This window comes from Bos indicus x Bos taurus, chromosome 25, assembly GCF_003369695.1.
Source record: "Bos indicus x Bos taurus breed Angus x Brahman F1 hybrid chromosome 25, Bos_hybrid_MaternalHap_v2.0, whole genome shotgun sequence".
In the NCBI taxonomy this organism is placed as follows: Eukaryota; Metazoa; Chordata; class Mammalia; order Artiodactyla; family Bovidae; genus Bos; species Bos indicus x Bos taurus.
The window spans coordinates 24,311,369-24,599,726 of record NC_040100.1 but is presented as its reverse complement, the minus strand read 5'-3'; the positions used below and the strand labels follow the sequence as shown (position 1 = coordinate 24,599,726).

Sequence of the window (288,358 nt, the reverse complement as noted above, 5' to 3'; positions counted from 1 at the left end):
ATGGATGATGGAGGATGGAGCTGACACTTCTTTGAGGATGAAGGAGAGATGATGGAGTCTCCCACTTCACCTGAGACAGAGATGAGTTCTGAGCATTTGTTGTATACTCCTGTTCTGTGGTATTTCATATAATGGCCTTCATACACAGAAACCCCCACCTCTACCCCGGGAAATAAATAGTCATCCTTAAATTTATAAATCAACTCAAGGTGCTGTGAGACAATATATCAGCTAGGGGATTTCAGCACAGATATAATTGATGCTGAGGCCTGAGGGTTTGCCTCCAACCACCTGGGTTTTGGAAAAACATGCTTATGGAGATGGCATTCGGCTTTCTTAGAGAATGCCACAAGCCTCCTTTTCCAGTGTTAGACCAGGGGTCAGCAAGCTTTCTGTAAAGGGGCAGATGGTAAGTACTTAGGTTTTGCAGGCCAATAATCTCTGCTTCAACTACTCAGCTCTGCTGTTATAACAGAAAAGTAGCCATAGACAGTAAGAAAACAAATGGGCGTGGCTGTGTTCCAGTCAACTTTATTTACACAAACAGGCAATCAGCCAGTGTGCAATGATTAGTCAATCCCAGATGTCAATCACCTGAGTATGACTCATTCCTTTTCCAGTTATCAGCTGTATGACCTTATTTAACCCGCCTGGGCCTCGGTTTCCTCATCAGTAATTTGGGACTAGCAATACCTCATAGTAATCATCATAATTGTAATATCCAGTGAGGTAGTTGTGAGGATTAAATGAGTTCAAGTAGGAAGAACTTTTACAACAGTGTCTGCTGTAGAGTCAGAAGTCAGTGTCAAGTGGCTTTGTTATTAGCATCATCATCCTCATCTTCAGGATCGTTGAAAGGACTTGGAGCTAGAAAACAGAGATAATACTTCCTTCACAGGTTTGCTATGAGGATGAAGTGAGACAATGTGTGCAAAATGCCATAAGCTGCTCAGTGACCCCGCAGGTGAATCCGCAAACTCTCATCAGCTCTTCTCCAGCTAGTCCTATAAGCCTCTTCTGGTATTAAAAAAAAAAGTGAAAAACCCAGCCATACACTCTTAAGCTGCTCTAGTCTTAGCTGGGAAAGACAAGTGTGAGAAAGATTAAAAGAAGCTTCAGTCACTAGGTAGAAATACTTCAGGGCTGCAGAAAAGAGAAACCTCAAGGCTCAAGTCCAGGGTGGGGGTCTCCCACTGGGCTGGGGGCTCCCCACCGGAGTTGGGCTTATGAGGATTGGGAAAGGAGTGCAGTGAGTGACCTTCTTCTATGAAGACAACCACCACAAACTGCCTCTTTGATGAAGCACAGAGAAAGCCTTCCCAGCCCCATGAAGACCCATCATTGCTGGTTCCTGCAAAGCATTTCGTGGTTCTGCAAATTTCAAGGACTAAGTGTCAACATAAGTTAGAAATACTATGTGCACACCCAGCCTTATGACTTCCCATTTAGCTGGCCTACACTCATCTTGAGGGAAGAAGGCTGATTTGAGAATGGATTTAGTGTTCCTCTGCAATTCTGAGCTGCTGGTTGTTTGTACAGGAGCCGGTGCTATAATGGAGGAGGAAGGAGCCTGCCAGAGGTTGAGCTGGGGCTCTAGAGTCAAGAGTTTGGAGTTTCCTGGGTAACCTTGGGCAGCTTGTGTTGACAGCATATCAGTGTCCTCATCTGTGAAACAAGGATCCTAAGAGGACTCAGAAAGTATAAGTGGAGACCCTGGCAAGGTGCCTGCCATATTCTAAGGTGTTCTCATGATGAGGAAGATTGCTGTACTGAAAGACAGGTGGAGGGATGAACCTGGATTTGAATTCCATTCAGTCTTGGGCATGCCATTTAACTCATCAGAACCTCAAGTTCCTTATCTGTAAAATGGGTACAGCGATTAAGGATTAGGTGTATTAAAAGGTCTAAAGTACTTAGTTCAAAGTCTGGCACACTTTAAGTAAAAATAAAAGTTTTTATCATTGTAATGGGCCTGGCTGCTATTATTGTTATTATGACTGCAGTTATTATTGTTATGGGCCTGGCTAGGACAGGCCTCAGACATGACTAGAGCAGATGGTAGGATGTGGTTGAGCTCAGAGGAAGGAAAGTTCCCTGCTCTTGACCCGGCTCCCATGGAAGGAACAGTGATACAGGAGTAGGAGGTCGGAGTTGTGCTAGATGCCTGACCCCGGGCCTGGTTTTAAGTATGACTGTGTAATTTTATTCTGACCTTTGGCTCTTGGAACCTCCTCAAGCTCCTGCTGGAGTTTAGGGTTCTGAGACTTGAACTCAATCAAGAGCACTCAGACTTTAGTATTGCACGGGCCTCCCTGAGACTTGGTTTCTTCCCCATTTAAAAATAATAGTGTTGATACTTACCTGGTAAAGGTTGTTATAGCACTTTAACGTGTCAGGTACTGTTACAAATTCTGTAGACATATTGAATCATGTAATTCTTACAATAGCCCTTAGGGGTAGCAAATATAATCCCCATATATTAGTTTCCTGAGGCTGCTTTAACAAATCACCCATGCTTGGTGGCTTAAAACAACAGAAATTTATTCTCTTGTAGTTCTGGAAGCCAGAGTCTGAAATCAAGGTTTTGGAGGGCTGTGTTCCTGCTAAGACTCTGGATGAGGATATTTTCCTTTTCTGTTCCAGCCTTGGAGGCTTCCAGCTGTCAGCATCCCTTAGCTTATAGCCACACATTCTAGCCTCTGCTTCTGTGGTCACATCACCTTCTCCTCTTGTTTGTGTCTGAGTCAAATAAGAGCTCCCTTATGAGTACACTTATGATGGCCCTTAGAGTCCACCAGGACAATACAGGGTAAGCTCCTCATCTCAAGGTCCTTAATTTAATCACATCTACGAAAGCTTCACCAAATGAGGCAATGGTCAGAGGTTCTAGGGATGAGGACTTGACATTGTTGGGAGGTACTATTCAACTCACTGCACCCCACTTTACTGGAGAAGGCAATGGCAACCCACTCCAGTACTCTTGCTTGGAAAATCCCATGGATGGAGGAGCCTGGTAGGCTGCAGTCCATGGGGTCGCTAAGAGTCGGACACAACTGAGTGACTTCACTTTCACCTTTCACTTTCATGCATTGGAGAAGGAAATGGCAACCTACTCCAGTGTTCTTGCCTGGAGAATCCCAGGGATGGCGGAGCCTGGCGGGCTGCTGTCTATGGGGTCTCACAGAGTCAGACATGACTGAAGCAACTTAGCAGCAGCAGCACGAAAGCTTCACCAAATGAGGCAACAGTCAGAGGTTCTAGGGATGAGGAATTGACATTGTTGGGAGGTACTATTCAACTCACTGCACCCCACTTTACTGGAGAAGGCAATGGCAACCCACTCCAGTACTCTTGCCTGGGAAATCCCATGGATGGAGGAGCCTGATAGGCTGCAGTCCACAGGGTCGCTGAGAGTCAGACAGGACTGAGCAGCTTCACTTTCACTTTTCACTTTCATGCATTGGAGAAGGAAATGGCAACCCACTCCAGTGTTCTTGCCTGGAGAATCCCAGGGATGGGGGAGCCTGGTGGCTGCCATCTATGGGGTTGCACAGAGTCGGACAAGACTGAAGCGACTTAGCAGCAGCAGCAGCAGCAACCCTACTTTACAGATGGGATGGGAAGTAGGTGGCAGAGTAACCTGGCTCAGTCTGTACCCTTAACCCCTGTGCTGTGTTACTTCAACCAGGCTATGCACCACATGATAGCTTCCCTGTTGCTGAGCCCTGCAGACATCCCCAAACATCCCTTTCTTTGGGGCACTGTCAGAACACATGGATTTTTGCTCATCAGCAGGCAACCAGAGAAAGTCACGAGATGTAATTTGCCTCTTCTCCCTATGTCTTGCCCTGGTCCCGGCTCTGGTCTTCAAGTTCCTCAGCCAAAACAGAGGAAATGACTTCAGTCATGGGTACTAATCCATGTAAAATGAGGCCAATGTCTTGGCACAGGAAATTTTTCTTCCCCTCTTAATCTGTTTTACCATATGCTCTGCAGGCTCCATGACCTGGTGTTCTTAGAAGAGAACAGTGTCCTTTTGGATGTGATTTCGGTGACAATGTCAATGATGAGTAAGCCTCACCCAGCCCAGGCAGCCCTGGGTTCCTGAGGTCACACACCAATCAAAGGCTTTGAGTCCCTGGCTTCCGGGCTAGATGTTGCTCTCAACATCAATGCATAACATTTCAGAAGAGAGATTTTTTTGTTCCTGCTCACTCTCAAGTACCACTTCTGCTGACTCCCACGGAGGACCATGTACTGTAGACGTGTAGAGGCAGCCAATTCAGGCCTGCGAAGTGACACTCTGTGGGGCTGGCATTTGGAAATATATGGACTCTGACAGCTCTTCTGACCTCAGCACCTCCCACCAACAGTGGTTATGAGTGGTAGCACTGAGCTGGCTGGTGAGAGTTGCTCCTCTAGTGAAAGGCCCCAGGAGAATACCAGTGAGCTCCCTAAATACTGAAGAGGAACACTCAGTTTTAGATTGTTTGCCAACATGTTTCTGCACAATTATGTCTTTCCCTTGTTGGCCAATATCAAATGTGCATCCTCTCTCATCCTATGTTATAGGAGTTGTACGGGTGTGAGATTATTTCATCTACAGAACCCATTGGACTTTATTAGATATCTCCTTAAAGCAACGTCAGCTCTTATGTATTGCGGTGGCATTGCTCTGAGGTCAAGACATGGTTTACATACCCAGGGCCTCATGGAACATGCCATGAGACCTCAGCAGCCGTGCTGACAAGCAGGAGAGCAACTGACAATAACAGTTAAAATATAAAACACGTTGCAACATAAAGTCTAAAACTACTGACCATACCACCTACACTGTTATTAATGTTCACTAGTGACTCATTATTGGATCAATAAGATCAACAAATAGCCAATTAGAACATATTAATGCCAGAATGCGAATGGGCACAGAGAACATCAGAAGAAAGACAGTAGAGCAAAGTACTTTAAAAGCCAGGCAAGCTTAGATTCAAATCCTGTCTCTGCCACTTCTGAGACATATGACCTGAGTTAGACTCGATTCTTTAAATCCCAGCTTCCTAGTGTGTAACATGGAGATGATGACTGTTTCTTTCTCACAGGACTGCTGTGGGGTTTATGTGAATTTGTGATTATGAATTCTTTACCATAGTCTCAAGGGAAAGTATGCTCTAAAGCCAGTAGTAAATGCAGTAAAGAAAGCTCTAAAGCCAGTAGTAAATGCATGTAAAGAAGCAGAACCTTTAGTGTACATTTCACAAGAGCTGAAGTGAGGCTGTGAGTCCTTGGAGTGGCTCCTTTATCAGAGGGCCATTTTAATCCAAGCTACCTCTCCTACTGTTGCCTTCCTGCTTATTCAAGTTGCTGCTGGTGTGTCTCATGATTCATTGGGCATATACAGCATGTCTTGACCTCAGAGTAGCTCCATTCAATCAACAAAACTCCAGAATGCTCTATTAATGAAAATGGTAGGCTTTAGTTAGTAGAAAGAAGCCTCTGTCTTTTCTCCTTTTCTTCTGTATCTTAGACTCTAGTCTTAGACTTGGATGATGGTGTCAAGGACTCAGAATTGTGGCTGGACCCTGAAAGACCCTTACACAACACAGCAAGAAGGAATACAATACAATTAAGTGGCAGGAGTGTGGGTCTGCATTCCAATTCATATGGGTTTGAATCCCAGTTCAGCCACCAACTGCCTGGGTGAACTTCAGTGAATCATTCCATTTCCAAATGACTTCTTATGAAGAGAATTTGAGTACTGGAGGAGTGAGTTATTTGTCTAAGGTCACCCTGCTAGCAAGCCAGGGAGTTTATTTCAGCCCTAGGACTGTGTGACTCTAAAATCTAGCATTTTGCTCTGGTATCATACTTCCTGATATTTTATTGTTTTAAAATGTATTTTTTTCCTTATTATTCAAGTCTGATGATGCCAATAGATCAGGAGACTGAAACATGTTGAACAGACCGAAAAGATAGTTCATTACTTACAGTTCCCAAGAGCAAGGGGTCTGCCACTCCATGCAGGTCCACCCCTGGGGAAGAACTATGGTTGGTCAAGAGGCAGAGGAACAGGAGGAATTCATGACCTGACTTGTCTAGTACCTGGCTGTAGGGTGATTAGAACAGGAGAATATGGGCAAGAGTATAAGAGCTCAGTAAAGGAGGTGCATGGAGGGTGGGTTGTTTGCATATGAGAAGCATGCTTGTAAGAGAGTAGTTTGCTGTCTCTAGGAATTAACTAGCTCTGAGAGGCACAGTCTTTTCCATGTCAACAAGTCCTCAAAATATCAAAGCATAATAATAATACAGAAAATGAAAAAAATGTGATTAATACATCTATTTTTGGTGGACTTTCTAAGCCAGGCAACTGTTATTCTATCAGTGGGATTTCCAGATGAGTTTGCATGATTTATGTCCGTTTGTTATATAATTGCAATTATGAAGTACCATGAGATGGCTTTTGTTGTTGTTCAGTCACTCAGTCATGTCCGACTTTTTGCAATCCCATGGACTGCAGCACGCCAGGCCTTGCTGTCTTTCATCATTTCTCAGAGCTTGCTCAAACTCATGTCCATTTGGTTGGTGATGCCATCCAACCATCTCGCCCTCTGTTGTCCCCTTTTCCTCCTGCCTTCAATCTTTCCCAGCACTAGGGTCTTTTCTAATGAGTTGGCTGTTCACATCAGGTGGCCAAAGTATTGGAGTTTCAGCTTCAGCATCAGTCCTTTCAATGAATATTCAGGGTTGATTTCCTTTAGGATTGATTGGTTTGATCTCCTTACAGTCCAAGGGACTCTCAAGAGTCTTCTCTAACAATACAGTTCAAAAGCATCAATTCTTCAGTGCTCAGCCTTCTTTATGAAATGGCTTTAACCACCAAATAATTACCTTCATAAACAATTATATATATAAAATATACACAAAAATTCCCAGTAGCTTTCTTATAGATCATAAAAATTAATAATAAAATAAAATCATAATAAAATTCTGAGCACAAATGCAGGGTATCTAGATAAAACTTTAGTAAGAAACATATGCTGTATTGTAACAGTATATTAAGCATATATATGGAATTTAGAAAGATGGTAGCAATGACCCTATATGTGAGACAGCAAAAGAGACACAGATGTAAAGAATAGACTTTTGGACTCTGTGGGAGAAGGCAAGGGTGGGATGATTTGAGAGAATAGCATTGAAACATGTATATTATCATATGTGAAACAGATCGCCAGTCCAGGTTCATTGCATGAGACAGGGAGCTCAGGGCTGATGCACTGGGATGACCCAGAGGGATGGGATGGGGAGGGAGGTGGGATGGGGTTCAGGATGGGGAACACATGTACACCCATGGTGGATTCATGTGAATGTATGGCAAAAACCACCACAATATTGTAAAGTAATTAGCCTCCAATTAAAATGAAAAAAAAAAAGAAACATATGCTGTATTGTATGAAATTGAAAATCTTTATTGAAGGGTATAAGAGATAAACAAATGTGATCTTATGTTTTCAGTATCAAATACTTGCCAGTTTATCCAAAATGATATAAATATTATGTGATATTAATTGAATATTAACAGAATTTTTATCACTTGACAAAATAATAAACTCATCTGGAACAATAAATGGCTGAAAAATATTCAAGGATTTTCTGAAAAAAGAAGAGCAATGAATGGATTTCTTCTAAGAAAATGTCTATATATCATAAAAGTATTTCAGAACAGAGGGAAGGGTTAATTGTAAAATGAATTAACTTTATTGGAAAGAATAAAGTTAGATCCCCTACCTCATACTTTATATCAAAATAAACTTCACATTGTTTAAATATTTATTTAAAAATAAGCAAATAAACACAAAATTCTTATGGAAAAATATAGGTGGAAGTTCTATTCTCTTGAGAGAGAGGAAAGCCTTTTGAAATCAAAGTCAGAAAACTTCAAGAAAAAACATTGATATATCTATCAACAGATGAATGGATAAAGAAGATGTGGTGCTTGTATACAATGGAATACTACTCAGCCATAGAAAAGAATGAAACAGCGCCATTTGCAGCCATGTGGATGGGCCTGGAGATTATTATACTAAATGGAGTAAGTCAGAAAGAGAAAGATAAATGCCGTATGATATCGCTTATATATGGAGTCTAAAATATGAGACACTTATCTACAAAACAGACTCACAGACACAGAGAACAGGCTGTGGTTGCCAAGTGAGGACGGGAGGGCGAGGGATAGATGGGCAGTTTAGGATTAGCAGATGCGAAGTATTATGTACAGGAAGGATAAACAACGGGATCCTGCTGTATAGCACAGGGAACTATACTCTGTATCCTGTCATAAACCATAATGGAAAAGAATATGTAAAAGGATGTGTATATATGTGTAGCTGAATCACTCTGCTATACAGCAAAAATTAGCACATTTACAGCTGTTTAGAGGTTAATCGACTATGTATGACCCGAATAAATTTTCAAAAGGAAAAAACATCAATGCCTTTATTATACACAATTGAAAATCTGCACAGCAAAGAGAACAAAGTTAAAGGACAAAAGGCACATTAAGAAGAGTATTTACAGCATATCGATCTTTAACATTTAAAATGGCAGTGTACCAAGTTACTCCAATGGGAAAAAATGAACAAGATGCCTAATATACACATTCACAAAAATGTGTTTAATAAACTTAATATTAATGAAATGTATTAATGTATTAAAAAGGAAACAGTAATGGTCACGATTTTTTTCTGCCATCAGATTGTCAAAAAATAAAGATGGCTCATACACAGAGCTGATGTGACGTTTGCTAGGAAATAGCAGGGTCATGCACTGTTTGTGAAAGCAAACTGAACATTTATTTTCTGTTTTTTTTCTTTTTGTAATGGGAGTCAAAGTCTTTAAGAGACCCATATCCTCTGAAAACACAGGTTCACATCAAGAAATTTATATGAAAGAAATAGTAAGAGAAAGGCACTCATCTGTCTGTAGATACTCACTACATCTTTAAGTTATTTTTTACATAATAATGAACAGTTGGGAACAATCTAAGTGTCCAGTGACAGGGGATTGATTAGTTATCTCTTGTACTGTTATACAGTGGAATAACATACAGCTATTAAAAGTTATGTGCATTAGAATGGAGAAATAGACATAGAGAATAGACATATGGACATGGGGAGAGGGGAGGAGAGGATGAGATGTATGGAAAGAGTAACATGGAAACTTACATTACCATATGTAAAATAGATAGCCAACGGGAATTTGCTGTACGTCTCAGGAAACTCAAACAGGGGCTCTGTATCAACCTAGAGGGGTAAGATTGGGAGGAAGATGGGAGGGAGGTTCAAAAGGGAGGGGATATATATATACCTATGGCTGATTCCATGTTGAGGTTTGACAGAAAACAACAAAATTCTGTAAAGCAATTATCCTTCAATTAAAAAAACTTTTTTTTTAAGTTATGTGCATTAGAAAAACACACTTCCATGCAAAAAAGATCTCCATACTGTAACTATAATTAGGAAAAAGACATTTGCAAAATAGTTTGCATAATACAATCCTATTTTAGTAACAAATAATATAATCCTTTTCTGGAAGAAGATCTAAAAGATTAGGCATCAAATTGTTAATAATCATTATTTCTGTGTGCTGGATTAAAGGCAGCCTTTATTTTCTTCTATATAATATTATCTATGCATGTGTGCATGCTAAGTCACTTTAGTGGTGTCTGACTCTTTGCGACTCTATGCACTGTAGCCCTCCAGGCTCCTCTGTCCATGGGATTCTCCAGGCAAGAATACTGAACTGGGCAGCTATGCCCTCCTCCATGGGATCTTCCCAACCCGGGGATTGAAACCGAGTCTCTTCTGGGTCCTGCATTGGCAGGCAGGTTCATTACAACTAGCACCCCCTGGGAAGCCCTCAATTTTATCTATATCCTGAAATTATTGAAAGGGGTATACATTTTTACAATCCAAAAAATACTAGAAGTCTATGAAACGGTGATTTCTCAGCTGTTTTCCCCTTAATAGGAGACTTCAGATCTTTGGTAGTGAAGAGAATGGAGAATGAATCTAGGTAAAAGAATGCGCAGCTTCCTGCTCTCCATTCTGCTTGCCACAGATTGACAATCAAGAGAGAAATTCCTTTGCAGAGCATTCATTGCTCTGACATTCACTGTTAAATGAAATTAGAAGGCCTGTTCAAAAGAGAATGTTTTCTCTCCAAGTTTTCTATAAATATTTAAAACGGAAACTATGGATTATGTCATGTGTGGTTGAGGAAACTAATACAGAAAGCCCAGGCTCTGTGTTGACACAAGCATGAGGAGAGGGTAACTGTAGGGTGAGGGCGTGGCTGTCTGAAGGCTCAGCTGACTCAGGGTTGCTTCCACAGATCAATAGTGCTGATGTTCTTGCAGAAATGACAGGCCTTGCTGCACAGCCTGAGTCTCGTTATACACTACCACTGGGATCCAAGCTTGGACTCGGGAGGGTGGTTCGTGACTTGTTATGTTTGAAATATAAGCAGAGAAGGAGAACACCCCCACTGGCATAATTATTTTCCAGGGCCTCTGAGAGAGTGATTCCTGCTCATTAAGTGGCATTTGCTCCCCTAAGCAAGCCAATCTCAAAGTGCCTTCTATCAAGGAGATGTATTAGCTCATCATTGGAGCCTCTCTCTGCAGCTTCTTGTCCAGACAGGTGCAAAGTTATTAAATAGCTCCTCATCCTCACTTACCTGGTATGTTTATAAATCAGACACACCCAGATTTCCAGCTCAACCATATTTCTGGGACTCTGGGTGCCATTTTACGCCTTGGAGAGCTAAGATGCTGCTGGGATGTTGAAAGCGGAAACAGAATATTGACACTGTCCATCCCTCCATCCATTAGTATTTATTGAGCATAGACTGTGAGTCAGGTATTAGAGCTCAGGATGACTCCAGCATGATCCCTACCTTCAAAGAGTTCACAGTCTAGTGAAAGAGACAAATATATGAAACAGTATTTGTAGTACCATAAGCACAATAGGTAAAAGAAAAACCTACAAAATGTTATCAACACCCAGAAGAAAGAAGAGGCTAAATGTGCTTTGGGAAAAAGTGGTGTTAGACAAGCCTTCTTAATGGAAAGGATTTTGATCTGAACTTTGAAACATGAATAAAGAAATATAGGCAACAGTTTGATACACGGAAGCCACAGCATGTTTTGAACATACCAGAAACCCAGTAGGCATTTTTTGAATGAATGACTGTGCAAACAAAGAATTAATAAATTTGTGCAGGGAAAGAGGTTAATGACATGGAAGGAGTATCTCACCAGGGGTAGGGGAGTGGTGGAGAGTTGAGATTGGAAAGGAAGCTTAGGGTCAAGTTGGGAAGGGATCTGAATATTTTCCTAGTGAACTGGACCTTTCGTTTGCTTGATGAGCTTGAGCTCATTCAGAGATGCAGGTAGATGGAGACACTACCATCTTGACACTCTGGATGGCTTCCACCTGAAGCGACACAGCTCACTTCCACTCACATTATATTGGCCCCTGCAAATCTCACGGCCTTGGTCGGGTCAAAGAAAGGGAACCCTATTTTGTGCTCAGAAAGAGCAAAATATTGGTGAAGACCACCAATGATGGCCCCAGAAGCAGAAGAATGTTTCTCACTTATTATTCACTACTAATAGGGGTTCTTTTAGGTAAATCACTAAACTTTACTGAGCTGCTTTTTTTTTTTTTCCAGTAAAAAGAATATAGAGTTCTATTCTTCTAGAATTCTATTCTATTCTAGAATTCTAATCTATTCCTCTTTCTTCTCTCCCTCCCTGTCTGATGATAAGAATGGCCTGGAACAAAACTGGGTACCAAAGGGGTCAGTTTCTTTCATAGAGCACAAGCAGACATGCCGATGAGCCTGAGAGCAAAGGACAAAACTTAACCTCAGAGTCCATAAAAAATTTACAGAATTGCAAAGCGCCAAGCAAAAATATAAAAGAGTTCTCTGCACTCCGGGAAATTATTGAAGCCATAAAGATTCCTGCTCTTGCAGATGAGGCAGTTGGTGCATGGAGCAGAGCAAATCAATAATGTCATACTTCTTGCCTGGATCAAAATACTAAGGAAATAACTGCAAAGTAAGTGGAGGACAAAGTCTGTCTCAGTCAATCACTGCGTTGAGTAATGCCGTAGCAGAACACAGCCTAATAGTCTGGCCTGGCATCTTAAAAGCCAGGAAAACGCTTAATCAAAATTTGGAGCCATTGTAACTCCTAAAAGATAATTACTCAGCACTTTGGCAGGACAATCTTGAAGAAAGAATATGATGGGGGCTGTGCATATTTAAATGAATGTTAGTTTCGAAACTATAAAGAATTCTCAGGTAAGACAGGGGCAAGAATAGTTCCCTTTTGGAGGACAGAGAAACTAGACATCACAAGGTGATGACTACAACAAATTATGTGTGTCCTGTTCATGGATGTGTCCTCTGCCTTAGTAAAGGGCCAGGCCCATCCTTTCATTCTTTCCTCTGACCTGATTCATTAAACATCCATTATATTACAGGTACAGTTTTAAGAGCTAGAGTACAACAATGAACTAGACAAAGTAGGTGTCTGCTCTCCTGGAGCTTACATTATATTGAGGAAGACAGATAATAAACAAGAAAATAAATTTGATCTTAAGATCGTAGTAATGTTATGAAGACACCAGAGTTGAGTTGTGAGCAGGGGTCTAGGATGCCCTAGGATGCTGAGGACTTTTCTGAGAGGAGATATTCAAACTGAGACTGGGAGAATAGAAAGTGCCAGTTATGACATACAGAAGGAAGAGGAAACACCAGGTCTTGAAATGGGAACAAACTTACTGTGTTTGAGAAACTTCGAGAAGGCCGGAGTTGGGAAGCTGGTGGTAGAAGAACAGAACAGAGTGACGGTAGGGCCTAAAGGGTATAGAAACTTTGAGGCTATGGAAGGAGACATCGTAGATGCTCAGTAAGTGTTTGTTGAATGACTAACCAACCAACTGATTGAAGTGACTGAATGTAGTGATTTATCCTAGTCGACATAGGTTGAGTGACTACACCTTCACTTTTTCTTTCTTTCATATGAGGTATTTGATAGTTTTGTTGAGACTAAAACTTGAGACGCAGCCTCAGGGTTTTTACATAAGATCACAATAAGTTTTTAAGTGTTAATTGCTCAGTTGTGTTGACTCTTGGACTGCAGCCCTCCAGGCTTCTCTGTCCTTGGAATTCTCCAGGCAAGAATACTAAACTGGATTGCCATTTCCTTCTCCAAGGGATCTTCCCAACTCAAGGATTGAACCCCAATCTCCTGCATTGCTAGGCAGATTCTTCACTGTCTGAGCCACCAAGGAAGCCCCAAGATCACAATAATCCCTGGTAAATGGGAGTAGTAGATTTTGGTGTGATAAATACACTCTCTTACATTTATTGAACCCTTGTTTTCATTCATGTTTAACCTCCTCACATCTCTGTAGATAACTCTTATTATTCTTTCTTGATAGATGAGAAAATGGAGGCTCAGAGTTTGACCTCAGTGGTCACCAGCAGAGACTGGTCAATAGATTGGTGATTTCCTGATGGACAATCTTAATTTTGTTCACTGCTATATCCCCAACTCTTATAGCATCTGATAAAGAGCAACCACTCAATACATTTTATTGAATCAACAAATGAACCTGATTGTAATGAAATCATATTATACAATTTGCTTCTGAACCTACTTTTTCTCATTGTGAATATTTTTCAACATCAGCAAAAGTCTGTATATGTCATTCTAATGACATATATGCACATTTTAATGTATATCATTGTATAGATGTCTCTCCATTTATTTTACTGATCCCCTATTATTGGATATTTGGTTGTTTCCATATTTTTACTGTTGCAAATATTTCTGCCAGTAAAAAATCCCTGATCTGACATCTTTACACATCTGTCTGATTAAGTTCTTGAGATAAACCCCCTGAAGCAGAAATGCTTGATGGAACAGATGCAGATTTCAGAAGCTTTGCAAAACTGTACTTTGGAAAGACCAGGTCTACTTAGGCATCTGTTCGGGTTGCTAGCCTTAAAGCAGCATAGATGTGTTCACAGGACCCCAAAGCATGAAAGAAAAAAGAGAAATCCAGCTAGGCTGGGAGAAAGGTAGTTTCACAGGGGAGTGACAGTAGCAGCCTTCAAAGATATGGAAACCTGAGAGTCTGCTGGCAGAAGCCAAAGGGCATAACTGGAACCAAATGTCACGAAAAGTAGTAAGTGTCAAGCTTAAGTAGCAGAGGTCTGGGAGTAGGCTAGGGGTATTCAACCGCAGAAACATTCATGCAGAAGGAAAGGCCTCCTGGACCAGCCATGAGCTGCAAACAGTTGACACTTGAGTTGTTTCAGTGAGTTGACTTTGTAGTTTTTTCCCATTTCCTTTTGTTTCTCTGGGGAACAAACCGGATGGGTAGCATGAGGGTGATCTTTGGAGATGACAGGAGTCTGAACCCAGACTTCATTTACCGACTGTATGTCATTGAGTGGTTTTCAAACATTTCTGAATCTCAGTTTTCACATCTATTAATTGGAGATAAAAACACCTGTCCCACAGGATGCTTAGAGAATTAGATGAGATCATTTCCATGTGTAGAATCTAGATGATGAGGACATAAGAGCCTTCCAGGTTAGGCCCCTTATGCCCCAGTGTGTCTCCTGAAGTATTTCTGAGAAGCTCTTAGGGGACCTTCTGAATTGCCAGTGTTTCTGTCCCTGTCTTCCCTTCATGCCACTGTGGCAAAGTCCCTTGAGGGCCAATACTCTGGTCCTCAAGACTGCTCTGCTGATGTGCTCTGCTGATGAGCCCAAGTACTCTGGCCTCTGTGATGGGACACCATTCTCAGCATTCATTCCACACATTTCTATTGAGTACCTACTACGTGCCAGGAACTGTCTTAGATGCTGGAAATTGAAGAGTGAGAAAAATTGAATATGTTTCCTCTCCTTGTACTTACAGTCTAGTAGGAGAGAGAGAGGGCTTCCATGGTGGCACAGATGGTAAAGTATCTGCCTATAATGTGGGATCCCTGGGTTGGAAAGATTCCTTGGAGGAGGGCACGGCAACCCTCTTCAGCAAATCCCCATGGACAGAGAAGCCTGGCAGGCTGCAGTCCATGGGGTTGTAAAGAGCACAGCAACTAAGCAACTAAGCACAGCACAGCACAGGAGAGAAAGATACTGATCAAACAATCCCATGAATAAGTATGTAACTGCAAATCATGAATATGATAATTAGGGGATTATGAGAGACCATAGGAAGCATCTACCTGGTCTGAGGGCGACAATTAGGAGGGTTTTCTTGAAGAAGTGACATTTTCAGTGATAGGTCAGAGTCAGTAGGAATGTACAGACAAAGTGGGTGGAGGCCAGCCTTCCAGGCAGAGAGATGTGCAAAGGCCCTGAGGCAGTTCAGTCATGTCTGACTCTTTGCGACACCATGTTCAGTCATGTCCGACTCTTTGCGACACCATGGACAGTAGCCTACCAGGCTTCTCCATCCATGGGATTCTCCAGGCAAGAATACTGGAGTGGGTTACCATTTCCTTCTCCAGGGGATCTTCCCAATCCAGGGATCGAACCTGGGTCTCCTGCATTGGAGGCAGACGCTTTAACCTCTGAGCCACCAGGGAAGGCAGGAAGGGATGTGGCATATTTGAAGGTCTGAAGGAAGGCTAGAGTTACACGCCTACTTCCCCCTAAGTGTGGTGTAGGCACTTTGCCTTCATTCCCCCATTACAGCAGAGATCAATATTAGCTAATAACAAGCATTTATTGGCAACCTGGGGCTAGTTGAGAAGGAAATAATATAGAGAATAATTTTGACTGAACAGGGGCTTCCCAGGTGGTACAGTGGTAGAGAATCTACCTGCCAATGCAGGAGATGCAAGAGATGCAGTTTCGACCCCTGGGTCGGGAAGATGCCCTAGAGCAGAAAATGGCAACCCACTCCAGTATTCTTGCCTGGAACATTCCATGGACAGAGGAACCTAGAGGTCTAGTCCATGGGGTCACAAAGAGTTGGACACGACTGAGCAACTGAACACACACTCACACACATGCACACACACACATGACTGAACTGGTCCAGATGTGTCCTCAGCTTTTCTTGAATGCCTGGCTCTCTATGTCTCTCAGCCTGCTTCACCATGCTGGGCTAGAGTCCCCCCCTTCCCTCACCAGAAATACTCCAGGCATCTCTGCACTGAGTCCAGGCCCAGCTGACCCCCAGTTCACAGAGGAGACCACTTTCCATCCTTCTCATTTAAGATCTGTTTTCAGAATTCTTATTTCCTGCTCCAGGACTGACCACCCTCCAGGAGGTCTAACTGCAGGAACCTCTCTTTTCAGGGAAAACCCCAGCCCCACCCACAGGGCTGTAACCTGTCCCTGCTCACAGACAGAACAATCCCACATCCCATCTTTGAGGTTATTTTATATTAAGTAAAGCTGGAAATGAGGCATGGAGATTCCAGTCCAGGTAAAGCTGTACTTCTCTCAGAGAATTTTCTTTTCAGCCTTTTCTTATCATAGGTTCAAAAATCTTGTGGCCTGATCTCCTTTAGAAACATCTGATATAGTATGTGTTAACATATCATTATCTTTGTGTATGGAATTGGGCTTCCCTGGTGGCTCAGATGGTAAAGAATATGCCTGCAGTGCAAGAGACCTATATCGATGGAATTAGAACCTCTGATTTCTCCTTGGGTCTGTGCCACCCAAGGAGATTAAAGATTACAATTTTCAGCCACCCTTGCAGCTGGCTAATGGGAAATGTACAACTATGCTATTCATAAGTTCACATCCTTAAAGGAAAGGGGCATTCTTTTTCCCCATCTCTCTTCCCAGCTGGCTGGAATGTAGCAATGCACCATCATGGACAAGGTTAATGAGGGCAATATGTAAAGATGGCAGAGCAACAAGATTAAAGGAACCTGGGATTTCTGGTATCCTGTAGACCTCATACCAACCCTGGGCAGCTTACTCCTTGACTATTAAATGAGAGAGAAATAAAATTTAATATCATTTAACCATTGCAATTTGGGGAATTTCAGTTTCAGTAACCAAAATTATAATTTAAATTATATAATCTATCATTGTGTAAGAGGCATGGCACACAGTAGGTGCTCACGAGATTGTAGCTATCATTTATCTTTAGAATTCTCCAGCTGACATGGGGGTGAAATTGCAGCCACTTAAGGAGCATTCTTATGGGGCTAGCCTTTAAAGGAGATGCCTTAATGGAAATGGAGCAATATTGGATTAAGATAGATCTTTATGAAAAAAAAAAATAAATGCAAAAGACATTTGGTAAATCTATGGAAATGCACAAGACATTTTATGTGGTAATGGGGATTTAAATATTAATTTCAGTTAAAGTAAGGTGAAAACATTGATTCTCTTGAAGAGGATTAGGGCTAGGAGGGAGAAACTTGTGGAGTCTCTGGAGGCTGTTTAATTTGAAGGTGATCCACATCCTTCGTGCTGTATATAATACCATCACTCAGAGCATTCCCTGCTCTCTCCCATCAGTTGCAAATTATGAAGCTACATTTCTACTTGACCTCTGTTTTCAGTCGGGGAAATCGGCATGGTGAGAGTGAAGACTTTTCTTCAGGCTCAGTGCCCCTCAGGGAAGGAGAAAGGGAGAGAATTAGGGAGGGATTGAGATTTTAACTGGTTTACCGAAATAGCCAAGAACACCAAGAGGGCATTGAACCTCCTGAATAGCTGAGCCATCACCTCATACTATACCCTTCTATCCTAAAGGCCTTTCTTAGTGGGGCAGGCAGAACCCCAGACTTCTAGTAGAACCCTTGAACCCAGGCAAAGTTCCTTAACTATATCTGGAATTTGCTCTCAGTAGGTAAGTGCATGGGCTTTGGCTTCAGAGAGATCTGAGTTGAATGTGCACTCTGCAACTTCCGTACCAGGTGTGAGAACCTAGACAAGTAAGTTCAGCTTTCTTGAGGCTAACTGTCCTCATTTGTAACATAGGATTCATACCATTTCTTCATACCACTGGTTTAACTGTGTATTATTAATCCCTAACTTTGTTTGAAAGAATAGTTTCAGGGTGAATTGATCAGCTCACTAAAAATAAATACACAAGCTTGATAGAGGCTATGAAGTTCAACTACACAGCAAAATCTGCCATTGATCTGCCCTGCGAGCAATCAAGTGGGGAATGGACACTGGACTTAGCAGAGCGAGTGGCTTCCAGGCCCGACTCTATTGCTATCTCAGAGTCTACATTAACTGTGTTCCTTCTGTCCTCTAGGCCTTCATTTCCTCATCTCTAAAATCCCTTCCAGGAGCAAAGAGGAGCCTCACCGAACTTCCTGGGAGTTCACACTTAATGCTTTGTGCTCGTGCTGTGTGCTCAGTCATGTCGGACTCCTTTGTAACCCCATGAACTGTAGCCCACCAGGCTCCTCTGTCCTTGGGATTTCCCAGGCAAGAATACTGGAATGGGTTGCTATGTCCTACTCCAGGGGATCTTCCTGACTCCAGGACCACACCTGAGTCTCTTGCATCTCCTGCACTGGCGGGTGGGTTCTTTACCACTGTGCCCCCTGGGGAAGCATCTTTTATTTGGCAGTAAGTGTTGATAAAATGAATAACAGTTAGTTTTTGGATGATAAAAAAAATATAGAAAATAAAATCCTTTCCATGATCTCTGTTGGTCCAGCCAAACCTGGACTTCAATGGTATGACTTGGCCATAGGCCCAAAGAAAATCAGCAAAGGCCAAGGTGGACCAGAATCCTGGTCTGGAGCTTTTTCCAGTGCTTTTTACATCTTGAAAATGCCAACTTAGCACTTCCTGCCTGCCGGGTGTAGTGGTAGATGGTCTGGGAACAAAGAAGAGAAAACAAGATTCCTGCTGTCAAAGGCTTACAGTTCAGATGGTCACACACACACACACACAAACAGGATCATTGACTGACCCCCAGGAATTCCTGTCTTGCTCGTCATGACTTTACTTGTGACGAGAAGTCTTGTGAGCCTAGAGCAGTCTCAGACCCTGCCTCCTGCGCCTCTGGGCCTTTGCACATGGGAATTTCGTCCTTCTAATCTGCTAGCTTGACTCACTAATGTTTACTGGGCACTATATCGTGTCAAGTGTTTTATTTTAATGATTGCTTTAAAGCCTAACAAATAACTTATGAAATATGGACTATTAGTTTTATTCCCACTTTGCAGTTGAGGAAACTGAGGCACAAAGAAATTTAACTTGCTCAGAACACATAGATAGGAAGTGACAGATCTGGAATTTGAGCCCAGGGAGTGTGGATGGCTATGCTCTCAGTTGTTAACTATTCAGCAGTTATTTCCTCTATGTCTCTACCAGTTTCTTTTGGGGATAACCTGGATAGCCCCATGACCCTGAAGCTGAGAGTTTAATAGGTCATTACTGACAGTGGGTCACCATTATTTCACTGTTTGACACCCCATCTGTGTAGGCCTTTGGGTTCTCCCCTTCCAGGTGAGGTCTCACCCAGATTTTGCTGCGAGTCTCAAAGGGGTTTCACACTAGCTCTAAAATAATTTGTTCAAGCTGTGTTTGCCCCAGGCCCCTCTCCAGTGGCTACCACTCACCAGCTCCTGCTGGAACCACATTGACAGCATTGATGTATACATTAGGGAGCTGTCGCCCAGTGCTTCTCAAAGCTGGAATTCCTTAACAACAGCAACATCAAAAAACTATCCAGCACTTAGCAAACACTCTCTGTACATCCAGATAAGCACTCTCCATGTGGGAACTTACACATTCCTCACATCAGACTTAGGAGGCTGTCATTAGTAATTAATATACCCATTTTACAGATGAGAAAAACAAGACTCAACCAGGAGAAGCAACTTGCCCAAAGTTAGTTAGAAAGAAGCAGAGCCAGAGTTTGAACCCAAGTGGTCAGTCCAGAGCCTGAAGTCTGCCCCACTGGGGAAGACCAAATGTCCAGTCTTTCCTGAGCGGAAGCCATGATGTATTGACGTGAGTCGAATGCCACCCTGCCACTGCACCTGCCCCCACCTGGTCCCCTGGTCTCCAAAGCTGTCTGAGCTTGAGGCTCAAAGGTACTCCCTCAGCAGCTCTCTCCTCGGGGCTTGTACACCATCCTTGCAGGCAGTGAGAACCCCACATTTTTATTCCTCATCAATCAACACGTGCACATGGATTATCTTGGGGATGCTGACCTCCCAATTTGTCTGACCTGCAAAATAGCTTGTATCCCCATTTTCTCAGGCAGAACCCCTGTTACATCAAGCAACAAAAATTCATGTGAAATCTGCTTCCTTGACTCATCATTTTGTCAGTGTCTTCTCTTCAGGGAGACTGAAACCCATCAGAAAGGATATTTATTTACCCAAGGCTCTGAGAACTTCTGCTTTTAGTCTGCTATTTTCTTCTTCTTTTGAAATCTTCTTGTTCAATCATGAACATCAGAAGTTGACTTAGAAGCTAAAATTCTATCCTAGGACCAACTCTGATTTTATGCTACAAAAGATCACTAACGAGAGGTGAGTGAGCTTTCCATTTTTCTCAAGGTTCGTTTTTCTCAACGGGACAAGAAGCCCCTGAGGTTTCTACCTGGAGGTCAACTCCCTCCCTGGGTAAAGTCTTTGAAACTGAAGTACAGCAGAGCAAAGTGCAGGATCAGTGGTAAGGCAGGAGATGAGAGCCTCAAAGCTCTGTGTAAAGGCTACCTGCAGCCTCATTATCATAGTAGATATAGTTTAAAACCCAAAGCAAGGATCTGGCGTGATGCATCTGGCAGGACTTGAGATCTCGGTGCTGGGGACATCTACAGTTGGAAATGGTGACACTTGGAAGGGGCCAAAATCTAATAGGGGCCAGAGAAGCTTCCGTATGGTTGTGATCACCTGTGTTCACTTCACCTCTTATTTGTGCCTTTCAGTGATAAAAAATGTGTGACTTCTTCCCACATCATTGTGCCACAATCAATTTCATCAACTGTTTCTCTCGAACCTCTGCCAAGAAGACACTTCTTTAGAATCACTGAGTGAAAAATAAGGCTCAGTTGTTAGTCTCGAGGCTGGCAAATTTCACCACCTCCCAACAGACAATACATCAAATGCAGCTACAAATGGGCCTCAAACACAGGCGTAATGAATTGGCCATGCACTTAGAGCAGCAATTGAGGGCTTGGAGCTGAGCTGGCAGCTCAAACTGAGTTTGACTGGCATTTTTCTCTACCATGTTTGGGTCATTTTCTTACAAGCCTAGGTGGAGACTCCAAAAGTAAGCCATGTTTTAGGGCATCAAAATCTTCTGGACTCAAAAGCACAAAATGCTTTCTGTGTGGCCCAGCAATTTTACTCCTAGATGTCATTCATCTCAGACATTTGGAAATATCTATCCATTCCAAAACCTGTTCATGAAAATCATGACCACATTCTTCATAACAGCCTAAAAATGGGAACCCTACAAACATCCATCAACTGGCGTGTGTGTGCGTGCGTGTGCTCAGTCACATCTGACTCTCTGCAGCACCATGGACTGTAGCCCACCAGGCTCCTCTCTTCATGGAATTTTCTAATCAAGAACACTGGAGGCGTTTGCTGTTTCCTACTCCAGGGGATCTTCCCGACCCAGGGGTTGAACCCACGTCTCTTGCTTGGCAGGTGGGTTCTTTACCACTAGTGCCACCATAAAATGTGGCACATCCATGGGCTAGAATGCTACTCCAGCATTAAAAGGAACAAACTACCGATGCATGCCTGACATGGCTGAACCTAAAAATAGTTATGGAACTTTGTGGGGAAAGCCAGACAGAAAAGACTACATAATGTATGATTCCATTTATATGAAATTTCTAGAAAAGGAAAAATTAGAGCGCGAGGAAGCTGATCAGTGGTCGCTTGGGACTGGAGTTCTGAGTAGGGACTGGCAGCAAATGAGCAAGGAGAGTGATAAAAGAACTCTAAAACAGGATTGTGGGGATGGTTTCCTAACTGTGGAAATTTACTAAGACTTACTGAACTGTACACTTGCAATGGATAATTTTTATGGTATGCAAATTATACCTCACTAAAGAGACAGGGCAAATAAAAAGAATCCTCTGGACTTCTTTCTCTCCTTCCTTTATTCCTTGCTTTCTTCTCTCTCTCTCTCTCTCTGTTCCTCTCTAAACATTTGCTCACAAAGTATGCCTGGCCCAGTACTAGGTACTGAAGTCATTCATTCATCCACTCATTCTGCAGATATTTATTGAGTGTCTATTATGTGCCAGGCACTGGTGTGGGGGAGTGGGGGGACAGCAATGAATAAAGTCAATCCCCTGGCCTTGCAGAACATGCATTCAGTGGGACAGACTGACAAATTTAAAAGTCATATTAGGAAGCTGTGATGCTTTGAACAGAGGACTGGAGAGGGGTGGTGATGGTCCTTTTGGGTAGGGTCTGAGAAGATCTGGAAACAGCAACTGCTCAGCAACCTGAATGAAATGACAGATCCAGCTGTGCAGTGCAGTTTCCCGTGGAGAGAGCAGACCATAGGACCGACCAGCAGTGCAAAGCTCTTGCTACATGAGACAGAGGAACAAGGAGGCTGGTGTGGCTGGAGAAGGGGGTGCAAGGGAGGAGAAGGCAGGGCCAGGATTTTACATTAGTAATGATAGGAAACCACTAGAGGGTTCAGAGCAGGATAAGGCCCAATCTGACTTCTACGTTGAAGGGTCCCTCTGGCTGCTGTAAAGCACAGTCTGAGGGAGTGGGCACAGTACACAGTCTGGTAGGAGGCTAATATCTAGGTGGGAGAGGATGGTGGTTTGGCAGGTGTTGTGGATGAGCTACAGTGTGCTGAGAAATGAGATCTGTTTTGAAGATAAACCTGACAGATTTGCAAATAATAAGTTCAGAAGCTCAAAAGAGCTAGTAAAGTAGTAGGGGAAACAGCTGTAAAGGCAATAGCTATGTATAGGGAACACCATATCTGCTAAACACATCTTTTAATCCCCACTGTAACAAGGAGGTAGATGTTATGATTATCACCGTCTTACATATGGGAGAACTGAGGCCTCCCATTCCCTGGTGCGGCTTCCCAGGTGGCCCTAGTGGTAAAGAACCTGCCTGCCGATGCAGGTGGACATGACAGACGCTGCTTTGACCCCTGGGTTGGGAAGATCCCCTGGAGGAGGGCATGGCAACCCACTCCAATATTCTTGCCTGGAGAATTCTATGGACAGAGGAGCCTGGTGGGCTACAGTCCACAGGGTTGCAAAGAGTGGGACACAACTGAAGCGACTTAGCACGCATGCACACACATTCCTTGGTGGCTCAGATGGTAAAGAGTTTGTCTTCAAGGCAGGAGACCTGGCTTTGTTCCCTGAGTCAGGAGGATCCCCTGGAGAAGGGAATGGCTACCCACTCCAGTATTCTTGCCTGGGGAATTCCATGGACAAAGGAGCCTGGTGGGCTATAGTTCATGGGGTAGAGTAGGATATGACTGAGTGACTAACCCTTTCACACTTTTTCACTTTCATTTCACAACAGATAATAAGTGGTAGATCTGGGATTTGAACCTAGAGCTACCCAGTTCAGTCCCTACTTTTCTTAATCACTTAGTTATTATAGTTCTGCACACTGAGTGCTAGTGGAAGCATGTCCAAATGTGTGGATGCAGGTTTGGGATGAAGAAGCCATCCTGGAGTGGGAGGACTTGGACTGACATGAATGAGGAATGGGAGTTCTCCAGGAAACAGGGTACAGTTGCTCTTCTTGGCTGGGGCAACATGTGCAGTCACTGGACATGATCAAGCTAGGCACAAGCCTAAAAGAACACATGAGTCCAGAAGGCTGGAGCATAGCATATCTGAGAAATGAGCTTGGAGGAGGCAAAGATTGGATCATGGCCAAGAAATTTGTAATGTCTGGGGGATCAGTGTTTCCCTAAATAGTGAATGCACAGTACAAGCAAATTATATGTAACACATAGGCAAGCACTTTCATTTAAATGATTATGGACTTCTTATCTATTTATATTAATGTGAATTTGAAAAATATGTTTGGCCCATCACCTGCCTTCTGAGAAACCTATACGTAGGTCAAGAAGCAACAGTTAGAACCGGACATGGAACAATGGACTGGTTCAAAATTGGGGAAGGAGTACGTCAAGGCTGTATATTGTCACCCTGCTTAGTTAACTTATATGCAGGGTACATTATGTGAAATGCCGGGCTGCAGGAAGCTCAAGCTGGAGTCAGGATTGTTGGGAGAAATATCAATAACATCAGACAGGCAGATGACACCACCCTTATGGCAGAAAGTAAAGAGGAACTAAAGAGCCTCTTGATGAAGGTGAAGGAGGAGAGTAAAAAAGCTGGCTTAAAATTCAACATTCAAAAAACTAAGATCATGGCATCTGGTCCCATCACTTCATGGCAAATAGATGGGGAAACAATGGAAACAGTGACAGACTTTATTTTCTTGGACTCCAAAATTACTGCAGATGGTGACTGCAGTCACGAAAATAAAAGGCTCTTGCTCCTTGGAAGAAAAGCTAAGACAAACCTAGACAGCATATAAAAAGTAGAGACATTACTTTGCCAACAAAAGTGCGTATAGTCAAAGCTATGGTTTTTCCAATTGTCGTGTATGGATGTAAGAGTTGGACCATAAAGAAGACTGAGCACCAAAGAATTGATGCATTCGAACTGTGATGTTGGAGAAGTCTCTTGAGAGTCCCTTGGACTGCAAGGTCAAACCGGTCAATCATAAAGGAAATCAGTCCTGAATATTCTTTGGAAAGACTGATACTGAAGCTGAAGTTCCAGTATTTTGGCCACCTGATGTGAAGAACTGACTAGAAAAGAACCAAATGCTGGGAAAGATTGAAGGCAGGAGGAGAAGGGGATGACAGAGGACAAGACGGTTGGATGGCATCTGACAAACATGAGTTTGAGCAAGCTCTGGGAGATGGTGAAAGATAGGGAAGCCTGGCATGCTGCAATCCATGGGGTTGCAAAGAGTCGGACATGACTGAGTGACTGAACAACAACAAGCCCATCAAACCTATGATTTCATAGATATTGCTTAGTATGGGAGCAAAGTTTTAAAAAATAGTTCATTGAGAAAGATGTTATATCACTAACAATATAATTGGAGGATTATTCATGTTGCATTGTTTGCAATATGAAAATATTAGGAACCACCTAAATGTTCATCAGTTGGTTGAAGAATGGGGCAAGTGAATACAAAGTAGCCTTTAAAAATGAAAATTTTTGTATTCTGATCTAGAACAAGCTCTAAGGTGTAATGTTAAGTCATAAAAGCAATTGGCAGAACATTATGTCTGATATGATTTTGTGTGTTAAAAGGGGTATGTGTGTGTGTATTTATTTGCTTATGTATTAGTGGATTTTCACCCGAATGGCACAAGCTACTAATAACACTTGTCTCAGTCTGCTCAGGTTGCTATAACACAATACCATACTCTGGGTGGCTTAAGGGTTTCCCTGGTAGCTCAGCTGGTAAAGAATCTGCCTGCAACGCAGGAAACCCCACTTTGACTCCTGGGTTGGGAAGATCTGCTGGAGAAGGGATAGGCTACCCACTCCAGTGTTCTTGGGCTTCCCTGTTGGCTCAGCTGATAAGGAATCTATTTACAATGCGGGAGACCTGGATTCAATCCCTGGGTAGAAGGGAACAGCTTAAAAACAACAGAAATTTATTTCTCACAGTTCTGGAGACTGAGAAGTCTTGAGAATTCAAGTTCAGTAATTTCAGGCAAAGTAGGAAATGTTAATAGTTCTGGTTAATTGATTTGATTGGTTTATCAGTCTTTATTTTTCCTATGAGTTATTTTCTGAAAAATGGAACTTGAAGCAAACGCTTAAATTCCATGCTCTCTCCCCTTTGCAAACATTGGCATATCATTGAGTACAAAATGGATTGCATATCAAACAATCTGGGGAATATTTCTTGTAGAGGATTAGATAGGGTGGTGGAACTGGTGTGGAGATGAAGCTTTGAGAGTCTTTTTCTCTCTAGTTTAGGTGTTGATTCCTCATGTGGGTTATGCTGGCCAATGTTAGTACCTCAGTTCAGTCTGCTCCAGATAGGTTACCACAGGTAACTGTGTGAAATCTGGTATGTTTCTTTCTTGGAGGAGTGGGGGATACTAAGAAAGGGGAAAGGATCTACATGATGCCAAACAGCAAGATGTTTTAAAATATTATTTAAATGTGATTAGTACCAACCTAGATAGCATATTGAAAAGCAGAGACATTACTTTGCCAACAAAGGTCCGTCTAGTCAAGGCTATGGTTTTTCCTGTGGATGTGAGAGTTGAACTGTGAAGAAAGCTGAGCACTGAAGAATTGATGCTTTTGAACTGTGGTGTTGGAGAAGACTCTTGAGAGTCCCTTGGACTGCAAGGAGATCCAACCAGTCCATTCTGAAGGCGCTCAGCCCTGGGATTTCTTTGGAAGGAATGATGCTAAAGCTGAAACTCCAGTACTTTGACCACCTCATGCGAAGAGTTGATTCACTGGAAAAGACTCTGATACTGGGGTCGGGGGAGGGGGATTGGGGGAAGGAAGGGAAGGGGACGACAGAGGATGAGATGGCTGGATGGCATCACTGACTTGATGGATGTGAGTCTGAGTGAACTCCGGGAGTTGGTGATGGACAGGGAGGCCTGGCATGCTGTGATTCATGGGGTCGCAAAGAGTTGGATACGACTGAGCAACTGAACTGAACTGAGTACCAATAAAGTTCTATGATTCCAGTACCATAATTTTTGAAATGCATGGGAATTTTGAATATGGAAAAAATATGACTTCAATACCAATTAAGTTTTTTGAAAGGCAACTTTGGCTAAATCCAAACCACATCAAAACACCTACATGGAAAAATGAAAAGTTCCTTCCATTATCTAGTTATTTCATTCAAAATATCAGACATTTAGGGATTTCAGCACACACAAGACGTATAGCTGGTTAATAAAAATTTAAACTTAAATATTAAATGTTTTGGTAACCTGTGGAAAGTTAAAAATTTTAGGACTGAAGATCCAGTAAGTGTTATTTACTTCCAATAAAGTATTTGTTCACTAACCCAAGATATTCTTGGGGCCATTTAAAATGACTTTCACATTTGACTCCAAACAAATGTAAATAAAAGTTACAGTGAGATTCATTTCCTCACATTATGTTGGTTAAGTTTTTAAAAATATTTTTAGTTTGTCGAGAATTATGCACACTGATTTGTTTCTGATGCATGTTAGCCTTTCTGCAGGGCAATTTGACTTTGATGGCAAAAGAATTGACATAAATCATTTGACTAGGAAATTTTACAGAAATTCATCCTAAGAAAATAATCATGGATATGAATAAAGTTTTTGGTGCCAGCCTGTTTGTGGTCATGCTAAAAATTCAAAAAAATGGGCAGAACCTAGAAATCTGTGAAAAGGGCAGGAAGCATTAATAAGAATATCTAGATATCTACTCAATGCCATGGAAAGATGTTCATGACAAATTATGCAATAGTCTGTAATAGTTTATTCTGTTTGGTTTCATTACAAAATATGTGGACAGTTATAGGAAAACATGTCTGATAAATGTCTAATCCTCCAAGTTGTTAAAATTAGTTATATCTGCCTGTATTACGTTTTGGTTTTTCCACAGTGAATGCATATTGATTTGTAATTTTAAAAATTATTTTACATTAAATGTGTGTAAAAAGTTAAAAAATAAAAAAACAAATTTATTTTTCACAGTTCTGGAGATTGAGAAGTCCAAGGTCACAGTACCAGCATGGCCACTTTCTGGAGGATACCCCCTTCATGGTTCACAGCTGAAGTCTTTTCCGTGTGTCCTCACATGAGGGAAGGGGGATGAGAACTCTCTGGGGTCTGTTTCATAAGGGCACTAATCCATTCACGGGGCCTCCAACCTCATGACCTAATCCCCTTCTGAAGGCCACACCTTCTAATACCATGACACGGGGGTTGGGATTCCAACATACAAATTTTGGGAAGATGCACATTCAGACCATAGCAATGGTGGCTGTCTTTGGGAAAGGAACCTAACTGACAGGGTGGGTAGAATTTTTGCTGTATATCCTTTGATAATTTCTGCATTTTGAATCACATAAATGCATTCTAAGCTCAATTACTTAATATTAAGGAGTGCAAGTCATCTCTTTGGTAAAGATCATCATGGCAGTACAAGAAAGGCATGTGTCTGAGATCCATGTGTAGGCAGAGAAGAGCAGGGCGGCTGAGGAGAGTTAGCCAGTTGTCTGTAGTACTTGGCATCATGTCTTTCCTTTCACCCTCTTACACGTCTGTGTTCTCATTGTATTTTCATAACGATCTGAGGGGAAGGGGCCCTTCCCCCAGAGTGAGACTGCTCATCAGGACATATGCCTGTGAGTCAGGCTTGAATGACCCTGTTGTGTCCACATGCTCTAGCTGACTGTCATGGCCAGGAGCACTTCAGGCCTGGTTCCAGACTGAGCTCTGACTCTTCCTAGATGAACACAATTAAGTCATTTCCTTCTGTCTCTTGAACCTCAGTTTCTTTTTCTCTAAAACTGAGGAGACGGCGTGACCTCTGTCCCAGGGTTATTGTGAGAATAGAATGAGGCAATAGACGTAAAGCATTGCATACAGTTCATGGAAGACATCAAGGACACAACAAATCTCAGCTCTTCTGGGTCATGGCAAGTCAAAAATATTTCCTCTGAATTCAGAAACATTTGAAAACTAACTGCAGGTGCTATGGAGAGCCCTTATCCTTGAAGATTTCAATTTTGTTAGAGATCCCTAACATCCTCCTAAAAACAAAACACGAAACAACAAACTAACAAAAAATGCAACGCTTCTATCATTAGTGAGACAGGAAGTTATCTAGGGAGCTATGTGGACAACCAGTGAATCACAGAGTGACCGTATTTCCCTTTGTGTATCTTCATTGGTCTTTCTGACCTGAGGAAGATGTCTCAGTGCCAGTATGTCTTTAACATCCTTCTAAAATTGGCCAGTTTCCCTTCATCACAAAGGAAGTGGCATACCAGTTACTTTTATTTACCTTTTATTGAAGACAAAATGGATTGATATTACTTGGGTTTAGAGAATATCATACGGAGAAGGCAATGGCACCCCACTCCAGTACTCTTGCCTGGAAAATCCCATGGATGGAGGAGCCTGGTAGGCTGCAGTCCATGGGGTCGCTAAGAGTCGGACATGACTGAGCAACTTCACTTTCACTTTTCACTTTCATGCATTGGAGAAGAAAACGGCAACCCACTCCAGTGTTCTTGCCTGGAGAATCCCAGGGATAGGGGAGCCTGGTGGGCTGCCATTTATGGGGTCACACAGAGTCGGACACGACTGAAGTGACTTAGCAGTAGCAGCAGCAGAGAATATCATGAAGGTGGGATCTGAATGACAAAAAAAATGAGTAGGTGCTGGGAAAATGGGGCATAGAGATTCAGAGCATGGCCAAAATGGTCAGAGTTGGTCCAGGTCAGGCCATGTTTCCTGGAGGAGGCTGGGCTTGATTTAGGGGTTAAACTGATGCAGGAGAAAGACATTTTCAGGTGGGGAAACCAAAGATTTGGCATGCTATTTCTAAACCTGGAACAGGCTTCCCACTCTTGACTCTAGGGCTGGGGTCCAGTGTTACTTTCTGAGAGAAGTCTTTCTCAACCTCCCTGTCACTTTGCTCTCTTATCACATGCTCCCTTTCCTTTTTTCTCCCCTTTTCCCCCTCAAAACATTTAACACAGATTGTAATTATCTATTTGTGTGATAATTGGATTAATGTTGGTGTTTGTCCACCTTACACATAAGCTTTTGCAAGACAGAAACTCTGCCTATTTTTGCTCCTGGTAATTCTCTAGTGTCTAGCAGAGAGCTTGGGACAAGGTAGGGGCTCAGTCATTTGTCTAATCAGTCAGTCCATTAATTCATTCATTAATGGTTGTCTTTTACTGCAGTTGTCCAAAGGGCAAGGAAAATAGAACTGACCTCCTGGGGCCTGAGACTGGGGTCTGAAGCTCCTGAACATAAGCGCAACGTGTTTTGGGGGCATTTCTTTTATCTTAGAAGTGTATTCTGTGCCACAATATATCTGTTTGCTTTAATCTAATAGTCTTGTTTTCAGTTACTCATTGATGAAATAATTTAACTTTTTCCCCCCCTAAAACATCTTCTGGAAAATTGACTTTCCAGGAGAAAGATGGTTATCTTCCTTCTGTGGCTTCCACCACCCACACTGCACATGCTGTTTTCAGAAGCATGTCCTAGGAGGCTTTTAAATGTTTTAGCAGATTCCATAGCCGTGATGCCACATACCCAGGGACAAGGCTGAGGTCACCTCTTGATTCTCTGGGTCTCTTCTCCCATCTCTCTTTGTTTTCCTGATCTCACCCATGCTTTCTCCTACTACTCTTACCCTTCATTTTACTCCTCTGATGCACACAACCTGAAAAGTGGAGGATCTTAGGGCTGGATCCTGTAGCCCAGAGACCCTCAGACTTGGTTTTATAAAAACAGATTGCTGGGCTCCACCTCCGAAGTTTCTGACGCAGTGGGTCCCTGTAGGGCTAAGATTTTGCATTTCAAGCAAGTTCCCCAGTGATGTTGCTGGTTCAGGACTACATTTGAGAAGCACCGTTGTCATCTCAATGCTGGTTATATAGCCACAGCACTGGGTGTGTTGGCATCCAGACCAACTGAATCAGAATCTCTAGTGAAGTGAAGTGAAGTCACTCAGTCGTGTCTGACTCTTTGCAACCCCGTGGATTGTAGCCCACCTGACTCCTCTGTCCATGGGATTCTCCAGGCAAGAATTCTGGAGTGGGTTGCCTTTTCCTTCTCCAGGGGATCTTCCCAACCCAGGGATCGAACCCGGGTCTCCCGCATTGCAGGCAGACGCTTTACCCTCTGAGCCACCAGGGAAGCTAAATTGCTTGTGTGTTTAAAGTTTCCCTGGTAATCCTAATGGCCAGAGAGAGTGGGATTTGCCCAAGGTCACACAGCAAGAGGCAGAGGCAAGACTAGAACCCAGGACTCCTGGTTCTCAGAACAGTCTTCCCAATGCATCTTCATTCACCTGAAATTGCTGGGCTCTTTTAATACATTATCAGAGATAACCCTCACTTTACAGATGAGGAAACACACTCAGTGAGACGAAGGCCTCTGCCTACAGTGGCAGAGGTGAAGCTGGCACCCAGGGCTGCCTGCCTCCAATGCTGCCCTCTCTGGGGAAAGTATGAGAAAGGCTTGGGCTTGCCTTCTGTTTCTACCACTTGGTGGAACTTGGTGACCAGGTAAACTTTCTCAGCCCCATATCTGTAAAATGGGGTTGATGGTGTCCCACCCAGTGAAAATGTAACCTTCTGCTCCTGCGGGACCCCACATCAGTCAGCCCTGTGACCCATACTTACTTCCTCATACCATCAGCGATGTGCCCTCTTCAGGACTTCAGAGTCCATTCCAGCCCTTGCCTTGAACCCTGAATTCCTAGAAGAAATCTCACTTAGCCCCTTTGCACATCTGAGGTTGGAAGACAGGGGCCCTTTAAGCTCATTCACACATCATCTCATTTAATCCCTACAGCCACCCTCCAGGCTATACATCACCAAAGACGCTGGTCCTTGGAGGTTGCACAGTTCATCACAGGCTGGACATGAGCAGAACCCAGGATGCCTAACGGCAGAGACCATGTTGTTAAGAAGCAAATTGACTACTGTGTGCAGAACAATCTGCTCACTTTCCAAGTTAGAGCAAAACTTACTCCTTAAAAAAAAGAAAAAAAAAAAAAGCCAGTATCCAAACCAAAATAGATAGCAGAAGGCTGGCATCTGTATGCAGCTGCTAGTTAGCAGAGCTCACTGCCCTCTTCTCAGCTGCTGCTTCCACCTAAGCCCCCCACCCCATCCCTCCCTGCAGGCCTGGCTCTCACCCACAGCTTCCGAGCCTCTGGCTCTGGTCTGATTGCTGGAGAGCCAGACAGGCATTTGCTGGCAGGGGATTTCTTGAAATCTCCTGATTGTGCAGGGCACCTGTGGTCATGCCATCCTCTCCGGGAAAGCCATGCTCTCGGTGTCAACTGCTTACTTTGCTATAAAATGCTCCCCTTCTCTTTGCTGTTGTTCAGTCACTCAGTCCTGTCCAGCTCTTTGTGACCATATGGGCTGCAGCGCACCAGGCTTCCCTGTCCTTCACCATCTCCCAGAGTGTGCTCAAACTCATGTCCTGGGAGGCACAGTTTGCTGAAATAAGTCTTTTTGGAGGAGGTCACCATTACCACCATTACCTCTACCATAGTTTGGCCTCAGGACAAACTATAAGGAGGCAACATCCATCAGCAGAAAATTGGATTAAAGATTTACTAAGCATGATAGTAGCCTGTGAGATGAGTGCAATTGTGCGGTAGTTTGAGCTTTCTTTGGCATTGCCTTTCTTTGGGATTGGAATTAAAACTGACCTTTGCCAGTCCTGTGGCCACTGCTGAGTTTTCCAAATTTGCTGGCATATTGAGTGCAGCACTTTCACAGCATCATCTTTCAAGATTTGACATAGCTCAACTGGAATTCCATCACCTCCACTAGCTTTGTTCGTAGTGATGCTTTCTAAGGCCCACTTGACTTCATATTCCAGGATGTCTGGCTCCAGGTGAGTGATCACACCATCATGATTATCTTGGTCATGAAGATCTTTTTGTACAGTTCTTCTGTGTATTCTTGCCATCTCTTCTTAATATCTTCTGCTTCTGTTAGGTCCATACCATTTCTGTCCTTTATCAAGCCCATCTTTGCATGAAATGTAACCTTGGTATCTCTAATTTTCTTGAAGAGATCTTTAGTCTTTCCCATTCTGTTGTTTTCCTCTATTTCTTTGCATTGATCGCTGAGGAAGGACTTTCTTATCTCTCCTTGCTATTCTTTGGAACTCTGCATTCAGATGCTTTATCTTTCCTTTTCTTCTTTGCTTTTTGCTTCTCTTCTTTTTTTTTTAAATTTTTTTTTAAATTTTGTTTTATTTTTAAACTTTACAAATTGTATTAGTTTTGCCAAATATCAAAATGAATCCGCCACAGGTATACATGTGTTCCCCATCCTGAACCCTCCTCCCTCCTCCCTCCCCATACCATCCCTCTGGGTCGTCCTAGTGCACTAGCCCCAAGCACCCAGTATCGTGCATCGAACCTGGACTGGCAACTCGTTTCATACATGATATTATACATGTTTCAATGCCTTTCTCCCAAATCTTCCCACCCTCTCCCTCTGCAACAGAGTCCATAAGACTGTTCTATACATCAGTGTCTCTTTTGCTGTCTCGTACACAGGGTTATTGTTAGCATCTTTCTAAATTCCATATATATGCGTTAGTATACTGCATTGGTGTTTTTCTTTCTGGCTTACTTCACTCTGTATAATAGGCTCCAGTTTCATCCACCTCATTAGAACTGATTCAAATGTATTCTTTTTAATGGCTGAGTAATACTCCTTTGTGTATATGTACCACAGCTTGCTTATCCATTCATCTGCTGATGGACATCTAGGTTGCTTCCATGTCCTGGCTATTATAAACAGTGCTGCGATGAACATTGGGGTACACGTGTCTCTTTCCCTTCTGGTTTCCTCAGTGTGTATGCCCAGCAGTGGGATTGCTGGGTCATAAGGCAGTTCTATTTCCAGTTTTTTAAGGAATCTCCACACTGTTCTCCATAGTGGTTGTACTAGTTTGCATTCCCACCAACAGTGTAAGAGGGTTCCCTTTTCTCCACACCCTCTCCAGCATTTATTGCTTGTAGACTTTTGGATCGCAGCCATTCTGACTGCTGTGAAATGGTACTTCGTAGTGGTTTTGATTTGCATTTCTCTGATAATGAGTGATGTTTCACAGCTATTTGTAAGGCCTCCCCAGACAGCCATTTTGCTTTCTTGCATTTCTTTTCCATGGGGATGGTCTTGATCCCTGTCTCCTGTACAATGTCAGGAACCTCCGTCCATAGTTCTTCAGGGACTCTATCAGACCTAGGCCCTTAAATCTATTTCTCATTTCCACTGTATAATCATAAGGGATTTGATTTAGGTCATACCTGAATGGTCTAGTGGTTTTTACCTACTTTCTTCAATTTAAGTCTGAATTTGGCAATAAGGAGTTCATGGTCTGAGCCACAGTCAGCTCCCGGTCTTGTTTTTGCTGACTGTATAAAGCTTATTCATCTTTGGCTGCAAAGAATATAATCAATCTGATTTCAGTGTTGACCATCTGGTGATGTCCATGTGTAGAGTCTTCTCTTGTGTTGCTGGAAGAGGGTGTTTGCTACGACCAGTGCATTTTCTTGGAAAAACTCTATTAGCCTTTGCCCTGCTTCATTCCGTATTCCAAGGCCAATTTTGCCTGTTACTCCAGGTGTTTCTTGACTTCGTACTTTTGCATTCCAGTCCCCTATAATGAAAAGGACATATTTTGGGGGTGTTAGTTCTAAAGGTCTTGTAGGTCTTCATAGAACCATTCAACTTCAGCTTCTTCAGCGTTACTGGTTGGAGCATAGGCTTGGATTACCGAGATATTGAATAGTTTGCCTTGGAAACAAACAGAGATCATTCTGTCATTTTTGAGATTGCATCCAAGGACTGCATTTCGGACTCTTTTGTTGACCATGATGGCTACTCCATTTCTTCTAAGGGATTCCTGCCCACAGTAGTAGATATAATGGTCATCTGAGTTAAATTCACCCATTCCAGTCCATTTTAGTTCGCTGATTCCTAGAATGTCGACATTCACTCTTGCCATCTCCTGTTTGTCCACTTCCAATTTGCCTTGATTCATGGACCTCACATTCCAGGTTCCTATGCAATATTGCTCTTTACAGCATCAGACCTTGCTTCTATCACCAGTCACATCCACAACTGGGTATTGTTTTTGCTTTGGCTCCATCCCTTCATTCTTTCTGGAGTTATTTCTCCACTGATCTCCAGTATCATATTATATTGGGCACTTACTGACCTGGGGAGTTCCTCTTTCAGTATCCTATCATTTTGCCTTTTCATACTGTTCATGGGGTTCTCAGAGGCAAGAATACTGAAGTGGTTTGCCATTCCCTTCTCCAGGCTTCAGCAATATGTGAACCATGAACTTTCAGATGTTCAAGCTGGTTTTAGAAAAGGCAGAGGAACCAGAGATCAAATTGCCAACATCTGCTGGATCATCAAAAAAGCAAGAGAGTTCCAGAAAAACATCTATTTCTGCTTTATTGACTATGCCAAAGCCTTTGACTGTGTGGACCATAATCAACTGTGGAAAATTCTGAAAGAGATGGGAATACCAGACCACCTGACCTGCCTCTTGAGAAACCTATATGCAGGTCAGGAAGCAACAGTCAGAACTGGACATGGAACAACAGACTGGTTCCAAATAGGAAAAGGAGTATATCAAGGCTCTATATTGTCACCCTGCTTATTTAACTTCTATGCAGAGTACATCATGAGAAACGCTGGGCTGGAAGAAGCACAAGCTGGAATCAAGATTGCCAGGAGAAATATCAATAACCTCAGATATGCAGATGACACCACCCTTATGGCAGAAAGTGAAGAGGAACTAAAAAGCCTCTTAATGAAAGTGAAAGAGGAGATTGAAAAAGTTGGCTTAAAGCTCAACATTCAGAAAACTAAGATCATGGCATCCGGTCCCAACACTTCATGGGAAATAGATGGGGAAACAGTGGAAACAGTGTCAGACTTTATTTTTGGGGGCTCCAAAATCACTGCAGATGGTGCTTGTACTCATGAAATTAAAAGATGCTTACTCCTTGGAAGGAAAGTTATGACCAACCTACATAGCATATTGAAAAGCAGAGACATTACTTTGCCAACAAAGGTCCGTCTAGTCAAGGCTATGGTTTTTCCAGTGGTCATGTATGGATGTGAGAGTTGGACTGTGAAGAAAGCTGAGCACCGAAGAATTGATGCTTTTGAACTGTGGTGTTGGAGAAGACTCTTGAGAGTCCCTTGGACTGCAAGGAGATCCAACCAGTCCATTCTAAAGGAGATCAGTCCTGGGTATTCATTGGAAGGACTGATGCTAAAGCTGAAACTCCAATACTGTGTCTACCTCATGTGAAGAGTTGACTCATTGGAAAAGACTCTGATGCTGGGAGGGATTGGGGGCAGGAGGAGAAGGGGATGACAGAGGATGAGATGTCTGGATAGCATCACCAGCTTGATGGACATGATTTTGAGTGAACTCCAGGAGTTGGTGATGGACAGGCAGGCCTGGCGTGCTGCAGTTGCTCATGACTGAGGAACTGAGCTGAGCTGAACTGAAGCATGATACTGCTCACTAGGGCAAGACCCAGTTTTCCCCAAGCCAGCTCCTCCCATTAGGAAAATGAAAGTGAAAATGAAGTTGCTCAGTCGTGTCCGACTCTTTGCAACCCCCTGGACTGTAGCCCACCAGGCTCCTCCATCCATGGGATTCTGCAGGCAAGAATACTGCAGTGGGTTGCCATTTCAACTTGCAGAAATCTCTTATCCTCATCCACCAGAGGGCAGACAGAATGAAACCCACAATCACAGAAAACTAACCAAAATGATCACATGGACCACAGTTTTATGTAACTTAATAAAACTATGCCATGTAGGGCCACACAAGGCAGACAGATCATGGTGGAGAGTTCTGACAAAACATGATCCAGTGAAGAAGGGGATGGCAAACCGCTTCAGCATTCTTGCCTTGAGAACCCCACAAACAGTATGAAAAAGGAAAAAGATATGACACTGACAGATGAAACCCCCAAGTTGGTTCTGTTCAGTTCAGTTCATTTCAGTCACTCAGTCGTATCCGACTCTTTGCAGCCCCATGGACCGCAGCATACCAGGCCTCCCTGTCTATCACCAACTCCTGGAGTTTACCCAAACTCATGTCCATTGAGTCGGTGATGCCATCCAACCATCTCATCCTCTGTCATCCCCTTCTCCTCCTGCCTTTGATCCTTCCCAGCATTAGGGTCTTAGATGTCCAATATACTACTGGAGAAGAGTGGAGAAATAGATCCAGAAGGAATGAAGAGGTTGAGCTAAAGCAGAAATGACACCCAGTTGTAGAGGTGTGTGGTGGTGAAAATAAAGTCCAATGATGTAAAGAACAATATTGCATAGGAACCTTGAATGTTGTTAGGTCTGTGAATCAAGGCAAATTGGGAGTGGTTAAACAGGAGATGGCAAGAGTGAACATCGACATTTTAGGAATCAGTGAACTAAAATGGCCTGGAATGAGTGAATTTAATTCAGATGACCATTATATCTACTACTGTGAGCAAGATTCCCTTAGAAGAAATGGAATAGCCCCTATAGTCAATGAAAGAGTTCGAAACGCAGTACTTAGTACTTGGGTGCAATCTCAAAAATGACAGAATGATCTTGGTTTGTTTCCAAGGCAAACCTACATCACAGTAATCCAAGTCTATGCCCCCACCATTAAAGCTAAAGAAGTTGAAGTTGAAGAGTTCTATGAAGACCTACAAGACCTTTTGGAACTAACATCAAAAAAAGATGTCCTTTATCATCAGAGGGGACTGGAATGCAAAAGTAGGAATTCAAGAGATAGCTAGAGTAACAGGTAAGTTTGGCCTTGGAGTACAAAATGAAGCAGGGCAAGAGCTAACAGAGTCAAGAGAATATGCTGATCATAGTAAACACCCTTTTCATTGAAATCAACGACAAACTGCTCTTTGTTGATTATATTCTTTGCAGCTGAAGATGGAAAAGTTCTATACAGTCAGCATAATCCAGACCTGGAGCTGACTGTGGCTCAGATCATGAACTCCTTATAGCAAAATTCAGACTTCAGTTGAAGAAAGTAGGGAAAACCATTAGGCAATTCAGGATGACCTAAATCAAACCCCTTATAATTATACAGTGGAAGTGACAAATAGATTTAAGGGGTTAGATCTGATAGAGTGCCTGAAGAACTAGGGATGGAGGTTTGTGACATTGTACAGGAGACAGTGATCCAAATCATCTCCAAGAAAAAGAAATGCAAAAAGGCAAAATAGTTGTCTGAGGAGGCCTTAGAAATAGCTGAGAAAGGAAGAGAGGCAAAAAAGCAAAGGAGAAAAGGAAAGATACACTCATCTGAATGCAGAGTCCCAAAGCAAGGAGAGAGAAGACCTTCTTAAGTGAACGATGCAAAGAAATAGAGGAAAACAATAGAATGGGAAAGACTAGAGATCTCCAAGAAAATTAGAGATACCAAGGGAAGATTTCGTGCAAAGATGGGCACAATAAAGGACAGAAATGGTATGGACCTAACAGAAGCAGAAGATATAAAGAAGAGGTGGCAGGAATACACAGAAGAACTGTATAGAAAACGTCTTAATGATCCAGGCGACCCCGATGGCGTGATCACTCATCTAGAACCAGACATCCTGGAATGGGAAGTCAAATGGGCCTTAGGGAGCATTAATACAAACCAAGGTAGTGGAGGTGATGAAATTCCAGGTGAGCTATTTCAAATCCTAAAAGATGGTGCTGTGAAAGTGCTGCACTCAGTATGCCAGCAAATTTGGAAAACTCAGCAATGGCCACAGGGCTGGAAAAGATCTGTTTTCACTCCAATTCCAAAGAAGGGCAATGCCAAAGAATGTTCAAACTGCTGCAGAGTTGCACTCCCCTTCCTTGCTCCCCACAAACCCAGGGGGTCAGACTTTGGCAAAGTTGGAAGTGCCTGGGAGGGGCTTGTCTGGACTGTCTAGGTGGGACCTTGATGAAATCCTGTCACCCTTGGCCTAGAGAAAGGAGAACTGCATTACTTTGGAGTCAGGATTTCTTGCTCTCCATTCCTTCCTTCCCTCCTTTCTTCCTTCTCTTCTCTTCCCCCTCCTTCCCTCCTTGGTTTCTATCTTCATTCCTGAACTGATATCAATGACAAACTGCTCACCCCTGAGGCATCCTCTGAACTTGAACTCATTCAGAAATTCTCCTTCTGGGACCCCACAGAGGGGGTGGGTAGAATCAATCTTCAGTCCCTCACCAACTTCGTTACCTTTCTTGCCAAAACCTCTTATGTCTTTACAAGATAGCTCCTAAGCCTGGCCCTTCTTGGACAAGAGACTCAGCTCAACAACTATCCTTCCTGAGGATAGCTGAGTAACTTTGGAATCAGAGAGTCCTGAGATCAAATCTGAGAATGGTCTCTGGCCTTTAATATGACCTTGGTGATATACTTAACCTTTCTGAGACTCAGTTTCTTCAACCGAAAAATGGGAATAACAGGCCCACCAGTGTTGTTGAGATCAAATGGCATAGCATAGTACCTGGCACTGCACAAGGCTTGTTCCCAGGTCTCCATTAAAGCCTCTTTCTATCAGGCTGATTCACTCAGGTGTGACTGATGATAATTTAAAATAGTTACATAATGATTTCTACTTTTAAATATATTTTAATTTCTATCATCTCACTTATACCCATGCTCACCATACCCCCTTGTATTATTATTTCCACAAACAGTACTTTTTGGAGGAGGAACTGCTTTCAGAAAAGTTGTGATGTTTGCCAGGATCAAAGAGCCAGTGAATGGAGGGCTCAGCATTTTACAGAAAGGTCTGGGAGCTCCAGGCCTGAGCCTGGTGAGAAGCTAACACATGACCCTGCTGTGGAGAACTCGCATTTTTATAGCAGTTCAAAGAAGTAGACCTTCTAATGGCCTTTCAGACCTTCTTGACTGACCAGTGGAAAAGCCTGTATTGAGGCGGGAGAGGATTCCACGGGGTTCTGCAGTCACACCGGGTGACCCCACCTCAGAAAGCTAACAAGAAAAAAAGTCATGGCTTTAGGATGGAAAGGAGTCTCAGAGAAAATCTATTGCCGTTTTCCACATTTCGAACAGGAAGGCTAGAAAGGAATTTGAACCCATGCTTTGTGATACCCTCTGCAGGTCTTTCTGCAAGATGGAGGGGAGGAGCTGTCACTTGGCCTCTGTACCCCTGAGCCTTAGTGACAGCAGCCAGGAGGCTCCCCCAGCTCTCAGGGAACCCCATGGTCCCTCCTCACCCCATCATCAAAAGAGGTGGGAGGGAAGAAGAAACACCCCTTTTATCGCCCACTTGGCCCATTCTCTGGGACAGGATGTATAGTACTCCGGTCAAGGGGCTCTGGGGACCCCAGTCATCACTCTGGAAGGCTCTGAGGAGTGAGAAATGATCCCCCACTCCCTGCCACACTCCCCACTTCAGGGGCGAGAGAGACGGAGGGAGCTGGCAGTGACTGAGAGCTCCATCCAGTGCCAAGCATCGATCTGGCTCTCAGCGTTGTCATGGCAACGGCTCTTCTACTTGGAAGAGATCAGCTCACCACCACAGCAGAGAGCTTCTTCAGTCTCCTCTCCTCCTCTTCCCAGGCCACCTCTCCCTCTTCTCAGCCCCCGTACCACCTCGACCCCACCACACGGTCGTCCTAGTCGCCTTTCCATCTGCTTCTGACAGTCGTCCTGCGCCGCCACCATCCCCCTCCCTCCATCATGCTCTCCCATCCTGCCACCTCCTCTCGTCCGGGCCTCTCCATCCATCCTCTCCCTACACTTGGCCCCTCCTCATTGGCCTCCCCCTGCTCTCTGCCCACCGGCAATCACCCCCTCAGGCCTTGGGGCTGCCTCTCTCCTGGGCGCACACTGAAGTGCGGAACAGGAGGAATCTCTGAGCTGTGATGCTTCAGACAGCCTCTTCCCCCATCTGCTCCCCACCTACAACCTCCCCAGAGGGCAGAGCTCAAGGCCACTAGATCATTTTGTCTGCCTGAGTGAGCCTAGAAAGCAGCTCAGACTTACTCTCAGGCCAAACTGTGTTCTAGTCCCTTCTCTGGCCCCTAAAGTAGGAGTGACTTCTGGCAGTGGCAACTTCTCTGAGACTCAGCTTCCTCCACTAAAACAAAGAAAATAAAAACATGGTAACACCATCCATCTAAACCAGTTATTATGAGGATAAAAGGGGATGCCAATAGCTGCTCACACTAATGAGCCCTGGCTGAGTACCAGGCTCCAGGCTAGGAACCTCACGTGGGTAACTCAATCCCATGAAGAGGCCACATTTGCTGTCCCCACTTACAGACAAGGAGCTAGTTCTGTAAGAGATGACGTGACTTACCAAGGTCACCATCACAGCAGAGTCCTGTAGGCAGCCAGTCTTTGAGCCCAGTGAGACCACCACTACATTTCTTACTTTCAAACTCTGTACTTTTTGTCCCCAGTATTGAGAAAGCAGCAAGCCGACTGTCTGGCTCACAGTAGGTGGCAGATATATATCACATCCTACCTTGACAGTTAATTAATTAAATCATTTATTATGTGCCCAACATATCTCAGGTGTTAGAAACACAATGATAAATTTCACACAATCCTTGTCCTTGAAAAGTTTAAGAAGTTGTAGCAGGAGACAGACATGTAGATACAGGCAGTGTGGTGCCAGGGTTTGAGCCCAGGCCCTGGAGCCGCTAAGCCTGAGTGCAAATACGACCTGTCAAAGGTATCAGCAGGCACTCCAAGCTTGTGACTACACCTTTCTGGATCCTTATCTCCTGACTCATACGATGGGGCTTTCGATGGAACCTTCCTAGATTTATGAGACACGAAAGAGAAGGTACACTTGACCCAGCACAACACTTAGGATAAATTCAAACCCATAAAAGGGTTAAGTCAGTATGTCTATTATCAACTCAGTTACACCAGATCCTGGAGGAGGAGGTGGTCCATACTCTGGAGGAATCAGGAAAGTCTTCCTGAAGGTGGTGAGATTTGCAGAATCTTGGAGGAACAGCTGTGTGCCAGGTAGTCCTGGAGGGGCAGGTCATTTGAGGCAAAGGATTAAGCCTTGGGCTGATGACAGTCTAGGGGTGTGTGAGGAAAGGTGAACGGTGAGAGTAACAACAGCAGCATTTATGGAGTATCTACTGTGTGCCTGCTGCTGCTTTACCCGTCAGTGATTCTTTCTCCTGGCTGCACATTAGAAAGACCTATGGAAGCTTGTGCTTGATCTATTTTAATATGAACGCTGGGCCGTTTTTTCTGAAGACTTTTATTTAAATAGTCTCGGGTGCCCAGCTATCAGCACGCTTTAAAAGCTCCTCAGGTGATCTAGGATTGTGAAGCTCTGGTCTAGGTGTTTTAGAAATTTAATCTCCACGACAGCTCCATTAAGTTGGTACCAAGACTCAGAGATATGAAACAGCTCAAAGTTGTAAAGTTAAGTCAAGGCAGATCTGACTCTAGGACTCTCATAAACATTAGGCTGAGGATGGAGAGGAAGTATTAGGGGGATGTTAGGGGGAAGTGGAGACAGCAGAATTGGAGGGGCTGGTGGGTGGATGGGTGGGTAATAGTGCTGTGTGGCAGCTATGCTAATTGTCAGCTTTGTGTCCCCATCTCCTTTGGCATCAGGTGGGGTACCATCTTCCCACAAACATCTGCATGTATTTCTAGGGATCAAGGCCTGGGCCACCTCATTCCACCTAGCCCTCTCTGCGTGAGTTGGGCACTCAAATTTTAACCTCTGTACATACCACCATGGGGGAATATTATTAAAGTGTGCGTTTTCATTCACTAGGTCTGGTGAAGCCTGAGATTCTACAGTTCCAACAAAGTCCCTGGTAAAGCAAGTGCTGCTGATCTGCAGACCACACTCTGCATAACAAGTGGATAAAAAAGCAAGTATAACTGCCTGTTCTGTCTGTGAGAGTCCATGTACCCCTGAACTTGGAGAGAGCTCTCTCCTTTCTGTGCTAGGAGTGACTTCTGCACCACCCCCCTGCCCCAATCCCACAGAATCCTCCCCAGACTGAGATATTATTTGCTTTACTTGTACTTCCCATAAGTAATACACATTATTACCCTGCTGCTGCTGCTGCTGCTGCTAAGTCACTTCAGTCATGTCGGACGCTGTGTGACCCCAGAGATGGCAGCCCACCAGGCTTCCCCATCCCTGGGATTCTCCAGGCAAGAACACTGGAGTGGGTTGCCATTTCCTTCTGCAATGAATGAAAGTGAAAAGTGAAAGTGAAGTCACTCAGTCATGTCCGACTCTTAGCGACCCCATGGACTGCAGCCCACCAGGCTCCTCCGTCCATGGGATTTTCCAGGCAAAAGTACTGGAGTGGGGTGCCATTGCCTTCTCCATTACCCTGGTAGTGGTTCCCAATCTTTAGAATTTTATAGACTCATTTGGAAGACCTGTGAAAATACAGCTCAATGGGCCTCATCCCAGAGTTTCTGATTCAGTAGATCTGGGGTGGGGTCTGAGAAGTTGCAGTTTCAAGTTCCCAGGTGATGTTGATACTGCTTGTCTAGGGGCCAGTTGAGAATGGCTATAGTAATATCTCTAGGATGGCATTTGCTTATTATGTGCATGTGGTTAGATGCACTGAACTATCCCTATATATGTGGCATCTAGTATGGAGTTAGGATCCCTGGCTTCAAATCCTGGCTGTGCCACTAGCTCTGTCAGTGACCATATCCCGTATCCATTATGGATTAAGTTAGCTCTGTATAATGGAAAATCCAAATAACAATGGCTTGTACAAAATGGGGGTCTATTTTTGCCTCAAGTGACATAAAATGCAAAGTGATCCAGGGCTAGGTTCTAGATGTCATCAATATTCCAGACCCCTAACTTTCTGCTCTACTCTTACTTTTGGCTTCAGTCACTAAGATTGCCTCTTGGACACAAAATAGTCCTCTCCACTCTGGCCTTCATCCTTGTGTTACAGAAGAAGAAAGGGGAAAAGACAAAGGGGATATCTGTTGTCAGACCCTTTTTTAAGAAGATGTTCTAGAAGCCATATCAACAATGTCCACTTACATTGCATTGGTCAGAACCATTACATGACCATCTCTCCCTGAAAATGAGGCTGATAAATATAGTATTAATTTGCTTATTTATTCATTTCTGGGCTTATCACCATTGCCACCAGAATCTGGGTTCTGCTTATAAGGACAAAGAAGCAATACCTGATATTGCTCAGGTAACTAGCAATTCCAACTACAGTAACCCCTGGCAAGTGACTTTCACTTTTGGGCTCCATCTCTGTAAATTTAAAATGAGATTGCTATTTCATTTATCATCTTAATGATTCAAAATGATCAAAGAAATTCATTTCAACTCCAAGGTTATTGAATTTCATGATTCTGAACCACCTAAACTTATTAATACTTATCAGTGATGTTCAGGGGAAAGGAAAGAGGCCCAGATATTACCCTGATGAAGTCCTCCAAGTGTCCTCAGTCTGATGAAATGTCAGAACATATCCTGTGCCTGTCCATCCATTCACCTACAATACCTATTAAAAGTATTTTCAGGTACCTACCATTTGCTTAGTACTAAGGGTACAGCAGTGAATAAGACAGGTGGTCCCTGCCCTCCTTATCCTCTTAGAGTGTACAGCTTGGCTAAGAAGATGTCTATGAAAGTGTTAGTCACTCAGTCATGTCCAACTCTTTGCAAACCCATGGACTGTAGCCTGCCAGGCTGCTCTGTCCATAGAATTCTTCAAGCAAGAATACTAGAGTGGGTTGCCATTTCCTTCTCCAGGGGATCTTCCTGACACAGTGTTCAAATCCAGGTCTCCTGTGTTGCAGGCAGATTCTTTATCATCTGAGCCACCAGGGAAGCCCCCAGCTAAGAAGATGCTGCTAAGTCACTTCAGTCGTGTTCGACTCTGTGCTACCCCATAGTCCACCAGGCTCCCCTGTCCCTGGGATTCTCCAGGCAAGAACACTGGAGTGGGTTGCCATTTCCTTCTCCAATGCAGGAAAGTGAAAAGTAAAAGTGAAGTCGCTCAGTCGTGTCCAACTCTTAGCGACCCCATGGACTGCAGCCTACCAGGCTCTTCCGTCCATGGGATTTTCCAGGCAAGAGTACTGGAGTGGGGTGCCATTGCCTTCTCCGAGCTAAGAAGATAGATATTAACAAATAACGCTGAAAATGTTCAGCAGAGTACTATAAAGAAAGTGGGCGTAACACACGAGTGCCTTAAAGAAGATGCAGGCGGTGCGACTTCAATGGGGGAGGCAAAGAAAATTTCCCCAAGAGTTTATTTTGAAAGTGAAACCTTAAAGAAAAGGAGCCAGCAATGCAAAAAGTCAGAGGAAGGGCATCCCAGACACAGAGAACAGCAAGTTCAGACACAACCCCTGAGGCAGGAAAGAGCTGGGCTCATTCTAGGAAATGAAATATGGTCAGGGTGTCCAAACGTCATCCGTGAGGAGGAGGCTGACACAGAATGAAGATGGAGTGGTCAGCAGAACCACAGCTTATAGGTCCACATAGGCCCTGGGAAGGAATTTGGATTTTATTCTAAGGGCAATGGGAAGTCATTAGCATATTTTAGATAGAGGTTGAGTCAAGGCTGATCAGATATGCATCTTTACAGCATTCCTTTGGCTGTTGTATGAATAACGGATTGAGGGGGGTGCAAAGTGGAAGTGAAGAGACTTCTAGAAAGCTACTATATCTATCTGAATAGGAATTGATGGAGGTAGTGATGAAAAGTGGTCTCACTGAGAGTTATCTGGTATATTCATCCATCATCCATCCTTCCATCCATCCATCCTTCCATCCATCCCTCCACCGACCCATCCACCCACCTATGTATTCAGCCAATATTTATAAAGTTTCTTTAAGTGTCAGGTTCTACACTAAGGGAGTGGAAGATGGTTCTTGGGTGGATAAGATGGTTCATTCTCTGTAGGAGTTCACAAGTTAGAGGAGTAGAGACAGACACATAAACAAACCATCACAGTTTGGAACAGGCCATAACAACAGTGAGCTCCAAGAAGTGTAGGAAGAAACTCTTATCAGTGGTGATCTGTTTCCTGCTGCCGATAGAAGGTGAAAAGCCATGGTATGATTCACCCCTCTGGCTGCTGAGAGCGAAGACTTTTCTAGGCCAGAGTAAAATAAACATATATGGGGGCAACAGCAAGACAAGGGGAAGTTTAGGGGATAGATAAAAACCCCAGAGGCTACTTGGAAGTGTACCCACCCAGGAAGTATGGCACCATCCCAAGAATCTATCCTATGGGGTCTTTCTGCACGCGTTTGAAGCCTCCTTGTTGACAACCCATTGGTAATTTATTGGCTGGACTCCAGCAGCTGTCAGTGAGAGCAGGACTGGCTGTCTCTGCTCCAGGCACAAAACAAATCCTTCACACCAGGATGCCAAGGCTCTGGGAGCAGAGAAGCCTTGGGGCTGAAAACATATGGGTTCAGACAGGCACAATGGTTGAATGACGCAGGCTTTACCACCCAACTGCCTGGATTCAAATCTTACCACTGCAGTCTGCTGGCTGTGTGACTTGGCAGTTGTTTAATGTCTGTGACTTAGTTTCCCATCTCACAGGAGAATACAATTGTACTTTGCTTGCTAGGATTAAAGGACTTAATATTGCGATGATGCTAGGGGCAGTGCCTGCAACACGATAAACACTGCATGTTTGTTGTTAAGGAGACTGTCCCTGTCTTTTTCAGTTTAGGGTTAGACTATGGGGCTGAGACCTGGGAACTGCATACCAGGACGTAACCATAGAATGTGCTGATTACCAAGTGTTGTATTGTGTCTGGGGGAAAATATACATCCTTCGAAATGGTTGTCCCAATGACATTATTTCTCGTTTCTAATAGCTTGTCACTCATGCCCATGACTGTCCATCTGCCTGAACCATGCTTCAGTGGGCAGAAAATATACTGTAGTGGAACAAACTTGGGTTTGGGAGTCAGACTTGTTTCAAACTGCTCAGCTCTGTGCAAGTAATTTAACCTCTTGGAGCTTCAGTTGGTTTAACTTCAAAATGGTCAAGAGTGCTGAGCTTGAGAGATCCTGGAATAAGGTAGTTGAAGTTTAATGACTGGCCTGTAGTTAGTGGGCTTCCCTGGTGGCTCAGAGGTTAAAGTGTCTGCCTCCAATATGGGAGACCCGGGTTCGATCCCTGGGTCGGGAGGATCCCCCGGAGAAGGAAATGGTAACCCACTCCAGTATTCTTGCCTGGAGAATCCCATGGATGGAGAAGCCTGGTAAGCTACAGTCCATGGGGTTGCAGAGTTGGACACGACTGAGCGACTTCACTTCACTTCATAGTTAGTGGAGCAGAGAACCTGAGAGGACGGAGCAGTGAGGATCAGAAAGGCAAATAACATAACGACTGATGGGGTGGACCCTGGAATATTACCTCCTTGGGTTCAAATCTTCTAATTTTCTTTTCTGTTTCATTTGGGTCTGGAAATCCCTGTGCCCAAAGTTTTGGCTCCCCAGCTGGGTCAACGCTGACACTTTCTCCTTTGATCATTGCTCCTGAACCTTCAGAGCATCTTTTTAGGCTCTTGTCCCACAACAAAGGAAGGGTTAGCACCCTCTCTTAGATGTGGTTACTGAGGCCTAAAAGAGTAACATGGAACTTGGGCCAACCCGGTGCATTCTGCTACAAAGTCCACCCAAAAAAGAGACCCAGTCTTGAAAGAGTGAGAAGTAGATGAATGCTTATATATGGGGGTTTTCATCCCTTTGTCTAATTTTTCTTGAATACAGGGTACATGTTGCAAAGGTAACACAGTCAGAATTTGGGGATCCCTGTGATCCAAGAAACAGGATGTGTTGGACCATTCAAGATTTATAACTAGCGATTTCAACCAATTTCCTTGCTGTTCTGTGCCCAAGTAACCCTGGACTCCAGTCCGTGCTCTGCCACTTTCTAGTTGCATGATCGTTGACAAGTCTCTTAACCCTAAATGTAAATGATCTTAATTCATAACACCTACCTCGCAGGGTTGTGGTGAGGAGCTGATTTGTTTGCCTTTGTCGAAATGCAAAGCCCAATGCCTTGAACTCAGTAGAAACTCAATAAATGTCATGTCCTTTCAAGCAACCACAGGTACAATCTCCAGACTTATCTATTGACAATACCAAAGGATGGACATCTTTGTTTAATTCAGCCCCAGATTCTCCTTGCCCCAGACACATAAGCATAGCATTTTAATATGACCTTTAACAGTTTTAAGTTTTTGTTTGGCTTGACTGCAGATAGGGCTGGGGTTGCAGAGGAGCCAGTGGTTATGAGAGTCTTATTCAGACAGATCTACAGGGTAAAATATTTCCAAATTCAAATACCAGCTGAGCAGTGGGGGCATTCTGGACAGCTGGGCTCAGATAAACCTTAGTTGGAACACACTTCTACTGTCTGTTTTCTTCTCAACTCTGTCCTCCATCACCTGCCTCTTCTCCCCAGAAACAAACCTTGGGAGTCAGGCAAACCTGAATTTTAATATTGTCTCTGGGACCTACTATCAGATATCAATGAATCTAAGATTACTTTGATTATAAAAGACACCACTATTGTATATATCACCAAGAATGAAAGAATAGTACCTAGAAACTATGTCATGCCATCAATTATAGAAACTTCAGATATCATAAGATGTGCTTTTTAGAGTCATTTCCCCCTGTCTAAGTAACAAGGTGAGGAAACTAACATTTAGTAAGCCCCTGCCGGATGCCATCCCCTTATACACAATACGCAGTCTCACTGCCTCCTCATAGCAACTCTGGGAAATGGCTATTATTATCAGCATCTCCACTTTACAGAATAAGAAATTGAGGCTCAGAAAAGTTTTCTGGCTTTTCCAAAGTTACATAGCTATGAATGACCTTGGGATGCCAAAATATGTTGTCTTATTTGGGCTGCCTTTTAGTGTGTTCTCCATCACCAAAGGCAATCAAATATAGGGTGCGTGCTGCACACTCAGTCACTCAGTCATGTCTGACTCTTTGCAACCCCATAGACTGTAGCCCACCAGGCTCCTCTTTCCATGGAATTTTCCAGGCAGGAAAACGAGTGGGTTGCCATTTCCTACTCCAGGGGATCTTCTGGATCCAGGGATTGAACCCATGTCTCCTGCGTCTCCTTTATTGGCAGGCAGATTCTTTACTACTGAGCCACCTGGGAAGCCCCCCAAATACAGGGTGGATGACCACAATATCAATATTGGAGAGGAGATCTAATCAACAAATGACTGGCACAGCCACCCATATATTTGTACAATACAAACATGAATTCCTATTTTACAAAAGGAAATAAGGGCCTCAGTTTAAATGACTAATGCAAGGTTGTCATAATGCTTGTAAATTAATGAGTTGAAACTTGAATTCAGGCCAGTCTAGCTCCAGATTTCTTCTTTCACTAAATTCAGAGTCTACTGGGAGGAGGAGAGGAGTTGATACAGACAATAAATAAGTAGATAAGCAAATAACCAGAATTGTTATAAACCTAATTGTTACAACTGTAAAGGAATAAACCAGGCGCTGCGATGGGGAGGAAATGGGTGTGGGAAGAGATCTCTTTCAGTCGGGTGATGATCAGGAAAGGACTCCCAGAAGAGACGGAAAAATTGAACCTGCAAAGCATTCCTGGATTGAGGGTTAAATCTGAAATGCATAGTATTTGGCACCCAGGAAGTTCCCAGTAATTGGTAGCTATTATTAAGAAAAGTAGAATACTTCCACAGAGATCATTGTGGAATCAAAAGGGCGTTGTGTGCTTTGTCCTGCTTCCAAAATCTAGATCCTTTTTCTGATGCAACAGGGGCGAGGAAGGGGAAAGCGGAAGCAAGGAAGGGGCTGGGAGGGGCTTGGCAAAAGGGGCCTCGGCGGCTGAAGGCTGCAGCGCCCACCGGTGGCCGGCTGATTCGGTGCTGGCAGCTCCAGAGCAGAGCGGAGAACGCCAACTGGTGGAGTCACCTCTGCTCGCCGAGCAGAAGCAGGGTGACCTTGGGTCAGTCACGTCTCCTATCTAGGCATCTGTTTGCTCAGCTGTAAAATGATGGTTTGGGTCTGCAGAATGAAGATCCCTTCCGGCTCTAATTCTGACCGCCTCCCTCCTTCTTTGGACATGTTCCCACAGTGCCCTCTACTGGCCGTTCTGTAGAGAACAGGCACTGCGCAGCCCCCGGAAGATAGGAGCTACCCCTGGGCCTGTGGAGATCTCCCCGTGCTAAATGCCCACCCCTCAACCCCCCCGGAGGATTTAGAATCCTTAGCGGGTACATATGGATTGGCACATCGGAATAAGAGTCAGGAAATCTGACTTCCTGGAATCAGAATTTCAGAGAAAGAAATGTGGTCGTTTTTTTCTTTTTGCAAGGAGACTGTTGCAACAACAGCATTATTAACTAATATTTGCTTACTGCTGGCTATTTACCAGGCCAGGCTGGTTGCAGTGCATGAAGTGGTGAGCGTAACAGTCACAGGCTTGAAAGGGGGCTCATCAGTAATGAGACCTACAGGGTGAGCACTTGTCCGTCCTTCACCTGGAAAGATTATGACAGGCCAAGAGGATACATGTGCAAAAGCCCTGAGGGAGGCAAGGGCCTTGCTGTGCTCAAGGAATGAAAGAAAATAGAGTCAATAGTCACTAGATACTAGAGGATAAAGAATCTTGGGATGTTTAAAAAAATTAAAAAGAAGCATGTAAGATATAAGTACAGTCACCTTGAAAAATGGCCCTAGTTGTTAATACTGTAGTTGAATATACACACTTCATCAAAAATGGGTACCTGTGTTCACCAAAAGCCATGAACAAGAAGCAGCACACTTCACGACAGCTGAAAACCGGAAACAACTGACAAGCTTGTCAATAGTAGAAGTGATGAATAATTTAGGTTGCATTCTTTCAATAGAATAACGTCAGTCAAACTATAACTAAACACAACCACATGGATCAAGTTCACGAAGATAACACCAACTATAAGAAGCCAGGCTCAAAAGAGTCATTGTAGGACTCCTCTTAGATAAAGTTAAAAATCAGACAGAGCTACTCTGTGGTGCTGGAAGCTGGGACAGGTGCTGCATTTGGGAGATGCAATAACCAGAGGGGCAGGAAGGGGGCTTCTAATTTTGAACTGGGTAGTGCTTACATTGGAGTGCTCATTTTGTTAAAATTCATCAAGCCATATGCATGAGATATGCACACGATATGGGTATTGTTCAGTCGCTCAGTCATGTCCAACTCTTTGGGACCCTGTGGACTCCAGCATGCCAGACCTCCCTATCCTTCACCATCTCCTGGAGATTGCTCAAACTCATGGCCATTGAGTCGGTGATGCCATCCAACCATCTCGTCCTCTGTCATCCCCTTCTCCTTCTGCCTTCAGCCTTTCCCAGCATCGGGGTCTTTTCTAATGGGTCATATCTTCGCATCAGGTGGCCAAAGTATTGGAGATTCAGCTTCAGCATCAGTCCTCCCAATGAATATTCAGGATTGATTTCCTTTAGGATTGACTGGTTTGATCTCCTTGCAGTCCAAGGGACTCTCAAGAATCTTCTCCAACACCACAGTTCAAAAGCATCAGTTCTTTGGCACTCAGCCTTCTTTATGGTCCAACTCTCACATCCATACATGACCACTGGAAAAACCATAGCTTTGACTATATGGACCTTTGTTGGCAAAGTGATGTCTCTGCTTTTTAATATACTGTCTAGGTTTGTCATAACTTTTCTTCCAAGGTAAGTGTTAGTTGCTCAGTCGTGTCTGACTCTATGCAACCCCAAGGACTGTAGCCCACCAGGCTCCCCCGTCCATGGAATTCTCCAGGCAAGAATACTGGAGTGGGTTGCCTTTCCCTTCTTCATTTATTCCAAGGAGCAAGAGCCTTTTAATTTCATGACTGCAGTCACCATCTGCAGTGATTTTGGAGCCCAAGAAAATAAAGTCTGTCACTGTTTCCATTGTTTCCCCATCTATTTGCCATGAAGTGATCGGACCGGATGCCATGATCTTAGTTATGTGTATTATACACCAGTAAAAGCATTCTGTGGCTACAAAGTGACATTACCTATTCAATCACAGTTGCATTACTGTCGTTCACAATGCAACACAGCCACAACTATTTTGAGGACAAAAAAAGGCTTTATGTGCCATTTTTCCACCTGTGAAGTTTCAGCTGGAAGGGACACTTGGCAAAGTAAACCAGTTCCAGTGAGTCTCCTAAGAGCAAAGAAAGACTAACGCAAGACCTGGCCTACTGGACTCTTCAGAAAGAGCTCGAAGGAGTCAAGGCAGGGAACAATCTCTGAGTTCTGAACCGCCCTCCCCCTAGCATTTCAGGACCAGAGAAGTCTTCTCCCAGGTTCTGAGGCAAATAGAGACCAAGGACAAGTTTACCACTGAGAATGCGTCTTGAGTCAGCCCCAGGCTGGACAGAGACTACTGTGCTGGGACCAGAATGTGTGACAGCCACGGCCTGTCGATGGCAGAGTCAAAGATCATTAAGTGCAGCAAAGGAGATATCATTATTTTCACTTACTGATGGCCTGAGGGAAGTTACGTGGCATTCTTGAACTCACATCAGCAGATATCAGTCTAAAATCTGAATTTCTTGATTCTTGCCCCAATGCATTTTGGGTGTCAACGTTCATTGTGGACACAAGAAGGGGTAGGATTAGATTGTCTGTAAATCTCCTCAGGTCTCCCAGGTCCAAAGAGCCTTCTGAATTCCTACTGAGTGGGAAAGGATTTCAAGGATGTCTCAGGAAAAGTGGTTTTTATATCATTCAGCTTACAGTTAGCTATCTAGTGGCTGCCAAAATGCACATGCCCACACACATGCGTGCATACACATACAAATACACGAGAAAGCCTGTGCATGTGTGTGTCTGTGCTAGTCGCTTCAGTCATGTCTGACTCTTAGCAACCCTCTGGACTGTAACCCGCCAGGCTCCTCTGTCTTTGTGATTCTCCAGTGGGTTGCCATGCCCTTTGCCAATGGATCTTCCCGACCCAGGGATCGAACTCACGTCCCTTGTGTCTCCTGCATTGCAGGCAGATTATTTACCCACTGAGCCACCTGGGAAGCCCGCGTACTTGCATACACATATACACATATGCATGTGCACGTTTTGCCATAGTTCTGAGGTAGGTTTTTAACTGTCATTGCAGAGCATCAAGGTTCATGTGGGGAGGCCAGTGTGGCATGGAAGCGAGAGCTCATATTTTAAATTTCAGCAACCCTGAGTTCCAGCCTTGGAGTCTGTCATTTCCTCACTGTGCAACCTTGAACAAGTTACCAGTGTTTCAGAACCTCAGCTTCCTCCTCTGTAATAGGTAAAATTTGAACTGCTGACCCATCGAGCACACACACAAAAATGACGGGTGTCTGCCATCCATGTGATGATGAGTCCCTTAAATCTCCCGATACCTCCATTTCTTCCTCTGTCAAGTGGGCATAACAGCACATATCGCAAAGGATTACTGTGAGGATTAAGTTAGGTACTAAGTGTAAAATGTGCAGCACACTGGTGTGTGTGGAGTCCTGCCCTGAGGCCACAGAAGCAGAGCCCAGAATCAAGGTCACTTTTGAAGCTGACTGAACCCCACTGTAACCATTGTCAAAAGCCCCCTCGATCATCACCAGCAAGCTTCCTGACCCCAAATTAGGCAAAAATGCCCACCCTGGTACTCTCTGTAGTGCTCTAACCATTCACCTAATACCAGCCTGCCAGCAGGAGTGTTCTTTGTCTTGAGGCTATAACAATTAGCTACTAACCCTTGAAAAGCATCCGCTCTCCCCGGTCTGTCAGGAGGCTGGCCCACTGCGTTTGCAGTGACTTCATTATGTCTGCTCCTGCCCTTAATAAACTCACTCCCTTCTGAAATTCTCTGTGTCAGGAAATTCTTTTTCCACCTGTGCTCAGACTGCTTCAACAGTTTGTACATATTCAGTTCAGTTCAGTCACTCAGTCGTGTCCAATGCTTTGTGACCCCATGGACTATAGCACACCAGGCTTCTCTGCCCATCAGCAAATCCCGGAGTCTACTCAAACTCATGTCTATCCCATCAGTGATGCCATCCAATCATCTCATCTTCTGTCATACCCTTCTCATCCAACTTTCAATCTTTCCCAGCGTCAGGGTCTTTTCCAATGAGTCAGTTTTTCGCATAGATGGCCGAAGTATTGGAGGTTCAGCTTCAGCATCAGTCTTTCCAATGAATATTCAGGACTGATTTCCTGAAGGATTGACTGATTGGATCTCCTTGCAGTCCAAGGGACTCTCAAGAGTCTTCTCCAATACCATAGTTCAAATGCATCAATTCTCCGGTGCTCAGCTTTCTTTATAGTCAAACTCTCACATCCATACATGACTACTGGAAAAACCATAGCTTTGACTAGATGGATCTTTGTTGGTAAAATAATGTCTCTGCTTTTTAATATGCTGTCTAGTTTGGTCATAACTTTTCTTTCAAGAAACAAGCACTTTATAATTTCATGGCTGCAATCACCATCTGCAGTGATTTTGGAGACCAAGAAAATAAAATCTGTCACTGTTTTCATTGTTTCCCCATCCATTTGCCATGATCCAGAGGCCATGATCTTAGTGTTCTGAATGTTGAGTTTTAAGCCAACTTTTTCACTCTCCTCTTTCACTTTCATCAAGAGGCTCTTTAGTTCTTTACTTTCTGCCATAAGGGTGGTGTCATCTGCATATCTGAGGTTATTGATATTTCTCCCGGCAATCTTGATTACAGCTTGTGCTTCACCCAACCCGGCATTTCACACAATGCACTCTGCATAGAAGTTAAATAAGCAGGGTGACAGTATACAGCCTTGACGTACTCCTTTCCCAATTTGGAACCAGTCTGTTGTTCCATGTATGGTTCTAACAGTTGCTTCTTAACCTGCATACAGATTTCTCAGTAGGCAGGTTAGGTGGTCTGGTATTCCCATCTCTTGAAGAATTTTCCAGTTTGTGGTGACCCACACAGTCAAAGGCTTTGGCATAGTCAATAAAGCAAAAGTAGGTGTTTTTCTGGAACTCTCTTGCTTTTTCCATGATCCAGCAGATGTTGGCAATTTGATCTCTGGTTCCTCTGCCTTTTCTAAATCCAGCTTGAACATCTGGAAGTTGAAGCCTGGCTTAGAGAATTTTAAGCATTATTTAGTTAGCATGAGGGCAATTGTGCAGTAGTTTGAACATTTTTTGCCATTGCCTTTCTTTGGGATTGGAATGAAAACTGACCTTTTCCTGTACTGTTTCCAGGTCACTGCTGAGTTTTCCAGATTTGTTAGCATATTGAATGCAGCACTTTCACAGCATCATCTCCTAGGATTTGAAATAGCTCAACTGGAGTTCCATTACCTCCACTCACTTTGTTTGTAATGATGCTTCCTAACTGCTTTATTGACTATGCCAAAGGCTTTGACTGTGTGGATCACAATAAACTGTGGAAAATTCTGAAAGAGATGGGAATACCAGACCACCTGACCTGCCTCTTGAGAAACCTATATGCAGGTCAGGAAGCAACAGTCAGAACTGGACATGGAACAACAGACTGGTTCCAAATAGGAAAAGGAGTACATCAAGGCTCTATATTGTCACCCGCTTATTTAACTTCTATGCAGAGTACATCATGAGAAATGCTGGGCTGGAAGAAGCACAAGCTGGAATCAAGATTGCCGGGAGAAATATCAATAACCTCAGATATGCAGATGACACCACCCTTATGGCAGAAAGTGAAGAGGAACTCAAAAGCCTCTTGATGAAAGTGAAAGTGGAGAGTGAAAAAGTTGGCTTAAAGCTCAACATTCAGAAAACTAAGATCATGGCATCCAGTCCCATCACTTCATGGGAAATAGATGGGGAAACAGTGGAAACAGTGTCAGACTTTATTTTTGGGGGCTCCAAAATCACTGCAGATGGTGACTGCAGTCATGAAATTAAAAGATGCTTACTCCTTGGAAGGAAAGTTATGACCAACCTAGATAGCATATTAAAAAGCAGAGACATTACTTTGCCAACAAAGGTCTGTCTAGTCAAGGCTATGGTTTTTCCAGTGGTCATGTATGGATGTGAGAGTTGGACTGTGAAGAAGGCTGAGTGCTGAAGAATTGATGCTTTTGAACTGTGGTTTTGGAGAAGACTCTTGAGAGTCCCTTGGACTTCAAGGAGATCCAACCAGTCCATTTAAAGGAGATCAGCCCTGGGTGTTCTTTGGAAGGAATGATGCTAAAGCTGAAATACCAGTACTTTGGCCACCTCATGTAAAGAGTTGACACATTGGAAAAGACTCTGATGCTGGGAGGGATTGGGGGCAGGAGGAAAAGGGGACGACAGAGGATGAGATGGCTGGATGGCATCACCAACTTGATGGACGTGAGTTTGAGTGAACTCCGGGAGTTGGTGATGGACAGGGAGGCCTGGCGTGCTGCGATTAACGGGGTCGCAAAGAGTCGGACACGACTGAGTGACTGAACTGAACTGAACTGAAAGCCCACTTGACTTCACATTCCAGGATGTCTGGCTCTAGGTGAGTGATCACACCATCATGGTTATCTGGGTCATAATGATCTTTTTTGTATAATTCTTCTGTGTATTCTTGCCACCTCTTCTTAATATCTTCTGCTTCTATTCAGTCCATACCATTTCTGCCCTTTATTGTGCTCATCTTTGCATGAAGTGTTCCCTTGGTATCTCTAATTTTCTTGAAGCGATCTTGTACGTATTAAGTTCTCATAAAGTATTACCCCATGTCTGAGGGAGGGGCTACTCCCTTCCACATGCTCCCAAGAGTCCTATTTCTGGCAAGCACAAAGATTATGAAAAACAATCTCTTTTGGTCCCATCTAGAAGCTAGGAGTACAAACAGAGACATGAGATTCAGCTTATTATAACAATGGGGAAATAGCCATGGTGAGGATAATCAGTCGTGTTGGTAGTGCTGCAGCCATCATCTGCATGGTTGCACAGTGACTTCATGGCTTGTATCTTTGCTTCTCTGGCAACCTTGCAAATCCCATTTTTACATTTAAGGAGTGGGAGCACTTGCATGGGTTGTTTGGGACCCAGAGTCTGAGTGTGCTGCCCTTTATTTATTTATTTATTTATTTTGTGCTGCCCTTTAAAATCGTAGCTCTTCTCAGTGAGCTTGGAGCCAGGTTTAGGCACTGAAATAAAGTATGTACAAACCAGGCCCCTCTGCCTCCTTGCCAACTCAATTCACACACAAAGTATTGTATGAAACAAGGCTAATTTTTCTTGAAGACAAGGGCTCCCAGAATCTGGCATTGTGGCTGGAGCGCACAATGGACTCTTTCTCTAACACTTGTCTGTTTGAAACTCCCTGTCTGTGATTTTCTAAGATTTGTTTGCTGATTGGCTGCTAAGGTGGACAGAATTCACCACTCCAAAATATGATTCTTGGACATAAGGATCATTTTGAGCTGTTATTTTTAAGAAATGGCAGACACAGGAGACACTCTGAAACCTGAGTAGAAGTTATCTTTAGAAGTTACCAAATAACTTCTAATAAGATGTTAGATTTTATCTAACGTCTTACAAGAGACATTCACATCTATGAGGGAAAATTCCATCTGTAACGGTGTCTCCTCTGTACCAGGAAGAGAAAGATGACTCTAAACCTCTAGAAACCTCTAACAAAGGAGAGGCAAAGACTTAAATCTGTCTGTACTTTGCAAAACAACTTGACCCTTATTTACCTGCTGACTGCCCGTAACTGGCCTCCTCCCCACTCAGCTCCCCCAAATTGTCTTTCACCTTTAGCTGGAGATGGTATTTGAGGTGATGGCTTGGACCATTTCAGAGAGTTACACACTTTTCCTGGGCATCTCTCATGTATATAGGAGATAGACACGTTATTACGTTTCTGTTTTCTCTTCTCCTTTTATTACAGTGTGTGTGTATGTGTGTGTGTGTGTGTGTGTGTGCATGGAGGATGTGTCTCGACCTCCACCTGTAGGGGTAGAGGTGGTGGTTTAGTCACTAAGTCATGCCTGACTCTTGCAACCCGATGGACTGTAGCCTGCCAGGGTCCTCTGTCCATGGGATTCTCCAGGCCAGAATACTGGAGTGGGTTACCATTTCCTTCTCCAGGGGATCTTCCTGATCCAGGAATAGAACCCAGGTCTCCTAAATTGCAGGCAGATTCTTTACCGACTGAGCTACAAAGGAAGCCCTATAAGGGTAGAGGGAATGCTATTTTTCTACCCAACTGCTGTGTGCATTCAGTTCTGGGCTTAGTCTCCCTAGCATTTATGGGCTTGGTTTTTGTGGGGTTTTGTGTGTATTTACCCCGCTGCTGCTAATTAGTAATCACTCTTCAGCCCTCTCAATTTGCTCTCCACCAATAACCACTTTATCAGTTTCATTATAACCCCTCTCAATCAGAAAAAGAGGAAGAAAATACTCAGATTTCCAATCAACCTCCCTTGAAGCCAGAGAAGATGGGAACTAAAGGGAGAGAAAATGGATCTTCAGTGAAACTGGCTGACCCTGGGATGGGAGTGCATGTTTGGAGTTGAACCCAGAATTCCTATTCACATTCTGAGTTGGTTCTTTCATCATAATTATCCAAGTGAGAAGTTCTTCTTTATTTTTGATATAAGCTATTTCTTCCCCTCCTGGAAGATGACAGCATGATGCAGCCTGTGTCTTCATTTATCCAGCCAGTAATGTACGGATATGGCAAAGCCTCTGCCTTCAAAAAACCAGCAGTCCAGGGTGGGGGATGTGGGTGATAAATGTAAATAGATCACTTTAGAGGCAGATAACGCACATGAGCAGGAGGTTCTGTAGAGAAGGGCTCGCAGAGTGGAGTGTGATCAGATCTAGACTGGGAAGCAGGGTCAGGAAGGCTTCTCAGAAGAAATGACCCTAAAGCTGATTAGGATCACAGGATCACATTCCCACAATGGGAGGGGTCTTCCAGGCAGTGAGACCAGCACATGCGAAGGCAGCACAGGTGAAGTGAAATAGGTCAGAGAACTGGGAAATTCAGAGCAGGCAGAACAAGGGTAAAAACCAGATGCATGTAAGATCTAAGGCTGAAGAGACACGCAGGGTTCAGACTGTGGAGGACTTTTCCAGCTAGGAGGCCGATCCCATCCCATAGAAGGTAAAGAGCTGGTGAAGGGATTTCAAGAGAGAAGTAAAGTTGCTTTAAATGCTGGCTCACTGCAGAGTAGAGAGTGGATGGGGAGGGGTGAGACTGGAGACAGACCACTTGAGGAACTGTTAATAAAGGTGAAAGAGGACGTAACTTAGAGAAGATCTGTGTCAAAGGAGCTGAAGAAAAGTGACTGAATGTAATAGTGTTTTAGAAGGGAGAATCTACCATGATGAGGAAGGAAAAGAAAAGGCTGGTTTCCAGTCCATTGTAAGAGAAAGAGGTGGAAGTAGAAGGAGAGGGTGAGAAGAGATTATGAAATGACTTAGGTTGGGTGGAATTTATCCTTTAGGGTCTTCATTCCAATTTCCTTCAGGTGACCCATTTTCAGAGGACCACTTTCTCCCTGCCGCCTCACACCCAGCTGGTTACAATGTATCTTCTAGGATCCCTTATAGGATTAAGAATGGATGTGCTCCTTCCTCTTTTGGGGACCTCAGTTTCCACCCAGAAAATAAAGGAACTACAAATCTTCTGAGATGGACTCCTTCCCTCTTCTCCCAGGGTGAGTCGAGTTTTCCTTTCTCTCGATGCTGCAGCAGTGTCTGTGTCAGTCTCACACTGCTTGGCTTTAGCCTGTAGTTTGCATGCCCGGCTTCCTCAAGTTGACTCCAAGGTCCTAGAGGGCAGGGCTGCCCTGTTCTCTGCATCCTCAATCGCTGCTATGAGGAGATGCTCCCACCCTCAAGGATGGAGACACTGGTGTTCCTGATACAGGTCAAGTTCCTTCTCACTGTCTGTCATCCTTCTACTCCAGAACTTCCAGATGCTGAGTCTAGAGTCTATTTTCACTGTGTCTTGGGATAGACTTTTTATCTCAGTGTCCACTTGGGCAGGACTGGGGATGGAGGAGAGGAAAACGAATGAGAGAGGAGACGTGGTTGGAATCCTGGCTGCGGGGGAGCTGGATTCAGGTCCTGCGTGCTGTAGGTATGCATGCATATGCTTATGTATCTGTAAGTGTTTGTATGGGCATGTATATAGCATAAGATCTGTTTCTGGTTTTATTTATTTTTCTGTACTAAGGTGTATGTGTCTGCATCTACATGGCCACACGTAAGTCAGTGTGCACCTTAGCATCTGTGTGTCCATTAATATTCATGCCTGTGTATGTGTGAGTGTCTCTGTGTAAGCAAATGTATGTGTCTGTCCACATGTGAGTGTCGCTGTGTATGTATGTGTTCCCATGTGTCTGTATGTGAGTGCATATATATATATGGTGATACACATGTAGGTATATGAGTATGTCTGTGTATGCATGTGTGTGTGTGTGCGTGTGTGTGTGCTCTGTGTATAGTGTCAGCATAGAGTGTCTAGTTAAAAGCAAATGCTCCAAATTCAGGCTACATGGGTTCAAGCCCTGAATACAGCATTTAACAGCTATAAGCTCTTGAGTGAGTAATTCCTTATTCCTTGGTTTACTCATCTCTAAAATAGTGGTAATAAAAGTATGTATCTTCAGTATCTAATGTGAGAGTGGGATAATACAGTGTCCACAGTGCACCCAGAATGATGCACAGGATACGGAAAAATGTTAGCTGTTACTACGTTATTCATGGCAATAAATATGTAAGTGATTGAGCTTGAGGGCCCAGGTCAGGATCTCTGTGTATGAGATGCATCTTTGAGCACAAAAAGTTGACATGTGTATCAATTTCAAGTGCACGTTGGCATGGGTGTGAGGACTAGGCCTGAGGGTCAGTGGTAAGTGTGTGTGAGTGTGATACGCATGCATGTGCCTCCGTGAATGTTTGCATTCCACCAGCTTTTGAATGTTGTACAGGCAGGGACAGTGTTTCTTCATTATTTTACCCAGGCCCTTAGACTTGGAACATAGCAATTGCTCAGCAGACTAGTGTTGATTGAATGAATGACATAGACTTAATATTCAGCGGCTATTACTTGTTCAGCATGCCCATTCATAGAAAATGAAAGGTTGTAAGTACATCAGTGATTGGTAGACAGACGGAGAGGGAAAGAAAGAATAGGATCTAGATGGATAGATAGATAGATTGATAGATAGATAGATAGACAGGAGACAGACAGATAGAATTGAGTCTAGTTAAGTAGAATCCCATGTAATTTATATTGGAAGAGATATTAGAGGTTGTATGTTCCAGGGAATTCCAAAATTTTGCCCCTGGTAACCCTGTGGGTTATCATGGAGTTTCTTTGAGGGGTTGAGGAGGCAAGCACAGAACGGAAGAGGTAAACCCTGGCATCAGTCTATCAACTTCTCTATATTGGATGCTCAGGCAGACTTGTATTTAAAAAAAATGGCTCCCCTATAAATGTTGTGAATCTTGTTATAGCCAAGCCCCCTTTCCCTACAGAAGGGAGAAGATGAGCCTCAGAGAGGGGAAAAATTAGGACCTCTGACCTCCTTTGAGGTCCATTGCTAGCATGCCACCTTCCTTGGAATGTGGTAGTTGTAAATCCTCCAACTTACTGGGAAAAAGAAAGCAATTTCTCCCAAGAATCCCCCTTTCAAAAAAGCCACAATCACAGTGGTCTTTTGGTATATCTGTCCAAGCAACACCCCCATTTATCTGAGACTTGCCCCCTCAGGTCAGCCCTAGTGGCTCTGTGCTAGATGAGCCCACTCACATGACCTCAACAATTGGACCAGGAGAAGCACTTAGACCTACGCAGGGAAATCATACTCCCTAGGTACAATTTGGATGTGGGATACCAAAATGCCAGTTGGTCTCTGTCGTCCCTGAAGTGATGTGAAGCTGCAGTGTCCATATTCAGTCAACGATGATGAATGGATGGGCAAAGTTAATTTCACAGAGAGGGGAAAATGAAGGGGACACACAAAAATAAGCAGATGTAAAGGCTGTGTGCTTTCGGGAAGACTGACAGGTGAAAGAGACAAGCCTGTTTCTCGCGGTTCTCCTTGTGGTCAGGCTGTATCTTTTGCCCTTGGTCTTTGTGCTCCTATATTCTTACAATTAATTCCCCTTTGGTCTGAGGCCATTGGAGTGGGGTTTTGTTTCTTGCAAGCACACCATATCTGACCAATGTGGCACTTTGCAAAGTCTCCTCCTGGCAGATGAATAGGCTCTGCCCCTAGTCACTTACAGGCTTCCCAGGTGGTAAAGAATCCACCTGCCAATGCAGGAGATGCAAGAGATGCAGGTTTGGTCCTCGGTTGGGAAGATCCTCTGGACTGCTGCTGCTGCTGCTAAGTCGCTTCAGTCATGTCCGACTCTGTGTGACCCCATAGAAGAATGGCAACTCACTCCAGTGTTCTTGCCTGGAAAATTCTGAGACAGTCATTTCCTAGGCAGGTTGATAAGGAGTCTAGGGGTCCCCAAGGAGTCTAGGGGTCCCCAAGGAGAGAGGGGTCTGGAATTCTCAAGGAGGAAGAAAGGACAAACTTTTTTTCCTTCTCTACATTCCTTAGGATTATATAACAATAATGTATCCTGCCTGAGGACAGTCTCTGGATTAAACCTTCTGGCTAATTCTGTTATCTTAAAATGTAAATTATGGAAGTAGACCTGGTCTTTACAAAGATGTATCCTGCCTGAGGACAGTCTCTGGATTAAACCTTCTGGCTAATTCTGTTATCTTAAAATGTATGTTATGGGAGTAGGTCTGGTGAGGTCTTTACAACCTCCATACGTTCTTTGGATTCATTGGAGAGTATATAACTTCATTGCTAACACTAGCAAGTGGGTACTCTTTCTTCCCCCTTCTGATGCCTATGTCAGAAGCTTTCCCTATCTCCTTTATACTTTAATAAAACTTTATTACACAAAAGCTCTGAGCGATCAAGCCTCGTCTCTGGCCCCGGATTGAATTCTTCTCCTCCGGGGGCCAAGAATCCCGGGGTCTTCGCGTGATTCAACAACAACCTTTCAATTCCATGGACAGAGAAACATGGCAGCTACAATCATGGGGTCTCAAAGAGTCGGACATGACTGTGCACACACTCCTGCTGATCTCCTAGCCTTGATCCTGTCAGTTTCCCTGAAGCCAGCTTGGAGGGGCCTCATGCATAGCATTCTCTATCTGAGGCATCTTTGTGCAGTCTTCGTGAAGATTCATTCAAGGTTTCCAGAAAGGGATTTTACTCACCCTCCAGGCTCTGCTGCTACATCCTCAGGGCAGAATTGATGCATTATTTTATACTGGGACTCCCTGCTGAGCCCTTCAGAGCAAGGGCATCACTATTTACCACTAGAGGTGTGCTCTTGGGAGACAACATCTCTGCGCCCAAACTGAGCAGTTCTTCTAGCATCCAGGCCCCAGGGTAGGAGTTTGTATATTGCTAGGTATGTAAAGCAGGTCTGCAGTGTGGCGGGGCCAGGGGAGCAATGAGGACTAGTCTTCTCTGGTGTAAGGTCTCCAAAACTGGCCACATTACAATATGTTTCATGGAAACTGTTGAAACCATGATGGAAATACACCAGAGGAAGTAGGCTGAAAGCAAACATCAGTCTGTTCAATTTATTGGCAGTCAGAATGGAGGTACTTTGGAAGATCGTGGAGGGTACCTCTTTTACAAGCTCTGCCCCTGCTCCTTCCCCTCACTGACATAGCCCCTCTTCCCTGAAGCTATGAACATGTGAGATACTTGTAGACACGCAAGCACCTGGCAAGTTTGCTTTCAAGAGCCTGCTAATGAATGAGGAAAGTCAGTCCAGGCCAGGTGTCAGAGCCCCCACCATGAGAAAAAGAGGAATACAAAGGACTGAGAGTATTAAACAAGGCAAAGCTCTTCTTTTTCTCCAAAACTAGTCAGGCCTGGAGACTACGTGATTTGTTTGAAGACAGAACCAGCAGAGCTGCAGGGTGACTGGAAGCCATCGCCAGAGGGAAGAACACAAGCTTCAAGGCCAGATGCCCAGCTGAGCTCTCAGAACAGCCCAGCCAGGAGGACAGGCAGGAGAACCAGGGGCCAGGCCACCAGGAACCCTGAAACACAAGAGAGGACTGTCGGGTGCTGGGCTCTGGAACTCAGCAGCCAACGTGAAGTGGCATCCCTATCTTCTGCTGGACAAGGATGACAAACACAGAGTATCCTTAATATCTATTTTAGATTTCTGCCCCTCGGAGGTGGCAAAGGGCCATGTCATAGAGGCAAAGCTGACTCACCACCACCAAACACTTCAGTTCCCTGTGGGCACACAGGAAGTTACTTTTTCCCACATGCATTGCAGTAGGTAGGACCATATGAGTGGATCTGACCAGTAGAATGTGGGTAGAAGTCACATGTGCCACTTTTAGGCTTGGTTCTTAAAGCCTCCTATATAATTTTCCATGCTCCCTCATCCAGCATCTAGGGACCAGATGCAGAGGCTCCAAGAGAGGACTTTCAGGGGACAGCAGAGTTGCCAGAATTTACCAGAAGGTAAGAGCCCCAGTTCCTAATGACTGTAAAGGGCACTGAGCTGCATCTTCCAGTGATTTTATGGGAAATAAACTGTTGCATAAAAGCACAGAAAGTTGTGGATCGCTTGTCACAGTAGCTAGTATTACTCACTCTGATAGTGAAGAGGCAGAAAGACACTGAAGGCAGAAATAGAGGTTAAAAAAGCATTACCTCTGAAACCTGACTGCGTAGTTTAGAATTCTAACTCTGCAACTAGCTATGCAGGCCGAGGCGAGTTATTGAATCTCTCTGTGCCTGCATGTCCCTGTGTGCAAAATAGGATCATTACTAACAGCTATTACTGCATGAGATTTTTGTAAGGCGAGTGAGTGAACTCATAGCAAGCATTTAGAGCAGTGCCTGACACATGGTAAACACCATGTAAGTATTGGTTTTGAAAATCGGACTCTAAGATCTGGGACGTTGGGATCATATCTCTTCTGAACGTTACTGTATACTCAGGGTTAAAGAAAGGCTTGTCTCCTGGATCATAGCTATCATATTAGAGGATATCTCTAATTGGGTGCAAGCCCCTTATTAGAGGATATCTCTATTGGGTGCAAGCCCCTTCCACCGAATACCAGATTACAGTGGCTCTCCAAGCCTTAAATTTCAAAATAACTTGCTGATGTCCTTAGGAGGGAGAGGGAGACGAATATCACAATTTTCAGAAACATATCATTATATGACAATGAAATGTAGGTTGATGTTCAATTAATTTTAAAAACGTCATAAATGGCTGTGGGAGAGAGCAAACTGTGAAACCCATAGGTGCACTCTTGCGGTAGTCTGCCACCGCATCATGTTGGAGTGATTCCTCTGTTTTCAAAAGTCTCCAGAAACCAGTACCCACCAAGAAATTAGTCAATTTAGCAAAGTCCATTGCGAAGCCAGGCTGTTCCAGGCACTATGCTAACCCGAAGGACTGGAAGAAATGAATGAGACTGAGGTCCCTGCTCTCAAGCTGTTTGCAGTCTGAGCTCTAACCACCCTCTCTGATGAGTACTACTTTTCTGAGCATTGTCTGAATGTTAGCACTGAAGTTATTTGGAAACATTTGGACTGTTATCTAGTTGGAGAGTTGAGGATGGGTAGAATTTTTTAATGTCTGGGTTGATGAGTATAGGCCATTTTGGGGGATAGTGAAATCTTAATAGCATTGCTCTGCCTTTGGATCAAAATATATTTCTTAGATTTGTCTCCCTACTGGACTCCAATTCATTCATCAAAACCACATTCAGATGTTAACCTCAGCTGAAATTCTCTCTGATCTTATCCAATACAATTAATTACTCTTCTGCACTATCTACTTGCTTGTGATTTATTTGCTTATATGAGTATTTAATTTTGCAACTGTTGTTCATTTTTCCTATAGGGCTTGTTCTGCTAATATGTGCATACCTGGCTCCTTTTTCTCATTTAGTTCAAACATTACCTCCTTCAAACATTTTTCTGACTATTTATCCATTCTGATATTCATTCTTCCTTCCTATCTTGTTTAACAGATCCATCAAACATTGGTTGGGTGTGTGACCATCCAGGATAAAGACTGTGTTTCCCAATTTCCTTTGCAGCCAGATGTGGCCATGGGACTCAGCACTGATCAATGAGATGTAAGTGAAGATATAAGGTGTCAGCTTCCAGGATTGTTCCTTAAAAGTCATTGACTTCTTCCAAGTTCCCTCCATCCTGGCCTAGATATAAAGATTGGTGTTCTGTCTGCCATCTTGGCCCATGAGTATGATGGCAACATCCTAAACATGGTAGAGGGGTGAGATGGAAGGAGCCTGGATTCTTTTTTTTTTTTTAGAATGCAATCCCAACTAATATGTGTGGCATGAGTAGTTCCCATCATAAGGTAGCCAAATAATTGCTAAAAAATTTCATCAGTTAGTGACCCAAGAGAAAGTTCCTATTGAGGAGGGGAATTTTCTGTCAAGTGCAATGATTCAGGCCTTTAAGTACAGGGGAAATGGACTTGGTTAACTATTACTGCTTTATAGTAATGCCCTATTGCAGAAAGATGAGAAATGGACGGGTTTTAATAGTTAGGGCCAAGTGAAAGAGCCGGAGTGTCTCTTTGGTAGGTAACTTGTAAGAGGCCCTTATCTCCAGCATTAGGAGAGTGGATACCCCTGAGGAGCAAATTTGGACTCATTGTAGTTGCCAGGTTTAAAAGGTGGTTGAATGCTCTGTCTGGGCAGCTTTGCAACAATGTCAGAGCCCTGGTTGGAAAAACCTGGGAACTGAGGAACATGGGATGGGATCATCTGGATAGAGGCTCCTAAGGATTGTGATTCTTCTGATAGCCTTGAACCAATGCCTTCAGAGCCTCGCTGTCTTTATTAGGAGCTAGCCTTCCCCTACCCAAGAAGAGAGTCTGGATTCTTGATGACCTCATGATGCTGGCCCGTTAGTCCTGGATTGCTTGCCTTATTGACTTCATTTATGTGTGAGAGAAATAAACTTCTGTGTTATTAAAGGCAGTATTACCCATGCTGGTAACTTTCTATCACATCATTCTCTTCTATTTCTAAATTGCCTTGTTAGCTTTTTTACTGTCTATTTTGAAACTGGAACACAATCTCCATTAGGGCAGGCACCTGACCTGTACCATTCACCATTATAACTTTAGTGCCAGTAACAATGCCTAACACACAGTTGGTGCTCAATAAACATTTTTTGTCTAATGATGGCTCTCCTGCTGCACTATGAGCATCTTTAGAGCCAGTCTGGGGTTTGATTCATTTCAGGGTTCACAGCTCTTGGCACAGTTCTTGGGGCCTCTCACATAGAAGAGACTAAATAAATATGCACTGAATTAAAACAAAGAAGAGTTGGGAGGGCTGTGGGAAAGGCAAAAGAAAATAATGTACCTGCAGTGTTGGGTGTTCCACTCATGACACCAAGAGACTGGGCACCTGGAGACAAGATCAGAAGGTGAGGATTTCCACAGTCATGCTCCACTGGCTGTGGCACTGTAGCCATAGCTGCTCCAAGACCTCCCGGATCTGGTCATCACAGTCACTGGCAATCCACATTGTGGAAACATCTACTATTTAGCAAGTACCTTTCTAAACACATTTCATGCATTAGAAAGTTAATCCTCCTGAGAGATTTGTGAAGAGTGTTCTCATCCCCATTTGACAGATGAGAAGACTGAGGCTCAGCAATGTCTGCCAATAAGTGGAAGAGTTTGGATTCAAACCCCAGTCTACCTGATTGCAAAGTAGAAGTTCTCAATCCCTTCTCCCTCCTCCCCAGTCTACCCTGTGACAACACATGAACTTCTAGACGAAGATTCAATAGAAGAACAAGATAACTAGAGGCAGAGTCTTCTTCATGAGACAGCCTCAGTTTACTTATCTGGAGAATGGCAGTGGTAATGGTGCTTATGTCTCTAGACTGTTGTGAACATTTCATGTGATAATGCATATAAATATGCTGCCAGGCAGGAGGTATTATTATTAATGTTACTGTTATTAATATTATTAATGTTGCATGCATGCTAAGTCGCTTCAGTCATGTCTGACTTTTTATGACCCTATGGACTGTAGCCCACCAAGCTCCTCTGTCCATGGGATTCTCCAGGCAAGAATACTGGAGTGGGTTGCCGTGCCCTCCTCCAGGGGATTTTCCTGTTATAGGAATGGAACCAGAGTCTTTTATGTCTCCTGTATTGGCAGGTGGGTTCTTTCCCACTAGGGCCACCTGGGAACCCCATTATTAATGTTACTGCACCTTAATTTCTCTAGGACAGAAAAAATGCTTTCAGTTTTTTGGATTTCTTGATTCTGTCAATTCAGTGCAAGTAAAAGCCATGAGAGTACTGTTAACCTGCGGGATAGACAGATGAAAATTTAAGGAGCATTTGGAAAGCTTCTCCTATGTCATGCCCCAGAACACCATAACTGGATTTTGAGAAATATGGTCATTCTCCAGAAACCTACGTTGGTTTAGTACTTAGACCTCATCTCAAAGAGATCGAGTTATGGGCACCTGGCAGGAGGGAAAAGACAAAAGACACATGCTTGGGAATCAGCCTGAGCTGGGTTCAATGCTAACTCCAGCTGCTCATGAGTGGGTGATCTTGGGTGAGTCACTTAATCTCTCTGAGCTTCAGTTTCTCATCTGTGAAATGGATGCAGTTGGAGAGGATTGAGTCAGTGAATTCTGAGAGCTCAGCCTGATCTCTAGCACACAGGAAGCCCAGCACAAGTGGCAAATGCTATTATCATTACCCAAAACATCTCCTGGAAAGATGCATTTACCACTGGGTTTCCTGAGGAAGCAGAAAAGGACCTGGGCTGTTAAGTTGGTGACCTCAGGCATCTGAGGTTAACTGTCAGCACTTGGCCAGCTGGAGCTATCACCAGGACTTGGCTACTTCTTACCTTTGCGAGTGATGGGTCCCAGATCTAGAACTCGGGCTGGATCAATAGCCACCCCTTCACTGCGGAGTTGACTTCTTGAGCAAGACTGTGGGGATGGAGAAATCTCATTATATCAAAATGGAAAGGCATGTTCCTATCCAAATTGCTCCTTCCATGAGCAGCTCTGGCCCAGGAATGGGCTCCCACCCACGATATGATCCTGACTCTGACGCTGTGGTTTTCTCAATCTAGAGAATTCTCACTGTCATGTCAAATGAACCTGGGTTTGAATCTCCTCTCTTTTCTTTCAGTTGTCTAACTTGGAATAAATGACTACACCTGTCTACTATTATTAAATCATATCTTCTCAGCTGTGAAGGTTAAAAGGAAATATGTGTGCAATATGCAGGCACACAGCAAGCACTCAAGAAATGCCAACTCTTAGTAGGCAGTGTTGAATCTGGGTTAAGAGCATGGGCATGTAAGTCACACCTCAGCCAGGGCATAGTCAGCCCTGGTACTTTCTAGCTCTGAGGCCCTTAGGCAAGTAACCTCTCTGAGCTCAGTTTCTTCATCTGTAAGATGCAGTTGATAAAAGAATCTACTTAAAAGTGTGCTGTGAGAATTAAATTGGATAAGGCATATAAAAGTTTTAGAATGGTGCTTGACACAGGCTTAAAACTCAACATTCAAAAAACCAAGATCATGGCATCTGGTCCCATCACTTCATGGCAAATAGATGGGGAAACAATGGAAAGAGTGACAGACTTTATTTTTTTGGCCTCCAAAATCACTGCAGATGGTGACTGCAGCCATGAAATTAAAAGGCATTTGTTCCTTAGAATAAAAGTTATGACAAACCTAGATTATTTTACCAATAAAGGTCCATCTAGTCAAAGCTATGGTTTTTCCAGTAGTCATGTATGGATGTGAGAGTTGGACTATAATGAAAGCTGAGCACAGAAGAACTGATGCTTTTGAACTGTGGTGTTGGAGAAGACTCTTGAGAGTCCCTTGGACTACAAGGAGTTCCAACCAGTCCATCCTAAAGGAAATCAGTCCTGAATATTCATTGGAAGGACTGATGCTGAAGCTGAAACCCCAATACTTTGGCCACCTGATGCGAAAAACTGACTCATTGGAAAAGACCCCGATGCTGGGAAAGATTGAAGGTGGGAGGAGAAGGGGATCACAGAGGATGAGATGGTTGTATGGCATCACCAACTCGATGAACATGAGTTTGAGCAAGCTCTGGGTGTAGGTGATGGACAGGGAAGCCTGGTGTGCTGCAGTCCATGGAGTCGCAAAGAGTCAGACACGACTGAGCAACTGAACTGAACTGAACTGACACAGAGTAAGCACTCAAAGAAGTCAACTACTATTAAAATAATTTAAAATGTTCTGTACCAAGGAAACATAGTAGACAGGCTCTTTCATCTAATATGCTTCCTGGGGATACTATAATTGCTTACGCATGGGCTTTTGGAGACTTAAGTTACATCGATCCATCCTTTCTTCCCTCTCTTTCTCTGTTTCTCCTTCCCTCCCTTCCATTAATTCATCCATCCATCCATCTTTCCATCTCATCATCTATCTGATTTTCTTTCTCTCCCTTTCTCCCTTCTTCTCTCCTTCCCACCCTCCCTTCTTTCAGTCCATACATAATTCCAATAAACATGAATGGAGGCACCAGGCCCCGTGTCAGGCACTGAATAGTTCAGTCCAAAGAGATACTCACCGGTTGGCACTCTTCTTTAATGAAATCACAGAGAGAAACCTCACAATGCAGGAAAACTAGGTCATAATTTCCAGCAAACTTGAACATCTGAACTGAGAACCGGCTTTCTGCTGACACCCCATTCTCTTCCACGGAGATGGTGGAATCACGTTGATTTGGGCAGCTGGAGGGTGACAGGGACAAGGATCTAGCTTCTAGAAAAACTCAGGGGGTCTGAGGCTCTTTCTGCATTTCTAATCTGCATCCAGCGTAAAAACAGCACTGGAGAGAATTAAAGAGCCTCCTCACCCCCCACCAAGGTTTATTCCAACCTATAGCATAGATTTTTATTCCTCCAGGTTTTCTCCACAATGTGACCAATAAACACATATGGCTTAAATTTGGGGGCCTATAGTCCCCAGAATGAGACAGACTGATTTCAAATTCCAACCCAACCCACTTCCTAACTAAATGATTGTGAGCTGATTACTTAACTTTACTGAACCTCAGTTTTATTATCTGTAAAGTAGGGACAGGAATATGTACTTCCTAGGGTTGATGTGAGCATTTAATGAGATAATCCTTGTATTCTGCTTAGCACAGTGCTTGGTACACACCTAAACTCTATGCTAAATATTAACTAGTATTTTCACTACAGTGTGAATCGTGATCTATAGATATGCATTTTCCTTTGTTTTTGCCAGTTAACAATATTCAATAATATTTTGTCCCATAACACACTGTTTCCATGTTGTTTAGTCAGTGTTAACATCAGTATAAAGTCCCCTTTGAACCTACTGCCAAAATGATAAAAGATACTGAAATGAAAAATAACTGGCATTTCTTTACCTTGCCCATCTGTTTTGCATTAATCTTTTAAGGCCACAATTTCAGGAGTGATATTTCTGAGTCAAAGGGTATGGTCATGTCATACCAAATTGTTTTCCAAAAGAGGCAAGCCAATCGACACAACTGCCAGGCAGGGATGAGCTGATCATTGTTCTCTACCCCAAACCTCATTTAGGCCGAAAGATAACCCCAGATTGTCCAGCACCTGTTCCTGATGATGAAGTACTTCACAGGGTCAGTCTTGTCTTCAGTGGGCGTGGCGTAGCAGTTCTTCAACACCAGGTTAAATCGGGACGTGTCCCCTCTCTCCAAGATGGTGCCCACATAGAGCATGGATTCAACAGACAGCATGACTGCAGTCCCTTCATAAGGAGACGTGTAGTCCTGGTCTTGAAAGAGGGCCATCCTGACAGTGAACTCTCCCTCCCCATCCACAGTGATGTTCAGGGAACTGAGAACACAAAGTCCACAAGAGTGAGGTTTTGAACAGTGAGAACAAAATCAAGTCCCACACCTGTGTAAGATTATGAAGCCAGAGGCACATCTTTGATTCCTAAATGAACTAGTCATTTACTTATATCAAGTATCTACCATCTTCTAGGCACTAAACTCAACAAACAGATGTCTGACTTCAGGTTTCCTACCAGTCCTCCCTGCATCAGAGAGCACGTATACCTCCTTCACTCAAAGAGCACCTCTGGCTTCTCACCTGCAGAACTGGGCTTGGAACCCGTTCTGTGGGCTCACAATTTTTAGCAGCACATCTCTTCCCTCTATCCCATAATTTTCAGTGAAACATCAATTTTAACAAGATAAATAAAATAGCTTTAATATTTATTTTTTTATGAACCTTGGGCCCCAACACATTATAGACTGAAAACTAGAAATGGAACTATAAAATTTCTAACCCTGATTCTGCCATTCTGAGAGACCAGGAAGCAAAAAGGTAATGGGGACAGGTACTCTGGATTTCGAATACCCCAGAAAGTCTCCTAAGCACATCTAGGAATGCCGAGGAATTCCTTCGGCAGGGACCATTCCAGGCACAGTTAGATAGCAGTGAACAAATGACAAGACCCCCTGCCCAAATTGAATTCTACCCAAGTTGCTATTTGGTTCTACATCTGATGAGTTTATCCAATCAAAGCTAGTCTGGCTTAAATCCCACATGTGCAAGGAAGCTTTCCTGCCCCCAGCTTTCCTCCCCAACCAAGATTAGGCCAGGGACCCTTGTTCCTGCTCCCACAGCACCCTGTGCCTCCCCTATGTTGCCTGCATCACACTTGTAAATAATTTTTGATATAATGAGTTGTTTAATGCCTTTCTACCTCAAGATAAATGAAATTGTCATGCTCTTCTGTTCCTCAGCTTATTTAATTAACACTGTTTCATGTCGTTGCATTGCTCCATAGTAATAATCTTCAATATCCACAAAATATTCTATGCCTGCTTTGTTCATGCTGAACATCCTAATATATAATCAACAAATATTTTTGGAATGAATGAAAGTTCCTGAGGGAGGCGGGTAGCATCCTGTGGACATGATAAAATGTGCTTGAAGTCAGTCAGGGTTAGAGGTCAAAGAGTAAAGATCATGCCATACCTTACGATGGGCTGCAGGGCCATTTGAAGGCTCACTTTCATGTCCAGTGGGTAGGCACACTGGAAGTTGATGCTGAGGATGGTGTCTCTGATGATGAAATCGTTGACTAAGGAGAGCGTGTTTATGTAGATGGCATGGGTCTGGTTTCTCTTTGGCATAAAAACAAGACCACATATATGTCGACATGGATGCAGGTACAAATGTATCTGGGATTCAGGTCTGTGTGACTCCAGAGTTGATGCTGTCAGTCAAGCGGACAACCCTGTCCTCTGATCTCACGGAGGCAATGGGCCTCCTCCCCCAGTGGCACTGGCTCTTTATTGGAAGGGGAATGAAGATCCCAGATCGAAAACTAGAACAATAAACTGTTGACTCTCGGGAACAGTCAGGAACTGCCACATTTGCTCCTTTGCGAACCCCTCCCACATTATCCCTAAGTGAAAGAATCATAATCATAGCTTTCATTTACTGAGCTTAAGCATCATGCCTATTCTAAGCTGCCTCCTGGACCAACACATGTAATCTCACATGCCTTTAGAGGTCCATGGAGGCTAAGTTACTTGTCCAAGGACTCACAGTTACTGACATAGACCTTGCCTGCCCAGCTCCTGCACTCTTGCAGCAGGGGTATAAACATCTCTCACCTCCAGAATGTTTCCGCAGGCACCAGCCTGGGTGGGATTGGTCACAGATATCCAGTTCTCCTCTTCACTCTGCCTGAGGCTGCTGCAGTTCCAGTTCCCATCCCGCAGGTAGGCATGGACCTCATCTCCGAAACCCAGACTTCCCAGCAGACACTTGTCCAGTGACACTTTGATCTCTGTGTCCCCACAGTCCAGCTGAGGCTGCAAACTGTGCACATCTGGAAAGTCGAGAGGAAGGCAGGTGGGATGGGTAGGGGTCTGGAAGGAGTGGGCAGAGCTCACATACTGTGCCCTTTGGCAAACCACCTTGCCTACTAGGAGGCTGGGGAGGCTAGAGGGGCCCAAGGCCCACGTGGGATTTACACTCAGGTTGTGATAGGTGAGGCTGGCCAAGATGCCCCAGTCCAAGATTTCCAAGCATGCTGTGTGCAGGCTTGGCGAAGGCTCTCATGTCTGGTCTCTCCTGGGACCCAGAGCAGATCATCCCCAAATATGCCAAATGGTGTATTGATTATTTTGAATTAAAATTACTTCAGTTGCAGCTAATGCAAGAGTCATGCTCTGACACACCTCTGTTTCCCTGAAAACAGGAAATGATTCTCCCATGTGAAAGGTGCTCTCCCTGCATGTGGAGTAGAAGGACACGCTTGCCACCACAGATAGGGACCTCAAGCTCCCTCTTGTCCCTCAATATTGAACACTCTCTCCTCCACTGGGGTGAGGAGTACACACAGAGGAAAGCAGGCTTGTGCCCAAAGCAAGAATCAAAGGCTCTCGTTAGAGTCTAGGAGGGAAGGAGATCTTCTCGCTGGAAAGCTCCTCCAACTCCCATCCAGGGCTTAGGGCTCATCTGTAGCCATGTGCCTGTGCTTGCTTACCTGCTGGGATGATAAGAACATCACCTTCAGAGCCTGCCCATTTGGACTGTTCTTATTGAATTCTCATCAAAGCCCTGCTTGGTGGGTTTTAAAAATCATTATTATTATCTCAACCGCATTTTACAGATGAGAATGTTAAGGTTCAGAGAGGGTAAGCAGCTGGCCCCAGGTCCCAGACCCCACCCGACAAATCCAAGACTGACGCAGGAGTCTGCCCCTGTTCCTCACGTGGAGACCATGCTGATACCTGAACACAGCTTCCAACACCGGCAGAGTCCTCATCCTCGGTATCTTGGTCCCTCATGAGTCAAGCCCACCCATTCCCAAGGCCACCGTCCAGTGGCTGACCTGGAAATGTGTCCGACCCCTGGCCCCATCCTTGCAAGCTCTCTGGCTTGGCACTTCTCATCCGCTGACCTTGGTTCCATCGCCACTGACTGTGGTCCACACATAGTCCTGACCCTCTGGAGCTCCCTCCCTCCTGCCCTGCCCACTGGGTCAGCACAGTCCCAGTGCTCACCGGAGACGTTGAGGTCCTGTCTGCAGAAGCAGCCCCAGGTGCCACTGACGAGGCGACACTCCTCCTCGGGGCGGCAGGTCCTGTCACACTTGTCCTCCGCGGTGGCAGGGTCTGGGGTGAGGCGTGGAGGAAGAGGATCAGGGTGCACAGCAGGGGGGACTTGAGGCCACCAAGGCCAACCTTGTCATTCTACAGAAGATTTGCCATGTTTGACAAGGGTTGTGCCATATTTGGTGGAAGTGTCAAGCCTCGAACTTGAATTTCCCAACTCCTGATCCGGTGCGGTGAGAACCCTGGGGCTGCCATCTTGGTGCTTTTACTACAGGGCAGATGCTATTTCCAGAACTTTCCATGCCTTAACTCTTTCAGTTCACATGTAGACCTCGTGGGGGTGGGGGTGGCATTTGGATCCTGGAGCTGGGATGCTAGGTTCAAATTGGCTCTGCTACATTCCAACTCTGTGATGTTGGGAGAATGGCTTAACCTGTCTGTGCCCACTGCAGGCACTGAACCAAGGCTGTTCTGTTCAGTCTCCTCCTGCACCCACTCTACTGCCCCTGGGTTGCCCTGCCCCACTCACCTGTGCAGTATCTCAGACTACATTGAGGGGTGCCCTCCAACCGGTACACGTAGTATGGGCCCGGGCAGGCTTTCACCAGCACCTCTGTCTTCCAGAGGCAGCAGTTGCCACTCCAGTGGGCACAGGCAGTGCGGTTGACGATGCCCTCCCCAAGGCCAGGATGGGTGCCATTCAGCCACAGGGGTGCAGACGTCTGGCATCGGAACGTGGGGACACAGTCCTCTGGCATCCTCACTCCTCCGTCCCCCACAAATCGGTACCAGCCGTGTTTGTCACTGTCACAGCCTTGGATGTCTTCTGTATTCTCTGTGCTTCGAAAGGGTTCATTCAGGAGGGTGTAATTCTGGCAGGGGTCAAAACAGAGCTGGGCCTCTGGGGTGCCAGGGGCTCCGCAATCCAAGTCCTTTTCATAGGAACCAGTGTTGGTGGAGTTTCTGTAACCTGGAGAATAATGGGTTTATGGAGCAGACCCTGGGGCCTACAGGGTTTTCGTGCCCTACACACTCTGTTTTGGGAATGCTAGGGAACCCAGTGAGGGCAAGAGGCACACAATCGGTTAGTTGCACATCAGCCTTCATCACCTTGGGGTCAGAATAATAATGAGGGCTTTGTGTGGTATATTGTAGGCATTAAGAACATCAGAGTCCCCACACTCTCTGCGTAGCCCCAGAGGGTGTCATTCATACTGAGCCTGAGTGGTGATGCGGGCTCTGGAGTTGTTGCAGGGCTCCCCTGAGCCACCGCACACTGTGGTTCTGCCTGCCAGTATTTGTTTTTCTCATTGTAAATGTAGGATAGGCTCATGGGAGAAAACTCAAAGGTTATTAAAGTGAATAAAGTACAAATGACACCTGTCATAGCGCGTTCCATTCCCAGACGTAACCATAAATTTGTCGTACAGTTTTCAGACCCTTCCTGTGCATCTGTTTAAAATAGTTTTTTTTTTTTTTAATAAAAATGGGTTTAATGCTGTACAGCTTTCTTTCCACTTGCATTTATTATTTAGTATATCATAGAGATTTTTCCTTTATCAGTAGATGACGATTTCTGAGCCTCAGCACTACTGATATTTGGGCTGGATAATTATATGGGGGGACGGGCTCTGTCCTGTGCACTGTAGGATGCTTAGCAGCTTCCTTGAGTTTTCTTACTAAATGCCAAGAGTACTCCTCCCTGAAGTTTTTTCCAGACACTGCCAATTGCCCCCTGAAAAGCAAAATCACTCCCCCCACATTGGGAACCACTGAGTCTAATAGGGCCATTTCCTATTGCTGGTCTCATGGTTTTTAACAGATTCAAGGACTGTGATGTGTGAAGATATGGAGAAGTAAATCAGGGGTGGGGTGGAGGGTAGAGGAAGTCACAGGCCAGACAGTCTGGGTTTAAATCCAGCTCTGCACCTGCTGACTGGCTGACCTTGGCAGATGGTTTAATTCCCCTGAGACTCTTCTGCAAAATACCACGTGTAAGCTAATACAAATATCATCCATTCCTGTACTTCAGGTCACGGTTGCCACACAGGTGTCCATCTGTCCTTGCATTTATCTCATGTGTTTTTCTCTTTATTTATACACTTAAATTTTGTACATTTATTGTATTTAAGTTTATCTCAAAAAAAAAAAAAAACAACAACAACTGAAAGCAATATTGAACTCAGACTAATCATTTGCATGCTGAAATATTTACAGATAAAGTGCACGGATGCCTGTAGTTTACTCTTTAAATTTTTTAAAAACCTTTTATTTTGTATTTTATTTTGTGTGGAGTGATTAACAAGGTCATTATATATTTCATATGTTTCTTTCAGTGATTCTCTTTATAGATTCATTTCATCCTAAGGAATAGTATCTGTGATACCATAGGTATGATATATTAGTTACATGGTTTAATACCCGTGAAGAAAAGTACATATAACATAGCTACCAAAAATTCTCTCTCTCTTTTTTTATTTTGGCTGTTCCCTGAAGCATGTGGGATCTTAGTTTCCCAACCAAGGAGTGAACTCTTGCCCCTGCAGTTAAGAGTTTGCCATGCAACCTCATTTCGGGATATGCATGCCCCATTTGGGAGAATAAACCTTTAAAGGACTGTTAGAAGGTTAAATGAGGTACTAGGTGCAAAATGGCATGCACAGCACCTGGAGCCTAGTAGTTCAAGCTAGTTCTCTCCCCTAGTTCTGACATGCTGAATAGTACAAATTCCCCAATGATGAATTAAGTATATTCTACCAAGATCACATTCGTTTCTTTTCTTTTGATGTATTAAACTATTTAATGGGTGATCGTGTGCCCAGCACTGATGCACTGATTACTGGGGCTCAGTCCATCCCCACAAAGCAGGATCACATTAGAGAAACTTTTTAGGAAAGAGATTTTCAAGCCTTGCTTTTGTACATGCTTATTTTAAGGAAAGGAGTCACTGCACTTATTATTCTTGGACTGGTTATTGCACACACTATTTTGCCAAGGCAGGCCATGAGCTAAGTGCCTCCAGCCCCCTCCACAGGGATGTAGGCAGAAATTTTCCCTTGTGCAAAGCCTGAGAATCCTTCCTACAAGCATCTAAGATGCCCAATCCATGGATCTTTGGAAGGACCACAGAGAGATCACTAAGCCTGGTCTCTTCATTTTACAGATGAGCAAACTGATCTGGAGGAAAGAGGATGCTTGCCAAAACAAGGCACAGAGCGACTGGGAGCTTCATGTCCTCATGAATCCCCAGCCCTCTGCTTGCCACCATATCCAGGCATAGGAGGTTTTAACTGGCTCCCACTGCCCTTGAGGGGGAATTTCTGATTTGGCTCTTTGACAGATTGTGACTAGATTCCGGTTTCTCGCATCTTGTTTCCCTCGAGTTTTTATCATGCCCCTGTCTCCTCGCTGACCCTGAACCAATTTTCTGTTCTCCCCTGCTGCCTCTCCAGGTATCACAGGTCATCTGAGATGCCAGGCGAGCAGAGTACTCACCTTGCTGTTCTGTAGATGACAGGGTCAGAATGTAGGAGGCCAGGGCCAGCCACAGGACAGAAGTCATCCTTTCCAGGAGCTGAGACATGTGGGTCACTCAGCAACCTGCAGACTCTCCATGCAGTGGTCGTGGGGAGACCCAGATACGATTGGGGAGACAGAGATTGCTCCCCTGACTGCAGGGGTAAGAAGAGAACTAGGGAACTCACATCAGTTAGCACATGCCTTGTACCAAGCACTTTGCATACCTTAGCTCATTTAAGACACCAAACCACCCTCCAGGGAAGGTATATTTATCGTTCCCATTTTATAGATGAAATAGCTGAGACTCAGAGTACATTAATCCCAGAAATATTTATTGAATCCCTTCTATGTGCAAGTACTATGCTGGAAGTGAAATAGCTTGCTTAGGCCCATTTTCTCAGAAATGTTCTGATGGTTTCTTTCATGAAGGCTGTATTGCTTTGAAGTCCTATCTGTGACTTACAGAAAAGAGATGTTATAACAGGAGCAGATTTGTTAAGTGGGTGAGGTTGACAGCAAGAGAACCAAAGGCAAGCAAGACTACTGAATGTCCTCAAAGGTCTCAGGGCAGGTCCTACTCCGGTCAAGGTAGAGGCTCTCGGAGAATGGATGGAAGGGAGGGTGACAGAGCTATGAATGTCTACAGACAAAAGTAGCAGCTTTCCCTTTCTCGGTTCTGTGCATCGCGTACTGTGCCGAGAGAGCCCGAAGTGTCCTCTGTGTATGCAGATATCTGTGAGAGTTAGACCATGTCAGACTGAGGCCATCACGGGCTCCTCACACAGTGCCCAGAGCACAAGAGGTGCTTAGGAGACATTTGGGGGATCTGTGAATAACGAGCAAGGAGGGAGTGGATAGGAATAAGGAACTGTGAAGAGCCTGCCAACATTCAAATAAATAACACCTCCTCTTCTGGGAAACTCTTTTCTCAAAAGGAAAAATCTTTGGATAATATTCTACAGCCTCTGAAAGACTTCAGTTGAAGACAGAAGTTTGTTTCCGGAAGAGATATCGTGGCTATGTTTTGAGAGAGTGCCCAGGACTGGTAATTCTTAGAAGTGAAATCCTAAGTAGACGCCTGTCTTCCTGGGGGGGTGGCGGGGGGACAGTGTCCAGAGACAAGGGAAGGGGGCACTTTTTGCCCTGGAGTAGCTGGAGTCACGGTTGAACTGGAAATACAGTGATATATGGAGTCTTCAATAAAGGTCAGGGTCTAAACTCCTTGTTGGGTTCTGAAAGGGCCAAGTATCAGAGGAGGCCCCCAGGCTCAGGAGAAAGCCTTCTGGGGCTTGAAGTAGGACTTACCTGGTGGCGAGAACACGGAATGTTCTTCCTTCTCTGGCTGTGGAAATGCACGTCTGCTGTGGACCGTCCTTTTATTGCCGTTTCCCACCAATGTGGCTCTCTGGGATTGGTGCAGAGATGAGACTGAAGTTAGCCTCCCAGGCATACACTGGGTTGGTTGGGTGCAGGTAAGATAAACAATTTACCAGAAATGGTGGTGAAGGGAAGGCCCCTTTGTTCCCACACCACCTGCCCACCACGCCCTTGCATGTAACCCTTCCAGCAGTCTCTCCTTCGCGCAAATGCTTCTCTACAAACAAGAGCAGCATGTACTGAATTCTGAACATAACTGGGCACTGCTTTGCACCCATTATTTCTCACTTTTAATCCTCACAATGAACGCATGAAGTAGCACCATATTTATTACTGGAAACCAAATACTAATCAAACGGAAGCTTAATATCCAAAGGGAAGTGGAGAGAAATCAAACAGACACTTGTTTGCACAATAGATTTCCAATTGTTTCTTGCGTTCCTGGCTAATTACCTTAGAACACTTCTGCTTCTGTCTGGAAGCCAGTCAACTTGGAGTCAGTTAGGACAAGGGACTAAATAAGGAAGGGCAGATGGATATTTCTCATTTTGGGCCCATAGAATCTACCCAACTTCAGATGCTCCATGTTGAGCAGTCTGGGAAAGGCCAATCTGGGGACATGTGAATCACAGACCAGCAAAGGATAGCCTAGACCTTTGGACAAAATAAGCACCTGAAGAGCCTGTCGATATGTGGGCTACCCCAGAGACTGTAAGGTAGAGAACTGAGAGGACCTTGAAGATCTTGGACTTTTAAATTTCAGGCTTGAACCTGGCTTTGTGGCAAAGTGGATATTACAGAATTAACAAAAGAGTCAAAGCTTCAGCAGAATAAATGGCCATTGCCTTTCTGTGTTACACTGGGACTCTTCAAGGAGCCAAGGCTACAGGGTCAGGGAGCCTGGAGGTCCTGCCTTGATAACACCTTCCAGCAAAAACTCAACATGGACAAAGAAGAGGTGGTACAAGCCACCTTCTTAACCATACTGCATTTGGAGAAGAATCCCCTAAATGTGGAATTTATAGCAACTACAAATGTTGGATTCAGAAATCCATCTGAGCCCACAAAACAGCCCATGTGTCCGTTCCTACCCACCCTAGTCTCCCCAGTGGCCACTCTCAACCTTTTCCTTTCAAGTCTCTGCAGCCATTACTACTCACTTCTCTCTCCCGCTGCCTCCTTTCTCAGCAGGCGTCTTACATTCCACCTCAAGAAAGTTTAGGCCATCACACTTGACCTCGCTCAACTTTGTGTCCCCTTCCTCTAGAAACATAAACATCTACCTCCACTTTCCACTTCCTCCCTAGCTTCTGATAAGGTGATCTTTCCTTTTTTCAAAGTCAGTTCCACCACCTGTCTCTGACTTCTCCATTCCAATCTGAGGCATATGGCTAAGACTGCCTTGCAAACGTCCCCTCTTATGCAAGTCCACTGGGCATTTTTTCTGGCTTCTTGTCAATGGATTTTTTTGCTGCTTCCTTTAGGCACTCTGCATTTCCTTGACTCCCCTGCACCAATTACTTTCTTTATTCTCCTCTATCTGGATACTTGTGCTCTAAAATTATCATGATCATTGTCATGATAATTACCTTCTTCCTCCAGTTGTCCTTGAGAGGGCTGCTAGGTCTTATCTTTCTTTGTTACACCATGGACTCTCCCTAGGAGGTGTCAAATTATCTCATGGTTTCAAGTACCATCCACAGGCTGATGAGTTCCAAATCTGTACCTCCATACCCAACTACTTCCTTAATTTCAGATCCACCTTCCCAGGTGCCTGCTGGACTTTACTTGGACTGAGATGCTCAAGGCACCTTGAACCTTCAGTTCAGTTCAGTTCAGTCACTCAGTTGTGTCCGACTCTTTGCGACCCCATGAATTGCTGCACACCAGGCCTCCCTGTCCATCACCAACTCTTGGAGTTTACTCAAACTCATGTCCATCGAGTCAGTGATGCCATCCAGCCATCTCATCCTCTGTCGTCCCCTTCTCCTCCTGCCCCCAATCCCTCCCAGCATCAGAGTTTTTTCCAATGAGTCAACTCTTCGCATGAGATGACCAAAGTACTGGAGTTTCAGCTTTAGCATCAGTCCTTCCAAAGAACACCCAGGACAGATCTCCTTTAGAATGGACTGGTTGGATCTCCTTGCAGTCCAGAGGACTCTCAAGAGTCTTCTCCAACACCATAGTTCAAAAGCATCAATTCTTTGGCGCTCAGCTTTCTTCACAGTCCAACTCTCACATCCATACATGACCACTGGAAAAACCATAGCCTTGACTAGACAGACCTTTGTTGGCAAAGTAATGTCTCTGCTTTTGAGCAGGTCCAAATCCTAATTCATGATTTCCCCTATATCCCTCCCTCCTCATTGCATCCCTGGTTGGGGATCCCTCACTGGGCTTCCCTGGTGGCTAAGATGGTAAAGTGTTTGCCTGCAATGCGGAGACCCAGGTTCGATCCCTGGATTGGGAAGATCCCCGGGAGAAGGAAATGGCAACCCACTCCAGTATTCTTGCCTGGAAAATTCCATGGAGAGAGGAGCCTGGTGGGCTACACAGTTCATGGGGTCGCAAAGAGTAGGACACGACTGAGCAACTTCACTTTTACTTTCCTCATTGAATCATCTATCTTAATCATTGGCACCACTGTTCACCTGGTCACCTGAGCTGGAAAACTGTTTCCTTCCTTTACCCCTCAGTCTAACATTTCCAGTAATCACTAATATCTCAAATATTCGTGAACCTGTCTTTCCTTCTCATGCCCATTTCATCAACCTTAAGTCAGGCCACCACCATCTCTTAGAAGAGTGATTTTAACAGCTACCTAGTGGATCTCTTTTGTTCTTGTCTCCTTTGATTCTGTTATCTCCCTGCAGCCAGATGTCACAGCATCACCTCTCTGCATTATTCCCCACCACTTACATGCAAAGTATCCTGGGTCTGACCCCTGTTCACAGCTCCCACCTCATCTACAGCTTCTCCCGACATACAATATGCTTGCTTGGATCACTCTGTGCCCAGACTCTTCCTACTGTTTACCATTCAGGCTTGCCTCTTCCAGGAAGTCTTTCCTAAATTCCACAGGCTTGCTGGTGCTGCTCTTCTGTGCTCCTTCACCTCCCAGGGCTGATTGCAGTCGCACTCAATTACCCGCTAGCATATCTGTCTCCCTCTGAAGGTTGTAAGATCTTTGCAGACATCAATCTTATCTTTGCAGTTCTAATGAGCACCTAGTAAGTACTAGTTGAGTTAACAAATGGACAAAAATGACAGTATGTATGCTTAAGACCCTTTCCTGTGAGTGATGCCTCAAACTTTAGGTGTCCAAGTCTTAGTGAAAGTTGGGTAGAAAGACACAAGGCCTCAAGGCATTTGCACTTGCTGGCCCACCACCAGTAGTCTTCCTCAGATAGTCATTTTCTTCTCTCAGTTTCTACATCTCAGTGAGACCTTTCCCCAGTCATCCTAGGTAAACTAACACCTTCATTGCCTTGTTACTGCTGTTTCCCCCTGCCCCCTTGTCAGTTGCTTCAGTGATGTCTGACTCTTTATGATCCTATGGACTGTGGCCCACCAGGCTCCTCTGCCCACGGGGATTCTCCAAGCAAGAATACTAGAGTGGGTTGCCATACCCTCCTCCAGAGGACCTTCCCGACCCAGGGATCCAACCCACTTCTCTTTATGTCTCCTGCACTGGCACGCAGGTTGTTTACCACTAGAGCCACCTGGAAAGCCCCAGGTGGCTTATCACATAGCTATTGTTTAAACGTATCCCCCCTTTAAACATAAGGTCCTTATCAGCAAGGGCTCTGTTCTGATCACTGGCAATTTCCCTGCTGCCTATAAAAGTTTCAAGTCTTGAATTTATGCTCAAAATATTTGTTGAATATTGAGTTGAGCAACTATCTGATAGCAAACAAAAGTAAAATGTAAAGGGAAGGGGGAAAAAAGGAACAGAGGAATAAAGGGATAAATTCTGATATATTTTTTTTTCCTCCTGGCCTTTGACCCTTGTTTTAATTTTTTTATGTTCTCTTGTACCTGAGTCAAAGTATAGATTGTGCACACATCTAGCTGGCCCATCTGACCATGGACGTCTCCCATAGCTCTGACACAAAGGCAGCAGGCATGGGGATTCAGTGCAGGTCTGTGTGTGATAAGAGGTTCCTTAACTCGAGATATGCTGACCTCACAGCCCGCTGTTTGCTGTTACACACGTGTGGTTTTCCCTGGGATCAGAGATTCTAAAAATGGGTCAGGGCCTTGGTCTCTTCTGAAAGCCACAGCTGGGGTCCAGGGAAGCAGCTGGCATCGAGGTGGACATTTCTCATGAGCATCAACTGCCTTTGGTCCGCTTGTCAAAGAAGTTCAGAGCCCCTTGAGACATCTGGGTCTCCTGGGTGGTCTCCAGCTGTGCCTCCAAGGAACCTCCTAGAGGTCTCCCTTGCAAAACATCCTCTCTCAATGGAGTTAATGGTCTGCTTTCTGTTTCTGCTGCCAAGTCCTTGTAAACAGGTCTGCATCTCCTGCATTGGGCAGGGAGAGAAGTACAAAGGATGGCGGGACATGCCATCTAAGTCCCTTATATAAGGATTGTGACGCTCCAGAGCCTGGGGCTGTGTCTATCCTATTCAGGACTATCTTTTCCCAGCACCTAGCATTGTGCCTGGCACGTACTGGGTGCTCAAATAGATGTTTCTGGAAAGCTGAACGAACCCTGTGAGGGTATCATAATTATCCCCATATGATAGAAGCAGCAGTCCTGTTATACCCTCCATTTCTGCAATGCTTGACAGACTTATAATTACTTGTCTTTTCCCCTTCCAGACCTTAAGCTCTGGGAAGGCAGAGGTTGTTTACTGATGTATCCCCAGCACATTGCCTGAATCATAGTAGGTTACCAGCAAATATTTCTTGACTGACTGAAAGGATAGATGGATGGATAAAGTTCAGAGACAGTGTGCATTTTATTTAAGCTCATAAAACCAGAGTTGAACCCAGTCTGTGACCAGACCGTGAAGTCCATTAGGGCAGGAATAGAGTCTGCTTTTTCTCACAGTCAGATCCTTAGCACCACAGACAGTGCCTACACGGAGCAGGTGCTCAATAAATACTTATTGAATGAATGAATGACTCATAGACTGAGCTTTTTTTAATTATTATTTTGCAATACCCTTTAAGGAGATAGGGGCCTCATGAACAGACATATCACAAGACCCATTTTGAGAGAAAGCAGCATTTAAAGACACAGGCTATTTTTTGGTAACAAGGATTAAAGGGGAGAAAAATAGGAGCAGAGTGACTGAAGTGTGGGCTCCTTTCTCTATGGGTGGAGTGCTAGCCTGCATGGCCTCGCCAGTCAGTAGAAAGTGAGTTTGGTAGCCACAGAGTACAGGATTTCCGGCCACGGATCACGGAGACATCAGGGTCAAAGTGGCCGACAGAAGCAGAGGCAGCCAGACCTGCAGAAGCCCTGAAAAGAAAGAGATTACAGGGTTGCTGCTAGCACTGATGTGCACATTTTATGGCAAAACTAACATAAAATGCCTCCTCTAAATTGACCAATTAGGAAAGAACATGTTATCTGACTGGATCAGTTAGAAAAAGGAAATTTTTTCTTTACCTGCCCTGAAAACCAGTTAGAAAAAGGTGCCCTCCCAGATGGGCCAATCTGAAAAAGGCAGCCTTTCTGCAGGCACTAGCTGATAGCCACTCAAAAGGGTACTCCTGTGAAGTGACCAACCTACTCAACCTCGGTGACCTTGAGGGATAGTCACAAAGGGCAAGCCTCTTGGGGGCACCTTGCCTCTCCAGGACTGAGCTCACTGATACTGGAATGAACTAGCTTATGTCAAACACTAGGTTGGTGTAACAACCCACTCAGATCTAGGTGCCAAGAGCCAAGCAGAGCAACAATTACACAGATTCACTTTTTAATCCAGATTTTCAGACAATTTAGCAGCCATAAAAGTCAAGGGCCATTAAAATGCTGCCGGTCTCTGGTCTTTGTGGTCAGAGGAGCAGAAAAGCAGAAAACAGAGTTTTTTGTTTGTCTGCCATGTTCATCCTGGCTCCAAACATCCTGACAAAGGTGTTAGAGATACATCTTGAAGCTTCAGGAAATGCTCAAGGTGCAGATCACAACGCAGTGTGCGTGTCCACTGCTTACAGGTGTGTGACAAGCATGCATATGTCGGCATATGCAGATCCACACACAAGCAGCTGCAGCTGTAATGACGTTTTGTGTGTGAGTATGAATATGTGCATGTGACCTCGTGGGTGTGTGTGAAAAAGTCTAGGTGATGTTCGCTCTTGTGCACCTTGTGTGTGCCCGCTCTTGTGTGTGCCTGCGTCTATGTGCACTGTCGTGGGACAGCACAGGTATGTGCGTGCATGTGCAGCCCCAGGTCCAGCACTTTCCACACACGCAGTCACCTCTTCAGAGCTCAGGCCAAGCAGACCAGGCACTCCAGCACGCCCTAGGCCAACAGATAAAAGCCCCAGATGAAGGTTTTGGTCAAGTCCCTGTGCAAAGAGGATCTGAACTTACCCAAGCTACTGGGAGCAGCCCTTGACATTGCAGCCTGGCCCCCTGTGGGAGGAAACAGAAGGATCAGTGCACGGGAAGCCTGGAAGAAGCCCCTTCCATCTGCTCTTCCTTGCAGCCAGAGTGTGGTCTTTAAAAAACCCCAATCTGGTCATCTCACTCCCCTGCTTTGGATCCCTCGGGGGCTGCTGTCTACTTTCAAGAGAAAGGGCCCAAAACCTTAGCAAGAACTACATGTTATTTATATTTCAATTAGAAGAAGGAGAAAGGGAAGGGGAAGGAGAAGAAGAAAAAAGAGAAGTACTATCATTGGAAGGACTGATGTTGAAGCTGAAACTCCAATACTTTGGCCACCTGATGTGAAGAGCTGACTCATCTTAAAAGATACTGATGCTGGGAAAGATTGAGGGCAGGAGGAGAAGGGGATGACAGAGGATGAGATGGTTGGATGGCATCACCGACTCAATGGACATGAGTTTGGGTAAACTCCGGGAATTGGTGATGGACAGGGAGGCCTGGCGTGCTGCGGTTCATGGGGTTGCAAAGAGTCAGACACGACTGAGCAACTGAACTGAACTGATAAGGCCTCACGTGGTCTGGTCCCGCACCTCCATCAGCTCACCCACACCAACCTCCCCTCCTCCTTTCAGCCTGCCTGGCCAGTTCCTCTAGCACCCTGGGTTCCCTCCCGCACAGGCCTTTTGCTCATTCTCTACTCTCTCCTTGGGATTCCTCCCTCTTTTCCATTTCTCCTGACCCCAGTTACTTAATCCTTTCTCAGTTTCCAAACCTCACTTCCTTTCTTCCCTAATCCTCTAGACTAGGTCTGCTTCCCCTGTGGCAAGAGCTCAGAGTTCCTGATCCATGTTCATGCCTGCACTTATCACAACTCCAGAGACACATGATTATTTAAATGATGTCTCCTCTACCAGTCCATAAGTGGCACACGAGCCAGGCTTGTACCCATTGCTGCTCATCCTGAACCCCCAGCCACTAACACAAGGCCTGCCACAAGGCAGGCATGAGAAGACAGCCGTGCAATGAATGAGAACCTGCAGGAGGAAGGCAGCTTATAGTCTACCTCGTCTCACAGGATTTACTTGCTCCAGCTCTTCGGACCCCAGGAAGATCCCAAGTGCCAGGTTCTCTCACCTCACCTCATCTCCAGAGAACATTTCTCACCAAGAACATGGAGAGGGGAGTGGCCTTCTTACCCTTCCGTGTGATGGGACCCAAGTTCAGGACACGGGTTTGGTCTATGATGCTCCCACTGCGGAATCTGGTCTCAGGGCAGGTCTGCAGGGAGAGGGTGACAAAGAAACCTTTCCACAAGAGAGACTGAATGAGGCCCTGCCATGGGGAGCTGGGTGCACCCTTCATAAGAGCAACCTCTTGCCTCAGGCTGGAACTTGAGGATGGTAGAGGCAGGGGTTGTTAGGAGATCTGTATACATGCGTTCATGTCCCAGCTCTGCCGTTTGTTAGGTGTATGATCTTAGGCAAGTCACTTACATTTTCTAAGCCTCTCTCCCCATATGGAAAAAGGGGCTAATAAAATACCTCCCTTATAGAGTTGCTGTGAAGTATCAAAAAGTTAACACGTGCAAATTGCACACAGTGCTTAAAAATGTCAGTTTCTGCTATTAGAACACAAGCTTGCAGATAAATGAGAGGTTCACCAGCCTACTGCAGTGCCCTGATCTCACCCAGCTTCTGCACAGCCTAGTCTCCTGTCTGGCCATGGCAGCCTCGTCTTGTAGCTCTGACTAGCCCCGTACTAAAATGGAAATATGGCAGAGATGTTTTGTTTTCTTTTCACCTTGTGGCCAAGTGTCTTGGGTTACGGGAGTTGGGTGTGAGGGTGTGGCAAGCAGACTGACTCACAGGTCTGCACTTTTCATTCACGGTGTCACAGAGATACACTTCACAATGCAGGTACACCAGGTCGTAGTTTCCAGCAAAACGGAACATCTGGACAGAAAACCGGCCCTGAGGGGACTCCCCATTCTCCTCCACTTGGATGGTTGAGTCCGCAGCACGTGGACATCTGGGAAGGGGACATCACATAACATGGTTGGTTATGCAAACACTCTGGGGCCAGACTTCCTGGGTTCAGATCTCACTCTATCACTTATTAGCTGTGTGACTATGGGCAATTTACTCAATCTCTCTGAGCCCGTTGCCCTACCTATGTGCCAGGAATAATAATTTTAGCTTACATCGTAAGACAGTTGCGATAATTAAATGAGTTAAAATTACAAAGTAAACAGTATATGGCGTACAATGGGTGCTACATGTATGTGACTCTAAAATACAAATGTAATCAGTTCAGAGCTTAAGGACAGTTACTTAAGGATAGTAAGTAAGCACTTAAGTAAGTGTATCCTTAAGTAAGCACTTTTTGATTTCTCAGGAAATGGCATTCAGGAGTTATTGCTGCTGCTGCTGCTGCTAAGTCGCTTCAGTCGTATCCGACTCTGTGCGATCCCATAGACAGCAGCCCACCAGGCTCCGCCAACCCTGGGATTCTCCCGGAAAGAGTACTGGAGTGGGTTGCCATTTCCTTCTCCAAGGCATGGAAGTGAAACGTGAAAGTGAAGTCGCTCAGTCGTGTCCGACTCTTAGCGACCCCATGGACCGAAACCTGCCAGGCTCCTCTGTCCGTGGGATTTTCCAGGCAGGAGTCATTACCTACCATTTATTGGCTATCTACTAGTGCCTGGTGTTAATTCTAACATTGGAAACCTCTGAGCACTGAAGGCTGCTGGCCAAGTTGGGGTGTGTATGTGTGCTCATCAGCACACATTATTACCCAGCGCACCCAAACACGCAGAAACTCAAAACTGCACATCCAGAGACTCACGTGAGTGCTGGGCTGGATCAGGGTACACAGGCACTCTGAGCAGGCAAATTGGGCACCCCGTCTGCTTTTTGACACTATCCGCTCAAAATGGACTTAGAAAAGGGGCTGAAGGCTGACTGCATTGGAGGACCGAGAAAGAAACTTCTCGGAATGATGTTCATTTTGTTCTGTGTCCCCCACAATTCAAATCTGACTCTACTTGACAAAAGAAAAGCCCTGTGGTTAAGGAGACCCACCTTACAAAAAGCAGAGTAAGAGGCAGCCAGCACTGCCCTTGGCAGCCCCAGGCAGTCAACCCAAGTAAGGCGCCCACGTGTCTCCCCCAGCGCCTAAGCACCTCCTCAACTCATCTCCTCCTTACACCCCTGTGATATTCTGAACAACTCACAGACTGGCAGTCCTCAGCCCAGCTCCCACTCATGCCATGGCAGAAACACAGGCCACAGCCAGCATTTCTTCATGCTTCGTTTTCAAGACTTTTTAAGCTTTTCACAATATACCTGCTCTACCTTTATACTCAGATAAATATATATATATATGTATACACACACACACAAGCTTAAAAATCCCTGCACAGTAGATTTTCTTCATGCCTGTTTCACATATGAGAACATGAATATCCAGACAGATGAGCTGAACTAAGAACTGTTTGCTGTTTCTTGAACTAAGAAACAGCAAACTAAGAACTAAGAACTGTTTGCTGTTTCTTGAACTAAGAAACAGCAAACCCATGCTATGAGCCCAAGTCTCCATGATGTCCCAGTCAAGGTCATGTCAATATTTTTCAAATTTCAGTTCTTTTTTGCCTAATACAGAAACCACCTCCCTGAATGTTTTCCTGTTTGCCAACACCTGTACTATTATTTTACATTATTTTATTATTATTATTATTACTATTTTTCTTTAAATCTACAAACGTTTTTTTTAAAAAAGATCATGACCACAAATAGCATACCAAGGGCTTCCCAGGTGGCAAAATAAAGAATCTCCACCTGCCAATACAGGAGATGCAAGAGATGAGGGTTCCATCCTGAGGTCAGGGAGATCCCCTGGAGTAGGAAATGGCAACCCACTTCAGTACTCTTGCCTGCAGACTTACATGGACAGAGGAACCTGGCAGGCTACAGTCTGTGGGGTCACAAAGAATTGAACGACTGAGAACATAGCACATTGCTTGCCATATATAAAACACGACCATACAAACACAGTCAGACACTACTGTTGCATTTTACTTCAACACTGTTGATTGTAAAAGACCCCCAAAAGACTTCTGCTCTCCTTTCTTTTTGTTGTAAAGGGAGATTAGCAAATAACGGAAGTGTGAACACCAGATGAGCACCCAATTGACGTGACCAGGCAGATTTTAAGAGAAGTGAGACAGAAATAGGTCAGGGTCTCCTGGGAGCACTTTCTCTGACTGCACTATTAAGACAGCAACTCCCCTCCCTTTTTCCTGCTTCATTTTTTTCTCTATAGCACCGTCATCATTCACATGCCATGGATGGCACTTTCGTTTAATTGTTGATCTCCCCACTTAGAATATCAGCGATAAGGGTGCAGACTTTTGTCTCTTCTATTCACTGTTATCCACATAGCCTGGCACACAATAAGCTTCCAAAAATATCTGTTCAATTTATGAATGAAAATGTGAACCACTTTCTCACAGTGTGGTTCATGTTTCTCTAATGTGTTTGAGTTAAAAGCGGTCCATCTGTGTCCTCCCTGTTTCCACTGACCCTTTTCTAACCATGCCTCTGCTGTATTCCTCCCAGCCAAGTGCCAGCCTGCTCCTGTCCAGGGCCTGCCTTTCCATCACGTTCCTCATCCTTTTCTGAATCCTAGACCCCCTCTGCCATCTGGTGAAGCCTATGCACTCCTCGTCAAAAGTAATGCTTTAAATGCATACACTAAATTACATAAGATAATAAAAAAAATTAAATATAATTCTTAAAATATTAAACTTAATACATCATGTATTTACATATCTGGATATAACTATATATTTACAAGTACAAGTATTTGGTATATATCAAATAATGAGATCTAGTTGAAATTCTAATACTACAATATAGTAAAATCAGTAAAAATACTGACTTGTTTAAATGTCTTCAAATGTCCTGCTAATACTTCTCTGGTTTGTTGCCTATATCATAATGAATGACAGTGCTAAATTTCAGCTAGAGGTGAATGAATGTGAAGATGTACTTTGTACCCATCCAAGTCTAAAGTCCCTCCCCAGCCCCAAATTCCATCCAACAGGCCTTACCTGTCCTGGATGATGAAGTATTTCAAGGGGTCTGTGGCATTGCTGCTGGGTGTGGCATAGCAGTTGGTCATGAGCAGTACAAACCGGGACAAGTCACCCCCATCCAGCATGGTGCCGACGTAGAGAAACGCTTCTGTGGACAGGGTCACAGAGGAGCCTTGGTAGGGCTGTGTGTAGGCAGGGCTCTGGAAGAGTGCCATTCGCACGGTGAATGTGCCGGTCCCGCCCATGCTGATGTTGAGGGCACTGCAGGGGGAGAGAGGCTGGTGAGACAACCAGAACCAAGAACAGCAACAGATAGGTCACTCTTTCTGATCTGCATTCCTGGGCCATCCCTGGCAGTTATTTGGAATTTTATCCAGCAACAGGACTGGAATCCACCAACCACTGCTCTGCAAAATACAATAATCACACACAGGTCACTTAGGGATCTTGTTGAAGTGCAAATTCTGGATCTGTAGCTTTGGGATAGGGCTAAAGGTTCTGCATTTCTAATAAGCTCCCAGGTGACGCTGCTGCTTCTGCTCCAGAGATCATATTTTTCTGTAACACGTCTACCCCTTCACATGGTGGCCCTTGCATTTAAGTGTGGCAAAAACATTCTCAAGGGAATCATCTAGATTCCTTTTTTGATCTTAATATAGAACAGTTTTAAAAGATGGGCTATGAGTCCTACAGGCCTTAGTCAGAGTTCTGGTTCCACCTACAGCAGAAGATTAGGATTTTTAAAATGCATTATTTTAAATCACATTAAAAACAGCCACACTGATGGCAACTCCATGGGGATTATCCTACAAAGGACACTGAAAGACTGATGCCCCAGGAAAGGGGTACATGAGAAATAGTAATGCGGAAGTCCATTTTAGAGGTGAGTACTGGGTTATTTGTTTGGACTTGGTATTCAACTGGGATGAGATTTCTAGCTTAAGCCAGAGAGAGATCTGCATACAGCTGTTTTGTTCCCTGGAACCTAGCAGGTCTGGGGCATGGCCACATTGCTCCAGAGCACTTCTTGGCCAGGTGATGTTCCACACAGAGGCAGACAAGGAGCAACTGGCTTCCTTCAAGTCAGCCAAGCACCTTCATCAGTGGCAGGTGCCCTTCCCAAGTCTGGTTGATCCAGAAAACATGTGACCATGGACAAGCTTCAAAAAAAAGGTCATGGTAGAGTGGAGGCTCTATGCCGGATGGCCTGGGTTTGAATCCCAGTTCTGTAACTTACTGTCCTCTACCACTTTGGACAAATTACCAAATTTTCTTTGAACTTCAATTTCAATAATAATAATATTTAAACCTTCTAGGCCATGCTAAGATTTCAGTGAGGTGTTTCGTCTAGAGCACTTAGCACAATGCCTGACATATGGTCAGCTCTTGCTAAACACTTGTTATTATCACAACTATTATTTTTTTCCAAGTATCTGCATCATTGGCTTGTGATTCATCCTATTCAGAAATGTTCAAGTTTATTTAGCAACAGGATCCTTTTATTTTCTAAGTAATAAAATTGATAAAGAAGATGTGGTACATATACATGATGGGATACTACTCAGCTATAAAAAAGGATGAAATAATGCCATTTGCAGCAACATGGAAGAAACTAGAGATTATCATACTAAGTAAAGTCAGAAAGAGAAAGATAAATATCATATGATATCACTTACATGTAGAATCTAAAATATGGCACAACCGAAGCAATCTATGAAATAGAAATAGACTCACAGATTTATAGAACAGATCTGTGGCTGTCAGGGGAAGTGGGGCTGGTGTAGGGGGTTGGGATTAGCAGATTTAAGCTATTATACACAGAACGGATAAACAGCAAGGTCCTACTGTATAGCACTAGAACCTAGAATCAATAACCTATGACAAACCATAATGGAAAAGAATATTAAAAAAGAATGCATAGACATTAACACAACATTGTATATCAACTATACTTCAATTGAAAAAATAAAATTTAAAAAGTTCTCTGGTTCACATCCCCAAATCACCTCCTTAAAGACCTTCACACTCCAAGAAGCATAATTTGTAAACCCCTCTTTATTCAAATTTCTCCTATTTACAGAGAAAGAAACTGAGATCCAAATATGGGGTACAATTTGCCCAGTCCCATAGCAGGTCTGAACTGAGACTCCAACCTTCTTTCTTTTGGGCCAACCACTCTACCCCTCAGATAAACCAGGGACCCTAATATGGGTTTCACCACTGCAGAGCACTTTTGTGCTTCTAAGAAAGACAGTACTTTACTGCTAAATCCATTTAACATATGAGAAGACTGACGCCTAGAATAGGGTTATCAATTTCCCAAAGCCATTTGTGAGATAGAGCCAGGATTTGAAAGTGGGCTCCAGATTTCCTAGCTGGGTTCCTTATGGACTCTTTTTGGAGTCCAACACTGCCTCCCAGCTGACCGCCTCCAATCAACTCCTTATTGGTGGCAGCTGACAGAGAAGCTGAGGTCCTGGCGGCCAAGGGTTTGTGGGGTGGAGTTGGCCAGGGACACTGGGGACCCTCTCTGGCCGCACCTGACCATTGGCTGCAGGGAGGTCTTCAGGCTGACTTTCATGTCCAGGGGATAGGAGCACACAAAGTTGATTCTGATGTTGAGGTCACGGATGATGATCTCATCTGCCAGGTAGAGAGTGTTGCTGTATGTGGCGTGGGTCTCATTCCTCTGTATTGGGGTAGGAAGGTGGGGGGAGGAAGGGCGGAAAAGGAATAGAATCTGAGTAGGATTCAAAACCAAAGGCATTGAAACTGCTGAAACTGCCCTCCCAGTTTCCATTAGCATGAGTCATGAGCTAGGCACCCCCCTCCCAAGCTGAATGTCCCTACTGCATCTTTGCACGGATCCTTCAATGACCCTGACAGGCAGGATGACCACCTCCTTAATATAGATGGAAGTTCATGGGAACTGGGTAACTTATCCATGGTACAGGGGGTCTAAGAAGCCTGGACTCTTCCCATCACCTCATGCCTCCTCTCGTGCATGCCAAAAGACTAAAAATCACATACTGAGTCATCATTAATGGCAGATTGTCAAAAAGTCATATTTGGCAAGTGACAATTATTTCCTTGTTTCTTATGTCTTTTTTTTTTTCTCTATGTGGGGGATGAGGGAGATGCGAGGAAGCAGAACCCACTCACACAAATGTTTACCTCTGGGTCCCTTTGGAGGAGGCTTCTGTAGCTGAGGCCCTGGCTCTCTGAACACTCAAAGTGCAGACTCTGCCTCCCAGGAACCATCAGAGACAAACAGATCTGCTTCTGAACTCAGTGCTGATACCTACTGGCTTAGAATAGTCATTGCTCTGTTGGGGTACTACCTTTCCCATCTGTCAAATGGGGAACTATCACTATGGATTGTCCTCTTCATTTGAAACTGACATTTATCGAGCACTTACTTTGTGCCAGTCACTTGTACTAACCACTTTGCACACAGTAACTCCTTTAACTCTCCTAACCCTATGAAGTCAGTAGGTGCCCAATATGCTACTGGAGATCAGTGGAGAAATAACTCCAGAAAGAATGAAGGGATGGAGCCAAAGCAAAAAGAATACCCAGCTGTGGATGTGACTGGTGATAGAAGCAAGGTCTGATGCTATAAAGAGCAATACTGCATAGCAGCCTGGAATGTCAGGTCCATGAATCAAGGCAAATTGGAAGTGGTCATACAAGAGATGGCAAGAGTGAATGTTGACATTCGAGGAATCAGCAAACTGAAATGGACTGGAATGGGTGAATTTAACTCAGATGACCATTATATCTACTACTGCAGACAGGAATCCCTCAGAAGAAATGCAGTAGCCATCATGGTCAACAAAAGAGTCAGAAATGCAGTACTTGGATGCAATCTCAAAAACAACAGAATGATCTCTGTTTGTTTCCAAGGCAAACCATTCAATATCACAGTAATCCAAGTCTATGCCCCAATGAGTAATGCTGAAAAAGCTGAAGTTCAACGGTTCTATGAAGACCTACAAGATCTTTTAGAACTAACACCCAAAACAGATGTCCTTTTCATTATAGGGGACTGGAAAGCAAAAGTAGGAAGTCAAGAAACACCTGGAGTAACAGGCAAATTTGGCCTTGGAATATGGAATGAAGCAGGGCAAAGACTAATAGGGTTTTGCAAAGAAAATGCACTGGTCATAACAAACACCCTCTTCCAACAACACAAGAGAAGACTCTACACATGGACATCACCAGATGGTCAACACCGAAATCAGATTGATTATATTCTTTGCAGCCAAAGATGGAGAAGCTCTATACAGTCAGTAAAAACAAGACCAGGAGCTGACTGTGGCTCAGACCATGAACTCCTTATTGCAAAATTCAGACTTAAATTGAAGAAAGTAGGGAAAACCACTAGACCATTCAGGTACGACCTAAATCAAATCCCTTATGATTATACAGTGGAAGTGAGAAATAGATTTAAGGGCCTAGATCTGATAGATAGAGTGCCTGATGAACTATGGAATGAGGTTCATGACATTGTACAGGAGACAGGGATCAAGACCATCCCCATGGAAAAGAAATGCAAAAAAGCAAAATGGCTGTCTGCGGAGGCCTTACAAATAGCTGTGAAAAGAAGAGAAGCGAAAAGCAAAGGAGAAAAGGTAAGATATAAGCATCTGAATGCAGAGTTCCAAAGAATAGCAAGAAGAGATAAGAAAGCCTTCTTCAGCGATCAATGCAAAGAAATAGAGGAAAACAACAGAATGGGAAAGACTAGAGATTTCTTCAAGAAAATCAGAGATACCAAAGAAACATTTCATGCAAAGATGGGCTCGATAAAGGACAGAAATGGTATGGACCTAACAGAAGCAGAAGATATTAAGAAGAGATGGCAAGAATACACAGAAGAACTGTACAAAAAAGATCTTCACGACCCAGATAATCATGATGGTGTGATCACTGACCTAGAGCCAGGCATCCTGGAATGTGAAGTCAAGTGGGCCTTAGAAAGCATCACTATGAACAAAGCTGGTGGAGGTGATGGAATTCCAGTTGAGCTATTCCAAATCCTGAAAGATGATGCTGCACTCAACAGGCCAGCAAATTTGGAAAACTCATCAGTGGTCACAGGACTGGAAAATGTCAGTTTTCATTCCAATCCCAAAGAAAGACAATGCCAAAGAATGCTCAAACTACCGCACAATTGCATTCATCTCACACGCTACTAAAGTAATGCTCAAAATTCTCCAAGCCAGGCTTCAGCAACATGTGAACCATGAACTTCCTGACGTTCAAGCTGGTTTTAGAAAAGGCAGAGGAACCAGAGATTAAATTGCCAACATACGCTGGATCATGGAAAAAGCAAGAGAGTTCCAGAAAAACATCGATTTTTGCTTTATTGACTATGCCAAAGCCTTTGACTGTGTGGATCACAATAAACTGTGGAAAATTCTGAAAGAGATGGGAATACCAGACCACCTGATCTGCCTCTTGAGAAATTTGTATGCAGGTCAGGAAGCAACAGTTAGAACTGGACATGGAACAACAGACTGGTTCCAAATAGGAAAAGGAGTACATCAAGGCTGTATATTGTCACCCTGATTATTTAACTTATATGCAGAGTACATCATGAGAAATGCTGGACTGGAAGAAACACAAGCTGGAATCAAGATTGCTGGGAGAAATATCAATAACCTCAGATATACAGATGACACCACCCTTATGGCAGAAAGTGAAGAGGAACTCAAAAGCTTCTTGATGAAAGTGAAAGTGGAGAGTGAAAAAGTTGGCTTAAAGCTCAACATTCAGAAAACAAAGATTATGGCATCTGGTCCCATCACTTCATGGGAAATAGATGGGGAAACAGTGGAAACAGTGTCAGACTTTATTTTTCTGGGCTCCAAAATCACTACAGATGGTGACTGCAGCCATGAAATTAAAAGATGCTTACTCCTTGGAAGGAAAGTTATGACCAACCTAGATAACATATTCAAAAGCAGAGACATTACTTTGCCAACAAAGGTCTGTCTAGTCAAGGCTATGGTTTTTCCTGTGGTCATGTATGGATGTGAGAGTTGGACTGTGAAGAAAGCTGAGCGCTGAAGAATTGATGCTTTTGAACTGTGGTGTTAGAGAAGACTCTTGAGAGTCCCTTGGACTGCAAGGAGATCCAACCAGTCCATTCTGAAGGAGATAAGCCCTGGGATTTCTTTGGAGGGAATGATGCTAAAGCTGAAACTCCAGTACTTTGGCCACCTGATGTGAAGAGTTGACTCATTGGAAAAGACTCTGATGCTGGGAGGGATTGGGGGCAAGAGGAGAAGGAGACAACAGAGGATAAGATGGCTGGATGGCATCACTGACTCGATTGACGTGAGTCTCAGTGAACTCCAGGAGTTGGTGATGGACAGGGAGGCCTGGCATGCTGCAATTCATGGGGTCGCAAAGAGTCAGACACGACTGAGCGACTGATCTGATCTGATCTGATCTGAACCCTATGAAGGAGTTACTATTACTCCATTTTCAGTGGAGGAAGCTGAGCCACATCCAGGTTAAATAACTCACCCAATTCACACAACTAGTAAGTGGTGGGGCTGTGCTCCTACCCTGTCCCATACCGGCCAGAACGTACCGTCATCACTGTCCCACAGGGGCCATCCCTGGCTGGGGTCACCACAGACATCCAGTCCCGGTCGCCCCTCTCAGTGAAGCCTGAGCACTGGCTGTCATGCAGGTACATGAAGACCTTCTCAAAGCCCAGACTCTTCAGCTGGCACTTGCTCAGGGACAACTTAATGTCATCAACCCCACATTCCAGCCTGCGCTCCAGGAGGGAGAGATCTGAAATGGTCAGGGAAGGCAGGATTGGAGGCCTGTGACCACAGTTCAAGGTTTAGCACATCCCCAGGGCCCAGGTCCAGCTAGCTGGGTTGGCCACCAGCCAACCAGCTGGGAGTACTCAGAGTCATGCTGTGGTCTCCCCTCTCAGGGAGGTGGAGACATGAGACTGGGTTCCAAGTATCACTGGATGGATCCACATGACTAACCACCAGCCCATGTCACCCTAAGCCTAGGCTGTACGCAAAGAAAAGTAACACATTTGGGTCATTCGCTGCTCTCTCTGTGTGCTCAGACATGTCCAACTCTTTGCAACTCTATGGACAGACTGTAGCCTGCCAGACTCCACAGCCCCAGCACTAAATATCATTGAATCCTAATAAAACAAAACAAATAGCAAGCAAACAAAGCTAATAAGTTAATGGTAATTTCTTTCCATCCTTTCTGTATCAAGGGGACAATCCTCAAGATTTGCTAATGTTTTTATTATTAACACCATACACTTGCCAATTTTCCTTGAAACCACAGAGAACAGACCTCTGGTTAAGTATTTGCAGCATATAAAGAGATCCAGTTAGATTTTTTTAATTAAAGTATTACATAGCTGATGAAATTTAACAACTTTCTTTCATTGTATTCATTATTACTGCTACTGCCCACAGATAAGACGCATTAGTGAACTTCAACGGCCCAAGTTTACTTAAAAGAAGGTTGTGACTAAAACCAAGACTGGAATTTGGGAAACACTAGCCAAGGCAACCCACTCCAGTACTCTTGCCTGGAAAATCCCATGGGCAGAGGAGCCTGGTAGGCTGCTGTCTATGGAGTCCCTAAGAGACAGACACGACTGAGTGACTTCACTTTCACTTTTCACTTCATGCATTGGAGAAGGAAATGGCAACCCACTCCAGTGTTCTTGCCTGGAGAATCCCAGGGACGGGGGAGCCTGGTGGGCTGCCATCTATAGGGTCACACAGAGTCGGACACGACTGAAGCGACTTAGCAGCAGCAGCAGCCTGCTTCAGTCATTATGTATACAGGGAAACAGGTTTAGAGATGGCCAGGGCCCTGCTCAGGGTCCTCAGCCGGTCAGTGGAGGGCCCAGTCCAAGAAACCACAGACTGCTGGCCAGGCCTGTGTTCTTGTACTGTGGGAATACAGCTCAGGTTAGCCTTTGGCCAATAGGTGGCAACCTCCTGCTTATCCATCAGGATTTTGGGGGCCTCCGAAAGAAGCCTGGGAGTGGGGTTGTTCCTCAAACTCTGGGAGCTTATGGGTCAACTAAAGGGAGACTCCAGGAATCCAGAGGGCTTCTGGCTGATTTTAATAGGTATTACTGGACTGACTTTCCACTCCGATTGGATAATATGCACACCCTGGGTCATCCCCACAGGCCCCCAATTCACACACAGGAATATGTCCCTCCCCAGGTCCCTGGCATTTCTGAGTACCACCCCACCTCCCCATCGGCCTCACCGGTGACGTTGAAGTCCTGTTTGCACTGGCAGTGCCATTCACCATTATCCGATTTGCAGTCCTCATCCACACGGCACTCCTCACACGTCCCCTCCACAGAGCTGGGGTCTGCAGGGTCACAGATACAGTCAACAAGGATGAGTTCCAGTCTCTCGGGGCGCCCACAGGGCCCAGGGGGGGTTGCTGGGAGACACCCGCTCACCTGTGCAGTAAGCCAGATGGCACTCAGGGGGCGCCGTCAGGTTGTACACGTAGTAGCCCCCGGCACAGGCCTTCACTTGGATGGGCGCGTCCCACAGGCAGCAGTCACCGCTCCAGTGTGCACAGGCCACGCGGTTCACGATGCCCTCGTCGCTCGATGGATGCGTGCCGTTGAGCCACATAGGCGCGGCCGTGTTGCAGTGCAGGACGGGCACGCAGGTCTCGGGCAGGCGCACGCCGGCCTGGCCCACGAAGCGGTACCAGCCGCCCAGACTGACATCACAGATGTAGCCGGAGCCGTACTCTGTGCTGCGCCAGTATTCGTCCAGGATGCGGTGCACCTGGCACGGGTCCACGCACACGAGCGCGTCGCCCTCCCGCACGCAGTCTAGCCCAGGCCCACAGGAGCCCGGGGAACACTCACAGTGCCTTCCGTCTCCCAGGTAGCCCGCAGGACACACGCACGAGTAGTTGCCCTCGCCATTGATGCAAGTGGCCAGGGCGTGGCAGCGGCTGAGCCCTGGCTCTGCACACTCGTCCACATCCTCGCAGCCGAGCTCCGAGCTCAGGAGAAAACCTTCAGGGCAGACGCACGTGTAAGAGCCCAGCGTATTCACGCAGCTCTTGGTGGCGGAGCAGTTGTGCGCCCCCAGAACGGCGCATTCGTCCAGATCCACACACTCGAGGCCGTCGCCAGTGAAGCCCTCCTGGCAGGCGCAGGTCGTGGCAGCCCCGTCCACCGTACAAGTGGCATTGCTGTGACATTCAGAGCAGCTTTCTGCAGGCAGAAAAGCCCAGATTCAGAGTAGGGGCCACTAGGCCACTGTTCACCAAGAGACTCTTTCCATGGTCCTTAGGGTTCTTTAAGACATAGCAGACTCCCTTTGAAAGAAACAAATAAACCTCCCCCGATGTCTAAACACCCACCTGCATTCTTGTGTTAAGCACTGCATTCAAGCTGTGTCATCTTTTCAAACATCCACCTTTCCACCACCAGAGGAATAATGCAGGTAATAATACTTGACACTTCGGTAAGGATTTGGGGAACCCTGTCACCCCTTCCCCAACTTGATATATTCTATGCCTTTTGCTCAGATCTCCTTCCCTGCCTCCCCTCTCTACCTAGCAGTGGCACTGACATTCTGTGTGTTCCTCTACGACAATAACAACAGTAAAGATGGTGAGCTCTCATGTATTAAGTGCTTAGGATATGCCAGACACTGGGATAGGCATTTTCTATCCATTAGCTAATAGAATCCTCTCCAGTGGCCCTGGGCAATTACTTTTGTATTTAGCCATATTTTAAAGGTGAGGAAACTTGAGATTCAGAGGGTTTAAGCTACTTGCTTCATTGGTAAGCAGCAGAGCCAGGACACAAATGGAGGTTGCAGGACCGCAGTGTGTGTGCTCCACAATGACACAATGGTATTTACTCTGCTCCAGAGAACTCCAGTTGGGGGTTGTGGAGAGGTGTCTCTTCTCCAACAAAAAGCTAACAGCAATGTGCAACCCAATGGAAGGGTCACTTATGTGTGAAAGGGGATGTCTTTGGGTCCCACCCAGGTATGTTCACATCTCTTGTGTGGTTGAATATGTTCTTGACCTTCCAGTAAAGTGCCGGGGGCGGGGGGGCGGGCTTAGTGATGTTCTAAACTTTTGTCTCTCAATATGTGATCCAAGGATCACACCATCAGCATCATCTGGGAGCTCATTAGAATGCAGAGTCTCAGGCCCCACCCCAGGCCTACTGAATCAGAATCTACATTTTAGTAAAATTCCTGGGTGAGTCCTATGTACCTTAAAGTATAAGAAATGAATTTAGAATAAAGACTATGCAAATCCCAAGCATAAAAGGAGAGGGACTGAGACCTCTTCTGCTAACGGGGCACTGCTCTCTACACACACAGCACTTACTTGCTGATGAGGTGTCAGTTGCTGCAGGTATGATGACCCAAGAGGTCACCACCGCTGCCATCCACATGAAGTTCGGAGAGAAAAGACACTTCATCCTTTCTGCTCCTCACAGCTTCTTCTGGTCTGGGAAGACTTTCCCAAAGGCAAGGAAAGGCTGGCCTCTTGAGATTTCCTTCTGTCCCTGATCCCTGAAGTCCTGTGAACAGAGTCAGATGAGATAAATACATGATGGAACTCCCTTCCCCACAGTTGGGAAAAGTGCTTTGGTTGTGCTCTGTGCAAGTCCAGGAGATGCCATTTATGTGAACCACAAAAAGTGTGTAGTGCTGTGGTCCTTGCTTTGGTAGAGCTTTCCCCTCTGTGGCCTTACTCTTAATTCCCACCACATCCCAGTCTCAGTTCCCCAAGTCTCAGTGCATTTGAAAGAGCTGAGTCTCTCATCTGGAGCAGGAACCTGCAAGACGTGGGGGTTGGGTGTTCTGCACTCACCATTTTATTGGAGGCACCCTCATGATTCCCTCATGGAAAACTCTAAACTTTCCTAGATGCATTTACTCATTCAACAGAAATTTATTGAGTAGCCAAACAGGAAGCTAAGCACCAAATGACAGACAAGGTCCCTGACTTCATGCAATTCACATATTGTAAAGAAGTGGCTTGAGATAAGCAGTTTGAGAAGTGATTAATCTTCATAATGTATTTTAATGTTTCCAGAGTGCTCAGATATTATTTCACTCACCTGGTAAAATAATCTACTAATACCCCAGTTTTTATAGCAGCATAAGGTAGCATGGCAGTTAAAGGTATAGGACCTGGAGGCTGCAACAAGGATTTGAACCTCTATTTTACCAATCACTATGATTGGTAAACTCACATGTGACATTGGGCAAGGTATTTCAATTCACTGAGACTCAGTTTCCTCATCTATGAAATAGAGATTATTGCTTGCACAAACTGAGTGGCTATAATGCATCAGGCTCAGTGTGAAGTCTCCTTTTAGTAAAGAACCTGCTTCATAGGAAAGTGTTTTACAAACCTTAGTGACCATGATCTGCTATAAGGAAAATATTTTATGCCATGACCCAGTACAGTTGCTAATACACACACACACACACACATGTACACATGAAATAAATGTTTTATAAAACAATTCTTACCATTACTACGTGCATTCCTTGCTGATATATCCTATTGTATCTAATTAAGAGAAAATTCTGAATGTAACCCACAGATGATTCCATAATCCACTAATGGGCTGAGAACTATAGTTTGGCTAATATCAGACTGCATATTACCATCCCGGTATTAACAAAAATGATATGTGCAAAGCAGGTTCAGAGCAGATGCTCTTGTTCACTGCTCTCTCCATCCCCATGCCTAGTATATAATAGGAACTTCACTAATATGGATTGAACAAATGGAAAAATTGTAGTCATTGTTGTTAGGGAAGCGCAAGATTAAAGAGAGGGGAGTTGATTTATCAAAGCCCTTAAAGTCAATAGTCAGCAGAGTAATGACTTATCCTAGCTTTGATTCAAGTGTCCAATCTCTTCATTTCCAGACCCCCATCCCTCAAACAGAATGGGAGTCAGCAAAGACTAGATGGGAGAAGTGGCTAGGAGAAGTGAGAGCTGCAGATAGCCTTACCTGAAACCAGAAAGGTAGAATTAATCCTTTTACAAGTAGGTGACTATCATATCTATATATATACATCTGTCCCCCACTGGCAGTCTTTCCTCCAATGATCCTCTGGTTCTGTTTCTTAATTATTTTAATGGGGGTGGAATATTTTTCCCTTTTGACACAGTGTTTTCCTTTTCTAGGCTGTGAGGTGGTTGTTGTTCTTTTCCCTAATAGGTAGAGACCCCAAATGATTGACACTGGGGGTCACAGTTGTGCCCAGAGTTACAAGGGCTCTGTTTTATATCTTTTGGCAACGAGAGGTTCTTTAGTTAGAAATTAACTGGGTAAAAAATTCCAAGTGCCTGGGCTTTTCTTGGTCATTGAAAAGCACAAAGTGGAGCCAAGCAGAGGCCAGAATCTGAAGCCAGGCTGCTCCAGGAGAAAAGGGGTGCTCACTGTCCCCACTGGGATGTATACTTGTGGCCACTCAGTTCCAAAGCAAGTTCCATCCTCATGGGTTCAACCAGCTTCCCTGGGGTCCCGATGTGAGCAGGAAAGGAGCTGAGAATGCCTGAAGGTCAGAGACAGAAGGCAATTCAGACATCATTGGACCAGATGCTCTGTGAATCAAGAAATTTGAATTCCCATGAAGGAAGGTCCTTGAGAAGTAGATAATTTTGTAAATGAACAGACTGACTTTGGAGTCAGTCTATCTGAATCCTGGTCAGCGTTTTTTGTGTGCCAGTGGGCTTATTTCTTTCCTTCCAGAGGTAATTTTCATCATCTATAAAACGAGAATACCCGTGTCCTAGAATTGTTATGGCCATTAAAGAAGATGATGCAAGTTAAGGCATATAGCAATGGTACCAACTGTGGAAGTCACTGCCGATGCTGCTTTGGTGATGTGCAATCATGGGGTAGAGAATGACAGGGCTTGGTTCAGCCTTAGGTCTCCTGACCTAATTCCACATTAATGGCAATGCCATATTGAGAAAAATCAGGTACGTGTGAACTCAGGCTGAGCAGGAAGTATGACAGTGATCCACAGCATTGCCTCTTTGAGGGCTTTCTCCTTCTGTCTGGCCTAGTGGTCGGGTGACTATCAGCAGAGGCTCACTCACCTCCTCAGGGGAATTTCATAGGAAAAGAGGTAGCACAGTTTTCAGCGATATTTCTTCCCAAACAGCACCCCAGAGAGATCTATAACAATTAGTTTACAATCCCAGCACAGTACTCAGCCACCCTGGGCATTAACTTTCATCTTTGTGGAAAAGTGAGAAATATCTCATCGTTATTTCCTTTTGCAGTTCTTTAATGAAAAAGGAAGTTATCTTTTCATTTGCTTACTATTTATTCTTTTCTGAACTGTTTGTATCCTTTGCCCATTTCCTCCCCACCCCCCGTAAGAATGTTTTTTTCCCTTTCTTTGCTATAACTTCAGAAGAAAATAAAAGTTCTTAATATTTTTTTTCTCAATCCTAGGTGGTGAGTGTCATTTCTGGTTGGTGACATGCTGCTGCTGCTGCTGCTAAGTCGCTTCAGTTGTGTCCGACTCTGTGCAACCCCAGAGACGGCAACCCACCAGGCTCCCCCGTCCCTGGGTTGCCATTTCCTTCTGAGGCTCTGTCAAAACCTAAGTCTGGGTGTCTTTAAAGGATTAAAGATGGAGCTCCAGGTAGCTCCTGAAGTTGTCTGGGCAGAGATCTTGGGTAGGAAAATAGGGAGTTTGGGCTGAGACTATTCTTAAGTCTAATAACCAACCACATTATTCAAGTTTTTGTGTTTGATGCTTTTACATCTTGAAACTTTGGTGATTCTGGAGGGACTGCCCCACTGAGGGTGAACTATGCCTTGGAGATAGGTAGCATTGGAGATACACCTTGCTATCTCTAAGAATATCATATTCCTGAGAGCATGCCTTTCACATGCAAAACAGCCAGTCTAGAGCCCATCACCCAAGCTCTCCTCTGTCAGGCTCACACTCAGGACCAGGTACCAGATAACTAGGGACAATTTCCAAGTCCCAGAGCCTACTGACATTATTCCAACTAGCCAATCCTAAACCTGCTTACCTTGCCTCTTCTGTCCCTTCCTGTGGGAACCACAATAAAGCCTACATTTTCAGGTTATAGTCAGATTTCTCCCTTGCTTCCTCTGCCTTCCGACCAACCCTAGCACTTTCCTGTATGCCACCCTCATGGCATGATATATTCCCTCCTCTTAGGATCTGAGAGTATAATAAACTATCTTTTGATGACAGTTATCTCCTGTTCTGTTGCCTTTGTCAGACTTGAATTATAATAAAATCTGTATTTTAGAACAGTAATTACCACCTTCATTCAACACAGCTAGATCATCTTGTGGTATATTTCTCTAATTGGCTATTTTTCCACTCTTTGTTCTTCGCACCCTTCCCTGCCCCCACCAGCCCCACACACTTAATGACGACATGGCAACTTCATTGGAGTCATTAAGCCATGCCTCCCACATCTTCTCCATCTACCTGCCTCTGGACTCATCTTCCACATCCCATCCTTTCATTGAGACAGTATCCTTCTGTAAAAGGTTTTTCTCTCCCTGTATGCTCTAATGACCCCCCAACAGAGAGTCATCACCTGCCCCACCTACCCATACTGTATTCACCAATATGAGCCCCCACTTCCTAAGGCCCCAGTTGCATCTGGGGGACAGGCAAGTAGCACACCCATTTTCTGGCTCATGGCCAGTAAGGAGCTCTGTTCCATGTGATTTAGTTCCACGTGATTTCCTAGAAGCCCCCGGGGACCCCTCCTTCAACTGGCAGCCACATGGCTTTGAAGCAGGTGAGCTTGGAATCGTGTCTTGAATACTAACACCTGCTCCTGCCAGGGCAACTGGTTCCGGTGAGTTCCAGGGCCGCAGGCTGTTCCCTGCTTAGTCTGGATGTGGACAGGCCCGGGTTTGGGAAAGGAGAGACTGGGGCACAGGCTATTGAGACCTGATTAAGTACAATCAGCCTTTGCGTTACATAATAGGAAGGCTGTGGAGAGGCCCAGGTGGTTTGTGTAGACCTTAGTTTCTAAAATAGTATGCCCTCCTTTTACTGAGAAGGTCTATTATACCCGAATTAAGTGAATGTCACAAACCAGCAGCATAAATATGCTGCTGCTGCTGCTGCTAAGTCACTTCAGTCGTGTCTGACTGTTCGACCCCATAGACGGCAGCCCACCAGGCTCCCCGGTCCCTGGGACTCTCCAGGCAAGAACACTGGAGTGGGTTGCCATTTCCTTCTCCGTGTGAATGTTACCTTACATGGCAAAAGGGACTTTGTGGGTATAATTAAGATCAGCGTCTTGAGATGAGGTTATCTGGGCAGGCCCAGTGCAATTACAGTGGTGCTTATGAGAGAGATGCAGGAAGAATTAGAGTCAGAGGAAGCAGGACAAGTGAGGATGGAAACAAATGGTCAGAGTTCTTTGAAGAGGAAACCATGAATGGCAGGTAGCCACTAGAAACTAGAAAAACAGGGTAGTACCGTGAGCTCTCATGAAACGGCTTTTAAAAAGATCACTTTAACAGCTTTAGGGAATACGGATTGTGTGCATGTATGTGTTGGGGGCTTGGAGGTACAGAGCCGCAGTAGAGGGACCAATTAGAAGACTTCTGTGGCTGAGACTGGTGGTTGGAGATGGGGAATAGTGGATGGAGTCACATGGAAGGAAGTAGGAGGAGTCATGTATTTTGGTGGAGTTACTTTTATGGTAATAAAAGGAAAGAAGGGACTTGAGCGTTAGCCTAGCATATGGTTGCTTACGAGAATGGGTCATTTTGAGTGAAAGACTAGGGAGAGATTTTGGGTCAAATCTCTTTCTTACCGTGCTAAAATGAAGCAAAAAAAAAGATCAGTCCACCTCTTTGAAAGCGTCAGCCACCCTCTCTGGGGATCCCAGTGTGGTAGTGGTGATGGTGATGTGTGCACCACCTGTGGAGTGAGATTGCCCAGAATCATATTTCAAGGGCTTTCTAGCCTTGTGATCCTGCCTGGTTGCTCAACCTCTCTTTGCCTCAGTTTCCTCATCTGTAAAATGGGGATGATGAAACCTAGCTCTCAGTGAGGCTGTGAGAACTAGGCGAATGCCCAGTATGTTGTAAACACTCATTAAATGTTACTATTATGGCTTCCCTTGCAGCCCTATCTGAATTCGAGGCCAAAGAGCTCTTCTAAAGCAACACCAGCAGAAAAAAGGTAATGAGTAACACGGGGCCAAAGACATTCAGGGGCTTTTATTATCCAGCCTCCACCCACCTACCACAATTATATAGAATTTTATTTGGAGTGGATAAACTCAGAAAATGATGCCAGGATCTGGAAAATGGGCACCCTCTCTTCCTGGCTTTGGAGAGCCTTACAGTTCTTCCTTCATTCTTGGTTTCTCTGCCTGTGTTGGAGGTTCCTTTGGCTCAGCTACCTTCTCCTCCTCAGCCTTTTCTTTCTGCTCAGTTGGCCCTTCGAGCTTGGTCACATTCTCCAGCTCAGGCAAATTCTGTTCTGGTAGCTCTTTCTTCATAAAATGTTCCTCCTTTTCCTCCGCTAATACCTTCTTTTCTGTCTCTTCACTTTGCTCAACAGAGAGTAGCTATTTAAGAAAAGAAGAGAGGGAGGGAGAAAGGGTTGGAGGAGGAAAAATAAATAGAGGCAAGAATTATGCAGTAATTGCCATTGTATTGCCAAGCAGCCTTTCACTGCTCTAAGCTCAGAGGTGCTGCTGCCCCAGGCCTGGCTGCTGAGATTCGTTCCAGGACATGTGCTAGGACTACTAAAGACCTGGTATTATTAATAATACTTTCTTTGCAAGCTGAGAAGATGTTAGCTGAGAGCTGTGGAGCAGTCACTGCCCCTCCGTGGGGAAGTGCCTGCTTGGGAATGAAGCAAACAGAGGAAAACAGAGATGGGGAGACAGAAAATGACTCTGAGCTTCAGAATCCACCCACCTTTGATGTTCTCCTGGTTATAGGGGATAAATTCCCATTGCTGCTTAAGCCAAACAGTGCTATAGTTTCTGACATTTGCAACTGAAAGGGTCCTAACTAATACAGATGACCCCTTTCAGCTTACTGAGGCATGGACAGAATTAGGAGGGAATGGAAATTGTAGAACAATGCCAGGGCACAGGAGCCAATCAGGACATGTGGTTAAGCACTCAAGAATAGTGGACCTAGGGAAGCAGCCTAGGAGCTGTGTGAGACGTTGTCCTTTTTTTTTTTTTAATATAAATTTATTAATTTTATGTGTTTCTCAACTCTGCCTTTCTAATAGCATGTGTCCTTGAAATAAAGTCATCCAACCTGGATCCCTCCTCCATTCTCTCCCACAAGATTATAGAAGTCTTGGCACCCTCTTTCCTAATCTGTTGAGCTCTTGATGGTTCTGTGTGGGACAGAATGGTCTAGGCTACTGCTGTTTCACCTTACCTCATCTTCATCCTCAATCTGAATCTTGATTTGACTTTCCAGGAAGTCAGAAAAGCCCTTCAGGGTATGTTCACCATTGTACAGTACAGCCTAGGAAGAAAATGGCGCAGAGATGAAATGGTAGCCTCTTCCTGCAGGATACTCAGGGATTGCTCCACAGACAAATCCGGAGTCAAATTCCTAACAACCTGAGTGCAGCGAGCAAGTTCCTTAACTTCTCTGAGCTTTCATTACCATAAGAATAATGAAATATCCTCCATCATAGGGCTGTGATATAGTTGTTCAGAGCAAGAACTATGGGGCCACACTGTTGGGGCTCAATCCCTGGCTTCATCACTTTGCAGTGTTGTCTGGAAGCTTAACCACTCTATGACTCAGTTTCCTTAACTGTAAGATGAAGATAATAACAGTTCCTTGCTCATGGTGGTGTTCTTTGGATTTAACGAGTTACTATGTGAAAAGGAGGCTTCCCTGGTTGCTCAGAGGTAAACCTGCCTGCAATGCAGGAGACCTGGGTTCTATTCCTGGGCTGGGAAGAGCCCCTGGAGAAAAAAAAATGGCAATCCACTCCCATACTCTTGCCTAGGAAATCTCATGGACAGAGAAGCCTGGTGGGCTAACAGTCCATGGGGTCGCAAACAGCGTGCAAAAGGCAGTTAAAACAACGCTTGACTCATAGGAGCACTATATATATCTACATCTAGATATATATGCTATTTTATCACTAAAGAATGAGAATATTTGTTTTACAAAAGGTCTGGCGTATGTTCTTGCTCAGTTATCACTAGCTTCCTTTCCTTTTTCAGTCTTTAAGAAGATTAGGAAACTGTTTACTGCCCTCTGGCTGTCTAAACTCCTTTTCAGATAACTGAAGATCTGAACCAGGTCCATCCACCCTTTCAATCTAGCCTCATTTTCCATGTGCATCTTCTACACCAGGAGGATGACATCTCTTTCACAGTTCTGTGGTTAGCCCTCCGCCTACCCCCTTGTTTATATTATACTCCCTACTTATAATTCACACACTTCTGATTTAAATCCCTACCATTCTTCAAAGTGTCATATTTTCATGAAGACTTCCAGCCATATAAGCCCTCCAGAATCTGCCCTATTTAATGTCAATTGCATTTGGAGATGAGGCTATACCATGACCTTCAGTTCAGTTCAAATCAGTCACTCAGTCGTGTCCAACTTTTTGCGACTCCATGAACCGCAGCACGCCAGGCCTCTCTGTCCATCACCAACTCCTGGAGTTTACCCAAACTCACGTCCATTGAGTTGGTGATACCGTCCAACCATCTCATCCTCTGTCATCCCCTTCTCCTCCCATCTTCAATCTTTCCCAGCATCAGGGTCTTTTCAAATGAGTCAGCTCTTCGCATCAGGTGGCCAAAATACTGGAGTTTCAGCTTCAACATCAGTCCTTCCAATGAACACCCAAGACTGATCTCCTTTAGGATGGACTGGTTGGATCTTCTTGCAGTCCAAGGGACTTTCAAGAGTCTTCTTCAACACCACAGTTCAAAAGCATCAATTCTTTGGCACTCAGCTTTCTTCACAGTCCAACTCTCACATCCATACATGATCACTGGAAAAACCATAGCCTTGACTAGATGGACCTTTGTTGGCAAAGTAATGTCTCTGCTTTTGAATATGCTGTCTAGGTTGGTCATAACGTTCCTTCCAAGGAGTAAGCTTGGAATGCCTGCATGGCATTCATGGCTGCAATCACCATCTGCAGTGATTTTGGATCCCAGCAAAATAAAGCCAACCACTGTTTACCCTGCTTCCTCATCTATTTTCCATGAAGTGATGGGACCAGATGGCATGATCTTAGTGTTCTGAATGTTGAGCTTTAAGCCAACATCTTTACTCTCCTCTTTCACTTTCATCAAGAGGCTCTTTAATTCTTCTTCACTTTCTCCCATAAGGGTGGTGTCATATGCATATCTGAGGTTATTGATATTTCTCCTGGCAATATTGATTCCAGCTTGTGCTTTTTCCAGCCCAGCATTTCTCATGATGTACTCTGCATAGACGTTAAATAAAGCAGGGTGACAATATACAGCCTTGACGTACTCCTTTTCCTATTTGGAACCAGTCTGTTGTTCCATGTTCAGTTCTAACTGTTGCTTCCTGATCTGTATACAGGTTTCTCAAGAGGCAGGTCAGGTGGTCTGGTATTCCCATCTCTTTCAGAATTTTCCACAGTTTATTGTGATCCACGCAATCAAAGGCTTTGGCATAGTCAATACAGCAGAAATAGATGTTTTTCTGGAACTCTCTTGCTTTTCCGATGATCCAGCAAATGTTGGCAATTTGATCTCTGGTTCCTCTGCCTTTTCTAAAACCAGCTTGAACATCTGGAAGTTCACTGTTCACATATTGCTGAAGCCTGACTTGGGGAATTTTGAGCATTCCTTTACTAGCATGTGAGATGAGTGAAATTGTGCAGTAGCTTGAGCATTCTTTGGCATTTCCTTTCTTTGGGATTGGAATGAAAACTTTTCCAGTCCTGTGGCCACTGCTGAGTTTTCCAAATTTGCTGACATATTGAGTGCAGCATTTTCACAGCATCATCTTTTAGGATTTGAAATAGCTCAACTGGAATTCCAGCTCAACTGGAATTCTATTATCTGCACTAGCTTTGTTCGCAGTGATACTTCCTAAGGCCCACTTGACTTCACATTCCATGACTTTACCCAACACTTAATCGTACTCTTCCTGGGATCAGGGACCTTGGCTTGTGATTCTTTGACGTCCTTCCCCACATACCAAAGTAGCATGAAGTATGTATTCCATGAACACTGGTGATGTTCAATGGCTCTATAACCAAAGTGTAAAGTACTTAATTGTCTCCATCATGCAGTCTTCCTTCTTCTGGTACCACCCCACCCCCAATATTCACATGGTGACTCCCCTTACCTTATTCCATATAGTCTGAGTGAAGCTCAGCTTTAATACCAGAGGGAACCATTTGACCTAGGCCTGACTATCAAAACACCAACATCCCCTTTGCCACAATGATTGGGTTAGGGGGACCCAATCAGACTGAGTTGGGAATTTTCTGAAAGCTAGTGGAAATTTTTCTCTAACTTGAATATGAAAAGATAATAAGAGTTGGAGCTGAGAATGAAGTTGATTTTGTAAAAGGTAGAGGGAGACTGAGAGAAACAGAGTCCTTGACAATAATATAACATTTCCAGTTATGTGAATCCCAAGAGCCCCTCACTTTTTGAGAGTCAGTGGGGAAGAGTCTGAAGAAGGGGTACCGGTCCTGGTACGTCAGCTCAATGTCATTTGCTGTGATGTCAATCTTGGCGATGGTGACTGTGGAGTGGTTTTGATACTTTCTGCCCAGTTCTTCCAACACTGGGAATAACACCATGCACTTCTGGGACCAGGGTGCATCTGGAAAAGAAGGGCCATCACTCAAGCTCACACTCATAAAGACCCTGAAAGCCACACTCCCCCGTAGACACCATCACTGTGCTCCACTAATGGTCTGCTGCCATGCAAATTGCACTCCCTGTCTCTTTTAATAGTATGTTAGGTTATCTTGGGCTTCCCTGATAGCTCAGTTGGTAAAGAAACCGCCTGCAATGCAGGAGACCCCAGTTCGATTCCTGGGTCAGGAAGATCTGCTGGAGACGGGATAGGCTACCAACCCCAGTATTCTTGGGCTTCCCTCCTGGCTCAGCTGGTAAAGAACCCACCTGCAATGTGGGAGACCAGGGTTTGACCCCTGGGTTGGGAAGATCCCCTGGAGAAGGGAATGGCTGCCCACTCCAGTATTCTGGCCTGGAGAATTCCATGGACTATAGAGTCAGACACAACTGAGCAACTTTCACTTTCACTTACTTCACTTAGGTTATCTTACATTTCAGCTATAGTATCTGATCATCACTACATAAACTAGAAAAAAAAAAAAAATAACCTAGTCCCCTTTCCACTCAGACATTAACATGTTGGGACATTTTCTTCTATTCTCTGATTTCCCTTTAACATTTCCTTCTATCCAGCTGAAGAGGAAAACCAAACCAAGAAAAAAATATTTATGTTCTGCCAAAAAGTATGTGTATTTGTGTATGTGAGAGAGAGCACAAGAGTTTTCCAACAGTGGTTAAGCTTACAACTCAAGGTCACTTAGTGATTTAAGCAGAGGAAGTGGGATTAGCAGACAGGCTGCTTTGACTTGTGACCATTGTATCACACTCCTTTCAGTCCCACGGAGGAGAGTCCACCTAGGAAGTGAACATGAGGTTGAGCTAAGTACAACTATCCCTGGGAAAGAGACACTGGACTTCCCTCCAGATAGTTCCCTAAGCTCTGTGGACAGTCCAGACACCTGGAACTGTGGGGAGAATTGGGACCAGCTCCAACCATGGAAGGGAAACAACCTTGCCTTATTCGTTCCATTAAAGATTCTGGCTTTGTCGGAGGAGTGGCTCAAAGTCCCTGGGTATTACATTTGGATGATTATCCCTCCATTTACAGACTGAGTGCCTCTGTGATCATCTACTCTCCTGGCTGCATCCTGGCAGCTTCCCTGGAGATCAACAGGCCCTGGGTGGGAACCCAAGGGGGCCTAATGGCTATGGTTGTGAGGCTAATCTGACAACCCTGATTCCAAAAAAATGAGACCACTGGTTTTTTACCAGAACCAAGTGAGCATTCTCAAGACTCCCAGTGTCAGACGAGCAAAGAAAGGCCTCCCCAGGCTCTCACTTAAAGGCAAAAGATCATGGTTATTCAGCCATGCAGACTTATAAACACCTGGCTCCGTGGATGAATGTCCATTTTAATGAGAGTTTTAAAGGCCTGCATAATGTAACCCAGTCCTTGTTTCACCCTCTAGGAAATGATGGCATCAGACCTGGATTTGAACTTTTTGTCTTGCAGTTTACTTGCTATGGGATCTGGGGTAAAGTAATTCTTCTCTCTGAGGCTAGGTTCCCTGATCTGTATCATGGGGAAATCCACTGTACCTTCCTAAGAGGCTTGGTTGGAGGAGGAATGAGAGCAGGTGTATAAACAGCAAACTCATCAGTGCTCAATAAATATCAGCTCCTCCTGTTAAGTAAAAGAGGTATCTGAAGTCACTGCATTGCCACCCTTCTCTGTGTCTCAGGGTAAAAGAGAAGGTCCCTTCGCTTTGGTTTCACATGCAAATCAGAAACAATGGAGGAAGAGCAACAGTCCCTGGGTGAACACTGGAAACAGTCATAACAAGGGAAACAATGGCAATAAATAGTACCTGCCTTTTATCTGTGCTTACAACATGCCAGACACTGTTCCAGGTCTTTTACATGTATGATGTGAGTCTTCATTTTGGTTGCCCCAGCTCAGGTATGTTAAATATGGGCTATTTGATGTTACTTAACTTATGCTGGTACAGCAGTTACCCGTGCAGCCACTGGATTCAGGCTGACTAGGTTCCAATCCCTTACTTACTTAAGGTCACCCACTAGCTGCCTAACTTCAGTAAAGTTTCACTTCCCTGGGACTCTGTATACTCACCTGTAAGGTGAGAGCAATAAAGTAGCTACTTTCAAAAGTAAGGTGTGAGGATTGAGTGAGCTAGTGTAGTGTGATGGTGCAGGCCTGGCGGCTCTAGCATCCAATCAGCGTTAGCCATCAGTATTACTGTTGTTACAAATAGCCACAGGCTTCGATTACGTGAAAGGTATTCCACACGCTTCAAGAATTTGATCTGGGGGGAGAGTTGCTTTGTAGCTGATAGCATCTTGAGCCAAACTATGGATATCTGAAGACCATTCTTGGCATGATGCTTTGGTAGGTTTTGGAGATTTTGGTACCCAAGAATTCAGGAACCTCCACTTGAAAAAGTAACGTTAGAGGCACGGCCTCCAGAGGCCCCTGCAGAGATACTCACAGAACATCACAAACACGTCCCTTTCCTTGTCAAACACGACGACATTGAAGTTCTTCCCAACAAGCTGCTTAACCAGCCCCTGGTCCCAATAATTTGGAATTTCTTCACTGGATAGATGTTTCTAGGAAATAAATTTGAGACATTTTAACAGCCTCCAGAAATGGGTTGGCAGTTGGGGTCCCCACCACGGCTGGAAACAATAGAAAATTTTCTCTTGTTTTTATAGCAGCCTTGGGAAAGCATTTGAAATGTTAAGAAAGGTCATGAGCTAAATGTGTAACCTGGATTGTCCAGGGCACTGGAGTCAGAGGGCTGAGAAGGCAGCAGAGTCCCAAACCAGGGTGGATTCCAGAATTCCAAATACATGATTCTTAGAATTCTTAGATGAGAGTGGGTTTCATATCATTAACATCTAAACTAGACTATGTCCCTTCTCCCAAAAATATAGCTGTCCTCAATTATTCCAAGAATCAAACTAGGATCACTTATGTCACCTATAAAATATATATTATACTTTGTTTTCCGCCACCTTTTCCACATTCATCATTGTTTCCTCGCTTTCTTCAGCCACACTGGTCTATTCACTCAAAGGACTAGCCTTCTGCCCACTTCCTCATTCCCATGCTCCCTTCTCTATCAGAATTATCTCTAACTTAGATTTGTCTTTCAGAATGATCTCAGAGGAAGATTTCCCTGACTCTCCCCCAGACTAGGTCACAGCCCTGCTTTCATAAATTCTCATAATACTTGGTACTTTTCCTGTATCACTTATTTATCATTTATATTTATTTTATGGTTATGTGATTAATGTGTCCCTATCTGAGTCCTCACAAAGGACTTTTCTTCCCTTATCATTGAGTACCACTGAGTACTGGTACATCATGAGACCTCAGTCAATATTGTGAACAAATGAAAAAATGAACTCAGTTCTTGCTTCTCTTTAAAGGAGGCGATGAAAAATCTCAGAACATGTATTTTTCTTTGCAACCATTGTTTTCTGAATATCTCTTGAATTCACACCTTTCTGTCTGCACTGCTACTACTTTGGCCAGGTAGCTTTCATCTCTCATCTAGGTCACTGTTATTACAGTGTCCTCTCTTTATCTCCTCCTAATCCTCTTCACACCTTTATTCTAAAAGCAGGTTCTACTTTCACCAGGCAAATGTGGCTTCCCATTGCTTTTAGAATACCAAGTCCTTAATATTCTTACAAGTCCTTGCTGTGTGGTCTTTGTCCAACTCACCAGCCTTGTCACCTACAATAGCTTCCCTCATCCCTACCCCCACCTCTGGAAAGGACCTGAAGATTCTTTGTGAGGGGACTGGATGTGAGGGATGGGAAATGGAGAAAATGATGGAGAATTAGTAATGGGCCAGATCAGACTCGTGACATCTTATAGGTCAGATGAAAGATGCTCTTCTTTGTCCCAAGAACACAAGAGGATGTGCTGGTCCTTGAGAGGAAGACAAACACCTCCTGAGATATAACCAGAATGAGAAAAAGAGGACAGGCAGAACTCCATCTTAGATCTGCAGATGTGGTGATAGAAAATGAGGGGACCCTGTCTGAAACCTTCTATTTTCTTAGGGATATATTAGAATACTCAGCTCAGACTGAAAGTAGGAATGAGGTTGAGGAGAAATAGACTCCAAGATTAAGAGAATGAACACATTAAGTGAAATTTCTATAAATGTCAGAACATTTCTAAGAGCCCACAGGGGGTTTGGTTTGTGACTCCATGAAGCCAGCCTGCCTCAGGGTGATGTTCTTTTTTTCCAGAATTGGCCTAGAATCTATAGGAAAGTTAAGTGGGTTCAACTGGAGTTGTGATTTTGCCTGGGAAATGCTAGGGGATGTAGAGGAGGTAGAAGGTGGAAGGGACGGAGGAGTTAAGGGAATCATCATCAGGGTGATGGACATGGAATCCAAGTTAACAAAGGAGGGCATTAAAGGGATTATGAAATAAGATCAGGAGACTGGAGCCACGAGAAAAGGGTAAGGGGTTGTAGCCATGTGGCTACTAGGGAAGGGAACTGAGGGGACAGGAAGGGTGAAATCAGGCTTTCAGAGGGGCTGCCATCTCTAGAGTATGGCCCTAAGAGCAAGTGGCTGAGAAGGCATGGACATACCATTACTGGAGAAGAGATGAGGGTTTTGGATATTGACATCTCTGTAAATAAGGACAGAATAGGGGTAGAGGGCATGTCTGCATCCTCAGAAAGTGAAAGGGAAGTGACCAGGACAGCCATGGGAGGCAGGAGCTGGTGGTCTAAAGTCCAAAGGCATGGAATCTAAAGAATTTGGAGTTTTTAAAAGCCAAGAGGAAGAGAAATGGTTTAGAAGTGGCATGGAGGACACCAGCCTTACCAACTGGTGTGTGATAATGCTGTACATAAAATAAAAATCAGCTTTCATTTGAGAAGGCTGCAGAGGAAGCAGTGTCTGTGGGGGGATGGACAGAAGTAGAGGGAGCCCTCCAAAATAAGGTGATCATACATTCCTGTTTGCCTGGAGTACCCCAGTTTATTCCTGCCATTTAAAATACTTCCAAAGAATGCTCCCATTACTCTCAAAAGTGTCCACATTTGGAAAAATAAACAATATGATCACCTAACTCAGCAGGAAGTAACTCAGAAAGGTGGTTGAGGATACAGCAAGAGCTAAATAAACAGCAGGTGGTTATGTAATGGGGCAACATAGTGTTTGTAGCCCTCTTTTTGAAGCCTCTCCTCCTTAGTCCCTAAAGTCTTTGAGGTTAAGTCCTGATTGCTCCATATATGCCACCCCATCTTCTCCCCCAAGCAAGCATCTACCCTGTGCCCAAGTAAATCTTTCACTTTAGAGTCTGAAAGAAGAGTAAGAACCTACTTTGAGACAATGCCAGGCTGGGAGTGCTCATTTCAATTGGAGATTCCTATAGAGAAAATGTCTTAAAATTAAGAATAACGAATTAATGGTGGAATTATAAGGTCAGGACATATCAAACGTTGAATAGATTTGAGATGGGGAGATGCGGGTATTTCATCACAAGAAACGTAAGACTGACTTTTCCATTCAGATGCCCAAAGCCAGCGGAATGACAGAAAAAATTATTTTGAGGACCTCCCTGGTGGCACAGTGGATAAGATTCTGCCTGCCAATGCAGGGGGCGTGGGTTCAATCCCTAGTCAAGGAAGATTCCACATGCTTCAGGGCAACTAAGGTTGTATACCACAACTACTGAATCCAAGCTTGCCTAGAACCTATGTTGGGAAATAAGAGAAGCCAACACAATGAGAAGCCCGAGCATCACAACGAAGAGTAGCCACCGCTCACTGCAACTAGAGAAAGGCTAAGCGAAGCAGTGAAGACCCAGCACAGCCAAAAAAGAATTATTTTGAGGTTCTGAATAATCATTATCCAGGGACGGGTTTACCTTAGCCTTTCTATTCAGGAAGCTCTGGCCGAAGTTCCGGAGGTTTTCGTAGGTTATTTCCTCGAAAGGCATTTTGTACCTTGCATCGGAGCTTAAGTTTATGATTTGGATACATGGGACATCGACCTCTCTGATCTGGAAGTATTTGAAGACACGTCTATTTCTGGGCACATCTGTATCCACAAGGATGAAAAGGATCTGCAAAATCAAATGAAACCCATGTCTGTCTGGACTGGAGTTATGGAGAGGGCGAGGGAGAGAAACTGTGGGAAGCTACGGGAGGGCACTTGTAGTGGTAGTAGTTTGAGCTGCTCAGTCATGTCTGACTCTTTGTAACCCCATGGACTGTAGCCCATCAGGTTCCTCTGTCCATGGAATTCTCCAGGAAGAGTACTGGAGTGGGTAGCCATTCCCTTCTCTGGGGGATCTTCCTGACCCAGAGATGGAATCCGAGTCTCCTGCATTGCAGGGAGATTCTTAACTGTCTGAGCCCCCAGGGAAGCCCGGCAAGGCACTTAATGAAAAGCAAATAGCAGCATCTATGCAGCATCTCTGTAAAGGCTCCTTTTCATCAGGTGCAGTCCTGAACACCACTGCATAGACAGGCACTAGCTGTCATCCTGGTTTCATCATCCTTGTGCAAGACATACAACTGCAGGAAGTCAGGAGATCCTAAGCTTTCATCTCAGTTCCTTGGGCAAAACAGTAATGTCCCCTCTATGTGCTACAGTTTTCTTATCTGTAAAGTGATAATTACAATAGTATCCACATTACAGGGTTGCTGTGAGAATGAAACAGGATACTGTATATAAAAGGCTTAGTTCAGTGACTGGGAGGTAGAAAATTGCTCACTACATGTCAACTCATTATTATTCTAAATTATTCTTCCATCTAGGAAACTCATAACTCATTCAACCATGCATTCTACACCTATTTGTGGAGTGGCTACTAGGAATTTTACCAAGTACTGGGGATACAAGGTACACAAAATTCATGCCTTCATGGAGCTCACGTTCTAGTGGAGAAGACAGGCAAGAAATGAGTAAAGAAATGAATCAACTAGATAGCAATGAGTGAGTGCCAACTGGATAATGAGACAGGGCATTGTGAGAGAGTGACTGCACAGATAGGGTGACATAGGGGCTCAATAGAAGGTCAGAAAGCATATTTGAGGAGATGACATTTGAGCTTGGACCTGAGTGATGAGTAACTAGTCAGGGGATCACTTATTTAAGCAGTGAAGACTGTCACTGAAAAGGCCTGGGTGGAGGGATGGGGAACACTTAGAGTGTTCTAGAACAGAGAGGCAGCCCAGTGTGGCTACAACACCATGAGGGATAGAGTCATGGGAGATGGTGAGAGATAAGGTCAGATCTACAGTGAGGAGCCGAGAGTTGATATGAAAGAGATGAGAAGTTTCTGAGAATAATAAGCCAGAGTGTGACATGGTGATAATTTAAAAAGGCCACTCTGGTTGTAGATAAGAAGAAAATGTGAAAGGAGACCATTTAGAGGCTCTTGAAGACTCTGGATTTGGACACTCTCAGGTCATTCATGATTCAAAATATTAAGAGTCTACTGTGTATCAGACAGTCTTCCAGGTGCTGGGGAGAGAGTGAAAAACAAAGTAGACATATTAAAACCATGTATATTTTCAGTAAACATTTGTTAGAGGAGAACAAGATAAGGGGCATGACCTGTTGGAATAATATTTATCCAACTGTATAACTTTGCCTCAAAAATGGAGCACAATCATAAATGACATTCAACAAGCTTGCTAAATGGGATAAAGGCAATCAACAACCTCAGTCTTTTGATATATGCCAAAATAAATTCCATCTAGATTAAAGAGATAAATTAAAAAATCAATCTAGAAGAATTATGGCTAAGCAATTATGCTTCCCTGGTGGCTCAGTGGTAAAGAATCCACATGATGATTCAGGAGATGTGCATACAATCCCTGGGTCAGGAAGATTCCTCTAGAGAAGAAAATGGCAACCTACCCCAGTATTCTTGCTGGGAGAGCTCATGGACAGAAAAGCCTGGAGGGCTACAGTCCATGGGGTCAGAAAAGAGTCGGACATGACTTAGCAACTTGTTGTTCAGTAGCTCAGTCATGTACAAGTCTTTGCCACCCCATGGACTGCAGCACACCAGACTTCCCTGTCCTTCACCATCACCTGGAGTTTGCTCAAACTCATATCCATTTAGTCAGTCATGCCATTCAACCATCTCATCCTCTGTCATTGCCTTCTCCTCCTGCCTTCAATCATTCCCAGCATCAGGGTCTTGTCAATGGATCTATGAATCAGCTCTTTGCATCAGGTGGCCAGAGTATTGGAGCTTCAGTTTCAGCATCAGTCCTTCCAATGAATATTTAGGGTTGAGTTCCTTTAGGATTGACTGGTTGGATCTCCTTGCTGTTCAAGGGACTCTCAAGAGTCTTCTCCAGCACCACAGTTCAAAAGTATCAATTCTTCAGTGCTCAGCCTTTTTTACTGTCCAGCTCTCACATCCATACATGACTACAGGAAAAACCATAGCTTTGACTATATGGACATTTGTCAGCAAAGTGATGTCTCTACTTTTTAATCCACTTTCTAGGTTTGTCATTGCTTTTCTTCCAAGAAGTGTCTTTTAGTTTCATGGCTGCAGTCACTATCCACAGTGATTTTGGAGCCCAGAAAATAAAGTCTGTCACTGTTTCCATTGTTTCCCCATCTATTTGCCATGAAGTGATGGGGCTGGATGCCATGATCTTAGTTTTCTGAATGTTGAGTTGTAAGCTAGCTTTTCCATTCTCCTCTTTCAACCTTCACCAAGAGGCTCTTTAATTCCTCTTCACTTTCTTCCATAAGGGTGGTGTCATCTGCGTATCTGAGGTTATTGATATTTCTCCTGGCAATCTTGATTCCAGCTTGTGCTTCATCCAGCCTGGAATTTCTCATGATGTACTCTCTCTGCATATAAGTTAAATAAGCAGGGTGACAATATACAGCCTTGATATATCCCTTTCCCGATTTTGAACTGGTCAGTTGTTCCATGTACAGTTCTAACTGTTGCTCCTTGACCTACATACAAGTATCTCAGGAGGTAGGTCAGGTGGTCTGGTATTCCCATCTCTTTAAGAATTTTCCACTGTTTATTGATATCTACACAGTCAAAAGCTTTAGCATAGTTAATTAATCAGGGATAGATTTTTTCTGGAACTCTCTTGCTTTTTCAGGAGTTGGTGATGGACAGGGAGGCCTGGTATGCTGTGATTCATGGGATTGCAAAGAGTCGGACATGACTGAGGGACTGAACTAAACTGAACTTGCTTTTTCTATGATCCAGAGGATGCTGGCAGTTTGATCTCTGGTATGTCTGCCTTTTCTAAATCCAGCTTGAACATCTGGCAGTTCTCGGTTCACATATTGTTGAAGCCTACCTTGAAGGATTTTGAGCATTACTTTGCTAGTATGTGAAATGAGTGCCATTATGCAACAGTTTGAACATTCTTTGGTATTGCCCTTCTTTGGGATTGGAATGAAAACTGACCTTTTCCAGTCCTGTGGCCACTGCTGAGTTTTCCAGATTTGCTGGCATGTTGAGTACAGCACTTTCACAGCATCATCTTTTAGGATTTGAAATAACTCAACTGGAATTCCATCACCTCCTCTAGCTTTGTTCACAGAGATGCTTCCTAAGGCCCACTTGACTTCGCACTCCAGCATGTCTGGCTCTAGGTGAGTGATCACACCATCGTGATTATCTGGGTCGTGAAGATCTTTTTTGCACAATTCTTCTGTGTATTTTTGCCACCTCTTCTTACTGTCTTCTGCTTCTGTTAGGTCCATACCATTTCTGTCCTTTATTGTGTCTATCTTTGCATGAAATGTTCCTTTGGTATCTCTATTCTTAAAGAGATCTCTAGTCTTTCCCATTCTATTGTTTTCCTCTTTTTTTTTTTTTTTGCATTGTTCACTTAAGAAAGCTTTCTTCTCTCTCCTTACTATTCTCTGAAACTCTGCATTCAGAGGGGTATATTTTCTTTTTCTGCTTTGTCTTTCACTTCTCTTAGTGACTGCTGCTGCTGCTGCTAAGTCGCTTCAGTTGTGTCCGACTCTGTGGGACCCCATGGACTGCAGCCCACCAGGCTTCTCTGTCCATGGGATTCCCCAGGCAAGAACACTGGAGTGGGTTGCCATTTCCTTCTCCAATGCATGAAAGTGGAAAGTGAAAGTGAAGTTGCTCAGTCGTGTCCGACTCTTAGCGACCCCATGGACTGCAGCCTACAAGGCTCCTCCATCCATGGGATTTTCCGGGCAACAGTACTGGAGTGGGGGTGCCATTGCCTTCTCCGTCTCTTAGTGACTAAGCAACAACAAATTGACCATTATAACAAAAATAGCGGGAAAGCAATCAGATTGTAATCAATTTAATTACATCAAAAATCTAGGTTAAAATTGAATAAACCAGGAACTATTGCTTCCCAGGTTGTGCTAGGGATAAAGAACCCACCTGCCAATTCAGGAGACATAAGACGAGCAGATTGGATCCCTGGGTTGGAAAGATTCCCTGGAGAAGGAACTGGCAAGCCAGTCCAGTATTCTTGCCTGGGAAATTCCATGGACAGAGGAGCCTGGAGGGCTGCAGTCCATGGGGTCACAATGAGTAGGACACTACTGAGCTCGTACACACACACACACACACACACACACATACACACACACACAGGAATGCATTTACAACAGATGTTTCTGTAATTAGAACAGCTTTCCTGGTGAATAATGATGTGGGATGTAGCATGGTCTTAAATATGTTGGTGCATAGTGGCTTTATTATGTGTTCATTTAAGTCTTCAAAGTTTTTAATTGTTTTGTTTAAATTTCAGAATAATTTTATTACCTTACTTCTTATAAAAATAAAGAGAAAAAGGAAGTAAATAGCCTCCATACTCCAGACGGTGGTAACTACATATATATGGATATAATACTTCGGAAACACTGATGTGTTTCTAATGATAATAATAAAAGTAAGCACTGTTTATTGTACATTTGCTCATTCCTTTACATAAAGCACTTCTAATTCTTGCTCTAATTATCCGTTTTTCACTGAAAGTGACTGAGACTGAGAGATTAAACTCATCTAAGACAAAATCATTTGTAAGAGGAAGAGAATTTGCACCAAAGCCTATTGATGCTGAATCCTAGAACCCCAGCAACTGCTGTCTGTACTGCTTCACATCTTCAGGCTTTTCACAGTCCCTGACCTCAGGTCTTGCTTTCCCCTCTCTTCCAGGCCAGATTCTAGCCACAGTGCAGTCACCCACTCTTAGCAGAGCCTGGTCCATCAAAAAAGCAGCCAAAACAATCATGTTACCATAGTAGGCTTCTCAAAAAGATGAGGGAAGGAAAAGCAAAGCTTTGGTGAGAAAGAAAGAGACACTGGGCAGGAAGAAGACTGCAAATCAGGAGGTATACAAATGAATATGCCAATTCTTCTTAGATTCATTTACAGTCAGCAAAGCAGATGGATGGCATCAGGGTCTACAGGGCTTTGATTCCTATCCAAAGAACCCTAAAAAGCAATGGCAATTTCCACAAACCTTGTTTTGGAATATCTTCGATGCCAACTTGTAATGCTGCATTATTATACGAAATGACTCAGAGCTTTTGGAGACAAAGAGCAACATGTGATTCAGGATGTTCAATTCGTAAATCAGATCCCTACTCTGAAATTCAAAAGAAAACAAGTCATTTTGTGCACACAGCTACCGCAGCTACCCTCCTCCTGAGACCCTTTGCTCACTGACCTCAGTGTTGTATTCAATAACAAGATCTGTGAGTTGTTCTTTTATGAGTTTATTGAGGATTTGTTTGTTGACATTGTCATTAATAAGCTCCTGGCGGTTCACAATTCTTCCCTTGGACAATAGAAGAAAAAATTAGACGGCAGTAGCATCCATGACATAACCATTTAATAAATGTAAATAGTACGATTTTCCCCTAGGATAAAAGGGAAACACCATGGTAACAGGTGTGACATATAATCTAGATACTTAATAAATACAGACATCTGAGCAGACTAACCTGAGGGTGGAATATGGATATAGGGAAGCCATGAAAATCTCTGGTCTACAGAGCAGGGAGTATAGTTGACTGACAGCCCTATCTGCCTTGCTCTGAAATCTCGTCAATGTATTTGTGCTGATGCTGAGCAGTTTTTCACACACTGCTCCTAACCAATGAATTTTTCAAGGATACTAAGGCAAGCCCATTTCTGGAAGATGCAGGACTTCTCTTATGGAGGACTTTGATGAACTTTCTTAGGACTACACTGCAATCAAAGACTTCCACTTCACCTTCCTTCCTTCCAAGGGTCGAATCTGCATCATGGTCTGATAAGTTTCCCCACCCCCCTTTCTGTTTTCCTTCACAGGCATTTCCTCTAATTTTTGCATGACTAATCCTGCTTGATGACTGCTTCTCAGAAGGAACTGGATTAACACAGAAAATGATATAAATTATCTGTAGCACAGGATCAAAGTCTGTGGGAGAAGGAGAAAAAAGTAGCTATCTCCTTATTTCTCTCCACTCCATCTCCTTCTCTACATCTATACCAATTCCAACCTCTAATCCAAACGTATTTCCTGGGCTCCTACAATAGTTTCCTAATAGTCTTCCAACTTATCCCCCTGCTTCCCTTCAATCTGTCCCCTAAACTTCAGCCAGAGTGATGTTAAAATGCGACTCTTTCTTAAACATAAGCCATATTGTCCTCTTGATAAAGCCTACACGCTTGTCTGGTCATAATAATAGTTTAATAATACTAATTAAACTTATGGAGAGATCAAGTTGTACCAGCCACAGTTCTAAACATGTATGTATTAACTCATTTAATCCTCATAACATCTCACTGAGCCATATACTATTATTTTGCCCATTTTACAGTTGAGAAAATTGAGGCACAGAGGAGTGAAGTGACTTGCCCAGAGTTGCTAAGCTAAGCTAAACTAAGCTAAGCTAAGACATGGAGCCAAAATTCCAGCTCAGGCAATCTGACTCTAGTGCCCATGTTCTTAACCATTAACATAAACCAAATCTCTCCTAAATGCAATGCCAAGTTTGCTGTTTCGTTTTTTATTTTGTGACTGGGTTTGTTCTGCAGAGGGCTTCCTTGGTAGCTCAGCTTGTAAAGAATCTGCCTGCAATGCAGGAGAACTGGGTTTGATCCCTGGGTTGGGAAGATCCCCTGGAGAAGGGAATGGCTACCCACTCCAGTATTCTGGCCTGGAAAATTCCATGGACTGTACAGTCCATGGGGTTGCAAACAGCTGGACACGGCTGAGTGACCTTCACTTATTCTTCAGAATTTAATGTTTTTTTGTATGGTCCAAATTTAATAGTGGTTTCTTTTCATATTCTCTATGGTTTCTGTCATGCTTCATAAAGGGACTTTTCCCCTCCCTCCAAGGTTAGAAAGCAAATTCTCCTATGGCGTCTTTTAGTCTTTCCACAGTTTTATTATATTTTTAAATCAGGGATCAAGCTGAAATTTAATTTGGTGGCAGGAATGACTTATGGATTTAGCTTTAGCTTTTTTCAAACGGCTACCCAATTCTCTCAATGCTAGTCACTGAATAACATAGTCTGCCTACTAGTCTAAAACAGCATCTTTATTAAATACTAAATTTCAGTATGCATATGGATCTACTTCTGGACTCTATGTTGTCCATTCAAAAACACAAATCAGGTTATTTTATTCTCTAGCTTGAAATCTTTCAGACTTTCATGGGCCTAAGTAAAACACAATGGCTCACAGTCTTCCCTATGAGAAGTCAACCAGCATCTGGATCATTTCATCTACTTCCTGTGTGGCCTTGAGCAAGTAACCTAACCTCTCTGAGCCGTGTCTTTAAGTAACATGGTTATTGTAAGGATTTAGCTTTGTGTAGGGAAGGAATAATGCATATTCTAGGAACCAAACTACAGAGTCTAAAGTAACACTTCAGTAGAATTCTCTGAGATGATGGATTTGCTCTGTAAATCAATGATATTAAATATAGTAGCCACTATCTACTAATAGCTAGTTTGATTGAAGAACTAACATTTCAATGTTACAGTAAATAGTCACATGTGACTAGTGGTTGCTGTATTGAACAGCTCAGATCTAGATCCCAGAGAGGGAGAGGAGGGCAGTTTGTAATAGAGGTTAGACTGTGGAAAGCCTTGTGGGTCTCATCAAAGACTCATATTTATCCTAAAAATTATAGGACACTGTTAAAGGGCTTTCAATGAGAAGAAGGAAAATAACCATCAGATTTTAATTTTGAAAAGATATCTCTTTAGAGGACAAGATAAAATGTGGTAGACCAGTTGAATGTATGTTGCACTAGGCTGTGGGATATGAATGGTCAACTTGATCTATGATGGTAGCAATAGAAAGAAGTGGATAGATTCATGGAACATTTTAAATTTAAAAATCAATGGGATTGGGCTGATGGATCGGTTAGCAGGGATGGAAAAGAGAGAGGTGTTAGAATGATGCCTAGGTGTTCTGATTTTGTTTACAGAGGAGCTGGGAGTGATGGTGACATCGCACTGTGAGAGGATCGCATTTCCCTATGATTCATGATGTTGAACATTTGTGTTGTGTTCATGTGCCATGTGTATGTCTTCTTTGACAAAAATGCCTATTTCTATTTATAACTGAGAAGATAATCAAAGAAAGGTTTTTGAACTTTGCTTTTCTTCAGTGGCTGCTGGGTGGAATAAATGTTTCTGCTATTCACAAAAAGAGAGAGAGAATACTAGAAGAGGGTTTGGAAGGGAGGTCATGACTTTAGGCTTGACCATGTTGAGACGTCTGGTGATGGATTTAAAGGTCTGGAGATTAGAGGAGTCTGGCTGGAGATGGAGATTTGTAAATCATGGGTATATGGATGGACCAGAAGAAAATGCAGGGCAGAAGACTGAGCCTTAATTAATGGCATTTACTGGTTAAGGAAAGGAAGAGCTCCCGATGGGAAATGGATGGAAAGGTCAGACAGACGTCTAGAGACTGGTTTCCCAGAAACCAACTAGTCAATACCACTTAGTTCACAAGTACAGAACCAGAATTTATACCCAAAGCCCATGCATGGTTCATTATTTTGAACTAGAGACCCGTCACTAGCAATAAAATTCAAGTCTTACCTTTTTGAACACTATAACACTGTCAAGGGTGACATGGTAACGCCCAATGGCATGTCTAATCGATATCGCTCCAAACGTTAGTTCTGGAAAGTCTTTAATCATATCATAGAACAACTCTGCTACTTCTTCCTCCAAGTCCTATTTGGAGAGAGATGTTTGATGAGGCTTCGACAGAAAGCAAAATGCCTAGCAATTTTAAGGACAGGGTGAAAATGGTGACTAACTCAACTCTTCACCTTTCCAAGTTCTGTGGTTTTGGTAGGCTACCTAAATCCACCTTCATGGATGTTTCACACCCAGAATACTTCTATGGCTATGCTGCTGCTGCCAAGTCACATTAGTCGTGTCTGACTCTGTGCAACCCCATAGATGGCAGCCCACCATGCTCCTCTGTCCCTGGGATTCTCCAGGCAAGAATACTGGAATGGGTTTCCATTTCCTTCTCCAATGCATGAAAGTAAAAAGTGAAAGTGAAGCCGCTCAGTTGTGTCCAACGCTTCACGACCCCATGGACTGCAGCCCACCAGGCTCCTCCATCCATGGGATTTTCCAGGCAAGAGTACTTGAGTGGGTTGTCATTGCCTTCTCCTCTATGGCTATGACTAAGGTCAAAATAGGCAAATCCACAGAGATAAACAGAGAGAATTGATAAACTTGACCTTTTCCAAGTATGAGTGTGAAGTCTGAACACAGTTGTTGAGACTTTTTATTAATAACATTTAGTCCTTAAATGGACTTCCCTGGTGGCTCAGATGGTAAAGAATCTGCCTGCAAGGTGGGAGACCTGGTTTCAATCCCTGGGTTGGGAAGATCCCCTGGAGGAGGGTATGGCAACCTACTCCAATATTCTTGCCTGGAGAAACCCCATGGACAGAAGAGCCTGGCAGCCTACAGTCAGTGGGGTTGCAGAGTTGGACACAACTGAGTGACTAAGCACACATGCACACACAGTCCTTAATTGCTTTCAGAAGAGGCCATTGATTTGATCACATGTAGTAACAAATATGAACTTCATATTAAGATATAACTGTAGTTTCAGCCTTCATTCTTTAGCTTGAAAGAAAACCGTGGCCCAAAACAATGTCAAAATGTAATATGGGAGAGAAAAAAGTACAAATTCTCCCCATGTATAAATATAACCCCAAAGTTCTGATTTCTGCTCAGAAAAAGGGAGGAGTCATCAAAGTTACAGGAAATGAGCAAAGATGTATAAAAAACTCATTCTCCAAAAGCAGGGGCCATTTGAAAATCATTTATTATTCATTGATGTTCTAAGTGGACCTCAAAAAGATCAGCCTGGCATGCTGCGATTCATGGGGTCGCAAAGAGTCGGATACGACTGAGCGACTGATCTGATCTGATACTATCAAAACCAGTTCAAAGTATACTAATCTCCTCTCCTTTCTCCCCATTACTATCTGCCTTTGTAGTTAGCTCCTCCTGCCATTTCAGCTTCCACTTTTTCTTTTTTATCCTTCCAGTTTTCCCAGAAAACCACTCATTGAAAAAGGAAAAATGGGCATGGAATTAACCTAAATGGAAGACCTCTCTTCACCCCACGCACCTTCCCAGACATAGGAATCCTTAGAAACTGAGAAGCCACCTCCCACCTCTTGAATGCAGTACCTGGAAGAAACCGATGATGACCAAGGGCCTGGAATTCACAAACTCTGCTATCTCATTGCTGTTAGAGAACAGAAATGCTTTCTGGCTAATTTGTCTTCTCAACCAAACAACCAAAGCAGTAGATTCAACCACTCCTAGAGAGAGAGGTACAATTAAATGGATCGCACAGAAGTTTCCTCTTGAACTGGAACAAGGCCTATCTTCCCCAAGTTAAATGAGTAAAAACCTCTTGCCTTAGATTCCCACCCCTTGAAAGCCAAGGTCAATTTTCCCTCTCTTCCTCAACCTGAGCCCCAAGGATGTAAACTTTAATAACAACTAAACTTTACCGAACACTTACCAAGGACCAGGCACTGTGCTGAGCATTTTGCATGTATTACATCTCCATAGTAGCCCTATGGGATACATATTGAGGTTTCAACTTGCTAGCTGCCACCCCACTAGTGAACCTGGGAATCAAACAGAGGAGGAAGCATGCCCAGCCGTGTTTTCTTATTCACCGTTCAAAGTAAAAGGAAGATGGATTTATTTTTTTTAAATATAAAAATTTAAAAGGTAAAGACCAGCAGAATTTTTCTGCACCCTTAGGAAAATTCCATTATCTCCGTGTGTCTCCCATTCGTTAGCTGAGACATGGATGTCCTCTAAGGTCATCTATCCTGACTTCCATTTCTCAGCTATCATATAGGAAATGCCAAGCATGCAGAAAGCTTCTAAAATTGAGACACATCGACCATATCTGGGAGACATAACAGTGTGCCAAAATGTACACAAGGCTACAAATGGACTGTGCTTGCTAGGATCATCGATGTTATATGATGGCAGATAATGAAAATATTTTCTGTCAAAGACTGTTATAGAATAGAATGGATCATTTAAAACGAATTTATGAGCTAGAGCAATGTTAGTTGTGAGTAGCTTTGTATGACATAAAAAAGCCTGTATTCCTTCTCTCATGATTCATTCCTTCACTCATTCATTCATTTGATAAATATGCACTGGAGTGCCGTGTTAAAGTGCTGTGTTTGGTCCTGGGGATAAAATGGTGAATAGAAATAAGACCTTGCCTCTGCTATGCACCTCTCATTCTGTTGAGGAAGATAATTGTCAAATAACTGCACAAACAAATATGTAGTCACACCCAAAGTTAGCATTAAGAAGCAAAATTCTGTGGACCAGTAGATACATGACCTACACTGTGAAGTTGAGGAGGAAATCCTGGAGGAAATCACTTATGAGCTGAAAACTGAAGGATACGTAAGAGTTAACAGGAAGTAGCTAGAGAAGGAAAGGCAGAGAAAACAGGTTGTGCAAAGCCCCCGTGGTAGGACAAATTGCAGCCTGGGGCTTGAGGAATGCACACAGTGTTGTTCAACTGTCTGAAAAGGACATTATTGTTAAATTGACTGGAAAGGGCACCAAGTGTCTTTACTTACCTTTCCTAAGAACATTAGGCCTTTAAAAATGTTCTAATTAAGTATGTTTACATGGAGAAATGGAGAAGGCAATGGCACCCCACTCCAGTACCCTTGCCTGGAAAATCCCATAGACGGAGGAGCCTGGTAGGCTGCAGTCCATGGGGTCGCTAAGAGTCGGACACGACTGGGTGACTTCACTTTCACTTTTTACTTTCATGCATTGGAGGAGAACATGGCAACCCACTCCAGTGTTCTTGCCTGGAAAATCCCAGGGACAGAGGAGCCTGGTGGGCTGCCATCTATGGGGGTCGCACAGAGTCGGACACGACTGAAGCGACTTAGCAGCAGCAGCAGCAACGTGGAGAAAGGTACACAAATTATAATATACAGTTTGATGAATTTTCATAAAACGAACAAACATGTGTAAATACCACCCAGATAAATAAATAGAAAATTATCAGCCCCTTAGAAGTCCCCATGTGCCCCCTCCCAGCCTCTACCCTGCTCTCACCTAGAGGTAACTAGAAGTAACAATTACCCTAGCTTCTAACAGCTTGTTCTTGAACTGCATGTAAACAGTCATACAGTATGTGATTGAGGATCTGGCTTCATTACACATGTGAGAGTCCTCCATGTTGCATTTTCAGATTCATTCCCACTGTTGTGTGAGATTTCCATGACTTATTTATCCATTCCTTATTAATGGGCATTTGGTTTGTTTACAGTTTGGGGCTATTAAGAATTAATTCTTGGGCATGTCTCTAGGGGCACATTATATGCACTTCTGTTGGGTACATGCCCAAGACAAGAATTTCTGGTCATGGGTACACAATGTCCAGCTTCAGTAGATACAGATTAGGCCATTAAAAAAGTCACGGTGAGTCAAGCCTCTGAAGGTTCATAAGAGGATGATGTGGTGGTCTCAAGGGTCAGAGTGGGTGGGGAGGCATCATGCCATCCTCAGACCATGGTTCCACTCACAGCAGTCATCCCCACCCCTCCAACCCAGATACCAGCCTAATGTTGAGATTCTATTTTCACGGTGGTCCAAGCCATCTTTTAGGAAGAAAGAGGCACACATCATGAAAACAAACCCTTTCTCCTAAAGGCTTTGCCTGAAAAAATTATTTTTTTCTAAGTGACCTGAAAGAAATTAGCTTAGACATTCTGAAAATGTCAAAAAAGGTGAATAAAATCCCTTCAAACGAGTTTGCATATCAGGTCATCAGGACCATTGCCCTGATTTCCCTCTCCCTGTGGCCACTCTCCAGTCACACCCTTGTCTTCCAGCACACTGGCTGTGGCATCCACCAGTCCCTCCGCCTAGGCTGTCCTTTCCTCTCAGCCCTCAAGTGCATCTCATCCTGCTTATTTAATCCTCAGTTTGGTCTTTTCCTACTCTCCTTTCAATCATTCTCTATATTATGACCTGTTGTATTTTCCTCATTGACTCTGTTTCTGAAGTTATGAGTTTTTGCTAACTTTCTCAGTAGCTCCTGAAGGATAATAGAATATGCCACCTCAAATTCTACTACTTTGGCATATTATTTTGAATTAAAGGTACTTGAGAAATAGCCTGTGCAAAAAAGATGTTCTGATTCTTCTTTATCCCTCTGAAAGCAGGAAATAAATCTCCCATGTGGCGGTACCCTCCCAACACTAGCAGGGTAATGACATCCTTATTACGACTCATAGGGTTTTAAGGTCAAGAAGGCTATATAAACAAACCTGGTTACTTCCTCACTAATTTTCTACCCCAAGCCCCAACCCCTTTTTTCTTGTCAATTCTTCACAACTTTATTGTTTCTTTGTCTAAAAGGTATAAAATCTGCCTGCTTTGATCACTTCTTTTTAGCCTCATATCTTTGGGACTCCTGTACATATGAAATTAATTTTTCTTTCATTAATCTCTCTTATGTCCATTTAATTATTAGACCCCTCAAAGAACCTAGAAGGGAAGAAAGGAAAAGTTTTCCTCCCCTACATCTTGTAATGTCTGGTTCATAGTAGGTGTTCAGGAAATCATGGGATGAATGAACAAGGTTAATGAGTCATTAGATAACTGTGAGGGAACTTGATCTTGAACCCTCCTCTCTGGGATGGGTGGACTCCACTTGGCCCCCTGGGCCCCATGGGACTGAGACAGCTCTGAGTCTGGTAAACAGTTTGTTTCTGAGTGTTGGGCACTGTCCCCACTATGCAGGTGCCTGTCCTGTTGCTCGGCTCTGAGCCAGAGGACACAGTGACAACTGAGGTGTGAATGTCGTGCCAATAATTAACTGAGGCCGTCACTCTGCTGCATATTTCCAGGCACAAGGTGTGAATGCATCATTAATTGAGGGCCTGGAGGCAGCCTGAGTCTCCCTCCCTCAACGGAGATGGTCAAAGCCAAGTCTCCCACCATCAGTCCTTGGAGACCAGAGGAGAACCTGAACTTGACTCAACAAGAACTAAACCCAACCTGCATCTGAGGAAAATTTTCATACAAGTCACAGTGTAGGAGGCCAGTAAAGTACCATCACCTGCTTGGCTCAGGGAAGTCCTATCAAGTGGCAGAATTGGCACAAGTCATTCTTTTTAGGAAGTGATAGATCAAGGCTGCCTCAAGTTCTCACAGCTAGTGCTCATCCTAAAATCTGGGCCCTGACTCCATCCCAGTATTCCATAGTCTCTTTCCATGGTTGAGGGTCATACTGAGGAAGAAGGAGATGGTTAAGCCTAGTACAAATAACAGCTGGCTTCTTTACTCCAAGCCTGCTGCAGTGGGGACCTTCTAATACCACCCCATTCAAACACAAAATATGCATTAAAAACCTAAGCATTCCAGGCCCTGGTCTAGGGTCAGAAAAGTAATAATTTGAGGATAATAATAACCACATTGATGCTTTAAACTGTGGTTTTTGAGAAGACTCTTGAGAGTCCATTGGACCACAAGGAGATCAAACCAGTCAATCATAAAGGAAAACAGCCCTGAATATTCATTGGAAGGACTGATGCTGAAGTTGAAGCTCCATTACTTTGGCCACCTGATGCGAAGAGCCAAGTTATTAGAAAAGACCCTGATGTGGGAAGATTGAAAGCAGGACGAGAAGGAGATGACCAAGGAGGAGATAGTTGGATGGCATCGCTAACTTAATGGACATGAGTTTGAGCAAGCTCTGGGAGTTGGTGATGGACAGGGGAGCCTGGGTGTGCTGCAGTCCATGGGGTCACAGAATTGGACATGACTGAGTGAACAACAATAATAACCACATCTGCCATTTACTTAGAGGACAGAACAATGTGCAGGAAAGATCCATCAACTATAGCCCATGGGCCAAATCTGACCAGCCATCTAATTTTATAAGTTATTTTTATTGGGACAGAGCCACATCTGTTTGTGTATGGCTCCTTTTTCAGAGCATCAGCAGAGTTAAATTGTTTCAACAGAGATTGGCCTGTAAAGCTTGAAATATTTACTTTCTGGTCCTTTAGAGAAAATGTTTGTGAATCTCACTGCTTATTAGCTGGGGAGCCTTAAGAGTTATTCCACTCTCTGCACCTCAGTTTCCCCACCTGTAAAAGCACCTCCTACCCTGTGTCGTAATGTCTGAGAAGGGCCTAGAACAGTATCTGTAACACAGTAAATGCTTCAGACATGTCCACTTATCTTTCTTCCCAGGAACCCTCAGAGGTAGATATCTTTGCCCTTCACACTTTACAGATGAAGAAATCAGAATTCTATGGGAGGAAGTGGCTGCTCCTCAGGTACATAGTGAGGATTTGAAGTCACAGTGTCCACCAGTTCTGGTAGCCTTTTCAGAGATCGCAGAAAAGAAGGTGAGATTGGATTCTGTCCTGTGCTCTCAGGTGAGAGGTGAGATCTTTGAGGAGGAAGGACAGGTACTGTGGGACCACAGAAACAGGGCAGGCACCATGACCCAGGCAATCAGGGGAGACTTCCTAGAGGAGGTGATGGTGACACTTCCTGAATGATGAGGAGATTTCAGGCACTGGCTCCCAGCACAAAGAGGGCTCAGACAGTCCTCTTTATGCTGCAACCCTTTTACCCTTAAGTGCAGTTGGACCTCACCTGTCCTTTAGGAAGTGAGGGTATCCCAAGAGCCCGAGTAACTCCATGAGCAGATATGTACTTTAACAAAGTAACTTCAGGCTTTTATTTTTTTCACAGCCCTCCCCTAAACCAACACATCACAAAGGACTCCTCGCTTAGGTCAGTGTGTAGCCACTGAGGGTATCACTCAGCGCACAGGAAGCAGCAGTCTTTATCCTTTCTCTCACTCCTATCCTCTCTCCTCATCTCTTTCTCTTCTTACTCCCTCACACACTACCCTCCTACAAACCAGCTAGGAGGAGGCTCCAAGTCTTTTATGCAATCTGCCCTGAGGCAGGCTCTTCTGCAAGTCTGGCCTGTGTATCTCATACTCTCTTTGTGTCCCTTCTGAGAGCTTCAAGGCAGCCTGCAGCCCCTGCACGTGGTAGCCCTCTCCACTCTACCCCTTTGGTTCTTGCAACCACTCTTGAATAGGATTTTTGCAAACATGCTAAATGCTGCTGCTGCTGCTGCTAAGTCCCTTCAGTCCTGTCCAACTCTGTGCGACCCCATAGACGGAAGCCCACCAGGCTCCCCCGTCCCTGGGATTCTCCAGGCAAGAACACTGGAGTGGGTTGCCATTTCCTTCTCCAATGCATGAAAGTGAAAAGTGAAAGTGAAGTCGCTCAGTCGTGTCCGACTCTTAGCAACCCCATGGACTGCAGCCTACCAGGCTCCGCCTTCCATGGGATTTTCCAGGCAAGAGTACTGGAATGGGGTGCCATTGCCTTCTCCTGCTAAATGTTGAGCCCTGCTAAAAGACAGGCTCAGTTTTCTGTGATTGAATCATTCAAGATACACAATGGGGACATTCTACTAGTAAAGGAAGGGTTGTGTTGAGCATTTCTGTGTTCATCAGTTTTATTCCATCCATCTATCTATTCCTCTACACGTTCAGATCAGTTCAGTCGCTCAGTCGTGTCCAACTCCTTGCAACCCCATGAACCACAGCACACCAGGCCTCCCTGTCCAACATCAACTCCTGGAATCTACCCAAACTCATGACCATTGAGTCAGTGATGCCATCCAACCATCTCATCCTCTGTCGTCCCCTTCTCCTCCTGCCCGAAATCTTTCCCAACATCAGTTCAGTTCAGTTCAGTCGATCAGTCATGTCCGACTCTTTGCAACCCCATGAACCCCAGCACGCCAGGCCTCCCTGTCCATCACCAACTCCTGGAGCCCACCCAAACCCATGTCCATCAAGTCGATGATACCATCCAGCCATCTCATCCTCTGTCATCCCCTTCTCCTCCCACCCTCAATCTTTCCCAGCATCAGGGTCCTTTACAATGAGTCAACTCTTCACATCAGTGGCCAAAGTATTGGAGCTTCAGCTTCAACATCAGTCCTTCCAGTGAACACCCAGGACCGATTTCTCTTAGGATGGATTGGTTGGATATCCTTGCAGTCTAAGGGACTCTCAAGAGTCTTCTCCAACACCACAGTTCAAAAGCATCAATTCTTCTGTGCTCAGTCCTCTTTATAGTCCAACTCTCACATCCATACATGACCACTGGAAAAACCATAGCCTTGACTAGATGGATCTTTGTTGACAAAGTAATGTCTCTGCTTTTTAATATGCTGTCTAGTTTGGTCATAACTTTCCTTCCAAGGAGTAAGCGTCTTTTAATTTCATGACTGCAATCACCATCTGCAGTGATTTTGGAGCCCCAAAAAATAAAGTCAGCCACTGTTTCTACACATTGTGCATACATTTTTGCATCCATATATTTCAGTTCAGTTCAGTTGGTGAGTCATGTCCTAATCTTTGAGACCCCATGAATTGCACTACACCAGGCTTCCCCATCTGTCACCATCTCCTGGAGCTTGCTCAAACTCATGTCCATCAAGTCAGTCATGCCATCCAACCATTTCATCCTCTGTCATCCCCTTCTCCTTCTACTTTCAATCTTTCCCAGCATCAGGATCTTTTCTAATGAATCAATTCTTCGCATCAGATGGCCAAAGTATTGGAGGTTCAGCTTCAGCATCAGTCTTTCCAGTGAATATTCAGGACTGATTTCCTGTAGGATTGACTGGTTGGATCTCCTTGCAGTCCAAGAGACTCTCAAGAGTCTTCTCCAACACCACAGTTCAAAAGCATCAATTCTTAGGCACTCCCAGCTTTCCTTATAGTCCAACTCTCACATCCATACATGACTACTGGAAAAACCATACCTTTGACTAGACTGACCTTTGTTCGTAAAGTAACACCTCTGTTATCAAAGATGTTGTCTAGGTTAATCACAGCTTTTCTTCCAAGGAGCAAGTCTCTTTTAATTTCACAGCTGCAGTCGCCATCTGCAGTGATTTTGGAGCCCAACAAAATAAAGTCTGTCACTATTTCCATTGTTTCCCCATCTATTTGCCATGAAGTGATGGGACTGGATGCCATGATCTTAGTTTGTTGAATGTTGAGTTTTAAGCCAACTTTTTCACTCTCTTCTTTCACTTTCATCAAGAAGCTCTTTAGTTCTTCTTTGCTTTCTGCCATTATGGTGGTATCATCTGTGTATCTGAGGTTATTGATATTTCTCCTGGCAATATTGATTCCAGCTTGTGCTTCATCCAGCCTGACATTTCACATGATGTACTCTGCTGGGAGAAATATCAATAACCTCAGATATGCAGACGACACCACCCTTATGGCAGAAAGTGAAGAGGAACTAAAAAGCCTCTTGATGAAAGTGAAAGTGGAGAGTGAAAAGTTGGCTTAAAGCTCAACATTCAGAAAACTAAGATCATGGCATCTGGTCCCATCACTTCATGGGAAATAGATGAGGAAACAGTGGAAACAGTGTCAGACTTTATTTTTTGGGGCTTCAAAATCACTGCAGATGGTGACTGCAGCCATGAAATGAAAAGATGCTTACTCCTTGGAAGGAACGTTATGACCAACCTAGATAGCATATTCAAAAGCAGAGACATTACTTTGCCAACAAAGGTCTGTCTAGTCAAGGCTATGGTTTTTCCTGTGGTCATGTATGGATGTGAGAGTTGGACTGTGAAGAAGGCTGAGCGCTGAAGAATTGATGCTTTTGAACTGTGGTGTTGAAGAAGACTCTTAGGAGTCTCTTGGAGTGCAAGGAGATCCAACCAGTCCATCCTAAAGGAGATCAGCCCTGAGTGTTCTTTGGAAGGAATGATGGTTAGCTGAAACTCCAATACTTTGGCCATCTCATGAGAAGAATTGACTCTTGGAAAAGACCCTGATGCTGGGAGGGGTTGGGGGCAGGAGAAGAAGGGGACGACAGAGGATGAGATGGCTGTATGGCATCACCGAGTTGATGGACATGAGTTTGAGTAAAATCTGGGAGTTGGTGATGGACAGGGAGGCCTGGCGTGCTGCGATTCATGGGGTTGCAAAGACTTGGACACGATTGAGCGACTGAACTGAACTGAACTCTGCATATAAGTTAAATAAGCAAGGTGACTATATACACCATTGACGTACTCTTCTCCCAATTTGGAACCAGTCTGTTGTTCCATGTCTGGTTCTAACTTTTGCTTCTTGACCTGCATATAGATTTCTCAGGAGGCAGGTAACATGATCTGTTACTCCCATCTCTAAGAATTTTCCAGTTTATTGTGATCCACACAGTCAAAGTAGATGTTTTTCTGGAATTCTCTTGCCTTTTCATGATCTAACAGATGTTGGCAATTTGATCTCTGGTTCCTCTGCCTTTTCTAAAACCAACTTGAACATCTGGAAGTTCACGGTTCATGTATTGTTGAAACCTGGCTTGGAGAATTTTCAGCATTACTTTGCTAGTGTGTGAGATGAGTGCAATTGTGTGGTAGTCTGAACATTCTTTGGCATTGCCTTTCTTTGAGATTGGGATGAAAACTGACCTTTTCCAGTCCTGTGGCCACTGCTGAGTTTTCCAAATTTGCTGGCATGTTGAGTGCAGCACTTTCACAGCACCATCTTTTAGGATTTGGAAATAGCTCAGCTGGAATTCCATCACTTCCCCTAGCTTTGTTCATAGTGATGCTTATTAAAGCCCACTTGACTTTGCATTCCAGGATGTCTGGCTCTAGGTGAGTGATCACTCCACAGTGGTTATCTGAGTCAAGAAGACCTTTTTTGTATAGTTCTTCTGTGTATTCTTGCCACTTCTTACTAACTTCTGCTTCTGTTAGATCAATATAGTTTCTGTCCTTTATTGTGCCCGTCTTTGCATGAAATGTTCCCCTGGTGCCTCTAATTTTCTTGAAGAGATTTCTAGTCTTTCCCATTCTGTTTTTTTCCTCTGTTTCTTTGCTTTTTTCACTGAGGAAGGCTTTCTTGTTTCTCCTTGCTATTCTTTGGAACTCTGCATTCAAATGGATATATCTTTCCTTTTTCCCCTTTACCTTTAGCTTCTCCATATATTTAACACTTTTTTAAAATTAAGACCTAGTCACACTGAGGCACAAAATTCTTCAAATTCCCCAGCATTAAGATAGAACTTGAGGGATTTCCCAGATGTTCCAGGGGCTAAGAGTCTGTGCTCCTAATACAGGGAGCTTGGGTTCGATCCCTGGTTAGGGAACTAGATTCCACATGCCATAACTAAGACCCAGTGCAGCCAAATAAATAAAAATAAATGAATATTTTTAAAGATGGGGCTTGACACATGTTAGGTTCTTAATAAAAAGGTGTGGAATAAGTGGGTGAATGAGTTAATGAAATGGATGGTGACAGAAGCTTTAGCTTTAGTTTAGTAATCACCCAGTCCTATGCGCATCTTGTTCTAGCACCTCCCGGTCTCCCTTTTGATCAGTCAGTGCTTCCTTGGTCCGAGACCCCGTCAAGATCATTCTAAAGTGGAAGGGTGCAGTGGGAGTGGGCAGTTAGGTAAGCCGGGAACTCACTCTCTGGTCTTTTTAGTTTAGAAACCATGTACCTCACTGTGCCATCTCGTGTGCCTCCAGGGCCCACCAGCTCAGATATGGTGGAGGTAACTACATGTGCACCAAAATCCATTTTTTTCCTTATGGTCATAGAGCAGGGCCATATTTCCCAGCCTTTCAGTTGGGTGGAGCCACATAACAGAAACCAGGTCAATAGGATGAGGATAGAAGTGGTATTCACTACCTCCAGGTCTGGGCTACGGACTCCACTGGGGGCACTCCTCTGCCTCCCAGCACCGACTTCTGGCCAGACACAGAGGGAACAGCCAGAGAATCAGAGGTCCTAGGGGAGGACAGTGCCACAGGCTGACAGGGACTTGGGTCCTTGAAAGATTGTGTGGACCAGAAGCCCCACACCCAACCTTGGCTACAACTGGGTTTGGTGCAAGCAAGACATAAACTTGTAATTCTGTTAAGCCACTGAAATGCAGATTTTTGTGTTTCCATAGTTAGCATTCCTTTGATTGACACACAAATACCATTACCTTCACAGCTGATGGGCTGTGATCTGTTGCCCTCAAAAAACAGCTTCAACTCTGGGGCCTTCTTGACATCAAACTCCTTCTGAAGTTCTTTCTCAACTGTGACATCCACTTTGCCAAATCCAATCCCATTCTTGCCTTTGCCCATGATCTCCACGGCTTTGCCCAGCTCCTCAGCTAAGCTTCTGGATTGCTTTGAGGATGGGTTATCTGAAAGAGCCAATAAAAAGACAGAACTCACTAGAACCTCTCCTCCATCCCATCTCCCAAGGAGGAGGCTTTGTTAAGTTTAAGCCTTTATTAAGGCTTTTTTTTTTTTTTTAAGTTAAGGCCTGCTTAACTCCTGGGTTTTTCTCATGTTCCACTGCTTACGGGTAGATTCAGAAATGTGACAGTATATCACAGTTCATGAAACTGATCAGTTTGGGAGATATGCATCAGGTTTTTCAGAGGTTCAGCAACACTGGAAACAATACAACTTTGGGCAATTTAATTTCTCAGAGACTCATGTGCCTCATCAATAAAGTGGGGAAATAGTGGCTGCTTTGTGAAGCTGAGTCAAAAGATTTAACAATCAATTATATAGTGCTTATTACTTTCAAAGAGGTTTATGTGGATTAACCCACTGAATCCTCCAAGTACCCCTATGGGGTGTGTGTGTGTGTGTGTGTGTGTGTGTGTGTGTGTGTTAGTTGCTCTCAGTCATGTCTGACTCTTTGCAACCCCATGGACTGTAGCCCCCTCTGTCCATGTAATTCTCTAGGCAAGAATACTGGGGTGGGTTGCCATTTCCTTCTCCAGAGGATCTTCCCAACCCAGGGATCAAACCTGGGTCTCTCCCATTCCAGGCAGATTCTTTACCATCTGAGCCACCAGAGAAGCCTCTATGGAGTAGGTATGGCTATTATTATCTCACTGTGATAGAGGAGGAAACTGTTGCATAATTGAAATGACTTATTTGCCCAAAGTTTCATGGCAATAGGAGGTGTAGCTGGATGGGACTCACTCACTCTGGCTTGGGTGCTTGCTCTCTAACCTCCACTGGGCTTGTCCTTAGCATCAGGCCTGGCACTTGGTCAGTATATAATGCCTTCTTATTAATACTGTTATTATGGTTAAAATGTCTATCAGAAATCATAGCAGAGGGATAGAGTGAGAAGGAGGGAGGTGAGAGGAGAGAAAAAGAGAAGTGGGTGGGCGGGGCATGGAGAGAGAGGGAGAATGAGCACCATCTGGTGGAAGTTCCTGGAGCTAACAGGACAGGTTCTGCACCTTCATTTGCCCTGTATCTGCATGTAATATGGCAGGAGACATGCTTGTGAAAAGGAGGCCAGATGTGAGAAGGATAAGGGGGTGGGGGGAGGTTATGATGACCCCCTACCCACCCAGCTCATCTCCTTGGTCCAGAGTGTTGAAGAGACCTGGCACTATTGATCAAGATTCCTTGGCCTCTCACATTGCTAGGCGGTAGGCTGGAAGTAGAAGTGAGGGGCCCTTTTCTGGAAAGAGCCCCAGGGGACTAGCATGCGATCCCAGCAGCAGTAGAAGACTTCCTGGCCTAAATGGGAGGGGCTAAAAGGCAATCACATTTGTCTCCCTTCCTCCTGATAATGTTGAGAGACTGTAGGCCCCTCGCTGGCTCTCACAGCCCAGTGTCTGCAGCAGGTGGGTTGAGCCAGGGTAGGGGGTCATTGATTCCCTTTTAAGCCAGAATGCTTTATCTTTCTCAAACTCCCTTGTCCATCTGGAGCACTTGAAACCAGTGCAAGTCATTTCCACTGCCATGGGCAAGTTCCAAGTACAAGAGAGAGGGCTTTTGTAAAGCAAAACCCAGAAAGCCAGGCCTAGGACAATTGGCACACACCCCATTGCCAGTCAGCACACTGCTCCGGTGATGGAACCCAAATGTGAATGATCACTTTCATTAAACTCTCAATCAACGGACACGAAGTGTGGCTTTTCGCCTCCCTTGTTGATCAGTGCCTCTCCACTGCCTGCTTCGTCACCAGCATTGCCTTCGATACCCCATCCCTCACCATCAGCAGGGGTTGGCCTGTTGCCAGAAGCTCTGGCCTGCAGGCCTCTCCTCTGACTTCCTCACGGATTTGGCCATGCCTGGCTCAGGGCTGCTGATTGACATAGCATTCAAATCTGAGTTTCTAAGCTTGGGACAAGAGAAACACTTGGAATGATTGTCCAAACAGTGGAGTTTTTGAGGTTCCACACATAGCCCAGTGCTTTTTGGTGTCTAACATGGAAGTGAGAGAAAGAGACTGTGACAACTGGGGCCTGAGAGTTGGATGGATGGGACCTAATAGTTACAGTAATGGGATTCATTCATTCACTCATCTGACAAATCTTTTTTAGAATCTCCCATGTGCCAGGAAGTATTTTAGGTATTGAGGACTTAACAATGAACAGACTGATAAAAATCACTGCTCTAATTGGAAAAGCCAGAAAATAAAGTAAAGAATAAAGTAAAGAAACAGGCTGTATTCTATGGAGAACACTAAGTGCTATGGAGAAAAAAGAAGCAGACATGGAAGTTGGGAGTGTGTCTGGGAATGGATTTTAAGTAGGGAGGTAAACGGAGGTCTCACTGAGAAGAGAATGGAACATTTTAATGAAGACTGAAGATGATGAGGGAACCAGCTGTGTGCTCACTCACAGGAGGGAGAGAGTTCCAGGCAAAGGAGCCATATGAGCAAAGGCCTTGAAGTAAGAACACATACAACATGCCTGGAAAATCCCATGGACAGAAGGGCCTGGTGGGCTGCAGTCCATGGGGTCGCTAGGAGTCAGACACGACTGAGCGACTTCACTTTCTCTTTTCACTTTCATGCATTGGAGAAGGAAATGGCAACCCACTCCAGTGTTCTTGCCTGGAGAATCCCAGGGATGGGGGAGCTGGTGGGCTGACGTCTATGGGGTTGCACAGAGTCGGACACGACTGAAGCAACTTAGCAGCAGTAGCAGCAACATGTCTGAGGGATGACAAGAAGTCCATTGGGTCTGGAGACACAGGCCTTGTAGACCACTGAATAGACTTTGGTCTTTCCTCTGAAGCTTGTGGAAATGTACTAGAGGGTTTGGAGCAGTGTTAGATGTGATGATATACATTTTTACTGGATTGTTTTGAATGTTACATGGAGATTAGACCACAGAGGAAAAAGGAGGCCAGCTGGAGGCCACTGTAATAATCCAGGTAAGAAATGTTAATGGCTTGAATCAGGGGAGTGGCAATGGAGAGGGTGAGAAGTGGTCAGAGCCTCGAGGGGTCTTGAAGGAGGAATTGACAAGGTTTATTGATGGATTGGAGGTGGAATGTAAATGAAAGAAATCAAGGATGACTCTGACATTTTGACCTGAACAACCAGAAGGATGATGATAGTGATGATGATGGTAATGATTGTGATGATGGTCGTAGTATTGATAACAAGATAACAGCATTTATTGAACACTTACTATGCCAAGTACTTTGCTAAGTGTTATGTGCATTATCTTGATTAGTGCTCAGAAAAAGCCTAGGAGTCATCTACTGTTGTAAATAGTCATCTACTATTACAGGTGAGGAGTGTTAGACAAGGAAACAGAAACCCAGAAGTCTCACAGCTAGTAAGCATTAGGCCAAGACTCAGCTCCAAGGCTGCTGCTAAGTCACTTCAGTCGTGTCTGACTCTGTGCAACCCCATGGACTGTAGCCTACCAGGCTCCTCCGTCCGTGGGATTTTCCAGGCAAGAGTACTGAATTGGGGTGCCATTGCCTTCTCCAGCTCCAAGGCTGGCTGACTCCAAACTCCATGCTCTAACTGACCTTGTAGGCAAGCCAGACTGAAAAAATGCTCTTTTTCCCTGGAGGGGTGAGTTTCCAATCTACCCTGCTCTGGGTGGTTCATATTAGAGCAAATAGACTGTGGAGAACCAAATCTACTTTTTATGTCCAGTCCTGTTTGCTAGTTTCTATCTTTTTAAAATTTGCAAATCAGTGTTTACCTCTGGCGCCTTGAATGCCAAGCGTGTAAAGGTAAAATGAATGCATACACCCTCAGATCTTGGTGACTATGTCTTATGGGGCATGGAGTCAATTCAGCTGTACATTGGAACCTGGGCAAAGCAGTGCCCAGTGGACTGTGGATGGGCAGGGAGCCCTTTGCTGGGAGCTCCTTCAGTTTTAGCCCTCCTCAGGTTCTAACTAGGGTCCATTGTCTGGCACGTACTAGATACTCAATGAACATCATTTCCTTAGGTTGTTTCATAAACCAGAGACAGTTATGGTGGCTTACAGCACCTGTGGTCCAGAAAAGGAGTTTTTTTAAACATCTCTGAACCTTAGCTTCATCACCTATAGAATGGGGATAGTGATAAGTTTCCATACCTTAGAATAAGCCTACATAGTAAGCCAAGGTATGCAAAGCTCTGATACAGAAGTGCCCAATAAACATTGAGCATTATGATAATATGGGGGAAATTCATGGTCTTGCTCTGACCAGATGTTCTCTGGGGAGGAAGGATCCTATGTAGTTATCAGGATCTTCAGCAAATCTTCTTATTCCTGGGGAAAGGAAGACAAGGGTGACAAGCCATCCAAAATAAGGCTGAGGCCTATTCTGTGGCTCTCTCATGGGTTTTGGGGTTAAGCAAATGGCACCCAGGGTCCCATTAGAGTTGGCAGTGGCTCTCGACAGTGTGCCTAGTGTGTAAATGTGTTAATGGCTAGTGGACCTAGAATCAATGTTTGCCTGGGTCTTTAGTAGGTAACCCCATGGGGCTGATGGATGGGAGAGGTGTGAGTGTAGGAAATGGAGATTCGCTCCCAGCACAGGGAGCTGGAGTCTGCCTTTCTTTAGATTGTGGTTCTCAATAGGGCACATTTGGCCCTATCTGGAGTCATTACTGGTTGTCACATCTGGAATGCTACTGGTATCTAGTTGGTGAAAGCAAGGGATGCTAATAAATATCCCACAGTGCACAAGACACCCTCCTCCCCATCTCACACACACACACACACATGCGCGCGCGCGCGCACACACACATACATAAGAGAGACTGTGCTAAGAATTAGCCAGCAGAAATGTCAACAGTGCTAAGGATGAGAAACCCCACTTTAGACCAAGTTCAAGATCAAGCATGGAAAAAGCTTATGAGTATAATACTCTCACCATTCCATAGGATGCTTTATAGTGCTCATAGGTGATAAGGACTTCAGGATGATCTCCAACTCCCAGTTCCTCAGGGTCCAGCCAACAAGTTTCTTTGACCATTGAAAAGGCCTACAAAACTCTAAAAATCTGCTCCTTACCCTTCTGATCCTATATCCCACTACTTTTCTCTTCGGCAACTCAGCTTAGCCACCCTGCCCATTCCCACCTCAGGGCCTTTGCACTTGCTGTTCCTTCCGCCTGAAATTTTCTCAAGTTGCTGTTTTACTGCCTTCAGGTCTTTGTTCAGTTTCCATCTTCACAGGAAAGCCTTCTCTGGCTACCCTGTACTTAACCCACTTGCACCACTCCTAGTACTTCCTAAGGGCCCTGCTCTGTTTTTCTCCATACTCCAAGTACTTCTACCCTTAAGATATGCTACATTTTTGACTTCTGCATCATTTTATCTTGAGTCTCCTCTCTCAAAGCTTCCCTTGTGGTTCAGCTGGTAAAGAATCAGCCTGCAATGTGGGAGACCTGGGTTCAATCCCTGGGTTGGAAAGATCTCCTGGAGAAGGAAAAGGCTACCCATTCCACTGTTCTGGCCTGGAGAATTCCATGAACTGTATAGTCCATGGAGTCCCAGAGTTGGACATGACTGAGCAACTTTCACTTTCATTTTCACTCACCTCTCCAGGATAAAAGATATGTAAAGCAAGGGTCTGTCTGTTTTGCTTACCACTCAGTGCCTAGAAGAGATCTGGCATATAATAAATATTCAATAAGTGTTTAATGAATGAATGTTTCAATTATCAGCACAGTTTAAGAAGAATTGAGTGTTAGACCTGGTCTGAAATCCTCATCACTTACCAGTTGTATAATTTTGGGCAAATCCTAAACCTTTCTGAGACTTTATTTGCCTCATAATATAAGACAGGAACAATGAGAACAAGCCCAGTGCCTGGAATACAGGTCTGAGTAAATGGTCTTCCTCATTTTCATCATGACGATTGTCCGCGTCATCACCATCCTCATCTACTATACCATTTACATCATCTAATCTGCTCCCAAGGCAGACTTTTGCCACCTCTGCCTTACGGATGATTACTAATTAGTCAGCCTAGAAACTGCTCCTTTTAAGTCTCATTTTGGCCTCCTCCACTAAATGTAGCTTTTCCTTTTCTCTTGTCTCATTTATGAAGAACACTGTGGGCCAAAGGAAAGCTCATTTATTTACCAACATCTCCAAATGACTACTGTGCTCCAGGCACAATCCTAGATGTTAGCAATCAAGAGATGAATCAGTTTTGACCCCTGTCCCCTGTGGAACTCACAAGTTTAAATGCAGTTTCAAAGCAGTGTGGCAAATGTTATAAAAAGCAGGGTGCAGAGGGCTGAGTGAGCATGCCAGAGCCTAGGTGGGAGGGAGGTGAACACAGCCTCTTGACAAGGCAACTTCATGAACTTAAACTTCATAATCCAGCTTAAGAAGTTCAGGAAGGACACTACAGGTAGAGGGAACCTCAAGTGTAAAGGCCAGGAGGCTAGTGCCAGTGTGACCTACCTGGTAGCCACACTCAGGGTGTAGAGCACAGACTTCAAGTGGAATGGAAAAGTAGGCCTGGGTTAAATCAAGCCAAGGACATTGTAGCTATGTTAAGGAGTTTGGAAACTTTGGGATTTTCAATCAGAAAGTGATCCAAGCAGATGTGCTAATTTAGCCTCTAAGAATGATGCTGTTAGTGCAGAAATGCTTGATGGTGTGGTGGCCTTCAATAATTGCTTCTGTTCTTCCTGTTCACATTTTTTCTTTTGAAAAGCTCCAAAGGCTTGTCTTTTAATGCAGGGTGCTAGGTCTCCATGTGGCAAAGCAGATTTGAAGATTTCATGGCTTTGTTGGATAGCTGGTCACCATAGAAAGTGAGCTTAGAGAATATAAATCACCTGTTGCAATGAGCCTGTAACTTAAGTCTCTTGATATTTTCTTGTAACTGTGGCTTTCTTTTTGTTGGCAGTCTTAGAATATTCTGCTATCTCATAATTTAGTCTTACCCTCTTTTCAAAGAAGCTCCCCAGTGACACTCATTTTTTACTCATTTTGGCTAGAGTTAGCTTGTGAGTTTGCCAAAACTGTGACTGAGACAAGTGCACAGTGTGGAAAAGAAGCAGAGACAGAAGTGGTAAATAAAACACGGGCAGGCCATGCATGGACTGAAATAAGTGCTGGATTCTAACTTAAAGCCTGCCACCAAGATGCAACTGTACAATTGAAGAAATTCACCTCTCTTGCCCCTATAAAGTCCGCCCCCAGATGCAGCTTTTTGATGAGTCCGCAAGCAATTGATTTATTATGATCTCTGCCTCAGCTCCACATCAGATCATCAGGCATTAGATTCTCAGAAGGAACACACCACCTAGACCCCTTGTATGTGCAATTCACAGTAAGGTTTGTGCTCCTATGAGAATCTAACGCCGTCAGTGACATGACAGAAGGCAGAGCTCAGGCAGTAATGCAAATAACGAGGGGTGGCTGTAAATACAGATGAAGCTTTGCTTGCTTACCCACCACTCACCTCCTGCTGTGTGGCCCAGTTCTTACCCCTGATCTAGAAGATACTGCAGTGGTTCAGGGAGAGAATGATGAGGCCATAACTATGGCAGTGGCGGGGGGGATGGGGAGGACTGGAGATTGCAGAGGGCTTCAGGAGGTAGTTTCAATAGGACTCAGTGAGAGATTAGAGATGAGACTAGAAAGGAGTCAAGAATGATCTAGGATTTCTGACTTTGACATTATAAAGATAGCCATGCTGTCAATCAAGACAGGATGTGAGAAAAAGCAAATCAAGTAAAGATGCTGAGGTCTATTTTGGACACATGTGGCATTGAGATGTGTGAGATATCCAAGAGAAAAGATGCCTCTGAGTGTTGGTTCTTGAATCTGGAGTCCTTGGAGAAATGAGAAACTGGGGAGCAGCTAAGGATTTGATAGTTACCAGGACAGTATTTCCCTGGGACAATATTGGAAAGACCTTTTTGTAAAGAGCCATTTACTCCTGGCGGCGGGGGTGGCGGGTACTTTTATAATGCTCGTCCTAAGTGATTCGTTTTTCCAAAGGTCATTTTAAAGGGTCTGCAAGCTTTTGAGAATTCATTTTTATTTAAGCTGCATATTTGAAGAAATCAAATTTTCAAATGAAATGAGTTTGAGTGTCTTTTAGATAGCATCTCTGCCAGTGTTCACCGAATTTAAATACCTGCTGGTGGGAAGACTTTAAAGTATTCAAATTGGTTGTTATCAGGTATAATTAAAGAATATAAAATCGATTAGCTCCCTTCATAGCCCCAGGTTCAGTGTCAATCCCTAAGTTATAAAACATCAACGTCCCAAAGAACCATGAACTTGCCCTTCTGCCCTGATTAAAGCAGAGTAGTTGTGGACAGAGTCTTACATTCTCACCCAGATTGGATAGGTTACCCAGGTTTGTCCACCTGCCGTGTCATTTTGGAAGCATAAATGAGTGTTGTGGTGTGTGTTGTGTCATGCAAAGTGTGTGGCTCTAAATCCTTCAATATTTCCACTGAGGGTCCAGGATTCAGGGATTAAGGCTGCAGCAAAAAAGAGAAGACGGCTTAGATGGCTGACCTGTGCAAACCATTAACTCACAAGCCACAGCAGCTGTAGAGTTCTCAATTCTTCCCTGAGAAAAAAAACCATGAACCAAATGTTCAAGTAGTGACCCAAGTCTTGATGTGAATGAGGGAGGTAGGGAACCAGCTGGAGGAGTAGTTCAGTAAGGTGGAAATTATGCCCTGCTCACAGGCTCCTATAAAGAAAATGACCCAAACTGGATCTCACCAAGTTTTGCTCCATGGGCTTGAAGCAAAATCAGGTGTGCATTCTGACACTTTGAAGGAAACAAACCATTAAGAGCCTGAACTAGATGGAGGTCAGAGGCTTGGAATTATTTTGATAGAACTTTACACAATAGGCACACTTCATGTTCAGTTCAGTTCATCAGTCGTGTCCAACTCTTTGCGACCCCATGAACTGCAGCACACCAGGCCTCCCTGTCCATCACCATCTCCCAGAATTTACCCAAACTCATGTCCACTGAGTCAGTGATGCCATCCAACCATCTCATCCTCTGTCGTCCCCTTCTCCTCCTGCCTTCAATCTTTCCCAACATCAGGGTCTTTTAAATGAGTCAGCCCTTCATATCAGGTGGCCAAAATACTGGAGTTTCAGCTTCAACATCAGTCCTTCCAATGAACACCCAGGACTGATTTCCTTTAGGATGGACTGGTTGGGTCTCCTTGCAGTCCAAGGGACTCTCGAAAGTCTTCTCCAATACCACAATTCAAAAGCATCAATTCTTCTGCACTCAGATTTCTTTATAGTCCAACTCACACATCCACACATGACTACTGGAAAAACCATAGCCTTGACTAGACAGACCTTTGTTGACAAAGTAATGTCTCTGATTTTTAATATGTTGAACATCGACATTCTAGGAATCAGCAAACTAAAATGGACTGGAATGGGTGAATTTAACTCAGATGACCATTATATCTACTACTGTGGGCAGGAATCCCTTAGAAGAAATGGAGTAGCCATCATGGTCAACAAGAGTCCGAAATGCAGTCCTTGGATGCAATCTCAAAAATGACAAAATGATCTCTGTTCATTTCCAAGGCAAACCACTCAATATCACAGTAAACCATTCTATGCCCCAACCAGTAATGCTGAAGAAGCTGAAGTTGAACGGTTCTATGAAGACCTACAAAAGACCTTTTAGAACTAACACCCAAAAAAGATGTCCTTTTCATTATAGGGGACTGGAATGCAAAAGTAGGAACTCAAGAAACAACTGGAGTAACAGGCAAGTTTGGCCTTGGAGTACGGAATGAAACAGGGCAAAGGCTAACAGAGTTTTGCCAAGAGAACGCACTGGTCATAGCAAACACCCTCTTCCAACAACATAAGAGAAGACTCTACACATGGACATCACCAGATGGTCAACACCGAAATCAGATTGATTATATTCTTTGCAGCCAAAGGTGGAGAAGCTCTATACAGTCAGCAAAAACAAGACCAGGAGCTGACTATGGCTCAGATTATGAGCTCCTTATTGCCAAATTCAGACTTAAATTGAAGAAAGTAGGGAAAACCACCAGACCATTCAGGTATGACCTAAATCGAATCCCTTATGGTTATAGAGTGGAAGTGAGAAATAGATTTAAGGGCCTAGATCTGATAGATAGAGTGCCTGATGAACTATGGACTGAGGTTCATGACATTGTACAGGAGACAGGGATCAAGACCATCCCCATGGAAAAGAAATATGCTGTCTAGGTTGGTCATAATTTCCTTCCAAGGAGTAAGTGTCTTTTAATTTCATGGCTGCAATCACCATCTGCAGTGATTTTGGAGTCCCAAAAATAAAGTCAGCCACTGTTTCCACTGTTTCCCCATCTATTTGCCATGAAGTGATGGGAACTGATGCCATAATCTTAGTTTTCTGTATGTTGAGCTTTAAGCCAACTTTTTTACTCTCCTCTTTCACTTTCATCAAGAGGCTCTTTAGTTCTTCTTCACTTTCCGCCGTAAGGGTGAAAGTTGGAAGGAGGCAAAATGACCCAGTTAGATTTTCTCTCCTGGGAACTACCAAGGTTAAGGGCAAGGTTAAGGTTAAGGTTGTCGTATGTTGCTATGAAGTGGCTGCACAAGTCAGCTGAGGAAGCAATGGGATCCATGGTAACTGAGCTACTGATACTATGTCACTGTCACAAAATGCCCACTGATGCAAAGACCACCTCACTGAAGTGGTGCAACTCAGAGAGAATGTATCAAATGAGAAGAGACAAGAATTGAGGAAGGAGCTGGGAGGCCTGAATTTCAGGCAGAAGACACAGACTCAAATGCTAGAGGGGTGAGGCAGGGGTGTGACTATGTGGGGCTGGCTGACTAGGAATGTGGCAAACTGACTAGTGTGCTGTTTCCTGATCACAAGGGGAAACTGTCACTTAGTTCCAGCCAACTGTCACATTATAGGAATGTAAGCCAGGGCTTCCAGATCTCTTGGTTTTTCAAGAGCAGATGTAAATTGAATTTCAATTATGAAATGTCCCCAAATAGGGAGACAAATAGTGGCAGTACACTGGGTGATTATGAGGAGTGTGTGAGAACATTTAGTGGGGCTATAAGGACAGTTCCCGGCACGCAGTAGGTGCCCGCTATGTGAAAGTTGTTATGAACATCCCTTCCATCCGGTCTCAAAGCATAGACATGAGTCTGTGTCAGTGTCTCAGGAAAAAGGAGTCCGTTTCCTCCATCAAAATGCCTGCTGATGCAAAATCTGAAGAATAAAAGTGGGCATGCAAAATTCAGATGAAAAACCTGATGATCTAAAAATCTTCCTTGAAAAAAAAAAAAAAATCTTCCTTGAGACAATGCCCATAACTGTGTCCCAGCAACTTACAATATTATTTAGCAACTTAACAACTTATTTTGTCTTCACAATAATCCAGTATAGCACTTCTGTTTATACCCATTTTACAGAGAAGAAAACTAAGGTTCAGAATGGTAAAGACACCTGAAGGTAAATCCTGGCTTCTTGCCTTCAGTGAAACAGAGGCTGCTGCTGCTGCTGCTGCTGCTAAGTCGCTTCAGTCGTGTTCGACCCTGTGTGACCCCATACAAATCAAGACCAAAGAGGCGACATAGTATCTTGCAAATGATTTAGTTTCCCTGGACCTCAGTACTCTCATCTGGGAATTAAGGATGATGCTATTTTTTTTTTTAATTATTATTGAAATGTGTTCTCATATATTTATGCTAAGTTGCTTCCGTTGTGTCCAACGCTTTGCAGACCCCATGGACTGTAGCCTGCCAGGCTCCTCTGCCCATGGGATTTTTCAGGCAAGAATACTGGAGTGGGGTGCCATTTCCTTATCCAGGGGATCTTCCCAACCCAGGGATCGAACCCACGTCTCTTACATCTCCTACACAGGCAGGCAGGTTCTTTTCCACTAGCGCCACCTGTTTAACAATACTTAAAATTCCTCTGGCTACCAGAAGAAAGGGGGCAGGTCTCAGCCCACCCATCACCCATTGCCCAGGAGTGGGAGACACTCACGGAAGAGCACCATCAGGAAGCGCGTCTCGTTCAGCATCTGAGTCAGGCCAGCAGGTGTTAGCACCATCAAGTTTTCCTCCACAAGGATATGCAAGGGCTGGGACATGTTGATGCTCTCCTTCTTGCCATTCATCTCTGGTGAGCCCTGGACAGTGCCGACACAAGAGGCTACCAGCAGTAGAGACATACAGAGCAGCTCCATGGCTGTCCTTCAAGGGCAGGAGAAAGAACAAGAACTCTTACCAACACGGGTAGTGGGGACCCACGTCATCACTCCCTCCCCATCTCCTTTCCTAAAAGGTCAGTCCTGATGTGGAGAATATTACCTCAGCATGCCCCCACTGGCTTCCTAGCAGTGCCCAGAGCTCAGCAAAGCAAGCTGGTAAAGGAGAGGCAAACTTTGCCAGAGAGGTTAACCTTGGGGCCCATTGAAACTGCATGGGATTAGCTCAGGGCAGCAGGGTCCCACTCGGAGCAACAGAAAGCCAAATCACAAACCAACACTCAAGCCCACTGGCTCCCCAGACAATAGGTAAGAATATTTTTAGATATGAAACTCAGTCCAGAATCCCAAGGTGAGCCTCTGGGTCTCAGAGATGACTAATCCAATCCCTATCACAGCCTCTGCTCATGCTCCCCCAACTCCTGCTTGAATACCTCTTTTGATGGGAAGCTTACTGCTGGCAGTGTAACCCATTTGATTTTTGAGCAAATTTTCTCAAATGTAAATATTTCTTTCAAAAGTAATCACCATAATGCACACATGTAAAAATTTCAAGAAACACAATAAAAAAATGTTAAGTAGAAAACAAAAATTTCTCCCATAACCCCACCTCTGAGAAAGTGACTCAGTTTGGAATGAATCTTTACCAATGTTGAAAATGCCAGTATGAATATATATTTAAATGTATATAATAAATGGAATTAGATAGGCAATACTGTTCATTGTCCAACTGTCTTACTCAATGATGTAAAATATAATCCAGATACCTTTTTGATAACAGTACATACTAGGTCTATAACATGATTTCCTTTCCTCTTTTTTTTCCCCTCATTTTTTTTTTCTTTTCCTTTTTTTCTTTTACAATTCTTTTCTGTTCAGATGGTTTGGGTCAGCAGTTGTCTCTCCTTAAGTGCCACTCTCCCCAGTAATGTTTCCCCTAATAATCTAGAGCATAGGATCACTGTCACAGATCTTTGCATGTTGTCCTTAAGCACAGAGCCATTTTCCTATGCAGCGTACAGACTACTCAAGTGTTTTGAACATGGCAAATAGCTGGTCCAGATTAAATTTATAAGGACCTCAATTTCTTTGAGTGCTGTATTCCTAGCATTTGGTATTTATGATAGGCAAATAAACATGAATGAATGAGTGGATATTTGATATGTACCTGGTAAATATGTTTGGCACACTGAGGATTTTTTAAAAGTAGATCTTCTGATGTAATTTTTTGGTCTAATACCAAAATAATTGGGATTAGATAATTGGTCACAAGTGTTAAATTTTATAAATGCCTAAAGCATCTACCTACAATGCCTACCATGTGGGAGACCCGGGTTCAATCCCTGGGTCGGGAAGATCTCCTGGAGAAGGAAATGGCAACCCACTCCAATATTCTTGCCTGGAAAACCCCATGGATGGTGGAACCTGGTAGGCTACAGTCCATGGGGTCGTGAAGTGTTGGACATGACTGAGCGACTTCACTTTACTATAGCTAAACATACTTGTTAAATTATGTATCAAGTGTTAAATTTTATAAATACCTGTAGCTAAATATACTTGTCATGTATGGCTGCTCTATGCATTCCATGCCATCATCTCTCCTATGACAATTCTATATTTAGTGAGTATAAAATGAGGCACATAAAAGTTAAATGATTTGTCCAAGGCCATACAACTAACATGTGACAGAGACAGGATTTCAAACAAGGATATCTAGCTACAGAATCCATGTCCTTAACCAGAATGATGTACTGTCTCTCTAATGCCCCCTGTAAAACTGGTGCAGTGAACAGTGTCTTGAGACAGTAACTGAGGCTCCCTGACTCCAAGCACCATCTCTGGTATCCACCATCTAATCATGCTGTGTCTCAGAAGGGGAGGACTGAGGCTGGCAACAGAACAGAATCAAATTTTTGGTTTGGGGTTACAAAACAGGCCTTTAAAACTCAGGAGGGGCTTGCAAGTCAAGGTTCTAATTGCAAGAATTAAGCTTTTCAGGAAAATATAAAAGGGTTTTTGACTACTCAAAGGTTTCTGCTATAAACTCTAGGTAAGGAAGAACATGTTGACAGAAGGAACATCTACCTTCCCCAAAGGAGATAAAAGTGTGCCTTCTTATCAGGAGGGCAGGGAGGAATGGCAAGAGCTTTGATGCTTCTAGGGTCCTGAGAAAGGGTTCTGACCCTCTGTCCCTTCTCTTTTTGCTCACCACTGCAGTCCCCATCCCCAGTCACACTCTGGTCACAGTAATAAGTCAATCACCATGTATTAAGCTAGCATTTGAGCTTTACACACATCATCTCATTAACCCTCACAGCATGTCTGTGAGGTAGGTACAATTATAAGCCCAACTTACAAAAGTGGAGACCCACCCTAGAAGAAGGAGCAAGACTTAAGCTCAGGTATATCTAAGCCTAATGCATATGGGTCTAAACGAGGACTCGCAATCTACAGCCCTCTGCCTTTCTTGCAAATACCGTGTTAGAGGATTCACAGCTATACCCATCCCATCACTATTGTCTACAGTTGCCTTTACTACCGGAGAAGGCAATGGCACCCCACTCCAGTACTCTTGCCTGGAAAATCCCATGGACAGAGGAGCCTGGTAGGCTGCAGTCCATAGGGTCTCAAAGAGTCGGACATGACTGAGCGGCTTCACTTTCACTTTTCACTTTCATGCATTGGAGAAGGAAATGGCAACCCACTCCAGGGTTCTTGCCTGGAGAATCCCAGGGACGGGGGAGCCTGGTGGGCTGCTGTCTATGGGGTCCACACAGAGTCGGACACGACAGAAGCGACTTAGCAGCAGCAGCCATTACCGTAACTACTCAGTTAAGTAGTTGTAATAGAGACCCTATGTGGCCAGCAAAGCCAAAAATATTTATTATCTGGCTCTCTTCAGGAAAAGTTTGCTAACCTCGGGTCTAAATCACCATATCATACTGCTCTCATGTCCATACCTCAGATTTTGTACTTGGGAAGTGGTCACAGATTCTCAGATTTGCAAATCCACTATCAGAGCACAGCACCTCCCTCTGCAGAATGCGTGAGTGGCCTTTCATCCCAGAATAGTTGTGAAGATTCATAAAGAACTTGTGCTTGATTAGCACAATGCAGGAGATCGGTTTCTATCCCTGGGTTGAGAAAATTCCTTGGAGGAGGAAATGGCACCTCCACTCCAGTATTCTTGCCTGGAGAATCCCATGGACGGAGGAACCTGGCAGGCTACAGTCCACAAGTCGCAACAAGTTGGACATGCCTGACCGACTAACATGAACTAAGAATCTGGATTCACATTAAAATTCTCTAGGGAGTTTTTAAGGTGATATTGATGCTCCTCTGACCCTTTATTATTTCAAAATTGCTCAAGGTGGGGTCCAGATATATGTATGTTTTAAAAGCTCTCCAGGTGATTATTTTAACTTTCTATTTAGAAAATTTTGAACATAAAAACAGAATGGTATGGTACAACATACCCCCAAGGTAACTCATCACTCAACCTCAGTTGTCACTCCCAATCATATCTTTTATACTCCTGTCAACTCCCCACCCTGGATTATTTTGAAGCCAGTCCCATGCATCATATTATTTTATCCATAGGTATTTCATTGTGAATCTCTAAAAGATGAAAATCTGATAATAAAACATAGCTACAACAAAATTCACTGTAATCCCTCATATCATCAAATACCTAGACAATAAACTACTCTGATTATTTCATAAGTTTTAGGTTTGTTTGAGTCAGAATCCAACTGAGATTTGTGTATTGTCATTGACTGTTGGATCTCTTAAGCCTTCCAGGTGATTCTGTCCTGCAGCCTGTAGGTTGAGAACTACATGGTCAAATAAAATCAATAAAGGAGAGTTGAGATAAGGATGAAGGCACAGTGGAGAGCCTGGTTTTCTGGAAAGCTGTGATGCATATTATTCAAATCTACATTTCAACCAAAGGGCTCATTACTACCACCCAGCCTGAAGGGTGCTTAATAATCCCCAGAATCCCAGGACCCACAGATAACATGCCACTTGTTAGTCCTGGGGAAGTCTGGTACAGGATGATGACTACTAGATGGAGCTTTTGTTTTCAGTATTAATTCACCTTTGTCGACTTGGGAAAAAACACACAATGTAAGAGCTGTGAGTTGAACTGAGTGTCTTGTTGAAGACTATAGCCTGGGGAGACAGCCTCTCAGATGGCTCTGAGAAACTGCTCAGAAGATGTAAGGGAGGAGGTCAGTGTATATATAATTCTGGTTAAGGGGTACATGTAATCAAACACACATCTCAGTAGAAGGTTGCTATTGATCACAAGGAACCAATGTCCTAGTTATTGGTTTTAGTGCTTTTCTAAACATGAGAAAATACAAGAAACTGGGTTCATAAAAATTTCTCCTAAAAATATCTAACTATTTTGAAGACCTATGCTGCCAGTTTTCCCAGAGCACAGAGTACTTCATTCTTCATCTTTGCCCTGAACTCCTTTCAGGGTGTATTGAAGGTCAGCGAGTGCAATGACTAATGACTTAATTCTTATACAACCAGGTGGTGAGCTCTATTCTTTCATTGGCACCTGTTTGCTTGTTTGTTCATTGATTAATTTACTTGCAAGAAAAACTCTCATCTAAATTTCTTTGTCTAGATGGAGACATTAAAGTGCTAGAGAGTTAACTTTTATTTTACAGACAATCACCAGAATAACCCCTTATCTATTATGCAAGCATAAGACAGTGAGAGCCACCCAGAGCCTTTCTGGGTGACTGACCATTGGTGACCCCTTTCAAACCCCTTGGCACCCAAAATCTCTTGTTTGGCAGGGGTGGGAGGGATTTGCCAAAGTACCAATGGGTCTTTGGAAAGAAATCTCAAGATTTGAGGTTGCTAGGCTCTCTCTGTGGAGAAGGCAATGGCACCCCACTCCAGTACTCTTGCCTGGAAAGTCCCATGGACAGAGGAGCCTGGTGGGCTGCAGTCCATGGGGTCGCTAAGAGTCAGACACGACTGAGAGACTTCACTTTCACTTTTCACTTTCATGCATTGGAGAAGGAAATGGCAACCCACTCCAGTGTTCTTGCCTGGAGAATCCCAGGGATGGGGCAGCCTGGTGGGCTGCCGTCTATGGGGTCGCACAGAGTCGGACACGACTGAAGTGACTTAGCAGCAGTAGCAGTAGCAGGCTCTCTCTGAGAGATCCGGATGGCTCTTGTCAGAGGGAAGGGAAGCCTGGGCCAGTGGTCTCACCTCACTCACTCTGGAGAACTGTGCCGTGATAAGAAATTTTTATTATTAAGAACAAGAATAGCTGCCACAGAGGGGCTTCCTACCCACCAGCCAGTGCGCTGAGTGCGGTGTGTGTGTTGTCTCCACCCGCATTCCCAGAGAGGCCCCTCGTCCCTGTACTGTCGGCCTTCGTCCAGTTGGAGCGGTGGCCTCCTGTCTGATCCCTCTCCTTATTCTCTTTACTTGCCCTCAGTTATCAATTTTCTCTCTAAACATAATGTAGATCACATTGCTGTCTTACAAAAAGGTCCATGGCTTGCTGTCCGGACAATCCCACCTCACGTCTGTCCTCTCAGGCCCCTCAGGCCAACTCTGGCCTCTGTAGCTCCTTTTCCCTCTGACACCAGCCCTCCATTCTCCACCCCCATTCACAGGGCACCAGCCACATTGCTTTCCTTTCCTCTCCTCAAACACATCCTGCTTCCCGGCCTTTGCCTTGGCCTGGAATCCCTCATCCTGCTCTTCATTCAGCCTTTTCTGAAGGGTCCGGGTACAAGCACCACCAACTCAGAAGGGTCTCCGCAGGCCACTCTGTCTCCCCAAACCCCAACTTTGAGTGCTCTTGGTCACATCACAACAGTTTGCTTCAAATTTTGTATTTTTACTTCCTACTGCATCTTGTTTATATTTCTAACTTTTTAATGTAAGTGCCCTTGTTCATGGCTGTGGCTGTTTCCCCTCCTCCTGGAATGGTGTCCGGCCAAGATTTGGAGCTCAAGGAATTTGAATTAATGAATGAATAAATATGCTAATTTAATTCTCATGCAAACTCCACAAGTCTGTTTCAGTGGTTCTCAGCCGAATACTGATGCTTGAACTCAAACGCACTGGATTCAATTCCATTAATCTGGGGTGGGGTGAGTCTGGGTATCTTTTCTTTTTAAGCCCTCTTGGTCATCTTAATGTGTAACCATTTATGCTGAAATTCACACTTAAATTCGTAACCACCTTGGCAGAAGGAAGGCTGTCAAGGCAGGGCCCTTTAGTCAGAATTGCTGTTTTCACTCAAGTTCATACCTGCAAGAAGCCTGGTTTCTCTCAGGCCTACTGGGGCTGAGCCAGGGCTCGGGCAATGAACTCTTCTGGCCCTTGAGGAGGACAGTCGTGGGCTGAACAGTAGGTTCCTGACTTCTCTTTGTGACCAGAGCAGGACCCAAAAGCAGCTGAGTGTCCTAAACAAATCCAGAGGTAGAAATGGAGTCCCTTCCTGGACACACTGAGGCTGCAGTAACTGTAGCCACAGTGTTCTGAGTTCTGGAGTTCTGGAGGACCAGGGGTGGCCCGGGAGAAGAATAGGCCATTGTTGAGTAAGAGCAGGGGCCTCCCCTGCCCATGCTGAGTTGGGGGAGGGGGGCTGAAGGTCACAAGAAGGGCCAGAAACAAAACACACTACGGGGTACTGGGTGTCCCCATCAAAGGTGCCTATAGATTGGAATTTGGATCCCAGCTCTGTTCCTAAGCATCTGTGTGATCTCAGGAGTGTCACTTAGGCTTTCTGAGGCTCAGTTTGCTCACTGGTAAAATTGAAACCGTTTACCTTAGATTGGGACTTGAACTCACATGACCAGCACTCGATCCCAGCCAAATCCCACAGTAACGAAGCTCAGGTTCTTGATGTCTCATCACAGAAAGAATTCAGTGAGAGACAAAGTGATAGTTAAGAAGTGGCTTCATTCAGAGAGAAACATACTCCATAGACAAAGTGTGGGGCCATTGCAGAGGGTGAAAACAGGGGCCCCAAAATGTGGTGTGGTTAGCTTTTATGGGCTGGGCAATTTCATAGGCTAATGAGTGGGAGGATTATTCTAACTATTTTTGGGAGGGGGTGGAGATTTCCAGGAGTTGGGCCACTGATCACTTTTTGGTTTTGATGGTGGCTTAGAACTGTCATGGAGAAGGCAATGGCACCCCACTCCAGTACTCTTGCCTGGAAAATCCCACGGACGGAGGAGCCTGGTAGGCTGCAGTCCATGGGGTCACTAAGAGTTGGATATGACTGAGCGACTTCACTTTCACTTTCTTGCTTTGGAGAAGGAAATGGCAACCCACTCCAGTGTTCTTGCCTGGAGAATCCCAGGGACAGAGGAGCCTGGTGGGCTGCTGTCTATGGGGTCGCACAGAGTCAGACACGACTGAAGTGACTTAGCAGTAGAACTGTCATGGCACCTCTGGGTGTGTCATTTAGCTTGCTGATTGAGGATCAAAGTCTAGTCGAAGTTGACTTGTCTGCCATCTGGGGCCCATTGGATTCTAATTGGTTTATGTTATATCCGTGGGCTATGTCATTCTTTCAAAAGTTGTGCCCTGCCCCCTTTCTTCTCATTTCAAAATGACGTACAACACCTAGAAGGGTTGTAAGTGTTAGATGAGATGATACCTACAGGTAGCACCTGGAAGGCAGGAAACCCTGCCCTTGGTAATCGTGTACATGTGTATCAAGTCATCACATTGTATGCCTAAGTATATACAACTTTATTTGTCAGTCATACTGAAAGCTCCAGGCTGGAGCTTTACAATCAGTCAGCCTCCTGAGATAAGAAACAGGTGGGGTCCAGCTGAGGCATTCATAACCAGCCCCCTGTTGACTGGTAAATAGCCAGTCTTTGTCTCTTGTAACAAGAGACTTCCCTGTAGCTCAAATGGTAAAGAATCTGCCTGCAATGAAGGAGACCAGGGTTTCATATCTGGGTCGGGAAGATCCTCTGGTGAAGGGAATGGCAATCCACTCCAGTACTCTTGCCTGGAGAATCCCATAGACAGAGGAATCTGGTGGGCTACAGTCCGTGGGGTTGCAAAAAGTCAGACACAACTGAGCAACTAACACACAGGGAGCTAACATCCAACATGCCTTGTAGAGCTATATTAAAAAGCAGAGACATTATTTGCCAACAAAGTTCCATCTAGTCAAAGCTATGGTTTTTCCAGTGTATGGATATGAGAGTTGGACCATAAAGAAAGCTGAGCAGTGAAGAATTGATGCTTTTGAACTGTGGTGTTGGAGAAGAGTCTTAAGAATCCCTTGGACTCAAGAAGATCCAACCAGTCCATCCTAAAGGAAATCAGTCCTGAATATTCATTGGAAGGGCTGATGCTGAAGCTGAAACTCCAATACTTTGGCCATCTGTTGCAAAGAACTGACTCATTGGAAAAGACCCCAATGCTGAGAAAGATTGAAGGCAGGAGAAGGGGATGACAGAGGATGAGATGGTTGGATGGCATCATGGACTCAATGGTCATGAATTTGAGCAAGCTCCAGGAGTTGATGATGGACAGGGAAGCCTGGAATGCTACAGTCCATGGGGTCACAAAGAGTCAGATATGACTAAGTGACTGAACTGAACTGGAGTCTCTTGTAAACACCTCAAGGGAATAATCATGGCAAAGACAAAGAGAAGGAAAAAACCGTGTCTGAGTGAAAAATAAGGGAGACCAACATCTGTTGGATTATCAAAAAAGCAAGAGAGTTTCAGAAAAACTTCTTTTCTGCTTTATTGACTACCACAAAGCCTTTGACTTTGTGGATCACCACAGACTGTGGAAAATTCTTAAAGAGATGGAAATACCAGACCACCTGACCTGAGAAATCTGTATGCAGGTCAGGAAGCAACAGTTAGAACTGGACATGGAAAAACAGACTGGTTCCAAATAGGTAAAGGAGTACATCAAGGCTTACATTGTCACGCTGCTTATTTAACTGATATGCAGAGTACATCATGAGAAATGCTGGGCTGGTTGAAGCACAAGCTGGAATCGAGATTGCTGGGAGAAATATCAATAACCTCAGATATGCAGACGACACCACCCTTATGGCAGAAAGTGAAGAAGAACTAAAGAGCCTCTTGAAGAAAGTGAAAGAGGAGAGTGAAAAAGTTGGCTTAAAGCTCAACATTCAGAAAACGAAGATCATGGCATCCGGTCCCATCACTTCATGGGAAATAGATGGGGAAACAGTGGAAACAGTGTCAGACTTTATTTTTGGGGGCTCCAAAATCACTGCAGATGGTGACTGCAGCCATGAAATTAAAAGATGCTTACTCCTTAGAAGAAAAGTTATGACGAGCCTAGACAGCATATTAAAAAGCAGAGACATTACTTTGCCAACAAAGGTCCATCTAGTAAAGGTTATGGTTTTTCCAGTGGTCATGTATGGATGTGAGAATTGGACTATAAATAAAGCTGAGCGCTGAGGAATTGATGCTTTTGAACTTTGGTGTTGGAGAAGACTCTTGAGAGTCCTTGGACTGCAAAGAGATCAAACCAGTCAATCTGAAAAGAAATCAGTCCTGAATATTCATTGGAAGGACTGATGCTGAAGCTGAAATTCCAATACTTTGGCCACCTGATGCGAAGAGCTGACTCATTTGAAAAGATACTGATGCTGGGAAGGATTGAAGGAGGGAGGAGAAGGGGACAACAGAGGATGAGATGGTTGGATGTCATCACCAACTCAATGGACATGAGTTTGAGTAAACTCTGGGAGTCGGTGATGGTCAGGGAGGCCTGGTGTTCTACAGTCCATGGGGTTGCAAAGAGTTGAACACGACTGAGCAACTGTACTGAACTGAACCTATACACATACAGAAAGGCTCCTTGGAGTCAAAAGTTAGAGGGTAATTCCAGGCCATAATGAGTCTTGCTCCTCCCAGAAGACTTCACTTTGAGATTCAAATGGTGTGCATGAGATTAGCCACACCTTAATGGATAAAGTGTACATGTGCACCCCAGGGGAATGTCCTGAGACAAATTAACCAGTGTGGAACAAAGCAAGGTGATTGACCTGAGGGAAGACAGACCTGGAGAAATGCCCCTTATAAAGGATTTAAACTTCCCAGAGGCTTGACTCTCTCTCTGAGCTCACCCATGAGCCTTTCTGCATGTACTTTTCCTTTCAATAAACTATTTACTTTACTCTTTACCTTCTGAGTAAGGTTTACTCTAAACCTTCTCTTTACCTCACCTGAATTCGTTCTTGACTAGGCAGGCCCCTGTGGTTCAGTGGTTAGGACTCCAGTCTGGGAAACTAAGACCCTGCTTCCAGCTACCACTTGCTGCTGCTTGCTGCAAGCTGCCACTTCCTGCTGCAAGTGTCCAGAATCAATACCTCTGTGAAGTTGGAGAAAAATAAAAATAAAAACATATTTTAACATATATCAACTGTTCAGTTCAGTTCAGTCGCTCAGTCGTGTCCGACTCTTTGCGACCCCATGAATCAGGGGGGTCGCAAGGCCTCCCTGTCCATCACCAACTCCTGGACTTCACTCAGACTCACGTCCATCGAGTTAGTGATGCCATCCAGCCATCTCATCCTCTGTTGTCCCCTTCTCCTCCTGCCCCCAATCTCTCCCAACATCAGCGTCTTTTGCAATGAGTCAACTCTTCGCATGAGGTGCCAAAGTACTGGAGTTTCAGCTTTAGCATCATTCCTTCCAAAGAAATCCCAGGGCTGATCTCCTTCAGAATGGACTGGTTGAATCTCCTTGCAGTCCAAGGACTCTCAAGAGTCTTCTCCAACACCAAAATTCAAAAGCATCAATTCTTCGGTGCTCAGCTTTCTTGACAGTCCAACTCTCACATCCATGCATGACCACTGGAAAAACCATAGCCTTGACTAGAGAGATCTTTGTTGGCAAAGTAATGTCTCTGCTTTTCAATATGCTATCTAGGTTGGTCATAACTTTCCTTCCAAGGAGTAAGCATCTTTTCATTTCATGGCTGCAGTCACCATGTGCAGTGATTTTGGAGCCCAGAAAAATAAAGCCTGACACTGTTTCCACTGTTTCCCCATCTATTTCCCATGAAGTGATGGGACCAGATGCCATGATCTTCGTTTTCTGAATGTTGAGCTTTAAACCAACTTTTTCACTCTCCTCTTTCACCTTCATCAAGAGGCTTTTGAGTTCCTCTTCACTTTCTGCCATAAGGGTGGTGTCATCTGTATATCTGAGGTTATTGATATTTCTCCCGGCAATCGTGATTCAGCTTGTGCTTCTTCCAGTCCAGCATTTCTCATGATGTACTCTGCATAGAAGTTAAATAGGCAGGGTGACAATATACAACCTTGATGTACTCCTTTTCCTATTTGGAACCAGTCTGTTGTTCCATGTCCAGTTCTAACTGTTGCTTCCTGACCTGCATACAAATTTCTCAAGAGGCAGGTCAGGTGGTCTGGTATTCCCATGTCTTTCAGAATTCTTCAGTTGATTGTGATCCACACAGTCAAAGGCTTTGGCATAGTCAATAAAGCAGAAATCGATGTTTTTCTGGAACTCTCTTGCTTTTTCCATGATCCAGCAGATGTTGGCAATTTGGTCTCTTGTTCCTCTGTCTTTTCTAATACCAGCTTGAACATCTGGATGTTCACGGTTCACGTATTGCTGAAGCCTGGCTTGGAGAATTTTGAGCATTACTTTACTCGCGTGTGAGATGAGTGCAATTGTGCAGTAGTTTGAGCATTCTTTGGCATTACCTTTCTTTGGGATTGGAATGAAAACTGACCTTTTCCAGTCCTGTGGCCACTGCTGTGTTTTCCAAATTTGCTGGCATATTGAGTGCAGCACTTTCACAGCATCATCTTTCAGGATTTGAAATAGCTCAACTGGAATTCCATCACCTCCACTAGCTTTCTTCGTTGTGATTCTTTCTAAGGCCCACTTGACTTCACATTCCAGGATATCTGGCTCTAGGTGAGTGATCACACCATCGTGATTATCTGGGTCTTGAAGACCTTTTTTGTACAGTTCTTCTGTGTATTCTTGCCACCTCTTCTTAATATCTTCTGCTTCTGTTAGCTCCCTACCATTTCTGTCCTTTATCGAGCCCATCTTTGCATGAAATGTTCCCTTGGTGTCTCTAATTTTCTTGAAGAGATCTCTAGTCTTTCCCATTCTGTTGTTTTCCTCTATTTCTTTGCATTGATCACTGAGAAAGGCTTTCTTATCTCTTCTTGCTATTCTTTGGAACTCTTGCTTTTCACTTCTCTTCTTTTCACAACTATTTGTAAGGTCTCCCCAGACAGCCATTTTTCTTTTTTGCATTTCTTTTCCATGGGGATGGTCTTGATCCCTGTGTCCTGTACAATGCCATGAAAACCTCATTCCATAGTTCTTCAGGCACTCTATCAGATCTAGGCCCTTAAATCTATTTCTCACTTCCACTGTATAATCATAAGGGATTTGATTTAGGTCATACCTGAATTGTCTAGTGGTTTTCCCTACTTTATTCAATTTAAGTCTGAATTTGGCAATAAGGAGTTCATGATCTGAGCCACAGTCAGCTCCTGGTCTTGTTTTTGCTGACTGTATAGAGCTTCTCCATCTTTGGCTGCAAAGAATATAATTAATCTGATTTCGGTGTTGACCATCTGGTGATGTCCATGTGTAGAGTCTTCTCTTGTGTTGTTGGAAGAGGGTGTTTGCTATGACCAGTGCGTTTTCTTGGCAAAACTCTATCAGTCTTTGCCCTGCTTCATTCCGTATTCCAAGGCCAAACTTGCCTGTTACTCCAGGTGTTTCTTGACTTCCTACTTTTGCATTTCACTCCCCTATAATGAAACGGACATCTTTTTTGGGTGTTAGTTCTAAAAGGTCTTGTAGGTCTTCATAGAACCGTTCAACTTCAGCTTCTTCAGCATTACTGGTTGGGGCATAGAGTTGGATTAAAGTGATAAATCCTGGGGAGGAAGATCAAGCAGAGAACAGTGGATAGGAAGCATCAGAAAGGAGAGGATTCCACTTTCGATGAGGGAGTGGGTTGAAAGCTCCATGAGCTGAGCCATGTGAAGGAAGACCTGAAGCAGCACTGGCCAGAGCCAGCCTGAGGGCTTGTTAATATTTAGAAATTTTGCAACTCTGGTTGGTTGGAACTTGTGGGAATCGAAACTGGCCATGGTGGGAATTTTTAACCACAGGTACTAGCAAACACTGTAAGTCACTTGTGTGGTTTTTGTTCTCAGAGAACCAGTTTACCAGCAGCCCCACCCCACGCCAGAACTTCAGTCCCACAAGGAGACCACAGTGGCTGCCACCCAATAAGCCCGGTGAGAACTGTTTCCGAGACTTTGCCTTTGACTCTAAGTGACACAAGGCAACAGAGGGGGCTTAGTTATTTTTAGTAGCTTTATTTGGTATAATTCACATACCAAAAAATTAACTCATTTCAAATGTGCAATTATTTGTATTACTGTTAATTTCTTTTGGTAAGTTTATAGAGTCCATGGGGTCACAGAGTCCATGGGGTCACAAAGAGTTGGACATGACTGGGCGACAACTGAATTGAACTGAAGTTTGTAGAGATGTGCAGTCATGGCCACGCTCCAAGTTTAGAACATATCCAACAAAGAGATCCCTTGTGTCCAGTTCCTCTAGGCAATTGCCAAGCTACTTCTTGTCTATTTCCTGTCTCTGGAGGGTTTTGCACAGAAAAGGGACATGATTTGATTTATATTATTGTCACTATTTTCTCCTTTCTGCAAGAATATAATAAAGTTCCTGTTCTCTTTCTGGATTAGATGGTGACCTGAATTTTCAGGCACTGGGGTTAGAATTGCATCTCCCAGCTGTGAAAAAAGGTTGCAGGGCCACTCTCGCTGGCTCAAGTGTGCTGACCAGCTGACGCCATGCGTCCTCTGCTGGCTTCAGGCTCTGCTCTCTCTTGGCTGCATTTGGGGCCAAAGTTCCCACGGGAGGCTGAGTTAGCAGATTGCCTTTACCAGCGTTCCTGGGAGCCTGAATGTTTACAGGCACAAAGGCCTGCATTCTGCTGAAGTAAAACCTGGAAGTCTTCGCATTTCCTGGGTTCAGGAACAAGGTACAGTGAAGAGAAACGCTTGGCAGGAGGTGTAAGCTGCCCTAGGCCTTTACTGATTAATCCTAAAGGGGGCAGGGCCGGAAATGGGGATTTGTACACTTAGGAAGAAAGCCTGAGATTCTAACTATCTGCTATCAAGGGACCCCAGGAATCCAGGAGAGAAAGGCAGAGGAAAGGGCTTGGGACAGTTCTGGAGAGGTAAGGAGTAAGGGAGGGAGGTGAGGGAAAGGGAGTCCTGAAGCTGCAGCCACCACCTGCAGCCTGGCCCCCAGGGGGGCTGGTGGCCACACAGGGGCTGAGGTCTAGCTTCCTGGGAGGTGAGACTTGGAAGTCACTTTTCCTCTCCACGCCTCACTTTCTTTATCTGTAAAATAGAGAACATAGCACATTACACAGTTACAAGGATTTAAGGAATTAACATTTATAAAGCACTTTTCAAATGCTCAAGAAGATGACAGTTATTATTGCTTTTCTGTTATCCTGGCACATTATTATTGTTGTCTTAGTCATTTTGGCTGCTATACAAAAATACCACATACTTTGTGGTTTAAACAACATTTGTTTGTCATAGTTCTAGAGGCTGGATAGTACAAGATCAAGGCACCATGGGCAGATTGGTGTGAGGGCCTGTTTCCTGGTTCATAGTTCTAGCCTCCGCAAGCAGAAGGAAGGAAGGAGTTCTCTGGGATCTCTTTTATAAGGGCTCCACCCTCATGACCTAATCACCAATCAGCAGCCTCACCTCCTCACACCATTACATTCGAGGTTAGGATTAAATTACACATTGGGGGAGCACAAACATTTAGTCTATGGCAGTTATTATTACTGCATTCTATTATTATTACTACTAAGAGGAACTTGGCAGAAAGGAAATGAATCTGGGGATATAGTCCTGTGCCCACTGCTTCACTTCTTAAACTTTAATGTGCTCAGCTGGCCTGGGGTTCATGCTGAAGTGCAGATTCTAATTCCACAGGTCTTGGGTGAGGTCTAAGGTTCTGCCTTTGTAACCTGTTCCCAAGTAATGCTGATGTCAGTGGTCCATAGACCACACTCTGAATATCCAGATACTAAAACTATTCTGGTCCAATACAGTAGAGACTAGCCACGTGTAGCTTTTGCAGCATTTGAATGTGGCTGGTCTAAACCGAAGTGTGCCTGTAAATGGAAAATGCACATTGGATTTCAAAGACTTAAGAGCAACAGAACATAAAATATCTCTAATAATGTCTTCTGATATTGATTACATGTTTGAAATTATGGGATATAGCTAGTGTCAACTGAAAAATTAGTCACAACCTGAAAGTAGAGAATTATTTTATTTGTTGGGAATGTTAAGGACTCCCAGCCCAGGAGGCAGCATCTCAGGAGCCCTGAGGAAATTGCTCTGAGGAGGCAGGAAAGGGAGTCAGGCTATATACAAGTTTGGAACAAAGCGGGCAGGCAATCTGAACATCGAAGATTATTAAGTATGGAAAACCAGATAATTCATCCTTTCATATGCCCCTCTGGAGGAAATGGCAACCCACTCCAGTAATCTTGCCTGAAGAATTCCATGAACAGAGGAGCCTGGCAGGCTACAGTCCATGAGGTTGCAAAGAGTCAGGCATGACTGAGCAACTCTCATTCTCTGACTCATATGCCCCTCAGCTATCTGGGGCCAAACCCTGTTTCTTGATTGTTTACATCCTTAATTTCTTGTTCACCATAAGGAATGGCAGAGGTAGTGGACGGTTGCTTCTTGCACTTCCCACCCCTCCCCCAGCTCCTCAGCAATCACCATAGGGAGCATCGAATCTGCTGGATAGCAGGCATTGCATTCCCTTTGGGGAGCCCTCATTCACATTTAGAAGCCCAAAATCACTGATAGCTGTTACATTTCTTGCCCACTGATATCGCAGGAAGTATTCCATTCCACAAGGGCTTCCCTTGTGGCTAGCTGGTAAAGAATCTGCCTGCAATGTGGGAGACCTGGGTTCAATCCCTGGGTTGGGAAGATCCCTTGGAGAAGGGAACGGCTACCCACTCCAGTATTCTGGCCTGGAGAATTCCATGAACCGTATAGTCCATGGGATTGCAAAGAGTCAGACACGAATGAGCAACTTTCACTTCACTTCATTCCATTCCATTCCACAATAGTTAAATAAAATGTATTCACCTGTTTCTTTTTATTTATTTATTTTAATGAAACTGCCAGAGAATTGTGTATTACAGGAGGAGGTGTGGTTCATATCACATTTCTTTTGGAAGGTGCTGCCCTGGAGCTTTCTTCAGACTTGTCAGGCCAGTTCAGGATTTGCCAAAGGCTTTTTGAGGGATTCAGTTTGAAGGACTGAGCCTTAGGAGGTGGGCTCTGAGTTCCTGCCCTCCACAGAGATCCAACAGGCTGTGAATGGTGGAAGAGATGAATCACAGGCCCAGGGAGGAGAAATTATCAAAATCACACCATGGAACTCAGATTAAAGCCCAAGACTCTGCTCTACAAGCTAATATGTGCTGCATTCATCCTATGGCTGACCACAGGTTTCTCTCCAACCTCAGTGTCTCCCTAAAGCCCAAAATTCATGATGACATTCTCTCTCTTCTTTGATGACAGGCAGGAGGCAAGATGAGGCTATGGCTAAGAGAACTGGTCCTCCAGGCACTGAGAAATGCCCGGGGTATCTGTGGGTCTCATGGGCAGCCACCGCCTCTTCCTGTCCCTCAGAAGATTGTGGCCACCTGGGAAGCCATCAGCCTGGGCAGGCAGCCAGTGCCTGAGTATTTCAACTTTGCCCATGATGTGCTGGACGTGTGGAGTCAGCTGGAAAAGGTGAAGCTCACGGTGTCCTAGGGTCCAACTTGGGCATCAGATTCCACCTTCACAAAACCCCACTGAGACTTGAGGCTATAAGACATGTGTACATTTTGGCTTGAGAGTTTTGAAAGTCTTAAAATGTAAACTGTGAGCATTTAAGCCTTAAAAAAGTTATTATGACCAAGGTTTTGAGCCTTAGATACCCCTACCTAATCCCTAGTATTTTCACATTCCAAATTACACAGGAAGAGAGTTACGCCCCAATTAAATCAATGATTTGATTTCCTTCAAATCATTCTGAGCAAGAGAAGGGGAAAGTTTTGTATTACTACTAATCTGTTTTTAGTATCTTCCTCACATTGGGCCTGTCCCTTTTAAATAAGGAGAGAGCTTGGCTCAGGCTCAAAGCTTTTCACTGCTGCTGCTGCTGCTGCTAAGTCACTTCAGTCGTGTCTGACTCTGTGCGACCCCATAGACGGTGGCAGCCCGCTAGGCTGCCCCGTCCCTGGGATTCTCCAGGCAAGAACACTGGAGTGGGTTGCCATTTCCTTCTCCAATGCAGGAAAGTGAAAAGTGAAAGTGAAGTCGCTCAGTCATTTCCGACTCTTAGCGACCCCATTGACTGCAACCTACCAGGCTCCTCCGCCCATGGGATTTTCCAGGCAAGAGTACTGGAGTGGGGTGCAATTGCCTTCTCCAAAGCTTTTCACAGATCACAGCAAATACATAGGATTGAATTCAGATGATCTTGGTTTCCTTGTGTATCTCAGTGCATTTGCTTCTTTCTTTATCCTCCCTTCCTTGTGTCTGTTGTGCCTCTCTTTGTACTCTATGTCAAAGATACCTTTTGTTTATAGGAGAATATAAGCTTTGTCTCAAAGAAATTTATTTATGTTAATTTTAAGAAGAGCTTGTTTAAAGAAAAAAGATGAAATAAGTAATATTGTGAGTAGATGTAGTAATAGTGGATATGGTCAAATGTATGGGGGTGGTATGAGAATGACTGAGATATAAAAGTAAGTTTTGCTGTCAGATAGATGTGCTTTATCTGCTTGAAGCATGACCTTGAGCGAATCGCTAGGTTCCTTGGATCTCAGTTGTCTCATCTATAAAAATGGAGTCATACAGTATGCCAACTGGAGCTGTGAGAATTAAATGAGAAGAGATGGGGTCAGAGTGCTCCTTTACTATCTACAAAGTGTAAGATTTTTAAAAAAATAAAACCACTCTAAGCTCATCCAGTGCTTCCCTGAAATGACCTTCCTCCCAGGCTCTACAGTGCCCTGGATTTCATAAGCCCACAAGCTATGTGAACAGCTAGAGTGGCCCCAGCTCCTTGCCTGTAAGGTGGGGATGACAGCAGCTTCCTCCTGCCTTGGAGAAGGCAATGGCAACCCACTCCAGTATTCTTGCCTGGAGAATCCCATGGACAGAGGAGCCTGGTGGGCTACAGTCTATGGGGTTGCAAAGAGTCAGATGGGACTGAAGCGATTTAGCATGCATGCATGCAAGCTCATCCTTAGAAGACTTCTCCTAATGAAAAAATCAAACAAAGAGGGTTAAGTCAGCAAAAATGAAGGAATAAGGACTTTCTGAAATTTTATTCTCCATAAAAGCAAAACAAAAACCTTAGTCATAATCAACTTTTCAGAACTCTAGAAACTAACTAAAGATTAGAGTAATCCAGGGAATGTATACTAAAGACACTCTGGTTAACATCTGGGTGTATCTCAATGAGAATGCCCCAGAGATATTACCTCATTACGTAAAAATTACATATTCTCTATGATGACTCTGAAAATGTTAAAATACATTTGATGAAATTTAACTTTCGGCAGCCAAGAACTACCAGAAAATAATTATGTATTACATTATGCATACATTTAAAAGCTTACCTGAAGTCTCTTTTATAAAAGAATAGTATGAATAAGTTGATCCGTATGTTTTAAAAACTAAATTGTTATTAAGGCAGAAATTATAAAGTTGCAAAAAAAATGACAATATATACCAAATTGATCTACATACTCCATGTAAGCTTTATCAAAATTCCAGTAGACTTCTTTGCAAAAATGTACAGTCTTGTCCAGTCATGTGGAAATGCAAGGGACCCATAATAACCAAAACAATCTTGAAAAAGAAGCACAAACCTGGTGGACACTTTCTTATTTCAAAACCTACTACAAAGTTACAGTAATCAAGACTGTGTGGGAAAAAAAGAAGAAGACAATCTGATACTGGCATAAGGATAGGCATAAATGAATGGAATAAACCTAAGAATCAGAAATATACCCATAAATCTATGATCAATCAGTTTTCAACAAAGGTGTCAAGAACATTAAATGGGGAAAGAATTGTCCTTCCAATTAATGGTGCTGGCACAACTGAATATTCACATGCAAAAAAAGAAGGTGATCCCTACCTCACACCACATCAAAGACCTAAATGAAGGAGAAAAAAACTATAAAATTCTTAGAAGAAAATATAGGTGCATATCCTGGATTAGGTAATGGTTTCTAAAGTATAAGCAATGAAAGAAAGTAGATAAATTGAATTTCATGAAAATTTCTAGCATTTGTAGGTCAAAATGAAAAGACAACCCACAAAATCACATATCTGAGATATATAATTAGTGTATATACGTGTGTGTGTATATATATATATATATATAGAGAGAGAGAGAGAGAGAGAGAACACATATCTGCAATGTATAAAGAACCCAATTAAATATTGGCTAAGTATTCAAATAGGGATTTATCTAAAGAATATAAACAAATCGCCAACAGACACATGGTAAAATGCTCAACATCTTTATTCGTTAGGGGAATGCAATCCCAACCACAAAGTGATACAATTTCACACAGAGTGACATGGCTAAAAACAAAAATAGACAAACAAGTGTTGGGCAAGAAGAAATAAACAGAAAAAGTAGGAAAAAAACCAAAAACAAAAAGTGTTTGCTAAGAAGTGTTAACAAAGATATAGAGAAATTAGAAACCTTATACATTACTGCTGGGAATGTAAAATGGTACAGATGCTGTGGAAAACAGTGTGTAATTCCTCATAGAGTTATCATATGACCTACACTACTCTCATAGGTGTATATCCCAGAGAAGAGAAAGCACATGTTCACACAAAAGCGTATGTACAAATGTTCATAACATTATGGAAGTGGAAGCCACCCTAACGTCCATCAGCTGATGAATGGATACACAAAATATGGTCTATCCGCGCAGTCGAATACTATTCAGCCATTAAAAGGAAGGTAACACCAATACATGCTACAACATGGATAAACCTTAAAAACATGCTAAGTGAAAGAAAGCAGACACTAAAGGCTGCATACTGTATAATTCCACTCATGTCAAATATCCAGAATAGGCAAATCCATACAGAAAATAGATTAGTGGTTGCCAGGGGCTTGGTAAGGAGAGAATAGGGTGTGACTACTAATCTGTAAAACGTTATTTTTAGGATAATGAAATTTTTCTGGAGTTAGATGGTAGTGATGGTTACATAACTTTGTGAATATACCAAAAACCCTTGAATTGTGTGCTTCAAAATGGTAAATTTATGGTAGGAGAATTACATCTCAATTTTAAAAAGGGGAGGACACAGTATAGCGTGAATCTTAGGATAGGCACAGTGTGGAAGAAGCCTTCTCAACGCATATCTTTTCATATCATTTTGATTTTTTAACCCTGTGAATTTAATAACTATTATAAAACAAATAAATTTTAAAAAAGAAGAGCAAGCAAACAAAATTCCTCACCCATGGTGAGGATTTTTTCTTTTTTGCCTATGCAACTCTCTAGGCTGGGCACCGGCCCCCAATCCCTGCCTTCTGGTGGGTTGATGGTACAGGAGCAGAGGTCAAGTGGAGCTTTGAAGAGCTGGGAGAGCAATCCAGGAAGGCAGCTAATGTGCTGGAGGGTGCCTGTGGCCTGCAGCCTGGAGACAGAATGATGCTGGTGCTCCCGCGGCTCCCGGAGTGGTGGCTGGTCAGCGTGGCTTGTATGCGGACAGGTCAGTGAGCAAGGCTGAGACTCCCAGTTGGGGCTGATACAACCTGCCCGAGTTTCAGCAGCATCCACAATGTCTGGGAGATGGAGCAAGTCGAACCTCCTGTGGAGTTTGGTTTACTTCCCCTTTACCCACCAATCACACCATGATTGTGTGCAGGGGCCAGACAGCACCGTAATTGATCAAAGGGGTATGTGTTTTGCTGAACACATTTCACTTTTGTCTCAGGTTCAAAGGATTTGCTAACAAAATAAGCCAGTTGTTAAATGCAAATAAAGAATACAGATATGTATTAGAGAATTTTCTAGCTTACTTTCAACATACCAACATTAAAAGAAAAGAAAAATAGAAAGAGCAGAGAATACATCACCAAATTGGGGTTTGACCAACATCCAGACTTAAACAGCACTGGGAAGCGCCATGTCACAGCACATTTGGAGTCCCAGTTGGGAAAGGGTCCCAGGCAGTGTGTTGACTCCATGGGTGAGACTTCGAAGATTGCAGTTCAGTGTTCTGCTTATAATCCCAGGACTATGAAAACTGATATCATCATCAATCTGTGACCAAATCGCAAGCCTGGTTTCATGTTAAAGCTGTTTGTTTTGTCTTGTAAAACTTAGAATGTTGCTAAGCCTGGGGTTTGTTTGGCCAGACCCCCTCTAGGGGCTCAACAATCTCAAGATTTGTCCCCCGTCTTATCTTTGGTGCTGCAAGTCACAGCAGGCAGTCACTCCCAGTCAGTGCAGTGTCCCAGAAGGTTAGACGCAAGGTCAGAGGACTGCTCTGCTTTGTCTCTGAAGCCTAAACAAGACTATTCATTTAATTTCCCTAACAGTGTGAGGCAGCAGGGAGTGCTGAGGACTGTGGTGAACTGGAGCTCACATGCCTCACCCATCAGAGATGACTGCTATTTTGAACATATTGATCTTCAGATGATTCTTTCCGCAAAGGAGGGGAGGCCAAAGGATATAGCCCTCAGAGTCCCAGAAGCCTCTGCTGGCTCTGTGTTATGCACATGTTGAAAGGGCTGGAGTTTTTAGGCTGATTTTTCAAAAGCAAGACATCTGCTTTTGGTGGAGTGCTAGTTTCTCCATCCCCTAGGAACTTTATACCACTTAGAATGTCATCCACTCCCTTCCAGTCATATCTGTAGAACAATCTACATGAAATTTGTTGTCAAAAATGTTTGCAAATCAATACAAACTCATGTCAGAAAATTAACCTTCCCATATGATCAAACTTAATCCAACCATTTTGTGAATAGGTTGTCCTCCCCCAAATTTTATTTTTACATATTTTTGAACAATAAATAAAAGTGAGCAGCATTTCAGAGTATCCAGCTCTGAAGAAAAGAAACAGGCACACAGGTTTGGGGACTTCTCCATATTCTGCCATGAATATAAAATCCATTGAAATGGGGACTGAGGTAAGGGAGCTCCTGAGGACCTGCTGTGTTCCAGGCACTGTGTTAGGCGCCTTGCATGATCAAAACTTCTCTTTGCATTATTATTATCATTTTTTTCTGGAATGATAACTGGAAAATGTCTCCAGTGTCCCCAGTTATACACATACCCTATTTCTTTGATGTCCAAGTAGCTCAAGACCATGTTCTCCATCACCACATCAAGTCTAGCATCCTGTTGATTTCCAAGGCTACACAACCTGAATGACCTCACTTTCTCACATCCCCACGTTCTCCTGATAAGCACTTGTCACTTTTCTTCCAGGCTATGGTATTCACCTCGTTTCTCTTGCTGACAGCTCCGGCTGTCCACCATCTGCCTGGGCTGCCAAAGCTCCGGATAGAACAGACTTATATTAGAAACAGCTAAAACAGAGAGGTGGAGTGAAGAGCCAAACTGCTCAGCTCCCAAAGTGTTCATGCTGGGCTTTAAGTCCTGTAAAGTTTGGAAGATAGAGAGAAGGGAAATGAAGGTTTTGCTTGGACTCCACCCTATTTGGGATTGGCCCTTTCCTCTGTCTTCTATCCTCACTCACTGGGTGGCCGATTATTTTAGGATCTCTTTCTTCTCATCTGTGAAATGAGAATGTTGGACTCGGTGGAGTGTGGAGTGTTTACAGCCTGCATTCTGAGATGTTCAAGTGGTTTTTCAAGTGTCTGATTAAAATTTGTCTGCTTTCTGCTTCCTTATCACTTCCCCTTAAGAGTAAATGAACTCAACTACTAGAGAGTGGTTTTGTTTGAAGTAATATGAGGTCATGGAGCCCCCACTGCTATACCCTTGCCCCCACCCCAAGTGATCCACACCCAACGCTAAGATTCACTATAGCCTTTTGTTTGAAAGGCCTGAAAAAGCATGGAACTAGGTAATCTCTGCTTGTGTGCTTGCTAAGTTGCTTCAGTCATGTCCGACTCTTTAAGACCCTATAGACTGTAGCCTGCCAGGCTGCTCTTTCCATGGGATTCTCTAGGCAAGTATAATGGAGTGGGTTGCCATTTTTTCTCCAGGTAATTTCTAGGACAATGTAATACAGTGTTCAAGATCATGGAGAGTTAAGGTTAATAACTTAACCTTAACTGCCTGGGTTCACAGTCACAGCTCTACAGCATTTTAGCTGTGTGATCCTGGGCTAGTTAATTTATTTAAGGCCTAAGGGTCTAGGTCTTAGTGTTTTGAATCTGCCAAACGGGTTTAATGATAACATCTACTTTCCAGGGTTGTAAGAATTAAATGAAATAATGCATGCAAAGTTCTTAGCATGTGTAAATGTTCTGTAAATATTCTCTGAATTTCAATATTTTATCATTAATAGTGCCTTTTCCAGTTCAGGCATTCTAAGTATCTCTGGCCCTTTCCTGCTTCTATCTGGGAATATCCGGTCTGGACCTGTTCACAGGGGTCTTCCCTGTCTCCCAGTCAACATCCCCTCTCTGTGTGGTATCAGGGGCCATCATGATTCCTGGCATCTCTCAGCTGACAGAAAAAGACCTCAAATTTCGGCTGCAGGCATCCAGAGCCAAGGCCATTATCACCAGTGACTCCTTGGCTCCACGGGTGGATGCCATTAGCGCCGACTGCCCTTCCCTTCAAACCAAGCTGCTTGTGTCAGACAGCTATCGGCCAGGCTGGATGAACTTCAGGGAACTCCTCTGGTAAGTTGGAACTCTCCAGAGGAGAGCATAAAAATAAGGCCAAGGCATTTCCCCCTGCGTAAAAAGAATGCATTTCTAATTGCCCATGGAAAGAGTGAATCACTTTGGAAGCCAGACAGACCTAAGACCTAATCCCGGTGACTACCTGAAGTTCCTTCAGTGTTACTCACTTAGTCAGGACTGGAATTGTCACTAGATATTTTTGTGCATTTGCCTCTATGATGTGGTAATAAATACAGATTATCAGCTGGAGTAAATGAGATGATTTACATGATGCAAAATTAATAATCTAATTTCTTCCATGTATTGAGTGCTAAATGTATTTTGAACTGTGGTGTTGGAGAAGACTCTTGAGAGTCCCTTGGACTGCAGGGAGATCCAACCAGTCCATCCTAAAGGAAATCAGTCCTAAATATTCATTGGAAGGACTGATATTGAAGCTGAAACTCCAATACTTTGGCCACCTGATGCGAAGAACTGACTCATTAGAAAAGACCCTGATGCTGGGAAAGATTGAAGGCAGGAGGAGAAGGGGACGACAGAGGATGAGATGGTTGGATGGCATCAACGACTCAATGGACCTGAGTTTAAGTAAATTCTAGGAGTTGGTGATGAACAGGGAGGCCTGGTGTGCTGCAGTCCATGGGGTCGCAAAGAGTCAGACACAACTGAGCGACTGGACTGAACTGAATTGAAATGTATTCCAGGTGTTGTACTGGGTTAGCATTCACCTTCATTCAATCTTGCAACAAAACTTTAGCGAACACCTGTTTTGTGACAAGCATGGTACTTGATACTCGGACAATAATGAATCAGCATTGTCTTATTTAATCCTTGAAAAACCCTATAAAGTGCACTTTACCCTAGTTTTTCAGATGATGAAACTGAGACCTGGAAAGATAAAATGACATGTTTGAGATGATGATAAGTAATGAAGTCAAGGTTGAGACAGAACCAAAGCCATTTGCCTTTCAGTAAGGACTCATGGAAATCTAACTGGGCATTTGAGACTTTGTCTTGACTGGAGGCCAGAACTAAAATGGGTCCCTCACCCGGGCCTGCACTGTTAAGTCACAAATGTTTGTCTTCATAGATCAGGGGCATTAGATTCACCTGCTATTTCACTTTTTTTTTTTTTTTTTTTTAGCTAATCTCAGTATTTGTGTCTTGTCCCTAGCTTAAAAGAAAACTTTGTGTCACTTGCATTTAATTGTATTATCATTTTTAGGACTATAAGACTCACACGCATAGGTTATAAATAGTGTATCCTGTATTTTATAAAATATTATATTTCCAACATGTGGCATTGTCTGTACTTTCCTTATATTCCAATATAATCATAAGCAGCTGAAAGTTTAACGGCAAATCATCAATATATGTAAGAAATACGGTTAGATACAAAAATATATTTTCAAGTTTGAGGACATGGTAAATGGTTTTTTGAATGTCCTTTCCTACGCTAGAATACAAACTTTCCACCATAAAATTATGGGAATTTATTTATTTATTTATTTGAGTGTGTGCTTAGTCACTTCCACTGTGTCTGACTCTTTGTGACCCTATGGACTGGAGCCCACCAGGCTCCTCTGTCCATGGTATTCTCCAGGCAAGAATACTGGAGTGGGTTGCCATGCCCTCTTCCAGGGAATCTTCCTGACCCAGGGATCAAACTCTCATCTCTCATGTCTCCTGCATTGGCAGGCAGGTTCTTTACCACTAGCGCCACCTGGGAAGCCCCATTTATTTATTTTAGAGTGAAGTTCGAAATACAGATTTTAAGGTCCCACATCTGACCTACTTAACCAGACATATCTGAACAAGGGCCCAGATCCTTATGTTCAGTGATCTGCCCACGTGATTTTGATGAGATGTCAGGTTGGTCTGAATCAGCAGGCTCTCAATTTTGGCGGTCATTAGAATTACGTAAGGAACTTAGAAAATTTAAAAAAAAAAAACCAGTGCCCAGGCCCACCAACAAAGATTCTGATTCCATTTTCTTCAGCTTGGAGCCCAGGGAATAGTATTTCTTTCAAAAAACCTATCGAGTGATCCTAAGACGCAGCCAGGATGAGAAATGGTGAGTTAGAGCATTCTCCAGATCACAAAACTTTTAGGAATTACCCACATCTCAAAATTCCAAATTTAGGGAACACTTAGGAAAACAACTCTAAATTACCAGGAACTGAGGTAGAACTCATAAATGCTGGTTTCACCAGAAGGTCTCATGCCTTGATAAAAGCACAGGTTTCTTTTGAGTGAGTCATTTAATTATTCTGAGCCTCAATTTCCTTATGTGCAAATGGTTATAACCCCATGACATGATTGTAGGGGTCAGAGATAACTCAAGCTGGAGCTTCCAGCAGGTACCTCACGCATGGTATTTATCAAATGTAGCCTGTCTTGTTGTTATAGATATTACTGTGACTGTTGTTATAGATATTACTGTGACTGTCATAGATATTACTTGTTATAGATATTACTGCTGGTGCTGCTAGCAGTACCCCTATAATATTTTTTTATATTTTACAGGGAGGCAGCCACAGAACACAACTGTGCCAGGACCAGGGGTCAAGACCCAGTGGCCATCTACTTCACAAGTGGCACAACTGGGACCCCCAAGATGGTCGAGCACACCCAGGCCAGCTACGGACTGGGTTTTGTGGCCAGTGGGAGGTACCAGGGGTTAGCTTGCCTGGTGGGTCCAAGGAACTGAAAAGTAGGTGGGTGAGCTGGAGGAGTGTGGGTGAGGGGGAAAGTGGCAGGAGTCGAAGTTAGGAGCTAACATGGGGGCAAATCAGGTAAGGATCAGAAGGCTTTGGGCTTTACTTTGAGTGAGGTGTTCCTGTTTTTTTTTTTTTTTTTAAGTCTGGTAAACTACATGTACCATTAAATTTACTATTTTAACCATTTTAAGTATATAGTTCAGTGTCATTAAATAAATGCACATTTTTGTGCAATCGTCCCCACCGTTCAACTGCAAAACTTTTTCATCTTGCAAATCTGAAAGCCTGTACCATTGTACAAAAGCCCCCTAATGCCTCCTATCCCCAGCCCTGAAACAACCATTCTACTTTCTGTCATAAAGAATTTGACTCCTCTGGGAACCTCATAAAAGTAGAATCATACAATATTTTTCTTTTTGTGTCTTACTTATTCTACTAAGCATGATACCTTCAAGGTTCATTCATGTTGTAGCCTATGTAAGAATCTTCTTCCTTTTTAGAACTGAATAATGTAACATGGTGTCTATACTAATATTGCTTATCCATTGCTTATCCACTGATGGACACTTGGATTGCTCCCACGTTTTATTGTTGTCAATAGTGCTGCTATAAACACGGGTGTACAAATATCTGTTCAATTCTTCTGGATATATAATCAGAAGTAGAATTGCTGGATAATATGGTGAGCCTATGTAATTTTTTGAGGAACATTGGAGTATTCTGAGCAGAGGCGTGACAAGATCTGATTTGCTTTTTTTTAAAAGGATAACTCAGAATATTGGGTTAAGAATAAACTGTAGGAGGCAAAGGTGAAGCAGATGGCCACTTGAGAGGCCAGTGCATTGAGAGGCAAAGGTGGAGGCTTGCCTGGGGGAATAGCAGTGGAAGGAGCAACCGGAAGTATGATCCTGAAAGTGTTTTGAATGTAGACCTATAAGATTTGATGAGAGGTAAGAGACAAACCTCAAGGATGAGGCAAGTTTATGCTTATGCTTACTAAACTATAAGCCCCTCCAAAAAAGACAAATCATTCATTTTTCTACCTCCAATGGTAAGGGCAGGATAAATACTAAATACATATTGACTGAATAAATAAAGTGCCCTTCCACATTATTTCGAGATTACTTGTTCCCTTATATATCACTCTCAGTAGATTGTGAAGTCTTTGGAAGCGGCACATTTGTCTTTTTGAGTCTAGCCTAGGACATAGGAATTTAGAAGATGCTCAATAAATGCTTTGGAGGCAGTCTGGTTTTATGGTTCTTATACAGATATGACAAGTGTAAGTGAGTGAGTAGGGTTCCAAATAGGAGAACAGACTAATGTAATTCTTTTTAAAGGTAGAAACTTTGCTGAGGGTTCTGATTTCCTCCCATTTTTGGCAGGAGGTGGGTGGCCTTGACCGAATCAGACATCTTCTGGAACACAACTGATACTGGCTGGGTGAAGGCAGCCTGGACGCTCTTCTCTGCCTGGCCTAATGGATCTTGCATTTTTGTGCATGAGTTGTCCCGGTTTGATGCCAAATTTATCCTAAATGTAAGAGACAAAAACACCTCTTCTGTGTTGGGTATAAATTAGTTGAGTGGGATATAGGTTTTGAGTGTACAGGATAAAAGGCATGAATCAGTGACTATAAAGTTTCTTCGATGTTGACATTAATCCCAAAGGCTCCCAGGACCTTCCATAATCTGGTTCATGCCCTCCTGGTTGTCTTGAATCATTGCCTATCCTCTAGCTATATTCCTAGACATAAGACCACTTAACATCTCCAAACCTTTGCATGTTCTATTTGTTTTTTTGTGGAGTGCCTTTTCTGGTACTACTTTCTTCCTTGTACTCTTGTCAAAAGCAGAGTTATTTATCAAAACCTTGGTGGAAAATTATAACCTGCTCCTCAACAGTGTGTGCTGCTGTCCTTGGTGCCTAGCATAGATAGTTCACCCCACCCTGACTCTCCAGCCATCCTGCCAGGGTTTTCTCATAATCAATGTCCCCAGTGAAGATATAGGGCATCTTTCTGCTGCCCTCCACATCCTAACCACAGTTTTTTAAAACATCAGAGGAACCATCTGCCCATGCTCTTTGCATTGAGGCAAGCTGTATAACATGGTGGTTAATACAACAGGCTGGGCCATTAGTCAGACCTGGTCTTTGATCCTACATCTTCCACTGTGTTTTCTTGGGAAAGTCACATAATCTCCTTGAGCCTCATGTTTCTCATTGGAAGGGAAGAAAGGGATAATATGGTTCTAGAGAGCTGTTATGAGAATTAAATAATATTAGGCATATGGCCTGGCACATAGTAGGTTCTTCAGATTAGATCAGATCAGTCCCTCAGTCATGTCCGACTCTTTGCAACCCCATGAATTGCAGCACGCCAGGCCTCCCTGTCCATCACCAACTCCCAGAGTTCACTCAGACTCACGTCCATCGAGTCAGTGATGCCATCCAGCCATCTCATCTTCTGTCGTCCCCTTCTCCTCCTGCCTCCAATCCCTCCCAGCATCAGAGTCTTTTCCAATGATTCAACTCTTCACATGAGGTGGCCAAAGTACTGGAGTTTCAGCTTTAGCATCAGTCCTTCCAAAGAAATCCCAGGGCTGATCTCCTTCAGAATGGACTGGTTGGATCTCCTTGCAGTCCAAGGGACTCTCAAGAGTCTTCTCCAACACCACAGTTCAAAAGCATCAGTTCTTCAGTGCTCAGCCTTCTTCACAGTCCAACTCTCGCATCCATACATGACCACAGGAAAAACCATAGCCCTGACTAGACGAACCTTTGTTGGCAAAGTAATGTCTCTGCTTTTGAATATGTTATCTAGGTTGGTCATAACTTTCCTTCCAAGGAGTAAGGGTCTTTTAATTTTATGGCTACAATCACCATCTGTAGTGATTTTGGAGCCCAGAAAAATAAAGTCTGACACTGTTTCCACTGTTTCCCCATCTATTTCCCATGAAGTGGTGGGACCGGATGCCATGATCTTCGTTTTCTGAATGTTGAGCTTTAAGCCAACTTTTTCACTCTCCACTTTCACTTTCATCAAGAGGCTTTTGAGTTCCTCTTCACTTTCTGCCATAAGGGTGGTGTCATCTGCATATCTGAGGTTACTTATATTTCTCCCTGCAATCTTGATTCCAGCTTGTGTTTCTTCCAGTCCAGCGTTTCTCATGATGTACTCTGCATATAAGTTAAATAAACAGGGTGACAATATACAACCTTGACGAACTCCTTTTCCTATTTGGAACCAGTCTGTTGTTCCATGTCCAGTTCTAACTGTTGCTTCCTGACCTGCATACAAATTTCTCAAGAGGCAGATCAGGTGTTCTGGTATTCCCATGTCTTTCAGAATTTTCCACAGTTGATTGTGATCCACACAGTCAAAGGCTTTGGCATAGTCAATAAAGCAAAAATCAATGTTTTTCTGGAACTCTCTTGCTTTTTCGATGATCCAGCAGATGTTGGCAATTTGATCTCTGGTTCCTCTGCCTTTTCTAAAACCAGCTTGAACATCAAGAAGTTCACGGTTCACATATTGCTGAAGCCTGGCTTGGAGAATTTTGAGTCATCATCATCAAACTCACCATCATTATTACTCATCCAGGGCTTGATAGACCAATGTGTGCCTTCTCCCTCCCCTTCCCCCAACTCTGAAGTAGTGTATTAGTCATCTACTGCTGTGTAGTAAATTACTCCAAAATATATGAATTAAAAAGGAGTTTCCCTGGTGGCTCAGTGGTAAAGAATCCACCTTCCAATGCAGGAGACACAGGTTCAATCCCCGAGTTGGGAAGATCACCTGGAGAAGGAAATGGTAACCCACTCCAGTATTCTTGGCTCAAAAGAGTCAGACATGACTTAGTGACTAAAACAACATATAAATTTAAAGCACAAATATTTATTATCTCACAGTTTCTGATGATCGGGAATCTGGGATCAGCTTCCAGGTGGTTCTGGATCTGGGTTTCTCAAAGCATTGCAGTCAAGAGGTCAGAAAGCTATACTCATGTTGATAGTGGCATTATTCATAATTGTCAAAAGGTGGAAGCAATCCAAGTTCTATCAACCCAGATAGAATGTGACACATACTTACAACGGATTATTATTCTGCCTTTAAAAAAAAGGAAATCCTGCTACATACTACATCATGTTGAAAACATTAGGTTAAGTGAAATAATATATAGGACAGAAAGACAGATAATATATAAATACCTAGAGTAATCAAATTCATGGAAACAAAGTAGATGGTCAGAGGATGGGGGGAGGGGAAATAAGGAGTTACCATGTAACAGGTAGAGAGTTTTAGTTTGGGAAGATTACAAAAAGTTCTAGAGGTGAGTGGTGGTGATGATTGCAAAAGAGCATGAATTTATTTAATAGCACTGGACTGTACTTAAAAATAGTTAAAATGGTAAATTTTCCGTTATATTTATCACAATAATAAGACAAAAGATGTCAGCTAGGACTGCAGCTATCTTGAGATTTGACTGGGATTGGAGATTATGTTTTAAACTGCACTTATGTAGGTTTTAGAAAATGCCAATTCCTCACTGGTTCTTAGCCAGAAGCTTCAGTTGCTCACTACAAGAACTTGTCCATTGGATGACCGGAGTGTTCTCACAACACAGCAGCTTGTTTTTCCCAGAGTGAGGGAACCAAGAGACAGAGAGACAGTGAAAGTGCCCAAGGCGGAAGCTGTAGTCCTACTGCCACATCTGGGTTAGCCTACTGGTCACATAGACCAAATGTGGTACATTGTGGGAGGGGACTGAGTTTGAATACTGGTAGGTGGAAATCATTCCAGGCCATCTCGGACGCCGGGTACCACATGGCGTTCTCAACTTTTCTCCTCTGGTAATGGGAATATAAAGACCTGATTCACCCACTCCCCCTCCATGAAATCCCACCCTCGTCACTCTAAGAAGATCTCCACACTTTGTTTTTGTTTAGACTCTGTCCAGGTTCCCGATCACCACCCTCTGTTGTGTCCCCACCATGTTCCGTCTGCTTGTGCAGGAGGACCTAACCAGGTATGGCCCATCTTTTTGGTGCTTTAGTGCTTTTAGATACCCAAGTATCTAAATATATAGCACAGGTACCCCTTATAACACATGTCCCCTCTTATTCCAATTTTCTTTCTCTCAGTGTCTCTCTTTCTCTCTCTCTCACACACATGTACACACATACTCACAAGCATATATACCCATATCCTTTGTAGACACCTCTTAGGAATGAACTTCTGGCCCCCAGGAATTTGCAACCAAATGGAACTGAACCGAGTAGAACTAAACAGTCTGAAATTTTGGTGCTTACACCCATATACCCGTAGGCCATTCCCTCAGCAACGAGATTAGAAAAAATGACGGATAATTGTTAATCACCTGTGGAATAGGTTTGTGGCCAGAGCCTTAGGTCTGGTGGGACTAACAAGTCCACCACAATAGAAGCTCCATCCATCCCATACCAACTCCAGCCAGCCATTCTCAAGTGAATGCCACCCAACAGAGGGTGACAAGACCTTGCAGATGGGTCCCATCTCGGGTGAATCCAAGGCAACATCTTCTGATGGGGCAAGTTTCACTGCTGGGTCAGGAAGAGAGAGGCCCATCCCCATTGGTAACCTACTGACCCTCATCTCTGTCTCCCTTTGCCTATTCTCTCCCAAGTAATGGGAGTTGCCCCAACCCCCTTATCTTCCCTAATCCCATATATCTGGTCATAAAGTGCCTAAGAGAGTGAGTTCTTCCATGATTCTCAAGGTTAATTCTTCTATGATGTAAGAATTCTTCCTATCTGTCAATATATTGTGAATATTTACACAGCATGATTTGATCAAAAGCAGGCTTAGAATGATTTGTTTAAGCAGAAAGTGATTGAAAGATATTAGGTAATAGCCAAACCAATTTAATCCAAAGGGGAAAATGATCATAAATTTATTTACAGTCTCTGATCTTTCACATGTTGAATAATTTGTTGAATACTTTTGCAAAAGACTTAATATCTGTCAGAATTTGGGGGTTTCTAAAGGGCTACTTTCTATCTTCTTAGTTGTTAATTGATTTCTCTTTTTCACAGGTGGTTGTCCTAACCAACTTATTATCAATCAGTTTGTTTGCAACTAAATCATTTTGACCAGTTCATGTGGAATTCACCATTGTTATGCCAAAACCTACTGTGTGAGGTTCTGATTTTATTTTAAACTCAGATAAGATTAAAAAAAAATTTTTCTGTCCATGCGTGCAAGGTCAGGGCACTTGGGGCAGATTTATAAATCTTTATAAGTATGGGCGCCTATGCTTTAGTGCCTCAAGGTGTCTTCCAGCAGTGCTAGAGTATGGGGTTGGGCATGGGGATTCTGACACATGTGGCCTTGTTTTTTGGTTGAGAAAGGTACCAGTTTCAGAGCTTGAGACACTGTGTGACCGGAGGGGAGGCCCTGACTCCTGATGTGAGGGAAAAGTGGAAGAGCCAGACGGGCCTGGAGCTGCACGAAGGCTATGGCCAGTCTGAAACCGTGAGTGCTGCCAGGCCAGTCCCTGCCCAGGTCACCTCCATTTGAGCCCTCTGCCAGTCAATAGGGATAGCTGGTCTGCAGGGCCTCCTGCATTTCTGGCTATTGTCTCTGTGACACCTTCAGGGACTGCCCTGTCCGCAAGGAAGAGAGTGAAGTCGCTTAGTCATGTTCAACTCTTTGCGACCCCATGGACTGTAGCCTACCAGGCTCCTCCGTCCATGGGATTTTCCAGGCAAGAGTACTGGAACGGGTTGCCATTGCCTTCTCCAGAGGATCTTCCCGACCCAGAGATCGAAACCGGGTCTCCCACATTGCAGGCAGACGCTTTACCATCTGAGCCACCAGGGAAATCCATTCTCCATTCACAAGGAGGAGAAGCTAGTAACAAAACACTAGCTTTTGTTAGAAACACAATCGGCCTTTCTTCTCTTTTGTTTTAAAGGTAATTTAATTTCACAATGACACCATAGCCAGCGAACTAACGCTCATGGCTGAGGTATTTGTCTCCACCAGGACAGCCCATGTCAGTCTCTGGTCAGCGCCCAGTCTTAAACAGCATTCTCTACAGCCACCTGGGCACAGACTTGGTGATTAATTGAGTCATTTAGCTTCGTGACCGCTTAAGCTCTTTATGTGTGAGTGTCCATTTGAGTGTTCAATAAGGGTTTGTTCTCTATGGAAAGAATTGAAGGAAGAAAGGAAGCAAAGGGAGGGAAGGAAGAAAGGAAAGATGAAAGGAAGGAGAGAGGAAGAAGAAGAAAGAAGGAGACAGAGTTTGAAGGCAGGGTGAAAGGAAAGGCACGGACCAGGAAGGAGACTAAGGAGAAAAGCCTCCTCCTTATTGGTTCTGGTTTCTCTTCAGGTTGTAATCTGTGCCAATCCAAAAGGGATGAAAATCAAGTCAGGATCCATGGGGAAAGCGTCCCCACCATATGATGTGCAGGTAGGCAGCCTCTCCCAACTGTTGATAAGGCTTGAAGAAGAGAGCAAACATACATATCTGTATTAGCAATAGCAGACATCCGGCAGGGTGGCCTGGCTGTACAGACATCAAGACACCCTCCTGTGATCTCTCTGCCAGGTTGTAGATGAGGAGGGCAATATCTTACCTCCTGGAGAAGAAGGGAATGTTGCCATCCGTGTCAGACCCACCAGACCCTTCTGTTTCTTCACTTGCTATTTGGTAAGTAACAGGGAATGGCCATTTTCACAGCAATTGCACTGTCTCAAGCATGGTGCTCCATGCTTTATAAGTATTTATTTGTTTAACTTTTGCAATAACTGCATGAGTTGGCACTAATATTGATAAGATGTTATTATCAATAAGGAAGCTGTTATAGAAAGATGAAGTGACTTATCCAATATCAATCACTTACTATTAATATGTACAGTACATGGGATTTAAATGTGGTGTGTCTAAGGGCACATGCCATCATTTTAATGATGAGATAAGGGCAACTCAATCATTTTAATGATGATAAAATCAAGGTTCAGAGAAGGGAAGGGACTTATCGAAGGTCAAATTAAAATTTCTTATAAGAGCCTAGTTTTCAGGACTCGTTGCCTTCAGTCTTGTGTGGATAAGGGTTTGCTGTCAGGGCTTGTGTCCTGGGTTTCCAGTCCAAGTTTATGTGATAATCCAGTAATAAATTCTCCCTTATACCTACCTTGGGTGGTATTTATAATGGATTGTTTTCTCCAAACTCTTCTCTACAAAACTCTGCTGACCTGGTTCTCAATCCTGGATGCTCATTAGTAGCAGCTTGGAAGCTTCATCCATTACTGATACTCAACTTCCAAGTCAGTGAGAGGCAACTTTTCTGAGAATGGGCCTCAGCTCCCAGGTGATCCATATGTGTGGCCCAAATTTATAGGAACTCCATCTGCTGTGTATACTAGGCCTCAGTCAGCAGCAATATTGGAAGAAGCAGATGAAAAACAGTCCATTTGTTTTTGAAATGCTGTACATGTATTTTGTGACTTTTCTGTGATTACAAGAGGAAAATCTTTCATGATATTCCATTTAAAGTCATAGAAAATGAAGTTGCTCAGTCGTGTCCGACTCTTTGCAACCCCATGGACTGCAGCCTACCAGGCTCCTCCGTCCATGGGATTCTCCAGGCAAGAATACTGGAGTGGGCTGCCATTTCGTTCTCCAGGGGGTCTTCCCAACCCAGGGATCGAACCCAGGTCTACCCACATTGCAGGCAGACGCTTTAACCTCTGAGCCACCAGGAGGCCACACAAGCTACCTACATAACAACAACAACAAGATAGTAATTCCATCAAGCAGAGATGATGTGAAAATTTAAATGTATTTCCTTCTAATCACTTTTGTAAACAAAAGTAAATCCTTGACTTTCCTGAAGAATTTATTCTGTATTCACTGAGTACCGACTTCATGCCACTAAGCATTCAGCACTGGACAGGAAAGATAAGACCCTTGTCCTCATAGGGCTTCCATATAGGACCTTTGTGAGTCTGTGATCATGCCATTGAGAGTCAATGTAAAGTTTTTCCTAACAAGAACATTTCCTTTCTTCAACTTTTTCATTTCATCCTGGCACTAGCTGTTAGTTTTGTTTCTGGGTGATTTTTAGCAAAGAAAATTCTTAAGGCATTTAATCTCTTCATGAGAATCATGGAGCATTGAAAATTAATAGAGGTTGTCAGGCCAGAGTTGCTCTGTGAATGCTGAGTTGTCAGTAGGACTGACCAGGTAAGCTCATCCCCCTTCATTAGTGCGTACATTCCAAATAGCTGAGATTGTACTTGTCAATTAAACCAATGTGCCCACATCAATTTTATGCCCAGGGTAAGGAATTTACTTATTTTCCTATGGGTAAGCAAACTGTCAAATGCCAGATGTTCATTAGAGAGTTGTTTATAACAGACAAAAAAATGTGGACGTACTATCTGAATTTCTAACAGTGGGAAATTAGTTACATAAATGATATTATAGCCCTCCATATTAAAAAAAGAAGAAGAGATAGAAAGAAAGAAAAAGAAGAAAAAAGAAAGGGAAAGGACTAAAAAGAAAATGAATCCAATTTCTAATAACATGAAATTGTTTAAATAATTAATATTGCAGTCACACGGGAATATTATGCAACTATTTTATATTTCATATTTATATTTGACTTTTTATTCTTCTGAGGAGATATTCATGATATATTGTTAACTAAAGTAAAATTGGATTTTAGAAATACATAGAACAGAATGTTTTGTATTCACACAAACGTGTATATGCATAGAATCACAGATAAGCCATGAAAAGGTCCCATACACAAGATCAAATTTTTAGCCTTAGTTATCTGAATAGTGAGACTGATCTTTTGTCATCCTTCATCTTTATTTTGTATTTATTCTATAAGAAATATATGATTATTAATATAGAAATGATAAATTTTTTTAAATGAAAGGGTCCTCAAGTACAGTTTCACATATAATTGGTACCACACCATACCACAACTTTGTACTATGTACTTTTTAACATTATGTCATGAGCCTTTTTTGTGGCACTCAATATTTTTGGAAAAATTCATTTTTTTAATGACTATTTAGAGGTCCCCCACTTTGGGAGTAATATGATTATTAAGCTTTGTGTAGCACATTCCCTCCTGAGGGCCTTGGCTCTGACGGCAGCACATTGAATACATCTCTATGCCCAGCCTGACAACAAGCATCATTACCCTGAGAAAGAGACTTATTCACAAAAACATTATCATAAGTCTCAATATCTAATAGAATAAATTTCTCCTTCTTACTTAATTTCTTTAGAAATGTTTTACCTACTTACTCTTATTTCTCTTTTCTTTCATGGTCAGTTTAGAATCAACTTGTCAGTTTCTCTGTAAACTGTTAGCATTTTAGTTGGAGTTGCATTGTTTATAGATTAATCTGTGGATAATTAACATCTTTATGATATTAAGTGTATCTTTCTAGTTATGCATATCTTCTTTGATGTTCTATAGAGTTTTATCTTTTCTGTATATGCTTCTTACAGATTTTGTGTTAGATTCAGTTTTAGGTATTGATAGTTTAGCTTTTCTTTATTTTTCAGAATGCATTTTTTAAATTAAAGTATAATTTACATACAATGAAATGTCCCTGTGTTACATGTACAGATCAATGAATTTTGACATGTGTATTCAATGACTTTTGACACGTGTATTCACCTGTATAACCACCATGGCAATTAAGATACAGAACATTGTTTATTTCCCCCAAAAGTTCTGTTGTGCCCTTTTGCAGTCGACTCCTAGAATCCAGGCAATTGCTAAATTGCTTGTCATCATTGAAGAATAATTTTCCCCTTTTTTAAAAAAAGAACTTTATGTAAATAGAATCAAAGTATTAATTTGTGTGTGTCTGCTTTCTTTTTTTCAGCACATGTTTTTGAGATTCATCTGCATGTGTCAATAACTTGTTCCTTTTTCCTGCTGAGCAGTAGCTTTTACTTTAAAGCTTTGAGAATCAGAATCTGATGTTTTATTTCTTTCCTCTACCCTTGCTTTTGCCAACCATCCCCTTTCTATTTTCAGTGATTGCTGAGCACAAAGAGTATCAGTGTGCTCTTTTATCCTGAAAAACACGGAGCTCAAACCAGGGCTTTGAAACAACCTAGAGGAGTGGAATGGGGAGGAAGGTGGGAAGGAGATTCAAGAGGAAGGGGACATATGTATACCTATGGCTGATTCATGTCGATGTTTGACAGAAACCAACAAAATTCTGTAAGGCAGTTATCCTTCAATTAAAAAATTAATTCATTACAAAAAAAAAAAAGAGCTAACAACCCTGTGCCCACCCCCCTGCCCACAAGTATGCTGCCTAGACACTTCTAAGGATGGTAGTGAGTATCTGTCCTTAATCATTTTCTGGCAGCTTCCTTTCAGTTAAAAAAGGGAAAACCCACAGATTCACAGCTCCTTGTCCAGTGGGGATCTGGTCACTGGATTTCCTGTTGAGGGGTCCTCAGACATCTGCAAGGGACTGCTTAGGCCTTATGTACTGAATGACTGTGTTCAGATGGCCCTTAATGGACTCACTGTGTCTTTCAGGACAACCCTGAGAAGACAGCAGCATCAGAACGAGGAGACTTCTACATCACAGGGGACCGAGCCTACATGGATAAGGATGGCTACTTTTGGTTCATGGGAAGAAATGATGACGTGATCAATTCCTCAAGGTCAAGTTGTCTATACTTTCCTTCTTCCTTTGAAGCTTCATAGGACAGAGGAGGACCCTTGAAAGAGTTTGTTTTTCTCTTCCAGCTACCGGATTGGGCCTGTTGAGGTGGAGAGTGCACTTGCTGAGCACCCAGCTGTCCTGGAGTCTGCTGTGGTCAGCAGCCCGGACCCCATTAGAGGGGAGGTAACTAGTCCAACCAAGAGCATTCCCTCCTGGTTCTGTACCTACCAGCACCCAGCAGAGTAACCTGGAAGGCCCAGGTTCCCCCATATCTCACTCCATCCAGGTACCACAAAGCCTGAAATCCCATTATCAGACAAATACACATGTCTTTTGGCTAAGCATTGCCTTCATGTCTTTGAGGATACAAATACTCTCCAGAGGGACACCATGGGAAAATATAAACACTTTGGTGTCAACTGGACATGGAACTGGATCCAAAAGGGGCTATTAGATGGAGATGTTGGTGGCAGGTGTGGGCTTTGTCATTCACCCTGTCCAATAAAAGGTCCTTTTCTATTTGCAGATGAGAGTATAGTGAGCATGCCAAACATGGTCACTGCTGGCTGTGACCTGGTAGGGATAGCCAACTTGAGGGATGACAAACTAAGTATCCCAAGTGACCTTGATATGTCAGATGTGCTCAGTCACTCAGTCATGTCCAACTCTTTGCAGCCCCATAGACTGTAGCCTGTCAGATTCCTCTGACAATGGAATTTTCCAGGCAAGAACACTGGAGTGGGGCACCCTTTCCTACTTCAAGAGATCGTCCCAACCCAGGGACCAAACCTGCATTTCTTGTGTCTCCTGCATTGGCAAGCAGATTCTTTACCAGTAGTACCATCTGGGAAGTCCATGATATATCAGAAAGATGAGCCAATTTTAATAAGCTGGCCTTTCTCAGGAAATATGCAAATACCTTCCAATGGGTGCCAGAAGAAGGGACAGTATGAGAGAAATAAACTCATAGGCAGACCTATGAACTTTTCAGTGGCTATAAATCCAGCATAATCCTAAAGTATAATGTAGTTACTTTATGAAAGTTGGTACAAGATCAAGCTACATCCTCAGAAGCCTCAGGAGAGAGGAGTGATTTGCAAAGTCTGGACCCTGGACTGCTCACAGCTGCATCTTCTGGGAGTTTTGTTTAAAATACAGATTTCTAGACTTAAAGTGAGACTTGCTGAATCAAAGTGATTGGGGATGCAACCTTAAGGAGTCTTCATTTTGACCAGAAGCCCCTAGCCAAGTGATTCTGATACCCACCAAAATCTGAGACCACTAATAAACAGTGAAGGAGATGAGAGTCCCATCTATGAGGTACAGAAATTGTACCTGGAAAAGTATGCCTAGTCCTGCATGCCCCAAATTAACTGGAGCTGTGACAAATCCCTGTATGTTCAAAGTTAAGCCAAGAATAGTGCTCAGACTAGAACCTGGCACATAGAAACTGTTTGATAAATGCTGGGTAGTTTTAACAGTAAGAGAAGGCCCTTCCTAAAAGCCAGATCTATCTGCACCTGAAATGGTATGAGATGCCCACCACTGGAATGTGTATAAAGACAATGAACCACTGCTGAGGGTATTGTTGGCAGAGTTGTATGCTGGCCTTTGAACTCTTCCATGAACTCTTCCATGGTTTCCATCAGAAACCATGTTCTGTTGTGTCTGAGTCTGGGACTGTTTCTTGTCCTTAGCAAGAGGCAACCTGCAAGAAAGATATGGGCAGAGAGAGCCAAGGTGCAGAATGTCCAGGATGTTTCAGGATGCCTGAAACAGCTGTGCAGCAAAATGCTTGCTGATTGCAAATACTCATACATGCAGTCTCAGAAAGACCCACCACCCCTTGAAAATGGTATAAATTTTCCCCCAGTCCTGCCTCTCCAACCCTATTCCTAGCTGCCTTCCTAGTTAGGAAAAGACTTCCCTGGTGGCTCAGATGGTAAAACAAATCTGCCTGCAATGCAAGAGACATGGGTTCAATCCCTGAGTTGGAAAGATTCCTGGAAAGGGGAATGGCTATCCACTCCAGGACCCTTGCCTGGAAAATTCCAGGGACAGAGTATCCTGGTGGACTACAGTCCACGGAGTCACAAAGAGTCAGCCATAACTGAGTAACTAAGCACACACAGGTGCACTATGAGCCCTAAGGAGTCTGTGAAACTCCTCTCTCCAAAGTATTGTCATCTTAAGAGAAGCATGTTGGCTTCTAACAGTGTCATTTCATGTATGGGGAAGAGTTTTGTAAATAGGATTCTAAATCACTCTATAAAAGCCATAATTCCCAATAATTACTCCCAATAATTGATCCTAAAAAGGCAGACAACAGAAAAAAATTGGTGTCCAATTTGCTGGCCCACTCCAAGGCACTGGTAAAAGTTTCATGTTGAGCTGGTAAATGTAAGCACTTATTCACAAAGCTAGGTTAAACAGAAAAGAGTTGTTATATGGGGACTGATTCTTTGTTTTTTCGTTTGTTTGGTTTTGGTTTTTTCAACAGGTGGTAAAGGCATTTATAGTTCTTTCTCCAGCCTATTCCTCGCATGACCCAGAGAAACTAACCCAAGAACTCCAGGAGCATGTGAAAAGGGTGACTGCTCCATACAAGTACCCCAGGAAGGTAAACATCTGGAAGTTCTAGGACTTGAAAAGCTGGGAAATCAAATGGGTATGTGCTCCATGCACTCCTACTCAGGGCCAGGCACTAGGAGTGTGAAGACTGAGTAACTCTAGCTGCTGCTTCATCCATTTCTCCCTGTTTCTTCACTGGGCCTTCCTTTTAGCACACTGTGTGGCCGCCCTAAAAATTGGCATAAACAAGATTCAATGGGTGGTACTGAAATGCTTCTGGAAAGTGCCTGTATTCCAGGCCAGCTGTTTTTATTGTTGCCATTTGGGGAAAACCAAGAATCATGGATGCTTTCCAATGACATGTCAGAGGGTAATGATTCTTTCAGGACAAAAGTCTTGCTGTGAAATGATAACTGTAAAGAGTTTTTTTTTTGTTTTTTTTTTTTTATGGTCACTAGATGGCCTTCGTTTCCGAACTTCCAAAGACGGTTTCTGGAAAGATTCAAAGGAGTAAATTGAGAAGTCAAGAGTGGAAAAATGAGAAGCAACCCCAGAAAGGCCCCATAAGTCACTGAAACTTCCAAGAGGAAGTGGTGGGATCACTGGTTAAACCCCACTTGGAGCAACATCCTTTCAACCCTACTGAAATCAAAGGCTTGCAGTCTCCAAGTGGGCATCCTTAGCATCATTGGATGACCCTGGAAGAAAGCAAAGAACATCATTAACCACCAATTCAGAGCCACTGCCCTGTCTAGCAACTGTTCAGTGGCTTAACTTCCTCATCTGTCTGGAGGTATCCTCAGTAGCTGCCCACTGGTCTTACTTCCTAATAAGCTTTTAGCTAGCCCTCCAAAGGACAGGTCACCAGAGTATTGGGAGCACTTGTGACCTTACTGCCAGGGGCAGTGTAACCACTTGAACCTTTTGATAAAGCTATTTGGTAATCATATCCAGGGCCACAAAATTTAATCATACCTTTAGTTCAGAAACTCCATCTTTGGAAATCACTACAAAACAAAATATTCAAGAGATAGTTACTGTAGAATTGTTTAAGACAGTGACAAATTGGGGGGGGGTAATTAATGCCTAAGTAATAGGGTAATGATTAACTAAATTGTGGTAGATTAACTCAATAACATGTTTTATAGCTGGCCATTAAAAATATGTGTTGGGAAAAACTTGGGCTACATTCATTTTGTCAATAAAAATAATATATGTATAGTGGGGAACCACAACTTTCTATGATAAAGGAAAATCTACAGAAGAAAAAAGTCTGGAGGAAGATACACTAAATGTTAACAGAAATTTTCTTCAGTATTGAAAATAATGGGTGATAGATTTTTCCTTTCCCTACATTTCTTTATTTTCCAAGTTTTTCAGTGAGTATATTTAAATCTTTTAATGAAAAAAAATTATTTTACAGAAATGATCACTGAATATCACACTCTGCCTCATATCTTGTTCTTCCTCCATATACAAACACATCAATTCCAAGTGCTAGCATGCTGTCTCATCCAGGAAAAATACAGGGACCTTAAGTCATGTCTCAGAAGCCCAGAAATGAAAAGCGTGGCTCTGGGCAGCTGAAACCAACCATGCAGAGAATAAGCAGGTGGAAACTGATCCTAGTGCTGCTGCCTGACTCTCAGCACTTTCATTCACTCATTGACCAATGTTTATTGAGTGCCTACTCAGTCCTGGACTGGGGACACACAAGGATAAGCAAAGCCAACTGGTCGTCATCTGTATTAGTCTGCTTGGGCTTTAATAACAAAGTACCATGAGCTGGGCAGCTTTAATGAAAGAGATTTATTTCCTCAGTTCTTCATCCTGTAAATCCCAGATCAAGGTGTTGGTAGGACTGGTTTCAGTCTGAGGCCTCTCTCCTTGGTTTGTAGATGGCTACCTTCTCATGGGTCTTCACATAGCCCCTTCTTTGTTCATGTGTATCCCAATCTCTTCTTGTAAGAACAATAGTTGTATTGGATTAAGGACCCAAATTTACGACTTCATTTTAGCTTAATCACCTTTTTAGGCCCCCATCTGTGAATACAACTACCTTCAGAGGTCTGGGGGTTAGGACTTCAGCCTATAAATTTTAAGGGGATATAATTTGGCCCATGACACTGTTGTAGCCACACGTTCCAGGAAACAAACTCAGTCAGAAGGACAATGCAGATAGTGGAGTGCAGTTTATTACACTGGTGGGCCCAAGGCAGAGTCTCCTCTTAGCCAAGGACCCTGACCAGTTTTTGTGAAAACCTTATATACCCTAAGTGTACATGCCCAAACCCACCTCCCCCAAAGTCCCTGAAACTAGTCTGAACAAAGGAAAAGAAAGATACAGTCAAAGATAACCCGTGATTCATATGCCTTAGGCCTAGGTGGTTAATAGTGGACAATTATCAATAGGCCTGTGGTCATATCCCAATAAGCATAATAGACTTTATGATTCTATTTGGTTACACAGATAATTAGGGTATTCTTTTAAGTGATGGGGAGTCTAGGTATGAGCCCTGGGGCTCTTCCATCCGGGGGTCTGGTTTTCCAGTTGGTATGTCATTTCCATAGATACTGAGCATAAAGATCAAAGTCCATAGTCCAGCCCAAGATGGAGTCCTGCTTTCAAGACAGAGCCTGTTCTGTCTGTTTCCTCCTTCATTCCCCTCTCTTGATGCTCTTAACTCATAGTATGAGCATCATTCATAGGTATATACTGCACCCTAGCTCTTCAACCGCCAATTTGGGAGAATGATACCAACCTTTGGATTACAAAGTTCATAATACATCGTAAAATGCAGGGTCCACAAAGCAGAAACTATCAAGGCAACTATAACAATGGTAAATATAGTTTTCCACATCACCCTTCACCCAAGATAGGACCGAAGTTCAAAAAGGAATATTATCATCAGACGTAGCTTTTACCTGACCTTTCATGTCATCTAGGGTGGCTGATATATTGCCAGATAAATCAGGAATATATACACAACATTCAACTTTAATTATAGCACAGGTCCTTCCTTGTGCCAAAACTATGGTTAGTCTCAAGATGATACCGGCAAGTCCTTGTAGCAGCAGTTGATTGTAGAGCTTCATCTCTTTTTCTTCTTTAAGATGATCTTGGTTTCACAGGGGTCAGTGGGGTCCTTTTGTATAGTCCACTTGGCATCCTCTGTGTCTGCATGGTATGCTCTCTCTACACCCTCACGTGGTGGATCCAGGGAGTGACACCTGCAACTTTACTTGCTGTAGGGGTGGTTAGAACAACAGTATATGGACCCTTCCATTTTGGGCCACCTGCTCACCAGGCACAAATTCATGAATCTGTTCCCCAAGGGGGAATGGCACATTTTCTTGTACAAACTTAGTTACCTGATTTATTACCTTACCCAGTTGTTCCATCTGCTGTGAAATCTCATCCCCCCTTACCTGAGGCAAATTTGTTGACACCTCTTTTATTATGGGAGGGGATCTCCCATACACAATTTCGTATGGAGAATAGCCATGGGACCATGGGGTCATCCTGAGTCTAAGCAGAGCCATTGGAAGCAAGTCCACCTAGTAGCAGTCTCTATGATACATTTGGAGAGCGTCTCTTTAAGTGTCGGGTTGGTTCATTCCACCATCCCAGAACTCTGGGGCCTATATGCAATGTGTAGTTTCCATTTGATATTTAGAGTTTACATACCTGTTGAATTAAGTCAGCTACTGTTGGGACCAGACAATGGCCCTGCCTTAGTTGCTGACTTAATTCAACAGGTATGTAAACTCTAAATATCAAATGGAAACTACACACTGCATATAGGCCCCAGAGTTCTGGGATGGTGGAATGAACCAACCAGACACTTAAAGAGACGCTCTCCTATACTGGTTGGGTGGAGAAGGCAATGGCACCCCACTCCAGTACTCTTGCCTGGAAAATCCCATGGATGGAACAGCCTGGTAGGCTGCAGTCCATGGGGTCGCTAAGAGTCAGACACGACTGAGCGACTTCACTTTCACTTTTCACTTTCATGCATTGGAGAAGGAAATGGCAACCCTCTCCAGTGTTCTTGCCTGGAGAATCCCAGGGATGGGGCAGCCTGGTGGGCTGCCGTCTATGGGGTCGCACAGAGTCGGACACGACTGAAGCGACTTAGCAGCATACTGGTTGGGAACCCGAATTTGGGGATTATTTCTTGAAGCAGACAGCGAGCCACTTCATTTGCTTTTTCAGTTCAGGTGGGGAAGGCCTCCATCCATCCTGAGAAGGTAAATACCATGACCAGTAAATAACGATAGTGTCTGCAGGGTTTCATCTCAGTAAAGTCCACTTCTAAATGTTCAAAGGGGAGAGTGCCTTTTAACTGTATTCCTGGAGGCTTTTGTTTATGTCCAGGGGCAGCATTGACCTGGACAGCAGAACAGCTCCAGGATTCAATTCTACATAAGGAGGAACGTCGTAGAATTAAGAAATATTTTAAATTAATTCTTCCATTCTTTCATGTCCCAAGTGAGTTTCCTGGTGTACCTGAGATACCAGTGTGGGGGCTAATGCCTTGGGTACCAGTAACCTGCCATCCGGCAGTTCCCACCAACATTTTTCATTTTTGGTGGCCCTTTCTGCTTCAGCCAGCTGGTCTTGGGCCGGGGTATACTGTGGGAGAGTCAGAATTAACTCAGGCATTGTTGAGAGCACAAAGGTTCTAATAGATCTCCCACCAGCAGCCCCAAATTTCTCAGCCATATATTTTGCAGCTTTGTCTGCTAGTCAATTTCCCCATGTTTGTGGGGTGTCTTCCTTTTGGTGACCCCAACAATGAATGCATCACTGCTACCTTTTCAGGTTCCCATACAGCATCTAACAGAGTCAAGATTTCTTCTTTGTTTTTAATATCTTTTTTCAGTAGATGTCAAAAGGCTTCTCTCCTTACACAGAGCCCCATGTACATATAGAGTGGCAAAAGCATATCTGGAGTCTGTGTAAATGTTTGTCTTCTTACCTTTTGACAGCTGGAGGGCCCAGATTAGAGCATATAGTTCGGCCCATTGAGCAGACCAGTGTGATGGCAGAGAGCTAGCCTCAACGATGGTTTCTTCCATGACTACAGCATATCCTGACAGTCACTGTTCTTGTTTCACCAGGCTGGTGCCATTGGTGCACAGGACCAAATCTGGGTCTTGGATTGGCTGGTCTCTCAAGTCAGGTCTGCTGGCATAAACTTCTAGGATTTCCTTGCAATCATGTGAGGGCCTTCCACAGGAAGGAGAGTGGCCAGCTTCAGGGCCTGACAAGGCTCAATAGTAACGTGGGGGTTCTCACATAACAGTCCCTGGTATTGAGTAATCCAGGATGTCAACAGCCATTTAGGGAGGGTCCCCTCACAAGGGAGTGTTGACCTCATGCAGGATTTTTACAATCAAATCTTGGCCCAAAGTCAGCTTGGTTGCCTCCCGGACCAGTAAGGCAACCACAGCAACTGCCCACCATCCTGGCCACCCAGTGGCAACATTGTCCAGCCTATTTGACAGATAAGCCATGGGTCTGTCCCATGTCCCCATAGTCTGCGACAACATTCCCATAGCCACCTTGTCCTTTTCAGTCACATAAACAGTAAATGGCTTAGCAAGTTCTGGCAGGCCCAAGGCAAGTACTGATGCAATTGTACTGGGCTTGAGTTCTAGTACCACTGGGACTTGTTGTTCTGCAAGCCCAGGGGGGTTGTTTTCCACCCTGACCTCAGGGAATTGTTGAGTTAACTCTCCCTCTCTCTTTCTCAACTGTTTAGCCAGTCCGGTTTCCCTTCCGGGAGATTGTGCAACCTCCATTCATCTTGAGGGGCTACTGAGAGGGAGAGTAAATAGGTGGTAGAGCCCCCTCGAAGAGTGGATGTTTCACTGGGTGGGGGGAGGTCACTTGTGCCCCCCCAGTTTAGACAGCAAGTCTCTTCCCAACAAAGGTACTGGACATTCAGGGATGTATAAAAATTCATAAGTCACTTGGTGTCCCCCCATCTGACATTTTTGGGGTAGGCTTGAAACACAAAGGCTACATTTTCACCATCTGAGACCCAGCGGCCTCTGGATCTATTGGCATATAAAGTCTATAGGCCTTGCACAGTCTTTCGTAGAATTCAGAGGGTGATTCAGTTTCCCTTTGAATCACTTCAGAGGGTTTTGCCATATTCATAGGTTTTCGGGCCCCCCTCTTGAGGCCTTGTAAAATAACCGCCTGTTATCTCTCCAGGTGGTCCCTCCCTTCCTCTGTTTTACAATCCCAATTAGGCCTCTCATTGGGGGTGGCTAGTTCTGCCCACCACTGTGGGTTCACAGTACCCCTGATGCCATTTCTCTTAACCATTTTCTGGCCTCAGTTAGGATCCTGTATCTTTCCTCAGTGCTGAAAAGGGAGACTAGTAGTTGGATTATATCATCCCATGTAGGGCGGTGGGTTCGAAAAATAGTCTGCATTAGTCTAATCATGGCTTGTGGCTCCCCCGAGTATGGTGGAGTATGTGTCTGCCAGTTTAATACATCCGTAGAGGAAAATGCTGGCAATAATAGGCTACAGGGGGCTGATGGTAGTGCCCCACATGCATCCTGAACTGGAGCTGCTGTAGATCTCCGAGGGACATCTGTAGTGGGGTTCTTTCCCCCTTTTCCTTGGTGGAGTGCAGCCTCTGTCTAATTCCTGTGTTTTCTTCCCCCTTCCCATCAATACTCACCGGGAGAGATGGATACAATCTAGGAGGTCTGGCTGAGGTGGAATCCTAGGGGTGTTGACCAGAGGTCTCCATCGCTGGGCTCAGAGCCTGCTGAAATGGTGGGTCTACAGTCTCTGGGAGAGCTGGTGGAGGAGCAGCAGCTGCTGCAGGAACTTCACCTGGCCCTGGATCGGGCATTAAGGTGGCCTCCAGTCCTGGTGGAGCACTGGGCGGTGACTGGGGTGAGAAGAGCCTTACCTGCCAGATCCCAGAGGGCGAAGGGGGATTGGCATGTCTTCACCTTCCAGTTGGCACAGCCGAACCAGAACACCACGTGGTCCAAGACTGTTTCTCCCTTAACTTTTAAAGTCTGTTCTGCCTTGGTAGGTTTGATCAGGTGCGGATGAAAACATAGATGGGTTAAATATCCCACATCCCAGGCCATGTCCAGAAAAGCCAATTCGTACTCACTTATGTATCCCCCACCTTCTAGCCTGACGATTCCGAGGGGGTGAAGAGTTTCACAGCAGATGGGACACCTCCTGAGGGAGGGCAGAATACAAACACACAAAGACCAAGTTTCTCCCCCTAACAATCCCCTGGTGATCGCTTGGTAATAATTTTTCCTAAGACGGCATGGATACCGCCTCCTAAATGACATTCACAAATTTCCTTCCTAAGCCCTAACCAACTCATCAACCTGTGTACCAAGCAATTGCCGCCACCTGCCTCTTCCAGTCTCCTGTGGGTCTGTGCCCCTTCTAGTTCCTCCCAGGGGGGTGATCAGGCCCCCTCTTCCTCCTTGATGGGTGGGTTCCTCCTCACCTGAGCGCTCAGTTCCCCTGCTGCCATCCACTACCTGCTAACATGAAAGGTCTGGGCGTTGAGAAGCAGAATCCTTCCAGAGGGACGAGGCGCCATCCCCCTTCTAGAAGATTCGAGCCACAAGGCCTCGGAGTACTCCCAAATGGGAGTTGTCTCCTCAAAGTGAGGAATTTCCCAGCCAGTGCACCAAATGTTGTAGCCACACCTTCTGGGAAACACTCACTCAGAAGGACAATGTGGATAGTGGAGTGCAGTTTATTACACCGGCGGGCCCAAGCCAGAGTCTCTTCCTAGCCAAGGACCTCGACCAGTTTTTCTGAAAACCTTATATACTCTAAGTGTACCTGTCCAAACCCACCTCCCCAAAGTCCCTGAAACTAGTCTGAACAAAGGAAAAGAAAGATACAGTCAAAGATAACCCGTGATTCATATGCCTTAGGCCTAGGTGGTTAACAGTGGACAATTATCAATAGGCCTGTGGTCATACCCAAAAAAACATAATAGAATTTATGATTCTATTCGGTTACACAGACAATTAGGGTATTCTTTAAGGCGACAGAGAGTCTAGGTACGAGCCCTGGGGCTCTTCCATCCAGGGGGCTCTGGTTTTCCAGTTGGTATGTCCTTTCCCTAGATACTGGACATACAGCTCAAAGTCCACTGTCTGGCCCAAGATGGAGTCGTGCTTTCAAGATGGAGCCTGTTCTGTTTCCCTCTTCAACACTACCCTTGTGGAGTTTACAGTCTAATGGTGAGGTTGATGTTACCCATCGAAGAATAATGCAAATAAGGCATGGATGTGAAAAATGTCATGAAGCAAAGAGTACTGTTAAAACACAGATTGGGAGACTGATCAAGGATAGAGAGGACTCAGGGTTCTGAGATGAATTTCCATAAGGAAGTTCCCAGTGAGCTGGTATCAAAGGAAAAGTGGAAGTAAACTAAGAAAATTAGGAACAAGCTTTCTGAACACAGGATACAGCATGTGCAAAGAGCTTGGTTTGGAAAAGACAGGTTTCGTGTTTCTAATAACAGCTCACACTCAGCTCAATTCTAAATTTTTAAATTCTCAACCATCCTGTCGGGCAGGTATTGTTAATACTCTCATTTTATAGATATGTCAATTGAAATAAAAATACATGTAAAAGTGTAAATTTCAGTTTTATTTGGAGGCTTACTGAGGACTATAGCTCAGGGGCAGTCTCTCAGATTGTTCTGAGGAACTGCTCAGAAGAGGTAGGGGGCGAGTCAGTATATATACGATTTTTGTGAAAGGGTATGTGCACACAAGTGCACATGTCAGCATAAGATTGCTGCTAGTCATGAGGGAAAAATATCTCAGTTACTGATTCACTATTGATTCGGGATAGCCTGGTTTAGGAATTTTGTTCTTCTATGAGTGCTAGGGAGACACTGAAGGTTTACATCAGAGAAACATACCTCCCACCATTTCAGTAGTCCTTAAAAAAGAAAAAACTTGTTTTTATATCTTTTCTTTATGACATTCCTGAACTGGGCAAATTTGCTTTATTATTGTATGAAGGTGGAAGTTCAGAGGACTGGCAATTTGCACAACAGCTAACAGGAGGGGTCACCAGAGGCAAAGAAAACATGCATGTCCAACTCACATCACCAGTGCTCTAGTACTGAGGCTTGTGGTCTTGGTTGGGTGCTCCTGGAATTCCTAATAAGCTCCAAAATGTCAGTTCCCTGAAAGCCTGGGAATCACACCTGGGGAGGCAGCACCTATCATTTCTGTCACTGTAGTTACACGGCTTTCTTCTCTAAGCCTCAGCTGCCTTGCATTCCGGGCTGATGTTCTCTGGGCTCCACTTCCCTACACCCTGGGCTGAAGCAATGTGTTCTTCACTTGTATTCAAAGCTCTCCACCCACGGCCCTTTTTCAGACTTCAGTCTTAACTAGGCAAAGATAATAAAGGGTGGAGGAAACCCAGTTCCCTTCCCTTCCCCTTAGGACCACTTGCCCTCCCCCTCCTCCAACACAATGAGCCCCTCAGTTAATTCTCTCACAGTAGCCTCAGCCCAGTTCAGCTCCAAAAAATAAGAAGCAAAGCTCTCAACTGCCTTACATAGGGAGCCACCAGCACACTGACTCAGAAATCATTGGTAGTGACGCAATAGCAAATTTTATCACTTTATCAGCAATTTATTCCTTGCTGAGCATTGTGCTAGAGGCTCTGCTGAAATCCTCACCTCAATCTTTACTCATTCCTATTCTACCATCAGGATTGTAGCTTTAGCCACACACCGTCTGTGCTGGAAAGAAACTCACCTTTCAATGCCCACATCTAAACCCTAAGCAATATACTATGCATTAAAAGAGGAGTCTGTAGTTCTGTTAGCTTTTTTTCTAATGCGGATTGTCAACTACAAATTGGCATTTGCTGTCTACTTCTACAAGGGTTAAATCATGTGCTGCTGTGGCTGATGACCTTCAACAAGCCCAGGAGGGAGTTTAGAGTGGAGATGAAGACTGAGACACTCTGTGCTTTGGAAAACTGACAGAATAGGCCTTCAGATAGTTTGATATTTTTAGGAGATTTTAATGAGCCCAATTCTTGCATCTCCTCTTATCTGGAAAAGCACTAAATTCCTTTGTTGCAGGGAAAACCCCATTCTGGCTCCATGTTGGAACTGTTTCATTGACTTGTTTTCCTTTGCTTTTGTTATTATAATCATACAAAATGTCCTGCCTCAGAGAATCCTGCCCCTCTGCCTGACTGTGGAACTAAAGTGCCTTTTTTCAGCTCACAGAGAAATAATCTGACCCTGCCACCTGTGAATAGCTGCAAGAAAGAAGAGATTAACACATCCCTTCCCTGAGGCCGGCTGTTCCCAGACACGTTTCACGAGACTTATTGACTTCCCTGGTGGCTCAGAGGATAAAGCGTCTGCCTGCAATCCACAAGACCAGGGTTTGATCCCTGGGTTGAGAAGATCCCCTGGAGAAGGAAATGGCAACCCACTCCAGTATTCTTGCCTGGAGAATCCCATGGACAGAGGAGCCTGGCGGGCTACAGTCCACGGGGTCGCAGAGTGAGACAAAACTGAGCGACTTCACACACACACACGACCCTTTTTACTTTCTCATTGTCTCTCTATTTTGCCTTTTTGCTTTATTTTCTCACCTCCCCCCATCTCTGTTCTATAACAGAATCTGGTATCCAGCCTCTAGTAAGATGGCGATTTTGAGATACCACTCTTCAATCTTCTCATTCAGGGGCTTTCCAAAGTCATCTTCCTTGCCCCAATACCTTGTGTCTCAGATTCATGCGGCAAGCAGAGTGAGCTTGGACTTGGTAGCACTTCCATGGTGACATCAGCTCCTCAGGACTAACTAAATCTTTTGCAAAAATGTGTGCTTGATTACATGAACTTCTTCTTCACCAAAATCACATATATATATCGACCTTTCCATGCTTACCTCTTTGGAGCAGTTTCTCAGAGCTGTCTGAGAAACTGTTCCAAATGTTGCAGAGAAGAAGCCAATTATGACTTCATGTTGGAACCTGTTTCTTTGGCTTGCTTTTTGTTGCTTTTGTGGTTTTATAATCATACATGTGAAGTGAAGTGAAGTTGCTCAGTCGTGTCCGACTCTTCGCAACCCCATGAACTGTAGCCTACCAGGCTCCTCTGTCCATGGGGTTTTCCAGGCAATAGTACTGGAGTGGATAATCATACATAGAGGCTTGCTTAAAAGGACCTTACCCCTCTGCCTATGTGTAAACTAAAGTGCTTATGTTCACCTTATAGGGAGATAAAGTGACCCTGCCAAACAAACTTTGAATATAGGAACTTAACACACCCCTTCCAAAGACGGGCCATTCCCTTGGAGATGTTTTGCAAGACTGAAGACCCTTTCACTTTACTTCCCCACTGCCTCTCCCTCTCTCTTCTGCCTTTGGACTTTAGTTCCATACTGCTTCTTTCTCTCTGACTCTACCAAAGGACTTGGCATCCAGACCCCAGCAAGATGGGTATTTTGAGGCACTAGCCTGCTATTTCTCAGTCAGTGACTCCCTGAATAAAGTCTCTTCCTTGCCTCAACCTCTCATCCCTCAGATTTATTGGCCTACAATGTGGTGAAAAGAGTGAGCTTGGACTCTGTAACACAAAGAGGTGAGGGAGTTCCATGCAATCAAGTGTTTCTTTTACAAAAACTTTTATGTTAGTCAAGAGGAGCTGGTGTCACCGTGAAATGATTTAGTGCTTTTCTGAAGAGGAAAAGTTAAAATTTTACATAACTTCCCACTTGTTCTGCCTCTGTAACTCAGCTTGCTCCTGTCTGGATCACACAGGTCACAGTCTCAGAAAGTGGGGACTTAGAATACTAGGAACTGAAGCTTATCTTCTTCACCCTTGTCTTGCTCTTTGCAATTGCTGGCCCCTGCAAACCTGTGTAATCATCCCTGTCTGTGTAAAGGTCAGGCATCCCTCTCCCCATCTTGACTGTGGGAGAAACCCCTTAGTTTAAACCAGCCTATTAGCAGCTAGTGTTGCCCACTATAGTCTGTCTATAAAAACGCTTGGTTCAGGGCTCAGAGCTTGGAGTGTTAACTCCTCTGGGCCCACCAGCATAATAAATCCGAGTTCTCCAACTCTCCAAGTGTGGTGCTTGGTTTCTCGATTACTGGTTTCTGCAACATTTCTGGAGGCCCCAGTGAGATTACAACCACGCCAGCCCCTTGAGCCGCCAAATTGGTCGCTCGGCCAGGCTGCAGCGAAGGAACCCGAGACAAACAAGGAGACCCACCACCTGACAGTATTCTGGGTTCTCTTTCGGGTCGGTGTTCTGACTCTCTAGAAGGCTGAGCCCTGACTGGACTCGTTGGAGGGGCAGACCAACTCACCAGGAATGGCCACAGGATCAGGTAAGGCCCCGGGGCCAGTTCCCAGTTAGGTCCTACCTCAACGGGTAGAAGAGGAGACTGATACCTCCCAGGAGGTACCTCCCAGAGAGACTGAGCTCCCAGGAAAGGGGCATCAGATAGGGAGAACTGAGGACTCAGGACAAGGGAGGCACTGTGACTGATAACTTCTTTGGAGCTCCCAGGAAAGGAGCAACAGTTAAGGAAACCTAGGGGCTGAGGAGAAGGGAGGCATTGTGACTGATAACCTCCGTGGAGCTCCCAGGAAAGGAGCAACAGTTAAAGAAACCTGGGGGCTCAGGAGAAGGGAGGCATTGTGACTGATAACCTCTTTGGAGCTCCCAGGAAAGGAGCAACAGTTAAAGAAACCTGGGGGCTCAGGAGAAGGGAGGCATTGTGACTGATAACCTCCGTGGAGCTCCCAGGAAGGGAGCAACAGTTAAGGAAACCTGGGGACTTGGGAGAAGGGAGGCATTGTGATAGCCACTGAATGATTGTGAGTGCACGATTGCTGATTGAACAGAGTGAGAGAAATTTTTCCTTTTGTAAACTGCAAAACCAATTCTTTTTGCATATGCAATTAAAAACAACTAGCTTGTTAAAAGGCCTGCCTAGGAAAAAGCTTGAAGTTAACCCTTTCCGTATCCTTGAAATACACAGCCCGCTTTGCCTGAGACCTCAGCCTTGGGCAAAGGAGAACTTCAAGCAAAGAAAAAAAAGGAGTCAAAGAGATATTTTAAATTTCAAACAGAAAACTATAAGATCTCTGTCTGTCTGTCTGTATTTATGTATGTCTCAGTGTATGTTTTTTTTTTTTTTTCTGATAATATTGTTGAAGTTGTAAATGAGTTCTAATTTAATTGGCCTAAAGAAAAGTAAGCGCTTACAAATCGAACAATTCTAAATACACAAATAATTAACCTAAATAAATTTCAGGCTAAAGTAAACTGGGAAATATTCAATATTAAATATCTAGTATTAATGTTTGTTTGCTAATCTAATAAGGAAATAAGATGCATGTTTTTAATAAAGATATAAAAAACAAAATTACATTTTATAAAGGGAAAAGAAAGTAGGTCTGACTTACAGGTGGGTGTTACAGAAAGTAATTAAAATGTTTGTGGAAAATGGACCCTAAAAAAGTTTGTGCGTGGTTAGGACTAACTAAGTTTAAAATAAATTTAATTAAGTTTACCTAAATGAGTTTAAAGTAAGTGGGTGCAAAACTTTAATTTGGCCTGTCTCTGTTAAAAAGATATACTTTCTTCAGATGTTGAACAGCTTTTAATAATAGATTTAAGTTTCTTTATCTCTTAATTGATCTGTTCTATATTTACCTTTAAAATCTTTTGTTAACTTTGGTTAAGTAAATAACTATTATTTTGCAGTAACTTATATGATCCAACCTGACTGTTATAAACCCTTTTGACATTTATTGACAAAACTTCCTAAATAACTTGACTTCTAGCTAGCTTTGGGATGCTTCAGGGGGCCCCTGAGACATCCCAAAGAGCTATTAAGCTAGCTTGGTTCACTGGACATGTTAAATTACATGGTAAGTACTGTTAAATGGGTGATAAATCTTTTCATGTTATACTGTATGGTTGATGTTACTAATATAGATATCCTAAAATTATGTGAAATTCATATAGATCTGATATGCCCTGATAAAGTATGGTCAATTATAATTCTAGTTATCATGTTAAAGGGTTGTGACCAGGTTTCTCTGCCAATTGCAATAGAATCAGGTTTTAAACATGCCTTCTATGGTTTTACTCTCATGCCTTTAGAAAAATACTGTTAGTTCTTCAAGATTTATGAAAAATACTTTCTAAGATTAAGCAGATAAACAAATTTTGTTATTAATAGTAAGTGTACCAGACTGAGATTTGGTCTTCTTTCTGTTTAGAAAACAAAGTTTTCTTAAAATACAGCTTTCAATAACAGATTATGAATTTCTTTGCCTTTAAGTGAGCTATATTTGTTTTTAAAATCTTTTTGTTATGTTGGCAAAGTAAATAAACATTATATAAGATTATGGTACATGTAGACAAAGCCCATTCTGCTTCAACAACAACAAAAATAACCCGTCACAGTTAGACTTTTGCTATCCTGGTGTCCTTAAAACATGGCAATAGTCTGGTCCTATATCAGGAAATTAAAAATGGATGAACAACAGCTGAAAATCAAAGAGCCAGGGCTATGGGAAATCCAAGACAACTGCTTGGCTTTTCCTGGCTCCCTGACAGACTGCATTTTTATTTGATGGGTTAAAGCCTTACCTGGCTACAGTGTTAATGGCCTCACAATGAACTCTCCAAGAAAAGAAAAAATTATGTTTCACTGAATATTAAATTCTAGTTTTGTTAATTAAGGCCTGTACTTACTAAGACTCACTTCTGAGATAGTTCTTTGTTATGTTATATTGCTAAAAGGCTTAATTAAGTTATTAAAAAGGACAATCAGATTTTTTTCTAAAGCTTATCTCAGTAACCAATCTTTGGATAAAGGTCAGATGTTCCATGATGTACAGCCAGGTGTTTGACACTTGTCTATAATCATTTAACTGAGTCAGATGACCTGGGGCATACTGGGCTATATCCAGTGAAAGTTCTTGACTTAAATTCTTGCTTTTGACTTTACTAATAAATGCTAGCTATATTATTTTCTATGTAGCTTGCTTCCAAAGATTATTTCTTATGTTACCAAATGTGTGACTGAGCCTGTGATAAAATGTTGATATGAAGTTCCATATGGGACCAATAATTATAATAATGTATCTCTAGATATGGGAAGAAACAACGAGAGGAAATATTTTCTTACTCCAAGAGGCTAGTTTAAGACAGGTATGGTCCAGAGACTTTTGCTGCTTACAAGGCCTGGTCTAGTGACAAGACATTGAGTGGCCTGTCAATGGAATCTTTCTTAGACCTGGGAATGAGCCTTCCCAGCACCATGGGACACAATGACTATGAAATGCCCCAAAACATGGTCAAATATGTAGCTATGAAGGGGCCCTTCTGACTGGAAGTTGGCCCTTGCCAGCTGCCTCTACAAAGATTAAATAGGACCACTATAAGATGCTGACCTTCAACACCCCCTTGAAAGGAGTTCAGGGTGAAGACAAAAAATAAGGCACTCTGTGCTCTGGGAAAACCCTGGAAAAACAGGCCTTCAGATAGTCAGATGTTTTCAGGTAAAGATTTTTATGAGTCCAAATTCTTGCATCTTCCCGTATATAGAGAAACACGAATGTCACAAACCAATGTCTGGACCTGGTTCTCCTGGCTAACCCCCCTAGCAGCTTTACTACTTCTATTAATCTTTCTTATGTTTCTCCAAGTAGCAGTACGACAAGAGTACCCCTGGCCAACACCCAGACAGTGCTAGGACAAGCTGCCTTATTCTGTGGACTCTCATCTCCTTCTGTAAATGCACCCCAAGGTCCTCAGGCTATTTGTCCCTTTGAGATCTTACATGGGAGACCACCCCTAATGATAAAAATGCTCAAGGGAGACCACCAACAACCAGCTGAACTGGAGGTGTCCCAACATCTCCAGGCCCTGGAAAAGTCTTCTGCCATATCACCTGAGAAAACTTAGAAAGGACACCCAGTCCTTTGGGCAATTGGGTTCATCCCTATCAGCCAGGAGATGAGGTCTGATGAGAGGGTTAAAGGTCTGATGAGGGTTAAAGATTAGGGGAAAAAAAAAAACACTTCAGCAAGTTTGAACAGGCTCTCACATGGCCATCCTGGCAACCCCTACTGCTGTTAAAGTTATAGGTGTCATCCCTGGGATCCACCATGTCAGAGTCAAGAAGGCAGCTACTTCCTGTGATGAGGACACCTGGAAAGCAGTTTGGGACCCCCAAAACCTCCTCAAGTTCCGGTTCCAAAGACAATGGCCCTCATACACAAAGGATGTTGAGCCCTACTCTAGTCACTCCAGAAGTTGACTAGTCAACCTACTAGTAGACCTACTGACAGCTGACAGGAGAGGACTCTGCCTCTTCTTGAATGAAGAATGCTGCTTTTATGTAAACCAATCAGAAATAGTCAGGGACATGGTCCAACAGCTAAGGGAACAAATCATAAAAAAGAGAGAGAAACTAGCTAATTCCTGGGGTGACTGGAACAATGTCTGGAGCTGGGCATCGTGATTTCTCCCTTTAACAGGTCCTCTCTTCATGCTCTTTGCGACGCTCTTGTTTGGCCCTTGTATTCTCAATGCTATTACCCAGTTCATAACCTCTCAGATTGAATCCATAAAGTTACAAATGGTAATACCTCAATAGACCCCGAAATAATGGGGCACTCTGAACGTCCTACCAAAACATGAGATGATGTTTTCTACAAAGAGTGATAGAAGCATCAAGAGAGGGAAATGCAGAGGAAAAGTTAAAATTTTACATAACCTCCTGCTCGTTCTGCCTCTGTAACTCAGCCTGCTCCTTGCAAGGTCTGGATCACATAGGTAGGTCAAATAGTCTCAGAAAGTGGGGACTTACAATACTAGGAACTGGAGCTTATCTCACTTACCCTTGTCCTGCTCTTTGCAATTGCCTGGCCCCTGCAAACATGCTTGATCATACCTGTCTGTGTAAAGCTCAGGCATCCCCCTCCCCATCTTGACTGCTGCTCCTGCGCTCAAAACCCCTGAATTTAAACCAGCCTATTAGCAACTAGTGTGGCCCACTAGAGTCTGTCTATAAAAACTCTGTAACTCCTTTGCTCAGGGCTCAGAGCTTGGAGTGTTAACTCCTCTGGGCCCACCGGCATAATAAACCTGAGTTCTCCAACTCTCTGAGTGTGGTGCTTGGTTTCTCGATTACTGGTTTCTGCAACCTTTCTAGATGTAAGAAGACAAAAGGATTAGTTGCCTCATTCTCCACTTTGAACTCCCTCTAGGTCTTGTTGAAGGTCAATAGCTGCAAGAGCACAGGGTTCAATCTCCACAGGGGCAGATGGCAAATGCCCTTAGCAAGTGCCAATTTGTCGCTAGTTGACAATAACAACAAAATAATCATGACCATGAAAATTGCTCATCTAAAATCCCATTGTGAAACCCACTTTTGAGAAAACTGATCCAATCCAATTTGAACTATTATAAGAAGAAAGAAAGAAAAGTATTATAATCTCCTAAGAAGAAAGTATTATAATCTCCATTTAACAGGTAAAGAGACCAAAATGTAAAAGTGAAAGTTGTTCAGTCGTGTCTGACTCTGTGACCCCATGGACTATACAGTGCGTGAAATTCTCCAGGCCCGAATACTGGAGTGGGTAGCCTTCCCCTTCTCCATAGGATCTTCCCAACCCAGGGGTTGAACACAGGTCTCCTGCACTGTGGGGGGATTCTTTACCAGCTGAGCCACCAGAACCCAGTTGTTCAGTGACTCAGTCATGTCCAACTCTTTGCCACCCCCATGGACTTCAGCATGCCAGGCTTCCCTGTCTTTCGTTATCTCCCAGAGTTTGCCCAAACTCATGTCCATTGAGTTGGTGATGCCATCCAACCATCTCATCCTCTTTCACCCTCTCCTCCTCAAGCCCTCAACCTTTCCCAGCATCAGGGATTGCAACCTGTAGTTGCATAGCAGCCCCTCACTGTTCCCACCCCTTTTCCTGTAAGGAATTGGGAAACCCTGCCAAGATCCCTTCAAAACTTTCCAGCGGGAAAACAAAACTTTTTAAGATTCTTGTTAAAATACAAAGTTTAACCAGATACATTTGAAGATCTAATTGGCTTTATTCAATGATTCATGAACAGGGCACAATCTCATCTAGCAATCTGGAAGGTGCTCCCAGGGTAGCACGAAACAGGTTTTTATAGGAAAAATGGAGGAGCAAGGGAGCTATTAGCGAAAGAAAAGAAAGGATTATTTTTAGACCAGGACAGCTTTTAGTGGAGAAGGAAAGGCAAGAGCAAGGGTTTTGAGAGTGTTAATAGCCTCAGTAGGAAGGCCAGACAGAGGTCCCCAAGTGACAGGAGGAAATAAACTGCAAGTGGAAGACTTCTTTTTTTTTCTCTTTTCTAATCCTGTGTTGTCATGGTGACACCTGGTCCACCTGAACTTAACTTTATCTCAAACCTTGAGCTAACCAATGCATTTTTCTGATGGAAATGTCTTCCTTAAGCTCTGTTAATGAACTATGTGTTTGCTTGGAAATCTGCCTTTCTTCAAGATTCACATCAATGGCTTTTTGGCTCCGGATGACTCACCTTGAGTGAGTCAATGCTATCTTAAAATGCATGTTGGAGGTGAGAGGCCCGGTGCCAGTCTCTCAGTTTTGAGGCATTTCTTTTCTCTAAGTAGCAGCTTGCTAATAGGTATATAACTCCTTGCTAAAAATTAGCAAGGGGGCACTCTTTCTGTCCCCTTCTGATGTCTACGTCAGAAGTTTTCACCATCTCGTTTATACTTTAATAAAACTTTATTACACAAAAAGTTTTGAGTAATCGAGCCTTGTCTCTGGCCCCAGATTGAATTCCTCTCCTTAGGCCACGAATCCAAGTGTTCATGGCTTGTGGCAGCAACCTTTCAGTTTTATCTACAGAGGCTCTTCTTTCTCTGACAGGTATAGAAGGCCCATCAAATTACCTCATTGGTGCTGATAAAAAAATTCGAAACTCATTGGTTAAGATTACATTACTGGTAAAGGCTGAAACTATAATTAACCCAGGTATTAAATTTAGGTTTGGCATCATGGATTTAAAACAAGTGATGCCATTTGGGGCCTGTGGTTTTTCCCTTTAACAGCCTCTTCCTCCCTCTCAGAGTCTGCCCCTGCCTTTTTCCTACTAAAATTCCCTTTGTTCTCCACTTTTCCTCTTTCTCTACTGAGAGCTCAACTGAACATGTGGTTCAGCTTTTAAAGTCATTCCTTTTGAAAAGCTCCCTTGGACCAGCCCCTGTAGGAATCTTCTGGGCATCCCAGAGGACCCTACCTAACCTGATGGTGGCAGAAATTATGATCAAGTCCAAGCTTGCTCTGCTTGCCACACAACAGGCCAATAAATTTGGAGATAAGATTTTGAGGCAAGAAATAACTGAAACAGGAGGGAAGAAGGCAGCGGACACACTTTACAAGAATGACAGAGCCTGAGGACATGACATAAAGTGACTAGAACCAAATCAGTCAAAGGTGACAATTAGTCTACTTCCACTACACTTTGAATCTCAGTATACTCTCATCATAAACATCAGCAAGCTAAGTGACACAGCCATCTGCACCATGACATTTCCAAGGCTATCAAAGACCCAAAACAGGCAGTGGGTGGCCCAATTCCTGGAAATCTCCATCCTCTCCCCAAAATAACTGGAATAATTCTCTCACACATTAGCCTATAAGTTACCCAGCCCATAAAAGTTAATCATGCCATATTTCAAGGCCACTCTTACCTTCTGAGATGGCCCACATTCTGTCTGTGGAGTGTCTGAATTCTTTCAGTGATGAGACATCAAGAATCTGAGCTTCATTAAGTCCTTAAACCAAGTGTGTGATCTCAGTTGAAAGATGGTCTTAGCTGAGTTTGAGTCCCTGTCAAGTGGGTTCAAGTTCCAATCTGAGGTGAACAGTTTCAGCTGATGACCACAAAGGGACTTGATAATGTTAGCAAAGGTGTAGAGTTAGGTCTCGGTCCTTAACAGGCCTGTGGGATGCCATGAACCAGGTGTACTGGGGGGGGACACTCTGCCAGTGTCTGCTCACTTTTGACCAGTGGGTCAACTCCATATGCTTATGCATATCCAACAGCATGTCCAGGACACAACTGTTACTTTCTATACTCTTCTACTTGACTCTCAGATTTTTCTCTTACATTCTTGCATTGTTGTTCATTCCTGCTCGCTTTCTTTCTTTCCTTCCTTCTTTCCATGAAGGATCAGATTTGTTATAGTAAAAGGGAAGAAACAATTCCAAATCTGACCATGCCAAGTTCTGCTACTATCTCAAACTAATAATCCTTGTGGACCCCAATTTTCTATAGTATAACTATCAGTCAGGAGGAGCTGTGTGGAAATATTGCTAGATCGGCAGACGTACCAGTTAAATCTGTCAAACTGTCCCATATCAACCCAGGCTTGAGTACATAATGGGATTGATGGTTTAGGGTGAGACATTCCAGATGTTAAGTTTCCTAAGAAGCCAGCAGTAAACATAAATGTCTCATGTTTAATGGTAAGGATTTGAGATCCTGTTTTGGGGGGTCTTATCATATTATTCATATACTGTTGAGTGCTGGCGTAAGCACATATCTGTGCATTTGTTGAATTAGTTATGCCTAAGGGTAGATGTGATGCATTGATGGTCCAAGGAGAATCTAAGGTGTGCATAGGTAAAGGAGATGTGGGAGAAAGCCATTCTCCCCCAGTAATGGTGGAGTCATTGTTAGAAATAGGAATTTCTGGATCTTCCCATGTGACAATAGAGAATTAAAGGGGGGTTCATTAAGTGAGCCCAGTATGTATAGTTATTATTAGGTAGTATATGAGCAGGAAATCTAGTGAAAAACAGAAGTAAAAAACTAACCCAAAACAGCCATACCTTGTGGGCAGAGTGAGCAGCTATAGTGGCTAGAAGGGAAAGCAACGTATTTTCAGGAATAATAGGTGTGCCAGTATTAACAAGAGCTATTTCAGCTCTTTAAGTAAGATGTTTAATATCACCCCTAAGTAATGTCAGCGGCTGGTGGATGATTATCCCTCAGTCTTTTCAGAGGAGGCATGCCAGAAGGAGTCATCTGGGTGTCAATAGACAAAACTCTGGTAATGGATCTTGAAGTCCTTGGCACCAACTCATGATAGGATTTCACACAACAGACAGGGATCCAAAGTGAACTTAATGAAGACAAAACAGCAGCATATCCTTTTCCCCATGTTAGTAACTTAACAGGTCCTTGCCAAATAGGAGAGGGTAGTTGTTTAGAAAGTATCAGAGGGTATTCTTGAGAATGTGGAGGAGCAAAATGTCTAGCAGCAGCTGATTATGAAGAATTTTTGGATACTGACAAGTGATTGAGCGAATAAGGCAAATATAATCATTCCCTAGGAGGAGTTAATTCTTTCCTTTTCTGTTTATTTAAAGATAATTTCAGTAGTCCATTTACACGTTCAATAATGGTTTGCCCAATAGAGTTGTGAGGAATACCTGTGATGTGTTTAATATCCCACAGACAAAAGAAATCCTGAAGTTTATGAGATGTATATGATGGAGCATATCAGTTTTAATGGTTTGAGGATGTCCTAGAATAGCAAAACATTCAAGAAGGTGAGCTCGCACATGATGTGCTTGTTCTCCTCGATGTACAGTAGCCCACAAAAAGCCTGAAAATGTTATCAGCAGTTACACAGACAAAGTGAAATGGTTTAAATGGAAGATAATGAGTTACATCCATTTGCCATAACTCATTAGAAGAAAGACCGTGAGGGTTAATGCCAGCTTCATGGAGAGAACGAGTTAATAATTGACATGTGGGACAGGCTTCTCTTCTCTCTTTGGCTTCCTGTAGGGTTAGAGTGGAGAAGGCAATGGTACCCGACTCCAGTACTCTTGCCTGGAAAATCCCATGGATGGAGGAGCCTGGTAGGCTGCAGTCCATGGGTCTGGAAGAATCGGACATGACTGAGAGACTTCACTTTAACTTTTCACTTTCATGCATTGGAGAAGGCAATGGCAACCCACTCCAGTACTCTTGCCTGGAAAATCCCAGGGACGGAGGAGCCTGGTGGGCTGCCGTCTATGGGGTTGCACAGAGTCGGACACAACTGATGCGACTTAGCAGCAGCAGCAGCATTAGGGTTAGAGCAAATGGTTTATGTAGTGCCTTGGCACCCTAGTGGAAGAATTGATGTGATTGAAAGGCCTCAGTAAACAATGATTCTACAAGGTGAAGAGAAGAATCGGCTTGCTGATCTCCCAAACAAGAACTCCAGGAAATTGTGTATGTCCTCAATATAAGCTGTAAAGAAAGGATGTTGTCATTTAGTTAAAAGAGTTTGAACAGAAACAAAGAGGGAGAGTAATGGTTTATCTATTGAAGTATTTAAAATAGAATTGGGCATCTTGTCGAATGATATTGACAACATAAAAGGAATCTGTTGAGAGATTAAAGGAAGTTTGCAAGGTTTGTAAAACAAGCAAGACAGCCACTAATTCAGAAGGTTGTGGGGAAGCTTGGGGGCTGGTAAAGATCTTTTTTCATCCTGAGGTTTCCTTCCAGGTTACTGTTCCTCGAGCTTGATTGCCATCTGTATAGAGGGTAAGTGAGTTTGACCACCATTTGTATAGAGTGTTAGGAATAGGATGCTTAGAAATAATAGGATGTAAAGAAAAGGGGACTAATGATAAAATAGAAATTATTTTATCCATCAGCAAGTTGTAAATAACTTCCCCTGTAAAATCTGATATGGAAATTTGAAATTGTTCGTTAGTTTGATGTAATGATTCCACATTTTCTCTAGATAATCCCATATAAATTGTGGATCTGAGCCAGTAAGGCGACGGAGATGTAAGCATCTTTGCTGTAATAGATGTAGTCTTGCCTGCAGATAAGGAAGGATACAGTATTTTGGTTGATTAATGTATCCATTCAATGATGTTTATCTCTTTAGGTAAGATTTGAGCAAGTATTGCTGTAAGAGTATGTTTTGTGAAAGAAGAATCTGTGAAAAAGGATGTGAAGGAACACACCTGTCAAGAAAATGTTTGGCATAAGCAGTGCTGAACTGTAATAAGCATAATGTTGAGGAGAAAAACAGCAGGGTGAAGTAGGGTCTTCATTCCCCTGAGATAATTGAAATAAAGGAAACATTGCATATGCTGGGATGCCTGAGCTAGGTTGTACCCAATTTAAGTGACCCAAGAATTGCTGTAAAGAATAAACTGTTAATGCTTCTGGAACCATGAAAGAAAATTATAAAGGAGTAATTGTTTTCTGTAACATTTGAAAGCCAAGATATTTCCATGGGGGCAGACTTTGGATTTTCTCTGGAGCTATAATTAATTCCTGTGAATTCAAATATGTCTGTAATGAAGAAAGAATTTCTGTTAATTTTTGTGGTGAAGAGTGAGCTAAAAGAATGTCCTCCAGATAATGATAAGTATAGGCATCAAGAAATTGTTGTTGTAATGGTTGAAGAATTAGATCTACAAATCTTTGACACATTATGGGGCTATTCACCATACCTAAAGGCAAGTATTTCCATTGATACCTTTACATTTATATTATTATATTATATATATATATATATATATAAATATATATATATATATTATATATATATATTACCTTTATATTAGGAACTGAAAATGCAAATTTCTGTTTATCTTCAAGAAATAAGGATATGGTAAAAAAAAAAAAAAAAAGCAGTCCTTAAAATCTATAATTATTATAGCATGATCTTCTGGAATTAGAGAGGGATTTAGAATACCTGGTTGTAATGAGCCCATCGGTTGCATCTGAGCATTAATTGCTCTTAAATCATGAATTAAAAGCCATTTTCCTGATTTGGGGGGATAATAAAGATGGGAGTATTCCATGGACTCATGAAAGGCTCTATATGTCCTGCATCTAACTGTTCTTTAACCAATTGTTCTATATGCCTATTTTTTTCTTTAGTCATGGGCCACTGCTCTATCCAGACAGAGGGGCCATCAGTCCAGATAATGAGTAATGTGGTATAATAGCAGTGGCCCTTAGGATAAATTTGTTTGCAGTTTCAGTTGATACTCTTGTAATATATCTCATCCCCATAAAGTTGTAAGAATATTCATGACATAAGGATGGTTAATAACAACATGCCCTTCTGGATCTGTACAGATTTTTGGAAAGGTGCTTTGATAATCTTCTTGGAATCCCCCAATACCTAACATTTGTCCATGGACCTTTTTTAAAGGCCAGTGGGAGGGCCATTCCTGTCTTGTGATGATAGTTACATCAGCTCCTGTGTCTATTAAACCCTTGAAAGAAAGGTCTTGAATTTTTAGAGTTAATATGAGGTGGTTTGAGTCAATTAGCATAGTCCAGTAAGCCACATTCATAGATTTAAAACATCCAGGAAAGGACTTCTTTTCTGTTGAGGGCACAAAACAAGGCAAGAATAATAATTGTGCAAGTTTTGCCCCTTTCTCTACTGTCTGATAAGTATGTGAGAGAGCCATAATTTGCCTATTGCCTGTGTAATCAGAATCAAACTCCTGGCAAAATATGAATATCTTTCATAGTTATGCTGGAGCAGCCTAAAATAATTTCAACTATACCTTTAGCTTCTGTAGGAATACATTTAACTTCATCGATAATATCAAAAAGACAACTTTCAGTAATAACAAGGTCCAATTCTGTACTGCCAGTTGTGGCAGCATTTAAATCTGAGATTAGTTTTTGTTTTGAGCCATCTTGGTGTTCAGAAAGGGATTGTTGGGATTCCATTCTGGGGCATTCATGTTTCAAGTCTCTTCTTTGTTTGTCCCCTGTTTTTGCTGTGGGCACAGGGTTGGCCACATCCAGTAGTTTCCCGACAAAGGCTGCCCCTTATTATGTGGAATGGCATTGATTAGCCTAATGGAAACCCTTATTGCAATGAGGACATTTTTGAGAAGGTTTTTTTTGGACCAGAATGGCAGTTTTTTTGCATATGTCTAGGTTTGCCACAGTTAAAACATTTTTGAGAAATTAATGCAGTGGCCAGCATAGAAGCTTTATGGGATTCTGTTCCTATATTTTCACAAGCTTTTAACATTTCTGCTATATTAGTTGTTGGCAAATTACAAATGGGCTGCAAGTCTCATTTACAATCTTCATTTGCAATCTCATAAGCTAATTGTACTACTCTTGCTTTAAATAATCTTCAAAATGACATACCTGTTAATGTAGATATGCTTATGGGAGGACAATACATGACTGTGGCTGTTCAAACTAATGTGGATGCTCCAACTTTTACACAAACCTCTGAAGCTGCTCATAAAGCTTGGCTTTGTTTACCCAATCTTACCGTCCCACAGAGATCCTTTTCTACTATAAAACAAGGAGCAAATGAACCTTACATGAACTTTGTAGGAAAATTACAAAATGCTATTGACTGACAAATTGAAAATTTGGAGGCTCAGAATGTATTAACACTGCAATTAGCTTGAAAAGTGAAAGTGAAAGTCGCTCAGTCTTTACGACCCCATGGACTATATACAGTCTCTTTGCGACCCCATGGACTATATACAGTCTATAGAATTCTCCAGGCCAGAATACTGGGGTGGGTAGCCATTCCCTTCTCCAGGAAGGATCTTTCCAACCCTGGGATTGAACCCAAGACTCCCGCATTGCAGGCAGATTCTTTACCCACTGAGCCACAAGGGAAGCCCAAGAGTACTGGAGTAGGTAGCCTATCCCTTTTCCAGGGGATCTTCCTGACCAAGGAACCTAACCGGGATCTCCTGCATGGCAGGTGGATTCTTTACCAACTGAGTTACTGGGGAAGAGGGCAGACCTTCCTGCAAATAAAGTTCCACTTTTATTAGAAAAAAACAGATGAGAATGGTTAACAGTAGTTCAGTTCAGTCGCTCAGTCATGTCCGACTCTTTGCGACCCCATGAATCGCAGCACACCAGGCCTCCCTGTCCATCACCAACTCCCGGAGTTCACTCAGACTCATGTCTGTCAAGTCAGTGATGCCATCCAGCCATCTCATCCTCTGGCGCCCCCTTCTCCTCCTGCCCCCAATCCCTCCCAGCATCAGAGTCTTTTCCAATGAGTCAACTCTTCGCATGAGGTGGCCAAAGTACTGGAGTTTCAGCTTTAGCATCATTCCTTCCAAAGAAATCCCAGGGCTGATCTCCTTCAGAATGGACTGTTTGGATCTCCTTGCAGTCCAAGGGACTCTCAAGAGTCTTCTCCAACACCACAGTTCAAAAGCATCAATTCTTCAGCGCTCAGCCTTCTTCACAGTCCAACTCTCACATCCATACATGACCACAGGAAAAACCATAGCTTTGATTAGACGGACCTTTGTTGGCAAAGTAATGTCTCTGCTTTTCAATATGCTGCTGCTGCTAAGTCGCTTCAGTCATGTCCAACTCTGTGCGACCCCATAGACAGCAGCCCACCAGGCTTCCCCGTCCTTGGAATTCTCTAGGCAAGAACACTGGAGTGGGTGGCCATTTCCTCTCCAATGCATGAAAGTGAAAAGTGAAAGTGAAGTCGCTCAGTCATGTCCGACTCTAGCGACCCCATGGACTTCAGCCTACCAGGCTCCTCCTTCCATGGGATTTTCTAGGCAAAAGTACTGGAGTGGGGTGCCATTGCCTTCTCCATTGAATATGCTAGGTCCACATAATAGCCTCAAAATCTGTTTTTCTGTTTCTTTTCCTCTTTATCACTGCTGCTTCTGTTTAGTTATGTCTGACTCTTTGTGACTCCATGGATTGTAGCCTACCAGGCTCCTCAGCTCATGGGATTTCATAGCCACAGTCACTGTATTGTCCTTCTCCCATAAGCATATCTACATTAATAGGGATGCCATTTTGAAGATTATTTAAAACAAGAGTAGTACAATAATCTCTATATCCTTGTAATTATAAGGAGCATTGAGCAGTAGGTAAAGTCATTTTTACAAGTGCCTACCAATCCCAGGGAGTCATTTGGTATCCACCACCTGTACTTTCTATAATCCCTTAGTAAATGAACTAGAGATACCATTGTCATGAATACTGCATTTCAGTTCCTTAAAAACAGTAAAGGGAAGAGATTCATGATGAGGAGGTTGCCCTGTCCTGATAAGGACAGGGAAAGCATCAATAGTCCCTTCCATCTCTACATCTTTGCTAACCACGTTTTCTACCAGAGAACATTGGGAAAGGTTAGGAAGTCATCAAGCAAGTCCTTGAGTAAATTCATGAACTGGTAAAGTAGTCTTTGTTGATTCTATAGAGTTAGGTTTAGACATAATATGAGGAGGTGGTGGAGATGCCTCTGGCAGAGGAATAAGATCAGCCCAAGAGCTGGAAGAAGCACAAGCTGGAATCAAGACTGCCAGGAGAAATATCAATAACCTCAGATATGCAGATGACACCACTCTTATGGCAGAAAGGGAAGAGGAACTAAAAAGCCTCTTGATGAAAGTGAAAGAGGAGAGTGAAAAAGTTGGCTTAAAGCCCAATATTCAGAAAACTGAAATCATGGCATCTGGTCCCATTACTTCATGGGAAATAGATGGGGAAACAGTGTCAGACTTTATTTTTGTGGGGCTCCAAAATCACTGCAGATGGTGGCTGCAGCCATAATATTTAAAGACGCTTACTCCTTGGAAGGAAAGTCATGACCAACCTAGACAGTATATTGAAAAGCAGAGATATTACTTTGGCAACAAATGTCCGTCTAGTCAAGGCTATGGTTTTTCCAGTAGTCATGTGAGAGTTGGACTGTGAAGAAAGCTGAGTGCTTAAGAATTGATGCTTTTGAACTGTGGTGTTGGAGAAGACTCTTGAGAGTCCCTTGGACTGCAAGGAGAGCCAACCAGTCCATCCTAAAGGAGATCAGTCCTGGGTGTTCTTTAGAAGGACTGATGCTGAAACTCCAATATTTTGGCCACCTCATGCGAAGAGTTGACTCATTGGAAAAGACCCTGATGATGGAAGGGATTGGGGGAAGGAGGAGAGGGGGACGACAGAGGATGAAATGGCTGGATGCCATCATCGACTCAATGGACATGAGTTTGAGTGAACTCTGGAAGTTGGTGATGGACAAGGAGGCCTGGTGTGCTGTGATTCATGGGGTCACAAGAGTGGACACGACTGAGCAATTGAACTGAACTGAACTGAAGGAGTTTCTCGCTCTTCTGTGGCAGAAACAGCATAAATTCCAAGTGTTTACATGCAGTACATTTACAATACCCACACCAATTCTTAACCAATGATCTACTAGTTTCCAATCAGACATTTTCAAAAAACCTTCTTGTGGATACCAAGGACAACAAGTATAAATCACCTTAAGAAGTTTAGTTAAGTCTGAGTCAGAAACCTTACACCCAGCAGGAGTAAGCAGAAAGGAAAGCTGATACTTACGTGCAAGCTGTTGAGGAAAAAGAGAATTAACCATAACAGAAAGAGAAAGTGAAAGTACTGTGCCATCTAGAAGGCTTCTTCTGTTGCTAGCTTTAAAGACCATAGTTCCTACCTGGATGAGCGGATGTCCTTTTTCTCCCTTGCTCGGGCTTGAGGGACAGGTGAGAAGCAAACCTTCAGGTGGTCCCTGTTCAGGTCCCTGTTTGGGCACCAATTGTGGCCGTTTGACACTGAATAATTCTCACAAACACAGGATTATGACGGACAGCACAGGGAAAGCTCCCAGAGAAGCAACTCCGCGAGAACTCAGGCTGAGCACGTATTTTATTGGTAATTTATTTTGTAGTTTTCAACTAAGAGTGTCAGGAAGCATTTAACAGGAGGCTTCCTGTGTGCTGTTTTGGATCTGTCAGGAATTCTCTGTTCCTTATTAATTCCTGAATGTTCAGGAATTAAGAGGAGAGGCAAGCCTCTCCCGGGACTGAGGAATCCAGGCATTTCCTTCATTAGTGTTTCTATATGGTGATAAGTACCCTCTTCCTTCTTGTGAACCATACGGTAAAAGTGATTGTTTACAACTCTCTCTCTCTTTAATATGGATCGCCTATGTTTTGTAAGTCCGGAATTTTAATCTTTATCTTTGCTGAGAGTAACTACCTTGTAAGACAGTATATATGCCCACACCATGTTGATTAAAACACCTTTGCTCCATCAGAACTCAGGTCCCCGTGTCTTTCTTTCTCTTTCTCTCTGTCTCTCTCTCTCCCTCTCTCTTTTTCAGGCTGATCCCCTGGAGTGCAGAGGCCCTCTGAGTGCACTTTCCTGCCCGGGCTTCTAAGACCCTCTTGAGAAGGCACTCTGCACCTTCACCCCATCAAGAAGGTGCCTGAGGCCTCCGTGAACAGAGCAAGCCCTGTGCCAGGGGCTTTATTGGCTTTCTGTGTAAACTAAGGAATATCAGCCTCTTTCTCTCCTTTACTTTCTTATCATCGACTCCAGACCACCAGGTTCTGGTCCATTAAAGGACCTCAACAAGTGGCGCCCAGAACAGGACTTGGTACACATAGGCAGATTCTTGGACGGAGTGACCCCAGGGCCTATTGAGGCCGGTAAGTACTAAGACATGGGTAAAACAGCTGGAAAGCCTCATCACTTTTCTACTTTACTTCATCACTTATTTAAAGTTCAGGGATCTAATGAAATGTATGCTGATTTTTTAGCTAGATTAGAAACTGCTATTTCCTGTACTGTAATTGGAGAAGAAGCCAAAAGGCAACTAGAGAAATTACTTGCTTATGAAAATGCAATTCAGGAATGTCAAAAAGCTATAGCTCCAATTCGTGAGACAGGGACTATTATTGATTATTTGAAGGCTTGTCACAATCTAGGATTAGAAACTCAAAAGATGCAAATGGTAGCTGAAACAATAGCTGCTGCCTTAAGAAAGGGAAATAAAGAATGCTTTACATGTGGAAATAAGAATCATTTAAAAAGGGGTGGCCCTAAGAAAGCTAAAAAAAAAAGAAAAAAATATATAAAAATAAAAAACCTCCAAAAATCTGCCCTCGCTGCCATAGAGGAATGCATTGGGCCAAAGATTGTAAGTCTAAATTTGACGTTGAAAGAAAACCTATTCCAGAAAACTCCAAGCAGGGACCGCCCCCCCCCCCCCCCCACCCAGGTCCCCTTCAACAAAAACCTGGGGCAAATTCCATCTTTTACCTAAAACTCTCAACATCTGGCAGTGCTGCCATCGATATACCAGCTTTGTTTTTAGATAATATGAAGTTAATGAGGTCTATTTAAAATCAAATTCACATGAACTGAAAAATATTAAATATATGTATAATGTTTATTTAAATATAAATATAATTTAAATATAATTGCTAATCTAATTAAGACATGTCTTAAGTCATCAACATTATATAATACTTTTATTATGCCTAGGTTTAAGGTAAACTAAATTTGTCAACAAAAAGGTAACTCCTTATATATATATATAGAAATATATAAATGAGATAAAAACTTTTAGATAAACTCTATTAAAAATAATTATATTTTTAATAGAATAATCTATTATTATAATCTGTTATTATAATCTAAAATAATCTCTTAAGATTGGAATAACTTAAATTTCTAGAGTTGTACTAAACTAAATAATAAAAGTTTATTAAATAGCTAGGTCATTTTCAAATAAAATAAGATTTTAAAACATTAATTACTAAACATTAACTTCCTCTTACAAAAAGTTTTTCTTGCAGAAAAACTAAAGAGATTTTAAACTATTAATAAATATATAATGTATAATATATTGATATATATAAATATAAACATATATTTATATATATAATAAATTATATATTATAATATGATATAATGAATATATTCACCAATCTATAAAATGCTAATATACAAGAGACTTCATAGTTGCTAAGGAAAAGTAAGATATATGCTTTTAATAAAAAGATATAAGATATGACAAACTCAGATATACATTCCACATTTTTCCTGGGGGCCACTGCTCATTTAACAAACAATACAATTATTAAAATAACCTGGAAATATGACAAGCCTATTTGGACAGAGCAGTGGCCTCTCACAAAAGAGAAATTACAGGTGGCTAAAAAACTTATAGATACACAACTAAAATTAAAGCATATTGAGGAATCTTGTTCTCCTTGGAACTCTCCTATTTTTGTCATTAAAAAAAAAATCTAACAAATGGCGTCTCCTAACAGACTTTAGAAAAGTTAATGCATCTATAAAACCTATGGGTACATTACAACCAGAAATCCTATCACCTACCACTATTCCTTAAAACGGGCATATTATTATTATTGATTTACAAGATTTTTTTTAATATACCTTTACACCCTTTAGACCGAGAGAGATTCAACTTTCTCTCTCCCTTATCCTAATCATATTGGACCTTATAAATGGTACCAATAGACTGTACTGCCACAAGAGATGATGAATTCTCCCACCATGTGTCAGTACTACATAGTCAAAGCCCTTGAGCCTGTGAGAAAGCAGTTTCCTAACTTTCTTGTTATTCACTATATAGATGGTATATTGTTTTTGGCTCCATCTGGCTTAAAAACTGAACACATGTTTGATATAACTCAACTATGCTTTAAAACACAAGCTGGAATCAAGATTGCCAGGAGAAATATCAATAACCTCAGATATGCAGATGACACCACCCTTATGGCAGAAAGTGAAGAGAAACTATAAAGCCTCTTGATGAAAGTGAAAGTGGAGAGTGAAAAAGTTGGCTTAAAGCTCAACATTCAGAAAACGAAGATCATGGCATCTGGTCCCATCACTTCATGGGAAATAGATGGGGAAACAGTGGAAACCATGTCAGACTTTATTTTGGGGGGCTCCAAAATCACTGCAGAGGGTGACTTCAGCCATGACATTAAAAGACGCTTACTCCTTGGAAGGAAAGTTATGACCAACCTAGATAGCATTATTCAAAAGCAGAGACATTACTTTGCCAACAAAGGTTCGTCTACTCAAGGCTATGGTTTTTCCTGTGGTCATGTATGGATGTGAGAGTTGGACTGTGAAGAAGGCTGAGTGCCAAAGAATTGATGCTTTTAAACTGTGGTGTTGGAGAAGACTCTTGAGAGTCCCTTGGACTGCAAGGAGATCCAACCAGTCCATTCTGAAGGAGATCAGCCCTGGGATTTCTTTAGAAGGAATGATGCTAAAGCTGAAACTCCAGTACTTTGGCCACCTCATGCGAAGAGTTGACTCATTGGAAAAGACTCTGAGGCTGGGAGGGATTGGGGGCAGGAGGAGAAAGGGACGACAGAGGATGAGATGGCTGGATGGCATCACTGACTCGATGGACATGAGTCTGAGTGAACTCTGGGAGTTGGTGATGGACAGGGAGGTCTGGCGTGCTGTGATTCATGGGGTCCTAAAGAGTCGGAGATGACTGAGCAGCTGAACTGAACTGATGCTTTAAAAACTCTAATCATTGCCCCTGAAAAAATTCAAACCTCTACACCTTACCATTACTTGGGGTTTGTTGTTAATAGGCAACGCATTACTTCCCAGCCAACTCAGATCTGTACTCAACCAGTCCTGTACAGGTTGTATTTATCAACTTTAAATGATTTTCAAAAGCTCTTAGGTGATATTAATTGGATTAGACCTTCTTTGCTGCTGCTGCTAAGTCGCTTCTGTCGTGTCCGACTCTGTCCGACGCCATAGACGGCAGCCCACCAGGCTCCCCTGTCCCTGAGATTCCAGGCAAGAACACTGGAGTGGGTTGCCATTTCCTTCTCCAATGCGTGAAAGTTAAAAGTGAAAGTGAAGTCGCTCAGTCGTGTCCAACTCCTAGCGACCCCATGGACTGCAGCGCAGCAGGCTCCTCTGTCCATGGAATTTTCCAGGCAAGAGTACTGGAGTGGGGTGCCATTGCCTTCTCCGAGACCTTCTTTAGGCATTGCTAATTATCAACTGAATAACCTATTTAATACTTTAAAAGGTGATCCTGATTTAAATAACCCTCGTTCACTTTCTCAAGAGGCACAAGAGGAACTCTCTTTGGTGCAAAATAAATTACAAAAACAATTTCTTACTCACATCAAACTAGATTTACCTCTAGAATTTTTTATACTCCCCTCTCCTCATTCTCCCACAGGACTTCTTGCCCAACAAAAACACCCAGTAGAATGGATCTATACCCATTTTAGGGAATTAAAGTCATTTACATCCTACCTTGATTTAATTGCTCTAATCATTATCAATAAAAGAAATAGGAATAAAACTCTAATTGGCTCTGATCCTCATAAAATTGTAATACCTATCAAAAAAATCTCAATTTGAGAATGCTTTACAAACTTCTCCTGATTTTCAAATAGCTTTTTTGAAATATTTTGGAAATTTTTCATTTCATTATCCAACTGGTAAGCTCTGAAATTTCTTCAAAAATACTGAATTTATTATTTCTCACATTATCAGCTCACAGCCTATACCACAGGCCAAGGATTTTTATATAGATGGGACTAAAAACACCAAAGCTTCATTCTGGTCTCTTAAAGAATATCAAGTCTTTTATACTAAATTTAATTCTGCTCAACAAAATAAATTATATGCTCTTATTCAAGTTATTTGCCTACATCCTTACCCCATTAATATAGTCTCTGACTCTATATATTCTGTTTTTGTATTAAAAAGTATAGACACCTCCACCATAAACTCCAATCAACCTATTATTCAACAACTCTTTTTCAAACTACAACCTGTTGTTAGCAACCGCAATTCTCCCATTTATATTACACATATTCGAGTACATTCTTGTCTTCCAGGCCCGATGGCTATGGTAATGAGCAAGCTGATAAACTGGTTTCCTTTGCTACTCCAGAGGAACAGCATGCTCTGTTGCATAACTATGCTGGCTCCCTACACCAGCTAGGGAAAATCCCATACCGCCAGGCTAAAGAAATTATTAGTAATTGCTCTACTTGTAGACCCCTACATCTTCAACCCATCGCACAAGGTATCAATCCTCACGGTTTACAACCTAATGAACGATGACAAATGGATGTAACTCATTGCCCTGAACTTTCTCCATTTTCTTTCCTACACATTTATATAGGCATAAATTCCTCTTTTATCTGGGCCACACCTCTTCCTGGTGAAGCCACACAACACGTTATACCCTGCCTATATTTCTAGACACTTTACACAAGACATAGTCAGACAAACACATCACACACTAAAGTTACAAATAAAAAGATTAAAAAAGGGGGAATACACAGGTACACTACTGTCTTTCTTATCTAAAGCAGACTTTACTAGATTCCAACGTATTTTCTAAACCTATAACTATTAATACAGCTTTATTTGTTTTAAATTTTTTAACCTCTTCTTAAGATTCAACCCAAGGGGGCCCCCAGCATTCAAAATGGAGATGAAACAAGAACCCCAGGAAGAAGAAATTCCAATACAGGCTATGTCTGCTCTAAAGATCTCCAGAAAGCACCGCCCTTGGCGGCATCACCCCGATGATCTCCCCACTTGGGGACAAATAAAAACCCTTACTAATCAAGCTGAAAATTTGGTCTCTCAACAGGGACCGCCTCCGAATCCTGAATACATTCTCCTGGCAATGCTCAGTCTTTTGGCCTGTACCTTCCCCCGCTCGAGCTCAGACTAATATCCAACCCCCTCTATTACAGGTGGTCGAATGGACAGAGAGAAGACCAATCGTTTCAACTAATGACTCTATACATATGCCTTCTCCCTAGTACACGAAAGGGCCCTCACACCCTGGGCAGGAAAGAAAACTAATTAACATTTCTTTAGGCTATGAAGTCCTTACCTTGTGCATGGGTCCAACAAAATTGTGTATAAACGTCAGCTGACAAACTTGGGCTTTCGTCCTGCCTCCAAAAGAAGACTTTCAGACATTGCTAGGATTATTTACTGCCCTTTCTTTGTCTGTAAACCATGTTTATACTACTGAGACTTTAGGGAAAGAGTTAGGGAAAGAACAAAAAAACATTATGCACAGGGTTTACTTATAAAAACTTTACTTATATTCCTGTTCGTTGGGACAAATGTCAAACCAAATCAAGAAAATCAATGTTTGTGGCTAATCATACAACTGTTGATTGGGGATCCCATGATATGTGGTTATCTGACTGCTCAGATGATATTAACAACACTGTGTGATATGGAAGGTAACTGACACTACGATGGAACATTACTATGACAAAGGACTTCTTGAGTGGCTTGATGGTGGGTTAGCCCCACCTCGTCCTGGGATCATCCTTGATAAACAGAGTGGGCCTGAACAATGGAACATTTGGAAGCTTGCTGCAAGCACCAGAGCACAGAAAATCTTGGGACTTGGACTGGACATTTCATAGGGACCAGTCGTGGTACCCCTCGTCCAAGGTAAGGAGCAGCAGCTGCACGTTGCTGGAGCAGCCGTGAAGAGATACCCCACGTCCAAGGTAAGAGAAACCCAAGTAAGATGGTAGGTGTTGCAAGAGGGCATCAGAGGGCAGACACACTGAAACCATACTCACAGAAAACTAGTCAATCTAATCACACTAGGACCACAGCCTTGTCTAACTCAATGAAACTAAACCATGCCTGTGGGGCAACCCAAGATGAGCGGGTCATGGTGGAGACATCTGACAGAATGTGGTCCAGTGGAGGAGGGAATGGCAAACCACTTCAGTATTCTTGCCTTGAGAAACCCATGAACACTATGAAAAGGCAAAATGATAGGATACTGAAATAGGAACTCCCCAGGTCAGTAAGTGCCCAATATGCTACTGGAGATCAGTGGAGAAATAACTCCAGAAAGAATGAAGGGATGGAGCCAAAGCAAAAACAATACCCAGCTGTGGATGTGACTGGTGATAGAAGCAAGATCCGATGCTGTAAGAGAAATATTGCATAGGAACCTGGAATGTCAGGTCCATGAATCAAGTCAAATTGGAAGTGGTCAAACAAGAGACGGCAAGAGTGAACATAGACATTCTAGGAATAAGCGAACTAAAATGGACGGGAATGGGTGAATTTAACTCAGATTACCATTATATCTATTACTGTGGGCAGGAATCCCTTAGAAGAAATGGAGTAGCCATCATGGTCAACAAAAGAGCCCAAAATGCAGTACTTGGATGCAATCTCAAAAACGACAGAATAATCTCTATTCGTTTCCAAGGCAAACCATTCAATATCACAGTAATCCAAGTCTATGCCCCAACCAGTAATGCTGAAAAAGCTGAAGTTGAACGGTTCTATGAAGACCTACAAGACCTTGTAGAACTAACACCCAAAAAAGATGTCCTTTTCATTATAGGGGACTGCAATGCAAAAGTAGGAAGTCAAGAAACACCTGGAGTAACAGGCAAATTTGGCCTTGGAATACGGAATGAAGCAGACAAAGACTAATAGAGTTTTGCCAAGAAAATGCACTGGTCATAGCAAACACCCTCTTCCAACAACACAAGAGAAGACTCTACACATGGACATCACCAGATGGTTAACACTGAAATCAGATTGATTATATTCCTTGCAGGCAAAGATGGAGAAGCTCTATACAGTCAGCAAAAACAAGACCAGGAGCTGACTGTGGCTCAGATCATGAACTCCTTACTGCCAAATACTTATATAAATACTCAGAAATATAATACTAGCCAGTATAAGTTTACAGTCAACCAGAACTAGGAGATATTCAACATTAAACTAATATCTGATGTTGAAGGTGGCTTAAGCTTACTGGTTTGGTTAATATGGATTCACTAATGTTAAGTTACTTCCACAGTACCTAGGTTTTCTAGAAGTCAAATAATACTTTATTATGTCCATTGAAAAACTGTTGGCAAGAAAAGTAATTTGAAATGAAAAAAATAAGCTCTTTAGAAAAGTGATGAAATTGGCATCTGAGTTCTTGTTTACAGAGCTGAAGAATAAACTTCACAAATACACAAACACTCATGGTAGCCAGCAAACAGAGTTTATTTCAGACAGAGAAATGTACAAAACTCTCAGCATAGACACTGAGAGAGGGTGAAGTGCCCCAAAAGGTGGGAGTTGCAGCAGTTTATATCCTTACTAGTAATGATTAGTATACTTTTGTTTTGTTCTTACTTTCAACATACATCATTTGTAACCAATCAGCTTAAAAGTCACAGTATTTAACTAGACATTTTTACAGCTTCTTCTAATCCTTGGATTCTTAGTTTTCTTAGACATTAAGTGACCATCCCATGACCTTTTCTCATGACCGCCCCCCCGCTCCCCAGCCATTTTACAATGGACCAGATGTATGGGGTAAAGATTAAAGATCACTAGTTGTTTTTCCCTCAGGCGTATGGAACAGAGTTAATTACTACCCATTCCAGGATTTGAATGCTGTTGATTTATCAGATCATGGACACATTCCTCTGAGAGACAGAAAATTGGGACAAAGGGTATTGATTTTAGGTTAATGGAGTAGGATTTTTATTGAAACAGGCCGAGTTCCTACAGTAACTGCCTAATAAAGTCTACCTCAGTAAGATGTATGTTTTCAATAAATGAAGGTGGGAGGAATTCTAAAAAATACCAAAAAAAAAAAAAAAGTTGTAAATGATCAGGATTTTCTAAGATTGGGTTAAATTTATTTGGGTAAAGGGATTTTGTTGGGACTGGGCTGAAATAAGACTAGATTTGCTTCCTTCCAGAGTTTTATTGAAAGATTGCTTTTAATAACAGATATGTATGGGAAATAAATGGGGAAACAGTGGAAACAGTGTCAGCCTTTATTTTTGGGGGCTCCAAAATCACTGCAGAGGGTGACTGCAGCCATGAAGTTAAAAGACGCTTACTCCTTGGAAGGAAAGTTATGACCAACCTAGATAGCATATTCAAAAGCAGAGACATTACTTTGCCAACAAAGGTCTAGTCAAGGATATGGTTTTCCCAGTGGTCATGTATGGATGTGAGAGTTGAACTATGAAGAAAGCTGAGTGCTGAAGAATTGATGCTTTTGAACTGTAGTGTTGGAGAAGACTCTTGAGAGTCCCTTGGACTGCAAGGAGATCCAACCAGTCCATTCTGAAGGAGATCAGCCCTGGGATTTCTTTGGAAGGAATGATGCTAAAGCTGAAACTCCAGTACTTTGGCCACCTCATGCAAAGAGTTGACCATTGGAAAAGACTCTGATGCTGGGAGGGATTGGGGGCAGGAGGAGAAGGGGACGACAGAGGATGAGATGGCTGGAATGCATCACTGACTCGATGGACATGAGTCTGAGTGAACTCTGGGAGTTGGTGATGGACAGGGAGGCCTTGCGTGCTGCAATTCATGGGATCATAGAGAGTCGGACATGATGGAGTGACTGAACTGAACTAGACTCAAGCTCAGTTGGAAGATCATGGGTTTTGGCTGGGTTCAAGACCAGCTACATGGGTTAGAGTCCCAAGCTGGATTTTGACCAGGTTTGCATCCTGGTACATGGGTTCAAGTACCAATCTGAGGTGAATGGTTTCATACCAACTATTCAGAAAGCTGGCTGACTGAGAAGATGGCAGACTAGTGTCTAAAAATAACCATTTCATTGGGGTCTGGATGTCAGTTTCTTTCATAGAATCAGAGAGGGAGAAGCAATGAGAAAATGGAAAGACCATTTATCTTGCAAAATATTTCATTGCTTAGTTAGCACTGGGAATGCGGATGTGTTAATTTCTTCTTTTCTGCATTCACAAGTGGGCAGGGTCAAATTGCCTCTTTGTGAGCTGAGCAAAAGCACTTTAGTTTAATCATCAGGCAGAGGGGGAGGGTTTCCTGATGGATGGTGTAGTAAATACTGACATGAATTTCTTCTGCATGAAATTGGAAATCACTGGCAAGTGCTGAGTAGACCTGTGGCTTATCTGACTTCTGACCTACCTTTAACACTATTTAAAATGAACCTAATCATTTTACATGTTGTTAGTTGTTTAACATCCACACTGGGAGGGATCTGTCTAGGTTACTCTGTGTCCATCTGAGAGCAGCAGTTAATAAATATTTGTTGATTAATTGACAGGGACAGATATTTCTGGGGAAGACAGGGTTTGAATGGCTTATCTTGGGTAATTTGGTTTCACAAATGTCTAAACCAAATGATCCTATAGGCCCTTTTGCCTCTATTTCTGGGAAGACAAATGACTTTTCTTACAGTTCCTGAGAAATCTGTATGCAGATCAAGAAGCAGCAGTTAGAACCAGGCATAGAACAATGGACTGATTCATAATAGGAAAAGGAGTACATCAAGGCTGTATATTATCACCCTGTTTATTTTAACTTGAGGCAGAGTACATCGTGTGAACTGCCAGGCTAGAGGAAGCTCAAGCTGGAATCAGGATTGCCAGCAGAAATATCAATAACATCAAACATGCCAATGATATCACTCTTATGGCAAAAAGTGAAGACGAAATAAAAAGCCTCTTGATGAAGGTGAAAGAAGAGAGTGAAAAAGCTGGCTTAAAACTCAACATTCAAAAAACTAAAATCATGGCATCCATTCCCATCATTTCATGGCAAATAAAAGGGGGAAAAGTGGAAATAGTGACAGATTTTATTTTCTTAGCCTCCAAAATCACTGCAGACTGTGACTACAGCCATGAAATTAAAAGAAGCTTGCTCCTTAGAAGAAAACCTATGACAAAACTAGACACCATATTAAAGAGCAGAGACATTACTTTACTGATAAAAGTTCATATAGTCAAAGCAATGGTTTTTCCAGTCGTCATGTACAGATATGAGAGTTGTACCATAAAAGAAGGCTGAGCATCAAAAAATTGATACTTTTGAACTGTGGTGCTGGAGAAGACTCTTGAGAGTCCCTTGGACTTCAGGGAGATCAAACCAGTCAATTCTAAAGGAGATCAACCCCAAATATACATTGGAAGGACTGGTGCTGAAGCTGAAGCTCCAATACTTTGGCCACCTGATGTGAAGAGCTGATTCATTGGAAAAGACCCTGATTATGGGAAAGATTGAAGGCAAGAAGAGAAGGGGATGACAGAGGACGAGATGGTTGGATGGCATCACCAATTCAATGGGCATGAGTTTGAACAAACTTTAGGAGATAGGGAAGGACAGAGAAGCCTGGCATGCTGCAATCCATGAGATCACAAAAAGGCAGATATGACTCAGGGACTGAACAAAAACAATCATTGTTCCCAGGATCACAACTCTCATTCTTCAATTGTGCTGCATCCATGTGTTCAGCAGGAAAGTTAAGGCACCCAGGTCCCCTGCCCAGGCTGCTGTGTGAATTTAAAGACCTCTTCAAATTACTCCCATTGTGATTTACTAAGTGCATACTATGTGCTATGCATTTGGTTCATTTTTTAGCTGTTGGAACATTTTAATAAAAACTCAAATTTGAATAATTTTTTTAAAGGCCCTCTTAGACCTGTTTCAAATCAGACTAGCTCTCCTCTCCAGAAGCAGCTCAGGCTAGCAGTTTCTGGTACTAGAAGTTTTGTAAACATGGTCATGTGCTAGGTGCTTGATGTGTATTATCAAGTTCAATCCTTAAAGGTACTTTAGCCTTATCCCCAGTTTTCAGATGAGAAGACTGAGTCTTGTGGTGAGGCAAGGGTAACATAACTTCTTCAAGAGCACACAGTTCAGGAATTGGGCCTAATCTAGACATACTTTAGGCCCCTGATCCCTAATCTTGAATCTTACTGTATAGTCATGAATGAAAAGATTACCAACCACTGGAGATAAAGAGCCAGAGAGTATTTGCACACAGAAGAAAGTTTGACTGGTACAGAAGAAAGCACGAATCTGGTCTCAGGAAGAGAGGAATTTAAGGCACTGAAAGCAGCAGTGAGCAGGAATGGACTGGGACTACAGTGAAGTCTGCCTCCCCTTCCCAATCCTTGGAAGTAAATGAGGCAGAGGTGAGAGGCCTCGATGTCTCTGATAGACACTTAAGACAGAGTGGGGAGCCTTTAAAAAGAGAGAAGACAACAGGAGAAATAGCTGATAATTTTGAGACTCTGGGTGGCTAGAGAGAGCCTGACATTCTCAGAAGACTTCCAGCACTGATGACAAGGTAATTTGTATGTCTTGCCATCAAATTCCTTCAGAAAGCCTTATCTCCCTTTCTAAGCAGATTCACTTATTGCTTTACAGAGCCTAAGCAGGGACAGCAACTCAGGTGTCTTACTCTGCAAGACCTAGGTCTCCACTCCAAGTATTTTCCTACTCTTTATAGCAAATAAGTCAAAATAAAGGGAGTGACTGGAAAGAAGGGAAGGACATGCACAGCTGTCCTCATAGTCTTGGTGCTGTGAAACTTCTCTGTTGGTAGGTAGTGAGAGGACACAGAACAGTGACAGTAAGAGGGATTTAGGGCATACAGTGATGAGAATTCCTGGAAGAGAACTGAGTCTCATGACTGTGATGCTGAGACATTCAGAAATACGTTTTGCAGGGTATTTAAGAAAGGGTTGACACTTTCAGGACTGGGTTTGGGGGCTAGGTGGTGCAATTCTATGAATTTTTCCAAAAAATGTATCTCTTCCCAGGACACAGCTGCTTCTCTACATTAGAAGGTTTTTCTATGTGAATTATTTCTAGGCTTTCCCAGAGAAAAGCAAAGTGCTTTGGGTATCCTCTCAAGGTATATCTCCTCTTCTCTCCCTGTTTTGCTAAAAGTTTTCACATTCATCATCACATTCATCACATTTCACATTCATAAAAAAATTTGTTAACAAAATAAGCCATTTGTTATAGACAAATAATACCAATATTTATTAGAGACTTATCTAGCTTACTTTCAATATTACTAGCATTAAAAGAAAAGAGAAACAGAAACAGCAGAGGACACATCACCAAATTGGGTTTTGACAACATTCAGACTCAAACAGCACCGGGAAATCCCGTGTCACAGCACATCTGGAATCCCAGTTGAGCAAAGGTCCTAGGCAGCGTGTCTGCTCCCTGGGTGAGATCTCAAAGATTGTAGTTCTGGCTTCCCACGTATAATCCCAGGATGCCAACTGGTATCATCATCAATCTGTGAGCAAATTGCAGCTCTATTTTCATGTTAATGTTGTTTGTTTTGTTCTGTAAATCTTGGAATGTTGCTAAATCCAAGGAATGGTTGTCCAGACCTCCAGCAGGAACTAAACAAATTGCATGATCCGCTTCCTATCTCTCTATTGTGCCTCTCTTCTGACACTCACAGCAGGTGTGGCTGACACCCACAGCAGTAGTCAGGGCCGTGGCCAGGTTAGTCAGAAGCAAGGTCAGAGGCCTGCTCTGCTGTTTTGCCTCTGAAGCCTGAATAAGACTACTTCAATTTGATTTCCTTAACACTCCCCTGGTGGCTCAGAGAGTAAAGAATCTGCCTTCAATGTGGGAGACCTGGGTTCGATCCCTATGTTGGGAAGATCCCCTGGAGGAGGGCATGACAACCCACTCCAGCATTCTTGCCTGGAGAATCCCCATGGACAGAGGAGCCTGGTGGGCTATAGTCTGTAAAGTGGTAAAGAGTTGGACATGACTAAGCAACTAAGCACAGCACACAAGGCTCCCCAGATCCTATACCCTAGCTTCAAGGGTATTTAAGCCCCTCTGGCTCCCCTAGTTGTCCCCTGATTTGGGTCTCTGTCACTTGTGCCCTCACCATTGCCAGGTAACTGGCACCCTAGTCTTGCCCCTGGCCTGTTAGCCTCCAACAGAGACATCTATGTTCAGGGAACTCCCATCCCTGCCTATCATGGGGCTCTTTTAGTAGATGGGTGGCGGGTGGCCAGCACATTGGAGAAATAACTCAGAGTGGGCATAGGATACAGGGGAGCAGATGAGAAAGCTCTGTGGCATCAGGGAAGATCCGAGAAGATACAGAAGCCAAGGTGGCTGGAGATATTTTCCTTCGGAGGGTATTCCTGGAAAACAGACTGTCTCAGCATCTCAGAGCCCCCCATTTTCCAGGTCTAATCTCGGGCCCTGAGGATTCACTGGGAGTCAGCAGCCTGGGTGTGTTTGAGTTTAGGGTTCTACCTGTGCCCGAGACTGATTTTCTGCATAGCTTTAAGCAAGTTACTGTTCCATTCCGAGTTTTTATATTATCTACTCAATGATGTGGAAAGGTCTTTGTTTTTCTGACCCTCTGACTCGAACACAGCTGCATAAGCACTAACATTCACTGAGATGGACAAGGTGGCAGGCAGAGTGGGATACTTCACTGAAACAGAGAAGATGAGGTGCTCAGCTCTGAACAAAGCATGTTTGACAGGCCTGTTAGACATCTGGGGAGAGAGGTCAAGCTGATTAGTGTGCAGGAGAGAGATCTAGGCTGGAGACACATGAATGGTCATCAGCGAGGCAATTGGGTTTCAAGCTATGATAGTGGATAGAATCATGCACCAAGTGTGAATAAAGGAGATGAGGAGGAATTATTAATAGACACCAAGAATAAGAGGAAAATCAGGTGAAGGAAAGGGCTGAAGGAAATGAGAGGACAGGATGTACATCAACTCTGTGTGAGTTCTGTTCCTGCCTTCCTGTCAGGAGCTCCTGTTCATGTTGGATGAACCTGCTGTCAGTCTTGTGCATAAATCTCCTTTTGATCTCCTGGATTGAAAGACTAGTTCCTGGCTGGATCCAAGGCTCTAGGACTGTGAAATCCATAAACATAACTAGGAGGACTGGTGTTATCCTGAGTTAGCCTCAGTTAATGATTAGCTGTGCCCTCTTTGAATGCTGTAGGGATTCTCGAGCTATCTGCCTGATTAGCTGTGCCATCCTCCAAGGCGACAGGGGTTCTGGTGCTGTCTGTTCAGGACGGAGACCAAGAGATCTCCAGAGAGACTTCCTTGAAAGGACTTGGCAGGTAAGCACGTTGTGAGGAATGAACAGATGGAGTCATGCTTCATGATGGCACTATCCAATCTTTAGAAGTCATGACTGGTGAGGAGAATGACAATCCACAGGGAAAAGTAGTCTGCAATCTCTAGGGACCAAGAAAGGTCTGCCAGGTCTTAGTGAGGAGGCAGCAGTGGGCAAAGGAAAAGGGAGTGTTTAGCACAGCAAAAGGGAAGGACTGGGGTGACTGAGAGAAAGGTGGTCAAATTGGGATGGAAGTTGGGTGGTAGTCAGGGAAGGAGGGCTCTAAGAGAAGGTGAGGCCAGAAGAATGAGAATGAGCCAGGTATGGAAAGAGAGAGGAATCAGCATGTAGAAAGGCAAAAGAATTTCCTGCCTGGGAGCTGGTAAGGAAATCTTCACTTTTTGTTCATTTAGAAAAGACAGGAAGGTCTTTAAGAGACCTTAAGCATTCTGACCGCTACTGCCCAAACAACAGGAAGTGGGAATCTGACCAGCTGGAGGAACTACTGGCTGGATTCCTTGCGTCAAAGGTCATTACACTTAAATTCTGCAATCCTCATCAAGGTGCACATGTTGGAAATCAGAGACCAGTAGATTTTGAACTACTTTGCCTGAAGCCAATGCAGAGACAGAAATGAAAATCCCAACAGTTATAATTTCTAAAGTAATGCTATTTGTCAGGTCCTGTGTGCTGAATACATAGTACTCAAGATATCTCAGTCAAGTATCAGTTAAAGAAAACAAATGCTGCTTGTATTAGTCAGTTTTTGCCATGATAGCAATCATCCTGAACATCTCAGATGCTTATATCCAAAAATATTTTCCTGTGAGTCTGGAAATTATCTGTGGCTCTACTAGGCTCAGCTCAAGTCAACATGCGTTCTGGGACCCAGGCTGGAGGTCGGCTCACTTGGGATATGCTGTTCTCACGGCATTGGCAGGAGGATTCTTTACCATCTGAGCCACCAGGGAGGCCATTTTCATGGCAGAGGGCATAAATGCAAGAGTCTCTGACCAAGTACACAAGCACATCCACTCATATCTCATTCTCCAAAGCATGTCCTATGGACAAGCCAAAGTCAACGAGAGGTGCATACACACTCTTCTCCAGAATGCACACGGAGTTTTTGGTAATCACAATTCAATCTACCACACTACTGTGTTTTAAGCACAAAAGGATTTATTGTGTGGAATTGGGTGTTCACAAAACTGTCAGAGGTGCTGGAAAAATAGGATTTAGAGCAGGTGCTGTGTTTTCAGAGAATGGTACATCAGAAGGTGACTAAGATAGATGCTGACTTCCAGTTCACTCATAATCACAGCAAATTAATTTCTGGAAGAATCCTGTAAGGTTGGAATGGGGCTCCTTAAGCAACTGCTGACTCTACAGACTCACCTCTGTCTTTTCTTTCCTTCATAGGTTTGAACATGCATTGGGGGCGGCAACTCCAGGCACTTTGCATCCTATGGAGGTCTCAGATGTCCAATCACACTATCCGCATTCATACTAGGCAACTGGCATCGCTGCAGTGGGGACACCAGGAAGTTCCTGCCAAATTTAACTTTGCTACTGATGTGATAGATCACTGGGCTGGCATGGAGAAGGTAATGGGGTGGAAAAGAGGCACACAGTTGGAAAATTTGGCTGAGTTCACTAGTTCATCCATTCATTCAATAAGTATTTGTTGAGTACTTATTATGTGTCAGGCACTATAATGAGCTGTGAACAAGATGTCCATCTTCCATTAAGGTGCATAGGGTAGGAACAAGAGAACATGAGCTTGGCTGAAAGAAGGGTTCAGGAAACTGATGCAGGGTGGAGCAATCTGGGAACTGCCACACCTCAGACAGCTGAAACGCACAGCTGACCTGAACATACTCCTCCACATTCTCTCTTGTGACCTCCCAGGGTGAAACAAGGACTAGCGAGTTGGAGTCATAGAGGAAGTAAATTTGTATTTAATAAAAGAAAAATCAGCATTCTCTTGTTAAACCAGCATCAACGAAAGACTGAGTCAGTTTTCTCAGAAAGCTATGTGTCCTTGTCATTAGGGATACACAAGTAGAATGATTTTTAGGCAGGGAGTGTCAAAAGGATTCCAACATGAGGCATCAGAGAAGAGAGTGATACAAAAATTCCTAAATTTTCTTTCCTAGCCTGGACTTCCAGAATTCTGCTCCATTCATTGCTGACACAATGATTGACTTTACCTGAGTTCAGTGGACCTTTATGGAAGATGAAAGGATTCATTCTGGCTAGGGTAGCAGAAGAGGTGGTTCTATTAGCATGGGCTTAAAAGAATGATGATCAGAAGGAATCATAGTTGTGATGTCTCAACACCATGACATAACTTTAGTACAGAAATGGCAAATGCCAGGCCTCTAGGCTAAACATAGCCCATGGTGCAGGGCTCTCTAAAAAAAAAAAAAAAAAATTGGTAAACATTTTAAAGTTGAAACTTTTCAAATAAAAATTTAGATTTCTGGCTTTTATTTTGAAGTTATACTTCTTTAGAATAATGAAGGAGGTCTTTACTACCATGACTCAAAATCCTGAATTCATAAAATAAGTGATTTACTAAATATATGTACATTTCAAAAAAACAAATTTCCATTGACAAACACTGTCAGCAAAATTTAAAATAATGACAATCAGAGTAAAGATATGCATCTCATAAAAGAGCCAAAAGTTAATATCTCTAATGCAAAAAGAGCTCCTAGAAATCAAGAATAAAAAGATGCAATCAAAAATAGATATGGGCAAATATATAAACAGTTCACAGAAAAGTGAACTCACAAGGCCCTTAAATATAAGAAAAAATGCTCAACTTCACTCATAGTAATAGTTACACAAATGAAAACTTCACTGAAATAATATATCTTACCTACTAGTTACATAAAAATTTTGTCAACATACTCTGTTGACAAAACTATGAGGAAATAGACACAGGTACTGATCAAAGTGCAAAATGAGTCAACCCTTATAAAGAGGAATTTTGAAATATCTAATACAATTACAAATAAATTTTTCTCTTTGACTTGACATTAGTGCTTTCAAACTATGATATGGAGACCCTGAGGATTCCTGAGACTTTTCCCCGGGGAATATGTAAAATGAAAACAATTCAAAACAAAACTAAGAAGAATTGGAACTCTTTTGCAACACTGGTGGGAATGTAAAATGGTCCAGCCATTGTGGAAAACAATATATTTCCTCAAAAAATTAAAAATAGTTACTGTATAATCCAGTTTTTCCATTGTTGTGTATGTACCCCAAAGAATCAGAAGCAGGGTTTTGAAGAGATATTTATACACCATGTTTATGGTAGTATTAGTCACAGTAGCCAAAATGTAGGAACAATCCAATGTCTATCAATGGACTAGTGGATAAATAAAATTGGCATATCTACACAACATTTTTTAAAAAGAACGAAATTCTGATATATGATACACCATAGATGAACATTATAGACAAGTGAAATAAGCCAGATACAGAAGGAAAAATAATGTGTGAGTCCATTTATATAAGTTACCTAGAGTAGTCAATGGAGAAGGCAATGGCACCCCACTCCAGTACTCTTGACTGGAAAATCCCATGGATGGAGGAGCCTGGTAGACTGCAGTCCATGGGGTCGCTAAGAGTCGGACACGACTGAGGGACTTCACTTTCACTTTTCACTTTCATGCATTGGAGAAGGAAATGGCAACCCACTCCAGTGTTCTTGCCTGGAGAATCCCAGGGACGGGGGAGCCTGGTGGGCTGCCGTCTATGGGGTCGCACAGAGTCGGACACGACTGAAGTGATTTAGCAGCAGCAGCAGCAGAGTAGTCAAATTCAGAGACAAAAAGTAGAATAGTAGCTACCAGGGACTTGGGAGATGAGGGACTGGGGAGTCATTGTATAATGAATACACAGATTCAGTTTTAGACAATGAAAAAGTTCTGGAGACAAATGATGGTTGTGATTACACAGCAGTATAAATGCATGCCACCAAACCGTGTACTTTATAAATGGCTACAATGGTAAATTTTATGTGATGTATATTTTACCATGGGCTTCCCTGGTAGCTTGGTTGGTAAAGAATCCACCTGCAATGTAGAAGACCCTGGTTGGATCCCTGGGTCAGGAAGATCCCCTGGAGAAGGGCATGGCAACTCACTCTAGTATTCTTGCCTGGAGAATCCCCATGGACAGAAGATCCTGGCAAGCTACAATCTATGGGGTTGCAAGAGTTGGACATGACTGAGCAACTAAGCACAGCATATTTTACCACAATAAAAAATAAATACATAGAGATAGATAGATAAATCTAAGGTAATATTTGCCTTTTTAATTCTTATTCTCTCGGAAGTATACTGTGTCATTTTCCAGAGGCTACAACGAAGTAAATACAGAAAAATAAAGGAATCCAAATGTCTTCTATTAAGGAAGATATTAATAAGATTTGCAAAAATATAAAATAATGCCACTCTTCTCATTATATTTTGTTTGTTTCAGAAAGTATACTTACTTCTTCAATAAAACATATCTTATTTGTGTTAATATATGATGGACTTATTACTGTTATATTTAAAAGCTGAAGTTTCAATATTTTGGCCACCAAATGTGAAGAGCCAATTCATTGGAAAAAATCTTGATACAGGGAAAGATTGAGGGCAGAAGGAGAAGGGGATGACAGCGGGTGAGATGGTTGGATGGCATCACCAACTCTGGACATGACTTTGAGCAAACTTCAGGAGATATGAAGGACAGGGAAGCCTGGCGTGCTGCAGTCCATGGGGTCGCCAAGAGTTGGACATGACTTAGCGACTGAGCAAAAACAACAACAATAATGGATTTATTCACACATGTATATAATTTCTCAGTTTAATTTCTAACAAACATTGAGAGATATTAATAAAAGGCTTATAAATAAAGCTTTTTAGGATTGTAATACTTCTTAAGAGTGTATAGGAGTCCTGGGATCAAAACGCTTATTAAGCACCACTGCGGCAGTTCCAAGATGGGAATTTATTTCACATGCTTGTGTACCAGCCCACCTTAATCATTAGGCCTTTTCTTTCTTCAGGCTGGCAAGCGACCCCCTGGCCCAGCCCTGTGGTGGGTGAATGGCAACGGAGATGAGGTAATGTGGAACTTCAGCCAACTGAGTGAACTCAGTCAACAAACAGCCAACGTCTTCGCAGGGCCATGTGGTCTGCAGCGTGGGGACCGTGTGACAGTGGTGCTGCCCCGAGTGCCTGAGTGGTGGCTGGTGATCCTTGGCTGCATGCGGGCAGGTTGGTGATTGACCATCTGAGCGGGGCACCATCTCCCTTGTGAAGGAAAGTGGTGGCAGAGAAATGCAATCATTCCTCCCAAAAGATGCCCCCTCCACCTATCATGTGGTCCCTCATCATATAGAGACACCACTGTTCTCCCATTTATTTAAGCAAACTATGCCCTAAGCAGTATACTAATTGGTTGCTAATACAGAGTAAACAAAACAGAGTCTATGGGACTCACAGATCTCTGGAGAAAGACAGCTGCTTTAAATTATTAATTGCATATACAACTATTGAATCACAGTTTTGATAAGTGGCATGAGGTTCTATAAGAACCTATACAAAATATTTGTCAAACTATTACCTATAGGGCAAATCCAGCCCACAGCTTGTTTTCATAAATAAGAAGTTTTATTAGAACCCAGTCATGCCCTTTTTGTATATTATCTGTGATTGCTTTTGAACTATAATAACAGACTAACATAATTTGGACAGAGAGCCTCTGGCACATAAAGCCTAAGATATTTGACATTTGCTTGGCCTTTTGTAGAAAAAAATTGCTGATCTTTGCTATAAAAGGAGACCCAAACAGACTAATCTGAGAGGTTTACAAAAGTCTTAGTAGAAGTAGTATTTAGTCTGAGAGCTGAAGGACAAGTTGGATTGAACCAGGAAAGGAGGAAGAGAGGAGGAGTGCTCCAAGCAGAGGGAACAGTAGAGGGGAGGGAAGCCTGAAAATCATGAAAGAACCTGGAGTGATGATTTGTGTGCCTACAGCCCAGGCAGCAAAGAGAAAGTAATGGCAAATGGGTCTGGAAAGATGGACAGGTGCTAAACTGGCAGAATCTTGTAAGCCATGGCAAGGGAAGGGTACTGGGTCCTTATGCAGTGAGGAATGGAAACCATAAACTGATTACATGTCATGATTGTTTTCTATGTATAGATGGTGACTCTGGATGGTGCATGGAGAATGGGATGGAGGAGGGAAAGAATGGGGTTGAGGAATTCAAATAGGAGACAAAGAATGATAGTGATTTCAATTTGGATGGGGAAGTAGAAATGAAGTTAAGTGGTTGGATTTGAGAAAACTGATCGCAAGATTTTTTTTGATGAATGACATTAGGTAGAGGAAGAAATCGTGTGAGATGGAGAAGTCAGAGTCACTCAGGCAACTGGGTGGATGCAGTAGTCTTTTTCACAGTGAGAAGCAGCTATGGGAAATCAGGGAAAGATGACAATTTCAATTTGGAAGCTGTTGAGTTAGGCGCACCCAAGTAATGTTCAAGAAGCGGGGAGACGGTCTAGTTAAAAGATGAACATGTCCTAGGTGTATAATATAAAACATGATCACTATAGTTAACAATATGTATTGTAGAGAGTAAATTCTAAACATTCTCATCACAAGATAAAAAATAAGTGTAGTCATGTATAGTGATAGATGACATAAGGTAGTATTTATTAATTATCTATTTTTATTTAATATTTATTTATTTATTGTGGTATTCATTTCTAGTATATAGGTATATCAAATAATTAATCTGTATACTTCAAATAAATAAATTATTGTATGTCAGTTATATCTCAATTTTTTAAATATATGGATAAAAAGGAAGGGATGAGAAGTGAATAGCTGGGATTTAAGGGCATAACATCTGAGATGCAGACAAAAATTTAAAAATTATCAATTTTTAGATATAAGAGATGAGAAGTGAAAGAGCCTCAAGAAACACCAGTATCCCTCATTTACAACTTATCTTTCCTGGTCTTCTTCACACACAACAAGCATTCTCATCAATAAGGAGGAAAATGTGAGTGTGGTAAAAAAAAAAAAAAGAAAGTAAGAGTTATCAGAGGAATCTGAACACAGCTAGAGAAGCAGGTAGCCCATGGGAGGAGTGAGCAGGCCATGAGAGAAAAGTCACCCAAAGTGACACACTGAGAGATAATGGTCTGAAGGGAAGGAGAACTCAGAGCAGGAGATGGAGGGACAGTTGAGGTGGTAATGGGTCTGCAGTGTGGATCCTGAAGTGTTGAGAGCGGGAGAGAGCAAGCCAGAGGTGGAGACTAATAACCAGGAAGAGCATGTGAAAGCAGCTTTATGACAGGTGAGAAACAGTCTAATTATTATCCAGAAGAATAAAGCAAAGTCACAAAAGTCTCATCAAGATAGAAAACAAAAACCTAGGAGTGCTCTTCCCAAAGAAAATTCAGTGTCCCATGCTTGAGATAGTCAGGACCTTGAGCACCGCGGAATCGCATGGACAATTGCAAGTTCTTTTAAGGCTCTAATATTTTAGTTACTATATATGATTGTTTGGATATAGCAAACTTCTATAGGGCAGTGTGTGTGTGTGTGTATGTGTGTGTTAGTGGCCTTAGACTACCAATGTTATAACAGCAGGCAATTCGGTTTCTCTCAGTCTCAGTAGACTCCTTACAGCTCTGACAACCCCAGGGACATCTGTGTTTAAATCACTCTCTGGTCCCCAGTTCCTTTATTATTGATACTCCCCATTGGTTATCACCACCCCAACCTCCCCTAACCCAACTGCTCCCCACTGGCTGTTCATATTAGGATTCTCTAGGGGAGAAATTAACCATCCCTTCCAGTTCTGTCTTTAAGCCATTTGACTTTTTCCAGGCCTTGTCTTCATGCCTGGGACCATCCAGATGAAAGCCAAAGACATTCTCTATAGGCTGCAGGTGTCTAAGGCCAAGGCCATTGTGGCTGGGGATGAGGTGGCTGAGATAGTGGACACTGTGGCACCTGAGTGCCCTTCTCTGAAAACGAAACTATTGGTGTCTGAGAAAAAACGGGATGGGTGGCTGGACTTCAAGACACTACTGTGGTGAGTATCTATGTGTCTTGTTGTTTAGTCACTGTTTTGTCCAATTCTTTTGTGACCCCATGGACTATAGCCCATCAGGTTCCTCTGTCCATTGGATTTCCCAGGCAAAAACACAGCAGTGGGTTGCCATTTCCTTCTCCAGGGGATCTTCCCAGGCCAGGGATCGAACCCACGTCTCCTGCATTGGCAGGTGGATTCTTTACCACTGAGGCACCAGGGAAGCCCATCAACATGTCTTAGCCTGAGCTTTTACCAAAGATGGAAACCTGCACTTATGTGCAGGTTCTTTATTTGGGAAGTCTGAGGAGCAGTGTGTATGATGGGGGAGAGTTAAGCAGGAAAGAAGTAAGAGTTAATACAGAGTTTATTATCTTTATTATTGAGTCACTGCACAGCATAAGTGGGCCTTGATCTGCAGGGACCTTTTGAGGAGCACACAGAATGCCTCTCAGGATTATCTACTGAAGGACTGACAAACACTGACCCATCAGCCCTTAACCTGCATTCATAGAGGGCTGCCCAGAGATGTTATTTACCCCACACTCCGGGCTGCACATACATGCGTGCAGGATAGGCTCAGAGTCCCATGCCATGGTGGTGACAGAGAATGAAGGCCGGAGGCACAGAGTGCCTCACCTCACTGTGGCTCGCAGTAGAAGCAACAGCAAGTTGGAACTCACCCAGAGCTTTTGACTGTGTTGAATAAGAGGTAAAGCTGAGAGGGTATGTGGTAAAACACAGGAGATGGCTGGTACACAGGGTTTCTAGACTCCTTTTCCCATCTTCTGCATCCCTAAATGAGGCTGCCAGCCGTCTATAACATGATTGGCCAGAAAAGTCTCCCTTTCATATGTCTGAAATCTGCACACTAGAGTCAATACCTTAGGAAATTCCTAGGGAGGGTGTAAGCTTTTTCTTTCTAGTGTTACAGTCTTTAATATAACTGTCAGGGAAATAGACAACATAACAGCAGCTTTGAGAGACTCCAAAGAGGAGTAAATGCTTCTAGGGACTACAAAAGGGTAGATTGGGAAAATTTACACTAATTGAGCATCTCCTGTGCACCTGCTGTCATGCTGTGGCTTCCAACAACAAGCAAATTAACATTCACTGAGTTCTCAAAGCAAGTTGCCATTTCCTTTGTGTTAAAGTTAACTTTCTCAATAGCTCTGAGATGTGTGTTATATTGATCCCATATTTCAGATATGGAAAATGAGACTCCGAGAAGTTAAATAAATAATCTAGAGTGACATGGTTAACAAAGTATCAAACTTGAGTGGTGTTCAAACCCAAGTCTGACTGACTCAAAGTCTCAAAATCTTATCCACTCATAAGCCTCCCTTCTAGAGTGTGTCAGCTGACTTGCCTCTCCAGTATGAGGGAAGATGGGAAGGCATGAGTCACCAAGACATCTGGGGTCCAGGGCAGATCTTACTAGGTGACAATCTGTCACTGTTGTCAGGAAAGCATCTACTACCCATTGCTTTGTGGAGACTGGGAGCCAAGAAGCAGCTGCCATCTACTTCACCAGTGGAACAAGTGGCCTTCCTAAGATGGCAGAACACTCCCACTCAAGCCTAGGAATAAAGGCCAAGATGGATGCTGGGTAAGAAGAGTCCTTTCTCTCTGGAAACTATGTGACTAGACCTTGAGATGTTTCTGAACTCAAATTCAATTCTCTTGAAATAAATAGGTTACCATGTGGCACTTCTGAGAAACAGAGTTGGGAAGGAGGGCAAGGGGGAACATGGCTTAGCAAGCTGGGTATCCAGTGACCCGTGGTAGAACATTTCTGTCATCGATAACAAGAGATCACAAAACCTCTTCAGTGCTTTGAGCAGTGTATCTATTAGCTTGAGTGCTTAGCACAAGGTTGATATGCATTTTTTCCCAAGACTGACCTGTAGCTTGTCCTTTGGAATGTTAGTAATTTTCTTTGATGCTGTCCACATTCCAAGAGGCTGTTTTTGTCAGTAGCAAATTACTTTTCAAATTCATTAAATAGGGATCTGTAATTGGATTAATAATATGAACTGAGATCTCAGAATTTCTGTATCTTGGATCTCATAATTTAGTCTTTTCTTTCACTCTACATCAACCTCATCAGTGGAGTCAGAAAATAGTGTGTTAAGATTGTCATGCAATGATAACAAGAGATCTTGATTTTTTCAGTTGATCCTGCTTGCCATGCTAATTTTATTAGAACTAGAAAATGCTTTAATGCAAAAGACCTCAAAAACTTAAATGTCCTATCTATGAGCCTATGGCATCAGAAAATTAAATTTCATAGAAATTATTTAATAGAAGAGCTACAGTAAGAAAAACAGTTTCAAAAGATGGAAAGATAAATAAATGTAGCTAATATATTAAATTCCCACTCACCCTCGAAAATTTGATTCCATTTGGCTATGACCTAATTTCTCTACAGAGCTGGCTGTGGGTGAAAGTAGCAATCATCTTTAGGACGGGACATATTCTATGGTAATTCCCAGCCACAAGGAAGTTCTTTCTATGCAGCTTAAATTATTTTTGCTTTCAGTTCAGTTCAGTTCAGTTGCTCAGTCGTGTCCAACTATTTGTGACCCCATGAATCGCAGCACACCAGGCCTCCCTGTCCATCACCAACTCCCAGAGTCTACTCAAACTCATGTCCATTGAGTCGGTGATGCCATCCAACCATCTCATCCTCTGTCATCCCCTTCTCCTCCTGCCCCCAATCCCTCCCATCATCAGAGTCTTTTCCAGTGAGTCAACCCTTCGCATGAAGTTGCCAAAGTATTGGAGTTTCAGCTTTAGCATCAATCCTTCCAAAGAACACCCAGGACTGATCTCCTTTAGAGTGGACTGGTTAGATCTCCTTGCAGTCCAAAGGACTCTCAAGAGTCTTCTCCAACACCACAGTTCAAAAGCATCAATTTTTCGGCGCTCAGCTTTCTTCGCAGTCCAACTCTCACATCCATACATGACCACTGGAAAAATCATAGCCTCGACTAGATGGACCTTTGTTGTCAAGTAATATCTCTGCTTTTGAATATGCTATCTAGGTTGGTCATAACTTTCCTTCCAAGGAGTAAGCATCTTTTAATTTCATGGCTGCAGTCACCATCTGCAGTGATTTTGGAGCCCAGAAAAATAAAGTCTGTTTCCACTGTTTCCCCATCTATTTCCCATGAAGTGATGGGACCGGATGCCATGATCTTAGTTTTCTGAACATTGAGCTTTAAGCCAACTTTTTCACTCTCCACTTTCACTTTCATCAAGAGGCTTTTGAGTTCCTCTTCACTTTCTGCCATAAGGGTGGTGTCATCTGCATATCTGAGGTTATTGATATTTCTCCCAGCAGTCTTCATTCCAGCTTGTGCTTCTTCCAGCCCAGTGTTTCTCATGATGTACTCTGCATATAAGTTAAATAAGCAGGGTGACAATATACAGCCTTGACATACTCCTTTTCCTATTTTGAACCAGTGTGTTGTTCCACGTACAGTTCTAACTGTTGCTTCCGGACCTGCATATAGGTTTCTCAAGAGGCAGGTCAGATGGTCTGGTATGCCCATCTCTTTCAGAATTTTCCACAGTTTATTGTGATCCACACAGTCAAAGGCTTTGGAATAGTCAATAAAGCAGAAATAGATGTTTTTCTGGAACTCTCTTGCTTTTTCAATGATCCAGTGGATGTTGGCAATTTGATATCTGGTTCCTCTGCCTTTTCTAAATCCAGCTTGAGCATCTGGAAGTTCATGGTTCATGTATTTTTGCTTTAAGACAAGCTTAATACTTTAAATTCTGGCCTAAAAAGAGAAAGGTTACAAGTGTCACTCTGCATGAGACCCTCAGTTGTGCTCAGGAAATTCATGATGCTCAAAAAAAAAAAAAAGAGAACCAACCAAGGTCTATGCAGCCAAAGTTCAACTTGCAGGCAAGGCCACTTTTTAGAATATCCACTTAGGTGTCTTTTTTTAGTAAACATTTCCTAAGTGGTTATCACAGGCCACAAGCTGTACTCAGTACTGGAGTTAAAGTGGAAATGAGACCCAGTTAGCTGTTGAGTCATGGGAGCTGGAGTCACACCTTCTGAACAGGCACCTGCTCTTGAGATAGGACATGTGGATAGAACAACTCTCCTTCCCCCTGCTTGCTTATACCTTAATATACCTATACACATATGCAAACATTCAGGTACACACACTCCTCTGCACACATACCTACCTCTACCCACGTATACACATACTCATGCTCCATCCACACCCACATGCACTCATATATGTTTTTCCTCTGTGTTCTCAGAAAATGGACAGACCTGCAAGCCTCTGACATAATATGGCCTATATCAGACACAGCTTGGATAGTGAACATTTTGGGCTCACTTCTGGAACCCTGGACGTCAGGAGCATGCACATTTATCCATCTCTTGCCAAAGTTTGATCCAGTGATCATTCTAAAGGTAAGAGAAGATCCAGTTTGCACCGGATGGTCAGAGGGAGCCCATCTTGAAGTTTCTTTCAATTCATCTAATTTTTACTAAGCTTAGCCATGCGGATAGAAAGTGTTCAGTAAGCAAGATGGAAATGGTTCCTGCCCTCATGCAATTCATGGTCTGGGAAAGGAGACAGACACATACACAATTAAAAGGACTATATTCAGGAGACAAGCATCATGGGTCATTCCTTCATTTAACATTCCTTCATTTAATGGGCCCTTGCTCTGGTATCAAGTATCAGATAGATGACAGTGAACTGAGTGTAATACAGAGGAATGGACTACTAGAGATGATGCTGTCTTGTGCATGTGTGTGTATGTGTGTGTCTATAGTGTAACCATTTTAAGTGTGTAGCTTGAAAATGATTTACCTGCATTAGACCTTTTATTAATCGCTCATCTGCTATACAGAATTCCATAGAATGGGTGGCTTAAACAACAAACAATTATTTCCTCATTATCCTGGCAATCTGAGCTCAAGCTGCCGGTATAGTTGGGTTCTTGGTAAGAACTCTCTTCTGGGCTGCCTTCTTGCTATATCCTCATACAGTAAAGAGAGTGAGCCCTGGTATTCCTTCTTTATCTTATAAGGACAATAATCTCACAATGAGGGACCCGCCCTCATGACTGCATCTAAACCCAATTGTCTTCTGAAGGACTTACTTCTAAATACCATCACACTGGGGCTTAGGGCTTCAGTGTATGGATTGTGGGGGGACACAACATTCAGTCCACAACACATAGCCATGTAATCACCATCAGATCAAGATATAAAATGTTACTTGCATTGCAGAAACAGGCCATACCCCTCATGTCATTGTTCACACTCCATAGATTATTCATTGTTAACCTCTATCACCATAGATTTACTTTGCCTCTTCTTGAACGTCATGTAATCTTTTGTGTCAGGCTTCTTTCATTCAATATATTCTCTGTGAATACTGTCCATATTACTGCACATATTAGAAGTCTGTATAGTGTTCCATTCTGTGGGTCTATCACAGTTTCTCTTACCATCCTATTGTTGGTGGACATTAGGGTCATTTTCAGTCTGAGATTATCATCTATGAGGAATTTTGAAGAATAAATAAGAGTTCTTCCTGTGGAACTTGATGGAGTAACCATTAAATAAAATCTACAAACTGCAGGATCCTGGAGCAACAAAGCAATGGAAATAGGCTCATTTTGCTTGCAAAGGCACACCCAATTTGTACTTCATTTGTGATAGAGAGTGGGCAATTAACACCCTGGGGCCTCCAGATCTCTGTAGCAGTTAATGACTCAGATTTCTGTTTGGCTGGCAGTAGAGATACCAGGAGCAAACTGAAGCATAGATGACATCTTCCAAGGGCAAGTTCTGCAGTCTCTCAAGAGATTCTCTTTATATGATTCTGTCATTTTCTGTTTTAAACAAATTCTTATTCTGTCTCCTTCCACAAAAAGATTTGAAGTGGCTTTTGTAAAGAGTCACAAATAGAAAAAAAGTATGGAACAAATGTAAAATTATAAAGCCTATTAGGGAAATATAGGCTGAAGATTTGGGTGAGTGAGTGGGAAGACTAAGGAAAGGAAGCAAATAAGTAGGTAATTGCAAATAAGTGGGTAAAGCAAATAAGTAGATAATTGCATGTTGAGCTTCCTGTAAGGCAAGGCAATAAGGGAAGTGAGATAATTTTCATCTCTTATACCAATATGTCAAAAGCACTCAGAGGAAATAATTACATGGTGTGTTAACATTAGTAATTTTTTTAGGTGTTCTGTCTAAACCATTCTTTGTAGTAAATTCTGTACAAAGCAAAGCATGGAATGAAGGTGATATTATTGCTGTTGTTTAGTCTCTCCGTTGTGTCTAACTCTTTTCCAACCCCACGGACTCTAGCCTACCAGGGTCCTCTGTCCATGGGATTTCCCAGACAAGTATTCTGGAGTGGGTTGACACTTCCTTCTTCAGGGTATCTTCCAGACCCAGGGATCAAACCTGTGTCTCCTACATTGGCAGGTAGATTTTTACCATTTTTACCATTAAGCCACCAGGGAAGTCCATGAAGGTGGTATTACTAAAAAGTATAGGCTGCAAATGACAGTGCTGCTATTTGCTGATTGTGTGACTTCGGGCAAGTTGCTCAACCCTCTGTAAAATGGGGATGATAATACAAACTCCATCAGGTTATAGTGGGAATTAAATGAGAGAGCACAGAGCCTGGCAAGTACTCAGTAGTACCTTATTTTTTGTAGCACTTCTGTAAAGTCTATAGGTGCTTTTAACTTTTTTTTTTTTTTCTAATTTTATTTTATTTTTAAACTTTACATAATTGTATTAGTTTTGCCAAATATCAAAATGAATCCGCCACAGGTATACATGTGTTCCCCATCCCGAACCCTCCTCCCTCCTCCCTCCCCATACCATCCCTCTGGGCCGTCCCAGTGCACCAGCCCCAAGCATCCAGCATCATGCATCGAACCTGGACTGGCAACTCGTTTCCTACATGATATTTTACATGTTTCATTGCCATTCTCCCAAATCTTCCCACCCTCTCCCTCTCCCACAGAGTCCATAAGACTGTTCTATACATCAGTGTCTCTTTTGCTGTCTCGTACACCGGGTTATTGTTACCATCTTTCTAAATTCCATATATATGCGTTAGTATACTGTATTTATGTTTTTCCTTCTGGCTTACTTCACTCTGTATAATAGGCTCCAGTTTCATCCACCTCATTAGAACCGATTCAAATGTATTCTTTTTAATGGCTGAGTAATACTCCATTGTGTATATGTACCACAGCTTTCTTATCCATTCATCTGCTGATGGACATCTAGGTTGCTTCCATGTCTTGGCTATTATAAACAGTGCTGCGATGAACATTGGGGTACACGTGTCTCTTTCCCCTCTGGTTTCCTCAGTGTGTATGCCCAGCAGTGGGGTTGCTGGATCATAAGGCAGTTCTATTTCCAGTTTTTTAAGGAATCTCCACACTGTTCTCCATAGTGGCTGTACTAGTTTGCATTCCCACCAACAGTGTAAGAGGGTTCCCTTTTCTCCACACCCTCTCCAGCATTTATTATTTGTAGACTTTTGGATCGCAGCCATTCTGACTGGTGTGAAATGGTACCTCATAGTGGTTTTGATTTGCATTTCTCTGATAATGAGTGATGTTGAGCATCTTTTCATGTGTTTGTTAGCCATCTGTATGTCTTTTTTGGAGAAATGTCTATTTAGTTCTTTGGCCCATTTTTTGATTGGGTCGTTTATTTTTCTGGAGTTGAGCTGTAGGAGTTGCTTGTATATTTTTGAGATTAGTTGTTTGTCGGTTGCTTCATTTGCTATTATTTTCTCCCATTCTGAAGGCTGTCTTTTCACCTTGCTAATAGTTTCCTTTGATGTGCAGAAGCTTTTAAGGTTAACTAGGTCCCATTTGTTTATTTTTGCTTTTATTTCCAATATTCTGGGAGGTGGGTCATAGAGGATCCTGCACCTGAATTATGTCCCAAAAATATTTTGGGGAAAATACGGTTGGGATTCAGTGCAGTTTAGTTGTTCAGTCGTGTCCGACTCTTTGCGACTACACTGACTGCAGCAAGCCAGGCTTCCCTGTCCGTTACCAACTCCCAGAGATTACTTAAACTCATGTCCATTGAGTCGGTGATGCCATCCAACCATCTCATCCTCTATCGTCCCCTTCTCCTCCTGCCCTCAATCTTTCCCAGCATCAGGGTATTTTCAAATGAGTCAGCTCTTCACATCAGGTGTCCAAAGTATTGGAGTTTCAGCTTTAGCATCAGTCCTTCCAATGAATACCCTGGACTATTCTCCTTTAGGATGGACTGGTTATACCTCCCTGCAGTTCAAGGAACTCTCAAGAGTCTTCTCCAACACCACAGTTCAAAAGCATCAATTCCTCACGCTCAGCTTTCTTTATTGTCCAACTCTCACATCCAAACATGACTACTGGAGAAACCATAGCTTTGACTAGATGGACCTTTGTTGACAAAGTAATGTCTCTGCTTTTTAATGTGCTGTCTAGGTTGGTCATAACTTTTCTTCCAAGGAGTAAGCATCTTTTAATTTCATGGCTGCAGTCACCATCTGCAGTGATTTTGGAGCCCAGAAAAATAAAGTCTGGGACTGTCTACTATTTTTCCATCTATTTGCCATGAAGTGATGGGACCAGATGCCATGATTTTACTTTTCTGAATGTTGAGCTTTAAGCCAACTTTTTCACTCTTATTTCACTTTCATCAAGAGGCTCTTTAATTCTTCACTTTCTGCCATAAGGGTGGTGTCATCTGCATATCTGAGGTTATTGATATTTCTCCCGGCAATCTTGATTCCACCTTGTGCTTCTTCCAGCCCAGGCTTTCTCATGATGTACTCTGCATATAAGCTAAATAAGCAGGGTGACAATATATAGCCTCGACGTACTCCTTTTCCTATTTGGAACCAGTCTGTTGTTCCATGTCCAGTTCTAACTGTTGCTTCCTGACCTGCATATAGGTTTCTCAAGAGGCAGGTCATGTGGTCTGGTATTCCCATCTGTTTCAGAATTTTCCACAGTTTATTGTGATCCACTCAGTCAAAGGCTTTGGCATAATCAATAAAGCAGAAGTTTCTGAACTCTCTTGCTTTTTTTGACGATCCAGCGGATGTTAGCAATTTCATCTCTGGTTCCTCTGCCTTTTCTAAAACCACTTTGAGCATCTGGAAGTTCATGGTTCACATATTGTTGAAGCCTGGCTTGAAGAATTTTGAGCATTACTTTACTAGTGTGTGAGATGAATGAAATTGTGCAGTAGCTTGTGTATTCTTTGGCATTGCCTTTCTTTGGGATTAGTATGAAAACTGACTTTTTCAGTCCTGTGGCCACTGCTGAGTTTTCCAAATTTGCTGGCATATTGAGTGCAGCACTTTCACAGCATCATCTTTCAGGATTTGAAATAGCTCAACTGGTGTTCCATTACATCCACTAGCTTTGTTAATAGTGATGCTTCCTAAGGCCCACTTGACTTCACATTCCAGGATATCTGGCTCCAGGTGAGTGATCACACCATCATGATTGTCTGGGTTTTGAAGACCTTTTTTGTACAGTTCTTCTGTGTATTCTTGCCACCTCTTCTTAATATCTTCTGCTTCTGTTAGGTCCATACCATTTCTGTCCTTTATTGATCCCATTTTTGCATGAAATGTTCCCTTGGTATCTCCAATTTTCTTGAAGAGATCTCTAGTCTTTCCCATTCTATTGTTTTCTTCTATTTCTTTGCACTGATCACTGAGGAAGACTTTCTTATCTCTCCTTGCTGTTCTTTGGAACTCTGTATTCAAATGGGTATATCTTTCCTTTTCTTCTTTGCTTTTGGCTTCTTTTCTATTCACAGCTATTTGTAAGGCCTCCTCAGACAGCCATTTTGCTTTTTTTACATTTCTTTTTCCTGGGGATGGTCTTGATCCCTGTCTCTATACAATGTCACGAACCTCAGTCCATAGTTCATCAGGCACTCTGTCTATCACATCTAGTCACTTAAATCTATTTCTCACTTCCACTGTATAATGGATTTGATTTAGGCCATACCTGAATGGTCTAGTGGTTTTCCATACTTTCTTCATTTTAATTCTGAATTTGACAATAAGGAGTTCATAATCTGAGCCACAGTCAGCTCCCTGTCTTGTTTTTGCTGACTGTATAGAGCTTCTCCATCTTTGGCTGCAAAGAATATAATCAATCTGATTTCAGTGTTGACCATCTGGTGATGTCCATGTGTAGAGTCTTCTCTTGTGTTGTTGGAAAAGGGTGTTTGCTATGACCAGTGCGTTCTCTTGGCAGCACTCTATTAGCCTTTGCCTTGCTTCATTCTATACTCCAAAGCCAAATTTGCCTGTTACTCCAGGTGTTTCTTGACTTCCTACTTTTGCATTCCAGTCCCCTATAATGAAAAAGACATCTTTTGGGGTTGTTAATTCTGGACGGTCTTGTAGGTCTTCATAGAAATGTTCAATTTCAGCTTCTTCAGCATTACTGATCAGGGCATAGACATGGATTACTGTGATATTGAATGGTTTGCCTTGGAAACAAACAGAGATCATTAACCTATTGTAAAACTGGTCTAAGGAGGTTAAAGACTTAACCTCCACCTGTTAAGACCACACGGTTGGTTTGCAATAGCAGCTGATCTCCCATTGGTGACTGGAAGTTTATGTAATTCTAGAGGTGAGTTCATAGGGACAAGTCAGTCAATTGGCAGGAAGAAGCAGCCTGATTTGACCAAAAAGAAAAAAAAAACAAAACTGTCCTCGACGTTTTTCTGTAATAAAAACTGCAATCATTCATCTGTCATTTTTGGTTTGAAGGTTCATGAAAATTGGGCTCATTTGGCCTGAAGTAGACCCAGTAAAGAAGCCAAGGTTTAAGTCTACAGCTTCATAGCCCATACCCATAACCACTGTGCTACTGATTAAGTTCAACTCTCTTCTTCCAGGTTCTGTCCAGCTATCCAATTAACTACATGGTAGGCGCACCCATTGTTTACCGGATGTTGCTACTACAGGACCTTTCCAGGTGATGGGGATTTGGGGGTTAAAAGCCTCTGGTCTATTGGCCATACCTTGCCTCTGTGACATACACATGTGCTTATTTATGTGGCCCTCTGAGCATGCATAGCCCCCATAAAGTCAACCTCATTGTCAAAGCACCTAGAATCCAGCTCTAGGCTTAAGCAGAGTCTGGTTCAAGAGAGGCCCAGGAGAACACTGATTTCTCTTCTCTTCCTCAGTTACAAGTTCCCACATCTAAAGTGTTGCTTCAGTGGTGGGGAGACCCTCCTTCCAGACACTCTGGAAAAATGGAAGGCCCAAACGGGACTGGACATCCTAGAATTCTATGGCCAGACAGAAACGGTAGGAAACTTGCTCTAGGAAAGCATGGGCTGGTGAAACACGTGGGTTTCAAAGGCTCTTTGATAATAAAGATATGAGTTACCATTTATCATATACTTATTCAATAAATATAAATATTTATTAAGCACCTACTATGGGGGAGATATTGGCAATTCAGCAGAACTAAAACAGACAAAGATCCTGCTCTCATGGAGATTACATTCTAGCCGTCATGGGGGAGAAACATATAAACAAATAAATGACATGCCAGATGGTGAAAAGTTCTACAAAGACAAGTGAAGCAGATAAGGTGAAGATAGGTGGGATAATGGCCTAGTATTTCAGGTGGTGTCATCAGGAGAGTCCTCTGTAGTGGGGGAATGTTTTGCCAGAGATCTGAGTTTATTACATGTGTTGGGCACATGTCAAGCTGCTCAGATTGAAGTAAGGGATGGAGAAGAGAAACCACTAAGACCCCCCCCCCCCACAACCACCACCACCACCACTTCATCTGCTGAGATATCTTCTTGGAACTTTTGGGGTCCCTTGAAACTAAGATCATGGCATCTGGTCCCATCACTTCATGGGAAATAGATGGGGATACAGGGGAAACAGTGTCAGACTTTATTTTTCTGGGCTTCAAAATCACTGCAGAGGGTGACTGCAGCCATGAAATTAAAAGATGTTTACTCCTTGGAAGGAAAGCTATGACCAACCTAGATAGCATATTGAAGAGCAGAGACATTACTTTGCCAACAAAGGTCCATCTAGTCAAGGCTATGGTTTTTCCAGTAGTCATGTATGCATGTGAGAGTTGGACTGTGAAGAAAGCTGAGTGCCGAAGAATTGATGCTTTTGAACTGTGGTGTTGGAGAAGACTCCTGAGAGTCCCTTGGACTGCAAGAAGATCCAACCAGTCCATTCTAAAGGAGATCAGTCCTGGGTGTTCTTTGGAAGGAATGATGCTAAAGCTGAAACTCCAGTACTTTGGCCACCTCATGTGAAGAGTTGACTCATTGGAAAAGACTCTGATGCTGGGAGGGATTGGGGGCAGGCGGAGAAGGGGACGACAGAGGATGAGATGGCTAGAGTCCATCACGACTCGATGGACGTGAGTCTGAGTGAACTCTGGGAGTTGGTGACGGACAGGGAAGCCTGGCGTGCTGCAATTCATGGGGTCGCAAAGAGCCAGACACGACTGAGCAACTGAACTGAACTGAACTGAGCACAATGTGGACTCATGTTATCAAAACAACCTGGGGAATACTCCCCCCAACTCTTTTCCCCAGCGTTCTTACTTTGACTCTCAGTACTTATTGCCTCCTCCTCTATACTCTTCTATCCACATCCTTTTATACTTAATTGGTCCCCTGACCCATTAGAGCTCCTGAGAGGGCTCATGGCAGCACTGTGATGTGGAAGAACATTGCAAGTGTGGGTGAGGACAATGGAATTACGGCTGGGCTTCTAGCCATTCACAGGAGACCATGTCTAGGGATGCTCCTTTGGACACCAAGATCTCCATAGGAGAATTCATCTCAGGATTCAAACAGCGCTCTCCTTCTTATGGGAGAGAATTTAATCCCACACTGTATTAAAGGACTTTTGGTATCCATAGTCCCTTATTAAAGTTTGGCCCCTCTAAAGCGATTGCAATGCTTTAATTATGAGTTGTTAGTTCCTCTTCCCTGGGGCAAGGTCAATCAGAAGCTTTTCAAATACTTTAGTGAAACCTCTAGGATGGAGGTTCCAGGAAAAGGGAACAAGCCAGGCAAAAAGGAGAGAGGGAGCTACCAAACATGAACCAACTACAGGACTGTGTCAGGACCTGCTCTGTTGAATCTTTTTTACCAATCTGTCTACTACTTTCCACAGGGACTCACTTGCAGAGTTTCCAAGACAATGAAAATCAAACCTGGGTACCTGGGAACTGCAATTCCCCATTATGATGTGCAGGTTTGTTAGGGGTATTAAGGAGTGAGGGTACATATATATATATATTTTTTTTTTCAGCAATTTACTTATTACATTGTACAAAAATAATAAAGATATTAAAATAATATTTAAAAAGGAGGGTAGGAGGAGGGACAGATGGGGGAGAAAGGAAGTTATTCATATTCTAATCATCCAGGAAAAACCACTTTGAATAGGTGGAAAATTGGTTAGCTAGTTAATGGAAAATTGGTTAGCTAGTTAATTATATAAATATACACATTTTAAAACAAAAATGGGGTGAATTTTGACATACAATTCTGTAACTTAATTTTATCACTGTGTAATCTTGGGTGGCCATCTTTTCAGGTCAATTAATACCTATCTACAGCAGAATTTTTAATTACTACATAGCAATAGATAGTATGGTTCCACCACTCTTTATGCCTTTTGTTAGTTAATAGATGATTTCTAAAATTTTCACCAGTAAAATCAACACTACAATGAATATGCCATAGCTAAAATTTTGCTCCTATTCCTTATTATTTCTTTGGGCTAAATTCCAAGATATAGAACTTATCTATATGTGTCTATGTTTATATATATATATATATATATATATATATATATAAATATAAGCATATGTATTTAAAGTATAACAATTTACATTCTAGTCAGTGTTATGTGTAATTACCTGATCCCTTATATCTATGATAATCATTTATGAAGACTGATTTTTAGTATATTAATTAATTCTCACATAATTTGGTGAAATAAGCTATTATTATCTCTGTTTCACAGATGAAGACACTGAGACATAGAACTTAGGTAACACAAAGTCAACTAATAAAGTATCAGAGTCATAATTTGAACTTTAATCTATCTGATGTCCAAGTCTGTGAGCCTCAAAAATAATAGGGTGCTATTATACTTCATGAATTCCTAAAACTACAAGTATCTTCCCAAGATCATCTGGTCCAGTCTCACTAAGGGGTTGCACCTAAACCATTTCAGACAAATGGATTAAAAATTTGGACTTAAAGCTCTTGGCTTCTCTTGGTTTCCAACTCTTTTCAGTCACCACTAGAGTAAGATGATCTTCTATTTGATCAGCTCTTTCATGTTGCCATTCAAGCTGTCTACTGTTACGCAGACCATTCTTCCAATCTGCTTCTTTCTGCAGGTAATAGATGACAAGGGCAATGTCCTGCCACCTGGCACAGAAGGAGATGTGGGCATTCGAGTCAAACCCATCAGACCTATAGGCATCTTTTCTGGCTATGTGGTGAGGAAAGCTTACTCATCCCCCTCTGTATCCTAGTGGAAATAGTGGGTTCTGAGAGGCATGAGGGGAGTTCCCACCTCCCAAGAAGCATTGGTAAGAAATAGGGACAAAGGGACAAAGGAAAAAAGTGTCTAGGAACGGGCACTTTGCCTTGCAAAAAGCCTGGTTATTCACTCCTGCTTTTCTTAGCCTATGGTTAAGATTCCAGTTGATTAATTGTCTTTCTCACAGTAACCCTTTTCCACTTCCAAGAGCTGTTTTACGACAGAAAGTTTATTGCCCCTGAATTATATAGAGCAGCATTCTTCCAAGGGCAGTACTGCCCCCTCTCTCAAGTACCATGCCGCTGCTCTATGCCACTGATCTCCTCTAGAGCCATGCAAGATGCTTTACACTAAGACTTCACCATAAGTTAAAAGCATTCCTATCTTCAGATCTTGGAATATTAAAAATAGGTGACCCTCAGATCCAACTGCCCCACTCTATGGGTGAGAATGGTGAAGTCAGAGTTTACAAGACTCATTCAAGTCCACCACAGTGAACAATGGGCTGGGACCTCTGACACCAAGATGATTAAAGAATAAAGTAAATAATCCAATAGTTACAGTTGCTGCCATTTATTGTAAGCTTACCACATGGTAAGCACTCTCCTAAAGCAGTTTATATGCTTTAAACTTGTTTAATCCTTTCAATTACCCCTTGAGTCCTTGGGCCCAAATTACTTGAGTTTAAAATCCTGCTCTACTAATTGCTGTGTGATCTTGGGCAAGTTACTGATCTCTCATACCTCCGTTTCCTCTCTCACACCTCAGTTTCCTCAGATTCCTCTTGCTTTTTCAGATCTTCAATACCCCTAACTTCCAAATGAAGGAGCTAGGGTATGAATTCCCTATGCCACCTTTTAACCCAGAGATGGAGCATCTACTCTAAAGCTCACACCCCTACCCTTGAACAAAATATAGAGATAGAGATCCTCTGACAAGGGGCAAACCTCAATCATTCTGCTTATAAACAGGCACTTCAGTTGAACAGAGGGGTTCAGCCATTACAGAAATATGCACATTGACCCAAGCCCCAGACAGCTTGCTGGTGTATCTCTAGAACTTTCATATCTAACAATCTGGACCCAAGAAAAATGTCTCATAAATCATGATGCCCTTGAACAGTGTCATGGGGTGGAGCAGGGGTTAGGCTGACCAGTAAAGGAAAGGTTGAATCCAATGGGGGAAAGGCCCGAGAGCATGGGCGAATGGATTCATTAATATTATCCATCAAACTGGACCCCAGAGGAGTAAGTGAGAGACTCTGGGTGGAATAAATAAAAGGGGAAGTGCCAATTCCACCTATTCAGGGAAGTTCTACCATGTGTAGTAATTCAAGTTGTAAAGTAAACAATCTGCACATCTGGTGATGGCAGGCCTAGGGCAGAGGATTTAGGCTTTGCAGGTATAATGACTTTCTTTCTGTGGTCACCAGGACAATCTTGAGAAGACAGAAGCCAACATCAGAGGGGATTTTTGGGTCCTGGGAGACCGGGCAATCAAGGATCAAGAAGGATATTTCCGATTCATGGGAAGAACAGATGATATCATTAACTCCAGTGGGTAAGCTTGGTTTCTGGGCAGGAAAAGGGTAATCCAGTTCTTTATTCTGTCTAATTCTAGACTTCTGAGCTGAGCTAGAGGTTGAGTGTCCAGTCTTCTCTGAAAGACAGGTTTTTCTACAGGTACCGGATTGGGCCCTCAGAAGTGGAGAACGCACTAATGGAGCACCCTGCTGTGGTTGAGACAGCTGTAGTAAGCAGCCCGGATCCCATTCGAGGAGAGGTGATGGGGGAACTGTGGCCTGGGGGGTGTACAGATGGTAGTTAAGAGTATGAACTCTGGGGCTAGACAGTCTGGGCCCAAACCTTAGTCCTGCTGCTTACTAGCTGTGTGTCCCTGGACAAGTTATTTAGCCTTTCTGTCTCAGTTTAACCATATGCAAGATGCAAAGCTGTTGTGAGGATTAAATGTGTTAATATTTGTAATGTGCTTGAAACAAAGTCTGACCTGTAATAAGTACTACACAAAGTCTGTCTTTTGGGGCTGCAGATATTCTATCCTGTTTGGCATTTGAATCAGAATCTATTCCCTGACTAGAACAGAGGAGGAATTTAAGCCAAGATAGAGTCTTTGAGGCATGTGGTTTTTAGTGAGAGGAAGAGAGGAAGAAAGGCCCCTGTAATGCCAAGGTTAATGAAATAAGCCCAGATGAAATCTAGAAGAGCTTGTGTATGTGAAGGAAAATTTAAGGTGGAAAGACGTGGGTTGATGTCCAGGGTGAAAATTGATAATATCATACACCTGGCAGGTGTGGGAAATATCATAGGCTCAAAACCCTGGGTGCCAAGCACTGAGCTAAGCCATACTGTATATGATTTCCTTTTATTTCCCATGAATTAAATATGGAAGTTGGATCTCTATTTTATAGGTTGGCAAACTAGCTTGGAGAGGTTAAACAAATCTTTTAGGTTTATTGTTCCCAGCCTTTATTTTCCTCTCTTCTAACTAACTTTTTCCCATCACACTCTATTGTCCCTGGGATATGAGGTAATCCTGGTCTCAATCTACAGTCCTACCTGCTCATCAATAAACAACTTGAGAGAAAGTTGGAATCTTGGCCATGATTGTCCCCAGGTCCTACTTTTCCCTAGCCCCAGATATCTGGAGGTGCAAATGAGGGGATATAAAGGTGGTGGCTGTGGTGGAAGTCTTGACACTGATTATCCCAGGGCATGACAATGCACTCTGATCTTTCTCTGGGCCCTCATCCTTGCTGCAGGTAGTGAAGGCATTTGTGGTCTTGGCCCCACACTTTCTGTCCCGTGACCCTGACGAGCTCACCAAGGAGCTGCAGCAGCATGTGAAGCTGGTGACAGCACCATACAAGTACCCGAGGAAGGTAAGGCCTCTGGATTCCCATGTCCTTCCCCCTTTACTCAGGGATGGAGATATGGTTTTTCTCTTGTAGTTCTCTTTTTCAGGGTGAGGACCAAGCCTTTACTCTAAAGTTCTGCCTGATTATGACCAAGAAAATCCAAAAGGACAATCCAGTAACTGCCTAGATGCCTGAAAATTGGCCTTTAATTCACTCTGAACTGAAACTCAGATTCTCCCATGGAAACAAGTTCTAGCCAATATCTGGCCCATATCCCCCCTCTTGGCATTGAGGTCTTGCTATATTATTCAAGATTCTCTCATTTGCAAGTGACAGAAATTCAATCTGAAGTGTATTGCTCACACAGTTGTAAAGTCCAAGGTTGGGGAAGCTTTGTTGTGGCTGATACCAAACATTCAGATGGTGTGGTCAGGGATGTCTTTTTTCATCCCTTAACTCTCCTTCTTTCTGTATTGGCTTCATTTCTTGAATTGTGCTCCCTGTGAGATAGTCCCCAGGAGCTCCAAAAAAAACAGTTTTAGCAGCTTAGATAATCTCAGTAAAAAAAAAAAAAAATCATCTTTCCCCTCAAAGGCACCAGCAAAAGTCTTCAAGTTCATTCTCATTGGACCAGTTTAGGTTATGTACCCATGATTAAACCAATCTTTGTAACCAGAGGAATGGGCACTCTGATTTGCCAGTTCTGAGTTATGTAATCAGACCTGAGCAAGTACAAGAAGGATGGGAGAGAGGGCTGCCCTACACCCCTGACACGGACTCAGTGAGCTCACCACAATAAAAAGGAACTGCTCTTACCAGAAAAGGTAAATAACATAGAACAATAACAAATAACATAAAAACACTCTCCCTGTTTTCAGCTATTTTTACACTGGGGCAAGAAACTAAGGTTTGGAGATTGATGTAGAAATGGATATCCCAGGTTTTGGAGGTGGGTACAAGATAGAAGCTTGCTGGAGGAAATGAAAAACACATTTTTGTGTCTGGGGTAGACACACACACACACACACACTATACTTTTTAAGTGGTAAGCTTTACACATGTCAGATACTTAGGTAACCCAGATTTTTAATGATGCTTTGTCAACACAGGCTAATTATCATGGGTGGGTTTTCTGAGAGGCAAACTCTGGGAAGGAACTTAACATGCCGAGGTTTATTAGGGAGTGCTTTGGGATCAACACAAGGGGAAGGAAACAGAAGGGAAGAGAGAGGTGTTTGCTGTTGTTGTTCATTTGCTCAGCCATGTCCGACTCTTTATGATCCCATGGACTGCAGCACACCAGGCTTCCCTGTCCTTCACCATCTCCCAGAGTTTGCTCGAACTCATGTCGATCGAGTCAGTGATGCCATCCAACCACCTCATCCTCTGATATCCCCTTCTCCATTGCCTTCAATCTTTCCCAGAATCAGGGTCTTTTCCAATGAGTCCAATGAGTCTTCACATCAAGTGGGCAAAGTATTGGAACTTTAGCTTCAGCATCAATCCTTCCAATGGATATTCAGTATTTATTTCCTTTAGGATTGACTGGTTTGATCTCCTTGCTGTCCAAGGGACTCTCAAGAGTCTTCTCTAGCACCACGATTCAAAAGCCTCAATTTTTACTCACTCAGCCTTCTTTATGGTCCAACTCTCACATCCATACATGACTACTGGAAAAATCATAGCTTTGACTATATGGACCTTTGTCGGCAAAGTGATGTCTCTGCTTTTTAAGACACTGGCTAAGTTTGTTATAGCTTTTCTTCCAAGGAGCAAGTGTTTTTTTAATTTCATGGCTGCGGTCCCCACCTGCAGTGATTTTGGAGCCCAAGTAAATAAAGTCTCTTACTGTTTCCATTTTACCTCCATCTATTTGCCCTGAAGTGATGGGACCAGATACCATGATCTTTGCTTTTTGAATGTTGAGTTTTAAGCCAGCTTTTTCACTCTCCTCTTCCACCTTCATCAAGAGGCTCTTAGTTCCTCTTTGCTTTCTGCCATTATGGTGGTGTCATCTGCATATCTGAGATTATTGATATTTCTCCTGGCAATCTTGATTCCAGCTTGAGCTTCATCCAGCTCAGCATTTCACATGATGTACTTTGCATATAAGTGAAATAAACAGGGTGACAATACACAGCCTTGTCATACTCCTTTCCCAATTTTGAACCAGTCCATTGTTCCATGTCCAGTTCTAACTGTTGCTTCTTGACCCACATTCAGGTTTCTCAGGAGGCAGGTTGGGTGGTCTGGTATTCCTGTTTCTTTAAGGATTTTCGAGTTTGTTGTGATCTACACAGTCGAAGTCTTTAGTGTAGTTAATGAAGCAGAAGTAGATTTTTTCCAGAATTCTCTTGCTTTTTCTATGATCCAACAGATGTTGCCAATTTGACCTCTGGTTCTTCTGCCCTTACTAAACTTAACTTATACGTCTGGAACATCTCAGCTCACGTACTGCTGAAGCCTAGCTTGAAGGCTTTTGAGCATTACCCTCCTGGCATGAGAAATAAGAGCAATCATGTGATAGTTTGACCATTTCTTGGCATTGCCCTTCTTTGGGATTGAAATGAAAACTGATCTTTTCCAGTCCTGTGGCTACTGCTGAGGTGTTGATTTGCTGGAATATTGAGTGCAGCCTTTTCACAGCATCATCTTTTAAGATTTGAAATAGCTCGGCTAGAATTCCATCACCTCGACTAGCTTTGTTTGTACTAATGCTTCCTAAGGCCACTTGACTTCACACTCCAGGATTTCTGGCTCTAGGTGAGTGATCACACCATCATGGCTATCTGGGTCATGAAGATCTTTATTGTATAGTTCTTCTGTGTATTCTTGCCACCTCTTCTTAATATCTTCTGCTTCTGTTAGGTCCATATTGTTTCTGTCCTTTATTTTGTCAACCCTGGCAAGAAATGTTCCCTTGGCATCTCTGGTTTTCTTGAAGAGATCTCTACTTTTTCCCATTTTTTACCCCAGACTGTCCAGCAAAAATGGGTTTATTTGACAGCAGCAAAGATTGAAATTCAGAGTCTTGAACTATGGCAAGCCATGTGTAAGGAAAGGAGATCTCTTTTGAAGAGAAGAAAGGGAAGTTGGCAAGGCTATAGTAAACAGAGTATCTAGGGGAGAAACTGAAAGTTCAAAGTATAGTGTCTTTTCATTGGCTGAGTTGTGACAATCTGATAAGAAAGCTTTCCCAAGATATTTGGACCAGGTCTGGTAGAAGATTGTCACCAAATATTTGATGATGACATATCATTTCAAATGAGCCTCAGTTTCTATGAACTTGATAACATATGGATTTATTTATTTTTATAAATTTATTCATTTCAATTGGAGGCTAATTACTTTACAATATTGTAGTGGTTTTGCCATATGTTGCCATGAATCAGCCATGGGTGTACATGTGTTCCCCATCCTGAAACCCCCTCCCACCTCCCTCCCCATCCCATCCCTCTGGGTCATCCCAGTGCACCAGCCCCGAGCACCCTGTCCCATGCATTGAACCTGAACTGGCGATCCATTACACATATGATAATATACATGTTTCAATGCCATTCTCCCAAATCATCCCACCCTCTCCCTCTCTCACAGAGTTTAAAAGACTGTTCTATACATCTGTGTCTCTTTTGCTGTCTCACATATAGGGTTATTCTTACCATCTTTCTAAACTCCATATATATGTGTTAGTATACTGTATTGATGTTTTTCTTTCTGACTTACTTCACTCTGTATAATAGGCTCCAGTTTCATCTACCTCATTAGAACTGATTCAAATGTATTCTTTTTAATGGCTGAGTAATACTCCATTGTGTATATGTACCACAGCTTTCTTATCCATTGTCTGCTGATGGACATCTAGGTTGCTTCCATGTCCTGGCTATTATAAACAGTGCTGCGATGAGCATTGGGGTACATGTTCTCTTTCAATTCTGGTTTCCTCTGTGTGTATGTCCAGCAGTGGGATTGCTAGGTCGTATGACAGTTCCATTTCCAGTTTTTTAAGGAATCTCCACACTGTTCTCCATAGTGGCTGTACTAGTTTGCATTCCCACCAACAGTGTAAGAAGATCTCCACACCCTATCCAGCATTTATTGTTTGTATACTTTTAGATAGCAGCCATTCTGACTGGCATGAAATGGTACCTCACTGTGGTTTTGATTTGCATTTCTCTGATAATAAGTGAGGTTGAGCATCTTTTCATGTGTTGTTAGCCATCTGTATGTCTTCTTTGGAGAAATGTCTGTTTAGTTCTTTGGCCCATTTTTTGATTGGGTCGTTTATTTTTCTAGAATTGAGCTGCAGGAATTGCTTGTATATTTTTGAGATTAATTCTTTGTCAGTTGCTTCATTTGCTATTATTTTCTCCCATTCTGAAGTCTGTCTTTTCACCTGGCTTATAGTTTCCTTTGTTGTGCAAAAGCTTTTAAGTTTAATTAGGTCCCACTTGTTTATTTTTGCTTTTACTTCCAATATTCTGGGAGGTGGGTCAGAGAGGATCCTGCTGTGGTGTATGTCGGAGAGTGTTTTGCCTATGTTTTCCTCTAGGAGTTTTATAGTTTCTGGTCTTATGTTTATATCTTTAATCCATTTTGAGTTTATTTTTGTGTATGGTGTTAGAAAGTGTTTTAGTTTCATTCTTTTACAAGTGCTTGACCAGTTTTCCCAGCACCACTTGTTAAAGAGATAGTCTTTTCTCCATTGTATATTCTTGCCTCCTTTGTCGTAGATAAGGTGTCCATAGGTGCGTGGATTTATCTCTGGGCTTTCTACTTTGTTCCATTGATCTATATTTCTGTCTTTGTGCCAGTACCATACTGTCTTGATGACTGTAACTTTGTAGTAGAGCCTGAAGTCAGGCAGGTTGATTTCTCCAGTTCCATTCTTCTTTCTCAAGATTGCTTTGGCTATTCAAGGTTTTTTGTATTTCCATACAAATTTTGAAATTATTTTTCTAGTTCTGTGAAAAATACTGCTGGTAGCTTGATAGGGATTGTATTGAATCTATAGATTTCTTTGGGTAGTATACTCATTTTCATTATATTGATTCTTCCAATCCATGAACATGATATATTTCTCCATCTATTTGTGTCCTGTTTTCTTTCACCAGTGTTTTATAGTTTCTATATATAGGTCTTTTGTTTCTTTAGGTAGATATATTCCTAAGTATTTTATTCTTTTCATTGCAATGGTGAATGGGATTGTTTCCTTAACTTCTCTTTCTGTTTTCTCATTGTTAGTGTATAAATGGAAGGGATTTCTGTGTGTTAATTTTATATCCTGCAACTTTACTATATTCATTGATTAGCTCTAGTAATTTTCTGGTGGAGTCTTTAGGGTTTTCTATGTAGAGGATCATGTCATCTGCAAACAGTGAAAGTTTTACTTCTTCTTTTCCAATCTGGATTCCTTTTATTTCTTTTTCTGCTCTGATTGCTGTGGCCAAAACTTCCAAAACTATGTTGAATAGTAGTAGTGAGAGTGGGCACCCTTGTCTTATTCCTGGCTTTAGGGGAAATGCTTTCAATTTTTCACCATTGAGGATAATGTTTGCTGTGGTTTTGTCATATATAGCTTTTATTATGTTGAGGTAAGTTCCTTCTATTCCTGCTTTCCGGGTTGTTGTTGTTGTTGTTTTTTAATCATAAATGGATATTGAATTTTGTCAAAGGCTTTCTCTGCATCAATTGAGATAATCATATGGTTTTTATCTTTCAATTTGTTAGTGTGGTGTACTGTGTTGATTGATTTGTGGATATTGAAGAATCCTTGCATCCCTGGGATAAAGCCCACTTGGACATGATGTATGATCTTTTTAAAATGTTGTTGGATTCTGTTTGCTAGAATTTTGTTAAGGATTTTTGCATCTATGTTCATCAGTGATATTGGCCTGTAGTTTTCTATTTTTGTAGCATCTTTGTCTGGTTTTGGTATTAGGGTGATGGTGGCCTCATAGACTGAGTTTGGAAGTTTATCTTCCTCTGCAATTTCCTGGAAGAGTTTGAGTAGGATAGGTGTTAGCCCTTCTCTAAATTTTTGGTGGAATTCAGCTGTGAAGCTGTTTGGTCCTGGGCTTTTGTTTGCTGGAAGATTTCTGATTACAGTTTCAATTTCTGTGCTTGTGATGTGTCTGTTATGATTTTCTATTTCTTCTTCATTCAGTTTTGGAAAGTTGTACTTTTCTAAGAATTTGTCCATTTCTTCCAAGTTGTGCATTTTATTGGCATATAGTCGCTGATAGTAGTCTCTTATGATCCTATGCATTTCTGTGTTGTCTGTTGTGATCTCCCAATTTTCATTTCTAATTTTGTTGATTTCATTCTTCTCTGTTTCTTGATGAGTCTGGCTAATGGTTTGTCAATTTTATTTATCTTCTCAAGGAACCAGCTTTTAGCTTTGTTGATTTTTGCTATGGTCTCTTTTGTTTCTTTTGCATTTATTTCTGCCCTAATTTTAAGATTTCTTTCCTTCTACTAATCCAACCAGTCCATCCAAAAGGAAATCATTCTTGGGTGTTCATTGGAGGGACTGATGTTGAAGCTGAAACTCCAATACTTTGGCCACTTGATGCAGAGAGCTGACTCATTTTAAAAGACCCTGATGATGGGAAAGATTGAGGGCAGGAGGAGAAAGGGACGACAGAGGATGAGATGGTTGGATGGCATCACTGATACAATGGACATGGGTTTGGGTGGACTCTGGGAGTTGGTGATGGACAGGGATGCCTTGAGTATTGTGGTTCGTGAAGTCGCAAAGAGTTGGACACGACTGAGCGAATGAACTGAACTGAACTAACCCTGGGGTTCTTCATTTCTTCCTTTTCTAATTGCTTTAGGTGTAGAGTTAGGTTATTTATTTGACTTGTTTCTTGAGGTAAGCCTGTATTGCTATGAACCTTTCCTTTAGCGTCACTTTTACAGTGTCCCATAGGTTTTGGGTTGTTGTGTTTTCATTTTCATTCATTTCTATGCATATTTTGATTTCTTTTTTGATTTCTTCTGTGATTTGTTGGTTATTCAGCAGCTTGTTGTTCAGCCTCCACATGTTGAAATTTTTAATAGTTTTTCTCCTGTAATTGACATCTATTCTTACTGCACTGTGGTCAGAAAAGATGCTTGGAATGATTTCAATGTTTTTGAATTTACCAAGGCTAGATTTATGGCCCAGGATGTGATCTATCCTGGAAAAGGTTTCATGTGCACTTGAGAAAGAGGTGAAATTTATTGTTTTGGAGTGAAATGTCCTATGCTGCTGCTGCTACTAAGTCACTTTAGTCGTGTCTGACTGTGTGACCACATAGGCAGCAGCCCACCAAGTTCCACCATCCCTGGGATTCTCCAAGCAAGAATACTGGACTGGGTTGCCATTTGCTTCTCCAATGCATGCTTGCACGCTAAGTCGCTTCAGTTGTGTCCAACTCTATGCGACCCTATGGACAGCAGCCTACCAGGCTCCTCTGTCCACAGGATTCTCTAGGCAAGAATACGGGAGTGGGTTGCTATTTCCTTCTCTGAAATGTCCTATAGATATCAGTTAGGTCTAACTGGTCTATTGTATCATTTAAAGTTTGTGTTTCCTTGTTAATTTTCTGTTTAGTTGATATATCCAAAGGTGTGAGTGGGGTATGAAAGTCTCCCACTATTATTGTGTTGTTGTTAATTTCCCCTTTCATACTTGTAAGCATTTGCCTTACATATCATGGTGCTCCTATGTTGGGTGTATATATATTTATAATTGTTATATCTTTTTCTTGGATTGATCCTTTGATCATTAGGTAGTGTCCTTCTTTGTCTCTTTTCACAGCCTTTATTTTAAAGTCTATTTTATCTGATATGAATATTGCTGCTCCTGCTTTTTTTTTGGTCTCTATTTGCGTGGAATATCTTTTTCCAGTCCTTCACTTTCAGTCTGTATGTGCCCTTTGTTTTGAGGTGGGTCTCTTGTAGGCAACATATGTAGGGGTCTTGTTTTTGTATCCATTCAGCCAGTCTTTGTCTTTTAGTTGGGGCATTCAACCCATTTACATTTAAGGTAATTACTGATAAGTATGATCCCGTTGCCGTTTGCTTTTTTGTTTTGGGTTTGAGTTTGTATACCCTTTCCTGTCTAGAGAAGATCCTTTAGCATTTGTTGGAGAGCTGGTTTGATGGTGTTGAATTCTCTCAGCTTTTGCTTGTCTGTAAAGCTTTTGATTTCTCCTTCATATTTGAATGAAATCCTTGATGGGTACAATAATCTGGGTTGTAGGTTTTTATCTTTCATCACTTTAAGTATGTCCTGCCATTCCCTTCTGTCCTGAAGAGATTCTATTGAAAGATCAGCTGTTATCCTTATGGGAATCCCTTTGTGTGTTATTTGTTGTTTTTCTCTTGCTGCTTTTAATATTTGTTATTTGTGTTTGATCTTTGTTAATTTAATTAATATGTGTTTTGGGGTGTTTTGCCTTGGGTTTATCCTGTTTGGGAGTCTCTGGGTTTCTTGGACTTGGGTGATTGTTTCCTTCCCCATTTGAGGGAAGTTTTCAACTATTATCTCCTCAAGTATTTTCTCATGGTCTTTCTTTGTGTCTTCTTCTTCTGGAGCCCCTATGATTTGAATGTTGAGGCATTTAACATTGTCCCAGAGGCCTCTGAGGTGATCCTCATTTCTTTTAATTCTTTTTTATTTTTTCCTCTCTGCTCATTTATTTCTACCATTCTATCTTCTACCTCACTTATCCTATCTGCCTCCGTTATTCTACTGTTGGTTCCCTCCAGAGTGTTTTTTATCTCATTTATTGCATTATTCATTATATATTGACTCTTTTTTATTCCTTCTAGGTCCTTGTTAAACATTTCTTGCATCTTCTCAATCCTTGTCTCCAGGCTATTTATCTGTAACTCCATTTTTGTTTTCAAGATTTTGGATCATTTTCACTACCATTATTCTGAATTCTTTTTCAGGTAGATTCCCTATCTCTTCCTCTTTTGTTTGGTTTGGTGGGCATTTATCCTGTTCCTTTACCTGCTGAGTATTTCTCTGCCTTTTCATCTTGTTTATATTGCTGTGTTTGGGGGTGGGGGGCTTTCCATATTCTGGCACTTTGTGGTTCCTCTTTATTGTGGAGGTTCCTCATTGTGGGTGGGGTTGAACAGGTGGCTTGTCAAGGTTTCCTGGTTAGGGAAGCTTGTGTCGGTGTTCTGGTGGGTGGAGCTGGATTTCTTCTCTCTGGAGTGCAATGAAGTGTCCAGTAGTGAGTTTTGACATGTCAGTGGGTTTGGTGTGACTTTGGGCAGCCTGTATATTGAAGCTCAGGTCTATGCTCCTGGGTTGCTGGAGAATTTGTGTGGTATGTCTTGCTCTGGAACTTGTTGGCTGTTGGGTAGTGCTTGGTTTCAGTGTAAGTATGGAGGCTTTTGGATGAGCTCTTATCAATTAATGTTCCCTGGAGTCAGAAGTTCTCTGGTGGTCTCAGGTTTTGAACTTAAGCCTCCTGCCTCTGGATTTCAGTCTTATTCTTACAGTAGCCTCAAGACTTCTCCATCTATACAGCACCGATGATAAAACATCTAGGTTAATGATGAAAAGTTTCTCCACAGTGAGGGACACTGGAGAGATTCAGAGTTACATGGAGAAGAGAAGAGGGAGAAGGGAGATAGAGGTGACCAGGAGGAGAAAAAGGGGGAATCAAAAGGAGAGAGACAGATCCAGCCAGTAATCAGTTCCCTAAGTGTTCTCCATATTCTGGAACACACAAAGAGATTCACAGAGTTAGGTAGAGAAGAGAAGGGGGAGGAAGGAGGTGGAGGCGACCCATGGAGAGAGCAATCAAGCCAGTAATCACACTCCCAAGTAAAAATTGGTACTGAAGACTGGGTTCTTAAAGGTACAAAATTGATAACAAATGCCAAAAGGCAAAGATTAAAAATCTGGAGTAGAGGTTAGACTCTCAAAAATACAATATTAAAAAAACAAAACAAAGTCACAAACATTATAAAATATATATATATATATATATATATATGAAGTTTTTTTTTTAATTAGGGTCTTTTTTTTGCAAGGTAATGGTAGATTATAAAAATGAAAATTAAAGGAGTAATAGAGGACTTAAAAATTTAAAAAAATTTTTAATTTAAAAAATGACAGTAGCAAAAATATATATAGGAATTTCTCTGGAGCTGTTGTGGACATTGTGGGGTCAGTTCAGTTTCAGATAGTTCCTTGATCTGGCTTATACTTCTCAAGATTTATGCTGCTGCTGCTGCTGCTGCTGCTGCTGCTGCTAAGTCACTTCAGTCATGTTCAACTCTGTGCAACCCCATAGATGGCAGCCCACCAGGCTCCTCCGTCCCTGGGATTCTCCAGGCAAGAACACCTGAGTGGGTTGCCATTTCCTTCTCCAATGCATGAAAATGAAAAGTGAAAGTGAAGACGCTCAGTCGTGTCCAACTCTTAGCAACCCCATGGACTGCAGCCTACCAGGCTCCTCCGTCCATGGGATTTTCCAGGCAAGAGTACTGGAGTGGGGTGCCATTGCCTTCTCCATCTCAAGGTCTATAGGCCCCTTCTAATGTAGTCAGTGCTAACTACAGGGTTTTAATCTGTTGCACCTGTCACTTCCAAAGTGGTTCCCTCTTTATTTTAGATTCTTCTATTTGCTGGTCTCTTCAGTGTTTAATTTCCACCCTGACACAAGGGGGTGAAGGTGGTCACTTATTTAGGCTCACTTTTTCAGTCACGCTGTGGGGAGGGAGGAACACTGCAAACAAATATCATTGGCGTGTGTGGGGAGTGCTTCCAGTGTTTCAGCTGCACTGTTGCCCCCACTCACAGCATGTGTGCTTTCCCAGTCTACACTGCTCAGGCTCCAGGTTGCTCTGCCAGAAACTGTCTGAGGCAGGCCCTGGGTTGTGTGCATTTCCCAGGTCTAAGCCACTCAGGTTCAGGTTCTCGAGTACTCCCCAAAGGCTTAGATTCAGTTGGGCCTGCGTTTTGTATCCTTCCCAGGTCCGAGCAGCTCAGGTGACCAGGTGCTTGCTGAGCACAGTCACCCCCAGGTGGGCAGTGAGTCTTATCACCTCCCCCATCCCAGCCGCTCTGTTTTCTGGGTGTACAATGGGCGTGCCTTCTCAGGTGTGCCGTGTGTCTCTTCTGGGGAGCTGATCTCTGGCTGTGACCCTCTGGGCAGATGTCAACCATTCAGAATCCCAAGAACTCTTGGTTAGCAATGGAGCCTGTTTGCAGTTTGGTAAAGTATGCCTCTCTGGGGTCGTGATTGCCCTTTTCCAGCTCTGGCTGCCCCACCACCACCCGCCTGCTTGTCTCCAGCAGGGATGGGCTGGTCCACAATCTGCTAGCTCTCCTCTGGTATTTGCTCAGTCCTTTGTTCTGTGAGCGGGCCTGGCAGTGCCTCAGGTTAGGGCTTTTCACAGGATAGTTCTCTCTCTCTTTTTTTATTTTTTTCTCTCTCTGGCTATCCCACAGTTTGAGTTGCTATCTCACGTTAGTTCCCTCAGATTGCCCTCAGGGCATTCCAGTCCGGTCCTCACCCTAAGCAATGCAGCCCTCGCCTCCCTGTTCAGCCCCCTCTTGCTGGTGGCAGCTGCAACTGCTGGAAGTTGCCGTTAGGCATGTAATCTGTGGGTTTAAATTATTTATTTATCTATTTTTCCTTCTGGTTATGTTGCCCTCTGAGATTCCAAGATTCCCCACCGAGCCACCATTAAGAGTGTTTCCTGGTGTTTGGAAACATCTCTTTTAAGACTCCTTTCCCTGGACGGATCTCCATCCCTACCCCTTCTGTCTCTCTTTTTATCTTTTATATGTTGTCCTACCTCCTTTTGATGACAATGGGCTGCCTTTCTGGGTGCCTGATGTCCTCTGCCAGCATTCAGAAGTTGTTTTGTGGAATTTGCTCAGCGTTCAAATGCTCTTTTGATGAATTTGTCAGGAAGAAAATGGTCTCCCCATCCTATTCCTCTGCCATCTCAGGACCGCCTCCCAACATATGAATTTAATAAACAGAAACCTCAATTAAAATAGAATTGAAGGACCAGAAAGGGAAGCTATTATGAGAGCTTTAGAGGCTCTGGTAGGACTGAGTTGTTATTTAGTTCAAATCAGAGCTATCACTATTTATCAAACCAATAATTCTTGAATTGTCTATCTTATTTTCCTTTTATGAGGCCAATTATTTGGCTTCTCTAGCAAGTTTTTCTAAATTATCGTTTGGGGAAATACTCTTTGGACCATGACAGCCATGTCATGGTGAAGGGGCTTATGTAACTCAATGAAGCTATGAGCCATGTGGGGACACCAAGATGGGCGGGTCATAATGAAGTGTTCTAACAAAACATGGCCCACTGGAAGAGGAAATGGCAACTCACTCCAATATTCTTGCCTGGAGAACCCCATGAACAGTATGAAAAGGCAGAAAGATATGACACCAGAAGATGAGCACCCCCCAGATTGGAAGGTGTCCAATGTGCTACTGGGGAAGAGCAGAGGGCAATTACTAGTAGCTCCAGTAAGAAAGAAATGACTGGTCCAAAAAAAAGAAATGATGCTCAGCTCTGGATGTGTCTGGTGGTGAAAGTTAAGTCTGATGCTTTAAAGGATAATATTGCATAAGAAACTGGAATGTTATGTCCATGAATCAAGGTAAATTGGATATGGTCAATCAGGAGTCAGTAAGATTGAACACTGACATTTTATGAATGAGTGAAATAAAATAGATGGGAATGAATGAATTTAAATCAGATGAACATTATATCTATCACTGTGGGCAAAAATCCCTTAGAAGAAATGGGGTAGCACTCATAGTCAACAGAAGAGCCTGAAATGCAGCACTTGGGTGCAGTCTCAAAAAACAACAGAATGATCTTCTTTCATTTCCAAAGCAAACCATTCAACGTCACATTAACCAAGTTTATGTCCCAACCTCTATGCCAAAGAAGCTGAAGTTGAACAGTTCTATAAATACCTACAACACCTTCTAGAAATGATACCAAAAAAGATGTCCTTTTCATCATAGGGTGTTGGAATGCAAAAGTAGGAAGTTGTGAGATACCTGGAGTAACAGCCAAGTATGGCCTTGGAGAACAAAATGAAGCAGGGAAAAGGTTAACAGGGTTTTAGCATGAAAACATGTTGGTCATGGAAAATACCAATTTCCAACACATGAGCCAAATCTGCACAAAGATATCACCTAATGGCCAATACTGAAATCAGATTAATAATATTCTTTGCATCCAAAAGTGGAGAAGCTCTATACAATAAAAAAAAAAGACCTGAAGCTGACTGTGACTCAGATCATGAGCTCCTTATTGCAAAATTCAGGCTTAAATTGAAGAAAGTAGGGAACATTTAGGCCATTCAGGTGTGACCTAAATCAAATCCCTTATGATTCTAAGTGGAGGTGATGAATAGATTCGGGGGACTAGATCTCATACACAGAATGCCTGAAGAACTATGGACAGAGGCTTGTTACATTGTACAGGAGGCAGTGACCAAAAGCATCCCAAAGCAATTGAAATGCAGGAAGGCACAGTGGTTGTCTGAGGAGGCTTTACAAATAGCTGAGGAAAGAAGAGAAGTGAAAGGCAAGGGAGAAGGGTAAGACAAATGTAGATTGAATGCAGACTTTGGGAGAATAACAAGGAGAGATAAGAAAGCCTTCTTAAGTGAACAATGCAAAGAAACAGAGGAAAACAGAATGGGAAAGACCAGAGATCTCTTCAAGAAAATTGGAGAGATCAAGGGAACATTTCACGCAAGGATGTCCATGATAAAGGACAGAAATGGTAGGGACTTAACAGAAGCAGCAGAGGAGATTAAGAAAAGGTGACAAGAATACACAGAACTATACTAAAAAGGTCATAATGACCCAGATAACCACAATGGTGGTCACTCACCTAGAGCCAGTCACCCTCGAATGTGAAGTCGGGTGGGCCTTAGGAAGCATCACTACAAACAAAGCTAGTGGAGGTGATGGAACTTCAGCTGAACTATTTAAAATTCTAAAAGATGATGCTGCAAAAGTGCTGCACTCAATATGCCAACAAATTTGGAAAACTCAGCAGTGGCCACAGGACTGGAAAAGTTCAGTTTTCATTCCAGTCCCAAAGAAGCGCAATGCCAAAGAATGTTTAAACTACTGTACGATTGCTCTCATTTCACATCCTAGCAACTTTATGCTCAAAAACCTTCAGACAAGGCTTCAACAGTACGTGAACCAAGAACTTTCAAATGTACAATCTGGGTTTAGAAAAAGCAGAAGAACCAGAGATTAAATTGCCAACATTTGTTGGAACATGGAGAAAACAAGGGAGTTCCAGAAAAACACTACTTCTGCTTCATTGACTATGCTAAAGACTTTGTGTGGATCACAACAAACTGTGAAAAATTCTTAAAGAGATGGGAGTACCAGACCACCTCACCTGTCTCCTGAGAAACTTGTTTGCTAGTCAAGCAGAAACGGTTAGTACTGGACATGGAACAATAGACTGGTTCAAAACTGGGGAAGGAGTATGCCAAGGCTGTATATTGTCACCCAGCTTATTTAACTTATATGCAAAATACATCATGTGAAATCCTGGGCTGGATGAATCACAAGCTGGAATAAAGGTTGCTAGGAACAATAGCAACAAATTAAGATATGCAGAAGATACCCCTCTAATGGTGGAAAGGGAAGAGGAACTAAAGAGTCTCTTGAGGAGTGTGAAAAAGCTGGCTTAAAACTCAACAGTCAAAAAAGTAAGATCATGGCATCCAGTCCCATCACCTAATGGCAAATAGATAGGGGATAGTGGAAATAGTGACAGATTTAATTTTCTTAGGCTCCAAAATCACTGCAGACAGTGACTGCAGCCATGAAATTAAAAGATGATTGCTCCTTGGAAGAAAAATTGTGACAAACCTGTGCTGTGCTTAGTCACTCAGTTGTGTTCAACTCTTTGAGACCTCATGGACTGTAGCCTGCCAGGCTCCTCTGTCCACCAGGCAAGAATACTAGAATGGGTGGTTATGCCCTCCCCCAGGGGATCTTCCCAATCCAGAAATTGAACCAGGGTCTCCTTTATTGCAGGTGGATTCTTCACCAGCTGAGCCACCAGGGAAGCCCAAGAATACTGAAGTGGGTAGCCTATCCATTCTCCAGGGGAACTTCCAAACCCAGGAATTGAACCAAGGTCTCCTGTATTGCAGGCAAATTCTTTATCAGCTGAGCTACCCAGGAAGCCCATGACAAACCTAGATAGCATATTAATAAGCAGAGACATCACTTTACTGACAAAGGTCCATATAGTCCAAGCTATGGTTTTTCCCTTAGTCATGTATGGATGTGAGAGTTGGACCATAAAGAAGGCTATGTGTGTGCAAGTTGCTCAATCGTGTCTGACTCTTTGCAACCCCATGGACTATAACCAGTCAGGCTCCTCTGTGGAATTCTCCAGGCAAGAATACTGGAGTGGGTTACCTTTCTCTTCTCCAGAGGATCTTCTTAACCCAGGAATCAAACCCAGGTTTCCTGCATGACAGGAAGATTCTTTACCATCTGTGCCACAAGGGAAGCCCAAGGAAGGTTGCATGGTGAAGAACTGATGCTTTCAAATTGTGATTCTGGAGAAGACTTGAGACTCCCTTGGACTTCAAGGAGATCAAACCAGTCAATCCTAAATGATATCATTGGAGGGACTGAATGTTCATTGGAAGGACTGCTCCAGTACTTTGGCCATTTGACATGAAGAGCCAACTCATTGGAAAAGATCTTGATTCTGGAAAAGATTGAAGGCGAGAGGAGAAGGGGATGGCAGAGGATGAAATGGTTAGATAGCATCACCAACTCAAGGGACATGAATTTGTGCAAACTCTGGGAGATACTGCAGGACAGAGGAGCCTGGCATGCTGCAGTCCATGGGGTCACAAAAAGTTGGACAAGACTGTTAAACCACAACAGCAGAACATCTAGAGAACTTGATATCATCCACATCAGCCTTCAGGATTTGTGACAAATCCTAAGTAAAACCCTGCGTCATTATGGTCCAGGTAAATTGCTTTTATTCCCAGGTAAGGCAAAAGGTGTTGGCTGGCTTCATCAACTAGAATACTGAAGAATGGACTGCATAAATATTGAAGAAATATTGAAGAATTTGCTTCCAGTGGGAATGGATATTAGTAGTGATGAGGGTTAAGGACAATAAAGTATTGGGATAATGATTGTTTATTATTCAGAGGTCCTGGACAAGTCTCTGCCCTCCACTTTCAGGTTTTTCCACTGGTAAAATAGAAATATGCAAGGGTTAGTCCAAGTATATGGAGAAGGAAATGGCAACCCACTCTAGTGTTCTTGCCTGGAGAATCTCAGGGAATCCCCTGAGAATCCCAGGGGAGCCTGGTGGGCTGCCATCTATGGGGTGGTGCAGAGTCGGACACGACTGAAGTGACTTAGCAGCAGCAGCAGTCCAAGGATAATGTGACTTTGAACCTTTTAATCTTCTATTCAGACGTTATGTCTTGCAGACGTTATGTCTTCTTTACTTTTAGATATTGATTACTTCTGAGAAGAGGATTTGAAGGATCTATGAGAATCTTGATGGGAGGTGCACTGTGAATTTTGCCAATATCAGGTGGAGATCTTGCTCATTAGGAAGTTGGGAACCAATGCAACAGGGAGAGATGATCTGTGTTTCTAGAATTAGCTGTAGTACCATCAGACACAGAGCAAATAAATCATTCACATAGTTGGCTGCTTTGATGACTACTGTTAAATTCTAGAATTATTGGTTCCCTTTTTTGAGAAAGAAATTCTGACATGATAGTTTTCTAACAAGTATCAGCCTAATAAATGGGTAGGGGCAGAGGCACTAAGGGGAAAAGTGTATGTTATTTCTCAACCAGCCTGAACAAAAGGAAATGGATTCAGAGAGAATAATCTCTTGACATTCATTAGAGATCCCTTTTAATACTCCAAGACAGGGGACGCTTTATAGTAGTGTGACTGAGCACTGAGAGTATGGCTCCTGTGTCAGTTAGGACTGGAAGTGTTAGTCGCTCAGTCATGTCCAACTCTTTGCAACCCCATGGATTTTAGCCTGCCAGGCTCCACTGTCTATGGAATTCTCCAGGCCAGAATACTGGAGTGAGTAGCAGCTCCCTTCTCCAGGGGATCTTCCCAACCCAGAGATCATTCAAGCTTTTCCCTATTAACAGTTTTCATCCAATACTGAGCTTGGCATTTAGTGATGAGCTGATATAAGTTGGAGAAACCAGATTAAGTTTGAGTGACTATATTAAATTACTCAGCGAATTTGTGAGGATCTTTGGTTATTTTGGGAAAATCTTTGACTATGGCTTATAGTTCTGCTTTAGTTCAAGGAATATAAAAAATTAAGGGTTTAGCTTCTGGATCCTCAGAAGGCTTAATTTTGAAGGAGCAGATATTGATTTATTCAGAGGAAAATAGGGTGGGGAGAATTTTAGGGGGAAAGGAAAGTTTGGTGAGAGAATTAGCAAGGAGGAACTGAGGATATGGAGAAGGTGTGGGAGGCATAGAAGGGAAAGAGGAAGATGGTGCTGTAAGTGGGGCCAGAGGAGGAGGGGCTGTGTTAGAGCAATAAGACAGTCCCAGAGACTGAGACTGAGGCAAAAAGCCAAGGAAGAAGAGCCTTAGGCTTCAAAGGGGACTTTGTCTTTCTTTGTTTACTTGCTTCAGTTAATTTTAAAATCAGATTTTGCCAAGAGGCAATTTGAGACTCCTGATAACATTTGAAAGTCTTAAAACACCAGTTGAAAGAGATGTTCCATTCAGTTTTGGAAATTTTAAAGCTGTATTTGTCCAATTTGGTTTAAAGAAAAATAAGTTTGGGGTTTTCAAAAGTTCCCCATAATAACCATTGATATTCTAAATTGTCTTTGATTAAGTCAATTTATATAGTTAGAAATTGGCATGAATGAAGACTGTGGTTTTCAAACATAAACTAGACCAGGGTCCTTGATGTGTGGGAGGGGCAAGGTGGAAATACTTAGATAACTGGGAATTCTATTGCCCAGAGGTTTTTCTCTAAGAAAGAATAATTTTCAAACAGTTGGAACAACCCAAGCAATCTTAATTGCCCGGAGGCCTAATGCCAGCCAGTTTTGAGGAACAGTTTGGTCCCTGAACTGAATTATCTGGTCCCAGAGGAGGTACATCAAAAGCAGCTCAGTGCAATTCCAATAGAACAATCTCTATTCCAAAAGGATTGGGTCAAAGGCTGAGTCTGCACAATTCTGATTAACTAACCCCTGTTCCCAAAGACCTAGGCTCAAGTCCAGTCAGTTCTAGGAGAAACAGTCCTGGTTTCAAAGAGAATCATGCCAAAGGTTAGCACGGTTCCAACTGGGACAGCCTGATTTTAGTATCAGGCTAAAGTTTCAATGCAGCACCCACACACAGAACAAGGCCTTAACTAGCAAGGATGAAACCTTTAAGTAGAACCTGAATAAAACCTGAGGAGCTTCAAAACACAAAGAGGGTAGAAGCTCAAACCTGAGAGAAAGACTTATCCTCAAACTCCAGGGCAGAATGTGGAGATGCACTGTTGCTGCTGCAGCTGCTAAGTCGCTTCAGTCGTGTCCGACTCTGTGTGACCCATAGACGGCAGCCCACCAGGCTCCCCCATCCCTGGGATTCTCCAGGCAAGAACACTGGAGTGGGTTGCCATTTCCTTCTCCAATGCATGAAAGTGAAAAATGAAAGTGAATTCGCTCAGTCGTGTCTGACTCGTAGCAACCCCATGAACTGCAGCCTACCAGGCTCCTCCATCTATGGGATTTTTCAGGCAAGAGTACTAGAGTGGGGTGCCATCGCCTTCTCCGCGAGATGCACTGTTATGTAGTCTTAATAAGGGCTTCAGCCAACCCCATGAGGAGTTCTGAAGCTAGGACAACTTTTCCCAGGGGAAGACAGGGAGAAGGGTCTCTATGCTCATGTAGGTTGGGTTTGGATACAGGCTGCCCTGGAAAGAGATAACTCTCCTTTACTGCTGCACTCCCCAAGGTGGTTTGGCAGTGGGGGAGTAAGTCTTTCATTCCGGCAAAGGGATCTGAGTAGCACATCAAAGAATCCACAACACAGAATTTCAACCTCAAACTGATAGTGAGGCATTACGCCGAGTCTCTGAAATCAGACTGTTCCATTCAAAATTCATCTCCATTACATTTCTGAACAATTACTCTGTGCCTCAAATTCCTTATCTGTAAAGTGGGCTAGTGGCGTTACACCTTCACAGTTGTTAATATGAGTTAACATTAATATTTGTAAGGCATAATGCATTTGGAAGAGTGACCAGCACATTAGTAAACATTTCATAAGTATTTTTAAAAGGAGACTAGAAATCCAATCATAATATAAATTTTGAATTGTAACAGTATCTTGGAGGATCAGGTGGGGTGGTACTATCCCACAGTATAACACTATATTATTCAATAGATATGTCTCCTTTTTCGAGTTTCACATCTAGAATGCCCTGGGCAGCAGATTTTTCCCACTTCTTCCCTCCTTCCAGTAACTATATCTTTCTGCTTCCTTCTTCATGATATGCAGAGTGGTTTTCCTCTTACCGTTAAACCCTGATCTCCCCTGAGACTTCGTTCTACCCCATCTACATCCAAGTGGCCAAACATTAAATATTTTAGGTCATACTGTCTTTATTGCAACTCTGCCCTGATACTATGAAAGCAGCCAGAGACGATTGTCAATGAATGGGTGGGGATGTGTTTAAACAAAACTTCATTTACAAAAACAGAGGAAGGTTGAATTTTGCCCAAAGACTATTGTTTGCCAGCTCCTGCTCTATTCCATTGTGATTTTAACAAACTCCTTCAACAAAGTCAGTCTTACTTTATGGAAGATTCCCATACCAGCTTCTATGATACTTTTTCTTTATCTGTATCCCTGCTGTTGGGGCTTCTCTGGTGGCTCAGTGGTAAAGAATCCACCCGCCAATGCAAGAGATGGGTTCATCCCTGGGTCAGAAAGAGCACGTGGAGAAGAAAACGGCAAGCGACTCCAGTATCCTTGCCTGGGAAATTCCATGGACAGAGGAGACTGGTGGGCTACAGTCCATGGGGTTGCAAAACAGTTAGACACAACTTAGAGACTAAACACCAATCCCTTTTGTTATTCTTTGCATTAAACCCAAGACCATTCAACTCCTAGACCAAAGCCCTGGCAAGCTGATCCATATAGTGGGAGGTCAGTTCAGTTCAGTTCAGTCTCTCAGTCGTGTCCAACCCTTTGAGACCCCATGAACTGCAGCACGCCAGGCTTCCTGTCCATCATCAGCTCCTGGAACTTGCTCAAACTCATGTCCATAGAGTTGGTGATGCCATCCAATGATCTCATCCTCTGTCATCCCCTTCTCCTCCAGCTTTCAATCTTTCCCAGAATCAGGGTCTTTTCCAGTGAGTCAGTTCTTCGCATCAGGTGGCCAAAGTGTTGGAGTTTCAGCTTCAGCACCAGTCCTTCCAATGAATATTCAGGGATGATCTATTTTAGGGTTGAATAGTTTGATCTTTTTGCAGTCCAAGGGACTCTCAAGAGTCTTCTCCAACACCACAGTTCAAAAGCATCAATTCTTCGTTGCTCAGTTTTCTTTATAGTCCAACTCTCACATCCATACATGACTACTGGAAAAACCATAGCTTTGACTAGATGGACCTTTGTTGGCAAAGTAATGTCTCTGCTTTTGAATATGCTGTATAGGTTGGTCATAACTTTTCTTCTAAGGATCAAGCACCTTTTAATTTCATGGCTGCAGTCACCATCTCCAGTGATTTTGGAGCCCAAGAAAATAAAGTCTCTCACAGTTTCCATTGTTTCCCCATCTATTTACCATGAAGGGATGGGATTGGATGCCATGATCTTTGTTTTTTGAATGTTGAGTTTTAAGCCAACTTTTTCACTCGCCTCTTTCACTTTCTTCAAGAGGCTCTTTAGTTCTTATTTTCTTTCTGCCATTATCGTGATGTCGCCTACATATCTAAGGTTATTGATATTTTTCCCGGCAATCCTGATTCCAGCTTTTTGTTCACCCAGCCTGGCATTTCTCATGATGTGCTCTGCATATAAGTTAAATAAGCAGGGTGACAATATACAGCCTTGATGTACTCCTTTTCCTATTTGGAACCAGTCTGTTGTTCCATGTCCGGGTCTACTGTTGCCTCCTGACCTGCATACAGATTTCTCAGGAGGCAAGTCAGGTGGTCTTGTATTCCTATCTCTTTCAGAATTTTCCACAGTTTATTGTAATCCACACAGTCAACGGCTTTGGCATAATCAATAAAGCAGAAGTAGATGTTTTTCTGGAACTCTCTTGCTTTTTTGATGATCCAACAGATGTTGGCAATTTGATCTCTGGCTCCTCTGCCTTTTCTAAATCCAGCTTGAACATCTGGAAGTTCACGGTTCATGTACTGTTGAAGCCTGGCTTGGAGAATTTTGAGCATTACTTTACTAGCCTGTAAGATGAGTGCAATTGTGCAGTAGCTTGAGCATTCTTTGGCATTGCCATTGGGATGAAAACTGACCTTTTCCAGTCCTGTGGCCACTGCTGAGTTTTTCAAATTTGCTGGCATATTGAGTGCAGCACCTTCAGAGCATCATCTTTTAGGATTTGAAATAGCTCAACTGGTGTTCTATCACCTCCACTAGCTTTATTAATAGTGATGCTTCAAAGGCCCACTTGACTTCACATTCCAGGAGGTGAGTGATCATACAATCGTGATTATCTGGATTGCGAAGAACTTTTTTGTACAGTCCTGTGTAGTCTTGCCACCTCTTCTTAATATCTTCTGCTTCTGTTAGCTCCATATCATTTCTGTCCTTTTTTGTGCCCATCTTTGCATGAAATATTCCCTTGGTATCTCTAATTTTCTTGAAGAGATCTCTCGACTTTCCCATTCTATTGTTTTCCTCTATTCTTTGCATTGATCACTGAGGAAGGCTTTCTTATCTCCTATCTCTTATCTTCATCTTATCTCATATGGCCTTATCTCTTATGTCTTTCCTTTTCTCCTTTGCCTTCTCTTCTATTCACAGCTATTTGTAAGCCCTCCTCAGACAACCATTTTGCTTTTTCAAGGACAGACAAATAGGAAATGATTGAGATGGAATTCAAAACCAGACCTTGTAACTCTTAGATATCTATCTATCTGTTCTACATTAATAGCCATACCTAATATTTTTGAGTGTTTACCCTGTTGGAGAGGAAGAAATTTTCCTCTACCTTTCTAGGTTCTTCCTGCTGGTCTAAGTATTAAATCAGTATGAGACAGATTAATAGGAGAAATCAAACACAAATTTAGTCATGTATTCTTGGGAGAGACTCAGGAAAACTCAATAACTCACCAAAACAGTCAGAACCCTCACCTTAAATACCACATTCAGCTGAAGACAAAACATGATGTTGGGAGTAGTGGTTTAGGGAACCTCAAAAGGGTGTTAGACAATTCTAATGGAAATGGAAAAGCAAATATTTGGTAAATAAATGTTTTCTGAGCTGTACGGATACAGTGGGTCACAGATGGACATTGATGTCTAGGCCCTGTTGAATCTTCCCCACACCCTAGACCATATTCTTTGCAGAGATATCTCAGGAACAAACTATTTAAACATTTTAAGCAGTTATGGGTAAGGAACAAGAAAAGCATCCTGAGTCTTCTATTTCTTAAAAATAATAAGCCTAAATTAATCCTCACGCCCAAGAGGCACATTTTGAGCTGGCAAATTTTCTTCCCCTATAACCTCATGCAAGAATTTAGTCTATGTAATTGCACTTTTTTTATCACAACAACTCAACAAAGTTGTTATCCTTCAGTCTGCTCAGTGGGAATACTGAGTCTCAGAAAAACTAAGTGACCTGACCAAAGCCAGGCACATGGTAAAGGAAAGGCTGGAGCCCAGAGAATCTGAGGTAAAAACTCAGATGGCTGTTTACTGTGTCGTGTTGCATTCATCATGCTGCATCTTCACTCTTCTAGAGAATGTCAGAGACCAGCTAACTAATCTTTATGTTTAATCTCTTGTCCTCATCCCAGAACATTTTCTGAAGATTTGTATCACACAAGGGGTTTCCCAAGGGACTTACCAGGATCTATCCTCACTCACCTGGAGCCTTTGGCCTCAAGAGTTTCCTCTCACTCTATAGCAATTCCTCTGAAAAATCCAACCCATTGGGGTCACAAATAACCCACTTTGGACTGATCTTTTCTCAACAGATAGAGTTCGTCTTAGATCTGCCCAAGACCAACACAGGGAAAATTCAGCGGTCAAAGCTTCGAGACAAGGAGTGGAAAAAGTCTGAGCAGGTCGGGGTCTAGTGATACCTGCAAGGTGCTTTACCTTAGATCCTGCCCTTCTTCCCCTTTAAATCCATTTGAGTCATCTGCCTTCCTCTGGGGATATGAGATTCTTTATGACAAAACATGATCTGATTTTTGTCTTTCCTTGGTTATTATTTCAAAATCTTACCATGTTAGATATTGAAAAAAGAAAAAGAAAGGAGGAATGAGAAAGAGAGGAAAGGAAAGGAAACAGAAAAAACGGTGGGGAAAGAAGAAAGAGAAATTAAAATAGCAATAAAAAGAAATTGAGAAATAAGAAAAGGAGGGAGGGATCATAAGATGGAGGCCAGGAGGAAAGATGGAAATAATTAGAGGGAAGAAGAAAAAAAGAAAGAGGAGAAAGGAAGAAATGAAGGAAAGAAAGAAGGTGGGAAGGTAGAAAGGGGAAAAAAGAAAAGACAGAACTCAATAAAATATCAATAGTAAGAGAAAATGATAAAGAAAAATGATGGGAGACAGGAAGAAGGGGAGAAAGGAAGGAGAGAAGGAAATTTTTAGTTTTCTCCCACAAATAGATAGTGACAAGAATCATGAAGAAAACTGAATCTTATCTAGGAAACAAAAGGCTATAACACCCCATCACACCCCTAGAACAAAATCTCCATACAGAGAGGCTTGTGAGTGTGGTTGGAAAATTAGAATCACCCTCAAGTAACTTCAGATTTGGGGGAAATCATGACCAGAGGAGGGGAAACACCATTTATTGAGCATTTGCCACATGCAAAGCACTGTCCATGCAAGCCATTTCACAAATACTATTATGTCTTATCTCAACGTGGCATCTACAGATTTCAGATCATGGCTATGAGAATAGTGCAGACACCTCAAAAGGGTGGCCCTTCTCCCATGGCTTTTGTTTCTATTTTTTTGTTATCTACTCTTCCTAGTATCAATAATAAAATAATTTTAAAGTTAAGACCCTAAGGGTTATCTTTGGGGAAAACAAAGATGTTTTGTTGAAGAATAAACCACAGAGTCAGTTCCTAAGACTTCTGGATCCCAGAACCAGGGATCCAGGAGAGGGGTAAGGACTATGAGGGCTTTACCTATAACTAAGAGATGGAAGGTGAATCTTCCTAGCAGATTAAAGTTTAAAGTGAGTTGAAGAAAAAAGCAAAGGGTCTCTGAGAGTCTATGACTCTTCTTCTTAAGAATGCTTAGTAATAATAACAACAGCTTTAATAAGAATATCAATTATTTATAAAGTACTTGCTAAGTGTCAGGCCCTATGGCAAGATACACATATATTAATCTCACTTTTCAATTCAAGTTCTATTATTTTTTCCCATTTTATGTGGAAAAAACCTAAGATTTGGAGAGATTCAGTGATATTCTGCAAAGTCAAGTAGCTGGTAAATGACAGCATCAGGTTCAAACACAGACCTGTCTGCTTACAATGTCTATGCATCCCTTTGCTTGCCTTCTTCTCTAACCCTTACTACTCTTAAAGTAATGTTTTAAATATTCCCTAGAGAGAGGGGGTAGCAGTGTAGGAAGATCTTGAGCTCACATCCTCCCAGGGACACACCAAATATATACCTACATATATAACAATTCCTCTTGAAGAATACTTCAGGACGGATTGAATAACTACTGCACATAGGCAGACCACATAGATATAGATAAGAGAGATGGAGACATGGCATACACGAGAATCCCACCCCTATCACAGCAATCTTCAGTAGGAAGCAATATTGCTGAAGGGTCCGAGTGCAAACTTATCCTCCCTGGGACACAGTGAAAATAGTTTAAAGGCTTCCTAGACCATACAAGAAGGAAACCCATTTGCTAACCCTAGTGAAAAGTCAAAGTGTTAATATCTCAATCATGTCTGACTCTTAGTGACCCCATGGAATGTAGCCCACCAGGCTCCTCTGTTCATGGAATTCTCCAGGCAAGAATACTGGAGTGGGTAGCCATTCCCTTCTCCAGGGGATCTTCCTGATTCAGGGATTGAACCTGAGTCTCCTTTATTGCAGGTGGATTCTTTACCATCTGAGCCACCAGCCAAAATGACAGGAAAT

The 288,358-nt window shown here is 43.1% G+C and overlaps 5 protein-coding genes and 1 non-coding gene across 15 annotated transcripts; 2 read left to right on the top strand and 4 right to left on the bottom strand.

Annotated features, from left to right (window-relative positions):
• Window positions 1–15,599: 15,599 nt before the first annotated feature.
• TRNAW-CCA lies at window positions 15,600–15,671 on the bottom strand. The gene has a single exon. It is a non-coding gene; the product is annotated as a tRNA-Trp (tRNA).
• Window positions 15,672–63,454: 47,783 nt separating this feature from the next.
• GP2 (glycoprotein 2) lies at window positions 63,455–80,014 on the bottom strand. Its single transcript, XM_027527828.1, has 11 exons — window positions 79,854–80,014; window positions 78,525–78,700; window positions 75,559–75,999; window positions 74,979–75,089; window positions 73,581–73,798; window positions 72,937–73,085; window positions 71,539–71,784; window positions 70,506–70,668; window positions 68,789–68,873; window positions 67,271–67,315; window positions 63,455–63,937 (listed from the first exon to the last, which is right to left on the bottom strand). The coding sequence occupies exons 2-11, from the start codon at window positions 78,610–78,612 to the stop codon at window positions 63,879–63,881; spliced, it is 1,605 nt and encodes a 534-aa protein (XP_027383629.1). The 5' UTR covers window positions 78,613–78,700; window positions 79,854–80,014; the 3' UTR covers window positions 63,455–63,878.
• Window positions 80,015–85,052: 5,038 nt separating this feature from the next.
• On the bottom strand, window positions 85,053–103,739 carry UMOD (uromodulin). Its single transcript, XM_027528030.1, has 11 exons — window positions 103,631–103,739; window positions 101,984–102,179; window positions 100,071–100,847; window positions 99,869–99,976; window positions 98,187–98,395; window positions 94,123–94,271; window positions 91,598–91,843; window positions 88,353–88,515; window positions 87,684–87,765; window positions 86,473–86,514; window positions 85,053–85,395 (listed from the first exon to the last, which is right to left on the bottom strand). The coding sequence occupies exons 2-11, from the start codon at window positions 102,075–102,077 to the stop codon at window positions 85,334–85,336; spliced, it is 1,932 nt and encodes a 643-aa protein (XP_027383831.1). The 5' UTR covers window positions 102,078–102,179; window positions 103,631–103,739; the 3' UTR covers window positions 85,053–85,333.
• Window positions 103,740–107,873: 4,134 nt separating this feature from the next.
• Window positions 107,874–152,542, bottom strand: PDILT (protein disulfide isomerase like, testis expressed). Its single transcript, XM_027528225.1, has 11 exons — window positions 152,341–152,542; window positions 140,070–140,276; window positions 129,175–129,308; window positions 127,549–127,686; window positions 124,167–124,277; window positions 123,960–124,085; window positions 118,370–118,567; window positions 114,954–115,074; window positions 112,290–112,468; window positions 109,058–109,147; window positions 107,874–108,222 (listed from the first exon to the last, which is right to left on the bottom strand). The coding sequence occupies exons 1-11, from the start codon at window positions 152,540–152,542 to the stop codon at window positions 107,992–107,994; spliced, it is 1,737 nt and encodes a 578-aa protein (XP_027384026.1). The 3' UTR covers window positions 107,874–107,991.
• Window positions 152,543–165,784: 13,242 nt separating this feature from the next.
• ACSM5 (acyl-CoA synthetase medium chain family member 5) lies at window positions 165,785–195,372 on the top strand. 8 transcript variants are annotated; one of them, XM_027527429.1, is made up of 14 exons: window positions 165,785–165,875; window positions 169,242–169,457; window positions 173,255–173,465; window positions 176,322–176,577; window positions 179,107–179,250; window positions 180,686–180,839; window positions 184,251–184,330; window positions 185,691–185,814; window positions 186,677–186,757; window positions 186,896–186,997; window positions 190,875–191,002; window positions 191,088–191,187; window positions 193,505–193,624; window positions 194,034–195,372. In XM_027527429.1, the coding sequence occupies exons 2-14, from the start codon at window positions 169,254–169,256 to the stop codon at window positions 194,148–194,150; spliced, it is 1,821 nt and encodes a 606-aa protein (XP_027383230.1). In that variant the 5' UTR covers window positions 165,785–165,875; window positions 169,242–169,253; the 3' UTR covers window positions 194,151–195,372. The 8 variants fall into 8 exon arrangements, with proteins under 8 accessions (XP_027383230.1, XP_027383234.1, XP_027383228.1 ...); XM_027527427.1 differs by lacking the exon at window positions 165,785–165,875 and adding an exon at window positions 166,492–166,645; XM_027527431.1 differs by lacking the exon at window positions 165,785–165,875 and adding an exon at window positions 166,493–166,645 and having other exon boundaries at window positions 176,370–176,577.
• A 41,898-nt stretch (window positions 195,373–237,270) lies between these two features.
• Window positions 237,271–287,250, top strand: LOC113883517 (acyl-coenzyme A synthetase ACSM2B, mitochondrial-like). 3 transcript variants are annotated; one of them, XR_003508662.1, is made up of 15 exons: window positions 237,271–237,385; window positions 238,801–238,985; window positions 242,450–242,660; window positions 245,287–245,494; window positions 246,957–247,100; window positions 249,779–249,935; window positions 256,440–256,519; window positions 256,734–256,857; window positions 258,712–258,792; window positions 259,952–260,053; window positions 261,530–261,657; window positions 261,780–261,879; window positions 262,877–262,996; window positions 274,086–274,200; window positions 286,209–286,282. XR_003508662.1 is itself a non-coding variant. In XM_027527300.1 (14 exons), the coding sequence occupies exons 2-14, from the start codon at window positions 238,809–238,811 to the stop codon at window positions 286,308–286,310; spliced, it is 1,734 nt and encodes a 577-aa protein (XP_027383101.1). In that variant the 5' UTR covers window positions 237,272–237,385; window positions 238,801–238,808; the 3' UTR covers window positions 286,311–287,250. The 3 variants fall into 3 exon arrangements, 2 of the variants coding, with proteins under 2 accessions (XP_027383102.1, XP_027383101.1); XM_027527300.1 differs by lacking the exon at window positions 274,086–274,200 and having other exon boundaries at window positions 237,272–237,385; window positions 286,209–287,250; XM_027527301.1 differs by lacking the exons at window positions 258,712–258,792; window positions 274,086–274,200 and having other exon boundaries at window positions 286,209–287,250.
• Window positions 287,251–288,358: the final 1,108 nt, after the last annotated feature.

Coding starts and splice junctions, on each gene's coding strand:
- GP2 (XM_027527828.1), bottom strand. CDS start 78,612: ATGTCTCAGCTCCTGGAAAGGATGACTTCTGTCCTGTGGCTGGCCCTG. Junction 76,000..78,524: donor GTCATCTACAGAACAGCAAG/GTGAGTACTCTG, acceptor ATTATTCTCCAG/GTTACAGAAACTCCACCAAC. Junction 75,090..75,558: donor TAGTCTGAGATACTGCACAG/GTGAGTGGGGCA, acceptor GCCTCACCCCAG/ACCCTGCCACCGCGGAGGAC.
- UMOD (XM_027528030.1), bottom strand. CDS start 102,077: ATGAAGTGTCTTTTCTCTCCGAACTTCATGTGGATGGCAGCGGTGGTG. Junction 99,977..100,070: donor CCATCTGGCTTACTGCACAG/GTGAGCGGGTGT, acceptor GTGACCCTGCAG/ACCCCAGCTCTGTGGAGGGG. Junction 98,396..99,868: donor ACAGGACTTCAACGTCACCG/GTGAGGCCGATG, acceptor TGACCATTTCAG/ATCTCTCCCTCCTGGAGCGC.
- PDILT (XM_027528225.1), bottom strand. CDS start 152,542: ATGGAGCTGCTCTGTATGTCTCTACTGCTGGTAGCCTCTTGTGTCGGC. Junction 127,687..129,174: donor TCATCATCGGTTTCTTCCAG/GTACTGCATTCA, acceptor CTCTCCAAATAG/GACTTGGAGGAAGAAGTAGC. Junction 108,223..109,057: donor AGATTGAGGATGAAGATGAG/GTAAGGTGAAAC, acceptor TTTCTTAAATAG/CTACTCTCTGTTGAGCAAAG.
- ACSM5 (XM_027527429.1), top strand. CDS start 169,254: ATGAGGCTATGGCTAAGAGAACTGGTCCTCCAGGCACTGAGAAATGCC. Junction 173,466..176,321: donor CGTGGCTTGTATGCGGACAG/GTCAGTGAGCAA, acceptor ACCTGTTCACAG/GGGTCTTCCCTGTCTCCCAG. Junction 180,840..184,250: donor ATGCCAAATTTATCCTAAAT/GTAAGAGACAAA, acceptor GTTTTTGTTTAG/ACTCTGTCCAGGTTCCCGAT.
- LOC113883517 (XM_027527300.1), top strand. CDS start 238,809: ATGCATTGGGGGCGGCAACTCCAGGCACTTTGCATCCTATGGAGGTCT. Junction 256,520..256,733: donor CTACTACAGGACCTTTCCAG/GTGATGGGGATT, acceptor TCTCTTCCTCAG/TTACAAGTTCCCACATCTAA. Junction 262,997..286,208: donor CATACAAGTACCCGAGGAAG/GTAAGGCCTCTG, acceptor TTTTCTCAACAG/ATAGAGTTCGTCTTAGATCT.